General features: G+C 40.0%; 2 protein-coding genes across 6 annotated transcripts; one reads left to right on the top strand and one right to left on the bottom strand.

Annotated features, from left to right (window-relative positions):
• The first annotated feature begins 11653 nt into the window (after window positions 1-11653).
• On the top strand, window positions 11654-99100 carry PSMB7 (proteasome 20S subunit beta 7). Its single transcript, XM_043983843.1, has 8 exons — window positions 11654-11809; window positions 15199-15292; window positions 16424-16521; window positions 18140-18280; window positions 29988-30103; window positions 51586-51644; window positions 94726-94877; window positions 98880-99100. The coding sequence occupies exons 1-8, from the start codon at window positions 11748-11750 to the stop codon at window positions 98989-98991; spliced, it is 834 nt and encodes a 277-aa protein (XP_043839778.1). The 5' UTR covers window positions 11654-11747; the 3' UTR covers window positions 98992-99100.
• A 1293-nt stretch (window positions 99101-100393) lies between these two features.
• NEK6 (NIMA related kinase 6) lies at window positions 100394-238337 on the bottom strand. 5 transcript variants are annotated; one of them, XM_043983839.1, is made up of 11 exons: window positions 238187-238333; window positions 196230-196339; window positions 191528-191634; window positions 171694-171834; window positions 167908-167970; window positions 158550-158660; window positions 141648-141756; window positions 140478-140585; window positions 125747-125841; window positions 106605-106718; window positions 100394-101956 (listed from the first exon to the last, which is right to left on the bottom strand). In XM_043983839.1, the coding sequence occupies exons 3-11, from the start codon at window positions 191618-191620 to the stop codon at window positions 101846-101848; spliced, it is 945 nt and encodes a 314-aa protein (XP_043839774.1). In that variant the 5' UTR covers window positions 191621-191634; window positions 196230-196339; window positions 238187-238333; the 3' UTR covers window positions 100394-101845. The 5 variants fall into 5 exon arrangements, with proteins under 5 accessions (XP_043839774.1, XP_043839773.1, XP_043839775.1 ...); XM_043983838.1 differs by lacking the exon at window positions 196230-196339 and having other exon boundaries at window positions 238187-238335; XM_043983840.1 differs by lacking the exons at window positions 196230-196339; window positions 238187-238333 and adding an exon at window positions 193378-193487.
• Between the last annotated feature and the right edge of the window lie 50021 nt (window positions 238338-288358).

Genomic DNA, 288358 nt, shown 5'->3' on the forward strand with positions numbered 1-288358 from the left:
TTCTCTGATTCATGACCCCTGTAATTATCTGGTCTCTGTTTTCTCAGTTTTTTTTCATGTAGTTAAAGTTTTCAAAGTATCCATTCTAAGCTCTCCCCTCTGGGTGCTTTCTGCCACTGCCTTGTAGGGCTTACTTCACAGAGACCCCTGTTGCATTGTGCCTCACTCCCAGAATAATGCCAATCATTGCAGGTGCCAGACAAGACACTGCCCAATTACTGACCTATGCCCTCTTTTATTGACCTTTTTCCCTACATATGCTTGGAAATCTCCTCCTTGGGTTCATGCTCTCCAACTCCTGCAGGTGCCAACTCCCCCCACCCCTGCAGGTGCAGGACAAGTAAACTTTTCAAGAACCAAATCTCCTAGGCCTGATCCAGTTTAATATCCTCATCTCCCTTCACTGACCATCTCTTTTCACCTATAGGATCATCCCTCAGTGGAATCCTCTCCTACCTTCAAAATAAGACCTCTTTCCTACCCCAATCCCCCTTCCAATGTTTCCTTCTTCCCCCTCATCCACTCTCCTTTAGGCTTTTTTCTTTCTGAGACCAGAGAGGTCACCTTCCCCTCACTGCTAGCCCTTAATTTTTTTAACTTTTTATTTTATTTTTCAAAAATTATAAAAATATTTTATTATTTTCCAGTTACATGTAGAGATAGTTTTCAACATTTATTTTTGTTTGGTTTTGGAGGGGCAATGAGGGTTAAGTGACTTACCCAGGGTCACACAGCTAGAAATTTGTCGTTTCTGAATTGAATTGTTGAATTTAACTACTATGTGTCTTGGAGTTTGTAGTCTTGGTCTCCCCTATCCCTACCCCCAATTCCCCAGGGGCAATCTGTGAATTCTTTTCATTGGAATTTCTTTTTCTATATTCAGAAATTTTGGGCAGGTCTCTTCTATTCTTTCTTTCATTATGGTGTTAAGGGTTTTTGTTGTTGTTGTTGTTGTTTGGTCCTGTCTTGTACATCTGGGAAACTTGTGGTCCTTAGGTTGTCTCTATGCATTCTAATGTTTTTGAGATCAATATGTTTTCCTTGCATAGTGAGCATATTTTCTTTTAATGTTATTGTGTTTTGCTTCTCTTTTTGCAGGTTTTCCTTCATTTTTGTGTATTTGAATTCTCAATCTGTTGTTCTCTTTTTTGTCTTTATGGTGAGGCTTGCCTTTGCAGATTCAAATTTTCCTATTACACTTCTGGTGGGTGAAAGACGAAATGACAAACAAACAAAAGTTCAAACTCTGGAGCACATTGATTTATTAAGCAATGAATGCCAATTGCACAACATATTGGGACCAGTTGCCTTCATTAGCTTTGACACTGGACACCGAATACAGGGAGAGACAGACTTTTGCACATTAAAAACAATTAATCAAATAAGAGCAATCAATTTAAAGGAAACAATTAACCAGAATACATTAGGTAATCTAATTTCTAATTGAAGGAAAGATTAGGGACTTTCCAAGTTGGGAGGGGGAAAGCGAACAGGTACAATTCCCTGAGATCAGAAAAAGACATATCTCACTCCCCCACAAGTATCTGTGATCAATGAAAAGAACATGAAACTTAACTAGCTGTGTGACCTTGGGCAAGTCACTTAACCCCAATTGCCTCACCCTCCCAAAAATTTTTTAAAAAAAAGAACAGGAAAACAACTAACTGATGAGTATGGGGCCAGTTTTTAGATAAGACATATGGGTTGCTTGAGATGTACAGTTCTGAGAAAACTCCTTGCATCAATCTTTGCATCTGACTAGGTTTCTGGTCAGTGGAACCTACATCCTTAGTTAAGGATATCTAAACAGCAGGTAGAAGTGGTCCACCTTCCCAGCCACAGAGGGCAAAGTTCAAACAATAGGTTTTTCCTCCCAATTCCCACAATTGAATAAAGTTTTCTCATGGGACAGAAGTTGGACTAGACCCATAACTGAACAGAAAGAGACCTGAGCTAGTTCCAGAATTGAGTCATGAGAAGGAGTCAGTGTGATTTACTAAATTCTCACTGCCACTTATTGTCCTAATCCCCTTAATTCCATCATGCTCATTCTCTTTGCTATACAGGACATAAATCCTGATCTCATAATTCTCACTTCTTTTATTTTATTTTTTAAAAATAAATGTATCACTTATTTATTATGATTTATTATTATCATTTTTTGTGGGGCAATGAGGGTTAAGTGACTTGCCCAGGGTCACACAGCTAGTAAGTGCCAAGTGTCTGAGGCTGGATTTGAATTCAGGTCCTCCTGAATCCAGGGCCAGTGCTTTATCCACTGTGCCACCTAGCTACCCCCCCCCCCACTTATTTATTTTTAATATTTATTTTTTAAAAATTGAGTTCTAGATTCTCTACCTCCCTCTGGTCATTTCCCTACCCATTGAGAAGGCAAAAAATATGATAGTGATTATACAAGTGAAATAATGCAAAACATTAGCCATGTTGCCGAAAAAAAAAAGCAAGAAAAATAGAGTGAAAAAATTATGCTTAAATCTCCACTGAAATACCATTAGTTCTTTCTCTGGAGGTGGATAGCATTTTTGTCATAAGACCTTTTGAACTGTCTTGCATCATTGTCTTGATTATTATAGCTGAGGCATTCACAGATGATCATCTGTACAACATTGCTGCTACTATGTATGAAGTTCTCCTGGTTCTGCTCACTTCACTTTACATCAGTTCATGTAAGTCTTCCTAGGTTTATCTGAAACCATGCTGCTCATCATTTCTTATAGCACAATACTATTCCATCACAATCATATGCCATGACTTGTTCATTCATTTCCCAATTGATCAGCATCTCCTCAATTTCCAATTTTTTTTGCCGACACACAGAAAAAGCTACTGTAAATATCTTTGTTCATATTGGTCCTTTTCTGTTTTCTTTGATCTCTTTGGAATACAGACCTAATTGGGGTGCTGCTAGGTCAAAGGTTATGCAAAGTTTTATAGCCCTTTAGGCATAGTTCCCAGTTGTTCTCCAGAATGGTTAGACCAGTTCACAACTTCGCCAACAATGCATTAATGTCCTAATTTTTTCACATCCCCTCCAACATTTGTCATTTTCCTTTTTCTGTCATGTTAGTCAATCTGATAGGTATGAGGTGATACCTCATTGTTTTAATTTGCATTTCTCTAATTAGTAGTGATTTAGAGCATTTTTTTATATGACTATAAACAGCTTTGATATCTTCATCTGCAAACTGCCTGTTTATATCAATTGGGAATAACTCCTATTGTTATATATTTGACTCAGTTCCCTATATTTTTGAGAAATGATGTTTTATTAGAGAAATTTACTGTAAATTCCCCCCTCCCCCGTCTATTTACGGTTTTCCTTCTAATCTTGGCTGCATTGGTTTTGTTTGTCCAAAGCCTTTATAATTTCATATAACCAAAATTGCAAAAACTGCAAACTTCAAGATACATAGTGGTTAAATTGAACAATTTTAGTGAGAAAAAACAAATTCTGCAAGTATTCAAGAGAAAGACTTTCAAATACAAAGGAAAATAAATTTGAATAACACAAGACTGTTCTGCATCCTCCAGAAAATGGAGCTCAAGATGTAGCCCAAGATGTAGCCCAAGATGACTTAATATGCGAATCTGAGCTTAACCATAAATGAAAAAATATGGACATTCAATAATAAAGAAGCATTAGAAACATTCTTAGAAAGAAAATGAGAACTAAAGACTATTTGCTTCTCAAACAGCCCAGATAACAGAAATGCAGGAGGGGAACACAATAGCCAAGGACAAATTGTCAAAATACAAAACAAAAGCAACAGAGTGACATTAACGAGGCCAGTAAGAGACTTCTTGTTTGTTTTTTTGTTTTGTTTTGTTTTTTGGGGGGGTTTTTTTTGGAGGGGCAATTGGGGTTAAGCAACTTGCCCAGGGTCACACAGCTAGTAACTGTTAAGTGTCTGAGGCCAGATTTGAACTCAGGTACTCCTGAATCCAGGGCCGGTGCTCTATCCACTGCGCCATCTAGCTGCCCCAGAGACTTCTTAAATACTGTCACAGGGGTGACAGTAAAAGTCAGTTGGAGCTGATGGTGGGGTATTGTGGACAGAATCTCAAGGGATACCACCTAGAGGTAAATCACTGGGTTTTTTGTATGCTTCTAATTTATAAAATGGGAGGAGGGGGGATGAGGAGGATGGAGAGGAGTGTGTAATATGCCATGGTCAAGGGCTAGTATTGAGGGCAAGGTGATTCCTCTGGTCTCCCAGGAAGAGAAGAACCTGCAAGACAGTGGGTGAGTGGGTGCATGGGGGAGAGACTGAAAAAGGTGCAGAATGGGGAGGCCCTGTTTTGGTGGTGGGAGGGGGTGCTACTGATGAATGCCTGTATGTGTGAAGAGAGATGTTCTGTGTAAGGAGATAGGGACCTTGTGCCAGCTGTTATCTGTGGGGATTTGGTGCTTGAACAGATTACTTATCCTGCCCTGGGGGTTGTTGTTGTTGTTGTTTGTCCTTTGTTCTGAAAGAGGACCTTGCCATCAGGAGGTGATATCATGACTTGCAGTGAATTAGATTTAAGTGAGGAAGAAGTGTGCAAGGTCACTAGCCTCACTTGCTTCTCCAGAGCCATCTGGGTCCAGTGGCAAGATATATATCAGGATGACTTGAGAGGGACCCCAGATGTTGTTTTGTTTTGTTTTGTTTTTGCAGGGCAATGAAGGTTAAGTGACTTACCCAGGGTCACACAGCTAGTAAGTGTCTGAGGTGAGATTTGCACTCAGGTCCTCTTGACTCCAGGGCCAGTGCTCTATCCACTAGGACACTTACCTAGGTGGGCTAGGGAGGGGAGACAAGTCCTTTGGCAACAAAAGGGGACAGGGAGTGGGAAGGCATGGATCCAGGGAGGAGATCTGGAGGCAAATTGGAAGGTGACCCAGGGCTGGTTTTTAGTGGGCTGCATTATTGTGGATGTTGGGGGTGGGGAGAGGTCCTCCTATAGGGAAATGTCATCTCTATTATCTAAAAGAATTGCCATTTTGGGGGGAGTGAGTCACTATGGAAAAAGGGGAACCAGAGAACAAGTTCTGTTGGGCAGTTGCAGAAATTATTTAGAGGAGAGACCCCAGAATGGGTCCCTCAAAAGTTCTGATTGCTTGAGAAGTGCAAAGAACAGTGAGTGACTAGGTAAGTACGGGGGTCATGAATAAGAGAATGAAGGTATGGAATAGACAGAAAATGAAAGGATAAAGAGTGAAGAAAGTGAGGGAGAGAGAGCTTCTCTGGAAAGGGTGCAAAAATGAAATTAAAAGTAATGAACAGAACTAGTTGAAGGGGAAAAGAGGAAGGGGAAATCTATTTGACTGATTGAAAGGAAAATCAGAGGGTAAGAACTAAAAAATCAGATAAAAGTAGGAAAGAAAAAGAAAATAATAAGAAAAACTCTAAAGGAAAAGGAGTATCAAATGGGAGAGAGGGTTCAGGAGTGAGAAGAAAGCCAGTTGAAATGATGTCACCTTAAAAAAGAATAAGCTAAAGTCACTGAAGAGACATTGTACTATGTTTACATTGTAAGAAAAAAAACAATATTAGAGACAAATGAAAGAAAATATAAACCTTCTCTATACTCCTCATAACTCTAAATATGAATGGATTAAATAATCCAATAAAATGAAAAAAGAGCGACAGATTGGATAAGAAAACAAAACCCCACAATCTGTTGCTTACAAGAAACCCATTTGAAAAACAAAGACATACGTAGAATAAAACTGAGGGAGGGGGTGAGAAAAAAATTTACTATGCTTCAAGTGAATCCAAAAAAAAGTAGGTGTAGGTATCATGCTATCTGACAAAGAAAAAACAAACATTCAAAAAATTAAAAAGGGAAATATAGTTTGTAGAAATATATTAAAACAACAAGTTCTAAGAACCTCTTGTGGACCACAGGATTTCCTGTAACGATGCCCTGGGTGACTTAATCCACCAGCTTTGGAACCACTGGCTTACAACTGGGCTTCCATGACTGGTATATCAGCCAGTCCAAAGGCACTCCAGATCCCAAACCATGCTTCATAGCTCAAGTTGGCCATTGACCCTGCCACCAAACTCTCAGAACTCTTCTGGCTACATACCCTTTTCACTTCGTGCTCTGGGAATAACTAAACAGATCAGTACTAGCATTGTTTCTGGAGAATGTGGGTCAGTGGATTCCTTTATGCCTTTATTCATCATCCCTGTGACTGTTCAAATAAAAATAATATTCCTTGGCCAACAACACACCCTTCTAGATATAGTCTTTCTCTCAGGCTGGGGTTGCTGTTTTTGTATTTAAATTCACAGCATTTAGCATATAATAATCACTTAATAAATGTTTTTCATTAATTTATACCAATTAAAACAGTTGCACTTCACTTATTTACTATCTTTCAGGAATGAGCTATTCCACAAAAGCAAATAACATGTTCAAGATACTGACTGGGCTATATTATCAACAAAGTATATGAGCCTTAGTGAATGAAAGAATTTAAAAAATTTTATTAAGCACTTACTATGTGCAAGGATTTCTGCTAAGCAGTGGGGACATAAATTTTAAAAGCTCCCCTCAAGGAACTTACATTCTAATTGGGGAAGACAAATATCTGTATCTATATCTATATATATTCATATACATATAGGTATACATATACATATTTACATACAGACATGTATCCTTGTGTGTGTGTGTGTGTGTGTGTGTGTATTCATACACACATATATAATGGGAGTAGAGTATTTTGGTTAGGAAAGTCACTGGGATAGTGAGTGGAGCCAAGGGCCAATCGAGTAACACACACTTTCCAGGAATACCATTGTTAATTGATTGTCATTCTGAGAGCTGGAGGTGGAAAGGGGTAAAGGATATTTGTGGCACAAATATGGTATAGGCATAACAGGGAAAGTCTGAGTCTAGCTAGGAAGTCTCATCAGTCAGAAGTGCAGGGAACTAAGGTGAGAACTAGAGTCCAGAGTTGGATAGGGGTAGAGGTTGGAACCCAGGGCACAGTGAGAACATGACTAGCGGAAGAGCTGTAGCACATGTCGCACATGGAGGCCTCTATTCCAGGTGCTCAGAGAGGAATTTGGTGGAACTTTCTTTCTACCTCTCAACTGAGTCCAGGATATTTGGAGTTCCTGGATAAATGACCTCTAGATACTGGGGTGCTATTGTGACAATCTCTATACCAAGGCTATTAGAAATGAGGTACCACAATGATACAAGACAATTCCAAAGAACTAATGATGAAACATACTATTCACCACCAGAGAAAGAAGGGATATTAATTGAACACAGATTTAAGCATGCTATTTTTCACTTTCTTCCATTTTTTCTTTTATTCAAGTTTTTCTGTAAAAAATGACTAATATGATAATGTTTTACATAATTGCACATGTATAACCCATATTTGATTGCTTACTGTCTCAGGGAAGGGGGAGGAGAGAGGAGGGAGGAAAGGAGGGATGCAATTTGGAATTCAAAACTATAAATAAAAAAAAATTTTTTTTAAAGGAAAAAAAGAAAGTTATGCAAAAAGAAAGAAAAGAGTGTAAAAGAACATTTTAAAATATGCAGAAAAAAAGTTCAGAAGGGGATACAGACAAGCAGAACAATGTTGTGCCACCACATTAAATACATATTTTAAAATAAAGTCATGATTACACACACACACACACACACACACACACACACACACACACACACACAGAGAAATGAGGTGCCAATTAGAAGCAGAAATATAAAGGGAAGGGACCTTGTTTCTAAGTGAGGGTTTTTTCTGCAACAAGTACAGGTTTGAAGAGTGAGGAGAAAGACAGAAATATAAAATGTCAAGAGCTCCATCCTGGTCCCTTTGTAGTAGCTGTTCCCCAGGCCTGGATTGTTTTCCTTCCTTACCTTTTAGAATTCCTGGCTTCCTTTGAGACTCAAGTCTGAATGAATGGGTTTTAGGAAATAGAATATTCAAATTGTAAGAGACAAAGTTGGAGTCAAGAGGACCTAAGTTCAAATCCTGACTCTTCTTTTTAAGTGGGTGAACCTGGACAACTCCCTTAAACTCTTAGGACCTCAATTTCTTCATCTGTAAAATGAGAGGGTTAGACTAAAGGGTCCTTCCCCTGCTGGCCCTGCTCCTTGCATACACAGGGCAGGCAAGCCAGCCTAGCAGAAGCAGCAAGGTACCCTTGTTATGGGAAAAATAGGTGGGGGGTTTGGGAAAGGGGTAGGGGTTTGGGGTCTGTGATAAAATAATGGGATTTAGCAGATACTCAAAGACCCACCTGGAGATTAATCTAGACTGATTGAATCAAGTGAGAGTGATTGACTGCTGATTAGCCTACTTCAAGTTAACTGGATTGTAATCACACCTGGCTAGCCCTTAAGAAGGTATTGTTCAGGGGCGGCTAGGTGGGGCAGTGGATAAAGCACTGGCCCTGGATTCAGGAGGACCTGAGTTCAAATCCAGTCTCAGACACTTGACACTAGCTGCGTGACCCTGGGCAAGTCATTTAACCCCCATTGCCCCGCAAAAAAACCCAAAAAACAACACCAAAGAATTACATCCTCTTGCACACAAATCCAATTAGAATAAGATAATAGTTTTTCAACTCACTTTTTAAAAAAGATAATAGTTTATTTAGGGGTTGGGAAAAGGAAACCAAATGAGAAATCCTTGTGATGTAGGAGGCAAAAAAGAGGTTAACAAAAAAAACCTAAGACCCAAGCTCTAATTCAGATATGAGTTCCAAAAGGGATTCAGACCCCAGTTAGTGGATAACTTACAAGTCAGGATGCTAAGTTCTCTTACCCACAGTAATCAGTACCCAAAATGGGAACATAAAGGGGCAGGTCATATAACAATGATACATTGACAGGCTATAGAAACTCAAATTAGGAATAAATGATAAATGAAGATGTTTTGAAACTAAGCATGGGAACCAGAAGGAGATATGCGCAGAAAAGGCCAAATTTGTCCCCAGATTCACCTTATGACGTGTAAACCCCTAAAACACACCTCCAAAGAAAAAGGTACCCACCTGGGGGTTGGCTTAAACCCCCAGGAACTCCAAATTAGGATAGTCCCTCCCCTGTACCTCCCTAAAGTGGAGATTATTATAATGAGAAGGACAGGCCCTCCCTTGTACTTCCCTAAGGTAGAGATCAATTTATCCATACTATAAATATAACTGTCTTTCCTTTCCCTACTGGAGAGATACCTTTCCACTATTCTGGTTCTCACCTTGTGATCACTTAGAGTATTGCAATAAAACTTGGGAAAATGAGTCACTGAGTCTTGTAATTCTTTTGGGACGACTCACAATCAATTTGACCCTAATTCCATCCCATATCACTTGGACTTCTCATGGGGAGAAGGCATAGCACAGAGGCCTGGGTCTCTCATACTTATCTCCTCGAGCAGGAGACAGACAGGTACTTTTATAGAGGACTGATGGGGGTGATCATCTGACTGTGGAAAGTTCCCTTATTGAGGGAGGGTCATACCCCACTGGTGGTGGCTGGGGGAGTTGGGTGAGGGGTGGCTTCGGATCTCTTAAGCCATCTCTCTCCTCTCCTCCTCAAGCCACAAAGGCAGCAGTCACACCTAATCTTATCTCCCTAAGGATGGGGGAGACTGGAATGAAGGGTAGTGGTCCTGGGGCTAGCTCATTCCTGATCTGGTGCCACTTATCTCTTTAGCTGTGTCTGTCCTTTGGTTTAGTTTCTCAAGGAGAAGTTTCTTTGATGTACCCCAGAAAACTTGTGGGGTGCTAGACCCATAACACCCTGATGGGGAGGCAGAGGTGGCATGGGCCAAGCAAATAAAACTACCACCCTGACCACTGTCTCCTCTCAGACCCCGATATGGACAGGCCGGCTCCCTGAATTCAAGAGTCACAAGAAAGAATGACAGTAAAGACTTGCAGCTGAAACCTTACATGTGTGTTTTCTCCTCCATTAGAAAGGGAGCTGCTTGAGAGCAGACTGTCTACTTTTCTTTATGAATCCCCAGCTTAGCAGAGTGCTTTGCACAGTAAACATTTAATACTTCCTTCATTTATTCATTCCTGACTTTCTCTGGATTTCAAAATTATGGCTATACTTACTGCTGTCTCATTCTGGAACTTCCCGCTGCACTTGCAACCAGCCTGCTCACCCTGGGCTATGTCTCTGCAAATGAGGCAATATTTGTGAAGTGGTGTCTGGCACATAGTAGGTGCTCATTTCTTCCCTTCTTTCTTTCCTTCCAACTACTAGTTATGCCATCCTGGGCAAGTCACTTAACCTCTGCTTCAGATTCAACAACTGCAAAATGGGGATAATAACAGCACCTACCTCCAAGGATTGTGAGGATCAAATAAAATAATATTTGCAAAGCACTTAGCACTCTTATAGATGCTTATTTCCTTTCTTTTCCCTAATGTTATGGGGGAAATGGGGCACGGTTGGGGTTCTTAGGAATTCTTCTTTAAAGAATTACACCCTCTTGCACACAAAAAGTAGTTAGAATAAGATGGTAGTTTATTTAGGGGCAAGGGAGGGAAGGGGGGGGGGAAGGGAAGGGAAACCAAGAGAAATCCTTGGACTTCTCTTGGGGAGAAAGGCACAAAGCACATGGCTCTGAGGTACCAATCTCCTCCAGCAGGAGACTGGCAGGTACTTTTATAGAGGACTGATGGGGGGAGGGGGTGACCATTTGACTGTGGAAAGTTCCTTTAGTGAGGGAGGACCATCCCCCACTGGTGGTAGCTGGCGGAATTGAGAGGTGGCTATGGATCTCTCAAGCCATCTCTCTCTTCAGGATACAAACGCAGCAGCCACACCCAAATTTATCTCCCCAGGGGTAAGAGAGACCAGAATGAAGGGTGGAAGTCCCAAAGCTAGCTCAATCCAAACTGGTTCCATTTATCTCTAGGATTATCTGTCCTCTGGTTTAGTTTCTCAAGGAGAAGATTCCTTGATGTGCCCCAGAGAACTTCTGGGGTGCTCTGTGCCCTCAACACCTTCCTTCTCTCTTCTCTTCTCCTTTCTTCCCCTTTTTCTTCCCTCCTCCCTTCTTTCCTCTTTCCCTTCCTTCCTGCTCTCCTCGCCTCCCTTTCTCCCTCCCCCCACCCCTTTCAGCTCTAAATGCTGTAATACCATATGTAACACAGAGTGCTAGACCTGGGACATTAGAACAAAGGGTAACAAGAGTTTTAATAGGAACAGGTACTGGCCTGTGATTTCACTGGTACGGGGAACTGCTGGGTGAGAAGGGAAGGGAAGGTTGGCACATTCTCTTGAGATCTTCTCTACCAGGGCAGGTAGGCGTCATTTCTGCAACTTAATAGTCTTAGAGAGTTGACCAGGGCACTGAAAGGTTACATGACTTGCTCAGGGTCTCGTGGCCAGCATGAGTCACGTAGGACTTGAAACCAGGTCTCCCTGACTCAGTGGCAAGCTCTTATCTACTAGGCCACTCTCTCCCCAGCAATCACAATAGGATATTGGAGCTGGAGGAGACTGTACACTATGCGGAACCAGGGAAGGAATATGGAATGTAGAGAGTCGGAAGTTGGAACCGTAACTTCCTTTTTGGAAGAAGAGCCACCTCGGCCTGTACGACAAGAGCCCGAGAACCAACGAGCTCCAGGGTCTCCTAAGGCCCGCCCCTCCCCCCTTCTGGCGGCGCCAAGGCCGGCGCAGCGCCGGAAGTGCTGCGCCTGCTCCCAAGGTCCCGCCCTGGCCCCGGAAGTGCTCCCCAGGGAAAGATGGCGGCCGTCTCCGTATGCCAGGCTCCGGTCGGCGGTTTCTCTTTCGATAACTGCCGCAGGTGCGGAGTGGGATTGGGCCAGGGCTGCGGCTGGGGCCGGGAGGCGGAGCCGGCCGCAGCGCTGGTGGCCTGGGAACGAAGCTCGGGCTGGGTCGGGAGAGGGACGGAGGAGGGTTGGCGGGTGCGGCCCGCGAGCGCTCGTGACTCAGGGATTCGGGAGCCGGAGCGCGGGGCCCAGGGCCCGGGGCGGCTACGGGAGGCCCCTCGGCCCCTCTGCTCTGCTCTCCTCTGCTGTTAATTTCGGGGGAAGGGGTGGTCTTGTGTGTGAATGAGGTAACATTGACCGAGCGCCCGCTATTGCTGGGCTCCTGTGCGCTGGGAATACAAAGAAAGGCTCTGCCCTCAGGGAGCTCACCATCCTGTGGAAGAGACCCCACGCAAACAATTGTATACAAAAATGCTGCAGGATAAGTTGAAGACGATAGAAGGAAGGCGCTAAAACTAAAAGGTATCAGGAAAGGATTTTTATAGCAAGTCAGATTTTAGTGGAAACTTGAAGGAAGCAAGGGGATCTCGAAGGGAGAGATGAGGGAGAACATCCCAGGCATGGGGGAACAGCCCGAGAAAATTCCCCGGGTGGAAACATGTAGTGTCTTGTTTGACTGGAGAGGACGTGGGTGGTGTATGAAAACTGCAAAGCTATTATGAAGGGCTTTGAATTCCAGAGGATTTGATGTTTGAACCTGGAAGTGATAGGGAGCCATTGGAGTTTATTGAGTGGGGGGTGGGGGGGGGGTGACGTGGTCAAATTTGGTTTAGGAAGATCACTTTGGCAGCCGAATGGGGTTGTACAGACTGAGAGAGACTTATGTCAGGCTGACCCACCAGCAAGCTATTAAAATAGTCCAGGCCTGAATACATGAGGTCCAGCACCAGTTTGGTGGCAGTATCAGATGAGAGAAGGGGGAGGGGGCTGTATTCGAGAGATGTTAGATCGGCATTTGTTGGCAACAGATTAGATTTGGAGCAGGGAAGGTTAGTGAGAGTGGAGGATGATACCCAGATTTTCAGCTTTGGGTGTCTGGGAGAGAGGCAGTACCCTTGGCAATAATAGAGAAGTTAGAAAGAGGGGGAGAGTTTGGGGAGAAGGATAATGAGTTCACTTTTGGACGTCTAAGGGTTGGATATGTGTGTATAAGTAGAAGCTTGTCTCCTTTTTCTCCTCAAAGAATCATACACTCTAGAGCTAAAAGGAACTCCAGAGGCTTTCCAGTACAACTCCTTTTTATTTTATTTTTTATTTTTATTGATAAGGAAATTGAGGCCCATAGAATTGAAGTGACTTGCCTAAGGGTTCAAATATAGTAAGCATCAGAGGTAACACTTAAACCCAGGAGAAAGTATACTCTCCATTACTGTACTATTTTTCCTTGTTCTCTCTTCTGTCTTCCTTTTTTTTCTTCATATCTCCCCACTCTCCTCTTATCCCTTTCTCTCATCATTCCTTTCCCTCTTTCTTCCCTCTCCCCCTTCCTTCACTCCTCTGGTACCTTTCAGCGTTCTCTCATCTGCACTGAATTTTGCTCTTGTATTTTTTTGCCCTTTTTTTTTGTTTCATTGATTATTTTTGTTTTTTATGACATTAATTTCCAGGTATGTCCCTCCCCCTAACAGAAATTTAAAAAGAAAAAAATAGTTCGGCAAAAAACGATTTACCCACCAATTCTGATAACATATTTAACATTGTATACTAAGTGAACTCCATTTTCTCAACTCTTCTCAGTTCTAAGCTTGGTCATTATCATTACACAGCATTCAATTTCCTTTAAAAATGGGTTGTGGTTTTTTTTTCCTATTTATAGTGTAGTTATTGTATATATTGTTTTGCAAGTTCGACTTCATTCTGTATCATAAATCTTCTCATATGTCTGGTTTTTTTCATGTTTCTCATTTCTTATGATATATTAAAATTTCATTACATATTCAAATACTACCTTTCTAGGCTCCTTTAGGGCAAGGGCTGTTTCTTTGGGCTTTTTTTTTTTTAAAGTGAGGCAATTGGGGTTAAGTGACTTGCCCAGGGTCACACAGCTAGCAAGTGTTAAGTGTCTGAGGCTGGATTTGAACTCAGGTCCTCCTGAATCCAGGGCCCATGCTCTATCTACTTCGCCATCTAGCTGCCCCTTCTTTGGGCTTTAAGTCCCCACTGCAGAATATGTCTTTGATTAAATATTTGATTTTCATTCTATTTTTATTCCCCTCTTTTCTATTTTCTTCTTTCTTATGTGCTAGGGTCACTTTTCCAGAAGGTCTGCCTCCATTCTGTTCTGAAGCATAATGAATGTCACCAGCTAGCTCATTTCTCTTTACGCAGAATTAGAAGTCAATTTATCTAGTTCAACCCTATGCTGATATATGGGGAATTTACCTCTTGTCTTACCCTAGTGGGTTTTTAAGGCACAGCCCCCAGTAGTTCAGTTGTGAGAATCTGGAGAACTGGGCTGTATCAAAATATTTTATGTCATGGGCAAGATTTGAACACAATTTTACCTCTTAAAAGAACAAATAACTGTTACTCTGGTTCTGAACCCACTGATATAGTATTTTACATAAATCCACTTAGAGGAAGAAATTTTTCCTGACCACTTGTAAACCCTGGGGATTGTTCTGGCACTATGTCCATTTATAAGGAGTAGTTTTAAAAAGTGTTGAATATGGCATAGTAAATAAAGAGCTGGCCTTGGAACCAAGAAGACCTGTGTTCTGTATACTGACCACTTGACACACTTAACCTTTTGATGCTGGAGGTGACTCTTCAGTTGACCTATATTGGTTGAGAGAGTTTTCTCATCCAGGAGTTCCCTATATCAATGAAATCATAGGTCCATTCCCTGTAGTCTGAGATACACACACACACACACACACACACACACACACACACACACACACACACACACACACATCTATCTATCCATCTCTCTCTATATATGTATATACATTTAAAAAAAATGTCTAGCTGTATTTTATACCTTGCTTAGGTAAACTAGATCCTAGACCCTGGTCTGGGTGTCATGCAGGTCCTTACTGCTCTCCCCTCCATTTCCTCCCAGTTTGCTTTTGATAAAGTTACTATCTTAGAATTGGAAGGCACCTAAGAGATCATTAAGTACAATACCTTATTTTAGACTTGAGGAAATAGGTGAAGTGACTTGCCCAGGGTCACATAAGCTAGCAAATATCAAACCCAGAACTTGATCTTAGTTTTGTGCTTTGCAGAAAGAAAGCTTTCCGTTATACCACTCAGAATTCAAATCTCCTGATTTTTAATCCTGTACTCTTCCCACTCTAACATACTGATGCCTCCTTTTTCAAATTTTTCTCCTCTTTTGAGGCAATCCCACACAAAGAAGTAGGGTGCACTTTAACAAGATTTTTCCTCTCAATTTCAGAAATGCCATCATTGAAGCTGAGTTTGGCAAAAAGGGCTATAAGCTTCCAACAGCTCGGAAGACAGGCACAACCATTGCTGGAGTGGTATACAAGGTAGGAATCCTGAGAATAACAAACTTTTGTTGTTAGACTAGAATCTTAGAATTTATGTTTCAGAGACTGTGATTTTGGTGAATAAAGGGTGGTGTAGGGAGCTTAACTTTTAGCATCCTTTTTATTTCCCCAGTACATGTCACATTATTGTGTATGTGATGGGCATTCATTGAATACTTGTTGAATTGAAACATTGTAATTGGAAGCATTTTGGGAAGTCATTTGGCTCAACTGATGTTTGCATCCCTTTTATAATCATAGGATTTTTTTTTTTTTTTTTAGTGAGGCAATTGGGGTTAAGTGACTTGCCCAAGGTCACACAGCTAGTAAGTGTTAAGTGTCTGAGGCCGGATTTGAACTCAGGTACTCCTGACTCCAGGGCCGGTGCTCTATCCACTGCGCCACCTAGCTGCCCCATAATCATAGGATTTTAGAGTGGGAGCAGACTTGGTAAATTGTGAAATCCAATACTCTCATTTTTATAGAAGAGGAAACTAAACTCCAGAGAGATAGGTACCATGTCCAAGTCACGAAGGTGACAGAACTGGGATTTGAATCCAGGTTCTCTGATTCTCATTCTTTTACTATTTCTACTGCAAGCCCTTGACATGAGTCCATTAAGAGTATAGCCTAGTAGAATATTGTGTTGTTTTTTAAGCATTTCACTGGGAAAGAATGCTAATTGCCAGTGATTTTTGTGTCTTTGATCCATGATTATTCTTTTAAGCATTTTTTTTTTTGTGAGGCAGTTGGGGTTAAGTGACTTGCCCAGGGTCACACAGCTAGTAAGAATCAAGTATCTGAGGCCAGATTTGAACTCAGGTCCTTCTGAATCCAGGGCTGGTGCTCTATCCACTGCGCCACCTAGCTGCCCCCTAAGCATTCTTTTAATGTGCACAGTGTGTGTGTCCAATATGAATTTAAAATGTTTCCGTTTCCAGCTCTTGATAGATTTATTATCCTTTTATAGATGAATAAGTTGAAGTATATAGAGCTAAAGTGACTTGCACTTGGTCACATAGCTAGTAATTGTCAGACTTGTGATTCATATACATGTTTTCTGACTCTCAAATCCAGGATAGTTTCCACTATGCCACACTGACTTAAGATTGGTACTTTCTTTTTTTATAGGATGGCATAGTTCTTGGGGCAGATACAAGAGCAACAGAAGGAATGGTTGTTGCTGACAAGAACTGTTCAAAAATACATTTCATATCTCCTAATATCTAGTAAGTATTAAGTGTTCACATTTACGATTCTTAATGCTCTGGTGTTTGGTTTTAGTAATTTAAACTCCGTGACTATGAAGATATTTTTGGAATATAAGATTTGGAACCAGAATAGATGTAAGAGTCATCGAGTTCCATTCTCCTCATTTTATAGATGAGGAAGTTAAGGTCTTTTTTGGTTAAGTGGCCAAAGTAATATAAGTAGTATTAAACTCAATTTTTTTCTTTAAGTCCACTGCTGTTTCCACGGTGTATAAAATCTTTCAAATATAATACTTTTCTAAAGTTCCCTCCAGCTTTCAATCGATGATCCATGATCCCACGAATTAGAATGTATCAGAAGATTTTTTGTTTTAAAGATCTCATGTCTTTAAGAACATTAGTACTCAAAGGAATCTTGAAACATAGAATGTCAGAATAGTACTTCCTAGTCTGTGTGCCACTGAGTTACTGCAAGGAATCTTGGAATCCTAATATGGAACCTAGATCTAAGATTTCCTTCCACCAGACTTTTAGTCTCTGAAAACTGTGAAATGACACTTCATATAGCCTAAGTATAATAAATAAAGAAATAGATTTTCTTTGGACTGGGTAATTAATATGTTTCAAACATATGTATCCTTTTTTGCAAAAGGGTAAATTTTGTGGTTAATAAAAACATGTTCACTTAAGTATTACTGAGTTCATAATAGCTTTTTGTTGTATATTTTCCTCAACAGATACTAGAAGGACAGCTACTGCTATCCTGTGGAGTCACTGAAATATTTTGACGTTTAGGAAGGTTCTTCATATTTGAAGAAATTGGGAACTGTGTTAGAACATAGAATATTAGAATTAGAAGGAAGCTTTGAAATAGGATGTTAGAAGAGAGAATGTAAAATGATGGAGCTGGACCTTTGAGTAGAATACAGAATGTTAGAATATGGAATGTTAATGCTGACAGGGATCTTGGAACATAGAATATTTGAACTGAGATGATAATGTCTTCTGGAAGGGACAATAAAAATCATCCAGAGATGTCCAAGTTTTTCAATAATGAGCCACATGTTCAGACTGCATGAATTTATTGTATTTATTTTCAGTGACAGTAATAATCGATCCAAACCTGCTAATGTGGAGGCATTTAGTCAAATAGAGGAACAGTGAACAAATGGTTAGGCCCTACTTTCTCATCTACCTAGCTAAGGGCACACTGCACTCCAGTGTCAGATAAGCTATATTTGGATTGCAGACTGCATTTTGGATTCTTGAGATCTAGTCAGTTCTCACTTTTTCTTTTGAAAAAGCAGATGCTTATATAGGTGCGGTGACTTGTCCAAAGGCCACATGAAAAGTTAATGGTGGAGCCAAAATGGACAACCTCCTTGTCTCATTCCCAGGGTAGTGCTTTTCTCATTATACAGAGAGAATTTTAGTATTTTATCTGTTGCCTTTAACAGTCTGGATTTTAAATCTGAGCAAAGGATAGATTAGATGAATTAGACTTGATGGTCTTAATATAGTAGTCCCACTTTTCTTCTTCTCTTTTTACAAAAGTTACCTGAGAAGTTATCTATCTGACTGAATGTCTGGGTAATTGAATCTTGAAATTTCTAAATTGATTTTACATATTTTCCAGTTGCTGTGGTGCTGGGACTGCAGCAGACACTGACATGACAACTCAGCTGATCTCTTCCAACTTGGAGCTTCATTCCCTTTCTACGGGACGTCTACCCAGAGTTGTTACAGCTAATCGGATGCTTAAACAGATGCTTTTTAGGTAACTTAATAATTTACTTATTTTCATTGTAGTATTGCACTACTTGCTAGGGTTTTAAAATAACTTATACAGGGTGGGCCAAAAGTCACAAAGGAGTTTCAGTATTTAATAATTCCTTTGTTATTTGTTTTTAATTTGCAATTCCATAGCATCACATACAGTATATATGGGAAATAAAAAAGTGTGTATGTAGATATAGAGATATATAGGTGTATATATAAATATGTATAGATGTATAATATATATAAATGTTCCTATATATGTGTATATATACGTGTGTGTATATATACACACACATATATATGAAATAAAGAAAACTAGTTTCAAAAAGTTATTAAAACATCAGACCCTTCATGACTTTTTGCTTAAATAATGCACCTTGTGTTTAGGAGGATTTAGAGTTGGAAGGAACATTTGAAATCATTTGGTCCAAACCCAACATTTTGCAGATGAGGCTAATTGAAGTGTGAGAGGTGGTGACTTGCCCAAGGTAACATAGGTAATAGGTAGTAGAGGTAGAATTCCAGCCTAGTCTTTTAACTCCAAATCCAGCACTCTTTCCACTACATCACATTGCCTCATAAAATGATAGATTTAGAGTTAGAAGGGACATTAGCAGTAGTCTAGTCCAAACCTCACATTTTACAGATGATGAAACTGAGACCAAGAGAGGCTATTATGTTCCCAAAGTCTCATAGCCTGTAAGTTTCTAAAGTCATCTTTCATAAAATCCATTTAATAAATGCAGGGCATGACTTGTCCAAAAATTTGCCTAAGGCGACAGAACTAATTAATAGAGCCAGCATTAGAACCTAGATTCTTTGGTGACCAGACCAATGCTTTTGTTGTCTTATCTGTCATTTATTGGGTTGGAGTAGTATAACTTTAGAAACAAAAAGTATACAGTTGACTGTTTTGGTAATATATTTGATTTTGTGAGTTTTTTTGTTTATTCACTTCCACTAACATTAGTACCGATTATGTATAAAGCACTAGGCACTTAGGGAAATACAGTTTAGTTAAGACATGGTCCCTGCCCTCCTGAAGCTTACAATTTGATACATTGATAATTATAATACCAAATAATACATTATAAGTATATTAGAATATATAATAATACATTATAAGTTTAAAATGCTATGTGAGGTTGGAGGCTGGGGAAGCAAAGCTTTGAGCACCTACTTTGTATAAAGTCCAGTGGGAGACACTTGGGGAAAATTCAAATAATATAGTTCTTGCCTAAGAGAAACTTAGTCTACTCTGTAAGCTTAGTTTCACATTGTGAACTAGAAAATCAAACAATATGATGACTGAGTTGGCTCAAAAAGGTTTTTGTGTGTGTGTCTTTCTTCATTCTGTTGAAATCTGTGTTACCTGCAATCTATTTGATTTATAACCACTTTGTTTTCTTAAGGGGGTTGTTAAACTTCAAAAAGGTAGTTTGCTACTTGAATGCAATTATGGAATTAAAGAGCTGGCACATACTTTAGAATGTAGAATTTTAGGGCTGGAAGGAATCTCAAAATATAGAATGCTATTAAAACTGCAAAATGCCCTAGAGATCATTTAGTCTAGGGGTTCTTAACTGTTTTGATAGTCTGATAGAGCCTGTGAACCCCTTTTCAGATTAATGTTTTTAAATGCATAAAATATACATTATAAAAGAAGCTAATTTTATTAAAATAGTCATCAAAATATATAAAAAAACCCCACCATCCCAAAACCAAGTTCATACATACTCAGTTTTGAATCTAATCAAATGCCTTGATTTTATATGTGAGGAATCTGAATCCTTTCAACTCACCCAAGGTCTCATAGCAAGTTAAAAAGGTCTTCTGTTTTCCAGTCCCTCTGCTTTTTTGCTATAATACATTGTCAATTCATGGATATAGAATATATAGAGTTTGTAAACAGAAATACATAGCTTATTGTTGTACCTTGGAAAAGCATTGTGGGAAGACTGCTGGACTTCAAGTTAAGAAGTCTTATATGTTTGAATCTTGCTTGCATTACCTAGTAACGTGAGAGCATGGGCAAATAACTTAACCTCTTTGAGCCTCAGCTTCCTTATTTGTGAAGTAGGGATTATACTACTTGTAGTACCTGTCTCACAGGATGGTTGTAAGGCTCAAAAGAGATAATGTACATAAAGTGTTTCATAAACCTTAAAGTCTAATGTAACTGTCACTTAGGAATATGATAGTTATTACCTAGCTATACCTAGCTGTCTGATTCTTCCTTCACTTAGTATCTTTTATCTAGGTTCTGTTTAAGTTCCAACCTCTCCATGAAGTTTCCCCTCATTCACCCAGTTGGTATTGTTCTTTATCCCTTTAAATTGATTTGTATTTACTTATCTGTGTGTGTATTCTACCACCAGTAGAATAAAAGCTCTTTGAGGGCAGGCATTCTCACTTTTGCCTTCATGTCCATCATTAGTACCTAACATAACACCTTCCTCAAAGTAAATGCTTAACAAAAGTTTTTTTAATTGAATGGAATCGAACTCCCTGGGCATAACCAATGAATTAGTAAGCATTTATTAAGTGCCTACTATATGCCCGGTGATGTGCTTTCTGTATATATAAAGATAAAACTACTAATGTCCTCAAGGAACTTTTGTTCTACTGTGGGTGATACAACATGTTCACAGATAGACATAGCACTTGAGCTGAACTTTTAAGGCAGTGGTTCTAAAAGAGGGATTTGAAAAGGGCAAGAATTTCTGGAATGGAGATCACCAATGGGGGAGGTGGTATATGGAATGTTACATCTGGGGAATTGTAATGACCATAGAGTATAGAAGGGAGAATAATGTATCATGATAGCCTGAAGCCATATTATGAAGGACTTTTTAAGAGCCAGAGGAATATATATTTTATCCTAGAGGTACTGGGAAGCCACTAAACAAGTTTTAGGAAGAATTCTAGCAAATTAGAAACTCATCTAGAGAAGGATGACCAGCAAGATATCATCGTACCGGAAGACACTTTGGTGATGGGTTGAAGGAGTTGAGGATAATTAGCTTAGGGAAAAGAAGACTGGGGAACCTGATAATTCTTTTTATTTGGAAAATAGACTTATTTTGCTCCTTCAGAGGGCAGAACAGGAATAGCGAATAGAATTTTTGAGAGGCAGATTTTGATTTGGTGCAAGGAAAGTCTTCCCAACCATTAGCGCTATCCCAAATTGGGATGGATTAGCTCAGAAGTTGACATTTTTTTCAGCTATGGATTGACCTTTGAGGTCTTTTCAAGCTCAAAAATTTGAGCTTGAATTTTGTTTGTTTTGTTTTTGTTCTTGTTTTTTGCAGGGCAGTGAGGGTTAAGTGACTTGCCCAGGGTCACACAGCTAGTAAGTGTCAAGTGTCTGAGGCTGGACCTGAAATCAGGTCCTCCTGAATCCAGGGCCGGTGCTTTATCCACTGCACCATCTAGCTAACCCCCTTGAGCTTGAATTTTGAAAAAACGTTGGTTCTCTGAATGAATGAAAGAATATGTCTGGTTAAGTTTAATTAAAAATGTCACAAAATTTGGAAAGCAAGGTGATGGAAATTAATGAAAAAAAATGACCAATTTTAATTTTAAAATCACAGAGTTGTATGAGCTCCCTCTGCTGGCAAATTATATACATCACAAACTTTAAAATTGAATTCTTTTTAAGTAGGGGATAATCAAAAGTATTTAGAGCTGGAAAGAATCTTAAATTCATCTAGTACAATCCCTTTTCAAGAGAAGGGAAATGACTTGCCTAAATCCCTAACAGATAATTTTCCAAGTGGGGATTTAAATCCAAAAACCCTATCTCAAAATCAAGTGCTCTTTCCATGGTACTAGACCATTAGATTTGGAAGGGGACCATAGAGAGGCTATTCAGTCCAGTTTCCTTTTTTAGTTAAGGAAGTTTAGGCTCTAAAAGGTGAAGTGATTTGCCCAAATTCACAAAGCGAGTATTGTAAGAACCAGATCTAAAATACTCATTTCTAGTCTTTTAATTCAATGTTCTGTGTACTCTAAGATAATTAGAGTATTATCAGATGAGTTATTTTATGTAAAGAGCTTTGTAAACCTTGAAGCAGTATATAAAACAATTAAAATGCTAGGTAGTATTTAGAACTATTAAGTCAAAAAAAGTACAATGACTTTTCCTAATGTTCTCTTTATATCATTTGAAAGAACAATCATATCACCTTATATTTGTATACTGTGTTGCAATTTAAAAAGGCTTGTGAAGGCAAAAGTGGCCCTAGGTTCTTTTTTTTTTTTTTTTTTTTTAGTGAGGCAGTTGGGGTTAAGCGACTTGCCCAGGGTCACACAGCTAGTATTAAGTGTCTGAGGCCGGATTTGAACTCAGGTACTCCTGAATCCAGGGCAGGTGCTCTATCCACTGTGCCATCTAGCTGCCCCGGCCCTAGGTTCTTAAAGGTTAAACCAGTGGAATATAAACTTACTATATTGTAAAGGCTTCAAGTATTGTTCCAGTAACAGCTTAGCTAAGAAGACAGACTTGTCTGAAGTAGTTTCTTTGCTTGCTGATGAGTTATATAGCCATGACAACCGTTGAAACAATGCAAAAAAGAAAATGGCCTTTAGTCTTAACTGTATTCACCATTTCAGTTTCAACCTTTCACCCATTCTGTTTTCATTGACTATAGTATAGTGGTAGAAAAAAGTCTAGAGGATGCTGAATCAGAGTTTGTAGACTGTTTATAAGCATTAATTTAATCTTAGGTACTCTAAATATGAGCTTTTTGTCTAGTTGATACTATTGGAAGAACTTAACCATATCAATATTGGTAACTTTCACAATAAACAAGAGAAGACAGGAGGAAGTTGCAGTTAAAATGAAAGAGTAGGGGAAGGTAGGGGGTGCAGTGGATAGAGCACTGGCCCTAGATTCAGGAGGACCTGAGTTGCCATAGGGAGGCAAAGAAATTGGTGTCATTGTGTCCCTAAAGGCAACAAGAAAAATTTATTTTTATTTTTTTTGTGTGTGTGTGTATATCTATATATACATATATAGATATACATTCTTGTGAACTAAAACATGGAAAACAAAAAATGAAAACTTTTGTGAAACCCTTACAATGTAAATAAAGTAGAAAAAAATGAATTAAGAAACAACAAAAATACTTTTGTTCTCTGTCTCCTTCTAGATATGACTAAAGTTCTACTACTTCTGGCCTTTTTCCTTCTTCCTCTCTCTCCCAGCATAATTGTAGTCAACATTTATGCAGTTCTGGTTTGGCTGATTGTACATTTATCCTCATGTATATAGGTCTTTCCACATTTCCTTGTATGAGTCATTTTTTTATATCACAATATTGTATTACATTATCATACAGCAGTTTATTCAGCAATTCTCAAGGGTTTTTTTACGTATGGGTTTATCCATTTTCTGCTATTACAAATAGAGTAGCTATGAATATTTTCGTGCACATTGGTCTTTTTTCTCTTCTTTTTTGTGTTTTTGAGATAAAGTACTAGTAATAAAATTAGAGGGTTGAAAGATGTTTTGTTACTTTTATTACATATTGCTGTATTGCTCTCCAAAATGTTTTTCACTAGTCTGCATGCAGTGCCACCAACAAAATATTAGAGTTCCGTTTTTTTCTACAGCTCTATGAATTTTGGTTTTATATACATATATGTACATATATATATATTTCTATTTTTATCATTCCAGTGGGAATTAGTGTTTTAAGATTGTCTTGATTTGCATTTCTGTGATAATTAGGGAATTTGAACAGAAACATAGTTTTTTGGGTCAGTTGGTCATTTTACTAGACAGTTCTCATTATGAGCATAAGCAGAAAGACTGCAATAAAGATATTTGCAATTTATGCAATTATTTAACATTTTTTAAAGTAATTTAAAATTTTTTTGTAATTCTGAACTTGACAAAAAACAAATATGAACATTTTTATGTATAAAGAACAGAAAAGGGCATATATGTGAAACTGGGACTATTGTATGTATATGTATATATATTTTTTTTGCTTTTGACAGACTTTATTTGGTTCTTATACTTTCTTTTTTTTTTTATGTATGAGGTATTTTATTTTTTCCATTACATGTAAAGATAGTTCTCAACTTTTGTTTATACATGCTTTACAATTTCAGATTTTTCTCCCTCCCACCCCTCCCTCCCCCCTCCCCTAGACAGGAGGTAATCTGATATAGGTTATATCTATATATCTCTATACATATACATATACATATATATGTATATATATATATATATACACACACACACACACACATATATATACACATAATAACATTAATCCTATTTCTGCATTAATCCTGTTACAAGAGAAAGAATCAGAGCAGTGATGCAAAACCTCAAAATAGAAAGAGAAAAAAAAAAACCAACAGCACCCAAAACAAAAGAAATAATATGGTTCAATCAGCATCTATACTCCACAGTTCTTTCTTTTTTTTTCTTGGATTTGGAGATCCTCTTCTATCATGAGTTCCCTGGAACTCTTCTGTACCATTGCATTGGTGAGAAGAATATAGTCCATCACAGTAGGTCAACACTCAATGTTGATGATACTGTGTACAATGTTCTTCTGGTTCTGCTCATCTCACTCATCATCAGCTCACGTAAGACCCTCCAGGTTTCTCTGAACTCTTCCTGCTCATCATTTCTTACAGCACAATAGTATTCCATTGTATTCATATACCACAACTTGTCCAGCCATTCCCCAATTGATGGGCACCCCCTCAACTTCCAATTCCTTGCTACCACGTAAAGGGCAGCTATAAATATTGTATATTTTAAAAAATGTAATATATTCAGCATATTAGTTTTAAAGCTATATGTGTCTTACTGAAAATCATGTTTTGCGCAATTTTAAAAGGACTTCACTGATTTTCTTATTTTTTCTGCCTCATCCTAATTCTCCTCTTCTCTTCACCAGTTCTCCCCTCCCTAGCAAAAAAACAAAACAAAACAAAAAAATCCCACCAAAACCATTTCTTGAGATCCTTAGCATAGTCAAGCTAAACAAAATTCACATTTTAGTAATGTCTGAAAATGTATGTCTCATTCTTCACCTCTAGTTCATAACTTCTTTGTCAAGAGGTGGGAAGCATCTTTGATTCTTAGGAATCATGGTTGATCATTCTACTGGACAGAGTTCTTGAGTTTTGGTTTTTTGTTATGTCCTTTGGTGAGGCAATTGGGGTTAAGTGACTTGCCCAGGGTCACACAACTAGTAAATGTTAAGTGTCTGAGGCCGAATTTGAACTGAGGCCCTCCTGACTCCAGGGTTGGTGCTCTATCCACTGTGCCACCTAGGTGCCCTATGGTAGACATCAGAATCAGCTGGGCTTTTTTTTTTTTTTAAGGCAAAAACTGATAAGAGCAAAGGTCAAAATCACCATCAAAATAGAAAGGATATATATGAGAAGATAATGTGAAAAGTTCCAACAGCTTTTACCTGACTGATTCAGATATGCCCTTTGATGCAGAAAAGTTGAAAATACAAAAAACGGAAAGATATTGACTCTCATTATCACCATTTCCTGCAAAAGCTTAATATGTAAAACTCTTGTCAGAGTGAAGAGACCAAAAGAGCCTGAAAATTAACTTAGCCAACAAATACTTGCTTTCCTTGCTACATGAAGAGAGATGGCTGCCAAGGGTAATGTCAGTTTGGAATACAAGCTCACTTATTAAACAGTATAGTGGCATGGTGGAAAGCAAGGAAAAACAGTGGAAGTAAAAATTAGTTTATAAAAGCTTGGTGTGAGAGTTAAATGAGCCAGATTATTTTAAAAGCATTTGTAGCTAGAAGGATGGCAGATGCAGGTAAAATGGAACAAATTTATCAGTATTTCTTGAATGACCTATTTTTATTATCAGTGGCAAAAACCATCATATTAGGATCCTAGTTTACTATAGTATATAAAGCAGTTCCAGTGGCATTTAGAAAGACAAAGTTGGAAAGAGTGACTGGACCAGATCAAGTAAAAACTTAAGGAAGGTGGAACAGTTTTGAAAGAATTGAGAGATTGATTCACAAGGAGAAAAGATAACCCCAAAAAAAGAAAAATAAAAAAATTGCAGACTAGTGATGTCTCAAAAAAAAGGTAATGTAAAAACTATAAAATTGACTATATTTTACCAGACAGGAAAATACTTATGGAAATGGTAATTATGCCTGTTTGCTATTTGTGCACAGACTATTGACTTTTCACAGTTAAGATCAGAATTAATAATAAATCAAAAGAAAAAATAGTAATTAGAAAAAGGTTCCATATGCAATTAAGATTTAAACCTGAATTATTTGAGCTGCTAAACAATAACAATTAGAAATGGATAGTAGATATATTATCTCTCCCATCTACATTAATTTCATCTAAAAGTTAAGCCAGTGTAAATTAAGTGCTGTAATAAGGAGACCAAAGGAACCCAGAAAGTGCTAGTCAGCAAGCATTTGCTTTACTTGCCAAATGGAGAGAGATGGCTGCCAAAAGCAACACTGGATTAGAATATAAACTTTATGTAAAATCTTATGAAGAATAATGGATGTTTTGAACAGTATCATCTTTATAAAACTGAGAGCAGCAGTCGGGAAGAAGGAAGTTGGCAAGACACCCAGCTAAGCAAAGTCATCCCAAATACATTAAGGATAAAATGAGAAAGAGAATTACCAATAAGAAAAATGGAAAAGATTTGCAAAAATTAAAACAACAAACTTTTCTTCATCAAGGATGGAGAAAGATCCTCAAGACTTGGACTACAGTATCACAATACCTGAGGGACTTACAGTAGAATTGGTACTAAAGAGCACAGAGATGAGAAAAGCATTTTGATTAGATCAAACATAGAAGAGATTCATGCTAGAGGTGATAAAATTGTGAGGGCATTGAGTGAACAATGTACAAGATATCTAAAGGAAAGGAAGATACCAGTGACTTGAAAAAGTTTCATACCTTATCGATGTCCAAAAAAGCAAACAAGAAAACATCAACAATTACGGACTCTTATGCCTACTCTCCTTGTTTATAAAAATCTTTATACACAAATGAAGGGTACCTTTTATGATGATAATAGTTGAGAATAAGCAGGCTGGACTTTTGCATATGATATTCAACAATGCACCACAGCTTTGCCACTTCATAATTGATTGTGCTTGTTTGCTTATTTTGAAAAAAACATTCAACTTGGTCAAATAAAATGCCACTTTATAGGTGTTTTTTACAACAAGATGTCTCCCATCCATGTATCAAAATCTTTAAGATTCTCACAACAGAAATGACCCTGTTCAAGAACCTGATAATAGATATCAGGCCAGATATAGTAAATGGAGATCTTTACTCGCCAAAAATTATGTCATTATGGTGGCAGATATCTGGATGTTAGAGTTCAGATCAAGGAGGAATTCCTTCTAGATACTCCTGTTTATGGATGACATTGTTGAATGCCCCTAGTTCCATAGCCTTCTGGAAGAGATCGGTCATCACACAACATAGTTTGGCTTCTTCATCTACACAGGAAAGAATGCAGGAAGAATGCTTGTTGCTTAGATTTCTTTGTGCCTCTGAATGACTACCCTAGAAAGCTTGTCCAATAGTATGTATATCTGGGATAGACAATATAAATGAACAGTGAGCTGGCCTCAGAGTTGAAAAGGAAGAGAATTGGCAGTGTTGCCTCAAGAAATTGCAAAGCACTTTGTCCTCCAAACTTCCCATAAGAGCAAAAGCCCATCTTTTTAATAAAAACATTTTACTAATGCTTTTGCATGGTAATGAGACCTGGAACACCACAGCCTCTGAAGAACCAAAGATAGGCATTACACAGAAGGCAATGGACAGACATTGGTGAGATAGATACATGGGGGGTCCTTTCAGTAATAGGATATGCTTAAGAAGTCTAAGAGATACCATCAAGAAAACAAGATCAGAAAAGGATGAGAGCAAGGTAGACAGTCAGAATGTTCTACTGCTTCTCATAAAACGTAAGAAAGAGCACTAGAGAAGCCCTTCAGTATGTTGGGTGAATTCTCTGTGGTATACACATGGACAAAAAAAAGAGGGCAAAAAACCCCACTATATGAGAAGATGTGGATGGGTTGTGATTTGTACCATTGGAGGGTACACTTGCATTGAGGAACTTACAAATCTGTTGAAGTATTCTTTTTTTTTTTTTTTTGGTGGGGCAATAGGGGTTAAGTGACTTGCCCAGGGTCACACAGCTAGTGCCAAGTGTCTGAGGCCAGATTTGAACTCAGGTACTCCTGAATCCAGGGTTGGTGCTTTATCCACTGCGCCACCTAGCTGCCCCTGTTGAAGTATTCTTAATGATCTCTACATTTCAGAAGCATGGCATTTATATATCATGTTCTAATTTATAAAGCATTTGCATCATTTTACTTAACACCCCCCTGAGTTGGACAGTCCCTCAAGCAACATTGGCTAAATATCCAGGAGCACATGATTACCCAGACCAAGGTTTGGCTAGCTCTCTTTCCTTTTGTCCTGGTGACTATACATTATTACCTTATTTCATCTGCCCCCCCCCCCAAAAAAAAAAGATTTTTGTGAGAGTCCAGTGGGGAAAATATGGTTTTTCTCTTTCAGGGATTCTTTGGCAGTTTACTTTGTTCATTCAGCAATGCCTGCAATGTGTAAGGCTCTATGGTAGGCCCTTGTATTTTGTCAGCTTGGTTGAAGAGGAAAGGCAGGCACTGTGTAGCATAGGGGAAAAGAGCACTGGGCTGTAGTTAGGAGATGTTGGTTTGAATCTCCACCATGTCATTAGCTTTGCGACCTGGTGCAACCCATTTTCCTTCCTAGGCCTCATTTACTGTCAGATGAACAGTGGTTTTGTGTTGGTTTTTTGGAAGGCAGTTAGGTGGTACAGTGGATAGAGCACAGGGCTTGGAATCAGGAAGTCTCATTGTCAGGAGTTCAAATCCAGACACTTATTAGCTATGCCACTTTGGGCGAATGACTTAACCCTGTTTGCCTGAGTTCCTCATCTATAAAATGAGCTGGAGAAAGCAATAGTAAACCACTCCAGTATCTTTGCCAAGAAAACCTCCCCAAAATGGAGCCAGTAAGAGTCAAACATGACTGAAATAACTGAACAACAACAAAATTTTTAGCATTTTCCAAATGTCAATATCATTTAGGATACACCTTGAAGATGTTCCCAGGAAATTGGGCTCACTTTTGTGGCATAGTTTTGCAGGCCCTTACCTTTTAGGAACCAAGTAAAAAGCAAGAGAGTTATTTTATCATCTTTATGTTATAAACAAGGTCAGTTAGTATCAGTGCTTTCTTTCTGTTAATTATTTCCTATTTTTACTGTCTATAGCTTGCTTTGTATTTATTTGTTTGTGTTTACCATAAGCTTCTTGAGGGCCGGGATGTCTTTTGCCTCTTTTTGTATTCTCATTGCTTAGCTTAATGCCTGGCACATAGTAGGCATTTAATAAAATGTTTCTTAATTAATGGATTGAAGTCCCCTTGCTAACTATCAATAGATCTGGATTCATCGACTCCCTATTTTCGAGTTTTAAGGTGGTTTAGTGACAGGGTCTGGCTGCTTGCCATTCAAAACAAGAAAACCAGACAATATGAAGGAGTAAAGAAAAATAGACATTCAGCATCTGTATGGTTAAACTTTGATTAAATGGTGCTTTTTTTTTTTGGCTTCACTTTTTCCTTATGCACATTCTTTCCACTAGGTATCAAGGTTACATTGGTGCAGCCTTGGTTTTAGGAGGAGTAGATGTTACTGGACCTCACCTTTACAGCATCTATCCTCATGGATCAACTGATAAATTGCCTTATGTCACCATGGGTGAGTTGAACTTCTCTCACATATTTTAGAATTGCGTTGTTTTCCTTTTTGGCCTTTTAAATAGATGTTCTCTTTTTCTTGAACAGCTATCTTCTTTCATAGTCTTCTAACTGTGAGATTAAAAATTGGATATTAGATCACAAATCTCCCCTACTTAACCTTTCCCTTAATTTATCTCCCAGACTAGTAAATGGAAGAAGCTTTTGGTTTTCTAAATAGACCTTTTATTGATATGGTAGTCACATGGTGATGTTGATTAGAAGGATAGGAAAGTAGAAACACAATACAAATCGTCTTAAGTCTAAGCTTAGTCTATATTCCTTATAAAAACTCACCCAAACCTAAAGGTCACCTTTGGAGAGCGCAAGACCATCCGTGCTGCGCCGCCAGGAGCCCCGCCAAGCCGGAAAAAGCCCCACTTCCATTCTCTCCACCCTGGAAGTCCCGTGCGCCGCAGGCAGTCTGACGTGCGCAGCAGGCGGACTGTTCGTCTCCTCCCCAAAAGGGTGGTCCTTCAAAAACTGGCGTCTTTCAGTTATCCTAACTGACTGTTAAAAACTTTCATATTTTACCACATAACATTTCTTGACTTGTATTTTGGCTGCTACCCAAAAAAATGCTTTTAAAAAAATCATACTTTGAAATCAAAACCTAATTGGTTAGAGCTGGTGGGAACTTTTGGGTATAGAATGTTGGAACATAGGGTGTTATCATTAGAAGAGACTTTAGAATATAGAATGGTAGGTGATAAAATTTTAGAGCAGGAAAGGACTTTTGAAGTTACCATCCTGAACTGTGAATCCTGTCAACAGCATCCAGGACAAGTGGTCCTGCCTCCTAGTCTCAGCTTGAAAAGGTTTACTGATAAAGGAATTTTCTGTTTCCTAAAGCATCCCTTTTTCTTTGTTTGTAATTCAGTTTTATTTCCTTTCAATTAGGAAAAAAGGGCAGCTAGGTGGTGTAGTGGACAGAGGGCCAGATCTGAAGTCAGGAAGACTTATCTCCCAGAGTTCAAATCTGGCCTCAGACACTTATTATATGTGTGACCCTGGGCAAGTCACTTAACCCTGTTTGCCTCAGTTCCCTCATTTGTAAAATGAGCTGCAGAAGGAAAAGGCAAACTACTCCAGTATCCTTGCCAAGAAAACCCCAAATGGGGTCATGAAGAGTCAGACACAATTAATTGACTAAACAACATCAGCAAAAATCTACCTTATCTCCTTCCTACTTCCTTGCTATTTAGAAAGAAATAAAAACAAAACCCCTGTTATAAGCACATATAGTCAAGCGAAACAAGTCTCTATATTGTCTATTCCTCCCCCTATCCCAAATGTTTCACTCTGTAAAGTCATTCATGTCTCCTTTCGGGAGTGGGTGGCATGTTTCATTAGTAGTTCTCTGGACTTGTGGTTACATCTCAAGTCTTTAAAAGTTCTTTGTTTTTACAATATTGTTGTCATTGTATAAATTGTTCTCCAGGTTCTAAAAGCAGTCCATTTTAAAGAGAGTTTTCCTTAACTGAATTTAGAAGAATTAAATTACAGGTGGTAATATTTGCTTTTGTTTCTGAAATTTCTGAGGTAAATTGACACAGAAACAAAGAAAAATAGTCTGTGTTTCTGTGTATGTAGCTAGTTCTTCAGTAAGCTTTACAAAACTCGATGTTTTCTGCATCTTAAAATTTTAGTAATTGCTATCTTGGCACCACAGAACCTAGGAAACTACCATCTCGAGTCATTTGGAAATTGCCATTTAGAGACTCTGCAATCCCATTGTGTTATCTGTCCTCTTATAAGATTTTTATACAACAGCTGTTCTCTCTTTGGTGGGGAGAATGATGTGCCCCCTAGATACTGTAGAGATGAATCTTTGTAATTATTTTTAAATGAAGGTGCTTATAGTAAATTTAGAATTGCATTCAAAACTGTTCCCTTAAAATGTATTCTCTTTTGTCAGTCTCAGCCTTAAGTACTGTTTCCTGCTTTTCTGATTTCTTTAAATTGAGGGATGGTAGTAGGCTAGATAGAGCTGATTAAAATGTTGTTTTTTAAAAATTCAATATAAGGAAAATATATCAGGTTTCTTTAAGCTTTGGAATAGTGCTAATTGGACCAATATTAATAATCACTCACAATCTAGCGGGGTTGTTTTATATTTTACAAAGCATTTTCCTTATACAAGCACTGAAAGGTAATGTGAATATTACCTCCATTTTACAAGTATACAAATTAATAGTCAGCAAGAGTAATGACAATAAGAAATCACTCTTTTCTAGCATCTTACAACTTTACATAATGCTTTCCTCATAAGAAGCCTTTAAAAGAAATGTAGTGTAGGTGCCATTATAACTATTTAATATATTGAAAATATTAAGCTTAGAGAAATAAACTGACTCGCACAAAATCACATAACCAATGAGATTATTGAAATTATTAATCTAATATTTTATTGGAAAAAATCATAGTGAGTAATGAAATAAAGATTTGCTTTTGTAGCCCACCCACACCTCTCAAATTTACACGTGCTTTGTATTTACCTAGTGACTGAAAACAGTTTTCATTTATAGATTCCATTGTGGGCATAGGGCTCTACATGATTCAACATTTCCAGTTTACAGACCACTTTTGTAGGTCATATATGTCTCTTACGTATACCTTCTTGGTGGTGGTGTTTTTTTTTTTTAAAGCAGTAGATTCTTTCATTACATTGTCTAATTTCTTATTCAGAATTTATATGGGTGGGCCTTTAAAGATATAATGCCCTTTTGATTGATTTTTTTCTTTTACATACTGACCACTAGGTGGTGATATTGCTGTATGAGGAGTATCTTTTTTTTGTTTGTTTTGGTTTTTTTGAGGGGGGGATTGGTTGTGGATTTAGGATTTCATCATTGCAGGGACCTGGATGTTAGGGAATCTTCTGCCCCAACCATTACTGCTTTACTACCATTTGAAAAATAAAAACGCCTTAAAACCAAGAGAAAGACTAGGTCAATTAAGATAGTGCTTTAGATGATTCTTAGGTAAGATAATGTCTGGACAGTAGGAAGTGGTAATATGTAATTGCAGTAATCTTATAAAAATACACTAATGTTAATCATTACTTATAACCCTTTGAGGTTATTCCTGTTTTAGACATTAGGAACTGAGTCTAGTTAGGAGACAATGTGATATATTTTTTCAAGGCCACTGTACCAAACTGTGCCTCCTATTATTGTATATTCAATGTTTACCTTTCCATTTCTAACATTATGTTCTATGTTCTAATATTTTATACTTGCAATTTTAATAGCCTGTTCTGAGGTTCTTAACAGCTTTTATATTTTATTTCAAAGTCTTTTCCAGCTCTAACATTTTGTGTTCAAACATTTATCTTCTATGGTCCCATCCAACGTACACATTCTATGATCCTGTAATTCATAACCTCAAGCTACAGATTAAAAAACAAACAAATCCCTCAGGATCTTCAAATTGGAATGTTTTTATTGAAGTGATTTTTTCTTGTGGAACATTGAAATTCACAGTGGAATTTGGGTCACTACATATGTAGAATAAGTGTGAAAATAGGGTTTTAATGCAGATTTTTATGATTTACTCAAATTAGAACACTTCATTTACAAGAAACAAAACTAAAGTCAAACTTGTTAATTAAATTTTTGAGAGATTTGACAGGAAGAGCTAGAAGCTACAAATTACCTGAAAAACAAAGGTTTCTACATTTTGTCTACTCATGGGGCTATGTTGGCAACCAGCCAGGAGCCTGAAGGCCACTCCTAATTTACATTGAATAGACTATTGCTGTCTTGCTCATCTTTAACGTAATGGTATATCCCTGAGCAGGATTGAGTCTTGAGTGCAAGAACCTCTTTATAAGGGTTGCCCATGATGAGAAGGGGGACATTTGGGAATCTCTTTGGCAAACTGTCTATCAGTTAAAGCTACTTTTAGTAAATCTTTGTTTTAAAATTGTCTTTTCCTGGAATAATGCCATATAACATGTCTCTGAAGTAAGTCTGTGGCCGTCCAAGCAAATACATTGCATCCTGTAGGTTTGGTTTCTTCCCTTTTCTTCCCTCCCCTCCCTGCTCTCACTAGCCATATATTAAGTGGCTTTTATTAGAGTAATTTTTTTTTCTTTTGCAGGGCAATAAGGGTTAAGTGACTTGCCCAGGGTCACACAGCTAGTGTCAAGTGTCTGAGGCTGGATTTGAACTCAGGTCCTCCTGAATCCAGGGCTGGTACTTCATCCACTGTACCACCTAGCTGCCCCCTTATTAGAGTAACTTTTGAGGAGGCTGATTGCTTTTCCTGGCTCTGATAAAGATTAAGTAAAATCCAGGCTTAAACACTGAAGGGAAAGGAAAGAGATAATTTAGATGTATCTCCTGTAAACATAACGGGCATTCTTATAATTCTTTGATTGATTATATAATTCTTTTATTTTGCCAACTCACTCTACTTAGGCAGACCCAACTAGGATCAGGAAAAGCTTGGAGTCTGTTGCTAGACAATATCTTGTCAATCCTTTTCATGCCAGTACCACCCCCCAGCTGCCCCCCCCTCCCCCCGCCCCCTCCCAATTTTCATTTTTATTTTGCTAGCTTACTCCCAGAGAGTCATCATGTGACTAAAATTTTAGATCAGGACATTTCTGGAAAATAAGACCCTAGTACGTTTTCAGAATACTAACCTAAAGAATAAATAAATAGTATTTGGCTAAGGCCCCACTTGTACTTGGCCATTCTTCTCCACTCTGGAACCCTGGGTGATAGGCAACAAAATTGCTAGATGGCACCCATTCCTGCTCCCAGCAGTAGTTCAGGGGTCTCCTAGGATCTCTTTCTTTTTCTATACTTTGTCTCAGTCCCCTTTCCATTCCTGAACCATGGAATGCTCCCTGAAGTACACACACTCCTGGCCAGCCCCTCCTCTAGTGCCTGAAGACCGTTTCTCTATGTCTTCCTAAGCTGCCTTGGACTGGAAAAAATGCCCCCTTGTGACGTTTTCTTGGCTTTCCTAATCAGAATTGGGTCTGGTGTGTTTTCTAAGCTGTTGATGAGGTGTGGTAGATGAGCTAGGTAGAAATACTCCTTTTTACTCTGCTCTCTAGACTGCCTTCCTAAAGAATAAATATTGATAGTGCTTGCAACATTGGGAAAAATTGAGGGTCACTACACAAGCCATTTGGATAAGGTGTTAACCCTAGACTTGATGGTGGATTATAGTTTCTCATTGTTTGGAATGTGTCTGTAGATTACAGTTGCAATTTAAAAGCTCAGCAATTCTAAGGTAAACCATGTGGAATGGCAAACTTTGTGAGCAAGAAAATGTTAGAATTAAGTGGAGAATTTAAATCAGGAGTTTTTCAAATATATTTTGTTTGGAAAATACTAACCATATCTACCCATATTACTGTTTTCCATGTAAAGTTAATCCTAAAATTCCTCTTTTATTGGCTAGAATCAGTGAGATTTTTTTAATGTTATATGATGATTTATTTAGTAATGAAATTTTATGTAGAAATGGGATTTTTGATGTAGTAATTATTTCCTATATGTTTATCTTCAAACTGTTAAATTAAGTAAGACTTTAACAAGTGAGGTATATCATGGTTTGGCTTTGGAGGAGTCTTTCGAGGAAAAGCAAGTTATATAGATGTTGTCATTGATAAATAGAAATAATCTATCCCTTCCCCCTTTTCAGTGAAATTCCTTTTAAAAATCATCTACAATCAGTGTTTTCAGTTTTTTTCTTACGGTTGTTAATAGTTTGCTTTTCTTCTTTTGACAATTGCTTCTTCATAGCCTTTGTCCATTTCTCTTTTGAGAAACGGTTTTTGGTCTGATTTCTCTATTAGTTTTCTACATATCTTGGATACCAAATCCTTATCCAGGTGATAAAAAGATTTTCCCCCCTGTATTTTGTAACTTCCCTTCTTATCCTAGATATGTTAATTTTCTTTGTGCAAAAGTTTTTCCATTTTCTGCATTAAAATTATTATTTTTTTTAATAACCTCTTTTATGTTAAGAATATATCTCCTACCCATCGAAAGTGTTTTTCTAAAATGTAAGTCCTACCATGTCACCTCCATACGCAGTAAACAACAATGCGTCCTGGTTACTCACAGGATCAAATATAAAAAAGCCTTTCTTTTTTTGGCATTTAATGCTGTTTACAACCCAATTCCTCCCTACCTTTCCAATCTTATTAGATTCTACTGGCCTCCCTGCATTCTTTAGTCCAGCCATACTGGTCTCCTTGCTGCTGCTACTGCTGCTTCTTTTTTTTTTTTTTTTTTTGGTGAGGCAGTTGGGGTTAAGTGACTTGCCCAGGGTCACACAGCTAGTAAGTGTCATGGGTCTGAGGTCGGATTTGAACTCAGGTACTCCTGAATCCAGGGCTGGTGCTCTATCCACTGTGCCACCTAGCTGCCCCTACTTGCTGCTTCTTGAATACAAGGCTCTATCTCCCATTTCCTTGCCTTTGCACTGGTTATTCCCCAAGCCTGAAGTTCTCCCTCCCAACCTCTTACTTTCAGCATGTTTGGCTTACTTTAAGACTCTTAAGAACCCTCTCCTGAATTGTATGTTTTCCCTTTTATTAGAATGTGTTTTTTTTGGTTCGTTTTGGTTTTCCCCTTTTATTAGAATGTAAGCCTCTTGAGGGCCAGTGCTATTTTTGCTTTTTCTTTGTATCACTAGTGCTTAACCCATGCCTAGCACATAGTAAGTTGATTGATTGACTCACTGGAAGATTAAGTGTACATAAGTGTTTGTATAATGGTATATTTCTATTAGAGTGTAGCAGTAGATTGATGTCTTTCCTACAATTGTACTCTCCTGATAAATAGGGAGTTCTGAAAAAAGCAATCTTTAGTGAGATGTTTATTTCAACAATCAAAGCAGCATGTACCAGCAGCAAATTTTCATTACCATTCATCCTTTTGATTTCATATGGGAAGGTAGCACCTACTTTACTGTAAACATTAAATCTAGAGATTATTAAGGAGAGTAGTATGACCACTATGCCCCAACCCCCTCCCCCCTCCCAAACATTGGGCTTGGAATAAGAAAACCTGGACTCAAGTTGTAGTCCTGCCACTTATCATCTGGTTGACCGTGGCCAACTTGCTTCTCAGTAGGAATTACTTTATCTGTAAAATGAAAGAAAGTCGGACCAAATGGTTTCCATGTTCTAGCTCAAGGGTTTGTAATCTTTTAATGCATTTTTTGCATACTTCTAAATTATTCTGATTTCTTTGCTAGCTTTTGATTTTATGAGTTTGTCTTTTACAGGAAAGTACATTTGAAATATCAAATGTATAATGAGTTGAATCTCTGTTTTAAAGTTTAGAGAAAGCCAGGATAAAATAATTGGGAACAGACAAGTTATGGACTTTGAATTTAAGAATCAGAATCACGGCCTATTGCAAAGGTGGCACCAGGCCAATAGATGGTGCCATTAGCTTAGAAATCTTTTCCTGTAAAATCTCTAACATGGTTACAGGGTATATAGGGTGAACTAGAATTTACCAATTCTTAATGGATTTTAATTAATGCAGATGAACCAAATTTCTTGTTTCTGTTTTGAAACATTAAGTGTCTTCCAGTAACTGGAATGGCTAAAAACACTTTCTACTTTCTTCATGCTTCGACATTTTTGCCACAGAGTCTGTTCAATCCATTTTGAGTTTAGTTCTCAACGTACAACTAAATAAAAGCCCTTGTCAGTGCCCTCCTTTCAGAAGGGTTAGTTCTGCTTTCTGTTCTAACTCCTTTGCTTTAAACTGTACTTCAGAGAGAGAGGTTAACTTGGGTAGCATTACCTGCTCTTGTTTCAGAGTTGGACTGGAATTATCTCCCCTGAAGAATGCCTTTATACTCTGCTGTCACTTGGTGCTTTCCTAATATCTAGTCTCTGTGTTGTGTAACCTGACTTGAAAGCCGTTTTAGACATTAGTGAACTTGCATTTTAATCTGGGACATGAAGGATTGCTCTTAGTTCTTTGCAGACAGATCTCCTTAGTTATAAGGATAATATGAACTTTTACACTTAAATATATTTAAATAATTATTAAATTTTGTGGTCCTTTCAACTGTGAGGAGTCTGAGTGATGTAAAAAGAATTGGAAAGTAGTATAACCTGCCACAGGAGAATTATTTTAAAAAGTGGACCAGGGTTAGAGATGCACTTGTGAAACCTGTCAGATCTACCTAGGATGAGCTTCCAGCAGAAGCAAAAGACTGTCTTGAAGAGCTGATAACTAGATAAGATGCAGAATGCTGAGTTAGAGCTTCTGTTTGCTGGTATGGTCTAATGACATGTGGATGTGATTAAGAGAGGCAACTATTAAAGCACTTTTTTCCTGTGCCATTTTCTAACTTAAATCTAGCTTTTGCTAACTATTTGTAGGACTTTTGTATCTATTGGTATTAAAAAAAAAAGACACTGAATTTGGAGCCAGGGAACCTATATCCAAATTTTGGTTCTGTTATTTTATAACTACATGACTTTAGGAAGTAATTTAACCTTGCTTTGTTTGCCTCACTACCCATGTTGGTAAAATGAAGATGCTGAAATAGATGTTCTCTATTAGCTCTTCCTGGCCTAACATTTTAGGATTCTAAAAAATGTTTATAGTTGCAAAGAACCAAGATTCAAACCTCTTCCACATAATATCCTACTTTAAACCTGTGATCTTATCTGTGTTTCTCTATTTACTCTAGCTTTTTCCAAACTGTGTTTTATACTGTGTGGATGAAAGATTTTGAGAAAATTTCAATGTTGGTATTATTTGCCCTTTGAACTAATAAGTATGAAATTGTGGATTAAAATACATATTACATGTTGTATTTGGGGGGCATTGAAATAGGCTTAATATCATATTTGAAAATTTTTGTGACACTTTATTTCTGAGGCTATTTCATATTTTCTGTGCTATTATCTTCTTTCCTCTTCCCTTAATTTATGAATTCTCTTGGTACATTTCAGAAGTGATCCCTGTCCAGATTAGTTTGGGAAATGCTGCATTTGTAAAATAAAACCTTTCACTCCTTAGGTACCAGTGGCCCTGATATTTAGTCTCTTCTGGAGAAAAGAGGTATTTATAACCTGTCAGGTCAGTGAGACAGCACAGCAGTAATTATATGAAAAATCCCAGATCTCCTAAAATAGTGTTTTAAATTATTTATTCTGAATAAAACTGGACTCAATTGTGGCTCTATCCCATTACTAGTACAAATTGAATTAAACTCATTGGGGGGTAATTAGTTTTCCAGAGAAAATGTCCCTTTACATTTGAAAAATACTTTAAAAATACATGTTAAATGGAAAAATTGGTTTTTTGTATGTTCATTGTAAATAAACAGCAAAATATCTGACATGGAGGTACATTTGCTGATGAAAAGAAAGCATTCTTCCCCCTCACGAGGGGTTTAAATGTGATACTCAGTGCTTACTCAGGAGTGAAAACATCAAATTAAACTGTTTATGCTGACAAAGGACAAATCTGGATTTCAGCAAACGATGCAAGATTGTCTGATTGCCTGGCTTGTCTAAGGATAAAGCTTCTGGCCAAGACATAATGAAATGCATGCATAAAATTAAACCATGGAAAGGCAGTATTTCAGCTTTAGGAAGCAGCGAGATGTTCCACTGCTCTCTAGTGGCTGAACTGGGTCCCCTGGTACCCACGTTGTTTCATATTCATAAATCAGCTCTTCACGCATTGGCAATGTCGGCCTTCAGAGCCGGCAGAAACACCGAGAGACTGGGCCTCTCAGCCAGGAACCAGAGTGAAAAATGATCCCAATCGATGGGGCTGTGGAGAGCACCAAATTTTACCCAGAATGAGAAGCAAATTGACTAACAATGAGGGAGGGTGAGTAAGCGCCCTGTCAGGGAGGGCTGACACTGATGGATTGGAAAGTTCTAAATGTTACTCTTTTACCGCTGCATACATCTTGCACTGTGGCAGTCAGTGGTGGCAAACAGGTCCTTGGATGCCTAAAATGGACTGCTCCTTAGCACAAGACATTTTAGAGTTAGTGAAAAATCTGGCAAAATTGATTTGGAGGAAGAGCAATTGAACTCAATTTCCTTGTACGTTTTTTTTTTTCCTCCAGAATTCTGAGGCATTATTGAGGGAGATATATTTTTGTTTTTCCTCAGAAAGGGACGCTGCTGGCTGGCATAATCCCATGTGTGGTTCATTGGCCAAATTCATATCTAATTGCAGATTTATTCCCTGGAAGCCAAATGGAGGAAACTAATTTTAATCAAGGTCTTAAATGTGTTTTAATTGTGTTAATTTTCAGACCTGTGCTGCCTCACTGGAGTATATCATAGGCTACTTGTCCCTGTGTTAGGTGAGCAATGCTGGGAACATAGTAGCATACTCCTAAAATCAAAGAATCAAAGAATATTAGCACCAGGAGTAATGCTGGAAATCTGAATGTTAGAATATAGAATGTTAGCACTAATAGAACATTAGCGCCCAGACTTTTAGAATAAAGAACATAGACTATTAGAAGATTATAAATGTATAAAATTAAAAGATATCTTAGAATTGAGAATATTTGTGATCCTCTCTATATTTTCACAGGATGTTCTGACATTCTTGGTGAACATAAGATGAAGAAGTGATTTTTATATTTCATTCTTTTATTTAATAGGCTGCAGAATTTTCAGTTTGACATTAGTAATTTATTGGATCTTTTACAAGTAGGTTCCTGATTAAAATATAACATTTCCTAAAAACAAAACAAAAAACCTCAAACAAAAGGTATGTTATTTCTCGATATTCAGAGCAAACAAATGTATATCATTTTCTTGGTGCATATCAGTTATTATGATACTGTATAGTGTTTTCATAAAATTGAATTAAAATTAACCTCATAATACTAATGAACAGGGGTTCTCTTTCTGGCTTCATATTTGATATTGAATATTCCCCTTTTCTCACTAGTTATCCTGAACGACTTGTGGTTATAAAAAAAAAAATTATATACATCTTCAAAGCCTAGAAATTTGTCACTGTTGATACTATTTAAATAGGATCTGCTGAAAGTGATCCCAAAAGAAGAATTCCAAATTTGCTCTGTGTGATTGTTAGTCAAGAAGCATTTATTAAATGCTTCCTATGTGCCTGGCATTGTTGTGAGTACCACATTTTATGAAGGACATTGACAAAGTAGAGTTTATATAAAAGAAGATCACTGCAATTGGACTATACCCATAACCTTCCTATATATGAAACTGTTAAAGGAACTTGGGCAGGTTACCCTATAGGAGAAGACTTGGGTGGGAGTGGGGAGACAGAGGCATGCTGCCTTCACAATGGGCAGTGCTGTGGAATGAAAAGTGATGCTTTAAGTCTGTTTGACCCCTGGGTAAACTGTGAGCAATGAGGAAGAATTACATGGAGCTAGATTTTGTTTCATATAAGGAAAAACTTTATAACAATTAGAGTGGTTTTATTGTATGGAATGCCCTGTTGGATGATAAGTTTTTTAGCACAGCACTACTTCTTGGGAATGTAGTAGATGGGATATATGTTTTAGGGCAGAAGTGGACTAGATTTTGTGATTCTACTTCTAATAAATATCTAGCTTCCCAGGGTGGCTACTTTGAAAGGGACAACACAAATGCATAAACTCTGGTGTGTGCAAAAAAATCTACCTTACAAAGTGTCATACATCATAATGAAATTCTTTTAAATCTGTTTCTAGTTTTAGGTAAAAATTGACATAGCCCTCAATGTATTTCTTTCATTTAAGAAAAAAGGCAAATTATGCCCACTATAGGCTATATTAATAGGTTGCCTACTGAAGATAGGTCCTATGTAATTATAGTCATCTACACTCAATCTATGAATTGAAGATAAGGGCCTAGAATGGAGAGGGCAGATGCCAAGGTGGAGAGGGCAAATGGAAGAGGGGAGAGTAGAAGCTTACTTAGAACATAGAATGCTAGAAGTGAAAGAGACTTTAAACTATAACATTCTAGATCTACAAGGGAACCTATAACAATATCAGAATGAAAAGGAACTTTAGAAAGTCTCATTCCAACCTGATTCTACAGATTAGGTGACTAAAGGCTAGGTAGGCAGTAGGAAGAAAAGGAAGAAATCTCTTGGAAGCTTTGTTTAACTAATCACCCCCCCACACACACACACACAGAGGATGAGTTTTGTTTGTTTTGTTTTGTTGCTTTCTTCCTGAAAGAGACAAGCCATTTTGAAGAGCTACTCAGAGTAAATTGTAAATGAAAGACTGAGGGAGTTGCTATAGAACAGCTGTATTTAAAGTATTTCATTTCATTGCAAGTCAGGTTTCACCTTTGCAAGCAAAAGGCTGTGTGTCAGGAGGAAGACAATGGCTTCACATCTACTGTTTTTAGGTGAAGTACAGAGTATCATGATCTTTTTGTTTCTTGTTGAAAAGTGGTTGGATTTTTTGAGGTGTTTTCTCTCTCTCTCTCTCTCTCTTTTGGTGACGCAATTGGGGTTAAGTGACTTGCCCAGGGTCACACAGCTAGTAGTGTTAAGTGTCTGAGGCCAGATTTGAACTCAGGTCCTCCTGAATCCAGGGCAGGTGCTCTAGCCACTGTGCCACCTAGCTGCCCCTGACGAATGCAAATTGCAGCCCCTTCCTCTCTTGCCCTATAATCTTCATGGCCAAAAATCATTACCTATTGACCACCTGGTGATCCTTCACTGTATTGGTACTCAAAGCCTTTCCAGTTTTGTAAGACCTGCCAGAGCTTGTTATCTTGTTGGCATAGTCTTGGAGAAAAAAAATAGATTTCACTTTCATTCAGTGGTATAATGAAAAGAATGCTGGTTTTGAAGTCAGAGGACCTGAGTTCAAATTCTTTTTTTCCTGTTACTCCCTTTGTGACCTCAACTAAGTCACTTGTGTCTTCAGGCCTCAATTTTCTGTAAATTGAATGATGGGCTAGCCTGCATTTAAAAACCTAGCACTCAATCTGTGACTAACTTTAATGCATGTATGTAACTTATATAAAGTAATACAACTTGCCTTGTATATTTACCTGTATACTCCAATGTTACATTATATATGGTTTTAATAGTTGTATAAGAGAACTATATATAGATAAACGGGCATTTATTTTGTTTGTTTGTTTTGGTGAGGCAATTGGGGTTAAGTGACTTGCCCAGGGTCACACAGCTAGTAAGTGTTAAGTGTCTGAGGCCGGATTTGAACTCAGGTCCTCCTGAATCCAAGGCAGGTGCTCTAGCCACTGCGCCACCTAGCTGCCCCCTAAAAGGGCATTTATTAATCCTTTCAGTGGTTTGACTTGTTATATATTGTATGCTAAAATTTCAACATGCTGCTCACATCTAACACAAGGGAAAGAATAGTTTCAAATATTTTTTTTTAAGTTGAAGGAACTAAGGATGATTAGATCCTGAAAAGATAGTAGACTTCACATATTTGAAGGGTTTTCATGTGGAAGATAGACTACTATTTATTTTGCTTTGTTCTGGAAGGTAGAAGGTGCAGTGGAAAGTGGCAAAGACACAAATTTCTAGAGGTATAGGGAGGTTTTATAAAAGGAAGAACTACCTAACATTGAGCTTTTCTTCAATGGAGTGGACAGCCTCTGGAGAAAATCCTTATGATATAAGGTCTTCAAACAGAAGCTGGATAACTATGTGCTGAAGATGCTGTAGAGAGGATTCATTCATTCAGCAGGGGCTTGGGACTGATTACTTTTGAGGTCCTTTTTAATGCAGTTCTGTGATTCTGTGGTCATCTTGATTTGTTATCTAACGGTGTAACAACCTGATGGTTTGGACTATCATAAGAATATGAAAGCATGATTCAGTTTTGTACATTTATGTTGGTGGTTGGTTACTTGTTGCTAAGTAAGCTTTTTTAAAATCTGAGAAATTGAAACTTGGGTAGGAACAAAAGTTATATATGTGGATTTTTATAATCTCAGTTATATTTGGCAAAAATTTCATCCTTCTGAGTTTAAAATCTACCTCTTAATATTTTATTAGGATTCCATGTATTATCTAGTTCTTCATTAGTTATTTAGTAAAGTATCTAGGCATTTTTATTACACATAGTACAGAATATTGCTTTCATGGAATTATATTTGCTCTTATAGTCTATCCCCCTGTCCTCCTCTTTTCCATGACATTTCCTCAGAATTATATGAACATCTGGATCTGTTGTCATTGTTAGTAACTTTCATTTATTCTTGAGATTTTTAATGCAATTTTCTGAAGAACAGCACTCAGAGTGGTACAGAAATCAGTGACAAATTTATTTGGGCTCAAAATCACCTTGCATACACTGTGGGTGTACTCCCCAAACACTCCCACTCACCTCTCCCCCCAGTTCTCTCTCTCTCTCTCTCTCTTTTTTTTTTTTTTTGCAGGACACTGGGGGTTAAGTTACTTGCCCAGGATCACACAGCTAGTAAGTGTCAAGTATCTGAGGCTGGATTTGAACTCAGGTGCTCTTGAATCCAGGGCCTGTGCTTTATCTACTGCGCCACCTAGCTGCCCCTGACGAGTATAGTTTCTTAACCTGGGGTCACTAAATTGTTAAAAAAATTTTTTGAGAATTGTATTTTAATATAATTGGTTTCCTTTCTAATTTATTTTATTTTATGTATTTAAAAACATTGTTTTGAGAAGATGTCCAAAAATTTCACCAGACTGCCAAAAGGGGTCTATGACCCACAAAAAAGTTAAGAATTTCCACTCTATTGAGATCAGAGCTGGGAACTGTATCCTAGCTCCAGCCGGCTTTAGACGCATTCCTAAACCAGGACAGGTAGAATAAAGGCAGAAATACCCAGTGATAGAGTTGGACAGTGGCGGTAAAGAGTGACTGCTTCTCTTTCTTCTTGCAAGGTCATTCACAGAATCCTAAAATGTTAGAATTGGAAGGACCTTCAAATATAGAATTTTAAAAGTTAAAAGGGACCTAAGAACACAGAATGTTAGTGTTAGAAGGAACCTGAGAACATAGAACCTTGGAGCAGGAGGGTACCTTGTTGGAACATAGAACAATAGCATATTAGAGCTAGAAGAGAACCTTGGAAATTATCAGATGCAACCTTTTTTTTTTTATAAAATGGATATAACTGGAGAGAGAAAACCATTTGCCCAGTCAGACTGAAGTGTGGGGTGGAAGTGGCCAAGTGTGTTCTAGTGCTTGAGGAGGGTAAGAAAGGAAGGAGAGGTTTAGGTGTTTGACGGTATGTTGCTTGTTTTTCAGAAGGAGGGGTGGGGGGAAGAATTTGGGGTAGGAGAAAGTTACATATGAGAAAGTGATTTTATTTTCTTGTGGATCAGGAACTTAGAGGAACCGTGTATAGTGGGAAGGATTAGGAAAGTCTTTATGATATTATTGGATGATTCCTCAAGCCAGGCACCATAATGCAGGGGAAAAGGATTTGAAATCAACACCTGATTTGAATCTGTTGCTTTGTGGTCTTGGCCAAATCACTAAGATGATAGCTAACTCTGCCGGGCATTGTGCTAAGTGCTTTATTCATTTACATCCACTCAATTACATGTATTTATTTACATTGGTTAATGTTATTTGTGATTATTTCCTCATTTGATCTTCACAAGAATCTTAAAAGGGCTGGTTGGTGGTGGTCTTTCATTCTCGAAGAGGACCATGACATTGGGGTGATGTTATGACTGGTGGTGAATTGGATTTAAGTGAGAGAAGGCTGTGCAAGGTCACCAACCTCACTCTGTCCTCCAGAGCCATCTAGGTCCAGTGTCAAGATATCTCTATCTCTATCCGTATCCGTATCTATATCTATATCTATATATCCATATCTGTATCTATATCTATATTCAGGGTGATTGGAGATGGCCCTGGATGTTTGGGTTTTTCCCATATAAATATTTTATTATTTTCCAGTACAATCACATTAAACATTTCTGTATAAGTCATGTTATGGGAGAAGAATCAGAGCAAAAAGGAAAAACCTTAAAAAAGAAAAACAACAATAGAAATGGTATGGTTCGATCTGTACCTGGATTTTTTTTTAAGGCATTTGGGGTTAAGTGAATTGCCTAGGAGCACAGTGTCTGAGATGACATTTGAACTCAGGTCCCTAACTTCAGGGCCAGTGTTCTGTCCACCCTGCCACCTAGCTGTCTTCCTAGGAGGTTAGTTGCTATTATTATCCTCATTTTACAAATAAGGAAACTGAGGTGAAGAGATGTTAAGTGACTTGCCTAGTGTCACACAACTAGTAAGTGTCTTAAATTAGATTTGAACTCCGTTTTTCCTGACTCCAGACAGTCTCTGTTTATTACTTGCTGCTCCAGAGCTCTTTTTCCTCATTTGTAAATTAGTATGTTGGGATAGACCAGAGGTATCAAGCTCAGGCAGGGTTCAGTACAGCCCAAACTGGATTAAAATGTAATTTGGGAAATGTTTGACAAAATAAGCAAAGATACAATACATTATAATGTTAATTTGTTGTTTTCTTAGTATGTGACCTATAAGAATTTGTTTCTATTTTGAATTTGACACCACTTGGCTAGATGACCTATAAGGTCCTTCCAGACATAAATCACCCTATCTGTGACTGGATAGGTTGGGAGGTGAAAACTGAAACCTAGAAGTTTTTTAAAAATTAAAAAATTGTTGCCTTAAAAAAAATTAATTTCTGAATGTCATCCCATCTTCTCTCCATTGCCTTTGATTGAGCCTTCCCTTTTATCAAAGATTCAGAAAGAGAAAAACAATTCAGACAAAAACAAAACAGACAAAACATTAAAGAGGTTCTGCTAGAATATGCAGCATTCCACACCATAGTGCCCCACCTCTCTAACGAAGGGAGGAAAGAGATTTTCACATCTCCTCTCTGGGGCTCAGCTTGATCATTACAATTATACAGCATTTTTTAGTTCTATTTTTTTTCTATTTATATTTTTCTAATTATTTTGCATATTTTTCCTGATTTCACTTCCCTTTGCATCATTTATGTCTTTTCATTATATTCATCTTTTCTTACAACTATTCTATTAATTTCTTGTACCACAACTTTGTTAGCCTTCAGTCAATGAGCATTTTCTTTATTTCTGTTACTTTGTTACTATAAAAAGTGGTACTATAAATAGAATTCTTATGTAGCTTTTCTTTCGGTTTGACTCCCTTTAGTCATTTTCTTAGAATTATTCCAAATTGCTTTCCAGAATGGTGGGACTGGTTTACAGGTTTACCTTTAGTGCATTTGTTGCTTATCTTTCCATAGCCCCTCCCATCTTTTTTGCCAATTTTGTCAGTTTCTTGGGTTTAAGCTGAAACCTCAGAGTTGTTTTGATTTAAAAAAAAATCAATCTGCAATCAACAAGTGTTTTATTAAGTGCTTTTGTGCCAGGCTTTGGTCAAGGCCCTGGGGATTTAAGTACAAAGAATGAAACCCCTACTGGCAAAGAGCTTGCATTCTAAGGAGAGAGATCTGCATTTCTTTCTTTAGTGTTCTAGAGCAGTCTTTCTTGTAATTGTTAAAATTTTGTAATTCTTTTGAGAACTGTTTATATCCTTTGGCTACTTATTTATTGACTCTTGCTCATATATAGTTGTGTTAATTTCCTGTTACTTGGGTATCAGGCATTTATCAGAGATATTTGATGGAAATTTTTTTTCCCTCATTTAATGGCTTTTTATCCTAGATACATTGGTGTGTTTTTTTCCATGCAAAAACTTCAATTTCATATAATAAAAGTTACCTATTTTATATTTTGTGATGGTCTCTGTCCTTTGGTTCAGAATTCTCCCTGTAGCCATAATAGTTATGAATTTGCCATTGCCGTTCTCCCCCCCCCCCCCCCTTCCCCTCTTTAGGTCAAGTATCCATTTGGAACTTACATTGGGATATATGGTATTACATACTGTTCTAAACCTATTTTTTTGCCAGTCTTTAGGCTTGGTGATTCTTATAAGCCTTATCTAAAAGGTTTTTAGTAATGGAAAGAACATTAGAGTTATGTTAAAAAACCTGGGCTCAAGTTTTTGCTCTTAATAATTAAAGCTTTGTTACCTTTGGCAAATAGCTTCCCCTCTCTGGGCCCTATTTTTTCTCATAGGTGAAATAAAGAAAACGAAATCTTTACCCGTACCTTCTTCTTTCTCATACTTAGCATAGAATTCTCTCTCACACATAGAACACGCTCATAGTCAATGTTCAATTACTGGCTAACTCACAGTACTGTTTGGGAGATCAAATGAGATAATATATGTGAAATCTCCTTGAAATTTCTAAGGCACTATTCAGATGCAAGGTGGGAGGTAGTTCTATTTACTTGAGATATAATTTATTAGTTTTTTTTAAACAGTATTTACTCTGTAGTCTTTTCATGTTTATTTTTGCTTGGTAGGTTTTGATCTCTAGGTACTGTACTCTGGATCCTCTTGGTTTTAAACTCATGGAGTAGATTTTAAAAAATAAGAGACATTTACTATTTGTGTCTCTGGCGATAATAATTTGTATTGCTATAAAACATTAGTGGTACCCTATATTGTAACCTTTTCCATTGTTCATAGTATTTTTCTTTTCCCCCTTATGCCTAGCTGGATAACTTATCTGTGAAGTCTGAAGCTGTGTGCACGTTGTCTTAAACAGTAGCTTTGTTTACTATTTCCCTTTGTTTCAAAGATCTCAGACTGAAGGTATGTCTCACAAGAAGGTGGATGGAGCAAAGATGTCTTCTTTATTTTCTACCTTTCAGAGTTGTGATGTGTAGATGATAAAATACTGTATGTGTAAAACATTTTGCAAACCTTAAAATAGCTACATACATGTCAGGGATTGTCATTCTTTCCAGGAGAATGTAAGCTTCTGGAGGGCCTGGACTTTTTTTGTCTTCATAAAGCCAGAGGTACCAGAGAGCCGTACACATAATAGTGGCTTAATTCATGCTTGTCGAATTGTTGTTGGGGGTGGAGGAGATTGTGATTTAGTGAATTTGCTAGGAATTAATGCCTAGTAGAAAGCTTACTGAACTTGTGACTTTGGGCAGTTACTTCACCTTTCAGTTTCCCCACTTGGGCTCCAACTACAGCCCATTTTATTCTAACAATTTGGAGTACTGATCTCAAAGGTCTTTTTCAGCTCTGAAATTTTGTTCTAAGGTTCCTTTTAGTTCTTCTGTTTTATGTTCTCAAGTTTCTTCCAGCTTTAACATTCTTTATTTAAGGCCTTTCTAGCTCTAATATCCTGGGTTCTAACATTCTGTTTTCCAAGGTTCCTTCTAACCCTAACATTAGGTGATTTTATACTGATTTGTTGTGATAGCCCTGATTTATATATCTAAATTATCTCCACCCCCTTTGAAAGGCTTCTTAAGAGTTTTTTTTTTTAATTTTTAGTTTTCATTTTCTTAAAGGAGGAGGGGTAAGAAAAGAAATTGGAGTTGCCTTTTGCCCCAATGCCTAAATGAATAGTCATTGCTGGTAATACAGGTCCACACTCCCTGCTTCCTACTGCTCTTAGATGTGATGTATTTGGTACTGTAAAGGTAATGATCCTCAACCACAGCAATATTCCGTAACAGGAGTATCTGTCATATTCATCGGGATTACCATGTTCATTGATTTGTGTCTGTAAATCTGCTGTTTCTACCCTTTAAATTTGATCTATAATTGGACCTCCTTAAATGGTTCAGATAAGGCAGTCTGTATTTTCTCAATGTGGTGTCACTGTCAGCGGCTCCTTTTTCATTATACATTCAGCCGACTTGATAAAATCAGCAGGACACCTCATTTGAAACTGTTTAATCGCTGCCTTTTTCCTTTGCTAAAACCATTGAGGTGGTCAAGCGATGTACACAAATCATTTTAAATAGAAAATATGGTTTTCTCTGTGACCCAGCTAAATAGATAGTGGTATGCAAAACAAGTTAAAAAGTCATAAATGCCAAAAAAATCTTCTAATTGGAGTAAAAAATTGTGACCAACTTTATTCTCGCTCCCAAAGTAGAGCGTCCTGAAATATTGCCAGGATCCAGTAAAGACAAGATGATGGTTTTCTAAAGAGTCACTCTTTTCTGAACAAAGCAAGTTTAAAATTTCAAATAGTGCTGAGCTGCTTTTTTTTTTTTGTACATCCATGAGTTGGGAGCATGTACTTATTTATAACACTGAGACCTCTGCAGTACTTTACTTGAGATGAATTTGGTAGCCAGTTACATCAATGCAATCATGACCTTTGAACCAGTCACTGTTGAGATAATATATTTTTGTTTCCTTGTCTGTCATTTTGGGGCTACTCAGTTGATACTTATCAGAGCATAGACTGAAAATAATCGTCCCAAAGTCATGTTCTACAGGAGTAGTGAAAGAGTGTGGTGGCAGCAGCTTGAGGTCCCATTACTGTTTCCAGGACACTACTTTCCTCCCAATGTGTCATTGCTGGTGTGCTAGTGTCCTCCTCGTGTGTCAAGGTGGCTGTTACCAGGACAGCTCATTAAAACAATCTAGTCTTCTGGCATGGTATTTAGCACTATACCCAACAACCTGCCAAAGCAGAAATGTGGGCCATAGGAATCAAAGTAAAACAGAATATATAAAGTGATGTGGCATTCTCCCTTTTTGTGTATATTTCTTTTACACATTCTCTCTAGCCTCATTTTCATGCTTCAGCAGTGTAGAATAGTTGAAAGAGCACTGGGCATAGACTTGGAAGACCTGGATTTGAGTCCTAGCTCTTATTAACATTGATTATGGACAAATGTCACTTGGTCTTAGACTTATTTTTCCTCATCTGTAAAATGGAATAATAATACCTGTACTTCTTACATTACAGTGTTTAAATGTTAAATATTAAAATGTCAAGTAAATAGGAGGTATTTTATGAATAATGTATTCTCACTTATACTTGTGGTTAAAGCAGGACTAGTACCAGGCTTTTGCAAGTTTTGTAAGTGTGATTATTATTTAAAGAAGAATATATTTGGTATATGTGGTCCAATTAGGATTGAACATTTTTTCACATTTGAATGCAACTGTGGTATTTTGCCCTTTGTTAACATCTCTCCTAAAAGGAGCACAGACATCTTTTAGGCAAAGAAACTAAGTAAATCTTTTTGAGCACTAGTTGAGAAATTAAGAAACCTATGTCTAAGCCTCACTTCTGCCACCAATTTGCTGTGTGACTATGGACATATTACTAACTCTTCTGAAAAGTATATTTCCTTCTCTGGGCTTTAGTTTCCTTATCTTTCTTTCTTTCTTTTTTTTTTTTTCCTGGTGAGGCAGTTGGGGTTAAGTGATTTGCCTAGGGTCACACAGCTAGTAAGTGTCAAGTGTCTGAGGCCAGATTTAAACTCAGGTCCTCCTAAATCCAGGGCTGGTGCTCTATCCACTGTGCCACCTAGCTGCCCCTTCCTTATCTTTCTTAACGAGGGGGTTAGGTTAAATAATGTCTAAGATCCCTTTCAACTCTAATAAGTTGAATCTTATTTCTTTTAGGTTCTGGTTCTTTGGCGGCAATGGCTGTATTTGAAGATAAATTTAAACCAGACATGGAGGTATGTAAAGCTGTTGTGCCACGGCGCCCCCCCCCCCCCATCCTCTAGAAAAGTTTTATAGTGGATTTTCTTTAAGAATCAGGGGGCATGGGGCAGCTAGGTGGCACAGTGGATAGAGCACCGGCCTTGGATTCAGGAGTACCTGAGTTCAAATCCGACCTCAGACACTTAACACTTATTAGCTGTGTGACCCTGGGCAAGTCACTTAATCCCAATTGCCTCACTTAAAAAAAAAAAATTAAAAAAAGAATCAGGGGGCAGCTAGGTGACACAGTGGATAAAGCACCAGCCCTGGATTCAGGAAGACCTGAGTTCAAATTTGACTTCAGACACTTGACACTTACTAGCTGTGTGACCCTGGGCAAGTTACTTAACCCTCATTGCCCTGCCCCCCCCCCAAAAAAAAGCGTACTTAAGTTCATTTATTTCAAAAGCAGTATACTCTACATATCTATCACATTTGCATGTTAAAAATTGATAACATTCCTTAAAAAAAGGTATTAATGGAAGCATGGTATAATAGAATATTGGCCTTAGATCAGATGGCCTGGGTTTGAATCCAGGCTCTGCCACTTAGACGTTTTGTAATTTTGTGCAAGTCACTTTCCTTTTGTGTTTATAAAAATGAGTGGGTTGGATGAAATGATCTCTGAGGTCCTTTCATCACCAAATAGTTCAACTGTACCATACTGGTCATTCTTTAAATGTTATTTGACATTCTCTGATTGGGAATTCAAAACAATTTTGAAGAGTTTTTCTCATTTATGAATGAAGAGACTGAGGCATAGAGTGTTCTCTGACTTACCAATTATATCAGAGCAGAGGTGGAGTTGAAACAAAGGTTTTCTGGGTCCAATTCCATTGTTCCTCCCCCTCCCCCCCATTCCATTTTGTCCCATTATTATTTGATATTAGAGAACTGATTATGGACACATGTCAGTTTGACTTCCATATCCTTATTTTTCTCATCTGCAAAATGGAATAATAATACTTGTACTTCCTACATCATAGTGTTAAATGTTAAAATAAATGTTGAAATGCTAAGTAAATGTGAGTTATGAATAATTTATTCTCACTCATGGTAGTATACACAGAATTCTAGAATGGTTAATTTTATATTTGCCCAACATTTTACTGTTAGTGCATTTTGTCTTAGAGCAGTTAGTAGTTTGCAACCTCTTGTGGGCTGTTGATACTCATCTTCCTTTAGAGTATAGGAGTCTAGCATATTATTTCACTGGAGTTTTGGGTATACTTTGGGTAATACTGTTTAGTTTAGTGCTGGGTTATTCTCCTCTGATCTGCTGATTGGAAATAATACTAGTACCTGACAGTTATTTAACACTTTTTTTAAAGAAAATTTTATTGATATCTTTTTTTCTATATCACCTAAATTTCTCCCAGTATCCCCCTTCCTTTTCATTTCATCAAAGCCGATCCATATAACATAATTTTTTTTTTAAAGAAAAAGATAGAGGAAAAACCATAAAACCAATTGCCGCATCAAAAAAGTCTAAAAATGCATGCAATAGTCCACATCTGTAGACTTCCAACTTCTTTAAAGGAGTAGCACTTTGAATTTTACAAAGTGCTTGCATGATCTCTTTATTTAATGATGTGAGATTTGAAAATTCGATAATGAAAGTCACCAAATGGGATGAGTGTTGGTACTCTTCTGGCAAGTTCCACCAACACCAAGATGAGTCAAATGTCTTTGTCCCAGGTATACTAAGAGAACACTATGACAGGTGGTGGTCTATGTCAAAATGGCAGCAAATTTTTCTTCTTTCACATTGGGGTTCAAGTGTGGACAACTGCTCACACACTTTTATAGTATCACAAAATCTGGTGTGAAATTGCACAGCTTTTAAAGCGTGTATGGCATGTGAAGAGGATGTATTCATTAATGGACTAGGCTTTTCCATAAAGGAATTGGAGTGCTGGTTTCAAAGGGACAGTACCTTAAATAGATCTTTTTATTTCTTTTCCCAGATAGGACAAGAAATAAGGATTATCTTCTGAGTGACACACCACTAAATCTCCTTTAATGATCAGTGCCTTTCCTATTTTCAAGACCTTGTTTGCATTCTTTAATAGCCAGAAAACAAGATCAAACCCATAGGTCTTTCATTGTTTTCATAATTATACTTCCAGAATGAGGAATGACAATTGTCATTGACTCTTAGAATTTTAGAGGTGGAATGGACCCTAGGACGTAGAAAATCAGAAGAGGCTTGAATAGGCTTTAGATAAAGAAGTTTAGACTGCGGACATTTTAGAACTAAATGGGACTTTTGAACATAATATGATAAAACTGGAAAGCATCTTAGAAGGCAGAATATTAGAACTGACAGGATGCAGCGTTGGTGTGCTAAGAGCATTGGGTTTAGAGTAAGAAGACCCAGGCTCAAATTCTGTTACAACTACTAATCATACATATGACCATGGGCATATCACGAAACTTCTTGGGGCTTCATTTTTCCTGTTTATGCAGTGAAGAGGTTGGACTAATGACCTCTTAGTTCTCTTCTGCCTCTAGTGCCTATGATCTTAAGTATTTAGGGCATTGAATATAGACTGTCAGAGTTAGAAAGGACCTTAGAGGTCATCTGATCCAGTTGCTACCTTAAGCAGAAATTGCCCTATAAATATCCACAACAAGTGGTCATGCAGTCTCTACTCAAAACCATTTTCCTCCTTGTGTACAAATGAAGAACTTATTTTTGAAGTCTGCAGCTTTGGACACTGTGATCCAGAATTATTTACTTTTAGAAGCATCTGGTTCCATTTTTAGAGAACTTAATTGTTAAGTCCTGTTCTGTTTAACGTCTACATTGGTGCTAGTTCTGTACTCTGGCCAAGTAGAGTAAATCAAATGCATCTTTTACATGACAATCCTTCATAGTTCTCTCTATAGTAGTTTTCATGATGACATTGAAGGATACCTGCATACTTTTTAGTTTGATATTATTTATTTTTGCCTAGTCTTTTGAGCAGGATTCTCATTTCATAAGTCTTGTACAAATGTGGGAGGAAATAGACTTGTTGGTAGCCTAGAGTTTTGTGTTTGAGATAATTGTTGCCCCCTCCCTCCCATAGTCAGTTGACAGTGGAATTTAATATATTTTTAACCTAACAGTGGATAACTGCTTATTAAAATCTACTTAAGATTCAATGATCTAAATACATTTTGTTTAAAAACGCAGCCATCGGGGGCAGCTAGATAGCACAGTGGTTAAGGCACTGGCCCCGGATTCAGGAGGACCTGAGTTCAAATTCGGCCTCAAACACTTGACACTTACTAGCTGTGTGACCCTGGGCAAGTCACTTAACCGCCATTGCCCTGCAAAAACAAAACTAAAAATAAAACGCAGCCATTTCCACCAAACTAGAGTTAATAGTTTGGGATATGAAGAATTAGCAACTCTTTTTGTTTCTCTTTCATGTCATTAGAACTGAACATAGAACTCTTCAGCATATAGGCAACATCACCCATTGCTACCAGATTCCCTCAGGTCAGAGCACCTTTGCAACTTCCTACCCATATAACATTGGGCAAGTAATTTAATCTGCCAGGATTTTTGTTTCCTCATTTTGTAAAATGAAAGCATTGGACTAGAGCAGCTTTAAAGTCTTTTATCTCTGACATCTTGTGACTCTTTTCTCTCTAGCTTTTGGTTCTGCCCCCACCAATCAATCATTAAACATTTATTAGGCATTTACTGTGCACTAGACATAGTGCTAAGCGCTGGGGTTACAAAAAGGGAAAAAAGACATCACGGTTCTCAAAGAGCCTGCAGACTAATAGGGGAGACAACATACAAACAAATACAAAAACAAATACAAACTAAGCAAGCTGCATACAAGATAAATAGAAAATAGTTAGAGGGGAAAGCACTGCAATTAAGAGGGATTGGGGAAGGTTTCCTATAGAAGGTGGATTTTAGTTGGGACTTAAAGGAAGCCAAAGAGTGTCTTGTTTGAGGAATAATAAGGAAGTCAGTGCTACTAGATTGAAGCATATATCGTAGGAAGTGAGGTGTGAGAAGACTGGAAAGATAGGAGGGGGCTAGGATATGAAGGACTTTGATATTAAACAACATTTTGTGTTTGATCTTGGAAGCAATAGGGAGCCACTGGAGTTTATTGGGGAGTTGGATCATGGTTGGATCTGTACTGTGGAAAAATCACTTTAGTGGTTCAATGAAGGATGAATTGGAGTAGGGAAGAACTTGGGTCAGTGGCATGCACACCCACCAGCAGGCTATTAAATTAGTTCTGGAGTGAGATGATAAATACCTTTACCAGAGTGTTGCCAGCATCAGGATAGAGGAGGGGGAATATTCAAGAGATGTTGCAAAGGTGAAATGGCTAGGCTTTGGCAACAGATAGGATAATGGATAGTAAAAGATAGTGAGGGGGGCAGCTAGATGGCGCAGTGGATAGAGCACTGGCCCTGGAATCAGGAGTACCTGAGTTCAAATCCGGCCTCAGACACTTAACACTTACTAGCTGTGTGACCCTGGGCAAATCACTTAACCCCAATTGCCTCACTAACAAAAAACAAAAAACAAAAAACAAAACATAGTGAGGAGTTGAGGCTGATTCCTAGGTTGCAAGCCTGAGGGACTGGGAGGATGGTCAGTCCTCTATAGTATTAGGGAAGGTAGAAGGAGGGGTTTAGGGGGAAAGATGGATTTGATTTTGGACATGTTGAGTTTAGGATTGGATGTTCAGTTTGAGATGTCTGAATGGCAGTTGGAGATGCTAGGTTGGAGGTTAGTAGAGAGTTTATACTAGGATAGGTAGATTTTTTTGCTTTTTTTACCATAAAAACATTTTATTATTTTCTACTTACATGTAGAGATAGTTTTCTACATTTGTTTTTATAAGATTTCTAGTTCCAAATTTTTCTCCTTCCCTCCCCTCCCTCCTAGGATAGGTAGATTTGAGAATCATCAGCATGAAGATGGTAATTAAATCTGTGGTAGCTGATGAGAATATCAAGTGAAGTAATTTAAAAGGAGAAGAGAAGAGGGCCCAGGACAAAACCTTCAGGGACACTTAGGTTTAGAGGCAGTGACTGGGATGAAGATCTAGCAAAGAAGCAGTCAGATAGTTAGGAGAAGCAGGAGACAGTGGTATTCCCCAAAACTAAAGAAAATAATATCAAGGAGGAGAGGGGGATCAGCATTGTCAGAGAGGTCAAAGAGAATAAGGATAGAGAAAGGCCATTGATTTGGCAGCTAACATTATTAGTAACTCCAGAGAGCAGTTTTGGTGGAATGATCAAGTTGGAAGTCTGATCGTAAGGGGTTAAGAAGAGAGTGGGAGGAGAGAAAGTGTAGGCATCTGTTTCAGATGGCCTTTTCAAGGAGTTTAGCTGCAAAGGGCAGAAGAAATATAGAGTGCAATAGTTAGCTGTTGTAGAAGGATCTAGTTAAGGTTTTGTCAGGATAGCAGAGACATGGGAATGTTTGTAGCCAGTAGGGAATGGGCCAGTAAAGGAGAAATTGAAAATAAATGATAGACTGGGAATGACAGGAGGCAATTTTTTGAAGGAGACAGGATGGAATTGGGATCATTTGAACAGATAGATGGGTTAGCCTTGGCATTGAGGTGACCATCTTATATTAGACAGGAATGAAGGAGAAAATAAGAGCTAAAGGCATCTGAGTGAAAGGAGATTAAGAAGAAGGGAGAAGAGAGCTCATGGAATATGGCCTCAATGTTTTCTGTAAAATATGAGGCAAGATTCTCAGCTGAGAAAGTGGGAGAAGGGGAACCATGGGAGGTTGGAGGAGAGATAGAAACCCACTGTGGAGAGTGGGATAGTGAGTTGATAAAGCAGGTGTAGTATGATTGCCTAGAAGCAGTGACATCCCAGTTGAAGTTGTGGAACATAAATTTGTAGTGAACCCAGTCAGAAGGGTTGCATAACTTTCTCTTCAGCAGCATGTATGTAAGAGCAAAGGCAGCAGATGGTGAGAGTGATTTAAGACTGGGGAAGGGAGGTAGGGATTCAAAAGAGGAAGACAGTATAGAGTTGAATTGGTTCACCAAGGAGTCAAATTGGGGGAAAAGGGAGAATGGCTATTGTCGGGGAGATGACTTGATGTGTATCTTGGGGTGTGGGGAGGGAGCAGGAAAGGAGGAGATTTCAGTAAGAGCTAGAATATAGAAATAGGAGAAGAAAAGACTTAAGATGAAGGGAAGTTTGTTGCCTGTGGAACAGGCATTGCAGAGGGCATTGTAGAAGGGCTTGGTGGTGTTTGGTTGAAAATTTGAGGTGGGAGTTTTGAGGGGGATAGAAATGAGGAATTGGGAATTGGGAATTGGGGGATGGTGTTTGGATGATGATCCACCAGAGTTCAGCATCCCTGGGATATAACTATGATATGATTGAGATTTGGCACGTGGTGTGACCATTGAATGAGGGGTGCCTTTCTTCCCAGTGGAGGCTGGAGAATGAGCTGGAGGCAAGTGCCATATGAGATAGGAAGCACATGGTCAGATGGGAGGCCCTGCTTCATAGCTCTTTTTACCTCCAAAGACTAGATTAGGCAGGAAAAGGGTATAGGAGGGGATGGAAGTTGGACCTGTACAGCAGGAGAAAACAGTGCCGTTCCCCACCAGCTTTCTTCTTTCCTCAAAGGACAGGTGTAGCGAGAGATGGAAGGCTTGAAGTCAGGGGGTAGGTTGCTCCTCTTTCTTTGCACCTGAGGTTCTCCATGTTCCAGTTAGGAGACTGGCCTGGCAGTAGGACTTGGAGCTTGCCTTGTGCTGGCACAGATGGAAGTCATTGCTTTGGGGTAGATGGAAGACATCCAGCCCAGTCCCTTGAAACCATCCCTTAGGGGACATGCTGTGCCCAGCAAGAGATGGAAGACACAAGGCACTTAATCAGTCTGAGGAGCTCTAGCTCCTCTTTTCACCTGAGGAGGCTGGCAATGAGCCATAGCAGGAAGGGATGGACTGCCTATGCCGTAGGAAGTCCTTTTGGGCAGTTGGAAGATGTCCAGCCTGTCCCATTGTAGCCTTTCCTCAGGGGACACATTGTGCTTAGTAGGAAATGGAAGGCACATGGTGCTTACAACTCCATTGAACAGTGCATCAGTATTGATACCACCGTGCCCTGCTGGCATGGTCCCCTAAGTGATCACAGCAAGTATGTCATCCTAACTTCCCTCAAGGGCTTTCGTAGTAGTTTTGTGAAGATGCATATGCTATCTGTGGTTGAATGAAGTATTCTTTCATATCGGGATACTTAGATTTTTATCTGAGATTTATTGCTTTACAGCATTTTAAGCTCTGTCATCTTGATTTATTAGTTTCGTGATCATGGACGAGTCATTTTACTTCACTGAACCTCAATTTCCTATTTAAAGTAATGACAAAATGAAACATTTCCACAATTTACTTTTTTGTTTTCCATCCCCAGTGTTTCCTTGGTTATAGAATCTAATCACAGAAAGCTTTTCCCTAGGAGATGCAATCCCAATTTTCTTAAACCTGGAGATTACTTTTTACCTGTCTATGGAGCCCAATTCTCAATGGTACTTGAAAGATTAGCTGCAAAAGACGGAACTGTGATGATGGATCATCTTGCCTCTAATAAATGGGGAGAAACCATTTTGATCTTAGTCAGGGATAAGAACAATTTGAAGAGAATGGGGGAGTGTTGGGGAATTACATGGTCTGCTTGTGGAGAATTTTCGGTTCTGGCATTCAAGTCAACAAATATTTGTTAACACCCTTCTCAACTATAGGGAATATTCTAGGGTGGTAATAGACAGTATTAGTCATGTTCTTATGATTAGGTCCAGAAAAGTGTTCTTCAACTTTGACCTTTGATTCATCTGGATAATCTTAAGACTCTTATTAAATACTTGCTTTAATCCTTTTTGTCTGACTCTTGCTCTTTCCAGCTAGTTCTATGGGGTTGGATGATCTTTGAGTTGATGATCTTACTACTTTGCTTTGTAGTGTAAGAGAAAAGCATACTTGGATGTAGTTATAATAAGTATGTTCAGTCATTTTCATTTGTGTCCGACTCTGTTTGACCTCATTTGGGGTTTTCTTGGCAAAGATCCTGGAGTGGTTTGCCATTTCCTTCTCCACCTTATTTTATAGATGAGGAAACTGAGGCAAACAGAGATTGAATACATAGAAAAAATGAAATATACTCAGTCACTAAAAACAGCTTGAAAAGTGGTCATAAAAATTACAAAATGTTCCATCTGTGAAGAATTTTTGGCCATAAAACCTTGGAATGTGAGAACTGAAAGATACTTAGAATATAGCATGCCTAGGATATAGATGGGTAGAACTGAACGGATCCTAAGAGTATAGATTATAGTATTAAGAACTAGAAGGGACTTAAAAACACAAATGCCAAAATATAAAATGTTAAAATGGGAAGGGATCATATCTTATAGAGAAGGAAAGTGACTTGTCCAAGACTACACAGTAAGTCAGTGGCAAACAGACTGCAAGACCTGGGTCTGGAACTCAAGTCACTTGACCCTGTTCCAGTGTTCCATATACTATATTGTGAGGTATTACTGAGTTTGGAAATCAGAAATGAATAACTACTCATCAGCTTGCAATGCTATCACTAAAGATATTTTGAATTTTTTTCAGTAAGGATCTTCTATAAGGTATTCAGTAAGGATATTCTATAAGGGCCACATGGTATAGTAGATAGAGCTTTTAATTTTGGAAGTCAGACTATATGAATTTGATTCCTGGTTCTACCAATTTTTGAGCTTAGATACTTCACTTAACCGCTCTGAGCCTCAATTTACCTGTTTTGTAAAAATGTTTTCTCAACTTTCTTTATAGGTAGTGAGAAAGCACTTTGTAGACTATAGAAATGTGCTATAGAAGTTTTCATTGTTGTATAACTTATGTAAAGGGCTTTGTAAGCCTTAAACCTGTATATAAATGCTAGCTATTATGAGAATTTCTTCTGTTAATCTGTTTCAGAAAAGTAGTAGAATAAAAATGAAGAGATAAAGGTTGTCATCAGAAAGGTTGCCTGGGGGGAAAAAAAAGATAGGCTAGTCCATAGTGAGATGAAGAGATTATTGATGAGTAACTGGGGTGCTCCATTGATATCCATGCAATGTCAAGAGAATACAAGGAATACATCCAAAACACTGGGTAGACAACCCTCTCCCCCTTTCTCTCCTTAGATTTGTGGGAGGACATAGATGAGAGTTGTCAAAATGAACTGGCATAAATAGGTTGTCATCTGCATTATTGTAATAAATAGTGTAATAATAAAAGAGCATTGGACTTGAAATCATACTATATGATTACTAGCAGTTATTATTCAACTTTGGTCAAGTTATTGACCTTTCTTAACTTTGGTTTCTTTATCTGTAAAATGGGGATAATAATGACTATTACCCACATCACAGGGCTACTGGAAGGCTAAAATAAGATTATATATTGAAAGTATTTTGCATTTGTACTCACAAACTGTTAGGTATATACATGCAAGCTGATGTTCTTTTATAATTGGGTATACTTAGTGTGCAGTTTCTACTGTGAGATATCATAAAAGACTTGAGTTGTAATCCCAGATGTGCCACTAATCCACAGGGTGACCTTGAGCATATTGCTTCCCTGCCCTGCCCCTCTGTAAAAAATGAAGGTATTATATTAGGTAGTCTTTCAGGTCTCTCCTGGCTCTGAAATTTTTTGTGCTTCTTCTGTGTTTGCTCATTTACCAAATTCCTGTATAGGATTGATTATTTAAATTTGCAAAAACGTAAATGTTTTTTATTCAATTAAGCAGGCCCTTTTACAAGTTACTGTAAATTGACAGGCCAGCAAAAAATCAATTGTTAAGGTGTGTGTAGAGTGCCTTTTCTAATTAAGGCAGTTTAAAGTAAACAATAGGCAATTAATATTATCAACAATAGACATGTGGTGCTTAGAAAAAAACTTGGAGAGATTTTTCTAGGCCCAATAAGTATGAAACATAGTTAGGAGTTTTAAAATTCTGACGATGAAGAATAAGACCAAGCATGCTTGCAAAGCTATTTTATTGCAGACACTGTCTAATGACATTCCATAAGTTGAATGTTTAGAAAAGAGGATTGAGTCAAAGCTGCATCTTTGCTTGGTGCATACATTGTTGTAAAGATGGTATGTGGAAGACTTGCAGAAAAATTGCATGATCAAAGAATGATGATGATGAAGATAATATTTTATATTTATATAGGCCCTTCTGATTACAAAAATATGTAGTCTTCCTGATCTTTTTCTCTCTTCCTCCCAAAATTAGATAATAGACTCCTTTTCAGACTAGGTGGTAAATCTGGAGTCAGAGAATTTGTATCCAAATTATAGCTCTTGATGTATACAAAAACTTACCTCTTTGAATCTAACTTGCCTCATCTTTAAAATAAAGAGGTTTGGCTTGGGGGCCCTTGTCCTCAAGAATCATAGGATTTAGAGCAAGAGTGAGCCTTAGTTCAACTAGTTCAACTTCCTCTTCAATTTACAGAGGAAGAAACTGAGGTTGAGAGCCTTGTTGAAGGACAGATAGTAAGTAGCAGAACCAAGATTTAAAACCAGATTTTTACTGAGGCCCCTTTCAGCCCTTAGATTCTATTTTTTTAAGTGGGGGTTTGGAGGTGACAGGAAGACCTCTCTCTTTTAGCAGCTGCCACCCCCAGCCCTGATTCCACTCCTCTGACATGGGATCTTTGACCTGCTTCATTTCTCACCTGTGCTGGTTTGCCTGATAGCCTCTTGCTATAGACCCACTATATTTTTACTGGGCTGAGTTTGGACACTTGATTGACTTAGACCACTCAGAATTCCTGAGCTCAAGCAATCCACAATCTCAGCCTTTCAGAGCTAGAATGATAGGCATGTGCTACTGTGCTCCACTTAAAATAAACTTTTAATGATATCTTCTGTTTTTGCATCACTTTAATTTCTTCCTAGGTCCTTCTTCCTCCACTTAGAGAGTCATTCAATATAATAAAGAATTTTTTAAAAGAGAAAAACAAGAAAAGGAAGAAGGGGGGGAATAAATAAAACTGTTCAATGCATTGGAAAAATCTCACAATATAGGTATTGTTTTACACCTGTGTCCCTTCACTTCTGCCATGGAGTGAGGGAGCTTATCTTCTCATATCTCATCTTTGGGGTTATGCTTCTTCTTTGTAAGATTGTAAGATTTTCAGTAGTTTGGAGTAATTCTTGCCTTTTACATTGTTATAGTTATTGTTTTTGTTGCATATTATTACACACAGTATGCAGTGTTTTATTGTATATTATCCTGACTCTGCTTACTTCACTCTTCATCAGCTCATGTAAATCTTTTCATGCTTCTATATTCATCATATCTGCCATTTTTTACAAGACAGTATATTCTATTATGTTCATATATCACATTCCCCAATAAGTGGACATCCACTTTGCTTTGTTTTTTGCTATCACAAAAAAGTATCACTACAGATATTTCCAGTTCTTTCCTACAACAGAGTTCTGCAAATTAGCATCAATATCTATCTCTATCTCTCCATCCTTCCTTTTTATTAGTTGTGTCCTTGGGATGTATATACCTATTAGTTAGCTCTTAGATTGTCTGATTGTGTCTTGCTACTGGTTTAAAAAAATGAGAGGGAAAACAAGTTTGTTAGAGTGGAAATAACAATAATAATAATAATAATAGCATTTTGCTATCGAGAAATGTTTTAAGGTTTGTAAAAAGACTTTATAAATATTATTTCATCCTTACAGATCCTGGAAGGAAGGTATTTTTACTATCACCCCCATTTTCCAGATGAGGAAAAAGGAAGACAGAGGTTAAGTGATTTGCTTAGGGTTACATTTCTAGTGTCAGAAGGTAGATTTGAACTCAGGGTCTTCTTGATTCCAGGTCCAGCATTCTCTAGAAATCAGGAAATTTAGGTTCTTGTATGTTACTTGACTTTCTGGGTTCAAAGATCTCTTGCACCTGATTCATACATGGCATTCCTGGGGAATCAAGATCCTCTTTAGTTAAGTCTGCTGAAATTCAACCTATGTGCATTGTAAATATTATCTCTGTTTTATAAATAAGGAAAGTGAAGCTCAGGGAGGTTAAGTGGCTTGCTTATGGTCATATTCTGTCTAGAATATTGGAGCTTATTTGTTATCCAGGTCCTCTGACTGTGCCCAGTACTCTTTCCACTGTACCACCCAGCTTCTCTTAGACTTTCTCATTTGGACCTCTCATACTTATTTCACGTAGTCTACTTTAAACGATACTTATTTATATTTGTGTTTATCAAAGTGCCTTAAGGCCAACGATTGTGAGTATCATTTAGGTTTGTATTACTCCTGATGGCTGCGAGTGCAGGGCCATGCATGTCGCTTAACAAATGATTTCTAAATGAGTGAACAAAACACGAAAATCTCAATATGTGGTAAAATGTGCTTGTTGTTTGTAACAGTAACAGCAGCTCTTATTTATCTAGTGCTTTATTGTTTACAAAGTATATATTAGTGACACCACTCTAACTTTCCTGAGATGGTAGAGAACTAGTTATTCTCTAAGATTTTTTCCTAGCTCTAGCATTCTGATGTCAACTTTCTATGGTCCCTAGTAATGCTAGCATTCTTTGTTCCAAGGTTTTTCATAGCTCTTATGTTCCATATTCTATCATCCTGTGTTCTGAGGTCCCCTCCAGCCCTGTTACACTAAAACTCCTGTTTGGAAATGCAGATCCATAAGATAGCTTAATTGAAATATCGATGGTGGTCATATTAGGAATACTAATCAGAATTACTGGTTTTGCTGCAACTAAATTTCTTTGTAAGGTAAGGACATTTTCATTTGGTATGGTGAGAAACAAACTCTTGAAGATTATAATTCATTCAAATGGGTAGAAGATTAATATTTAGTCTGTCAAGATCAATACTGTTTCCCCTTGCACTAATTGTCAGAAAATCTTGCTCAGGCTACTGAAGGGTAGTGGTGTGCTGCAAGACCACCACATCACAGAGAGAGGATTCAAAGGCAAACTGTCCTGCACCCTCTGGTATCGACTTGCAAATTAGCATCTGGAATCTAATTAAACAAGCTTAATGAAAGTAGCAGCTGAATGATGCCGGAAAAGACAATCAGCTTTTTTTTCCTCTCTGATATATATTCTGTACTATTGAAGTTGATCACCAAACACATCGTGTGAGCACAGTTAAGAAAAAATTAGCATTTATTTGAAGAAGAGGAACTGTTTCTCATTCTGTTATGCTTTTGGCATGCGCTGGCGTCCCACGAGAGCCATGCCACAGCAGAGAGTGCACAATATTTATAAATCCATGACAGGCAATAATAGCAACTTGAAAAATTCTTTTGCTAGAATTTCAAGTTGAGAGCTGCCAAAAGCAGAGAGAATCAAATCTGCACCGGCAGCTGCTGTGCCCTACAGTTAGAATTCTAGACTTTGAAGATGCTCGACTTAAAGAAATGAAGACTGCAGGCTTAGCCAATTTTTGCAGGTTTCTAGAGCCCTGGCTCTCTGCCTTTTGAAGATGAGTTGCTGAAGCTTCTACCACTGCCTGAGGCATGCTAACACCAGCAGGATGTTCTACTCTTTCCCCATCTTCTGCCCGCCCTCCCCCTCCCCCCTTCTTAGTGTGTCTTCAGTTTTAAGTAGCACATGCTTTGTCACTGCCAGCCGTGATGGTCCTTTCCCTGGTTGCATTGCTGGAGAGATGAGCTCTTAGCCTGCACCCTTCAGAGAGAAACCACGAAAGATAGATGGTGACGTACGCAAGTGCTGCTTCAGCTGTCTGATTTATGGAGTCATATTTCATTATGAGGCAAGGCCTGGCCTCTTGAGAAAGAAGACCTTATGGATTGCTAAAGATCTTAGTAGTTTCAGCTCTAAAGCCCTGTAGTTGCCTCAAAAAGGTAGTGCCAAACATAGCTATGGTGGTATGAAATTAATTTGTCATGTGGTCAGTTGTAGAATAGAAATGGGAGAAGAGTAAAGATGGAAAAGGACAGTGTTAGGACCTTGAGTCATAAGAATACTGTGGATTATTATTTTAATTTAATTTTTCTGAAGGAAGAGGAGTAGCACCTTGAAATAAAACACGATGTGGAAATTACAGATTATGATTTAATAGAGAGATCTCAGGTGTCCTCATTTTTGGTCGGGGCCAGAAGGATAACTTACCTAATATTGGATCTAGATAGTTTCTCTGTTGGCCAGGGCTTTCATGACCTCAAGAAATCACAGAATTTAGGAGTTGGAAGGTTCTTCAGACTTCCCCTGGGCTAGTGAATTCCTTGTCACTGGAGGGCACTTATAGGTTGGGTGATCATATGATTGAGGATGTTATAGATAGTATTCATGCCCCAGTAAGAGTTGGACTTGTTCATTTGTTTCTTTTGTGTCCATCTCTTCTGTGACGTCATTTGGGATTTTCTTGGCAAAGATACTCGAGTGGCTTGCCATTTCCTTCTTCAGATCATTTTATAGATGAAGAAACTGAGGCAAACTGGGTTAAGTAACTTCCCCAGGGTAACACAGCTAGTGTCTGAGGCCAAATTTGAATTCAGGAAGTTGAGTCTTCCTGACTCCAGGCCTGGCTCTCTATCCACTACACCACCTAGCTTTCCTAACTGTTGAGCAAATGTTATATATAGATGGGCCTAGTTCATCTTTGTAATCTAGTCTGAGGGAGACTGGTTTGTATAATAGTTAAATTACATGGAAACAGGCAGTGAAAGTACTCATATACAAGTCAAGGGTAAGTTCATATTTATTGAAGGTGAAATGTAAAAAAACATGACTCCAGTTTTATTTCTCCAAAAACAGGTTGGCAAGTACTTTCTCCTCAGTGATGGTAGAGATTGGCCAAGCTACTCCCCATTTCTGTGCTGTTGCCAGGATACTAAGTTTTTAAAGTGGCTCACTTTACAAACAAGAGCTGGTTCATGCAGGTGGTTTTTTTGGGGGGCGGGGTTTGGGGAATATAGAATTGAAAGGAAAAGAGTTTATAAGAAGTTATAAGGAAAGGGAAATTATTTTTGGACATGCTTAGGACTCTTAATTTTTGTGATGTGGGTACTTTTCCCACTGATATACATGATAATAATGATAATAGACATTTAAGTTTACAAAACTTTGCATATGTTAACACATTTGATCCTTACAACAGCCTTGTGAGGTCATTACTGTGGGTATTATTCCTATTTTACAGATAAGGAATTTGAGGTTCAGAGGTTGATAAAGTGAAAAGACACTTCAGGATTTAGCAATACTGGCTTTGCCACCTGTGTGACTGGGCAAGTTAACTTCTCTGGGCCAGAGTTTTCTCTTTCCTCTGTAAAACTGGATCACATGACACTTAAGGTTCTTAACAGTGCTAAATCTATAATCTTAAGACTTGCCCCTTCTCGCATAGCTAGTAATTATTGAAACTAGGAGTTATACTTCGGCCTTCCTGACTCTTAAGTACAGCATTTTCCTCTAGTCTAACCTGCCTCTCCAATGACATCTCCCTCCCACCTTCTTTTCCTGTGTGGCTTTTTTCCATCTTTTTTTCATAAATTCTCTTTAGAGCATCCTGCCTGGTATGCTGGAGGCCTTTCCTCTTATTCTTTTTCACTCAGACAGTAATAATATCAACTCATTTTTATATAGTACTTTTAAGCTTTGGAAAGCAATCTCCTCATAACAACGCTGTGAAATAGGTAGTGGAAAGATTATTTGGAAGGATTAACTTCCCTTTCCTTTTCCCATGGTTTCCCTTCTCTCCCTTTCTTTGAAGATCAGGAAACTGAGATTCAGAGAGGTACCAGTCACTTAGCCTGGGTGACACATTAAATATTGGTCTAGGGACTTGAACACAGAGCCTCTGAGACTCATCAGTCTAGTATGCTTTCCACCATGCTACATTCCTGACTGATAAATACTAAATTATTTTGTGAGAAAGAATTTTATTTAAATTCTAGATATTTTTGTTGTTGCTTTTAACTGCTTCTCCTGTCAGCATGTTCTCTGAATTCTTATCCTCTTCAGCAGTTATAAAACATTATTTTACATAGGAATGCCATTTTCCTTTATATTGATAGTATAGGGTAATAAGAAGGCATGATTCCCCAAAATTAATCATGAGATTATATTCCTGAATATTGAAGACATTTTTATATTTGAGGCATAAAAGACAACATATTTATCTTTAAGGGCCTGAACAAAAATCAGGGGAAAAAAGAGACATTTTATTTGAATGAGGAGAAGTAGTAGTGTTTGTGGGGTTTTCCCCCTCTGACTGCCAAAACTTTTTAATCTTTGTCAACAATTGTTCTGTTCTCTGTCGTGTTTCGGCTGTCTCTGTGTGCCTGGGAGCTCTGCAGCAATGACAGGCTGCATATGAATTCTGTATTCATTAGTGATCTTGATCCAAATGTCTCTGTCCCTGCCATGGGGGCTCAGGTGTGGAAGCTGCTGGCTAATCCCACCAGCTGACATTCAGCGGTTTAATGACTCCGTAGGAAGGTGACCACTTGCTGGGAGGTTTGCTGGCTGAACTCAGACAGCAGACAATGAAGATCAAGGAAGACTATCAGTGTTAAGCCGAAGCGCCTTCCCGAGGAACTTGAACCCACGTTGGCTTCAAACACAGAGCTTAAGCAAATGTAAAATTAAAAAGAAAAAGCTGACCTTCAGTACCTGAAATAAACAACTGTTTTCACATTCTGCATTTCTGTCGTCTGTCTGTTGATGTTTTGTTGTTCAATAACACTTTAATAGGTGCCAGCTTAATGAGGTGATCTTTAGACTGTTTTCCAAGTTTTTATATTTTAAGGTTATGTTTGTGCAATTTCATCTGTTTAGGTATTGCATATGTCTACAGAGAGCCAAGAATCTTTCTGTAGAGGAGTGCAGAAGACTAATATAGGCATGTTCATTTGTTTTCTTGCCCATCTTTTTTATCTGTATTTGACTATTTTTAGAGTGAGTTCTTTGATTAGCTAATTTTGACAGGTGTCACTAGCTATTTTGACAGCTCTTTAGTGTGATCTGTCTTCTAATGATATGGATTCTTACATAGGTTCGGTATTTCTGAAGCACAGGCCTAAGGCAGCACGGGAGCTGTTTAGGGGAAACTGATGTTGGCAGTTCTTGATGTTCCTGTAGAGTCTCCAAATCGGAGGGGACCTCAGAGGTCATGTATTGCTACTACATTTGCCTAATGTTAAATCCTGTTGATAGAGTCGATTTAGACAGTAATGAGAAAAAAAAAAAAAGATAGGGGCAGCTAGGTGGCGCAGTGGATAGAGCACCGGCCCTGGAGTCAGGAGGACCTGAGTTCAAATCCGGCCTCAGACACTTAACACTTACTAGCTGTGTGACCCTGGGCAAGTCACTTAACCCCCATTGCCTCACTAAAAAAAAAAAAAAAAAAAGACAGTAATGAGGTTTTTGACAGTCATTTTTCAGAGGATACTTTTCCTAAGGTTGTGTGTTTTCTTTCTGGTTATGGTTATATCATGTTGGATACGTCTTGACCTGAAACTTGAATTATTAGTCTGGGCAGTCGTGTATTTTAGAGTTAGTGTGACATAATGGGAAATGTTCTGACCTTTGTGTTGAGAAAGCCAGGATTCAGCTCCCACCAGTAACATTTACTTAGCTTTGTTACCATGGGGAAATCACTTAACTTTTCACCCTGTTTCCTCATCTGTAAAATGGGAATGATACATGTAGTACCTCACAAGGTTATGAAGTTCAAATGAAAAGCAATCTATAGTACCTTTTAAACTTTAAAACTCTATAAATACTAGTAGTTTGTTAGTATTATGTTAAAAAGCATTTTCTCTTGAATGCCTATTATAGACTTTTAGTGGACCAAAATGTTTCCGTTTATAGCAACAATTTTTTCCCATGAATTTCGTTTCTTAACCTGTAAAATTAGGGACTTGAATATGATTATCAAAAAGGTCCTTTTGTTCTTAATATTCTATGTTCTAAAGCCCCCCCCCCCCCCCAAGTTCTGTGTTCTAAGGCCTCTGTGAGCCCTGACCTTCTCTTTGGCATACTAGTAGTATTGTTCAGTACTATCTTCTAACTTGAAAACTCAAATTATTTAATTTTGCTTAATATGAAAAAAATAGCCTTTTGAATTGTCACAAATTTAAGATATCCCTGGAGCTTAGTACAAAATTATTTTTAGTAAGCATCAACTAGTTAATTATAGATTTATATAGTTCAGTAGGAGATTTGAAGAATTATCCATTAGATTGATGATGATGGTGTTGTTAATGGTTGATCTTTTTCATTCTAATCTTTTGTGTCACAGCTCTTCATGGTTTAAAAGTTAAACTAAAACTAAAAAAGGTTGAACTTCCTGGTGCTCTGAGATTTAGAAGGCAGAAAAAGGGAAGGATTTACTGAGTTTAGTACCTACTTTTAGCTCTCCTGTCTACATTTTCATATTCCATAGTATAAATATCCACATCACTTGTTTTGATGTAGATAAGAAAGGTAGTGTGGTATCTCAGGCTTCTCTGGAGGGAAGACTTCTAAAAGTGAGTCCCTTAAATCCAGCTGCTATTGGGATAATCTTGTTTGGAAGTCAAAAGTTGAATTTTCCTAAGGAGTGGTGTTGAGAAATGTTTATCTTTGCTTTTCAGTGTCAGGAAGTAGAGTAGGTTACATTGGAAAACTACTTTTTAATAAAATTACCAGTGAGTGGGATGGATTGATGGTGGACTCTGTGGTAGGGCAGGGCCTTGGGAATTCTGGAAATTAAAATTAGAACCACAGAATCTCAAAGATGAAAGGAACCTGAGAACATGGGTTTTTAGAGCCAAAACATTAGAGTTGGAAGTAACCTTAAAAATGTTAAAAGTTTGAAAGGTATATAGAATTTTAGACTATCGAACATAGGATGTTTTTGCTGAAAGGGACCACAGGGGTCATCTAATACATCTATAGAGATATCTTGTGTAACCTTTGAAGTTCTTAATTCTTTTTCTAAAGATATTATGAAGTGTGTCCACAAATGCTTAACTTTTACCAGTTACTGCTTTTGGGAGACTTTTTATTGACTTTCCTTTTTTAAAAAATTTCCATCAAAATTTGTTTCCATACTCTGTTACATAGATGTAGAATTTCGTTTCCTTATATAATCAACCAATTTATTGAAGTGTCTACTGTGTGCTTGTTAATCTGCATTATAATCTTGGAAAGTAGTTTTGAAGGATTTTGTAAGTTTCAGTGGAGATTACTTATGCAGCTGTTTGTAAAAGATACCCAAAAAGGAGTTATTTTCTTACACAATAGGTAGATGTAAGACAGGTAATTATTTTTGATGCATTCCTCTGGAGCAGCTGTTACATCCTAAATGGTTCTGGTTTGTATGTTTGTAGTAACTGTGGAACATGGGGGAAATATACCATGTAGGTGAATATTTCATGGCCTCTCTCTAATACTTGTCTCAGAAATTTTGAAGACAAAAAGTAACTTCTGTACAAACAGGGAATATTTAGTCAAAATATTCAAGAGTTGGAGTTAGGAGGATGAAGAGCTTCTCCAAAGAGAATGTTAGGTGAAATTTCACGTAGGCAGTTGGGAAACATTATCATAAATGTAGTGGAAAGAGCAGTGGACTGGGAGTGAGAGATTTGTATTAAAGTTCTAGTTTTGCCACTACTGTGACACGTTGGTCAAGCTGTTTGACCTCTCTGGGCCTCAGTTGCTCTGTAAAATGTTGTGATATCTGATTTCCAATTTCTTTCCACCTTTAATGTTCTATGTTCATTCTATAGTATAGATCATTCTTCTTAAAAATGTTTTATTGATATCTTTTTTTTTTTTTTACATCACCAAAATTTTCACCAAAATTCCTGGCCTCCACTATCTCAGAGAGCCCATATAACAAATAATATTAAGAAGGAAGTTAGGAAGGAAGGAAGGAAAAAATGAGGGGGAAAATACATAACTGATTTGAAAAAATCATTCAATGTGTATAACACTTGTGGACCTCTCACCTCTGCAAAGGCATGGGAGTGTCTCATATCTCTTCTGTCAAACCATACTTATTTTATTTTTTCAAACCATACTTATGTATAATTTTGTGGCATTTATTTCTGACCTTTTGTGTGTATGTGATAGTTCTTTCTGTTTATATTGTAGTCATTGGGCATTTTGTTCTCTTGGCTCTACTTAACTCTATTTTGCAACAGTTTATATAGAACTGACCATGCTTTTTTGTATTCACCACGTGTTATTTCTTACAATACTATAATAATAATCCATTACATTTATGTACTACAGGTTTTTTGTTTCCAATTCTTTGTTATCACAAAAAGTGCTGCTACAAATATTTTAATGTATATGGGGACTTTCTTCATATCTTTGACCTCCTTGAGGCATAAGCCTAGCTTAGAATCTCTGAATCAAAAGTTCTGACCATTTTAGTAACTTTATTTGCATAATTCCACATTTGCTTTCCCAAATGACTGTTCTGATTCACAGCTCCACCAATAATGCACCAGTGTGTCTATCTTTCCACAGTCATTCCAAAATTGGCTTCCCATCTTTTGTTACCTTTGCTAATTTTCAGGGTATGGGGTGAAAGCTCAGTGTGGAGTATTCTTTCAAATGGTTATCAATAGCTTGCAGTTCTTCCTTTGAGAACAGTTTGTTCATATCCTTTGCCTACATATCTTTGACTTTTGGTTTTATACATAACTGTTAATTGTTTATATATCTTGGATACCAAACCTTTATCAGAAATTTGATATAAAGATTTTCCCCCATTTGACTACCTCCCTTCTTATCCTTATTTGTAATCCTATGTTCAAAGAAGAAGGGAGCTTCTTTCTTAACTAATTATGCTTTGTCTTACTTGTAACTGGTTAAATTGCCATTGCTGATTTGGTCTAAAAAAGTGCATAATTTAGAGCAAATAAAATTTCACCCTTTACCTAGACAGTTTTTCTTCTTATTTTAGTCACTATCTGGAACATATAATGCTATGAAAAAGATGGGTTAGTACAGAGGCTGAAAATTCTGAGGTCAAAAGCTTTGAGATAAGTAGAGTGATAAGATTTACAAGCCATTTTATTATACAGAAAGTTCAGTCTGTTTTACAAAGTATTCATCGTAGCTTATTTAATAAATGATAGCTGTCACTACTATAGAGGAAGTTAGAAAAGGAACCCAAATTTAAGACATTATCTGACTCGGAGACTCTTGTGTAGAACAATGTATTTGTACTTTTCTATGTATAAGTGCTTAGAGGAGGATCAAGAATGAAATATAAGAAGGAACATTACTAGATGGTAGCTTAGAATCATATAAGTTTTGTCTTGGCAGGTAATTTGGCATAAATTGTTAATGTAAATCCAGGTTAGTGGGGAAGACATTATTTTAGTAAAAAAGATAAACTGCTGATTAATTCAGTATAGAACTCAATTACAAATTGAAAGTGTCTCTGCGGGACTCCAGGACCCTAAAGACAGCAGATGTTGAATTGATACTCCAGCACATTTCACAGTGGTATGAAATATTAACATGGTTTATTACACTTGTGTGGGAGACAGTATTAGAAAGGGGGAGATGATAGTAAGCCTGGGCCTTGTGAGTGGTACAAACTACCAAAACACTGGAATCTAATATGCAGTGAAATATAATTAAGGACACTAGAAAAGGAGTGTGTGTGTGTGTGTGTGTGTGTGTGTTTACATGATTGTGTAGGAAATAAGTATAAGATAACATTCAGGCTTAAGTAATTGTATGGTCTTTGTGCTTATGTCATGCAGGTAAATTAACATAATAATGAATATTAACTTCTTAACAGGTCATTTAAGAGTTAAACTTAACTTGCTACCTGCACAAATGAGGAAGGGCTCTTGGCTGTTCAAACAGCATTCCTGTTAGTTAATCATTCCTATGTGTATTGGGCCAGTAGTTTTCAGTTGTGTTTGGATTCCTCTTTACTTCCTGGCCTAAAATGTTATGTAGGCCATATTCTTGCCACATGGCATTCTAAAAATGCTATTGTAACTCATGTGCTGAATGAAATTGTCTTCAACCCACACATTTATAGTAACAGGTAGAATTGGAGTCAGAGGACCTGACTTTAAATAACTAGGTCTGGCACTGTGTAACCTCAGGTAAGTTACTTAACCTCTTTGTACCTTGGTTTCCTCAGCTCTTAAAAAGAGGGGCTTGAGGGCAGCTAGGTTGCGCAGTGGATAGAGCACTTGGCCTTGGATTCAGAAGGACCTGAGTTCAAATGTGACCTCAGACACTTGACACTTACTAGCTGTGTGACCCTGGGCAAGTCAATTAACCCCAATTGCCTCACCAAAAACAAAACAAACCCCCCCCCAAAAAAACAAACAAAAAAAAACAAAAAAGAGGGGCTTGATCTAGATGATTTCCAAGGCTCCTTCCAGGTCTAAATTGTACTTCATTCATTTCAGTCCTTCTGTGATTTCATCAGTGTGAAGGATCCCTCCATGTAGTTAATCAATCTTCAGACATTTCTTAAACACTTAGTAAACACTTAGTATGTGTCACTGCTGTAGATTATGGTAGGATAAAAGACCAAAGTGAAGTAGTCCCTGTTGTAGGGTGAGGGGAGGCATAAGAGGTACCTAGGGCTCCTAGAGCCAGACGCAGAAACTGTGCTAAACACAGGAAATATGAAGAAAGGCAAAGACATGGTCCCCGACCTCCCAGAGCTCACATTCTACTGGGAGAGACAACATACAAAGAAAAGATAGTGTCAGTCTTAGGGTGAAGGAGATGAGGCAGGGCAGGAGAGGCCTGAAGAAGATAGGATTTGAAGGAGGCCAGGAAGCCAGGGGCCAAGGTGAGTAGAGAGAGCATTCCTATTACGGGGGACGACCAGTGTAAATGCACAGATTTGGTAGTATCTTGTATGAGGAACAGATAGTAGGTCAGTGTACTTGGATCATAAGAAGATTGGAAGGGTAATCAAAGTCTAGATTGTGAAGGGCTTTCACTACCAAACAATTTTATGTTTGATCTTCTAGCAATAGGGTCATGATGTTCTCTGTTTTCCATGAGATATAAAAGCAGCTCAGTTGAGGTGGTGGTGATGGATGTGGGTGTGGGAGGCTTGGGGAGGGAAGAGTTTGGAATAGCTCTCTATATGGGTAGTGAGATAGGGAATCATTTGGGGAGGAGTGAAAGGATCATGTAAGTGCTGTGAGCTCTGGGTTGAGATTAGTTAACATTTAGTTATAGTGGATCAAATAGCATTATTGTGACTTCCTCCAGCAATATGTGAAAAGGGATGTATAGGAGGTAATTAGTCATAGTAATCAAGGGGTGGGGTTTGACAAGGTGTGAGCCTTATAGGGTCAGGGGACAGGTGATTTCCACATATAGGACAGTATAGAATTAAATGGAGGGAAGTGAAATTTGAGCAGGAGCGTTTGTCCTAGAAGAGTACTAAGGATGGAGGAGTAGCGGATCAAAGAAAAGGTTAGGAAAGGGACCGTTAGATAGGTGGATTAATAACAGGCTATAATCTGATACAGGAGTTTTAGAGCTTTTGATCATTGAAGTAAAACACTTGTGAGTGACAGAAAGCCCAAGAATGTGACCCCTCACTGTGGAAATGGAGAGATTAGGAGGTTAGATAGAAAGGCAGGAGATGGGAGCAAAAGGAAGACTATGCCGGGTACTCACCTATTTGAAAGAGGAGAGAGAGTGGCCTGGGAGGCAGGTAAATTATTGCCTTAGGTCTGGGTCAGGTGATATATTTGATGGGAGTGAAGTTTAAAGCAGCAGAGATTGCTGAGCAGCTCTTTTATACCTCAACAGACAATGTTTGTGAATTTTTGTAGCTCAAAAAGTCCAACTTCTTGATGATGTCAGGAAGATCTGTCAGGAAATCAAAACTGCGCAAGTCACAACCTCTTTTTGCTTCAGTTTCCTTTACTGTAACATGAGTATCAACAGCCTTTTACAGCCCAGGGTTGGTGTGACCATCAAATACGATTTCTAAAGTACTTGGAACAGTGTCTGGCACATAGTAGGCATTATGTAAATACTTATTCCCACTCCCCTCCCCCATACCCAACTAGGCTGCCCTCTAGATGCCCTGATGCCTTGCTGGGTATTTAAAGAACCCATGTCATGTCTGTACAACAAATAAGCTGTATGGACTGGTAGTGGGAGACATTGAGTAAAATCACCTGGGCAACATTCCCATGTGCTTTGTAATTAGATAATCTGGTATTCCTAGGATTGTGGATTTAGAGTTGGAAAGGTCCTCAGAGTCCATCTAGTTCAGCTACCTCATTTTACAGATGAGGAGCTGAAAATGAGAGAGGTTGTGACTTGCTCAGTGTCATAACACTCATAAGGGAGGATTTGAACCCAATTCCTGACTTTTTCCACTATATCCTTTCTCTCATTATGTCCGGCACCAGTTTATCTTTCCTGTCTCACTCTTACACTGCTCTCTTACTAAACTAAAAGAAATATCCTTCACTCCCCCATTTCTATACTTCTGCTTGTCCTGGTTTTTATGACTAATGCTCTCCTTCCTGTCCTCATTTCTACTTCCAGTCTTTAATACCAAGTTCAAATGCTATTTCTTCCTTAAAAATTTCTCTGATTTTCCTCATTGTAAATTCTTTTTACCTTCTTCAACCACAACACCCCCTGCCCTGCGATGAATATTTTTAGCCTGTATGTTCCTCATGTTGAATTATGCATTTAGGTTATTTGTATATGTGATATCCTTCTAGTAGTTTGTAGACTTGATGAGGCCAATGACTGTGTCTTCTTATTTACATTATAGAAATTCAGCTGAAGAATCTAAAGTGTTTTATCAAATTTGGTGAGGTAAATGAATGATCAAGAGTTAGGAGTGTCACTGTAAAATCAGAAAAAGAATAACATGTTCAGTGACATATCTTGGCACAGTATTGCCTCCAAGGAGTCTCCGAGAGGGCAGTGGAAAGGAGCCTGATGGGTGTGAATAGGCAATATCACATTGTAACTGAGACTAGAATAAAAGATTATCAAGAAACAATTTAAAAAAAAAAAGGAACATGGACTGATTACTTGACCAGAGTAGGGGATAACTGATGAACAATCTATATACCATCAAGAGAAAGCAAGAGTGGCCCCCAACACCTTGAGTGGAGTATCAGTGGCAAACCTGTCAGAGGTCATGGTCAAGAGTCTCATAGAAAGCATGTGTGGGTTTTGATCTATGTAATTGAAGAGAACACCCACATTGATGAGATCACAGGTGCATTTAAGTTTTTCATTTAAGTTTTTGAGTATAAGAACCAATGATTTACATCTGTAGATGTTTGTGGTTTACAAACCTCAAGCCTGCAAAGCTTGTGAGGCCTAATGGAAGAAAAAACAAAAGTATGTGAGTTGATAAAACTTTTAGTTACTACCTATGCCATCTTAGGCAAGTATCTCAACCTCCTTAAATTTCTGTAAACTGGAGAGGATAGATGTGGTGGCATGTATCTGTCCTTACTGATGCTGGGGAAGCTGAAGCTGGTGGAGCACCTGAGTTCAGGAGTTTTGAGCTGCAGTACAGCTAAAGCTGTTTGGGGGGGTCTGCATTAAATCAGGCACTAATATGGTAAGCTCCCATGAACATAGTGCCAACATATCACCTAAGAAGGGGCATACTAGCTCAGGTTATAAAAACAGAGCAGATAAAAGCTTTCATGCTAATCAGTATTAGGATCAGGCCAAGGAAGAGGAGAGAAGGAACAAGCATTTATTAAATGCCTATTATATACCAGGCACTATACTAAATACTTAAAAAATATTTCATTTGATCCTTACAACAACCTTGGGAGCTAGGTGTCATTATTATCCTTATTTTCCAGATGACGAAACTGAGGCAGAGGTTAAGTGACTTACCTGTAGTCACACTACTGTCTGAGGCCAGATTTGAATTCAGGTCATTGTGACTCCAGATCCAGTGCTCTGTCCTAGCTGCCTCTAAGGGAGTCCCAGTCTCCAAAATTAAATAAAATGAAAGGGTTGGACTAGATCATAGTATTGAGATTTAGAGCTGGAATGGACCTTAGACATCATTTAGTTCAATCCTTTCATTCTTTTCCTATTTTGTTTTAAAACATTTTTTTAATGTTTTTACATAATTTTTAATATATCTTTCTCCCTTCCCCATCCAGAAGAATTATACTCTTTATGAAAGAATTTTTATAAAGAGATTTTAAAAACCAGTTCAGCAAAACTGAGCAGCACATTTTGGGTTTGATTCCAGGTCTTGATGTTCTTTCTGCTATACCACGCTAAGAAATATCTGAGCTGAGATTTGTCCAAGGTCTACTGACTCCTAGTCTTGAAATCTTTCCATTAAACCACACTGCCTCTCTGGTAACAAATTAGATATCTTTAGTCCTATTTCTTAGTGTGGTGCAAAATCACAAGTGCACTTCAGAATCTTTGTGCAAAACCAGAAGTAGCTTTGAGAGGCTTATCTGTTAATTCTATTTTTCACAAAAATAATATACCACCTATATCAGATTACCTGCTGTCTAGGGGAGGGGGGAGGGAGGGAGAAAAATCTGAAATTGTAAAGCATGTATAAACAAAAGTTGAGAACTATCTTTACATGTAACGGAAAAAATAAAATACCTCATACATTAAAAAAAAAAAGAATGATGCTAAAGACACACAAAAAAGATTCTTCATGACACTGAAAATTTGTTATATATAGCTTGCTTTTCTTTTAAAATATATAATAAATTTTAAAAGTAAAAAAAAAATTATATACCATAGATTTAAAGCCAGAAAGGGCTACCTACTCCATCTCCCTCATTTTACACATGAAGAAACTGAGGCTCAGAGAACATGAAAGTGCCTTGCCCAAGGTTATAGATTTCAAGTGACAGAGGCAAGATTTGAACGTGTCCTCTCAATCTGAACCTAAAGATTTTTTTCAATGTGCCATAAACTTTATTATTAGAGTGTAATTTCATGGCTGGTGTAATTAATGATATAGTATTTAACTGCAAATTTGTGTGTTCGTGGGAGGGTAAAGATCATGACAAATATTTGAGCAAAGCCTTTACTGATAGGCTTTGTGGTGTAGCTTTGAATTTTACTTCTAATATAATGGTACTTAAGTATTTGCTTTTAATGGTGAGATGAAAAAATAAAATGTGGAATATAGACCAAACTCTTCTCCTAAATCTGGCACATTATATATATATATATATATATATATATATATATATATATATATATATATATATATATATATACACACACACTCTGAGTGCACCCTGTAATTGGTTTTATTTTTCAGTGTGTACCAATGTTTGTTTATTTTTTATTTCAAAGAATTTTCATTTTAGGGCATGGGCTATAATCAGGCTAACAAAGTATGAGATTTGATCACTTGCTTATATAATAGAATTTACATGTGGAGACCTTCGAGATCAAGGGTTCTTATTAACCTGAGATTCATGGATGAGAAATTTGATATTTCCTTTAATCAATTATTTAAAAACATTCTGAAAATTAGTCCATAGGCATCACTAGACTGTCCGAGACATACAAAAAAGGGTTAAAATTCTGTGTTCTTGATTAACCCCTTTATTTTTAGCTCTGAGATCTGAGACCTAGAGAAGTGATTTGCCCAAAGTCAAATAAGTATTAAGACTCAGGCAGAACTTGAATCTAGTCCAGCTCCAATTCCAGTGCCCTTTCCTGTATGTGTATCTCTCAGTAGTAGTACCAAAGAATTTCTAATTTCTCCCTCACTATAGATCATCAATATTTGTATACCTGGGGGTATTAGAGGGTTCAGATAACAAAATAACAATATTTTCCAAAACTGAAATGGATTTTTGATCCCATCAATGTGGTTATTCTCTCCATTGGTGCTTATTGCAACCCTTCTGTGCCCGTTCTATGTGACTTGTCCGTGCATTCTCATTGGTGTTACCACTGGTGCGGGGTGGGGATGGAAGTGTCACCCAAAGTGTTGAGGATATCCTCTTTGGTTATCTGTTACCACTGAACAGATATCATTAGACCATTTGTTGACCATGACTGGCCAATCACTTCTGATCATTTTCTTCTTTGATGGCATTCTTTAGACTCTTCTCATGCTCACTAAGTGCCCGATCCGTTGTCCTTTGGATCATCTTCAGTTTTTCAGACTGTGGTGCTCTACCACTCAGCCTTTAAAGAGCTCTGAGGCAATATTGGTGTTCAAAGACTCTCTCCATGCAGGACAAATAGGTGGAAATGCATTGTTCCAAGAGTGCTTTGGGACATTTGCTAGGAATTCAGCAGGTGAAACAGCATTCCAAGTACAGGGAACAGTGCAAGGAAAGAGGACTGGAGGCTGGAGAATTGAGGGCCTGCTCAGGAGGCAGAGAGCAGTTGTTTGACTGAAGTAGAGAATTGTGAGGCTGAGTGTAGCTCAGATTATGGGGGGCTTCCAGCTAGCAGAATTTGAACTTTACTTCAGAATATTGGAGGTAGTAGGGAGCTACTTCATGATTTTGAATAGATGAATGACATGCCTAGATCTGTGTGAATAAGAAACGTTAATTTTGTCATTCCATTGGCAAAGTTCTTTCTCACAACCACCCTGAGAGAGTAATACTAGTGTCATACGGTGGAAGGAGTACTGTTATCTGGAGTCAGAAGATCCAGACTCACTGCTTGGCTCTGCTATTTACTCACCTGTTTGTCCTTGGATTTGCTCTTCCTCCTGTCTGGGTCTCAGAATCCTCTTTTATAAAATGGTGTGATTGGACTAGAAGATCTCTAAAGTGCCTTCTAGTTCGAAGTCTGATTTTTCTGTAATAGAATTATTATTATTACGGTCAGAGATGAACAGGACTTTAAGGACCATCTAATGTAGTTTTCTATTTTACAGATGAGGAAACTGAGGCTATATTATATAGAGAAAATGACCCGGTGACGACAAGAATTCAAGCCTGGGTCTTCTGGCTCTTTCCAAGGCCAGTGTTCTTTTCTACTACACTTGGCCTCCCTTTTGAAGTATTCCCAGTTTTAGATGACACGATTTTTCATTATTTCTTCTTACTCTGGAAATTCATATTTCTGGTCTTTCCCTTTCCATGTTGTGAACCCCAAATCAGATTCATTTCATTCTTCTCTGATGCTGGCCACTTTGGCCTTAAGGGGCTAATTTATTGGCAGAGCTCTTTGTCACTGACCAGGTTTTGTTTTATGGAGAGAGGGAATTTTTTTATTAGAATTGGAGGTGCTTTGCTCTTCATCATGAGCATTGTTTTCTCTCCTACTTTAAAACATAGTCTTTCTCTTGTTTCTCTCCTATAATTGCATTTCATCTAGCATAGCCTTTAAAATCTGTACATTTACATGTTTCCTGGGGAAGAGTCTACCTGCTTCTCTTTCTTTTCCTTTCCTCTCCTCCCCCTGCTTTGTGCTTTCATTGTCCACCTGAAGCTTGCCCAGTCTTTCAATACCAGTCTCCAAGAACAGGATAAAACAGGGGTGTTGATTTGAGCCAAGATAGTCTTTATACCTAGCATTTCAAGGACTCACGAACAGACTTTAATTCTTTTGGAGCATTTGGCATACAGTGTAGGTGCTTGAGGAGGGATGGTAGAGAAAAATACTGAGCAAAAAGATGATAAAAGCTGGAGTTTAGAAGCTAGAGCTCTCTTTTTCTCTTAACCATGAATCTGTATAGAAGCTTCTTGTCTTTGTGTTGACAGCTATAAAATATGATTAGCAAAAACATACTTCTTTAGTCTGGTTTTCAGACCATTACCTTTGTCTTAGGCTTAATGCCTATTACCAGTTCAAATGCCCATCTCTGGCTGCTTTTCTTCAGATAAATGCTATGGGTGGTGAGTTCTTTGTATTGGAAATATTGTTGTATGTGTTTTCTTTTGCATCTTGGTGCTTGGCTGCTTCTCCCTCTAGAAGTCTTCATTCTTTCTCATTTTTCTGTCCTGAGTAGTTATATTATCTGCACAGGGTACCATTTCAAGAGGGACCTTGACAAGATTTATAGCATGTATAGGAGGAAAACTAGGCTGCTAAGAGGATCCCAGATTACGTCATGATCATTGGTTTATGCAACTGAGAATATTTAGCCTGGAGAATAACGGCTTTGGGGGAGGGGCAGTGAGGAGGAGGAGAGGACAAGTTAATTTCAAATATTTCTGTTAAGTGGGAGAGGGATTAGACTTATTATTTGTAATTTCAGATAACAGAACTAGAAACTTTCCTTGGAAACCTCAGTATAAAAAAGGACTGTTACAATTTGAGCTTCTAGAAAATGCTATCTTTTTAGGTGGTAAATTTATAATCACTGGAAATGTTCAACTAAAAGTTGGATAGCCAGATGTTAGAGGTTGAACTAAATCATCTTTAAGAACTCTTTAAATTCTTTAAGATACTATTTTTATATCTCTAGGGTCTTAATAATATCTTGCCTTCTGCTAGATAAATTGATGAAGTCCAGGCCCTCTCCATTAGGTCCTATGTGTTGAGGTAGTGCCTCTGAGACCCTCTGGGTTGGTGTCAGTTGTTTATGTAAATGGGCATACCCTGTAAGCCTGTAAGTCCCTACTCCCATCAGCTTGCATTTCCACAGATGATAGGACTTGTCTCCTGTCTGGTCATCTCATAGAATCTATTCAGAAAAGTCCATTGGCAGGAAAGGGAAGCGTAGGGATAGCAGTACAAGAAAACATAACGACACACTCAGCCCCTAATTCCCTACTCGACAGATGCAATCAGCACCAGATGTAGTTCAATTATACTTAACAATTCCCAGGTGTTTGCATAGGAACTGCGTTTACCCAAACAACTCTCACAGAAAACAAAACCCAAATTCTTATGATCTTGCCACACAGTCCTGATTTTCAGAAAATTAGATCGGCTTTTTTACTCTAAAATACTTACCTGCATATGGGATACATCAGCTGTATTGCAGAAGACGGGAAACAAACAACGTTGGGTGGTTCTTTTAAACACCATTTTGAGCTCTTTAAATTTTATTCAGCAACTCATAAGTGATTCCTTTATGTCACATTAATGGTATAGTCTGAACTTCAGATCAGTAAGATGTTTGTAAGCCTCTTTTCTTTTTCTTATATTTTAATTATCTGTTGTTCAGTTGTTTTCTAATCTTATTTTGAAATTACTCTATTCTAGTTTCTTTTAGGTTGTCATAGCCCTCCCTGTTCTAAGTGATTGTATTTAAAGACAGCAGTAAGGGACAGTTCAGGCTACAAGGCCCAGCCAACACATTTAACTAGCTCTTTTGACTGTGTGCAAATTTCTTAACATCTCTGAGGCCCATAGGATCACCTGTTTTTCAGGGATCAATGTTGTCATCAGTGTAGGTATTCTCTCCACCTACCTAGACTGCAGCCTCTCTACTCCAGTAAATCATGAGCTTCTGTAACTGAAAAAAATCATCACTTGGTGGTTTACGTTTTAGTGATGAGCCTTTCTGTCCTTAACTAGATATAGTAATAATAATAACTGTAATAACAGCATTTATTTAGTGCCTACCATGTGTCAAGCACTGTGTTTAAGGCTTTACATTTTCACAGCAACCCTAGGAAGTTAAGGAAACTGAGGCAGACAGAGGCTGAGTGACTTGCCCAGGTTCACACAGCTATTAAGTGTCTGAGGCAGGATCTGAACCCAGGTCTTCCTCATTCCAGGCTTAGTGCTCTCTCCAATGTGGAACCTCACTACTTAGCAGATTTAGTGCTGGAGGGGACTTGCAAGATCATTTCATTTCTCCCTCCCCCATATGAAATGTTGGGGGATTAATTTGAAACCTATGTAGTTTAAGTGGCCCATACTGGTGCTCAAAATTAGGTCTTCTGCTTCTGAATCCAGTGTTTTTTCTACAATGTGTGATAGACTGACAGCTCATGGCCAGACCAATCCTCAGAACTTTTCCAATTTTGCCAAGACCCATCAGAGTTTATTTTCTGCTGGTATGACTTTCTAGAAAGTTGGGTCACACCACACTACAATGTATCATCCATCAGAGGAGGACTTTAGAGCAGCTTGGAAGCATAATTAACATAAATGCTCTTTTTATTTTTACACACACACACACACACACACACACACACACAGACTGACATGAGGTCTGGCGTTGGCATAGACTTGGATTCAGATGCTATCTCCTAACTGTGACCTTGAGCAAATCATTGTGAAATGGAGATAATAGTCTCTTCTCTGCCCTGCCCATATGGTGGTCAGATAAATGAAGTAGCAATAATAAAATTAGCCCACACTTAGGGATTGCTTTAAGATTACAAAGTGCTTTATGTATCTTATCTGATCCTCATAACATCCTGTGAGGTAGGAACATGTATTGTCTGTATCTTACAGGTGAAGAAACTGATTGTGAGTGAGTGATGATTTACCAAAGGTCATACAACCTTGTAAGTCTTATGGTGGGATGAACTTGGTCTCTCAATAGCAAAGTCTAGTGTTCTTTCCACTATAATGTGCTACCTTATAATTGAAGTATTAGAGCCAGAAAGGGACCTTAAAGATCATCTAATCCAGTTCCCTTTCCCCCACTTTGTACAGATAAGGAAAATGAGGTACAGAGGTTAAGTGATTTGCCTGAAATCAAGATATTTCTTCTCCAGCTTTCTAGAAGAGTTATAGTGAACAGTGGGCCATGGGTTAGGCAGGTGTTTTCATCTCGTGGTAAGCATTGTTCTGTTACTCTTTAGAACTGTAGGATCTGAGTGTAAAGACTCAGCAGGACTGGGGAACAACAGAATGTTGGAATGTAGCATATAGAATATCAGGGTTAGAAGAGACCTTAGAATGTAGACTGCTAAAGCTGGACCAGGACCTCAGGAAACAGTTCAGAGTTCAAAGAGTCTTTAGACCATAGAATGTTAGACTATCCAGTGTTAGAGAGGGGGACTCTTACAAGTGATATAATTCAATACTCCTGGCCCTTCTGTAGAGGAGGAAATAGGGTTCAGAAGAGTTTGTGATTTTTCCGCTCCTTCACCCCAACCCTCCCAAGTCACATAGCAAGTTTGTAGCAGAATAAGGATTAGAATCTAGGTCTTCTGACTTCAGGCCATTTCTTTGCCATATACCATGCTGCCTCTTCCTTAAAGCCTTTGCCAACTAGTTCATGATGATTCAGAGGACAAGATATCATGTAAATAATCAATTCCATTTTTCTTTAATCTTTATTATTTTGAAATCTGTTGTCTCATGAGACCTGACTTTAGTTACAATTTCATTTTCATATTCCCAAGACTATCCTTGTAATAGCCTGTCTGATAATCCATCATATATGTGTATTATTTTTCTCAAGAACTAAGTAATATACTGTTAAGTATATATAATGGACCACTTAGACATAGAAGAACATTAATTTGCTACTGAAGTAGCCAGTGCAACCAGTAGTATAGGCTCTTAAATTTTACTTTGCTGCCATTCCAAATCTGAAAATCACTTATGTGGGAAGAGAAATTCGATTGAGGCTATATACAAGAAAAATGTGGAAAAGTTCCTTAGCTCTACTATTTTGGACCTGCACCATAGCAGATGTGGAGAGGTAATCTATCAGTTTGTGAGTGTCTACAAAATGCAACTCTCTAGATAACAGGTTTAAAGTAAAGATTTAATACAGTCTCCATCTACTATGATGTTGCCGTGACAGTTTAAAACTCATTCTCTAAATCTCAGCAGACTTTATAGCTAGCAGTGGGCCAATATAAAGTTTAATAGCATTGCAACACATAAATCATCTTTTAAAGATGCTACTAGTAGCGCCAATATTAAATGCAGACAATCGTCTGTGTTATAAATAATTTATCAAACACCATTTCAGATTAGCCTTCCATGCTGAGTTATTTATTTTAGCCTTTACTGTACTATTCCTAAGGCACTTTTTGAAAGATCCATTACTGGTCAGTTTAATGAACTTGGGGGTCTGTTTTGTCCCCTCAAGCACTCTGGTACAGCTGTGGTGACCATTACATGGCTGATCTGGACCTCTCGGTGCCTTTTACAAGTGCCGCCCATTTGTCATGTAGTGGTAAATGGAGTTGCACATTGGAGTCCAGGGACACATTGTGTGATGTAGTGATGGAGACAAACAGATAGCTCTATAAAGTGCTGCCTGTCACAGCTGACTTGTATTATAGTACATCACTCTTATTGTAATCTCATTTAAGAAGCAGTATAGACCTGGGGGACTGATATTCCCAGTTAGCTTGGTCTTTGTAGCCATAAAGCAGGAAGTACTCCTTTTATATTCTCTGAACTTTTGAGGGGAGGGTGTGCTTTTAGTTAGGATTAATTATTACAGCAAGTCCTTCATAACACCGTAATGAAGATTCGTCAGCATATTTTTTGTAACCTCTTTTTCTTGGCAATTTTGCATCCCTTCATGCCTTGTGTTGACTCTTTTTAGAAATTATTAAAGTTTTCAGGAGAATGCTCGGCTTGTTTATTAAAGGAAACTCATGGCTTTGGCAAAAACAGTTTTTGGAGTTCATTTTAACTCAACACTGATTTTAAAGTGCCATGCTGTTGTTGCAGGAGGCTGTAGTGAAAAGGACATTAGATTGGGGGCAGGATGGAAACCAGAGGACCTGAGTTCTAGTCCTACTTTTGCTGCTTACTAACTGTATGATAAAGAGCAAGTCACTTTGCCTGTCTGGGTCTCACTTTCCTCTTGTGTAAAATGAGGTAGTCATACCAGATGATCTCTAGTACCCTTTCAGTTCTTAACACTTTCTGTTATAGGGGGTCCCTCCCTGTTGTGTCTTTTATGTCATAATATACTAAGTTGTAGTATCCCTTCCAGTTATATATTCTTTGTTCTGTGCTTTAATGTTCTAGGTTCTAAAGTCCTGTCTACCTCCATCCACTATTCTGTCCTTTTTTTTTTTTAAGCACTTGTTTTCTTACTTAAAACAATGTTATTTTAAGGCCTTCCTTTGCTAAGATTCCATATAAGAAGACACTAGACTTGGAGCACCTGCACGATTCTGATTCATATGTCCTAGAATTCTTTTGTTTTCTATCAAAATATGTGCTATTCTCTACACAGAAAAAAAAAAAAAAAAGCTGTCTTTGAGCAGTTGGGCATGCTTTTTCAGTGTTTTTACAGTAGTGGGGATAGGTTAGGCTGATCCATCCTCACTCTGTCATCCTTTCTCCCTTGTGACCAACAGGATAAATTTGTGTGACAGCTGGCCCGAGTTAGGGGTACCTAGTCTGTGGCAGCTAAACCGATCCAAGGTTTCCAGCCCACAGGGGACTTGAACCCTTGACCCTGGCATCATTAACATTATGTTCCAACCAAAATTAGTTGGTCATAGTTAAAAATTTAAACCTTCACTGAGCCAGCCTTTCTCAGGTAAATGTCCCTTGTGACATGGGTACCATCTGATCTTTTGAACAAGTGGCACCTGCACATTTTGCCACAGGGAATTCTGAAAGCAATGTGGATGCCTACTTTCTACGTATGGTATTATGGGTACAATTGATTTCTTTTGTAGATCATAGTCCTTGGTTTTTTCTTGACGATTATGCCAAAAGCTTGGTAATGCAGGCTATAGGTAATGGATGTTTTATTGATCTCCAGAAAAAATATACTTTGCACATTATTAAGAACATACTCACATATGCTTCTAGTATCCTTGGTATAAGAATGTATTTATCAAGCATTAACCAGGAGAAGCACTGTGGTATATTGGAAAGGTGCTGGATGTGAAGTCAGGACATTTGGATTTGAATCTTAGCACCAACAATGATTAGTTAGTTGTGAGATTGTGGACAAGTGACTTTGCCTCTTTGAGCTCTGGTTCTCCTCATTTTTAAAATGGGGATAATATTTATTCCCCCTGTGTCACAGGATTTTTTTGAAGAAAGCGCTGTGTAAACCTTAAAGTGCTTTAGAATGACCATTATTATTAAAACAGTACTTATTGAAGAATTGAAACTATCTATATTTTATACATTGATATACTGAAGACTTGTCAAATAGTACTAATAAAAACAATATGTAAACTATCATTTATGTCATAAACAAGATAGATACAAAAAGACAAATGGTCTTTAATCAACAGTGTGTTCAGAAACCATCTACAATTCTCTCCCTGCTACAATTCTGAGTTTTCCTTAACAGATAGTAGATTTAAAATTAAAGGCATATGCTGTGTCTTATAATCCATCTTTCGGTCACTGTCATAATTAGGCTGTGACAATAGGAAACCTATTACTTGGATGCTTTTCTGTGTCTAGAGAATGCTGAGATCATCTTTGGAATAGTTGTCATTTTAGTGAGGAGTGGGTAGGAGGAGAAATGGTTCTCCTCTTCCTTAGGGCTTGACTTTAGGGATATGAAGAGCAGGTGATTGAACCATAAGTAGTTCTGGGAGGGCTGTGTCACATTAAGACTGTTGGCATTAGAATTATAATAATAATTGATGCACCTAGAACTGCTTTGTGTTTAAAAAGGTATTTTCTCATATATTATCTAATTTGAATCATTGAATGTCAGCTACACAGGACCTAAGAGGTGATCTCATATGGGCTAGCCTGTCTCATTTTCCACCTGCTAGGAGTGAATAGTGACTTGTTCAAGTCCACAAAGTTAATTACCTTGGGGCACTTCATTTGGACTCAGTAAAAGCACGTTGTCAGCAACTTCTTCAGCTCTCAGGCAGGTAGGGCTCTGCCAGTAGTCACTGTGGTTACCTGGCTCTCCAGATTGAATGCTTAAGTTCTGCATTTTAACCTTCAGTTTAACTTATTTTAACGTAAATTCTTTAAATAAGAGATAACATTGTAGATCTACAGTCCTCAAATAGAGGATATTTCACATAGTACTTTATTTCTTACAGTGGCTATCTTTCTAGTTCCTTTCCTATAATAGTCATGACCCACTTTGGCCCCTTCAAGGTTCCTGCTAATGCCATCCATTTCAGATTGCCTGTCTTCTCCACAGAGAATATTGGTAAATACAGGATTGAAATGACTATAGTTTTGAGTGCTCTTTGTGTCCTTTACCACTGAAGTAGTATCATAAGGTCATAGAATCAGATTGTTAAACCTGGAAGTAAATAGAGAATGCTAGAATTGGAAGAGACCTCAAACCTAGAATTTTAGCATGAGAAGGGTATACAATAATAACAATAATGATGAACTGACCCACATATAAACGTAAAGATAGATTGAGGTAAGGTATAGCTATCTATACCTTCATAACTTTAAAATGTATACATTTACATAAATTATCTCCTTTGAGCCTTAGAACAACCCAGTGCGGGTAGGTACTCCAGCTATTATCACCATTTTTATAGATGAAACAAAGGTTTAGAGAATCTTAATGACTTCTGTGTAGTCACATGGTTAATAAAGTCAGGTCTTCATCTGGTCCTGTGTTCTTTGTGCTGTATCATGCTGTAGCTCCAAAGGATTCTATCATTCATTAGCTTACCATTTGCTTCCAACTTATTTCCCAAAGAAATTTGGAAATGCTCTGGATAAGAAACTTTGACTCTACATTGTACATCAAAATCTTTTCTTACTCCTCCCTGCCTGATAGTTGTCTTGTTTGCCATAATTAGGGGGTATTAAGAATTTAACATAATTTTGTGAAGTATAAATTGTGGAATCCACTGGTGTTTATAAATGTAATAAATGCTTCGGAGCTTGAGATAGGCTTATACTATCCCAGAGTATGCTGGGCTCAGGCCACCCAGGTACTAAATTTTAGTGTCTCTTTCATTGAGTCTGTAGAGGGAGCTAATGTTGCTGGAATGAGTTGTTATTGCCTGGTGCAGCTAGTACAGAAAGTAATGGGGGGAGGTTCTTCTTCAATATGTTCATGTCTGCATTTTTGTCCTGACTGCCTTCTAACAGCTTCTTGTCTCATGCTAGGTGAGTTCAAATAATGAGACTGGAATTTGGATCTGGGAATTTTCGACTTCCCTTAGAACATAGGGAAAGGACTATAGAAGGGACCTTAGAACATAGAATGTTAGAACATAGACTGAGAGACAGAAGAGCCATTAGAACATGGAACCAAAAGTGTTAGAGCTGGAAGGGTCTTCTATTCCTGGTCAAGAATGAAACAAAACAGACCAGGTTTCCTTGTTTGGAGGTATAACATGGTCAGGTATTTAGCTTTATGAGTTAGTTTAGTTTAGGGGAACATGGCCCAAATTAGGTTTCATAGTTCCTTGATCAGATTCTGAACTAAGGTAACTTAGCAGATTTGTCAAATTTGGCTTCAGATACATGCCTGCCCATATCTCCTTCTAGACCATCTCATGGCATTTCATCACTGACTTCTGTCCTAGACACCCATTTTTGGTGCTCTCTCTTATCTGCCTTGTCCTACATGTACACATTGAGAATAGGGTCTGTGCATTAAAACAATGTTTTAAGATGACTTTGTTAGCACAGGGAATTCATGAATAAGGAAACTCCTACAAATGCATTGGCACCTAATCTGCAATTTACAGACATAGTGAGGTTAAGTGACTTGCTGAAGGTCATGTATCAGAGGCAGGACTCGAACCAAGGTCTTCTTGGTTTTGAGGCTCAGTTATATATCATTATATACTATATAATGACATAGAACTTATTATAAAATCATAATTATAGAATTGGAAAAGACTTGGAAGTCATGGCTGAGTTTCAAAACAAGTTTAAGCTACACACGGTAAAGTGGCCCACTCTCTTAGTACCTTCTTTCCCTCTTCCCCAAAGTTGTTACACCTCTTCTCCCAGGCCCTCCCACCCCCACCCCAGGGAAAGACTTATTTGGGAGGTGGTACTCTTCCTAAAGACACATCACATTTTTATTTTGAACACTGAAAAATCAATAGCATATCTCTAAATTTTTAGCAACACTGGCATTAAAAAAAAATACAACACCTTATATTGTAGGGGGAAAAAAACACCAATGGACTTGAAGACTTAGACATTAGAAGTACCTTTAGAGATTTTCTAACCAGACCCCTTCTTTTGATAGTGAAGTAAGTTGAGGCATGTGAGGGTAAAGTGACTTGCCTAAAGTCACGCAACTGAGTCGTGATTTGAGACCTCCAGGCCTCTGATTCCAAAATCCAGTGTACTGTCCATATATCATATTGCTATAACACAACTAGAGTCAGAAAAGACCCAAGTTTCTAGCTCAGTTCTGTCATTTACTAGCTTTGTCATCCAAGGTAAATCAAACTCCCTTCTGGACATTGAAAATCTACATGCACCATTTATTCCCTCTATAATATCATTCAGCCTCTGCCTGAACAAACACCCTAGTGATACAAAACCCTTTTAAAAGTGCCCCATTTCTTTATATCCCAAAGAGATTATTAAAAAGGGAAAAGGACCTACATGTACAAAAATATTTATAGCTGTTCTTTTTGTGGTGGCTAAGAATTGGAAATTATGGGGATGCCCATCAATTGGGGAATGGCTAAACAACTTGTGGTATATGAATGTAAAGGAAAACTATTGTGCTATAAGAAATGATAAGCAGATGGATTCAGAAAAATCTGGAAAGACTTACATGAATTGATGCTGAATAAAATGATCAGAACCAAGAGAACATTGTACATGGTATCAGCAACATTATGTGATGATCAACTGTGCTAGACTTAACTCTCCTCAGCAATACAGTGGTCCAAGACAATGCCAAAAGACTTATGGTGGAAAATGCTCTCCACATCCAGAAAAAGAACTGTGGAATCTGAATGCAGATTGAACCATACTATTTTCACTTTTGTTGCTTTTTTTTTTTTATTGTTCTTGTTTATTCTTTCTTGTGTTTTCTTTTTCTTTTTGTTCTGATCCTTCTCTTCTAACATGACTAATGTGGAAATATAGTTAATGTGATTGTAATGTATAACTTATATCAGAATGCTTCCTGGCTTTGGGGAGGGGGGAGAGAAGAGAGGGTGGGAGAAAAAATTTGGAACTCAAAAAAATACCTTTACATGTAATTGGGGAAAAAAATTAAAAATTAAATCACATTTTTTTAAAAAGTGGCCCATTGGGCAGCTAGATGGTGCAGTGGATAGAGCACCGGCCCTGGAGTCAGGAGTACCTGAGTTCAAATCCGGCTTCAGACACTTAAAACTTACTAGCTGTGTGACCCTGGGCAAGTCACTTAACCCCAATTGCCTCACTAAAAAAAAAAAAAGTGACCCATTTCATTGGGCTCAAACTGCTGGGACATACCTCCCCTTTACTTCTTGCTGCTTCTACCCGTGGAGCCCTGTTCTCTTCTCCAAGGCTGAACCATGACAGCTTTCCAGCTATTTGAAGACAGTGATTATGCTCTACATGTCTCTTCTCCATCCCAAAAATGTTCTTCAGCCATTCCTCATATGATATAGTTTGAACTCCTCTTACTATTCTGATTACCCTCCTTTGGAAACAGGAGTTGAAAGTGATCTTAAAGATTATCTAATCTATATGAATAGGCAGTTTTCTGATGAAGAAATCAAAGCTGTCTATTGCCATATGAAAAAATGCTCTAAATCACTATTGATTAGAGAAATGCAAATTAAAACAACTCTGAGATACCACCTCACACATATGAGATTGGCCAATATGACAAAAAAGGAAAATAATAAATGTTGGAGAAACTGTGGAAATATTGGAACACTAATGCATTGTTGGTGGAGCTGTGAACTGATCCAACCATTCTGGACAGCAATTTGGAACTATGCCCAAAGAGCTATGGCACTGTTCATACCCTTTGACCCAGTGGTACCACTGCTAGGTCTGTATCCCAAAAAGATCATAGAAGAGGGAAAAGGACCCACACTCACAAAAATATTTATAGCAGCTCTCTTTGTGGTGGCAAAGAATTGGAAATCGAGGGAATGCCCATCAAGTGGGGAATGGCTAAACAAGTTGTGGTATATGAATGTAATGGAATATTATCGTGCTGTAAGAAATGATGAGCAGGAGGATTTCAGAGAAACATGGAAGATGCTGACTGAGAGGAGCAGAACCAGGAGAACATTGTACACACAGTAACAGGAACATTGAATGATGAACAATGGTGATAGACTTGGCTCCTCTCAGCAGTGCAACGATCCAAAACAATTTCAAAGAACTCATGATAGAAAATGTTCTCAACATCCAGAAAAAAGAACTGTGAATTATGAATGCAGACTGAACTATACTGTTTCTACTTTGGGGCTGTTTTTTTTTTTTCTCCTTTTGTGAGGTTTTCCCCTTGTGCTCTGATTCTTCTTTCACAATATGAGTAATGCAGAAATATGTTTAATGTGATTGTACATATATAACCTATATCAGATTGCTTTCCATCTTGGGGAGGAGGGAGGGAAGGGAGGGTGGGAGAAAAACTTGGAACTAAAAATCCTATGAAAACAAATGTTGAAAACTATTCTTACATGTAATTGGAAAATAATAAAATACTTTTATTTTTTTAAAAAGATTATCTAATCTAACCCTCTCATTTTGTTAATGAGGAAACTGAGGCTCAGATAGGTTAAGGGAATTGCCTATAGTCACACAGATATGAAGTATCTAAGTTGGGATTCAAACTCATGTCCTTCTGGCTTCAGATCCAATGTTCTTTCCACTATCCTATGTTGTCCTTTCTGATTTGTAGCACCAGATTTTGTCTTCTAAAAGAATCACAGGAAAAGGAGGAATACTTAGCTTGGGGAAAAAAAAAAAAGACAGTAAGGATCAAGCATCTGTCTGGGAAGTTGAGGGGAAGGGGGTTAAACATCAAAAAATTTTCTAGTTCCTTCCTTCTGTGTAATTTAAGATTCTAAATGTGGATTCTAATGTGTTCCCCCAGTTTGGGAGAAACTGACTAAAAATCACTGATAAAACGAGTTTAGGTTTTTAAGGGTTTATTGGAAAATAGAAAGAAAAAGATTGAGAACAGAATTCTAACAGCCTGGCATTCCTATCTTTCCTCAAATTTCCTGTGAAGTTCCCTGCCGCCACCACCATCAAGTCCGGAAGCCAAAAAGGCCAGCGCTCTCTGCGCAGGCTCCCTTTCCTCCTTCTTGTCTCCTCCCAGACCATAGGAGGCTCCTCCAGTTGATTGGCTGGTAGACTTGATAGACAGCACCCATGAGCAAACGTCATTTCCTGACGCCAAGGAAAAGCCACAATGCCTCTGAGGCATTTTCCTCATGGTGGAGCTCTCCACAGCAAGTCTCCAGTAGGTGGCGTCATTCCAATCATTGCACTTCCTTCCTTCCAAGTTTAAGTGACTTGCCCAGGGTCACACCGCTAGTAAGAGTCAGGTGTCTGAGGTCATATTTGAACTCAGATCCTCTTGAATCCACTGTGCCACCTAGTGCCCTTCTAGTTTCTTTTAAATGGCCTACTTGTAACAGCGTAATTCAATTCAACAAACATTAAGTATCTGTTGTGTGCACAGCCATTTCTAGGTACTGGAGAAAATAAAGTTTAAATAGAATATAATCTTTGTCCCCATGAAACTTAGAGCCAAGTTGGGGGATAAGCTATATACATAGATAACTTTTATATATATTATTACATAATAAGTATATTGGGTATAAGAGTAAGTAATCTTTGATGTATGTTTCATGATGCATGTACCTTTTGAGTTCAGCTTTGAAAGATGGGTAGGAGTTTAGGCAAAAAGGGGGAAGGAGAGGAAAAGTATGTTCCTGGCATAGGAAAGACAGGCAAGAAAGCACTGGGTGTAATTGTGGTATGGTGAGTAATCCAGTTTGATTGGAGCATAGAAAATGTGGAAGAGAGTTTTATTAGGTGCTAGAATATAGAGTAGCACCAAATTTTGGTGAGCATTGAATGACAGGTTGTGAAACACTAAAAATTTGTATGACTGGCTTTGTTAGAAGTTTCTGCTATAAAAGGAGCATATCTTCTGTTGATTCTTGGTGTTATGTTTGTCATTTGATTTTGCATCAGTTTTATTGACCATAAGGCAAGTTCATATAATTGTTTCTTGTTTTAGTTATTAAAACACAAGACTACAAATTGCCAATTTTCCATTCAGTGATGGCAAAAAAAATAATAAATTTTTTTTTCAGGAGGAAGAAGCCAAGAAGCTAGTAAGTGAGGCCATCTCAGCTGGGATCTTCAATGACTTGGGATCTGGGAGCAACATAGATATATGTGTTATTAGCAAGTCCAAGTTGGATTTCCTCCGTCCATTTGATATTCCCAACAAGAAGGGAAGCAGGTGAGCAAATATGATTTTTGCTTGTTTAAGCACAGAATGAGCTGGAAGAAATGTGAGGACATTGATAGCTGAATATATATAATGTTGGAGCTGGAAAGGTTCTCTGAGTAGAACGTTAGAGCATAGAACACAGAATGTTAAGAGCTAAAAAGATCTTGCATCATCTGGTCCAGCTCCCTCATTTTAATAAATAGGCCCAGAGAGGGCAAGCAACTTGCTCATCATTATACAGCTAGTGAGTGAGAGGTCTGGGATTGGAACCCACCCCTGTCTTCTGACTCCAAGTGTAAGGCTCTTTCTGTTATGTCATACTGCCTTCAGTTTTCTTTGGTTTGTCTTGGGTCCAGACCACTACTGTGCCTCTTCTGCACAAGTAGACCTCACATTAAGAAAACTAATACCAAGCCATGTCTTATAAGACAGGTGACTTAGGAGAATTATTTGCCTTTAAAAGGTTTCTTTAAATTGTGAGTTTCAAAATTTTTTTTTAATTGTATGAGTTTCTCTGTTGAATTTAGGTTTTGATTTATGTGATCACTCAGCTTTCCCCCATTAAGATATGAGCTCCTTGAGGGCAGGGACCCTATCTTTGCGTTTCCTAGTATCCTCAATGCTTAGCACAGTGCCAGACAGATATTCAGGGCTTAATAAATGTATGTTGACTTGATGTTCCAGGATCACAGTGTGGGAGGGAAAAGAACACCAGGAGACCCAATTTCTATTGTTGGCTATGACACTGGATGACATTTTAACTTAACTCAAGTAACTTGACTTCTCAGGGCCATCATTTTCCTTTTTTTAAAATAGAAAAGGTTGGACTATATGATTTCTCTTAGGGTCCTTACACTATTAACATTCTGTATTTTGTCCTTAAGTTGTCCATATTCCTACATTCTTTTTAGCTCTGGTGGCCTCCGGAAGCTGTGTTATGACTAAACTTTGAACAGCACCCTTAGGAGCTTCTGAGAGGTGTTCTTTCTGGATGTCAGGGGTTTTGTGAACCCAGCTTAAGGATATAAGGATGAACATAGTAGTATTTTGGGGGGCACTCACCAAGCTGCTGAACTTGGCTAGTGGTCATTGAGATAGAAATTGTATAATTTATACTAAGTTGTAGAATTTGTAAGGGCAGGAAGCACCTCATACTGTCATATAACAGCTGATGGCTCTCCTGTGCATTGTGATGCCCTATCTAACTATGTACCAGTTTTGTGCCCCACGATCCTTATCCAAGGATGGTTTGTGTGAAAACATATTTAGATATCGCAGTTACTAAATTGTGCATCCAAGAAGAAAGGGCTTCATTTATTTGAAGAAGCAATGAAAGTAATAGACCACTCAAGCAAGAACAGATTCTGAGCCTAGCTTGGTCACTAAATCATTGTATGACATTAGCAAGGTACTTCATCTTTTTGGGCTCAATAAAGGAATTAGACTAGGTGATTTCTAAGGCCTTTGAGCTTTAGTGTTCTCCTAGATCCATAAATCATCAGAACTCAGAGTGGGAGAACATGAAATGTTAGAACTGTAAGGGACTTTAGAATCTGAGAAATTATCTAAGCTGACCTCATTTTACCAATGAGAAAATAGGTCTGGAGGAAGAAAATACTTATCCAGAGTAAAATTCAGCTCATTGTGGGAGGGCCCAAACTTGACTTGGGTCTCAAGTACTTGTACTTGTGTTCAAAGCTAGAGGGAGAGCAGTCAGTCTCATGCAGAAAAGATTGGAGAATGGAAAACAGAGCACTTATCCCCAGACACCATCTCTAACATGTGATTTGAGGATATGAACTTGGCAACAGAGGTTGAGGTGTATAGATCCTGACCTTCCAGGGGCTTGTCCATGTCTGGGCTGGGCCCTTGCCTTCAGTCCAGACACTTTCAGGGCAAAGGCTGAGTGGGTCCAACCTTCACATCTTCATGAGTGTTGATAATGACGAAAGAAATGCTTATTGGTTAATCTGAGTCTCAAGAGTTTCCTCAGCTGTTGAGTTTCGCAGTCTTTTTAAAATGGTGTGAGCCTTATTTACACATGATAAAAACCACTACTTTATATGTTGCTGAAAATAATAAGGGCTTTGTAAGTCAAGAAAATAAAGGACACCCCCCCCCCCCCTCCAGTTTCTAAGCGAACCGTGAGCACCTCATCCACACAGTAGTAAAGACTGTGTTCCAGAGTGGTCATATTGTCATTCATGCCCTCAAGAGCAAGCCTGGTGGTGGAGTTACCTTGTACTCTAATGATTAAAAAATATAGAGTCCTAGTAGGAGATCATAGTATGATAATAACATTTATTGCCTACCACATGCAGTGCACTGTATTGTGGGTACATGGGCTGATCTTTAAGATTCAGAGCTGGGAGGAACTTAGGAGAGAGATCAGATCCACCTTCCTTATTTTTCCTCTCTAAAAGGAAAATAGTGATAGTTATAAAATATTTCTGTAATGCTTTAAAGTTTACAAAGCTCTTTCTCAAATCATGCCCAATGAAGTACCTAGCACAAGTATTATCACTACTTCCATTTTGTAAATGAGGAAACCAAGGCTCATAGAAACTTGACTTGCTCAAATTCTCACAATTATTAAGTGTTAAGAATTTGAACCCAGATCTCCTGACTCTTAAGTCTCAATAAGTCTTCCAGTATACTACCCTGCAGAGGAATACAAGAATCTGTTGTGATTTCATCTGAGCATGGTGAAGCCTTATATTTGGAATCAGAAGACCTGAGTTCAAATCCTTGGTACAGATCATCTGCATGCGCCCCCCCCCCTTCCCACCTATCAAATGAGGGATTGTACTAGAGGACTTAGTTTTTAGTAGTTTGGGGGGGGGCAGTGAGGGTTAAGTGACTTGCCCAGGGTCACACAGCTAGTGTGTCAAGTGTCTGAGGTCAAATTTGAACTCAGGTCCTCCTGATTCCAGGGCTGATGTTTTATCTACTGCACCACCTAGCTGCCCCCTTTTTAATAGATTTTTATTGATATCTTGTTTTTACATTACCTAGATTTCCATCATATGCAGGTACATCCCCTCCCAAACTATTGTAGATTATGTGATTCTAGACTACCCTTAGGTTTTGTACAAACCGGCTTTTGGCTAAAGGGAAGCCTATCAAACATAAATGATTCAGTTGTGTTTGTCGACATTTTAGAAAAGGCTTCTTTTGCAGTTTTCATTTTTCTAAACTGTGGTTTGAGACATTACATGGTTTGGTCCCTGCAGAGGCCTAGAGATGACTAAAGAGAATGCTCTTCCTCTGCCTACTTCCAGTACAAGTCTTCAGTTAGAAGGAGAGTAGATCTTTGAGGTGCACATGTCCTGTTCCAGCCAGTAGCTTTCTGTGAGCCCAAATGAGTCTTGATATTTATGGAAATGAACCTCCCAACTGGGGACAGATGGGAGGAGCAGTTGGACTTGCATTGGCATTTGACAGTATCTTAATTCCCAGCCCCAGTGTGAGGATTAACTGTACAAATATGTACCTTACAGCCTGCACAGTGCTTCTCAGATGCCTTGTTTTCCAAGTCAGAATAGTTAGGTCCGAAGTCTTCAGTAGGGCAGAAGTCAGTTTGTCACAGAGCAGCCCATTGCATTCGTTGACTGATTATATTGACCTGAAATCTATGTCCCTATAACTTTTGCCCATTGGTTCCGGCTACCTCTAACCCACCCCACCCCCCATCCCACCCTCTTGGAAGTGCCTAAAGAATCTATCTGAGCATTTTCAATTTTTTGCATGAAGTTGTAGAAAGATCACTGTGTGTTGGGAGCTCATTGTGGATTTGAGTCTCAGTTCTGCTGCTTAACTAGTTTACTATATATTATCTTGGAAAAAATCCCTGCATCTCTGTGGCCCAATTTCCAGTTCTGTTCTAAGCTCTCTTCTAGTTCTAACATTCTCTTTTCTAATATTGTGTTCAAATGTCCTTTTCAGTTCTACGAAACTGAGTTCAGTTCAATGAAGCCTCACCTTTACCCCTTTCTCTTTTGTCCTCTATAGGTTTGGCAGGTATAAGTGTGAGAAAGGGACAACTGCTATTCTTACTGAGAAAGTCACTTCCCTGGAAATTGAAGTGCTGGATGAAACAGTGCAGACAATGGACACTTCCTAAAAGGGTTTTGCTCATCGGCTCTGTTGAATCACAAGGTTTGGGGTTGCCCCAGGTCACCTTATGTAAGACAAACACATCACTAATAAACACGTGGTAATTGTGTAGCTAAGGCAGATGTGTCATTTTATGTTTTTTTTTTTTGTTTTGTTTTGAATCTCAATTGCCTTACAGGATGTTGAATATTCCCAAAGTGTAAGGGGGGGGGGGGAGCTAGGTGGCACAGTGGATAGATAGAGCACTGGCCCTGGAGTCAGGAGGACCTGACTTCAAATTTGACTTCAGACACTTGATACTTACTAGCTGTGTGACCCTGAGCAAGTCACTTAACTCCAATTGCTTCACCCAAAAAAAGTGTAATAGCAGCCTACATAGTTCTTTAATGTTTACAGGTTTCCCCTGTTGGGTAGGTAGTACCCCCACTTTATAGATGAAGCAACTAAGACTGATAATTATCAGAGTTCTGTCCCCATTAAAGGATGAGCTACAATTCAAAGTCATCTAATGTCTATTTACTATATTATGCAGCAGCAGCTATCTGGATCAAATGATGATAAGGTTATGGGACTTTTAAATACTTTTTGTTGGGGGTGGGGGGCAAGGGAAGCATTTGGGATTAAGTGACTTGTCACACAGCTCGTGATTATCTGAGGCCAGATTTGAACTCAGGTCCTCCTGACTCCACAGCCTGTGCTGTATCCACTTCACCACCTAGCTGCCCCTTAAATAATTTTCAAAATAAGTTCCTGTATTATTTTATAGCAAGGTCCCTTTCTCTTTGGATAGGTAGTTAGGCTAGGTGAACTCAAACCCCTGTGGTTGCCATTTACTTGGTTTTCATCAGTAGTATTTTTCTTTCTTTTTCTTTTTTTTTGGGGCAAGGCAATTGGAGTTAAGTGACTTGCCCAGGGTCACACAGCCAGTGTTAAGTGTCTGAAGCCAGGTTTGAACTCAGGTCCTCCTGAATCCAGGGCAGGTGCTCTATCCACTGTGCCACCTAGCTGCCCCCATCAGTAGTATTTTTTTTTTAATCCACCTAAGGCTGACTTTGGCTTGGAATATGCAGCCTTTACACCACTGTTTTTGTTTCCTATTGTCATTGTTAAAGGTGATTTTTACTGTCAGTAACCAAACAAAGGCATTTGCAAGTGCCCAACTTTAAGACAATGCTTTGAAATTATTTAGGTTCTGCCACTTATCTAGCCACATGTCCGACAAATACATCTCTGGCCTTCCTAATCTGTAAAATAGAAGAAGTGGCCTAGATTCTCCAGGTCCGTTCAAGCTCCAATATTCTGTATCTCCAGCTCTGCAAGTCTGTGGGACACAATTCTGTCAGACTTTGAGGGAATTAGATTAAATGACATTTTAAAGGTAGGTCTATTCACACACACAAAACTGCAACCCTTCTTACCCCAGTTTTATTTCAGTATTGGAGAACAAACATTAAGAACAAAGCAGACTGCATCTGAAGAGAGTCTTACAACCCTACATTGTGGCCACAGAAATAATTTCCCACATTGGGGGTGGGTTTGAGGCAGTATACCAAACAACACAAAGTCCTGCTCGAATGCCTCCCCATAGCTCTACTTCAGACAAACAGGAATCCCACCAACCAGGGAGTCCTTTTCATTCTGACCCACTGGAGCATCACCAACTCCCAGGAATGACAGTTTTGTCTCTGTGTAAAACCCATTCCATCCACATCCTTCAAAAGAGGTTACATTTACCATGAGTTCACATTTATAAGTTCATTTTCACAGTTAAATAGACCTCGACTAATCCTGTTGGGGTAAACAAGATAAGCAGAACATTTCTGTACATAACTGAGTTGGACATTTCTCTTGAATGATGCCATCCATAGTCTTGGTTGGCATTTGTGTATGAGTAAAAACAGCACAAATGTCTGAACTTGTTAAGGCTGACAATGGTGGAACAAAAATAGCGAGAGGAAACTTTGGCTATATTCAAGCAGATGACTTTTGGAGAGAAAAATAAATGATCTTAAGTGAAAATTTGGTTCTTGAATTCCTGGAAGAGATGAAGTGCCCAGCAGGGCTGGGAGCCAGGAAATGTGGATTTTAGTCCTGGCATGACCATGTAATTTGCAGTGTGACCTTGAGCAAATCACTTCTCCTGTATGGGCCTCAGTTTCCTTCTCTGTAACATGAATAGTTGGATTAGAAAATCCTTTAGGTCCCTTCCAGCTCTAAAATGCTATAATTCTCTTACCTACTTCTTATTTAGTGAGTTATAAACCGATAAAATATTGGCAAAATCTTTACTTTTCCAGTAAAAAAAATTTAAAACCACCAAACCAAAACCAATGCTACTCCCCACGTTTTCACTTTGCAACAGAGAACACCAAACACAGAGTTTGATCATTTAAAAAGGATATAAAGGACTTAATTAAATGTACTATTAACCATTGTAAAAGAGGGTTATTAGCAGTTATACAAATCTTACATTTATAAACACTGACGAGACAATTCAACGAAGGGATTCTTTTTTGGCATTTCACATTACAACTGAGATACAAAGAGTGCTTCACTGGAAATTTCCCTGAGACACCCTTGTTAACAGAACTAGCCTATGTTATACACAACTATTTAAAGAAAGGACTCTGAAGAGGAATGGTGACTGTTACAAGCTTCCCCCCTCCCCCCTGTACTCCCTACCCCCCCACAAAAGGTTGCACTGCCTCTTCACTTTAAAGCCAGGACCAAAACCCTGCTGAACTACTCGGGCCTCTTTTCTCAGTTGTTCCACTTATGGGCCACCAGTCAGCTTCTTTGGAGAAAGGAAATTCAAGTAAGATTAAGTGATGATGGCTTTGTTATGTGCATCTCTTCTGGACTCAAGTGCTGGCATTCCAGATGTGCATCTGTTTGGCTAGCTGGTGTACATAGCTAATGTCAGGTCTCTGGTCAGGGTCTGGATATATGCACGTACTGACTAGCTCCCGCAACTGAAAGAGAAGAAAGAACTGTATCCATTACTGTGGAAGGAAGTTTCCTTGGAAGTGATCAGAGTGGAGACTGACATTGCAAAAGCCTGAGCCAAGACCCTCGCTCTGTTCCTATGTACTCAGCTGCTGAATAAGGAAAGCTTCACTAGGTTGAGATGTAACTACAATTAAATCCAGCCAATTTGAAGTTTGAAATAAAGGGAAAGAACCCATAAATGCTGATGGCATCTACATCCCCAAGATAAAGGGAGGCAAATGAAGCCATTAAACCCATTTTTATGTAGAGGAAAAGGCTACACATTTTGGCATATTATGTACTTCCATATTTTTTATTTTTAACTTTGAAAGGTTCATGTCTTTCTCAGTGTGGAGCACAGTATCCAGCTTTGCTGATCATCACTGGGGAAAAAAACACCCATCATTGTTTAGGTTCATCAGCAGAAGAAGGTTTCTATGTGCTTTTAGTCAGATTGGGGTCCAGATGGCAGGCATAGTCCATTGCTAGGTCCCTACTGACTCAAAGGCTTTCCATCCTTCTTGGCAGAGCCATTGAGAACCCGGGATTACCTACACATAAGAATGAGGTTTCAGCCAAGAACTTCAGGGGAGGGGGCAGCTAGGTAGTGCAGTGGATAAAGCACTACCCCAGGATTCAGGAGGACCTGAGTTCAAATCCAGACTCAGACACTTGACACTTACTAGCTGTGTGGCCCCGGGCAAGTCACTTAACCATCACTGCCCCACCAAAAAAAAAAAAAAACTGCAGGAGAAAGTTGAATATTTTAGAGGGGAGAGCATTGATACTTTCTCCCAGAACTCCACACTATAAAGAAGCAATGAACCATAATACTGGATAAGGTACACCACAGAACCTAGCAGTGTGGCTGTCAAATGGCAATCATGAAGATGCTAAACCAGAGGACACAACTCAAGGATAGGGCTTATTGATCATCATAAATGCATTAAAATGCAAAAGGGTTACAGTCAGACTGCCCACCTCCCAGCCCCCTTTATTGTACACATGAAAGATGGGAGCTTTTAATTATACACACTAAAAGCGGCTCTTACCTCCAAGGCTGGGGGAGGAACAGCCTTGAGCCTCTGATCTTCTCACATTCTTCTGATAGCCACAGTGCCAATTATTTTAATGGTAATTAAAATAATGACCTTATAAAGCGCACATCTTAAATTGCATCACTGAGCTCACTACAGTTTTCTCATTTAAATACCCAGCCACTGCCCAGCACACATGGTTTTTGGGCTGCCAAAGGGGATGTACACCAAGTGAATGCAATTATTGCCCTGTGGGCTCAGCACTTCACAAGCTGCATCCCATGAATGTTCTTCAGTTACTGAACCAGGTTCTGGGGAACAATACAGGAAGAGGGAGGGTACACATAGAGTCTTGTACATGTTTTGTTCACAAGGCCACAGAATTTTAGAGTTTGAAAAGGGACTTTGGAAGCTATCTAGTCCCAACTTATGTCTACAAGGAATCTCCACCATAATATGCCTGTCAAGCAGTCATCCACAGCCTCTATTTAGAGACCTCTGGGAAGGAAGGACCTCTACCATCAGCTCCTGAAGCAGCTCTGTTCACTTTTTGACAACAGGTTGGAAGTTGTTGTTTTTTCCTAACGTCTAGTCCAAATTGTTAGCTTCTTTGCAGATTCCACCTGTTCCTAATTCTCCCCTCTGAGGCCAAACAGAACAATTTACCACTCAGTGTGGCATCTGTAGAGGTTTCAGGTACATGACCATGAGTATAAAGGATCATTTTGGAAGCTTAACTAGCTACATGTAAAGACTTGGAAAAATTTTTTTTCAAATGGATTCTAGCTCTAACTTCCAATAATAACCTTCAGCATCCCCTCTCTGCCTCATTCTCCTTATCTACTTTAAGAGGGTTAGACTAGATCAGAGATGTCTGTGGCTTGCATCTTCCCATAACACTCCTGAGTATGGCCCAAACCCAGATTAAAATGTAATTGGGAGATATTTAGCAAAATAAAAATAGAATAAAACATATCACATTGTAAAACTAAGCCAATATGTGGCCTACAGGGATTCTTACGTACAGCGTATTGGTCCTCATTTCTATCTGAATTTGATGCCACCTAAATAGATGAACATCCTGCGTTCTAACATCCTTTTCAGGTCTGACAGTCTCTGAGTCTGAGACTGCAGTTCTGAAAATTTCTAAATCTGATACTATTGTAGTGTAGATTTAATTGTGGAATCCACTATCTACCCTGGGCCCTGGCAAATTTGAATAATAACTAAGAAAAACTCCAAGTTAAAGTATATCAACATACTCCAATGCCTTTAATTTATGTATATACATGGCATAAGGTAAGGTTGTATTTCTAGTTCCTAGGAACCAAGAAACTCAAATTGGCCACATCTTCTCTGACTTTCACTTCTGGGAAATGATACTTCTTGCAGGTAAGACCCTCATCACAAGCAATCACAGTAAGATTATTATTATTATTATTATTTTTTTTTTTTGGCGAGGCAATTGGGGTTAAGTGACTTGCCCAGGGTCATACAGCTAGTAAGTGTCAAGTGTTTGAGGGTGGATTTGAACTCAAGTCCTCCTGAATCCAGGGCCAGTGCTCTATCCACTGTGCCACCTAGCTGCCCCCACAGTAAGATTCTTAAAGACAATGGACTTCAACTGAAATAGTGATAACAGTATGTACCTATCAAATATTTTTGATTTGGGAAACTAATAATAGAACTTCTAATGGAGAAGAGTGGCTGGTGTGGTGCTCTCAGGAAGTCCAATCTCTTGTTCTATTCATTGCCTGATTGTCATACAGGTTTTAACAAGTAAATCCAAACCCAGATCCTCAAATTCCAAATTAACATTCCCAAGGTAGAGTCTTGCTTTCCCCTTAAAATATTGGTAAAGCAACATGATTCAGAGGAAAAATCAGTAGTGAAATGGAGACTTGACTCCTGCTCTACTGCCTTATATTTATACAACCCTGAGCAAATTACTGAAACACTTTGTACTCTTTTCTGATCTCTAAAATGAGAAGAGTGGGCTAAATTATTTTTACCTCTGAATAATGAAGGAAATATGAAATTTAAAATCTGAATAGTGCACAACAGTTTTTTCAATATAAAATTAGGTTAATTTCTTGGGTAGGATACATATACATATGTACATATACACATCTATATTTGTGCACACAAGTATATGTGCATATATAAAAGTTGTGTGTACCATGTGAGCATATAAGTGTATTATATGCCATGTGTCTACATATCTATATGTATGCATGGGGTTGTATAATCTCCCAGGTTTTCCTGACTAGAAGTGGTAGGGTCCATCAATGTTTTCCAACCCCAAAGTGTTCATTTGGGATGTACTGAACTAAAACATTCAAATAGAACCACCATGTTCATCCTGGTACATAAAAAGATGTTAACCATTCATAACAAACAGCAACCCTCCACCTCCAAGAATTCAGAACAGTACAACCTACCACCAGGAACTTCAAGTTTCAGAACTAGAGTATATAAAGGTAGTTGCTATCTACTTCCTGGGGGTGTTAGTGAGGTGGGAAGATAGGAAAATGTATGTCATGAAGCATCCTTGGGTGTCTGGTTTGTTAGACTTGCTGTTGTGGATTAAGTTTACATCTCTAGAAGGGCTTATTCCCTTCTTGGGAAAGGACTTTGCTGCTGTAGCCTTCAAAGCATTCTAGGTTGCTACTAGATGTAGCTCTCACTCACAGCAGCCATAAAGAACCCCTTTTACTGGGCTCTTCTTCATCACTCAGTATAGTTCATGTCCCAGGAAGGCCCGGTCTCCTTAGAAAGGGGGCCATTCATCTGCTTTTGATGACAAAAACCATGAAGCTAAAGACAATGGGGATTATATTCTATTTATTCAATTTATAACAAGAGGGTGGGGGGAGGAACCTGGTTGCTAGGAATAGCAAACAGCAGTGTGAGAGAGTGAGAGGTCTCTTGCCTTCTCCAGCGTTCTGTTAATAGTGTCTAATGCCATCTGGAGTCCTTCTCTGGGACCCGGTCTTGGAAACCATTCTGCTCACCCTGGACTACATCAGTGCACTACACTTCCTCTTTAGCATAGCCAGAGGGAGGCATGCAGACAGTAATTGTGCAGACAGGAAACACATCTGTCAGCTTACACTAATTCTGGCTGCCAGCAGGTACAGCCTCAAGTGTTTGCTGTGTTACCAAGTGTGGCCTGCCACACATGGACATTTCTAGCAAAGTCCACATAGAAAAAGGGAGGAGTCAGGGACAGTGTGAAATGAGAAAAGACGCTGGAACTGAAGTCAAAGGGACTAAGGTTGGAGTCCCAGCTCTGCCAGGTATTGACCTTGAACAAGTCGCCTTGGGTCTACTAAGTTCTTTATCTAAAATGACAGAGTTGAATTAAATCTCTTAAGATTCCTTCTAGGTATAATGTTAGATGATTCTGTGTAAACAGTGTCATTGGAAAAATTAAGGTTTAAAAGGTCCAGGGGTGGACAGGACTAAATATCTTTTATATCAGAAGGTGGTGGTACCACTGCCAGTTTTGGCCATAAAAGATAATAACTAGCATGGCCCCTAAAACCATTGACAGATGAATTAGTGACTTCGGGTAGTCCCAGCTTTAACTCACCTTCTCAGAGTAATGTTCTCCTGGAAGAGGCGGATAGTCACATTGCTCTATCTTCTGACAAAGAGAAAAAAGATTCATTTTATCTCCGTAGAAGGGACTTTGAAGAGCTGCCATCTGTAGGGAGGAAACAAAATGACTTTTCAGTCTAGCAGCTGCACAAAGCTGCTTCTCCATTCTAAGAAGTGACTGTGATATTTGGCCACCAACGGGGACCCCTATCAGGAGGACACTGCCTCACCCCCTTCCTGAGCAGGTCACATCAATTCCAGTCTCACGTTTCCTCATTGGCAAAATGGGGATAAAAATATTTGTTACCACCTGCCTTCTAGCTTTGTGAGTAAAATGCTTTGTAAACCTTTAAGTGCTACAGAAATTGTTATTCAATACTCCAAGAATCTATAATCTCATTGATAAAAGTAATGCTTTCCACCAACACACAATGGAAGCCCTTTAAACCTTAGTGCAGTTGTGTTGTTTTTTTAAAGTTGCTAGGCCAAAATACATTTATTATCTTGTGGCCAACCTGGTGACAATCTCCTCCATACTAAGCTAAGCTGGTTCCCAGACAACAGTCATGGGTCTATCGTCTGGCACAAGGTCAAAACCTCTCAAGCATGAGAGGGCCTGCCAGAGCTTCTGCTCCACTAGCAAGATGTGCAAGAATCCCGAGTCACCCTCATGTCAGGAGGAGGTACCGGGAGGACTTCAGTGGGGGATTATCAGTCACTATTATCTCTCATCTGCCATCTTCCCTCACTTTCAGGCCACCCGATAAGATAAATGGTTATTATTTGGTTTTCTGGTTTTCACAAAAACAAAAAACAAAAGAACAGAAAGAATGAACTTTCTTCCTAATTAGACTTTATTAAAAACCACCCATTCAGTTCTGAGGAATTTCAATCATCTGACTTCCTTAGATCATGGGGGGGGGGGGGGGAAGGGGAGGCCATCTCTTCAGCAAAGACCCAGAAATACCAGAATTTACAAAGCAGACACAGAAAAAGAAGAATGAGTATCCATCCATCATAGAAATTATCACAGTGGGAGCCCCGTGGTCTGTGATCACATGGGGCCAGAGAAAGGACCATTTGCTTCCTGGCTGGAAGAATTAGCACCACTTACTTGGGGGAAGCTAAGATTGTCCCCCCGACTCCCCGAGAAGAGGCTCTTCAAGAAAGTGCAACAATGGGGAAGGACTGAGACACAAGTGGATAATCCAAACTACACAGGGGCCTCTCAGCTTCATAACCTGCGTGGTTCTGTGAAAGTCTGATGTGCCTCCATCCCCCTTGGAAGGACAGCAGCAGCAGCAGCAATTCACAAAAATAGAGCTCTCAGCTCACAAAGTACTTCTACTACAGCTGCCTTCTGAGGGGAAAGGGGCAAATGTTGTTACCATCTGACAGAAGAGGAACCAGGGGCTCAGAGAAGGACAGACAGTAACAGCAGAGCTGGACCTGGATCTTTCCAAGAGTAGCACAAATCAATGCACCTTTTGATTAGGAACTAAGGGCATAAGGCCACTACTCTGCCCTTCAGCTTCCTCATTTATGAAATCAGGATAACACTACTCATGCCCCCTACCTCACAGGGTTGTGGTGAGGGAAACACTTTGCAAACCGCAAAATAACAAAAAAATAGCACATTTATATACTGATTTAAGGACCTCAGTTTATTCTAGTAAAATGCAGTCAGACCAGATTCCTCCCCCCCCCCCCAGGCTTTTTGTTTTTACATTGCCTACATAACCACATATATCCATACACGTGTCTTTATATACTCATGTATGTGTATATATGCATATGTATACATGTCTGTATATACTCCCCCTTCCTCTTCCTCTAAGAGAAACATCCCTTATAGCAAAGAGGAAGAAAAAATAATACAGCAAAACTAACCAGCGCATCAAGCAAGCCTCCCTTGGTATACCATGTTCCACACTCATAGTTCTCCCCCTCTGCAAAGAAGGGAAGAAGTTACATTCTCCTCTCTCTCTGTTATTTTCATGCGGTTTCAATGATCCTTGTTGGCATTGCTTTTGCTATTGCCTTGCTGCAGCCAAAAAATCTGTTCTCCTCCTCCCTTCATTTTTCACCCTGGTTCCTGGGTCTTCCCACATTTGTCTCTGATGGTCATATTCATCATTTCTTACAGCACTGCAACGTTCATTACATTCACATACCAGTTTGTACAGCCACTTTTGTTCCCAGTTCTTTGCTACCACAAAAAGTGCTACTATAAATATTTTGTTTTTTATGGGACTTAAAAAAAAAATCATTGATTTTCTTGGCATAGGTGCCTAGCATCAGCCCATTTAGATAGCTTACAAGTTCTGTTCCAGCTCTGACGACTGTATTTTAAGGTCCCTTCTACCTCTAAAATTCTATGAAAATGTAATGTTTAGAGATTCTTGTTTTGTGCTAGGCCTCCCTCCCTAAACCCCACACTCTGTACTGGATAAGCCAGACCAGGCCAGACCCTCAAGGATTTTCCTCCAACGTCAGAGAGCAGCCGGAGCCTGGCACCTTTACAAATGCTACCCAGGAACCATCCCCACCCCAGCCCACCATTTACATACGAAGGAACCAACAGCACTAATCAGGTTTGTCTTCAAAGGGAGAGCAGGGAGCTATGGAGAGGCTCCGCAAAGCGAGTGGCACGCCGGCCCAGCATGCGGCCTGGGCTGTGCCCCATCTGCTTATTAATCCGTAATGGGATTCAAGTGTTTCTTGTCACTCTCGCTCACTGTTACCTCGAGCGCCAAACAATGGGGCAATGCCTCATCCTAATGAAGCACCGTTGGCTAATTGTGCCTGATACCTCCTCTGTTTGGAGGACCGTTTTCAAACCTTTTTTTTTTTTTTTTTGCAAGCTGCATCAAATCACCAAGCTCTTCACATTAGCCTCGGCTGAGGGGGATATGCTACACTCTGGTTTTAATAAGGGAACCATTTGATAATTGTTAGGCCTTCGCTCATTATCATGCACCAGGGAGCCCATCCAAAGAACACCGTCTTGTTGCAGAAACACACAGCAAGCTTCCAGCAGAGAGGTGATTTTTTAGTTATCAACCCCTCAACTATGTCCCTTGCACAGTACAGGATGTGAGACAAGTTGCCCCAGGAATTGTTGAAGGATAAAGGGGTTCGAAGGTGTCAGACTACACAGACTGTGTCCCTAGTGGGGATGCACAGTGGGAGTCAGGATCCCAAAGGTTATCATCACTAGCCCCATGACCACTGGCACTCTAGCCAGACTGGACTACTAACTGCTCCCCAGCCTTGCCACAGTCCCTGCTACCTCCAGGTCTTTGCTCACAGCATCTCTTGCCTTGCTAGAAATGGACCTGTGCGCCCCTGTCCCCTTCCTTCAGGTGACAGCTGTGGTGCCACTTCTTCTATGATGCTTCCCTCATTCTCCCTTCCTGCCCCTTAGGTAGGAGAGACCACTCCTTACTTAGAGTTCTTGGGATACTCTTTGACCTTTCTCATGTACATAAATAATTTTCTAATTTCTATCAGAGCTCCCTATATCAATGTCCTCCAATCACCATTGGGAGACTCCCTGAGGACAGGAACTGGGCTGATTTTCAAGCTTGAGCATGGTGCCTTGCATACATTAGGTGCTTAATAAATATTTGTTGGCCTGTTCATTGCTTCTGGAGTGATAGGACATTTGTGCTGTGTAGGGACAGGGATCAGACAATAGAAGGGCTTCTGGCATTCTGCAAAGTGGCAACACTCAGGGGATACAATTCAAATAATCAAAATGGTAACCAAAGGTGCATGGGTTAATTGGACAGTTACAAAAGTACATCTGTTGCCCTGGCAGAGAGCAGCTGGGAGACCAGAGGAGTCAATCTAAGTCATTTGAATACGTCACTGAGCAAGAAAGAAAAAGTATTAAACGGAATTCTTATGTGCCAGTTATCACTGTTCAGAGAAGGAAACAGTAGTAAAAACTCTAACAAGAGGCTTTAGGGATCACCTCCCCGTGCATGGCTGAGACCTGGCACAAGCAAATCCTCAGTGGGGGCAGAGTGGAAGGGATCCTGTCTTTGGAGTGGAAAGAGACCAAGATTTGAATCTGGGCTTCACCACTTAGCTTGCTGTGCAAACCTGGACAAGTTAATCTCTTGAAGCCTCAGTTTTCCCATCTGTAAGAGGAGGACTAAAACCACTACCTTTCCCATAGCACTGCTGTGAAGAAAGTGCCTTGCAACTCCTGAAAGCATTATTTTTAAAAATTCTTTTAGTTCGCAAGGACTTTCCTCACAACAACCCTGTGTGGTGAGTAGCATGAAGTAGCACAATTTTACAGGTGAGGAAACTGAGGTTCTGGGTAGAGGGAGAATCTGACATCAGTTCCAATCTAATTACATTGGGCTATGGCGCGCACGCACATGCCCTCTGTCATACGGCCTCAGAATCAGGCCACACTTGTTTCTTTCCTGAACCCTTAAACCCAACCTGAATGTCTTTTTATAAGAAGTTTTATTCGGGCCATTATCTCCACCCCTCTTCCAGACAAGAGCCAATGCAATGCCTGGAACTCAGTCTCTTAATGTATTGAGCCCCCACCGAGGAGTCTCCATGGGGTTATCGTGCACACGGCAAACAGCAGTGCTTGACTCATAGTATATTAAAACTAAACTATAGGCTGCTGCATTGTGCAATTACAAGTACACTGGAATTGGAAGATGTGAGTTCAGATTCCAATTGTGATATATTTAATTGAGGGTGGTGGGTGGAACCAGTCACTTCCTTTTTCCAATCCTCTACTTTTTTTGTTTTTTGGTGAGGCAATTGGGGTTAAGTGACTTGCCCAGGGTCACATAGCTAGTATGTGCCAAGTGTCTGAGGCTGGATTTGAACTCAGGTTCTCCTGAATCCAGGGCCAGTACTCTATCCATTGAGCCACCTAGCTGCCCCCCAGTCACTTCCTTTTTCTGAGCCTCAGTTTGTACATCTGTAGCATGAGGATCATACAATCTCATCCTTGAAAGGTCCTTTAGATATGATTTATTCCAACTCCCTCATTTTACAGATAAGGAAAACAAAGTCGAGAGAAGTGGAGGGCCCAAGGACATGGACAGTAAGTGACAAGACCAGAGTTCAAATACTGATGATCTGTGTGAGATTCTAATGATAACAATATTAAACCTCCAACATTTATAGAGTACGTACTTTGTGCCAGGCAGAAGGTGCTATTGTTATCATTCCCATTTTAAAGATGAGAAAATTGAGGCAAACAGGAATAAGTGACCTGCACAGGGTCACACAGCTAGTGTCTGAGACCAGATTTGAATTCAGGTCTTCCTGATTCCAGGCCTGGTGTTCTATCTACTGAGCTATTACATCACTGCCTTATAAATCAACTGCTTTTCTTATCACACCAAACTGGAAAATAATGCCTGCACAATCCTTACCTCAAAGCATTATTATGAGGAAAGTGTTTTATAAAACCAAAAGCCCCATACCCTTGGCCTTTTTATTAGTAAACTTTCCTGTATCCCCTAATTCAATCTGAAAAATAAATTTGGAAATTTATCATGCATATACAAATAAAAACTAAAATAAAGAGATTAATTATTTTCAACAAGGTAGTTGTTTACTAACTATTCCCACATCCCTTTGAGAAGCTTTTCATGTCCCTCATAGGGGTACATGTGCCCCAGTTAGGGAACACCTCCCCAAAAGCACTACAGAAATATGAGCTACTTTTCATTGAACTGATTTGCCTTGCACATAGTAGGTGCTCACTAATCTAAAACCAAAAGTTTCAGCTTACGAAAGTTTACAAAGCCCCTTCCTCACAGTAGTCTGGGGACTCAAAAGCTTCCTCAATTCAACAAGCATTCCTAAGAATTTTTTTAAGACAATGCTGAGCTACTAAAATATACAGGGCTGGCAAACCCAGAGTTGTTGGATATTTTTCCCTGTTTCCCTTGTTTGGTCTTAATCATGGGCACAGACTCAGTGGCTGCCGTGCGGAGTTCGAGCACTAATTCTGGAGGGCACCGCTGGATGTGTGCCGCAAGCAGACCCCTCACTGGGATGCCGGCGCTAAAGGCCCGGATCCAGCAGCACCGATCTCAGAGATGAGCTTCCGTGTAAATAAATAAATTCTGAGGAGCCCTGGCTGCCCGCTGGGAGCCTCCACGGGGTGCCAAGTATAATGAAAATAAAGCACAGGTTCCTCCAGTAACCGCCAGGCTCCTCAGGTTAGCCCAGAGCCTCCGGAGCTGAGAAAGCTGCCCACAGATTCCAAGTGGGGCTGGTGTGTGTAGGGCTTACTCAATCAGGGCCCTAGGGGCCTCCATAGCTCTGGCTCAGGCTGTTCATACCCCAAATTGGGGACAAAGGTCTGAGGCTACCTCTTCTGCTCCTCTACCCCCCTCCCTCCCTGCCCCACTTACACACATCGCCTGCAGGGACTTATCCCTCACTTCTCCCCTTAAAAAAAAAGTTACTGCCTTCTTATCATCCAAGCCAGCCAAAGACACATTTCCCATCCTTTTGCCTCATGCCCCGCCATCACGGTCGGCTCCTGCAGTGCACTAGGAAAGATTCTGGGCTCCTTGTCCACACTGGGCAAATCCTTTGCCTTCTCTCTGGGACCTTAGCTTCCTCACCTATAAAACAAAGGGACTGGTCTAGAGAGAAGATCTCTAAGGTCTCTTCTAGTTAGAACAATTTAAGGTACATGGAGTGGAAAGAGGACAGGATTAGGAGCCTGCATCTGAAGACCAATGTTCAAATTCCATTTCTACTATTTTGTTTTCTCTGTGGCCTTGAGCAAGTCATTTCCCCTGAGTCTCAGTTTCCTCAGCTGTAAACAGAGGGGGCTGGATTAGATGATCTCTAAGATCTCTTCCAGCCCTAATGCCTATGAACGTTTTATGTTTTAACATTCTAGATTGTGACAAGGTCTTTTTCATCTCTGTCCTTCTCCATACAATGCTTGGACCTCCTTTCTTCTAAAGTCACATTTGCAGGTCTCAACATTCTTCATCTGTTTTAATGTCATGTGATACTGTTTTCTACCCCCACCCCCATCCCCCAGTTGTTGTTCAGTTGTTTTTTCAATCATGTCTCATTCTTTGTGACTCAAATTGGGGTTTCCTTGGCAAAGATACTGGTGGTTTGCCATTTCCTTCTCCAGTTCATTTTACAAATGAGGAAACTAAGGCAAACAGGGTTAAGTGACTTGCCCAGGGTCACATAGCTAGTAAATATCTGAGGCCAGATTTGAAATCAGAAAGATTAATCTTCCTGACTCCAGGCCCAGCACTCTATCCACTGCACCACCTTGCTGTCCTTAAGTCTGCCCCCCCCACTTTTCCTTCCCCTGCCCCCAACTCTTGAAATGTATGATTTTATGAGAGGCAGAGGGTGGGTAGAAGAGTGATGGGAAGGGACGGAGAGGTGATAGGGGACTCAGAGGGAGAGGAATAGAGACCAGGGAAAGGGACTGTGGAAAAGGCCCTGGCCTCAGAGACCAGGACCTCATACTTGGATCTGCTTCTTTGGCTCCCAGTCTTCTCCTTAAAATAAGAGATGGACATGATGCTCTCTTAAGAATCCAAAGGTCCCCAGGGTGCCCTGAGAACACCAGCATAGCACCATGCCCACTAAACTGTCATTCTCTTTTTTTTTTTTCATAAAAGTATTTTATTATTTTCCAGTTACATGTAGAGAGAGTTTTCAACATTTGTTTTTATAGGATTTCTAGTTTCATTTTTTTCTCCCTCCCTCCACTCTCCCCAAGACAGCGAGCAATCTGATATAGGTTATATATATACAATCACGTTAAACGTATTTCTGCATTAGTCATGCTGTGCAAGAAGAAACAGAGCAAAAAAGAAAAACATCAAAAAAGAAAAACAAACAAAATAGAAATAGTATGGTTCAATCTGCATCTAAATTTTATAGTTCTTTTTTTCTGGATGTGGAGAGCATTTTCCATCATGAATCCTTTGGAACTGGCTTGGACCATTGTATTGCTGAGAAGAGTCAAGTCTATCACAGTTAATCAACACACAATGTTGTTGATACTGTGTACAATGTTCTACTGGTTCTGCTCACTTCACTCAGCATCAGTTCATATAAGTCCTTCCAGGTTTCTAAAATTGTCATTCTCTTAAATGCTCTGCATTATCTTGGGACTCAGTAGAGCAAAAAATTCCTCCCCAAAGCCTCCCATTATAGAGGGCTCAGAATTTTCCAGCCAACTCTCCATTTTCCACCAGTTTCTCTGCTTGGTTTTTGAGACCACAAAACATGATGGCCCTGTGGAGAGTGCCCTCTAGAGCTCTTCCCCCAGCCCCAGCTCCTCCTTTCTGCTTCCTTCTATGTACTGGTCTCCCCCATTAGACGGGAAACTCCCTGAGGACAGGAGCTATTTTGCTTTTCCTTTGTATCCCCAGTGCTTAGTAGAGTGCCTGGCACATAGTAGGCACTTAACTTATTTATTGATAAATGTTAACTATCACAGAACCACAAAGTTGAAAGTTACCCTAGAGGGAATTCAATCCAATAAATAACAGTAAGAGCAACAATAGCTTACATTTACATAGTGCTTACATTTACATAGTGCTTACTATGTGCTAAGCACTTTACACATATGTCTCATTTGACCTTCACAATGACCTTGGAAGGTAGATAATATTATCATCCCCATTTTTACAGTTGAGGAAACTGAGGCAGACAGCCTCTAGAATATAGTATGTCAAATTGCTTACCATATTAGGTAGGGGAGAGGGGAAGGGAGGAAATTTGGAACTCAAAATTTTATAAAAAATGAATATTGAAAATTATCCTGATGTAATTGGAAAAAATAAAATACTATTTAAAAGAGAATATAACACATGAGTGCTAAAGGGAAAAGAAATAAAGTATGGTTATAAAGTAAGTTACTGAGGGGGCAGCTAGGTGGTGTAGTAGATATAGCACCAGTCCTGGATTCAGGAGGACCTGAGTTCAAATGTGACCTCAGACACTTGACACTTACTAGCTTTGTGACCCTGGGCAAGTCACTTAACCCTCATTGCCCCACTAAATAATTAAATAAACAAACGAATGAATGAATGAAGTTACTGAGACAAAGGAAAAATTTCCTTTTTTTTTTTTAAATATAAATATATCACTAGAAATTTACTTGTCTTTCAAGATAAGGAGCTGTAGAAGACTTAGAAAAAGTCGCATAAGACTTCCCATATAAAATTTCCTTTTTTAACAGGATTACTAAGCCTATAGATGAGGAGAATGCTCTGAATATAATTTATCTAGACTTTAGCAAATCTTTTGGTAAAATATCTCATACTGTTCTTGTGGAAAATTTGGAGAGAGATGAATTGGATGATACAATCAGATGGATTCAGAACCATTTGGCTGGCTGGACTCAAAGAGTGATTCCATGTCAACATGGCCGAGGTCTCCAGTGGAGTGCCCCAGGTATCTGTGCTTGGTCCTATGATGTTTAAGATTGTTATCGATGACTTGGATAAAAACATAGATGGCATGCTCCTCAGATTTGCAAATGAGGCAGTGCTAGAAGGAATAGCTAGCACTCCAGATGAGAGATTCAGTATCCAAAAGGATCCTGACAGGGTAGAGCACTGGGCTGAACTTAAGATGAAGTTCAACAGGGTTGAGTGTCAAGTCTTACAATTCGGTACAGAAACAACCAACTTCACAGGAGTAAGATAGGGGTGGGAGGGGATTATGATTAAAAAGGTTTTGAAAAATATATGGGGGTTTTAGTAGACTACAAGTTCAATATGCGTCAGTGGTGTTAGCCAGAAAAGTTAATGTGATACTGGGCTGCACTAAAGGGCCTAACTTTCAGGAATAGGGAAGTAATAGTTATTTTATATATGGCTAACATTTATATAGTATTTACTATGTGCCAGGCACTGTGCTAACTGCTTTAAAAATATCTCATTTGATCCTTACAATACTGGGAGGTAGGTGCCATTATTATCCCCATTTTATAGATGGGGAAACCGAGACAAATACAAGTTAAATGACTTACCCAGGGTCACATGGCTACTAATCGTCAGAGGCTGGATTTGAACTCAGGTTTTCCCGATTCCAGGTTTGGCACTCAATCCTCTGGGCCATCTATTATTAAGTAAACAGTGTGGCCAGGAGTTCTAATGACGCAATTACTCATCAAGGCAACTTAGACTAAAAGTCTTCAAAGAAAGGCTGGATGGCCACTTGTTGAGGATATTGTAGAGGGGGTTTCTCTTGAATTATATTACCTTCAAGGCTTTCCTGAGCATTGAGATTTTGACATTCTGTGTCTTGAATCTATGTCTTTGAACTCCAGGCCCAGCATTCTTTCTATGCTACACTGGTTTGGGATGTTAGAGGCAATTCGTGTAACAGTAGATAGAGCACCAAGCCTGGAATCAGGAAGACTTGAGTTCAAATTTTCAGGCACTTACTAGCTATGTGGCCATAGGCAAGTCACTTGACCTCTGTTTGCCTCAATTTCCTTAATGGTAAAATGGAGATAATAGGGGGGCAGCTAGATGGCGCAGTGGTTAAAGCACCGGCCCTGGATTCAGGAGTACCTGAGTTCAGATCCGGCCTCAGATACCTGACACTTACTAGCTGTGTGACCCTGGGCAAGTCACTTAACCCCCTATTGCCTGCAAAAAAAAAAAAAAAAAAAGAGGAGATAATAACAGCACCTATCTCTCGGTGTCACTGTGAGGATCAAATGAAATTGTATGTGTAAAGTGCTTAGTATGGTGCCCGGCACATAGCAGGTGCTAAATAAATGCTGTTGCTGTTGCTGTTGCTGTTGCTATTCTTATTCATTTAACTATCTTTAGTGGTGGGGACCCCATTGCCTTCTGTGGCAACCTATTCTGCTCATGGGTAATTGATTATTAGGAAATTTGTCCTTAGGTAAGAATGAGCCAAAATATACTTCCCTGTGATTCCACTTACTGTTCTCCTGGACTGAGCAGCACAAGGTCAATCTTTCTTCCAGAAGACTTCAAATATTTAAAGATAGATGGAGGGTCACCTCCCAAGTCTTGTCTCTTGGCTAAACATGCTCAGTTTCTTCCTATGATCATGGCATTTCAATGGTTTTAAGCCCCTTTCTCAAACTGGTTTGTTAATATCCCTCCTGAAATATGAGACCCAGAAATGACCCCAATACCCTGGGATGGGGTTGGGGTTGGGATTGGAAGCGCTGCCACAGAGTTTGAGGATGGGGGAAACACCCAGATTCTTCTCTGTCCTGAACAAGCTTTGATAGGCATGAAGGAGACAATGAGGGGGACAGAGGAGCCGGTCAGAATAGCAGCTTCCATTTCTAGAGAGCTTCAAGCTTGACCAAATGCTTTCCTCACAACCCTGGAAAGCCGCTGGTACAGGTGTGACTGCCTCAGTTTAACAGATAGGGATGAAATGATGTGATGCCCATAACCACACAGCTGGCAAGCCACAGAAGGGACCTTAGGGAACATCCGGTGCAAACACCTCATTTTACAGTTAAGCAAACCAAAAACTATAGAGATGAAGTGACTCACCCACAGTCATCTAGGCAGTGTCAAGAGCTAGGACTGGAACCCAGGCCGTCTCTGCAGAGCTGGGATTCAAACTTAGGCACTCCTTGTTCCAAAATCAGTATCCTTTCTACTCCGTAAAACAATCCAATTTTCCTCATTTTACACCATAGCCAGGTCAGGGTCCCTGGATGGATCTTGTTCCCAGTTGGGGCTGTGTTAAGTTCTCTTTTGCCCCAATTGAGAAATGGTCAAAGGATATGAACAGGCAGTTTTCAGATGAAAAAATCAAAACTATATATTACCATATGAAAAAATGCTCTAAATCACTATTGATTAGAGAAATGCAAATTAAAACAACTCTGAGATACCACTTCACACCTATCAGATTGGCCAATATGACAAAAAAGGAAAATAATAAATGTTGGAGAAACTGTGGAAAAATTGGAACACTAATGCATTGTTGGTGAAGCTGTGAACTGATCCAACCATTCTGGACAGCAATTTGGAACTATGCCCAAAGAGCTATGGGACTATTCACACCCTTTGACCCAGTGGTACCACTGCTAGGTCTGTATCCCAAAAAGATCATAGAAGAGGGAAAAGGACCCACACTCACAAAAATATTTATAGCAGCTCTCTTTGTGGTGGCAAAGAATTGGAAATCGAGGGAATGCCCATCAAGTGGGGAATGGCTAAACAAGTTGTAGTATATGAAAGTAATAGAATACTAATTGTGCTGTAAGAAACAATGAGCAGGAGGAGTTCAGAGAAACCTGGAAGGACTTACGTGAACTGATGCTGACTGAGAGGAGCAGAACCAGGAGAACATTGTACACAGTAACAGCAACATTGTATGATGAACAATGGTGATAGACTTAGCTCTTCTCAGCAGTGCAATGATCCAAAACAATTTCAAAGAACTCATGATAGAAAATGTTCTCAACATCCAGAAAAAAGAACTGTGGATTACAAATGCAGATTGAACCATACTGTTTCTACTTTGGGGCTGGTTTTTTTCCTTCTTTTTTGAGGTTTTTCCCTTGTGCTCTGATTCTTCTTTCACAATGTGACCAATGAAGAAATATGTTTAATGTGATTGCACATATATAATCTCTATCAGATTGCTTTCTGTCTTGGGGAGGGGAGAAAGAAGCGAGGGTGGGAGAAAAATGTGGAACTAAAAATCCTATGAAAACAAATGTTGAAAACTATCCTTATATGTAACTGGAAAATAATAAAATACTTTTATTTATTTTTTAAAAAATTCTCTTTTGAAGGAGGCAAAGGGCTGTTCAGCTCTGAGCAGCTCTGGGATATTCCCAGAGGCCGTTTAATCCCTCTAGCAGGATTGTATTGATCTATTTCATTGACTTCTCAGCACCAATAGTTCCCTCCCTAGCTGCAAACCACAGCAGCAGATCCTCCCTCCCTTCCATGCTCCAAACAAATAAATCAGCTCCTATTGAACTGAGGGACTCCTGACTGGTAATACACTAATGATGGGACATTACCTTGTTAAGCAAACATTTAGTTACCTCAGTTGAAGATTGGAAAGGAAGAACTGGCTGAGTGAAAATCCAATGCTACCTTCACTTTCAAGGTGGAATGTGATAAATGGGAGCCACATATGCCAAGAAGGACAAAGAGGTGGTTTGTATAATCACGGCCTGGCATTGGTGGCAACCCCATCAGTCCAATTAGTATTAAGCCCACCGAGGCCAGGCAACCTGTGCCTGGGAGACTTGGTAGCTGATCAGAGAGATTCAGTGGGGAAGAAGTTTGTGTCAAATTGGGGGTGGGGGGGGGCGGGCAGCAGGATACAGCAGGAAGAAGACACAGTTTGGAATGAGAAAACTTGGGCCCAAACCTTGGCTCTGTTCCTACCTCTCTGGTTTTGTGCAAGACACTTCCACATCTCAGCCTCAGATCCCTCCTTTTATAAAACTAAAATTGGACCAGATGAGATGTGAAGGTACCTTCCAGCTCTAACTTTCTGTTCTAAATACATAACTGGCTACACTGGTCCACCTACAGCTTCTCTAATGGGATCCTCCATCTCCTCTTTCTCTGCCTTTGTACTAGCTGCACCCCCTCTCCCTCTTACCTTCCCTGACCTTCTTCAAGACTCAACTTAAACCCCACCTACTCCAGGAGGCTTTTTCTGCACCCCCCCCAACACAGTTGCTAATGCCTTCCCGTCTCAGAATGTTTTACAGGTTCTCTGTATGAATCTTACATTTATCCAAAGGGGGTCACAAAGTGCTGGACATGACCTAAATGAATGAACAACAATTACTATTAACATCCCTTCCAGCTTTCGAAATCCTGAAGTACATATATGTGTGTGCTACATACATGTATGCCTTTACTACATATATAGCCATATGGGATACATATACGTATATATTTACTACATGTTCTCCACTCTACTGTATGTCTCCTCAGGACATGGGATGGGTCCTCTGGAGGACATATGGGGGACACCTGCACAGGATGAGAAGGTGTGGGTGGTTAGAGATCATAAGCCCCAAGGAAAGGTGTAACCTCAAGAGGCCAGGGCTCCCTGGATATAAGGGATATTGCATAGCCACAAATGTGCCTCATCATGGTATGGAGAAAATCTTGGGTTCTCAAAGGCTGCACTGGGGGAACCCCCAAATCTCAAAGGTTTGATTGAGACTGAGAAGCTTCATGATGTCTGTGTCTGTCAACCTGGGACCAGCCTCACCAAGCGCCTTCTTGTACACAAGTCTCTCACATGGAACTCTACAATGCAGCCAAACTGGCCTTCCATCCATCTGTCTGTCTGTCTGTCTCTCTCTCTCACACATACACACACACACACACACACACACACACACACACACACACATACCCCTTTCCCAATCCTCTGCCACCCCCAAGGATAGTGCTTTCCCCATCAAAAAATGAACTTTTAAAAATTCTGACTCTATCTTGTATATACTTTCCTGTGCACATACTGGCTCCTTGAGAGACTATAAGTTCCTCAATGCCAGGGACTCCTTTTTTGTCCCTGTATCTCCAGCACTTAACACAGTAGTGCCTGGGACACAGTGGGCGCAGCCAGCTAACAAGTATTTATTAAGTACCTACTATGTGTCAGGTACTGTGGTAAGGGCTAGGGATACAAAGAAAGGCAAAAACCTGGTCCCTACCCTTGATAAGCTCTCATTCTAATGGGGGAGACAACATGCAAATGTCTATGTTCGTAGAAGATACATACAGTGTAAGTGGGAGGTAAGCTTAGAGGGAAGGCACTGTGGTTGGGGGGCAGGGGACTGGGAAAGGCCTCTTGTATAAGGCAGGATTTGAAAAGAGTCTTGAAAGAAGCCAAGGATATGAAGAGGCAGAGGGGAGGAAGGAGAGCATTCTGGGTGTGGGAGTCTGCTGGTGAAAAGATGCAGCTGAGAAATGGGGGTGTCTTGTGTAAACAGCAGCCAGATCCCAGAGTCCACAGAGAGGGGTAAAATCTAAGACCAGAAAGGTAGGAGGGCTTGAAATGATACCCACAGCTTTTTCTATTTCATCCCACAGACCACAGGGAACCAGTCAAACTTGAGTACGGGGTGACACGGTAAGGCCTGTGATTCAGGAAGATCACTTTGGCAGCCGAGGAAAGGACGTACTGGGGTGGGGGGAAGCCTGAGCTGGGAAACTACTCAGAAGGCGATTGTAATAGTGTGGGCGTGAGGCCCTGAGGGCCCACACAACCACGGGAGCTATGGGAGAAAGATCTGGTAACAAATTGGATATGTGGGCTGAGGACAGCCCCAAGGCTGTGAGCCTGTCTGACTTAGCAGAATGGGGATGTCCTCAACAGCAGTAGGAAAACTGGGAAGAGGAAAGGGTTTGGGAGAAACCTAATGACTTCTGCTTCAGACATGTTGAATGTGAGATGCCTAAGGGACATATCCAGTTTGAGATACCCAAAAGGCAGTTGGTAAAAACCAGACCAGTTGGTGCTCAGAAGAGATTAGGGTTAGAGATATAGATCTGGCAATTATCTGTATAGAGATGATCATTTAACCTATGGGAACTGATGAGATCACCAAGTAGAACAGTATGTTTAGAGGGAAGAGGGGCCAGGTTAGAGCCATGGGATAAAACCACGGTTTATTAGGTGAGACTTGGATGAAGATGTAGTAAAGGAGGCTCAGAAAGAGGGGTCAGACAAGGTAAGGGGAGAGGGAGGGGGGAGCAGTATCGAAAATCTAGAATGGAGAGAGTGTCCAAGAGAAAAAGCTGATTGATTTTTGTTAAATGCTACATACAGATTGTTGATTGCAGTCTGGCTATGGGGGAATAATTTTTTTGGCCATATAACTCATGAAATAATAGACTAAAGTACGTTGGGATTAAAGGCTATGTCTGTTGTGGGAACACCCACAATGAAGAACTTATGTTCCTCTAAAATAAAGAATGAGGAATCTTGGTGGTACAGTGGATAGAGTGCCAGGTCTGGAGTCAGGATGACCTGAGTTCAAATCTAGCCTCAGACACTTACTAGATGTGTGACTCTGGGCAAGTTACTTAACCCTGTTTGCCTCAGTTTCCTCATCTGTAAAATGAATTGGCGGAAGAAATGTCAAACTACTCCAGTATCTTTGCCAAGAGAACCCCAAATGGAGTCATGAAGAATTGGACGTGACTGAAACAACAACAGAATGAAGTACGGTGATGGGTTCAGGGTGAAGAATAAGACATGAATTTTTGGACATGGCCAATATGGGAATTTATTTTGATTATGAAAATTTGGTACTAGGGTTTTATTTTTATTTTTTCAGTTGGGAAGGAAGATAGGGTTGTCAAAAAATAAAAAAAGAAAGAAAAGGTCACTGAACTATTTTTTTAAATGCATAGAAGAGAACAAACAGAAGGAGGCCAGAAGGAAAGAGAGAAAAGCAGGACACCTTTGAAAGTTACATGTTAAAATTTATTATCTACTTAAGAGGAAAAGCAAGCTGTTTGATAGAAATTTGCAGTTTTGTGTATAATCTATGGAAATGTTCATTTTATTTAGTGTTTGTTAAATTCAGAATAAAAAATAAAATTTAAAAAAGGAATGATGGTTCTCCTGGGGTGAGAGAATATCCATCAGAATGAAATCAGGGATTCCCTGAATTACTATAGAGAATCACTTAGGGGGCGGCTAGGTGGCGCAGTGGATAGAGCACCGGCCCTGGATTCAGGAGTACCTGAGTTCAAATCCAGCCTCAGACACTTAACACTTACTAGCTATGTGACCCTGGGCAAGTCACTTAACCCCAATTGCCTCACTAAAAAAAAAAAAATACAGGAAAATCACTTAGGACCATTTAAAATCAACTGAAGTCAACACACTTCAAATGAAGGCTGTTAGGAATGAAAAAGTTAAAGTACCTGACATGAAAAGTGGAACAAAACAATGAGCTTATTACAAAATACCTGTGAGAAATTCAGGCTTTAAGGACTTAACTATTATCTTTTCTCATTTTCAATTTCTGGATCCATCTATCCCTCTCCACAGGCTCCTTTGCCTATAAACATGCTCATCTCCCCATTCTTCTCTTGACTTTTCCATCCCTTGACCTATTTTTTCCCTTTTATGTTGGGTTTGCTTTCTTTCCTCCTACTCACTCCTCAGCCCTCTGCAACCTTGCTTCCATCACCATCACTACTGAAACTGCTATTACCATCACCATTGATTTCATCCAATGCGATAATAACATTTTCTCCTTTATCTTCTCGGACCTGTCACACTTGATACTGTTATATATTCTCCTATCTCTGTGGTTACTCTTCTTCCCCCTCAAGTCTCTATGACTTTGCTTTCTCCTGGTTCTCCTAAGCCTGACTGCTCCTCAGCAGAGTGCTATACTTGGAGTCAGGAAGACCTGGGTTCAAATCCTGTCTCAAGTGCTTACTATCTGTGTGAGCCAGGGCATCATTTAACCTTTCTGAGCCTCCGTTTTCTTAGCTATAAAATGGGGATAATAACTACATGTACCTCCCAGATGGTTATGAGGAACAAATGAAATAAACTATGTAAAGTTCTTTACAAACCAAAAGTGTTATGTAAATGTCAGCTATGATTACACTGGTGATGTGTCATTTATTGGATCTTCTTCCTCCTCCCTAAATGTAGGCATCCGCCAAGGCTTTATCTTTGGCCCTTTTCACAGAATATGAGATTTGGAAGAGACCTCAAAGTTCCTTCTCTTTCAACTTTTACTTGATCAGGAATCCTACATATGTAGCTATAAGATCTCTGATAAACACCCATCTAGCCTTTATTGGAAGACTTCTAGTGCTGGGAAATCCAGAATTTCAACAGACAATCCATTACATCTGGGGATAGCTCTCATTGTTTGGAAGTTTTCCCCTAATTCCAATTCCAGATATGCTTCTCTGTAACTTTATCAAGAGCAAAAGAGTACAGATAAATCACTGTTTGTCCCCAAAGCTATCACCTTGATGCATGTCTCCCAAATCTGTATCTTGACTTGTATTTACTCTTCTAAGCTCCACACCTGAATCTCAAATTGTCTCCTGGATATCTACACCCCAATGCTAGATAGGTGCCCCAATGTGACCAAAACCAAGTTCATAATTTATTCCCTTCCCTCACACGTGATACCCATCTAACTTTCTCTCTAAATAGTAATGATATCATTATTCACCATCCACCCAGGCTCAAAATATCAGAAATATCTTTAACTCTTCTAGATCTCTTATTTCAAATATCTAATCAGCTTCCTAGTCCTAAAACTTCTATTTCCACAATATCTCCCTAGTCCCAAAGACAATCTCCTACTTCAACCTTTCACTTATCTCTATCTAGACTTTTGCAACAGCCTCCTAACTAGTCTTCCTGCCATCAGTTTCTCTCCTTCCAATCCATTCTAATAGCTACCTGATTAATCTTTTTTAAAGAATAGCTCCAGTCATGTAACTGTATTAGTTAAAAAAAATTCAGTGGCTATCTATTCCTATGAAAGCAAAAGGTTCCATGTCCCTTGGCAAATTAACCTTCCTTCCCTGTGCTTTGATTTCCTTATTAATCAAATTAAAACATCCAACTTATTGAGTTACTCATGGCAGAACTAGTCTAAAATTCTTAAACTGACATTCGAAGCCCTCCAACCTACCTCTCTAACCTTATTTCCAACTACTTTCCTTCATGTATACTATACTCCAGACAAAGTAGCCTAGATTTTAATTTCTTCTGAATCTCTTCTGAATAGCCCCATGCTCTTTCCTTCCTACACTCTATTCTAAGGTCTTAGAATCATGAGATCTTCCAGCTAGGAAGGCCCTTAAATAGCATCTACTCTAAGTTAATCACTCTATAGATGGGGAAAATGAAACTCAAAGAGATTAAGTCATTACCTAAAGTCATACAGGTAATAAAGAACGCGGTCAGGATTGGAACCCAATTCTCTGATGCTACATAGATGATTCTTGACACATGGTTATAGCTTGAACACTCTATACCTTAATAGTTTTTTAGGCAATGGATCAGTCTTGTCCTATGTCTTTACTAAGGCACCTTTATTTTGAATAAATACTCTTCCACACAACAGTAAATTAAATCATTGAAAGTTCTTACCTCATACAATAAACAGCCCAAAGACCAGATATCAGACTTAAAGTTATAGCCATTTTCATGGATTCTCTCTGGGGACATGTAGTAAGGTGTTCCAACTGAAATGAAGCAGGAAAAAGAGATTCACTTTTTTTTTTAAGCTAGAAAAAGAAAAAGTCAGAAAAACCTGGGAAAGTAGTTGTGTAGTAGATGAAAATGAGGTCTGGGAGTCAGAAGACATGTTTTAATCTTTGGCTGAGTAAAATCCTCTTTCTCATCTCGTTTCTTTATCTGTAAAATGAGGGCACTGAACTGGCAAACTCCAAGGTTCTACCTAGTGTTAACTTTTTCAAACATCCTATGTTAAAATATTTGCTATTTCTAAGGTTACTTCCAGTTCATACAGTCTATGTTCTAAGGTCCCTTCCTGCCCTAACATTCTATAATTCTACTTCCCTCTCTTTCTTCCCCAAGGTACATCAATTAATTATGGAAAGATAGTCTTCCCAATGGACAATATGCATCAACTGATGCTTGCTCTCCACATAAGCTTGAGAGTTTATAGTGCTGAGGTACTAGATCAAATTTTTAAATAAGCTAGATGGTGGGGTAGAGATTCAAGGAGAAGAAAATACAAAACCTACAGAAAGTATGGGCACACTTGTATTGTTGATCTACTTTTGAAATTCTGATCAAATAGAGGTGAACCCCCTTCCTTCCTTCCTTCCTTCCTTCCTTCCTTCCTTCCTTCCTTCCTTCCTTCCTTCCTTCCTTCCTTCCTTCCTTCCTTCCTTCCTTCCTTCCTTCCTTCCTTCCTTCCTTCCTTCCTTCCTACCACCTACCTACAATTGATTTGGGCAAATCTTCACCTTTCTGGTCACTGGTGTGTTAACTTGTTAGATGATAAAAATGACCAATTCTCTCTACATATAAGTACCTATACATATATATCCATATGTCCACACACACATTCCAAACTAGCCCCATGCTCTTTCCCAGTATTCTATATCACATATGACTGTGTGTGTGTAGAGAATGATTATTTTTTGTGTGTATATATATCATAGAATATATATATTTTATATGCACATATATACACACAAAAACCATGCAGACAAACATGTCATTTCAATTCTGCAGACATTCATGAGTTACTACGTGTAGATTTGCTACACAGTTCTTTTCCATGGCATTCTCCCCATTATGTACTTAAGATAAGATTTGTGAATAATAAATAATTTTTATAGAGGATTTTAAGGAAACATTTCATTTATGGGAAGTGAATTTCTACCTGTATATAGTCCAGACAATGAATAAGACAAAGATCCATCAGGCCAGTGGCAGAGAAGGCACAGGCTATCGAGAAGTCAGAGGGTGATTCGTTATATGAAGGAAAGTGGTTTATTCAAGCCTAAGTTTATCCTCTGCCACATGCAACTCTGAGGCACAGTTACAAGTGTGAATGAGGTCAGAGCCTCATCCTGGGACATCAGCATCATCTCAGTGCTTTGTGCTCCATGCACTAGAAGTGGGAAGAACCAGCATCCAATGCTACAAATTCCCCCATCTATTCCAGATGGGTTTCATTAGTGTGCAGAGATGCTGTGAGAGAGCAGAGCACACCACAGGTATGATGGGAAAGAATGAAACTGTGCAGTCATGGGAACTTGTCCATCAATGGCCAGTAAATTAGGAGACTGTTCCTATGCTGGTATTTCTGTTCTCAACCTAATGGCTTGTTTATTTCAGTGATGGCTATACACTAGACACTGCCATTGCCCAGATCCAAGAAGTTTTAGCACCTTTTCCCTGTTCTCCTGACCTCCCAGCAACATTACTCCAGAAGCAGACTGAATCTGAAATCTGAAAACCTGGGTTCAAAACCCAGCTCTAAAACTTAGTACCCATGAAACCTTGGAAAGGTCACTTTCTCTCTCTGGGACTCAGTTTCCTCATTTCCATTCAATTCAACAAATATGTCTTCAGTTCCTGTTGGCTGAGGGTCCAAAAGCCCTAAGGTTCATCACTAGAAATGACACAAAGCTTAGATAGGACACAAACAGCTATCCTCAGGGAGCCCACATTCTCATAACAGAATTAAAACACAAAAACAGATTACTCAGATACACAATAAATAAATGCATTGGAGAGATGCAGGGTATTACATGGGGGCTAAGGAGAACTTCACAACAATAACAATTTACTTTTATATAGTACTTTACAAGTTACAAAGAATGCCATGCCCATTTTCTGGATCCTCCTGCTCAACAAAACTTGCAGGATTATTCAGGTTCAAAGGTGGTAATATGTGTAAATCAATTTATAGCCATAAAAACACTACATATATGCAAGCTAATACAGTTCTTGTATGAAGGCTTCCTAGTTTTAAAAACTTGATGAACATTTTTTGCATTCAGTGCTCATTTTTGATTTTGAAGTTTTACTATAAGACTGTACAAGGACCATCACACATAATACCTGATATAAATAATCCGCACAGCTAGTTAGAGCTATGCTGACATCACAGGATATTCGAGCTGGAAGGGCCCTGAGAATACAGCACGTTAGAATACAGAACAGAAAACACAGAATGTCAAAACCAGAAGGGACCTGAAAACATAGAATGTTAGATCTAGAAGGGCCCTGAAGAATACAGCATGTGAGAATATGGAACACAGAATGTCAAAATTGGAAGAGACCTAACACATAGAACGTTAGGGCTCGAAGGGCCCTGAGAATATAGCATGTTAGAATACAGAACATAGAACACAGAATGTCAAAACCAGAAGGGACTTGGAAACAAAGAAGGTTAGGGATAGAAGGGACCTGTGAGTGCTGAATGTTAGATCAGAGAATGTTAGAACTGGGAGAAATCTTAGACATGAGCTAGTCCAGTCACCTGAGGGAATTCAATAAAGACTGCCTGACTGAACGACTGAACCCAAGCCAACAAAACTCAGGAGTTACTACTGACTGATCTTAAAATAGACAATTTGATAAGGGAATCTTTTATTGTTTCTGTTTCGACAGCACCTTCCAGCAAATCTCTAATCCAGCGCCCAAACATGGCTTCCCAATCTCTCACTTTTCTTTTTCACAGTGGGGGACGGAGCTCTGAATATGAAAGAGGAACCTAACAAATTCTGACCTTTCTTGTATCTTTACAAGAGAAATCTGAGTTTCAAACAGAGAAATATCAGAGCAAAACAGGGACCTCAAAGGGGGAGCTGATTAAAGCATCCCTTCATTCCTGAGACATTCCGTTCCTGTCAAAACAAACTTCGAAATGTTTTGAAATACTTGTGGTTTTGTATATGAAAAAGGCAAAGCTTTCACCTAAGATTTTTTTTAAGTTCCTGTTCAACTTTTTTTTTTGAGAATAAAAATGAAACAGCTGAAGAATTTATTTTGTTACTTATTCAGGACCCCTAACTAAGGTGCTTTTCTGAGAATCCTGTGTCTACCTGTGGGTACCTGGTTACCAGGACAAGTAGATCCACATGGAATTTAAAAGATAAATCCACCCCTCCTCAGGAAGAACAGGAGAAGGAGAGTAGGGAGGCACAGACAGGACAGGACACAGACAAGGAGAGCTAGTGATGATGGAAAATGTGATTTCTGAAAAAGGAGAAAAGTATTATTTATAAAATGTCAGAAAGCCAGAAGATATCTTAGATCAGAGTTGTTAGCAATGGGAAGCACTTCAGTGCCTAGAGCAGTAAAAACAAGATAGGGCCTTAGAACAGGAAATGTTAGAACTTTCTATCTAAAGTCTCTCCCAATTCTAGCATTTTATCCCCTAAAGATAAAATTCCCAACTCTAGAATCATATGATCCCAGTCATCAAAGTAATTTTGTTGTTGTTCAATCATTTCAATCATGTCTGGGTATCCCTATTTGGGGTTTTCTTGGCAAAGATACTAGAGTGGCTTGTCATTTCCTTTTCCAGCTCATTTTACGGATAAGGAACTGAGGCAAACAAGGTTAAGGGACTTGCCTGGCCAGGGTCCCACAGCTAGTAAGTGTCTGACACCAGATTTGAACTCAGGACGATGAGTCTTCCTGACCCTAGGCCTGGAATTCTGTCTACTGTGCCCCACAGAATTGCAATGATCAAATGTTTTTACAGAATGGGTTGTGGCCAAAGTCTTTCTACAAAACCAGATTTTCCTTACAAAGAAGTAACTAGCCATTTACCCTCACTACATGCAGGGAGTTCAGGGAGAAAAGATTGGAAGCTGTGGGGACAGCACACACTTGCTTGTGGGAGACTCTAGCCGCTGCTGGGACCTTGGTGGCTTAGAAAGTCATGTGAAAACCAGATAATTTCACATGTGCAGGAATATTTCAGCTTCCAGTTGGGCAGATGCCAAAGAAAGTTTCTGATTAATAGTCTCTGATTAGGCTGTCCTTGTCAAATTGGCTAAAGCAATACAATGGTGAGCCCAGATGATTAGGTTGGAAGTCCTGTGCCTTTTGGTAGAAGCACCTCATTACAGAGGAATTCCTTCAGACTGCTGGCCAGGCCAGGAAGAGAACTGAGCCCGTCTCTCCATTCCCCCGATGGTTACAGAGAGATTAATGCATCATTTTTTAAACAAGGAAATTGGTGGAGGGTGGGGAAAGAAAAGGGGGAGGCTGTACTGTGCATTTTCTGACAACCCCACAGAAACAACAGACATGTCGAGGAGGGCTGTGTCCCAGACTCATTTTATGTAATGGTACAACCCAAAGGCACCAGCTTCAAATAAGAAAAAAAGACACTCATCTGGATCACATGTCCATTCATGCTGCTATGATCTGAGGCAGGACACTGGGCTATATATGAAACGATAATTTTGAATCAGAAGGCAAAGCCATTATATTGTTTGCCCTCCCCCACCCTAACTTTTATGCCAGGAGGTGGGCACTCAGTGACCCAGACAAACTGGATTGGAGAGCACTTCCAGCCAGAAGCCTGTCACAACTCTGAAGGGTTGTGGCACTTGGGAGTCTAAAGAGGAAGAGAACAGTGGAAAGAGGAAGAGAGGAAGAAGAATGAGGGGGAGAGAGAGAGACAGAGAGTCTTTGTTGGGGAGGTGAGTTAGTGTATTCAGTACTGCTAGGGTCTCCTAAAGTGGAAGGGAAAATAAGGGAATAATGATGGATTCTAATCTGCCAGGGGTAGTCTATGAAAAACTATTCGAGGTGACTTCTCAGAGCCTCAGTTTCTTCTTCTGTAAAAATAAGGTTAGACCATATCATCTCAAAGATCATTTCGAGCTGGAAAAGTATGGTTTTTAAAAATATTAACAAACATTTTTATTTAAAGTTTTGAGTTCCAAATTCTGTCCCTCCTCCCCTCCGTTCCCTCCCCCCTCCCTGAGGCAAGAAGCAATCAGATATAGGTTATACATGTGCATTTATGTCAAACATTACCATATTAAGTCATTTTGTATAAGAAAACTTGAATAAAAGAAAAAAATTAAAGAAAGTGAAAAATCACATGCTTAAATCATTCTTTCTTTGGAGGTGGATAGTATGCTTCATCATTAGTCCTTTGGGATTGTCCTGGATCACTGTATTGCCAAAAATAATTAAGTCCTTCACAGTTCTTCATTAAACAATATTTCTGTCACTGTGCACAATATTCTGGTTCTGCTCACTTAACTATACATTAGTTCATATAAGTCTTTCCAGGCTTTTCTGAAATTGTCTGAAAAGTATATTTTTAACATTTTATGTTGTAAGGTCCTTTCCACAGTGAATATTCTAGGTCCCTGATTTCAAAATATTTAGAATAGGAGACAAGTAATGCACACAATGTGTACACACACACACACAAACACAGACCATCTTGCTAGTTTTCATGACTTACAGCAGACTAGACAAGGATGTAGATATCAAAGTGATACAAATATCCTGAAATCTCTCTTCCATGATTTTAAATGCTTCAAATTCATTTTCTCTTCTCAGAGATAGTACCAACAGAGGAGCACTGTGAATAGAGTGCTAGACTTGGGCTCAAAGGGATCTAGATTTAAATCCTGCCCCCAACATCCTCCCTATAAATGGTGGCTATGACACACTGAAGCTGAAGAGTGAGGGGGGTACTCCCTCCAATGATGTAGATTGCAATCCATCCGCACAAACTCATCTGTGTGATTCTCCTCCACATCTTCCTGTAACTTCCTGAGGTGGGAGGTGGGAGGTGGGAGGTGGGGAGGTGTCTCTACTCAACTTGCTGGGGGCCTTAGGTCTCCTAACATTAGAAGATATACAACATAGAAGTTATCCATCTGTTGCCTCTCACTCTCACTACATGATGGGCCTATCCCCTTTTCCAGGAACATATCTCTTTGATGACATCTTTTACACTATTTGCTACTGTTAATAATTTAATAATCATTTTTCAAATGAATGATGAATCGATTAACACTTGCTTGCACTGTTTTTTCCTCTTAATGTCTGCTTTCTAAGTCTACTTATAGTTGAAGTTGCCTCTGTGGGACCCAAGCCTTTCCCCAGGTTTCTGGGTATATATATGACTGGTTTTATTAAAATCGTTCCTCAGTAAGATTCTTCTATTCCTTCTTGATGCTTTTGATGTTACTCTGATTGGTTTTGATGTTTTTGGTTTTTGATCTTGATTTTTTGGGTTTTGTTCTTCTGCATTTCGAAATCATTCGTGTTTGCAGAGTTAAGAGAGAATACATCCCTACCCACCAATAAAGTGGGATTTTATTGTACAAATGAATTTCTCAGCTTCACTAAGAAAACTGAAGATTGGTAGCATTAGCCTTATCAGAAGTAAATACAACTTATTAGAAGCCCTATGATCTAGTTTTCGCTCTCCTCCCTGTGAGTCTTTGGGAAAGTTATTTTCAGTCAGTTGATAAGCATTTATTAGGTGCTTACTGTGTGCCAACAACTGGGCTAAGTATTGGGGATACAAAGAAGCACAATATCTGTCCTTGAGGAGCTTATAATTTAATGGGAAGGCATTAGGTGTCTCAGAAGACAGGTCATGCAGTAGATAGAGTGCTGGTCTTGGAGTCAGGAAAACTGGAGTTCAAATATGACCTCAAACACTAGCCATGGGACCCCAGATGAGTCACTTAACCTCTGTCTTGCCTTAGTTTCCTCATCTGCAAAATGGGGCTAATATTAGTACCTACCTCCTAAGTTGTTCTGAGGATAAAATGAGATACCATTTATGAAGTACTTTGAAAACTTCAAAATATGATATAAATGCTAGATATTATTATTGTTTTCCCTCTATAACCCTCAACTGCCTCATATGTAAACTGAGAGGGTTAGTCTACAGCAAAGATTCTTAGTGTCATAGACACTATGGGCCTATTCTCAGAAAAAAAATTTTAAATGCATAAAATAAAATACAGAGAATCACAAAGGAAACCAATTATAGTGAAATACAATTATATGTGTCTATGTATAGATGCACATATGTACACACATAATCTATATTTACACATATATGTATATGTGCATATATATATGTGTGTATGTGTGTGTGTGTGTGTGTATACACAAGCATGTTCACAGATCCCAGGTGAAGGATTCTTGGAGATGGTCTCTAAAATGACTCTGCTCTAAATCTTGGGTATCAGGAGAGAGACCATTCCATTCTATATCCATTTAAAGAAACCAAGAAGGTCAGGTACTTGACTTACAACCACCATGTAAGACGATGTCTAAGTAACTATGTACAAACACTAAAGGTAAATAGGACCATGCCCTCCTCCTCCAAATCCCTTAAATGTATTAGCATAGGGACCTTTCTATGGTGATATGCTGGGTTAGAGCAAGCCCTTGATGTCCAGGTCTCTTCACTGCCTTTCAGACACTTTAAGGCTATGTTCCCCCTCGGTCTTCTCTTCATGTTTTGCCCCCATCTCTGACAAATCTACTATATCCAAGGGAAGGGCTTCCCCTTCTCATTGCTACCACCCCCACCCCTACCCCCACCCCCACCTGAATCCTACTAAGGGATTTCACAAGGAGCCCAGGAAAGAATGGGATGCCCTGGAGGTAGCAAGCTGCCTCCCTCTGGAAATCCTCAAGTAAATGCTGGATGACCATTTGTTGGGGTTGTGGCAGAAAGACGACTGAGGTCCCTTCCAGCTCAGATTCTGCAGAACTTGGAGCTTCAAGAGACCTCAGCAATTTAGTGCACTGTTGGACAGCTTTACTTATTCAAAGGCTCTTCCTCATACTGACTCATAATTTATCTCTTTGTAATTTCTACCAACTCCTTCTAGTTTTACCCTCAGGGTTCAAGAAAAAGTCTAATTGTTACTCTACTCTGTCTCTTGCAGAGACAATAGGAACACTGGGAGAGAATATTACAATTGCCCTCCATGGTACCTCAATAATCAATCTCAATAATGATCAACACAGGAATTTATATAGCACTTTATGTTTACATTTTTGCACAATGGTTCTGGTTCTGCTCACTTAACTATACATTAGTTCATGTAAGTCTTTCCAGGCCTTTCTGAAATTGTCTGAAAAGTATATTTTTAACATTTTATGTTGTAAGGTCCTTTCCACAGCGAATATTCTATCTAGGTCCCTGATTTCAAGATCTCATTTTATCATCACAAAAATCCTATGAGGTTGTGACAGTATAATTATCCTCATTTTATAGATGACTAAATAGGGTCAAGGACTAGAAAGTAGCCCGCACCTAAGATTACATGGGTAGTTAAATAATAGTCACACCCAGGTGCTCTGATTCTCAATCCAGTGTTCCTTCCACGATAACCTCTGTTGCTCTTACCTCAGGAGGCAACCTATTCCATTATTAGAACACACAAATTCCATTTACCTCCTATTCAGCTATTAGAAGGGACTCAAGAGAGTACAAGGCAGAACCCCTCATTTTGCAAAGGTTGAAACTGTTCTTCACCTTGTTGATGTTTTCAGCCTAAACTTTACAGAATCTCAGAGTTGGATAAGAGATCACCTGGCTTTGCATCAGAGGTCGCATAAGCCAACCTACCACTTCTGTCATAGCCTCTACAAACATCTGTCCAGTTGCTTGAATACCTCTAATAGTAACTAGGTCCCAAGGCAGCCCATCCCATTGTCAGACAACCCTAATTACCAGAATCATATGATTTAGAGGACAAAAGGGCCTTAAAGATCATCTAATCCAAACCTTTCATTTTACAAAAGAGGAAACTGAGACCAAGGGAGTTCAGGTGATTTGCCCAATGTCACATAGTTAGAAAGTAGCAAGAGCTAACTAAACCCAAGACATCTCGTTCCCTGTCCAACTCTATTTCCACTCTCCCCTGCTGCCTCCGATGGTTGCCCTCCTTCACAGTGAACTAAAATTACCTCCCCTGTGACTTTCTCACCCTCTTCTTAGTTTTGCCCTCTGGGGCCAAGTAGAACAAACCTAATCTCTCTTCTTTATGACAACCTTTCATATACTTGAAACCCAGGGACGATGTTCTCCCCCTCAGTCTTCTCTTCTTCATGATACCTTTCCTCCAGGGGTCTCAGTGCTTCTGTTGCTCTTCTTGAGCAGGTGGTGAGTCCCCACTCCTCCCCTTGACAGGGCTCTCTGTCCATCAGGTATTGGCGTAAGTAGGTCCCGCCTCCCCTCGTCCCAGACGCGGATTGCCTTGCAGCAGCCGGCTGCTCTTGCTCCAAGCAAGACACACGCTTGGATCTTGTGAGCTGTGTACGGGCAAATCCTTCATTTCTCTTTCATTACCCCGGCGTGTTCTGTCACTTATTTTTTCCTGTATGCAATCCTGCCTGACAAATATGATCTGCTGCCTGGTAATTCGTCTGACGCTTATTCTGTTCCTTGCTCTAATTATGGCTCCGGTCCCTGACACGAAGGCAGTCGCGCTGCCACCGCCGGGTAGTACACCTGTCACACTGGCTGTAGTACTGCCTAATGCCCTTTTATGCCAGGCTGATGGGAGCAAACACAAAATCTAAGGGAGTCAGGGGTGGGGGGGGGGAGAGAAATAGATGAATACATTTGCATAAGTCCCATTTTCGATTCATGGGTCAATAGCTTTAGAGATCAGAGTTCAACTGAGTTGCTATGGCAATGACACTACAGACACTACTATGACACATAGTAGGTCCACATTAAAATGAGGGCATGTATATTTAAATAGATGCAAAACTGTCCCCCCAGTCCCATCAATGCTAGAAACAGAATCAAAGAATCAAAACTGGTTAAAGCTGGGATCAACCTTAGAACATAGAATACTGGAAGACAGAATACAGAACACAGACAAATCACTTCACCTAAGACTCAATTTCTTTGTCTATAAAAGGAAAGGATTGGACTAAATCTCTGGGGTCCCTTCCAGTTCCAGACAGCAATGGAAAGGTTAGCACAGAAAGGCAACCTTAGAGCCAGGTTAATACAAATCCCTCATTTTACAGGTGAGGAAATGAGGCTGAGATAAGTAAAGCAATTTACTTGAGGTCATGCAACAAGTTAATGCCAAGGGCAGAGATTAGAACTCAGGTCTGCTTGACAAGATTGAATGGCAACTAATTCAATGACTTTAGTTTACTAAAGTTGGGAATTGAAGAATTGGCTCATTATTTTGGTAAGTTTCATTGTAATGAGCAGAGAGTTTCTTTTTTTTCCCCTTCCATCCTTCAGCTAGAGATTTAGTAATAAAAATATGAACTGACATTTGGGATTTAAAAATGCTGACCCCGTTTGATCCTTAAAATCTCAAGAAGCAGATTTCATGTATTGTTATCTCTGCTCCCCATAGTAGTAAACTGAGGCTTGGGGACTTGCCCCAAGGCAAGGCTGGAACTTGGGCCCTTCAGCTCCAAATTCAAAACCTCCTTTATTTCATCATCCCTTGACTACTTTGCTCTTGTTTAAAATAGTTTTGATCTGCATTTGGAAGAGGGACAGAGGCTCTCCTGATAACTACATAGTAATCTTCAATTAGTCCAAGGATAAGGGTCGTACACTCAGACATAGTCCATTTCTAAGTTCCAATTTATTCTTATTACTATAATAAGTGCAGCAGCCAAACGAGATGAAATCATATCATTGGAGAAGATCATGTTTCTGCCCGTTCCTAATGATGTGATCTTAACTGGCTCTGATGGGTGTGTGTGTGTGTGTGTGTGTGTGTGTGTGTGTGTGTGTGTGTGCAGAGCAGAGAAAAGCCTCAAATCTGACAATATTGAACTAGGGATCTTTTAACTGTTGAGGAGAAACGGTTAGTTTCTTTCACTCTCTCCCCATTTTTCTCTTTTGCCCACACCTCTCCTACTCCTGATGTGATCACAGGGTTCAAATCAAAGTTCCTCCTGCCTTGTGTGTTTGTGTGTGTATGTATGTTGATGATATATTTTTAAAAAATATTAAATATTAAAAAATTAAATATTAAAAAAATTTTAAAGCATTTTGGCTAATGTTTTATAAGTAGAGTTGCATGCTTCAGTGGAATAAAGAGAAAAGGAATTGTGTAGTTGCTGTACTAAAAAGGTCTCTGGCCTGGGTTTGAGTGCTAGCACTACCACTGACTCATTTTTTGAGGCCAAGCAACTAACAACTCTTAGGGCCTGGCTTCTACATCTGTAAAATAAGGGAGTAAGACCAGATGATTTATTGATCAAAAGCATTTATTACGTGCCTATTATATGCCAATGCACATTAGGCATCAGAGATACAAATATAAAAGTGAGGCACTCTCTACCCTCTAGGGGTTTAAATTCTATTGAGGAAATACATGATCACAGATAAGTAAATAGAAGGTGTACCAAAAGTTTTAAGTGTACAGTTTTAAGCTTGAATAACTTAATAGAGTTTGGGGACACTGTACAGGATATATAAGAAATAAATACACAATAATTGGAAAGAGGGGGGAGGAATATGAATAATTAAGGGAAGGGCTCAGGTGGAACTTGAGCTGAGTTTTGAAAGGAGTCAGGGGTTCCTAGAGGCACAAATGAGAAAGGAACATGTTCGAGGAATGGAGAAAGATGGGACATATAGGAAGAATAGCAATGTAGCTAGTTTGGCTAGAATGTGGAGTGTGTAAAGTGGAAAGTCTAGTAAGTTAGGCTGGGGCCAGAATGTGAGAGGTTTTAAATACTAGGGGAGTTTGTGTTTTATCTGAAAGATAATAGGGAGCCATTGAAGCTTCTTGAACATAAAGCAGACATCTCAGACCTGCATTTTAAGAATATCAATTTGGCAACTATGTGGGATGGATTGAGGTGAATATAGGAAGAAGACCAATTAGGAGGCTACTGCAATAGTCCAGAAGAAAGACAATAAATGCCTTTACAGGTGGCTCTAACATTCTGTTCTAAAGTCCTCTGAAATTCTACATTATGTTCCAATATTCAGAGAATCAGATGATTTAGAATCTAGTTTTACAAATAAGGAAACTGAGGCCCAGAGTGGTTAGGCAACTTACCCAAGAGTAGCAAATAGTAGAACCAGGAATAGGATTTGTTTCTGTTTTTGTTTTGTTTTGTTTTTTTGTGGGGCAATGAGGGTTAAATGACTTGCCCAGGGTCACACCTATAGTAAGTGTCAAGTGTCTGAGGCCGCATTTGAACTCAGGTCCTCCTGAATCCAGGGCTGGTGCTTTATCCACTGCGCCACTTAGCTGCCCCCAGGAATAGGATATGAACTGAGATCCTGATACCAAATCAAAACCTTACACACTATATTTTAAGATCCTTTCCATTTCTAATATGATATTCTCTAAGGTCCCTTCCAGCTCTAACATTCTGTATTCCAATGTTCCTTCCAACTGTCAAACTTTATGTTCTAATATCTCTTAAGATTCTTTGAGCCTCTATATAAATATCAGAAAAGCAGAGAGAGTTTGACTTACACTTAGATTTCACCATGAATATAAAAGGAAGAAGAAGGGATAAATTGGGTGAAACAAACATCTCCAGAGGCCCCCAAAACTGGAATAGCCCTGTATCACTTGAACCATAATAGTCAAGGCTAGTATCATTTCTGAATGAGATAATAACCAATGCAACAGTGATTGAGAGCAAAGCCAACTTCCTAGTATTCAAACCTTCTGAATCAGAGGGCTATGACATAGTTGGTTTTTTTTAAAATCACTTTAAACAGCTACCACTGTTTGATCACCAGAATTAATAAATTTCACCAAATCATATGCTATCCGCTACAAGTCTCAGAGCCATCTGGAGCTATATGAATAATGCACACTAACAGTTTACATGAAGAAATCATATTTTTCAGAGAGCTCCTTCGCGTGAACCAAAAGACGCTCCCATATTATCATTCTGTTTACACTCAATGTGTGTCACTTGCACAAAGGTGTCGGAACATGAGAGACAGACCAGCTTGTAAGTTTGGGGTGAGAGAGAAATGAATTGGGCCCAAAACCATTTTTAAGAGGTTGGGGAGAGAAAAAGGAAGGGAAGAACTTTGCTGTAATTCACGATTCTCCTTTCTTTTCCCCAGTTACATTTTGGTGAAAATTTTCATATAAGTAACAGTGATAATGACACTGCCTTGTATTTCCGGTCCCAGGTTGGCTATAATGGACCAGTCACTTCCCCTCTCTGGGCCTTAAGTTTTCTCATCTGTAATATGGGAGTATTGGAACAGATCATATCCAAGGTCCATTCCAGTTCTAACTGCCTATGTTCTGTGTTTCATAATAATTTGTTTTCCAAGGTTCTTCTTGCTGTTTTGTGATTCTATGGGCTTAAGAGGCCCCATTGGAGCAAGCTTCAAGCAAATTTGACTTTTAATATAACCTAAAGAAAGGCCAAGCTCTTGAAGCAGTTGCTGGAGAATTATAGAGAAGGATTTTAAATAAGTAGCAGGAGAGAGAACAGAGTCTCTGGCTTACTTTAGCAAAGATGTCTTCATATTGGGTCCCATCAGGAACCTGTTGTATTTGGAATTTAAGTGACAAAACCTTGCTGAGGTCTAAGATTCCAATGCAATTCCAACCAAAGTTGCATACAAATTGTTCAATCATTTCAGTTGTGTCTGACTCTCTGTGACCCCATTTGGGGTTTTCTTGGCAAAGATACTGAAATGGTTTGCATTTCCTTCTCCAGATCATTTTACAGATGAGAAACTGAGGCAAACAGGGTTAAGTGACTTGCTCAGGATCACACAGCTTAGTAAGCGTCTGAAGCCAAATTTGAATTCAGGTCTTCCTGATTCTAGACCCAACACTCTATCCACTGTACTACCCAGCTGCCCTCAACTGAATTCCTATAAGTCAATTTCTATTTTATATTAAAAATACACTAATCCTATCTTAAAACATCTGTTGATTCTGAGAAAACACACTATGAAGTAAAGAAATATTTGCAAGGATCTGTAATTCCAAAAGAAAAACCTTGCAAATGAGCCACTTCTGAAAGGCATAATTTTGTTATCCCGAATGACCCACGTCCTTGGAAAACACAATGATGGGGTACTGTACTGAAGTGAATCTTTTCCTAAAGTAAAGGAGACTTTAAGAAGGTTATAATCACTTCCTAATTCTTCTGCTTTATGTATTCAAAATGTATATATTTATTTATGTGTATGGATATATATATATATATCCACACATAGAGGGGAGGAAAGAGAGGGATGGAGGGAGGGAAAGTGAGAGAGAAAGGAAGAGGGAGGAGAGAGAGTTTCTTAAAGAAAAGCTTACTAGTAGTAGCTTTTAAATAAAAGAAAATACAGCGGCAATACTTCCTAATTTGAAATCTCACTGAGGCCTCTGGGAGGGTAGGGATTTACCTAAGGAATGTGCTGCCGTGGTCTGGGAACTGAAGAAGCGGCCCAGTCCAAGGTCTCCCAGCTTCACTATGCCTGTGGCCGTTATAAACACGTTGGCGGGTTTTATGTCTGGGAGGAAAAGAAGGCTAGAAGTCAAACTCAAGAGGCATCACATAGTCTTAAGACTCAAATTTCACAAAAACATACACACACACACACACACACACACACACACACACACACACACCCCACACTCTAAACAGATCGCAGAACACCCATGGCAAAAGAAGGCAGTGCGGTATAGCAGGAAGCTGTGGCCAGAGATGCAGAAGACCTGAGTTCCAGTTCTGCCACTAACTTGCTACATGACCCAGGACTAGTCACTTTACTTTGCAAAGCTTCTGTTTCCTCATTTGTAGACAGACTATATGGTATAAGGTTCTATGTAGCACTGGCCCTGGAGTCAGGGAAACATAGGTTCAAATCCCATGTTTGAGACCTACAGCCTATATGATCTTAATCTCCCTGGTCTCAGTTTCCTCATTTGTAAAGTGGAGGGGTGGCACTAAATGGACTCTGAGGAGCCTTCTAGAGACCTAGGCCTATCACCTTATGTGTTCTAACCCTTTAGGTTCTCAGGTCTCTTCTAGCTCTAACAGTCTAGAGTCCATGGAACCTCTCAAATTCTAAGGCCTTTTCCATGATTCTAAAGAAGCCAGAAAGGGTAGCAAATGGTGGGAAATGTCTAGCACATTAGTGTAGGCTGCAGAGGCACCAAGAAACTCCCCCCAACTTGTCCATTACCACATCACCCTTAATACAAGGAAGTAGATGGTGCAGAGTGCACTGCATCCCCCCCAAGCTCCAGTCTTCCACTTCTGACACTCCACTAATGGCAGGTTTGACACTCGACTTAATATCAGTGTCTGGAATACAAAGCAGCTCATCTTCATAATGCTCCCCTCACTCTGGGCTGACTCCTTTAACAAGGAGGCAAAAAAAGAAAAAGAAAAAAAAGAAAGAAAAAAAAAAGAAAGAAAAAACCACCAGGAGAAATCCATCTCGCCAGTGCCGCCGTCTCTCCAAACATGCGTTGGCTGCACATCAGCATAATTGTTTTTGAATGTAGCCACTTACTAATTGGAACATTATATTATTATTCAGTGAAAAGAGAGAGCGGATTAATGTTACCTCTGTGCATCACCCTGCGGGAGTGCATGTGCTCCACGGCGCTGCACAACTGCACAAAGTACTTCCAGACCGTCCTCTCGGGGATTAACCGTTTCTGCTTTTTAAAAAACTGTGGAAGAAAAAGCAACACCCAGAGAAGAGGACAGAGGGGAAGGGGGGAAAAGGAGAGAGAAGGAGGAGGAGGAGGAGGAGGGAAGAAGGACAAAGAAAGATAGGAAGAAAGAGGGAGGAAAAGAAAGGGAGGGAAGGAGAAAAAGGAAGAGAGCATGAAGGGGAGAAGGAGAAGGGAGGCAGGAAAGATGGAGAAGAGATGAGGATAAGCAAGAGAAAAGAAAGTAAGAAAGGGAAAAATGAGAGATGAGAAAGGCATAGAAGGGGAGATGAGAAAGGGAAAAGAAAGGGTGGAAAGAAGAGACATGGAAAGGGTAGAGAGAGGGTGAAAAAGAAGGTGGACAGAAGAGCAGAAGGTAGGAAAGAGAAGCAGAAGGCATTGAGAGAGGAAAGAGAGGGGGAGGGTGGGGAGACAGAGAAGAGAAGAAGGAAGAGAAAATGAGAGACATACACAATTAGGAAAAAATACCAACAGTTCTACCCTCCCCCAAATCCATCAGGTCCAGTGGGAAGAGCACTGAATTTGGAGGCAGAAGACCTGGGTTAGAGGCCCAGTTCTGCCACTTAGGATCAGTGTGACTTTTGGTGATGCACAGAATCTTAACCTCTCTTAGCTCCAGCTCCCTCATCTGTAAAATGGATAATATTTTCATACTCTTTGACATCATATGATGTCAAAGCTTGATGGGAGCTCTGAGGTGAGCTGGTCCAGACTCCTCATTTCATGGATGAGGAAATAGAGGCCCAGAGAAGTAGCGCCACAATGCGACATGGCAAGGCGGGGTAGTGGCAGGGCTGTGACTCAAGCTCAGATTTTGTTTTTTATTATATGAGAACATATCAGATACTGTAAAGCAGCGTGTGAATGCTATAATTTGGGTTTGGGGTTTGTTTTAACTAGTTAGGTTAAATCACCTGCTAATAACTCCTCTCCTAGCCCTACCAACTGTACAGCAGAGCCAGATCTGCCCAGCCATTACCATTCTGCTCCTTCTGAGTGAATGTAAGCTTCCTACAATCCACTAATTAACTACCATTAAGAAAAACACACTTAAATAGGTTTGACATTCTTGAATGGACACCAATTATAATTAGCATTAATCTCCTTAATTACCTTGTGAAACAGATTTAATGCCTCAAAACAACAAATGTTGAGGATATCTTCCCTTAAGTAATAAAAGGAGTTTGGGGCAAAAGAGAAAAAAAGTGTATAGATAGATGGGTGGATGGATAGATGGATGGATGGATGGATGGATGGATGGATGGATGGATGGATGGATGGATGGATGGATGGATGGATGGATGGATGGATGGATGAAAGACAGAGACAGACAGATGGATAGGTTTTCTGATAATATTAGTGTCTATGTGACAGTCGGTTAACAAATTCAAGATTCTCTAATGCTTCACCCCTATCAAATACTTTTCCCCAAAGGAATTGGAGACTAAGAAGCATCATGGTACAATGGAAAGAACACTGCTTAGAAATCAGGGGACCTGGGTTCAAGTCTTGGTTTTGCCCATTATAAGCTGTGTGACCTTTGGTAAGTAAGTCCTCCTCCCTGGATCAGTTTCCTCATCCGTAAAATGAGGTTTCAGACTATGTGATCCCCAAAGTCCCTTCCAGCTCTCCTAGTCAACGTTCTAAGATCTCTTCTTGTTGTAATTTGCTATGACTCTAAGTACGTCCTAAATTATAAGGCACCAGCAAGTATATGGAATTTCAACAGCTCAGGGACTAGGAATAAGCAAAACAGAACTTACAACCCTGCCTGGCAAAGGACAGTCGGACACCCTGGAATGCAGGGTTGGCCTTCTCTGATAGGAATGGCTGCCAGGGAAGTGCTTGGGAGCGGTAAGATGATATGTGGCATTCTCAGGCACCAGCCAGCCCTGGCAGGAAGCTGCTTATAATCCTCAAACTGTAAACTGGGACCCTATTGGCAGAAGTTCATCAAGGAACAGTGTACGCAGGAACTGGGCAGCTATTGCTCATGCAGCGTCAACAGTGGCTCCAATCTCTTCTTTTTCCAATGCTGTATGGATGCCAACTGCCTGCCTCTGGCCTGAGTTTCATGAACAGTGTCACTGCCAGGCTTGTTATCTGATTCAATAGATGCTCAGACCAATTGCAGCTGCTGAAATCTTCTCCCTCCTTCGAGGTCTAGCTTGAGGGTCACCTTCTCCAAGAATACTTCCCTTCCATTTGGAAATTATCTCTCTCCTCCTCCTGTCCCTCCTTAATGCTTTTTCTGGAATGTTCCAAGTATTCTACACTTAACGCTCCAATGTACAGGACTGCTCAGTCTAGACTACTCCAGGATCCCACCCCTCCAATGACTTACAAAAGGGCTCTTAACCTGGGGTTCATGAACTTGCTTTTTTTAAAAAACAATTTTTACAACTCTATCTCAATATAATTTCCTTTGCATCTTATATATTTTATTTTAGTCATTTAAAAACATTACTCTGAGAAGAAGTCTCTAGGCTTCACCAGACTACCAAAGGGGTCCATGATGCAAAAAAGGTTAAGAATCTTTGCTGTGGAACCTGGTTTCATAGGTTTCTGGGGCTGAAAAAAATCCACCAGCAGCCAACCTTTTAGCTATGAATCTTTGTACTGCTTTAGACAGTAGACACCAGACCTGTGGCCTGGCTTACACATGATGTGTTTCTGGCCTACGCTCCACTGGCAGAACTTTCAAGAGCTCAGGGTCCCCTCCACAAGACAGCAACGGGAGAGGCCTTGAGTGGAGGTGGCCCTTATCCTACAGTCTTTTATTCCAATCATAGCTTTGTGTCCTAGTGGAACAGAAATGAAAGACAATGGGTAAACAGCCCTGGGGGATACACCAATAGCAGCAAGACTTCAGAGGGCAGAGCACAACCATAAGAAGATGAGGATGGTGAGGCAAATGGAGGCCAGGATGATGTCTGATGTGAATTTGCTAAAGTGAAAGATCACTGACAGAAGTGAGACTGTCTTGCCTGGAAAAACAAAGACTCAGGATGGAGACATGATGCCTGCCTTCTGTTCTTTGGAGGAAGAGGAGGCATGGGACAGTGGAAGGAACACTGGTTCTGGAGTGGAAGAACATGGGTTAAATATTAGGAGACCCCTCCCCTGTTTTACAGAGCTGAGTCCCGGCAAGCAAGCTGTGCCTTGAGCTTAGCAGGAAACAATCCTTTGCGATCACTCTCTGGATGATCTCATCCTCTGGTAAAATCACACAATTCACCAGGTGCTCTCTGATCAAAGACAAGCACTGGACACACTCAGAAAGTCCTGTAATGAATCAAACTTATCAGGGCTACACCTCATTGGGCAGCCACTAGTATAAGTAGTGAGATCTACCTACTGCTTTGGGTCCCCCCAACTAGGAGCAGGGATCCTGCACATGTGTCTATAGCTTCTCCTTGCTTGCAAGCCTTTTTCCTCACTTGGAAAATAAAGCTTCTCTCTAACTCCTGAGTCACCTGTCTCTGGCCTGCTCTGTTTGGCTCCAGCCATTCACAGGTTAGAGGCCAATTCTTTCGGGTTGAAAGGGTCAAATCTTGCGCCTCATGGTTCCTACCTATGTGGCTTTGAGTGAGTCATCTAACCTTCTTGGGCCCCACTCTCCTCAGCTATAAAATGGCGGGCGGGGGGGGGGGGTTGGCCAAGATGTCCTTGGAGGTCCCTCCCAGCTCTAACTCTATGATCCTGTGATCTTAGGGCTGTCCTCTGAGCAGGTGACTGGACTCGTTCTGCTTGACTTCAAAGGACAGAACTTGGAATGTCGATGGAAGCTACTGAGGCAGATTTGAGCTTGATGTGGTGACTGTTGTCATTGTTGTTCAGTCATTTCTGATTCCTCAAGACACTGGAGTGGTTGGCCATGTCCTTATCCAGCTCACTTTATAGATGAGGAGACTGAAGCAAACAGAGGTTAAGTGACTTGCCCAGGATCATACAGCTAGTAAGTGTCTGAGGCCAGATTTGAACTCGGGTCTCCCTGACTCCAAACCTGGCGCTCTACCCACCTAGCTGCCCTTGATATAGAAGAAAACCTATCAATGAGAACTTTTGCAGAAGAACTTTTGCTGGCTCAGCAAGTGGACTGGCTTAGCGGAGGCTGGATGACCACTTGTAGAGGGGATGTCCTGCTTCAAGGAAGGAGGCTAGACAAGAGGATCACTAAGCTCCTCCAGCTCTGACATGTGAGATTGGGACTCCCAGTACAGTGGTCTTTCCACTACACCAAGCAGCAGGGTCTACAAAATACCAAACTATCCCCAAATAGACCAACAGAAAGTAGAATGTTGTATCCACTATAAGATGCAGTTATTTTGTCAACAGGTTTTGTTTCATTGTCTTTGCTGGTGGTGGTATTGTTACAAGGAAGGGCTCAATGTGGGACAGGGGTGCACGAGGAAATAATTGTGGTATTTGTTTTGTTTTTTATTAGTATTGTATTTTTCCATTTAAATGTAAAGGCAATTTTAAACATTTGTTTTTTATAAACTTTGAGTTAAAAAATTTCTCCCTTCCTCCCATTTTCATAAAGGGTACCAATGAAACCTAGAAGAATAATAGAAGTAATGACAAAAATAGGCAGGGGGAAACTCCTCTAACACCTAGAAAGACCATTTCCTTTCTCCTAGCTACTGTGAATAATGGATTTTTCAACTAAGAAAGGTCATAGAACTCACCTAATTCAACCCCCTCATTTTACAGGTGAGGAAACTAAGGCACAGAAAAGGGAAGTGATTTGCCCAAGGTCACACTGATAAGTCACAGAAGTAGAATTCAAACCCAGGTCTTCTGACTCCAAACCCAGTGATTTCTACTCCACCACAGCCCATCTGGATGCACCACACAACAGTGGGAATCCTGGGCCCTTGGCAGCAAATCTGACAGGAGTGCAACAGCTCTGAGCCCCCAAGTGGAGACACAGATACAGGCAGACTGCAAGGGGAGGTGGAGTGTTATTTATGCCATAATATTGGTTTAATTCTCATTAAAGTATTTAAGAAAGGAGATCCTAGACTGCAAGTGGTAATTTTCTAAATGTCATGTCCAATAAGCCTTGCCTGACATTTACCAGGAAGCCACAAACTCTCCAGTGGATTCCCGCACCCGCCGCATAGCTCTGGCGCTGCCTTTACAGTCGCTCATAAATAATGGAGGCACAGGCCGTACACCACCTCCCCCCACAGCCTTGGCCCGGTGGAGCTGCCTGGTTTTATCGGCCCGCACCTTCTGAACAAAGATATGCATGTTTCTGCTGCTTCCTGGAATCTGCTGGTCTTGTCCTGGGCTAGCAGAGATGAGAGGGACAAGCAACATGGGAATTCAGCTTACTTGCTAGACCCACGCTGAGTGGAGCAGGGAAAAGCCGTGGAGCCAGAGCTAGGGATTTCTGTGCCCCAGATAACTCCCTCAAACTAGGAGAAAAGGTATGCAAGCCACTGGACCTCTTGAGGGAGGGAGGGATAGACATTGGCCCCCCCTGGGACAAAGACCACACTGAAGTGGGCTGCCCCCGGGAGAGTAAACACCCCATCTGGTAACTTCCCACTTTAAATTATTATTCTTGATAGCCTAGTTCTCAGATCAGTTTTTGTTTCATGCACAGCACAGAAAACAAAACAAAACATATTTACTAGAGGCCGAGGATGAAGGGGTGATCCCTACAGCAAACAGATGCTTTGGGGATGGGGGCTGACAGGGGAACTGCAGCACATCCCTCCTACCTTCCTCCCCACAAACCTCTCTAAAACCCTCAATATATCGTGACAAAATATGAGATGTGAAAAGGACCTTAGGGAGCATTCACTTTACAGAGGAGGAAACTGAGGCCCAGCGAGGAAAGAGTCTCGCCCAAAGTCACAGGGGACATCTCATTCATCTCTTGCAGAACCTGAGGCCAAGGTAAGGTAAAGTCAAATGGAGCCCAAATCTCATAGACTCAAAAACTGTTACAGCTGGAAAGAACCTGAGAGATCACTTTGTCAAACAGAGGTCCAAGGCTGAGCGCTGCATCAGGGACAAGGGCCCAGATCTCTTAGATCCCACTCCAGTGCTTTTTCAGCAAGGCAGCTTAAATATGATCTTCTGAGATATGACCAAGACTCTCCTCCTAGGGGCACTGGTCCTTCCTGAGTACTGGAGCCCAAGTGTTACTGCCTAGGACCAGCAGTTGAACAAGGAGGTTAGGACTCAGTACTTCCCTGTGCATTCTGGACCCATGCCCACCTTCCCAAGAGAGGGCGGCCCAGCAGCCTCTTCCAGGGGAAGTAAAGAGCTGGGCTGGGATATCAGTAGTGGCGTGATTGCACCTACCTCCCCTATGTCTTCGCAATCTTGTCACTTAGAGCCTGAGCCACTTCTGTAACTATTGAAGGGACCACCTTTCACTAGGACTAGGTATCTTTTCCCACTTCTAGGCTAGGCTAGAGCCTGGCTCCCATTCATTTCCATTCCCCTTTCTCCCAAACTTAGGAGAGAAAACCTAAGAGGGAACAGGGATTCTTCTCCATTCTCTCCCACACCTCTTGACACCGCCACCAGGCTTCCTCTACCTTTTTATGAGCCTCTTCTGGTTTTTCTTCTTAAAGGAGGAAATGTTGTGTGAATGCCTTCCACATTTACTGTCACACTGGGCAAAATCCCAGGTCACCTTGCCCTAGTTCTGGTTTTGGGTACATCTAAATTGGGTGTCTGGATAGAACCTTAGAAATGAGGAACCTTGGCACATAGAAGGAGACAATTTTTATTAAATACTCCAAGCATCTCTTGGGTGGAGCTTCTGTGGTGGAAGATCTTTGCAAAGATGCAGATCAAAGCCCCTCTATGTCATAAGTTGCTACTGCAAAAAATACAATTCAAGACAGATTTGAAGGGGAAATACTACATATATTTAGACCAACACAATAAATATTCACCCTCATTCAGGCCCTCATCCTCTCTCGTGGACTTTTGCAACAACTTCCTATTTTCGTCTCAAATCTCTCCCACTCTCTAACCCATCCTCTATACAACTTTCAAAGTGATTTTCTTAGAGCATAGTTCTGACCATGACACTCTCCTACTCAAACTGCAATGGCTCCCTATTACCTCTAACGTCAAATGCAAACAAATACAAACTCCTGTTTGGCATTTAACACTCTTCTCAATCTGGCTCCAACCTACCTTTCTAAACTTATTTCACATACCTTCATACATTCTACAATCCAGCCAATCCCCCTTCTTGCTGTGACTTATATACAACTCTTCTGCTCCCATTTCCATGCCTTTGCTCAGACTGCTCCCCTTCCTGGGACCTCACCTCTGCCTCACAGAAACCTTAGTTCTCTTCAAAGTTCTACAATAATCCCTTGGCTGATCCCCAGAGCTGCTAGTGCCTTCTCTCCCCAAATTTCTTGATGTTCTCTTTGTGCAAGTGTCTGTGTGTGTGTGTGGTTACTTCACACAAGAGAAATGTAAGTTCCCTGAGGACAAAAATTCTCATTTTAATCCTTAATAATAATCTTGTAGCCCCAGTGCTTAACACAGTGCCTGGCACACAGTGGTATCTAATAAATGCTTGTTGATTGATAGTTGTGAGAATAAAGAGATGATATATGTAAAGGACTTTATGCTAGTAAAGCACCAGAGAAATGTTAGCTTTGATTATTATCCCCTAAAGCTGCATTCTTGAGAGGAGACAAGGAGATAGGTTACAGAAAGAAAAATGTGAAATGTCAGAGAAATCAGTAAAGGTGAAGCCAAGTGGCAAGCCATGTGTGGCCTATATATAGTATAGAATGCTAGAGGGGTTTGCCTAGTTGTGGTATTTTTGTGTAAGGGAAGCTGAGAACTGGCTAAAGATAATATGAAGGATGTGTAGAGAACTTAAAGGGGCTTAATGGAGAGGGGGAGAGAGAGGAGAGAGAGAAAGAGAGGGGAGGGGGGAGAGAAAGAGAGCAAGAGAGAGAGAGATTGAGATTGAGAGAGATTTGGAGTATAAGAAACTAGCTGCAGTGAATGTCAAGGTTCTCAGCTCTGATGTGACAATGAAAGCATAGCCAAGTCTTTCACAAGCCAGATGATGCTACGGGGAAATTATAAGCAACCACAGCTGACAGATGATTTTCTCAGGTAAAAGTATGAATCAGCCCCAACATACATCCCCTACTGTGGCAGATCACTGGAGCCGAGGCAGTCCAAAGTACCTGGGAATATTTACATTTAGGGGTGAGAAAAAAGAAAAGGAGACAGAAGGAGCAGTCAGAGAAATGGAAGGAGGGCATCAATAATGAATAATATAGTGCTTTAAGGTTTGCTAAACACTAAGAAGGGCGGGGTCACAGAAGCCAGGGTCGGGAGACATCTCTAGAAAAAGGAGGTGTTCCAGTGCCCAAGGCCACCGAGAGGTCAGAGAAGGACACCAAGAATGCCTGCCGGCCTGGGTGATTCAGGTGCTTTGGGTGTCCCTGCAGAGAGAAGTTTCCGTCTCAGAGTAGACACTACAGGAGGTCAAGGAGTAAGTGGGTCATAAGGTAGAGGGGGGCCACAGGTGTAGCACATTCACCTGGGAAATCTGTGTGAACAGGAGAGAATGAGATAGAAGCTAGAGTGGGAAGGAAGGTCAAGTCATTTTTATTTTTTGGGGGGGTGAGGCAATTGGGGTTAAGTGACTTGCCCAGGGTCACACAGCTAGTAAATGTCAAGTGTCTGAGGCCAGATTTGAACTCAGGACCTCCTGAATCTAGGGCTGGTGCTTTATCCACTGCACCACCTAGCTGCCCCCATTTTAAAATTTTTAACATGTTTGAAAGCCATGAGAGAAAAGACAGCAAAGAGAGATACAAGGACAAGACAAAGCAGTCCCTGACCTCAAGGAAATCCTGCATTCTATTGGGGGCACACAATATTTACACAGGAAGAGACTCCAGGTGCTGGAGATTAGTCAGGGTAATTATGGGAGGGAGGTGATAAGAGGTTTGTTGGGTTTTTTAAAGACCCTTAGACACCTTCTGGTCTAAACCCTTTATTTTTACAGATGAACCTGAGACCCAGAGAGGTTAAGGGACTACACAGGTAATAAGCATCAGAGTGGGATTTGAATCCAGGTCCTCTGACTCCCAAACGCTTTAGAAATCTTTAAAGGATTTAGCTTTTGAGAGGAGGAAGGTTACCTCTTCCTCTGATAGGAAAGGAGGAAGAAAGAATGAGAAAAAAATGGAAAACTATGTAGGACTTAGGGGTACAGGTGAGAAAATATGGAGCAGAGTAAAGAGTCAGAGGCAGGCTGAGTAGAGAAGGAGATAGAATTCAGCTTACCGGAATATAAACTGCAATTTTTCAGAGACGTGCCTACTGTATAAAATAAGGTATGCCAGTACTGTACACTTTAAAAACAATTGCCTTTATAGGTGATGAGTCTCATAAGTAAAACTTCAACTTTCTCAAAAAGAAATGCTGAGTAAAGAAGGTGAGAGGATGAGAAGAGAAGTATACACTGAGCTGTACAACTCGAAGCTGCCTTTCAGCTCCAACACTGTATGTTCTAAGGGCCCTTCCAGCTCCATTATTCTACGTTATGCCAATTGTATCAAAGAATTTCCAATAGTGGGAAACCTGACCAGAAGTACACATGTCTACAGGTTGTGTAAATCTCTTACAATTATAGTTACTAACTGATCCAAACCTGCTAGGATGACATCTGGCAGCAGGCAGGTTACACAATGGTGCAGGCAGGCAGGTGGTTAGGCCCTTGTGGCCTATTGTCAGTGTTCATGTGTACTAGCTAATTAGGGGAAAACTTTGTGACTAAAAATTTCACATAAAGTAGGATTTTCCCTCTAGGTCATGTACTGGGAAGCCGCAATTCTATGTTGTAAGGGTCCTTCTAGCACTGACATTCTATGTTCTATAGTCTCTTCTAGCTCTGATACACTACAGCCTAAACGTCACGCTCACACAGAAAAGGGGACCACTAATGTACTCATGAGGATCCTGCAGGCGGCATCCTCACTTAGTTTAAAAATGGATTATTATCTATGTTTTACTGTACTTTTATTTTGTGAAGCATTTCCCAATCACGTTTTAATCTGGTTTGGGCTGCACCTGGGAGTACCCCGAGGCCGCACGCTGTTTTACAGCTTCTTCTAGCCTAGACATTCCATTTTCTAGGTTCTAACATTCTATGTCCTAAGGTTCCTTTCTGCTCTACTTGTCCTTGTCCTAAGTTCTATTCCGATTCGAAGATCCTACCATTCACTGAACAAACACTGGCTGAGTGCCTATGGTGTGTGGAGCACTGTGCTGGGTAAGCTACAAAGATAAATAGGCCCTGGTCCCTGCTGGGGCACGTGAGTGACTGGACGGTTTGCTCTGGAGTACAACAGGCAACATCAGGCACACACTGAGAAAGACAAACTGCTGTGACAGGATGATGATTTAATGCATGACCAAAGCAGGGAGGTGAACTTTTCCAAAGTGTTCATTTATAATAATCATTGAATAATGATGGAGGGAAACAGGTAAAATGCAGAGAGCGGGCTGAAAGTGCGAACAAACATGATATACCACATCTGTTCTCACCGGGGATGCGTCTGAAGATTAACATCTCCGAGAATGCATTAATATGTCAACGAAAATATAGAAGCAGGTGATGGTGGTTCAACTAAAGCAGCTTTTCTGCAATACAAGTATTCCTCCGAGCAAAATAACAGAAGAGCAAAGCAGTGAACATTTTCGCAAGCCCTGGTCCCTGTGGGGAAGAAAGTCAGTAAACTTAAAAAAAGATGTTTTTTGCGCCTGATGGAAGGCAGTGTAGCTGGGATAGCAGAGCTAACCTAGAGTGTGGCCCAGCACTGGCTGTCTGCAACTGGGGACAGAGACTGAGAACCTGGTCAAAGATTTCTGGTCATTCATAATCCTACTGGGGCCCTAGTAGGAAGGAAGGAGATGCCGTGGGGAGGAGGTCCACAGACACAGGACTGAGGAAACAACAGCTGATTAGAGAAGGGAAATGTCATCTTTCTCCCTGCCTCCCTTTTCTCATCTTTGCTTCTTTATCTGTAAAAAGAGGAAGCCTAGTGTAGTAGAAAACCCAGGGTCCCAGTCCCAGTTCTGCCACTAACTGTCTGTGTATCCTTGAGCATGTCTCCCTGGGCCTCAGTTTCCTCATAGGGGGCTAGATCAAATTATGGTCCTTTTCAGATATAACGTCCTATGTTCTATGAGTTTTCTCAGCACTTATGTTCTACGTCCTAACATTATCTGCATTCTCAAATCCCTTCCAACTCTAACATTCTGTGGCCTGTGTTCTACCATTCTGTTCCAAGGTCCCTTCCAGTTCTAACATTCTCTGATGTCTGCTGTAACATCGTGTATTATGAAGTCCCTTCCAATGCTAACATATTTTGTTTTAACATTCTATTCTCCAAGGCCCTTTCCAGCTCTGATATTCTGTTTCAATTTATTCTGCCCTTGGGTACCATGTCCAAGGCCAACTTCCCATCCTTCACACAGGGAAGGCTACCACAGCCTGAATCTTGCCAATCCATCACCAGCTCTCTCTTAATGGCTGTGATATTATTGATGTGGATATGCCCTCCATCAGTCCAGAGCACAACTCCAACAGGCTTTCTCATCCCATGGAATTCTTGTCTGTGTTCTTCCACAGACCTGCTACAGAGGATCCACCTAACATCCTGAAGACTTTTTTCCAGGGCAGTGGGGTCCAACTCAATAGAAAGAGGGACCACTGGACCACATAAGGATCCTTGCAGGCCACATATTAACTTAGAAACTACATGTATATATATATATATTTCTTTTTTATTCATATATCACATTAAGAACAGACTGTAACTATACCTTAATCTGGTTCAAGTTGCACTTGGGAGCACTGTGGACCACACATGGCTCACCTGTTTGACATTTCTGATCTAGGATTTTATTTTCACATCTTGTAAACAATGATAGAATGCTTGGGCTATCCTTTCATTTATACCTTGCTCAACCCATGTGACCAGCCCATTTCCTTTTCCAATCATATATTTCCTTGATAATATCCCTTAGGTGATTTATGGTACAGGAGCTGTCACCAGAAATACAGGAAATATTAAAGCTGTAGCTTTAATAGCTTAAAATTGCACCCCCTTATATATGATAGACAGAAGGTAATTTGGAAGGGGTGAAGTCACTGGTAATTAGTGAGGGAAAGATCAGGAGAGGCTTCCTGTGCTTGTAAGAAGGTGGCACCTAAGCTGAACCTTGAAGGAAACTTGGGGTTCTAAGAGGTTGGGGTGAGGAAGGAGGGCATTCTAGGCAGGGGACAGCCAGCACAGATACACAGACAAAATAAATGGAGTGCCCTATAAGAAGGTATATGTCTCCACATCACCTACAACTTTGATTCTTCAGAGATCAAGGTTTTCCAAAATTTGCAACCATATAGCATTGCTAGGAGAACATTTTATTTAAAAAAAAAAAGGTAGATCTCTAAAGCTATTAGAACAGACTAACATAAATTACTTGGGGAAGAACTCTCAATTTGAAAAAAACATTCCTAGGAAAACTGAAAAAGATTTTTGGCAGAAATTAGGTTTAGGTCAACATCTTATGTCACGTACAAATATAAATTTCAAAGGTTTATATGACCTAAATATTAAAGGTCATACCCTTAAAAATTCAGAAGAGAAATAGATGCAGTATTTGGGGTGAATTCTTAACCAAACAAGGGACAGGAGCCATTGCAAAAGATAAAATAGATAATTTCAGTTACAAGAAATTGAAAGGCTTTTGCATGAATAAAATTAACTCAGCTAGGATAAGAAGAGAAGTGCTCAACTGGGGGGAAATATTTGTGTGACCTTTATGGAATGGCTAAATATGATGACTACAGAAAAGCATGGAAAGACATATGAAATGATGCAAAGCAAAGTAAGCAGAAGCAAGGAAATACTATAAACAAAGAGTAAAACTATGTAAATGGAAAGAACAACAAAACATTCCAAACTGAATGCTGTGAAATTGTAATGATCAAGTTTTGCCCAAAAGAAGAGTCATGAGTATGTACCTCCCCCTGCTTTTTTGGTAAGGGGAACACTGAAGGTAACATCAGCCTTTATCAACATGTTCCTTAGTTTTGCTAAATTGTGTGCATTTTCTCTTTTTTATTCTTTTACTCTAACAGATAGCATTCTGGGAGGAAAAGGAAGAAGAATCCATTGCAAAATGTGATATAAAATAAGAACACACCAAAATTTATTTTAAAAATAGATCTGGGCACTAGGGCATATTGTGGGATCATTAATAGGATTTCGGAATTCCCCAAATACATCCAGCAAGCACTCCTTCCTCACAGTCAATCTGGGGGCCAACTCGGTCCATCCTCGGTGTCTACTCTAGATCACAGATAGATGTACTGATATACTAACTCAATGCCTTATTCATCCAGCAGCATCCAGTCTGGACAACTGGTATTCATCATCCGTCTAGTCCATTTTGTGTGTAGGTTGTTCTCTTTTGCATAATGTTTGATCTTACTGAGGAGTCCCTATGATGTTCTGGGTTTGATGTAATCAGCACAGTCCCATCAGCATCTGTAATAAATGCTCACAGGCCCACAAAAACTCCAAGTGCAGGGGAGCTGGATTTAAATGTAATTGGGAAATGTTTAATGAAATTAACACAATACAATAGAGATAATGTGAATTTAAGGTTTTCTAAGTCCCCTACACCACTAAGAGGATAATTGTTCCACTTCCGTGACTCAGGATTCTGAAATTTGTCTGACCGTAACATCTTTTCATTCCACTTCTCCTATGTCTCACTCCTCCTAAAACTATTTTTCATTCTCACTGTGACCTCTGGTCATTCTACCCCTCAGAGCTCTCTCAGGCAGTCAGTCCTGTTCGGGTCTCATTTGTCTCCCCTTTCATGGTCTTGAGCTTACAGCTAACCAGTTCAACATTATATCATCCTCTTGTATCAAATTCACAGATTGTTGAATGGTGCTAGAGGAAGTCACCAATTCTGCTGACAAGATCCCTAGAAAGTTATGTTATCTTAACTCAAGTGGGCCTTCACTGAAGCAAGCCAATCCTTTTCCTCTTCCCTAACTGACTTTCTATCCTATCACACTGCCCACAGTGGCTATTCCAAACCTTTCCTTCTGTCCTTAAATCTCCCCTACCATCCTCTGCCCTTTCCTCTCACCTACTCTACATCACAACTCTTGACATCATTCCCTATTGTTTTCTCTTCCATTTCCAGCTTCTAATAATTTCAATGAGGGCAACTCCTCTATTTGTATCCCTGATCCTATTCCCTTCCAGTCTCTCTTGACAGGTTACCCCTTTAATCATCCCTCTCTTGTCCAATCTTCCATATCTCCCTTTTTATGTGGTTCCTTCATTACTAAAAACCTCTCTAGGTCTCCCTCATCCTGTAAAAAATCCTTATTTGACCCAAGCATATCCTTCAGTGATTATCCTATATCTGTCCTCTTTCAGTTAAACTCCTAGAAAAGCCTTGGTATTTGCTGCCTCTGCTTCCTCTCTTCTCATTCACTTCTCAGCCCTTTTGTTGTTGTTGAGTCATTTCAGTCAGGTCCAAATCTCCATGACCCCATTTGGGGCACAGATACTGGAGTGGTTTGCCATTTCCTTCTCCAGTTCATTTTACAGATGAAGAAACTGAGGCAAATAGGGTTAAATGACTTGCCCAGGGTCACACAGCTACTAAGTGTCTGAGACCAGATTTGAACTCCAAAAGATGAGTCTTCTTAACTCCAGGTCCTTTAAATTTGTTTCTGATCTCATCAACTCAACTCAAACACCTCTCTTCAAAGTTATCAATGATCTTTTAATTACCAGATCTGATTATCTTTTCTCAATTTTCATCTTTCTTGTTCTCTCTGAAGCATCTGACAGAACTGACCACCTTTTTTGGATACTTTTTCTCTCTGGGTTTTTGTGACATTGCTCTTTCTTGGTTCTCCTCCTACCTATCTGGCTGTAACTTCTCAATCTCCTTTGATTGATAACCACCCATTTCTTGCCCTCTATTCCCCAGAGCTCTGTTCTGAGACTTCCTCTCTTCTCTCTGTATACCAGTGTTAAGCTTTTTGGTGTGTCACAGCGTCCTATGGCAGTCTGGTGAATCCTATGACTCCCTTCTCAGAATAATTTTTTAAATGCATAAAGCAATATCCATTGAAGTACAACGGAAACCAATTATGTTGAAATACAATTATCAAAATATTTTTCAAAAAACAAGCTAAGAAGCCCTACTCTAGATTTATATGAGAATCTTCATTCTGTTATGAATTACAAGGAAAGGGGAAGTTCAGCTCACAAACAGTGGAAAAGCCTGGGTTGATTTGTACAGTGTCAGCCAAACTGCTTCCAGGTTGGGGAGGCAGTTAACCCAGGAGCATGGCCACAGCTGGGCCACTTGTGTGGTCATTTACAGTCTCTACCATCTGCATCCCTGAGCACCCACGCCTTTTATGCTGTGAAACAAAAACTGCTCCCCTGCAACCACCAAGCTCTGCTAATGACAAAGGAGCACTTCAACAGAGTGAAGGAGAAGACAATTAGCCTCTTTAACTAAAGTGCTCATGCCCAGACATTTATAATGTTAGTAAGATTCCAGGAAACTGGCACTTGGGAGACTATAAGGCCCTCTTCAAACATCTTGGCCAAGACACCCAGCTCCTACTATACAGCAACAGCTGTTCCCCTCCCTACTCCACTGATGAGAGTTCAGCTGAAACTGGTTAGGGGAAGATAGAAGGCAGCACAGGCTCAGACTCAGAGGAATAAAAACACTCATGTGCCTGAAGGATAGTTTTATGTGATTTCCACTGGGCCAGTGCCTCACACTCTCATCCAGATGAAAAAGTCATTGTCTCTGGGAAAGCAGGAACTTGTCTTGGTCCCATTATTCTACTTGGATCTTCCTTACTACGGCAGTATCCAAAATTTCTGCCTGATTTGATCCTGGTCAGCAAGAAGGACCTAGCTGTTGAAGTAGGAATGCTGGGGACCTTTGAAGGAAGAGTGACAGACAGATCAAGAGAGGAAAGTCAACCATGTCTGGTTGTATGCTCTAGATTCAGAAATGGTCCATTTCAAAGAATTCAGAGAAAGGACAGGGTAGAATCCCACAGCCTTAAATTTTTCAGAAGATGGCTCAAGAGGGTGGAGAAATTCTCCATTATGAGAACACAGACATGAAAGAGTCAGATTAGGAAGAAACTAAAAGTAAGGTAGTGAGTGGTCTAGAAACAAGTGGAAGTCCAGTGAACTCATCCACAAATGAGTGGGTTAAAAAAAAAAGTCACACATAGAACTTTTTAATTCATAGAATGTTTTTTGTCCCCAGCAAGGTTAGGGAAACAAAGATGAATACAAAAGAGTAGCACAGTCAGGAGTGCTGACATTCAACGCATACTAAGACTGGGAGGGAAATGTGAAGAACTGGGTTTTCCAGGCCCCTCAACTTTAGATGATTCTTTGACTCACAATTGATTCTAATCTGGCCACTCTAGCTTCTGACCCTTGTGAGGAGTAACCCATTTCCCTGGGGGTATGACCCCTGTTTTTTTGTTTTTGTTTTTTGTTTGTTTTTAGCAAAAACCAGCCTAGATTTCTGGCCCTTTTATGCTGCATGAATCATGAAGCCTCAGTTCACATTATGAAAAACTTCTTCCCCAGAACCCTCACTGTGGCAAACCTTGCCATTACACTCAAGAGGGGGACTATATGAATAGGTCTCTGTCATGCTTGAGTACAGAGGCAGCTTACCTTAATCATCTGAGAGAGGTCACCTGCATCAGCCAGTTCCAGGACAATATTCAGCTCACTCTCTTCAATGAAAGAATCCAAATACTTAATGATATTTGGGTGGTTCAGTTGCTACAAAGAAAAAAGAAAGAAAAATAGCAAAACATGAGGGACACAGAAAATGGGGCTTCAGAATCAACAGAGGACAGAGCCTGGGGACACTTGGAGACTTGGTTGCCAAACACCTCTGTAATTCAGGAAAATGTTTAGACAACTTTTTTCCATTTAATATTTTATTTTTCCTTGATTACATGTAAAAACAATGTTTAACATTCATTTTTTTGTTTTTGTTTTTGTTTTTTTTAGCAACAAACTTTTATTTTATTTTTTCCAGTTACATGTAAGAGTAGTTTTCAACATTTATTTTCATAAGATTTAGAGTTCCAAATTTTTCTCCCTCCCTCCCTTTCCTCCCCTCTCCACAAGATTACAACCAGGTTATATACGTACAATCCACAAGTGTTCTTTTTATCAGTTCTTTCTATGGGGGTGAATAGTAAGATTCCTCATTAGTTCCTTGGGATTATCTTGGATCATTGCGTTGCTGAGAGTAGTTAAGTCATTCACATTTACTCATTGAACAATACTGCTGTCACTATGCACAATGTCTTCCTACCTCTGCTCATTTCACTATACATCGATGTTCATTAGTCTTTCCAGGTTTTTCTGAGATCATCCTGTTTGTCATTTCCTATAGCACATGACCATTCCACCACAATCATATAGCACAGCTTTTTCCATCATTCCTCAATTGCTGGACATTCCCTTGATTCTCAATTCTTAGCCTCCGCCAAGAGTTGCTATAAATATTTTTTGTGCAATTTTTTCCCCCTTTTCTCTTTTTCATGATTACTGTTGTTAACTGTTTCCCTTCCATCCTGTTCCTTTCCCCATGATATTTATTCTATTACCCATCTTCTTTCATCCTGTCACTCTTCAAAAGGGATTTGCTTCTGTCTGTCCCCTCCCCCACTCTGCCCTTCCTTCTTTTGCCCCTCTCTCTTTATCCCCTTCCCCTCCTATTTTCATGTAGGGTTAAAGAGATTACTCCACCCAATTGAGTGTGTACATTATTCTCTCCTTGAGCCAATTCTAATGAGATTGAGGTCTTTGAGCCAATTTTGATGAGTGTTAGGCTCAGTTACTGCCCAGATTAAATAGATTACTCCACCCAGTTGGGTGTGTGTGTTAGTCCCTCCTTGAGGCAGCTCTGTTGAGTTTAAGGTCTTTGAGCCTTTTCTGTGAGTGTAAAATTCATTTACTGCCCTGATCCTCTCCCATCTCTTCCCCCACTTTATAAGCCTTTTCCTGTTTCTTTCATTTAGGATTTCACCTCTGCCCTTCCCCCTCCCCCAGTGCATTCCCTTCACCCCTCAATTTAACCCTAAAGATGTCATCACCTAGCTAGGTGACACATTGGACAAGGCATCACCCCTGGACTCAGGGGGATCCCAGCCAAAACCAGGCCTCAGACACAAGACAGTCGACCACTGTATGACCCCAGGTATGTCCCCCAGCTTCAATTTTTTATGGTTCTCTAGGGTCTTGTATTTGAAAGTCAAATTTGCCATTCAGTTCAGGTCTTTTCATCACAAATATCTAACAGTCTTCTTTTTCATTAAAGTCCCATTTTTTCCGCTGAAATATTATGCTGAGTTTTGCTGGGTAGGTGATTCTTGGTTGTAATCCCTTTTCCTCTGCCTTCTGGAATAATTCCATGCCCTCTGGTCCTTTAATGTAGCTGTTAGATCTTGTGCTATCCTGACTGGGGCTCCACAGTACTTGAATTTTTTCTTTTTGGCAGCTTGCAATATTTTCTCCTTGACCTGAGAGCTCTGGAATTCGGCTATAATATTCCTAGGAGTTTTCCTTTTGGGATCTCTTTCTGGAGGTGATTGGTGGATTCTTTCAATTTCTATTTTAGCTTCTTCTTCTAGAATTTCAGGGCAATTTTCCCTGAGAATATCTTGGAAGATGAGAAGAAGCTAAAATAGACACCTTTTTAAACCTAGTTCAGGCCCTCATTATCTATCACCTGAACTATCATAATCACTTGCTAACTGATCTCCCCTCTCTAATCAATTCTCCCTACATGACCCCCAAAATACTCTTTTTTTTTTTTGGTGAGGCAATGGGGGTTAAGTGACTTGCCCAGGGTCACACAGCTAGTAAGTGTCAAGTGTCTAAGGCCGAATTTGAACTCAGGTACTCCTGAATCCAGGGCTGGTGCTCTATCTACTGCACCACCTAGCTGCCCCCAAAAATACTCTTTTTAAAGCAGAGGTCTGACCATGTATTTCTCCTGCTCAAGGGTGTTCAGTGGCTCCTTACTGCCTCTGCAGTTTGGCATCCAAAATCTTTCCAAATCTGACCCCAGCTGACCTTTCCAGACTTATTTCACACATGCTGGTTTGTGCTCGTGTTCCAGCTAAGCAGGCCCTGAACTTGGCATTCCATCTTCTGCCTGAATGATTTTGCAGAATGTTCCCAAGGCATGGAATGCATCCCCTCCTCACCTCTGTCTCTCAAATCTTCAGCTTCCTTCAAGGCACAGATTTTAGGTGTCCCCTCCTGGGAAAAGCCTTTTTCCTGATGACTGCCCTAGTTGCTTGTGCTCTCGCATTCAACATATCCAAAACAGAACTCATTCTCTTTCCCCTCAAACCCATCCTTCTTTTGGACCCTGGCTCCTTCCCCAGGGATATCCTTGATTCCTCATTCTTACTCATCCTATAGATATAATCAGTTGAAAAAATCATGCTGTTTCTACCTCCACAACACCTCTGGCCTCTTGTTCCCTTTTCTCTACTTACACAGACACCATCTTGGCTCAGATGTTCATCATGTAATAGCCTCCTATTGTTCTCCCCACCTCGTCTCTCCTCGTTCCAATCTAGCCTTCAGAGAGCTGCCAAAGTGATTTTCCTAAAGCCTTGGTCTGACCGTGTCACCCCCTATTCAATAAATACCAGTGTCTCCTCATCATCTCTAGGTTCAACTATAAACTCTTCTGTCATTTAAATAGCTTTGCGGCCCGGCCCTTTTTTTTTTCAATCTTCCAAGACTCCTCAGATGCACCCTGCAGTCCAGGCAAATAAACTTACTTGCTGTTCCTCAAACATAACCCTCCTCTCCTGGTTCTATGGCTTTTGTACTCGGCGTCCTCCATGCTGGAAAGCTCTCCCTTCTTACCTCCCACTCTTAGAATTTCTCACTTCCTTCAAGATTCAGTTCAAGCATTACTTTCTGCAAGAGGCCTTTCTTGGTCACCCCAACTGCTAATGTCTTCCCTTCTAAGAGTTACCTCATATCTACCCTGTGTTTATACCTATGGAAGGCATGTGCTGATGCTCTCATTAAAATGTAAGCTTCTCGGGGGGCAGCTAGGTGGCGCAGTGGATAAAGCACCGGCCCTGGATTCAGGAGTACCTGAGTTCAAATCTGGCCTCAGACACTTGATACTAGCTGTGTGACCCTGGGCAAGTGACTTAACCCCCATTGCCCTGCAAAAAAAAAAAAAATGTAAGCTTCTCAAGGGCAGGGAATACATTTGCTTTTTCTTTGTATCCCTAGAGCTTGGCACATAGTAAGTGCTTAATAAAAGCTTACTGTTTGACTGTAAATTAGTGGAAGAGATGGATCTCTTAAGTTCCAATCTTGGTGGGGGGTGGGTAAATTTTATTTATTTATTCCCAATTTAGCATCTATTAACACAAACATCCAAACACAAATATAAATAAAAATTATCATACATAAAGCCTTAAAAGCTCCAGTATAGTCTGTCAAAAATATACAGTAACTTTAACCAGCCAATAAGCAAAACAGCCTATCTGTTCCTCGTCTATTTCTGAACTTTTTCTTCTTTGTGTTTTAAATTTTATGTCTTTTAAATTTTGTTTTGGACACATTATTGTTATTGTTTTTATGACATTGTGGGAGATACACACATATACGCACATGTATATGTGTGTGTGTACATATATATGCACATTTATATATCTGTGTATGTGTGTATCTATGTATCTATCTATCTACCTTACCTACCTATCTACCTACCTACCTCTTTTATTGTTCTGATTGTTTCTTTGCCCTCCATTACTTAGGATAAGTCTTCCAATATAAATTCAGTGCGTTCCCCCGCAAATATATCAAGTTAACTCCTGGACAAGAAAGGCCAGAGACTGGGGGACAAGTATATGGAGAAAAGCATAATAATTTTTTTTGTAGGGCAATGAGGGTTAAGTGACTTGCCCAAGGTCACACAGCTAGTAAGTGTCAAGTGTCTGAGGCCAGATTTGAACTCGGGTCCTCCTGAATCCAGGGCCATTGCTTTATCCGCTGCCCCCCAAAAGCATAATAATTTGAGGCAGAAAAAAATCTTGTAGGTAACTTATCTCCCCCTAATCTTGGCAATATTTAGGAACCTGAGCCCCCATATTCCATATTCCCTTGGTAGCAAACTCCCACCAGTCTGTTCTTTCCCTCCCTCCTCTCCCCTGACCAAGCTGGACCACACCATACCATACCACACCACATCAGAGAAAGTTACCACCTGAAAGGGCTTTTAGAAGACCAGCCTGTCTAACCCACTCATCTGATGGATGAGGAACCTAAGGCCCAAAGAGGTGCCATATTTGACCCAGGAAGAAAGCTAATTAACGGCAGAGACTAAAGGTCTCTTGACTTCTAGGACAACAATCTTCTTCCTATACCATTCTGTTTCTATCTATTGGCCTAACCAGGATCTAGGTATGTATTCTTTCCCCCCCCATGAGACTGTAAGCTCCATGAAGGCAGGTATAATTTCATTCTAAAACTTTTTATCTCTTCCAGTCACTTAAGAAATGTTCATCCACACTGGACACAGTATCAACAACACTGTGTGTTGATCAACTGTGATAGACTTGATTCTTTTCAGCAATACAATGGTCCAAGATAGGTCCAAAGGACTCATGATGGAAAATGCTCTCCAAATTCAGAAGAAAAAAAAAAAGAACTGTTGAATCTGGATGTAGATAGAACCATACTATTTCTATTGTTTTTGTTGTTGTTGTTGTTGTTTTTCTTTTTTGCTCTGATTCTTCTCTCATAACATGACTAATGCAGAAATATGTTTACTGTGATTGTACATATATAACCTATATCAGATTACTTGCTGTCTTGGGGAGGGGGGCGGGAGGGGAGAGAGGGAGAAAAATTTGAAACTAGAAATCTTATAAAAACAAATATTGGGGGCAGCTAGGTGGCGTAGTGGATAGAGCACCGGCCCTGGAGTCAGGAGTACCTGAGTTCAAATCCAGCCTCAGACACTTAACACTTACTAGCTGTGTGACCCTGGGCAAGTCACTTAACCCCAATTGCCTCACTAAAAAAAACCAAAAAACAAAAAAAACCCCAAATATTGAAAATTATTTCTAAATGTAACTGGAAAATAATAAAATATTTATATGGAAAAAAAAGAAATGTTCATCCAACTAAAGTGAATTTGAATGGAATTAAAATGTGTTGAACTGAACTGGATGGAATTGACTTTTATAGGACACTTCGTCCTTCTCAGCCTCAGGCCTTTGGGCTCCAAATCCAGGACATTTCCCAGTATACTCCAGCTGCTTCAGTTTCCTAATTTGTAAAATGAAGGGGTGAGACTACGTAATTTCTAAGGCCTCTTCCAGCTCTTACATTTTGCATTCTAACTAACATCTATAGATCTTCCAGTTCTAACATGCTATGTTTTAAGGCCCTTTCTAGCCCCCTTAGGTTCCAAAACACACTGCCAATTACAGATCAATCAGAAATTAATGCAATGCATCTCAGAAATAATCATCTAAATCAGTAGGAAGATAGGATTTAATTCACATAAAACTTTTCAGGAATATAGCTTTTGTGAAAGAGGATGCTCCTCCTACCAAAAAAATAAAAAGCCATTTCTTTGGCCTGGGACCATCCCTGCACATTCCCTCGATGTCCTTGGGTTATTTAGACATAGCTGTAACCATCACCAGCATAGGAGCTATCAATTAAGGAGAGAGATGGGTCGCAGGTATTGATTTGACAAGTTATTAGCTTCCCGGCAGCAAGGAAAGCGAGAGCCTAATGCTGACACTGACAGAACTATGGAAACTGGTCCCTCCAACTCCTCCCTTGTCTCCCAACAAGACCTTGAACAACTCTGCCCTCCGGCTCCTCAGGGGCCAGGCTCACACCTGCATCCAGTTATCTGAAATGCTGACCGTCACAATGTAAAGGGGCTTCCCAAGTTGACACTAAGAACTTCCCTATGTTCTCTGTGATTGACTCAGCTCCTCAGCAGTCCAATTCTCTCCATCGGCAGGAAGATCTGTCATATTTTGTTGTGTCATTCACAGAAAGACCAATATACATTTGAAAGAAATGCCCTATAGGCAGCATTAACAAAGATATCCCCTGTGAACTGGCAATGCAATCTGATTTACCCAACTGGCTTCTTAGCCTAGGCTGAGCTGTGGCTGCTTGGAGGAAGTAGTGGAAAGAACATTGAACTCAAAGTCATAAGATCTGGATTCAAGTTCTCTCTCTTACTAGCTGTATGACTCCAACCAAATCATTAAACCTCTCTGAGTCTCAGTTTTCTTATCTACAAAATGGGGGAAATGATCCTCACCATCCCAACCTTATAGGTCTTGCTGCTTGGAAAACATTTTGTAAACCATAATGTGGCAAAGAAGTGTGAACACTGAGCACCGTTTTATTTCAATATGAATAATAATGAATGCAATGATTTTAGAAATATCATGGGGCAGCTAGGTGGCGCAGTGAATAAAGCACCGGCCCTGGATTCAGGAGGACCTGAGTTCAAATCCAGCCTCAGACACTTAACACTTACTGGCTGTGTGACCCTGGGCAAGTCACTTAACCCCAATTGCCTCACCAAAAAAAAAAAAAATATATCATCATGGGTCATTTTCAGCATGAAACAGTGGAAAGGATTTTGAAATCAGAGGGACTAGGTTCAAATCTCAGACCTACCATTTGCTATTTCTGTGACGGAGCAAGTAACTTAATCCCTTTAGTCATCAGTTCCTTTATCTGTAAAATGAAGGGGTTAGACTAAATTGTATCTGAGGACCCTTCCAGCTCCAAAGATGTGATCTTGGTTCATTCAGTATCGGGATGTCACCAAGTGACAGGGTGTGTAGAATAAAAGAAAGCACAGCGTTCTCAGAATCCTAAGACCTGGGTTCAACTTCCAGGACTAACGTTTACTCACTGTGTGACTCTGGGCAAGTCACAGACTCTCTAGGTATCAGTTTCCTCATCTGTAAAATGGAGACGATAATCCTTGCACTACCTGCCAACCTCACAGGGCTGTTGTGAGGAAAATCCTCTACTAAAAATGCTACACAAAGGTAAATTGTTATTACTGTCTTGGAAAGCAGTGGGGAGAAGCACAGGATATCAGCATGGGAAGGGACCTCAGAGATCAGATAGTCTCATGACCATCACCACCCATTTATGGAGGAGAAAAGAGTGGGGTCAGTGGCTTGCTCAGAACCAGAACCAGGACTAGAATTGGGAGATATGGGGGTGTCAAATAGAACCCACCACAGAACCCCAGGCTTCACACTCCCAAGGCCAGGTCCTTTCCCCCTTTTCCTTTCTATTATGTTGTTTCTTCTCCCTCTCCAGGCCTCAGGTTATACAGACCAGCTTTGCCAAACTTCTGGCCAATTAACAAGATGCATCTCCTCATGGAAGCAAGAGGTGGGAAAAGGGGAGGGGGACCAAAACCCCCACAAAACAAAACAAAACAAGATCCTACTGAATATTCAAATATCTGTGTTCAGCCACAATGGAAAATAAATAAATAAGATGGGGAGAGATCGCCTCAGTCACACATCTAAGGCCCTGCGTGGAGCCAAGAGCAGCCAAGCCCTGCCCTCAGGCCTAAGCAGAGCCAAACATACATTTTTGATGTTCTCTGGGAAAGAATATTTCAGAGCCAGAGCACCTGTCACACTGCATGCAGGACCCAAGAGGGGGAAGAAAAGAAATCCATATGTATAAGGCAGGGATAGAGACTGGCCCAGGACTAGAAGGTTTGGTTTTACATTGACATTGTTGTTTTTTGGTTGTTGTTTCTAATTGGGGAAGAGACAGAAACAGCACGGGGTAGGGGGATGAAGACCAGATCCAGAGTCAGAGGATTTGGGTGTGAATTCTAAATTCTGCTAATTACTGAAGGTGAGACCTCAGGCAAGTCACCCAATCTCTCTGGGGTTCAGTATTTCCATCTGTAAAATGAAGGCATCAGATTGGATGGTTTCTAAGGGCCAAGAAATTTGAGAATAGGATCCTCAGATTGCCAACTGCTCTAGAGATAAATAAAGGAATGAGGAATTATTTCTGCCCTCACAACATGGATTATAGGCTACCTAAACCACAACAGAGACACAGAAAGAGTCAAAGAATTTTTTAAATCATTGGAACCTCAGAGCTAGAAGGAAGCACAAAGGGCATGTAGTCTAAATCTTGTCTAAGCATGAGTTCCAACTACAACCACCCAGAAAAATAGTCACACTGCTTCAGTTTAAAGACCAAGGAGCTCACTCACTCCCTTACAAAAGCAGCTCATACCACTTTCAGAGAGAAAGAATTAGGTTGTTGTTTATTTTCCCCCAGGTACTGAGCCCAAACCTGACTTTTTTGGCACTTCTATCCACAACTTTTATGATGTGACCCTACACATTGTCTCAGTTTCATTTCCTCACACTACTTACCTCAGAGGGTTACTGCAAAACTCCGTAAAAGGAATCAGTATTCTCTAGTAGAAAAATGTCTGGCCTTGGAGTCAGGGGACTAGATTCATATTCATAACCTTAGACAAATCACCCAGCTTCCCTCAGCTCCAGTGTCCTCTTCTGTAAGAAGGTAGAGAAGGGGGGTCCAACTAGAACCTATCAAATGTGAGTTGCTGTTGCTGTTACTGATTTTTTCTCCCACTAAGTTCCAGTCAGGTGTCACCTCCACCATCTTCCTGATCCCCTGTGATGAGATTGTTATTTTTACAACTATAAGGCCTTGCCTGTGTTTCCTCCTCTGAGCAAAAGTTTCTTCTGCTGGTAAAACGGGGATGCTACTATTTGTATTTCATACCACACAGGGCCACTGTGAGGATAAAATGTGCTAATGCATGGATGTGGATGTGCTTTGTACTCATGGAGTACTATCACAGATGTCAGCTCAAATATGTCAGACATGGGCTCATCGGGAAGAACACAGGCTCAGGGACATTCCCAGGGATAAATGAGAATATCCTAATACTTTGCATAAAAATTCCTACCTTTAAGAGGTCAATCTCTTTAATGCAGTCTTGTCTGGCTTTGGCGTCCATCATTTCAAATATCTTTAAAAGAGACACAAAACACCTATTTTAGAAACCAGAGAGAATAACGGCAGCTATAAAAGATCACAGGTAGATAGTACTTCACAGTTCACAAAGCCCTTTCATCCCTGAGAGAGGCAGCGTGTTGCAGTGGGTCGGGGCTTCAAAGCTGTGGGAACACATGGGTTTAAATTTTGTCTCTGACACCTTCTGACTGTGAGACCTCAGACAAGTCATTGCTCTAGCGAACTCTTGAAGATTACGAATTGCAAAGAAGGTACGAACCTGCAATGATAGAGAATTTTCTCATTTGGGAGGTTCTTATATCAATGAAATTACAGGTCTAGTCCTTATAACTATCCTTCCATCCCTGTGAGGCAGGTAGGAGAAAGTACTATTATTTCTGGTTTACAGGTTAGCAAACTGAGGTGAGAGCAGCTAGATGGCTCAGTGGATAGAGTGCTGGGCCTGGAGCCAAAAAGACCTGAGTTCAAATCCAGACTCAGACCCTTATTAGCTATGTGACCTTGAGAAAGTCATATAACCTCTGTTTGCCTTAATTCAGTGGAGAAGGAAACAGCAAACCACTCCAGTATTTGTACTCAGATTTATCGTAAGAGGCACTTCTTGTTGCTTGTCCTCCATTCTCAAAGAGGATCATGGCATCGGGGTGATGTCATAACTTGCAGTGAATTGGACTTAAGTGAGGGAGGGCTGTGCAAGGTCACCAACCTCACTTTGTCCTGCAGAGCCATCTGAGTCTAGTTAAGATAGATATCAGGATGACTGGAGATGGCCCCAGATGTTTTAAGACAATTGGGGGTAAGTGACTTGCCCAGGGTCACATAGCTAGTAAGTGACTGAGGTGAGATTTGAACTGAGATCCTCCTGACTCCAAGGCTAGTGCCTTATCCACTGCACCACCTAGCTGCCCCAAGGAAGGGGTACTTAATAAATGCTTGTGTAATAGATGAATCCTTTTATTTCCAGTTCACTGCTTTTTCTCATAATGTTGACATTTAAAGTACAATAGAGTATCCAGTATAACAGAGTACTTGCCCAAGTTCACTTGGTTTATGGGTTGCCAGGGCTCAAACCCAGTCATTTCGACCTCAAGTCCAGGGCTATTTCAACTACCCTGGGCTGCCTTTCAAGAACTGTTTTCTAAAGTTATCTGCGCTATTTATAGGTAACAACAAAAGTTCAGAATTCCTTCAACCCAGCCCTCAAAATGCATTTCATCATACTCAAGAATGATAAGGAGACTAGACGTTATATGTCAGTCAGTTCACTTGGGCGTTTTCAGTTGTGTCTGACTCTTCATGACACCATTTGGGGTTTTCTTAGCAGAGATACTGAAGGGGTTTCTGACTTCCTTCTCCAGCTCATTTTATGGATAAGGAAACTAAGGCAGAGTTAAGTGACTTGCCCAGAGTCACACAGCTATTGTCTGAGGCCAGATTTGAACTCAGAAAGATGAGTCTTCGTGACTCCAGGCCCACTGCTCTATTTACTGAGCCACCTAGCTGCCCCTTATATGTAGGCATTAGTAAATCTGTCATTAAATTTACAACTGAAACACCAAAACCATCCATGATATATAATTTAAAAGCATTAGACTATGTTTTCTTTTGCCCATTTAACTCCAAATAGTCTTTTCTTCCCTAGGTCTAGTTCATAGAATTTTAGATCTGGAAGAGATCTCAGAACACAGAATGTTAGATCAGATGTTTGGAAGGGACCTCAGAGCCCTTGGGCACCTTGCTGATCTCCTCTCTAGTCAAACACCCCTTTCCTAATGGACACCACCAATGGAGGAGAAGTAACTTGTCCTCCGACTCCTGATCCAGTGGTCTTTCAACTCCATCATGTGCTTCTACATGAGCTTTTAATTACCAGAGTAATAAGCATTAATATTCATTCCATAACCCTGTTTGAGCAAATAAGGGGATTGTAGAAGCTCTGCTGAAGGATTAAAGGGAGATTTTGTTGAACAAAATGATGTTTAAATATGCCATATGGGCAGTGAGTTTATTGTTTCTCACTCATGAGTCATATATGTATGTTGTTAAAATGCACAAATATTTTCATTTTCTAAAAGGGAGTATGATGGAAAATTGTTTTATTAATAATAATAATGATGAGAGCTAGTATTTATTTATATAGTATTTTAAGGTTTGCAAAATGCTTTATAAATTATTATCTCATTTGATTCTCACAACAACCCTGAGAAGTTGGTGCTATTGTTATCCCCATTTCACAGATGAGGAGACTGAGACAGAATTTAAGTGACTTGCCCAGGGTCACACAGCTAGTAAGTGTTTGAGACTGAATTTATCATTGGCCTTCATGACTCCACTTTCAGCACTGTATTTACCATCCCTTGGTTTTACTTTATTTGCTCTTTGGCCCATGGTTTATTAAAAAGAAAAAAAAAACTTGATCTAAAACTGCTCTAAAATCCCTTCTACATCAAACATTCAAGTCCTAATATTCCTTTTGTTCAGTCATTTTCAGTTGTGTTCCAGTCTCTATGACCCCATTTGTGGTTTTCTTGGTAAAGAAAGACACTGGAACAGTTTGTCATTTCCTTCTCCAGATCATTTTACAGATGAGGAAACTGAGGCAAACAGGGTTAAGTGACTTGCCCAGGGTCACAGAGGCAGTAAGTGTCTGAGGCTGTATTTGAACTCAAAAAGATGAGTCCTCCTGACTCCAGCCCTGATGCTCTATCCACGGTACCACCTAGCTGCCCAACATTCTTTCTACCTCTGCAAGCCGACTTTCTAAGTTTTCTCATGGTCTAGGTAACCCCTGTTCCAAGGTTCCCTTCAACTCTAACATTCTATTTTATGTTCAGAAGGTCCTTTCAGATGTAACAGTTTGTAATTCTACCTCACATTCCCCTATCTTTTCCTTTGCTGATAAAATACTGAGCTGAACGAAGTTGCTCTAGGAAGATATGTTTTATCCTCTTGTGTTCATGATTACGATTCACATTCTCCATTCTCCATCTCTGTGTAGCCAATCTGCATTCTAAGGTCCTTAGTTCTGATGGTGACACAATTCTAAGCAAGCAGATGTCAAAGGGGCAGGTTGGAAGGGAGGCTGAAATCAAAATGAGAATTTAGATAATTTCCTGTATAACAATGAAGGGAAAAGGATCCCAGGGAAGAAGACGACAATCTCTAGAATTACCAATTACTAAGGATTACCTCTAAAGGCATGAAAATTTAGAGAATAATGGAATCTCAGGTTTGGACCTCAGAGATCATCTTGTCCGCCTCTAATACATAAAGATACAGAAACTCCCCCTTCTGCATCCTAACAGGTGGTAATCATGCCTCTGGTTGAGTAATTCCAATGACAGGGAACTCACTACTGTTGAAGTTGGTACAGGGTGGGCTAAAATCACAATGTTTTAATAACTTTTTGAAAATTATTTTTTATTTTTCACCATTTACAAGATTTGATTTTTCATACATAATATATATTCATTTCCTATATATACTGCATATGATGCTATGGTATTGTAAATTGAAAACAAAAAATAAAGGAGTTGTTAAATACTGAAACTCCTTCATGACTTTTGGCCCACCCTGTACATGTCAAAGTTGGGAGATTCTTCATGCATACACATATGCCCAGAACAATTATTAAGGGAAATGCTTTTGGAGGGGGGCTGAAGTGGGGAGAGAGTAGGCAAAAGGAGAAGAAAGAAGCACCCATCCTAAAAAGGTTTACCTGGACTTTCTTCAGAGCAACCGTTTTCCTGTCCAAGAGACAAGTTGCTTTGTAAACTTCACTGAACTGCCCTCGGCCTATCTTCTTTTCTATCTGGAAGTCAGCTAAGGTACAGCGATAGGGAAACGAAGTCAAGTGTCTCTGTTTGAGAAAGAGGAGGGGAAAAAAAAGGAACAAGAGTGAACCAACTTGACAGAGATTCCCAGCTTCATCACATCAGGCAGCCGTTCTGTCTGTGTGACTCATTCTCTCAGAAGGAGACCAGGGTCACTTTCCATGTGAGCCAGTTAACTGACAGCTGTGGGCCCTTGTTCAAGAGAGAAAGGCTGGAAGAACTGGGGGAGAAAAGGAGGGGTTCAGTGGAAAAAATATAACCATAGGAACAGTACTGTATCTGATCCCCACAACAGCCCTGGGAAGGAGATAGTGAGGCTCTCATTTTGCTCAAACATTCTCTCTTCTCATGTGCTGACATTCTATGCTCCAAGGCCTCTCCCAGCCATGACACTGTTCTCTGGTCACAGAATCATGGGGGTTCAGAGTGGGACAAGGGACCTCAGGGGCTATATAATCCAACCCGTACCTGAAAAAGAGTCCCTCTACAACATATCCAGCAAGAGATCATCCAGTCTTTGCTGAAAGACTTCTGAAGAGGGAGACCCGCTACCTTCCAAAGTAACCCACTGCACATTTGGGTAGCTATAATATTTAGGATGTTTTTCCTCATCCTGGATCTAAATTTGCCTCTATTTCAACCCACTGCTCCTATAACAGTCCTAGGGAGCCAGGCAAAAATCTAAACTCTCTCCCAAAGGACAGTTCTTCAAAAACTTGAAAACAATATTTATTCCTCCCTCTCCAAATCTTTATTTCTGGGCCAAACACCCCCAGAAGCTCTGACTGCACATTTCCAATAACTGGGAACTTACTATTGTACAAGCTGGCACATTTCAGGGTTTGGAGAAGGTTCTTCATCGACACAGGTATGCACAGTCATATAAATTGCTGGCCTTTATATAGGACTTTAAGGTTTGTGAATTATTTTACAAATATTACCTCATTTTATTCTCTCAACAACCCTGGGAGGAATGTATTATAATTATCCTCATTTTACAGATGAGAAGCCTGAGGCAGGTAGAGTGGTTAAATGACTTGCTCAGGCTCACAGAGCTATAGCTCACTAACCATCTCAGGCCAGATCTGAACTTAGGTTTCCTGGCCCAAGGTCCAGTTCTTCATCCATTGTACTACCTGGCTGCCTGTCTTGAAACCCTTTACCATTCTGGACTGTCCAATTGATTATCTGCATCCTTTCTAAAATGTAGGTCTCAGATGAACATAATACTCTGTGTGATCTGACCAGAGCACACTACATCAAGACTATCACCTCCCTAGTCCTGGTCACTATACTTCTCATTGGAACCTAAGGTCAAATTCCCTTCTTGGCTGCCATATCACAATGTTGACTCATACTGAGTTCATATCTTATTCTTTTTGGGGGGTGGGGTGGGGGTGGGACAATGAGGGCTAAGTGACTTGCCCAGGGTCACACAGCTAGTAAGTGTCAAGTGTCTGACGCTGGATTTGAACTCAGGTTCTCTCAAATCCAGGGCCAGTGTTTTATCCACTGTGCCACCTAGCTGCCCCCCCACCTTATTCTTTTTTATGGGGGGGGGGTGCATACTGAGTTCATATCACATTAAAAATGGCCAGACTTTTTTTGGACAAACTGCAGCCTAGCTATGCCTCCCCAACCTTGTGCTGATAAAGAGCTGATTTTTAGGACCCAAATGTAAGACTTTATAGTTATTTGTATTACATTTCTTCTTATTATATTCAGCCCAACATTTTAGCCTGTTGAGATCTTTTTGGATCCTGATTCTTGTCATCCAATATGTTATCCATCACTTCCAGCTCCATGTCACCTACAAATGCTATCTATTCTTTTATCCAAGTCAAAAGTCACTGATCAAAGTGCTAACAGGACAGATTCCTGAGATACTGGACTACTGACCTCCTTCCAAGCTGCCAATGAACAACTAATGCCTATTTTGTGGGTCTAGCCATTCGACCAGTTCAGGAGGCTCATAAACGTGCTATCATTTTGTAACGATTGGAATAACGCCACCTGCTGGATACTTACTGTAGAAGAGTTCTGCCCATGAAGCGAAGGTCTTTGAGGGCAAGACCAGGAGTCTTTTCTTTGGCGGGAGGAAATGACGCGGACTAGTGGGAGGAGGAAGGAAGAGACTGGCGCTGACTCTGGGGCTCTTTCCTCTGGACGCTGGCGGAGAAGGGAGCTAAAAATGTGCTCTCCCTTTAATAGATAGAAATCTAAGCCTTTCTCTCTCTCTTTACCAAATTCTTGTTTTCCTTAATAAATGCTTAAAAGCCTAACTCTTGCTAAAGCTTATAATTTATTGGCGACCACTCATTAGATATTTTAGACAGACTAGCTAGAATTTTAACCCTTAACAATTTGGCTCACGCTTCTTCAACACAACCACAATAGGAGCACAAGAGACTTTGTCAAATGTTTCACTAAAGTCTAGGCAAACATATCTAAGGGACTGACTTTGATACAATTCAATAAATATTTGTTAAAGAAATAATTTTTACATACAAGGCACTAGAAATACAAAGGCAAAATGGATAATGTTCTTACCTTTGCAGAACTTACGTGTTACTGGCCCTATCAGTCTAGTCATTCTTGTCCAAAAAAAAGGAAATTACGTTGTTCTCATATGACCTATCTAAAAACCATGATGGCTTTTGGTTAGTACAACTTCCTTTTCTGTAGGCTCATTAACCATCCCTTTGATAGTATATTCTAATATTTTGCCACGGATTAAAGTCAAGCTCACTAGTGTATTGTTTTAAAATTAGATTATCTTCTCCTTTTTTGAAAATTGACATGGTATTTCCCCTTCTCCAGTCCTGATGCACCTCTTTCATTTTCCATCATTCAAAGATGATGGTTAAGCAATCACAGCTGCCAGTCCTTTCAGTAATCTGGGTTGTAACTCACCTGAGCCTGATGACCTGAACTCATCAAGGCCAAGCTCGCATGTGCGCTCTCTCCCTCCCGCTCCCGCTCCCACTCCCGCTCCCACTCCCGCTCCCGCTCCCACTCTCGCGCTCTCTTTTTGGTGAGGCAACTGGGGCCAAGTGACTTGCCCAGCGTCACACAGCTAGTAAGTGTTAAGTGTCTGAGACCGGATTTGAACTCAGGTCCTCCCGACTCCAGGGCCGGTGCTCCATCCACTGCGCCACCTGGCTGCCCCTAAGACCAAGCTCTCTTGCAATCTCTTTCTACCTCTCTTGGATTTCAAATCACTAATTTTGTCCTTTCTAGTCCAAAGTTCATTCTCCTTGGAAGAGAAAACAGAAGCCAAAAAAAAAAAAAGAATTGAAAAACTGCCATCTATCCAATCATCAATTATCACTGTTTAATCTACCCCAAGCAACAATCTTTTTTTTAGTGAGGCAATTGGGGTTAAGTGATTTGCCCAGGGTCACATAGCTAGTAAGTGTTAAGTGTCAGAGGCCAGATTTGAACTCAGGTACTCCTGACTCCAGGGCCGGTGCTCCATCCACTGCACCACCTAACTGCCCCTCCCAAGCAACAATCTTAACCCTTCTTTGGTCCTCTTTTCTTCAAATACCTTTTTTAAAAAGTCCCCAAACTCCTCTTTTGTCTTTAGTTTTTCTTTCCTACTTCATTTCATCCTGATCATTGGCATTCCAGACACTACCGTTGTTACCTTAGTTTCTAGGTTTTAGACACATTTTTAAAAAACCTAATTTGGGCAATAAGTTTCTTGTACAGCTGTGATAGGTCTCTTTAGGCATCTTCCCTTTTTCTTCAGAATTGTTTCTTCTTTGTACCTTCAAAATTTCATTCTAGAGGCTTCACATACACTTGGTGTTGGCTTCTAGAGAATTTCAATCCATGAGATCATACTTATCCTTTCTCTGAACCCTTTGAAATCTGCTCTTTAAAAATAGAGGGTACAGTTCAGACTACATTTAGCTTTCTTCTTCTCTGTCACAAATTCCACAATGTAATGGTTACTTCCCTCAAGGTTCCCATAATTTCTATTTAAGCAGCCAGTTCCTCTTTACAGATGAGAATCAAGCTCAGAAAAGCAATTTTCCCTCATATCTTCCTCTATCTTTTGAAAAACAGTTTGTGCTTCTATATTTTATGATTCTATTATTCTTAGAAAATTCTAATTGGTAGCCTTGTAAAAGGAAGATGAAACTATTATTCCAAATTCTAGAGTCCTAGGATACAGGACTATTATCATTATAATAGACAGAAATGCTCACTAGTATCATTTCCCCCAGAATTCCTTGCCCCCAGCCCTTTCCATAAAAAGATTACTATGGCCCTACTTCCAAGGTATGTCCACATATTAGCTCTTTGTGTGATTCTCTAAGTGGATGTTCAAAGTCCAAATACAACCAGAAAAGAACGCACCCTGATGGGATCTGCATACAGATAATTATCAATTCCAGCCAAGGCAAAAATGTCAATGTGTCAGAGAATTCTGTCAAAGTGTTGTAATGAAGGGAGGCATGGAGTTGTGAATTTAACTTCAGGCCATCCTTTCCTTCACAAGCTCTCTTGGCTGAAGTGCCCACGAAGAGCATCTTCAAATAAAGTGACACTCCCGGTAATTATTTTCAATACTTCAAAGCCAAGGTTAGCTCAACTTTTATCTTTCAGAGAGAGAGAATCAACTTCCTAAACATCAGTGATTACACAGCTCCACGAAATTGATTTTTATAATTCATGGCGGGAAGCCCAAGATTAGAATTTTAACTGACACAGAGGTTTATAGAACCAGGTTAACTTAAAACTGGCATTTATATGGAAAGGTGAGTCCAGGAGAATTGGGAAATTACTTAGGTCTTCCATTTCTCTTTTAAGCTTAACGGCATAGACAGTTTTGTTGACTTCCTCAAAGGCAAGATGTCATAGTGGATAAAGTACTAGATTTGGTATCAGAAAGACCCGGGTTCAAATTCTACCTCAAGATACTAGCTGTATTACCCTGGGCACTTCATTTAACCTTTTGCAGTCTCTCAGTTTTTGATTCTGTAAAATGGGGATAATAATACCTCTAGTACTTCTCTCACAGGGTTGTTTGTGAGGCTCCAATCTTACATAAATGTCAGTTGTTACTAATGCTCCACTGATCTAGACTACCACCTTGTACTTCTCTTATATACTAGTTATATTTGATTCTGTATAACAATTCATATTTTCATATAGAAATTTAAGGTAGTGGTTGTCCATTCACTTTGTGACACCATTTGGGGTTCTCTTGGCAGAGATCCTGGAGGGGTTTGCCATTTCCTTCTCCGGCTCATTTCACAGATGAGGAAACTGAGGTAAAGGGAGTTAAGTGATTTGAACTTGGGAAGATGTCTTCCTGACTCCAGGTCCAGCACTCTATCCACTGCACCACCTAATTGCCCCTAATTTAAAATTTACAAACTACCTTATAATTTCTGCAAGGTTATTATATAAGATTTGGGGGGGCATATATCCTTATTCCCTTTAAATGGGAGGACTATGTTTTATTTAAACTCTATCTCCCCAAGTACCTGGCGCAGGGTTTATGGCAACTCTCAGGGATAATCTTACCGCAACTCCTCATTTTATAGATGGGGAAACTGAAGCCTAGGGAGTTAAAATGTCTTGCCCAATGTCACACAGAGCCAAGATATGAACCCAGGTCTTCTGACCTCTAAATCTAATATTCTTTCCATTATACTGTGCTGTCTCACAATAGAAGGTGCTTTAAAAATTAAATGAATAAGCAAACATACAAAAAGACAAACCCAGGAATGGAAATGTACAACTACTTCTGGCAGTTTAGGTGGCACAGTGGAAGGAGTGCCAGCCTTGGAATCACTAAGAGCTCAGTTCGAATTCAGACTCGGACATTTACTAGCTGTGTGATTTCTCAGCCTCAGTACCTACCTCACCAGGTTGTTGTGAAGATCAAAAGAGATGGTATATGTAAAGTGCCTTAGAGACCTCACAGTACTCTATAACAGCAAGCTGTTATTATGAGAATTTTTACTCTACTGCCCTTCAGTTCAGTTAATCTGGACTAAATAACTTCTGGGATTCCCTCTTAAATTGGAGTCTAAAAGTACACAAAGATTCAAAATCCTCCTAATGTTTCTCTGAATCTGAATATTGCCCAAGAGCACACAGCAGTGAGTGACAGAGCTAGGATTTGAAACTAGGCCTTCTGAAATCAGGGTCAATGATCTTCCCACTAGAGTACATTATATCTTAGAGTAATTTGCCCATCACTGGAGGTCTTCCCCCAACCTCTCCCACTTCCTCTTCCCTTTTCCCCTTCATTTTATTTTTCAATAAAAAAGCATTTCTTTTCCTTCCTCTCCCAAATTAAAACAAAAGCAAAAACCTTGCAACAAATGTGCATAGTCAAGCAAAACAAATTCCCATGTCTCATTCTGCATCCTGAATCTGCCACCTCTCAGTCAGGAGATGAGTAGAACAGATCATTAGTCTTCTGGAATCACTCTCTCTCACTTTCCTGTTCGGAACACAGCCTGCTTACCCACCTGTAAGGGCTTTTTCTACTCAAGGGTGGCTTGGATTAGATGCCCTTTAAGGTCTCTTCCTGCTCTAGAACTTCTGACTTATTCAAAGTTACAAAGGAAGGGCAAAGCTGGCATTCAGAACTCTTCAGTCACATGCAACAGCTACATGCAGAATGCAAGGTGCACTCCAGGAAAAAACAGATATGGTATGAATTTCGAGTTATTAGCTTGCAACCTTGGGGCAAGTCACTTTTCTGGGCCTCATTTTCTTCACGTGTAAAATTATAGCACTGGAGTAGATGTTCGTTAAGATATTTGACACCTCCAAACCCCATCAAATCCTATGAATGCGATTCTGTATTGCTTTTGCTAGTGTCATCCCATTCTAAAGATGTGACTTTCCCACACCTGAGCCCCATATTGGTGTCCAGATGCTGGATGTGCTGAGCTAGGTAGACAGTATGTTACACAGTAGAAAATGGGGGGGGGGGGGGCAGCTAGGTGACACAGTGGATAGAACACTGGCCCTGGAGTCAGGAGGACCTGAGTTCAAATCTGGCCTCAGACACTTGACATTTACTAACTGTGTGACCCTGGGCAAGTCACTTAACTCCAATTGCCTCACCCCAAAAAAGAAAAAAATTTTAAAAAGAAAGAAAATGGATGGGAGCTAGAGACAATATGTGTCCAGATCTTTGCTCTGTCATTTACTGCTTGTGTGACCTTGGGCAAGACACAGTTAACATCTCTGGGCTTCCATTTCCTCATCTGTAAAATGAAAGGGTTGGACCCGATGGCTTCTAAGGTCCCTTTTCAGCCCTAAATCTGTGATCCTCTGATCTAAAATGACCCCCAACCCAAAAAACAGAGTAACACTGGCTATGTGGGATATTAGAGAGCCTCTTATTATAGAAGTTTTTAAACAAAGGCCCAGAGAGGTGAGTGACCTGTCTAAAGCTGTAAGTAGCAATATAGGACACAAGTCCTTCCCTGACTCTTAAGTTTGGTTCTTTCTGAATACCACGCGGTCCACAAATTTAAGGAATTATATAGGGCTGACTGAATGATTCCCGTTGTCAGCAGGCAGCCAACCCCACTTCCAACCCCATTCTGGAGTTAACCCCAGAGGGTCTCTAGACACCTCAGAGGCTGACACATTCTGGAACCCTCCAAGACTACAGCTGCATATTTACATATGCAATGACCCAGATTTGCATTACTTATCTCATCCAATCTGAACTAATTGAAGCAATCCTGCTTCATAACAGGCAAAGAAAAGATAGAGGAATATAATATTCAGAACAAGGTACAGAAAACAGGAACCCCCTCAGGCATCAACTTTCACACCAGCCTCTATAATCCATTAGAATGGAATGTGCTAGTCCCCAAATTAGCCACGGATTTCAGGACCATGCTACCTGCATTAACAATAGAGAAACTTCAGAGTTAAAGAGCACCCTAAAACCAGAGAATGCTACCATTTGAAGGGTGCTTAGAACTTAGAATGTTAAAATACAGAACATAAACATTTTTGAACAGGAAGAGATTTTAGAACCCATAGGAAGTGGTAGGTGTCCCTTCAATTCTGGCTGGAACATTTGGGAAGGAAGAAGGCAGTAAGTCAGGTAACCAGACTGAAGAGGCAGCTTTCTGCCATTAACAAAACTTTTCATGCAAAATTGATTTATGCCCTTAAAAGGAAGAGCACCCTCCAATAGTAGGTAGAGTTTCTAGTATAGAAAGTATGGTATTACTTCAGGAGGCATGATAAGATCAGTATCTATCACTTAGGCTAGGCTATTTCTTTTTTCCTTAAAGGACTTAATTAGCTCAGGGGACCTTGAGGTCCTTGACATAGTTTCCTGGTGACTTCAGTACAACAAGGTGGTGAATGAGAAGTCACTGGTTCCTCTCTCAGGCTTCTGACCAGAAGACCATGCTCTACTGAGTCAATGCCACATGTTTGCTGCATGTTCCTTTCTCTACTAAGACTAAGTAAAAAATTTTGTTAACTATTAGATGGTCTATGACTGTCTCATTTTGTTCCAGTCTCAAACTTGGACTACCAGACCTTCCTGAGAAAGGCCTGGCCTATCAGAGAGGGTGCTGAGGAGCAGAGAATAGAGATCAGCAAAAAAGGAAGGTACAAGACCTGACTAGACTGGAAGGAGTTGGAAAGATTTAAAGGATGCACAGGGCTTATGGTCAATCTCTCCTCTGACTGTTTTCCCCTCTTGGTAGGCCAAGAAGCAACAGTTGGAGGCAAGGTGATCCCTTAAGCTCTTCTCCAGCAGCCACAGCTGGGCACAGGACAGATAGTGATTTGTAACGTAATTCCATCACATTTGCAGCAGTGCATATGAGTCTCTGCTATTACTATTAAGAATTATATTCAGGGGGTGGCTAGGTGGCACAGTAGATAAAGCACCAGCCCTGGATTCAGGAGTTCCTGAGTTCAAATCCAGCCTCAGACACTTGACGCTTACTGCCTGTGTGACCCTGGGCAAGTCACTTAACCCCCATTGCCCCCCCCCCAAAAAAAGAATTATATTCAGAATTTAGAGAAGTCATATGGATGGATTTACATTTTTATACTAAGCTAGAAATTTCTCTGAAAGTCCATATAACTTGCAAGGTCCAAATTATCCACCTCTCTTCCCCTCACAAAGTTATCTGTTTACTCAGTGGTATTCAGCCAACTAAACATCTCTCCTAAGAGATCCCATGTTACTAAATAAGAAGGGAGGTGCAAAACTTTACGCTGGCCCTCATTTTCATCGGTCCTTAAAGTAACCCTTTGTTCTGCCTCTTATTCAGACACATGCATGGGCTACAGAGGTGGAGAGGATGAGTGGGTGTTGAAGATGGGAAAAGCAGCAACTCAGTCAACCACTCATTTTCCTAGGGGAAATTGTGATTCAGAAAAAAAGAAGGGAGCAATGATCTGAATGGAAGGTGACCAAGATATTATGGAGCGGATTAATCCACGGATAGGGACTAGGCTAATTAATCTCTAGCATCCCGTACACCTTTAAAACTATGATTCTATGAGATGGAACTTCCTATGTATTTGAGCCCACTATGGCCAGATGGTGGGGAAAGACATAAGAAATCTTAATTAAGGGGCAGCTAGGTGGCGCAGTGGATAGAGCACCGGCCCTGGAGTCAGGAGGACCTGAGTTCAAATGCGGCCTCAGACACTTAACACTTACTAGCTGTGTGACCCTGGGCAAGTCACTTAACCCCAATTGCCTCCCTTAAAAAAAAAAGAAATCTTAATTAATATTGTAGTTTATACCTTCCATTCACCATAATGCTGCTCTAGGTAACCCCCAAAAAGGGAAAGGAGAAATTGGCAATTTCTGGTTGAATCTGCAATGTGGTTGATGGATTCTGTCTCTAGTTATTAAACTGCAAACAAACTGAGGGAAAAAAATCAACCTTTGGATTGGCATATTTGAATTGAGGACAAGGAAGAACTTCTTAACACTTACAGCTTTGCAACAATGGAATAGGCTGACTCAATGGATATATTCAAGCAGGGGGACTAGAAGACCAACATGGTGAGCACAGCTTCCCAGAGGCAGGGAAGCTACATCTTCTAACAATGCTCCTGAAGGGGCTCCTGCATTGGGAGGGAGGTTACAGTAGATGGCTTCTGACAATCCTTTCAGCTCTGCCATTCTGTGTTTTATGCTCTAATTGTCTACAATCTAAGGGTCCCTTCCAACTCTAACATTCTATGTTCTATTTTTTAACATTCTGGGTTCTAAAGTCCCTTCCAGTTATAGCTTTATTTGTTCTAAGGTCTTCACTAGCATTAGCATTCTGTGACTACCCTGGCAAATTGGGGACAGATTCTGGGGGATCCACTTCTTGGGCCATGGGCTAAGAAAAGGACCCAAGGATTCCCCATCATCTTGCATTCCTGAAAAGTCCATTCTTCAATCAGCTTGGACTAAAGACACAAGCACCCCTAGTGTGGACTCATCAGAGTTAAAAATCTTTGAATGATGATAACCTGTAGTTATGAATAAATACCTTTTTAGTTGTTGAAGGAGCATAACATTAAATTTTAAATGAAAATAATATACTCGCCCAATTAGTTTTCTGAAATCTCATTAAAAAATTTAGCCTGACTAAGTCAGACTTCTGACCTGAATTTTAATTATCTTTACGCTGGATGGAGATCTTTTTTCCTTGATATTTGCAATGCATCATTAATCTTAAGGCAACTGTTTCTCTGATTTTAAAATGCATATTTCATCAGAATGACATTTACTGTAAACTAATTTCACCTTCAAAGACATATGACATTTTATAGAAGGGGAAATCCTTAAGATTAAAGTCTTATCTTTGTAAATGGGTTTGTATCCACCAAAAAACAAAACAAAACAAACCACCCCACTCTATTCATTGCCCAATTCAACTTTATACACAGCAGTAGCCCCTGTTTCCATTGAGATTTATGGTTTATAATGCATTTTCCTCATAATAGAATAATGGGGTAACTATTCCAGGAATTATCATTCCCATTTAACAGATGAGGGAACTAAGTATCAGAAAGCTAAAGAAATTCCCTCATGGTAATACAACTAGTAAATGCCCTAGTAGGGATCCATTTCTTCTGATTCACTCCAAGGTCTATGATCTTTATACTATATGAGGCTGCTTCTTGATTTGTCAAAAACCAAAGTTCTTGAAATTCTGATCCCATTAATTTCCCTGAGCATATCGGTAACTCATGAAGGCAGTATGTTATAAAAAGAACACTCCAGGGACAGGTAGGTGATGAAGTGTATAGAGCACTGGCCCTGGAGTCAAGAGGACCTCAGTTCAAATCCAGCCTCAGACATGACACTTACTAGCTGTGTGACCCTAAGCAGGTCACTTAACCCTGACTGCCCTGGAGGGTAGCAGTGGCAGGAAAAACACTCCCAAAGCCAAATGAGAAACAACTATCTATAGCACCAATGTGGATATCGTTTACCCTTATTCATCAGTACTCTACGGTGTAATTTTCTAAACCTGGCACTACTAATTACTAGTTGTGGGACCTCAGGCAAGTCAACGAGAAGGAACTCAGTTTCCTCATTTGCAAAATGAGGCAAATGAACCAGATGACTTCTGATGTTATTTGTTCTAAGGTCCATCCTAGCTCTAACAACCTATGATTCTATCATTCCTTCTAGTTCTAACATTCTTTGACTTCATGATGCCTCAACAATTTTACTTTGGGTTTTCTGTTTTTTAAACAGTGGGGCCTTATACAAGGCCAAAAACAAACATGTGACCATCTTCTCCCATTCCTAACCTGGATCGCCCCCAGGAAAAAAAATGCCCTGCTCTCAGAACTCATTACTAAACTCCGGACAGATGCTGGCAGGCCTGGAGAAATTTTCACCCAATAATAGCCACATGGAGAAATACGGCAGCCCAGAGCCTGGGTAACAGGCGAACACAGAGTAATAGTTACTAATTATACTTAACTATGGCATTACCGATTCTAACATGTGCTACAAGATGCCACGAATGTATCTGTGGCAGCAGAACACTTCCTCATCTTGTTCATGAAATAATTACAGGGGCTCTCTCCTGCCAAATGAGGCAGTAATTAACCCTAATTGCTCAAAATGCAACTGGCTAATTCTAGGAGATTAATCAAGGGGATTCAATTATTATTGAATGACTTAATATGACAAATTGGTGCATTACCGGAGGAGGCACCATTTGCAGAGAATGTAGGAAAACCACCAGAGTAGTCAGTGAGCAGGGAACTGCCCAAGAGGTGTCCAAGAGTCACATCTTTCTTGAGCTCTGGTCACCTAGCTTCCTTCTTGGAAATAAGACTCTTTTTCTACCCTCCTTCAGCCAGGAGTGAGAGGGCTGAGTATGGAAAATAATAAAAGCATGGTGGAAAGGACCCTAAATTAGCAGTCAAGAGACCAGGGTATCGGTCCCAGATCTGCAACTAAGTGAGTTGTCTTGAGCAACTAACACAACCTCTCGCTAGACCTGTTTCCTATTCAGTGAACTGAGGAGGAGGAATTAGATGCTACCTTAGATCTATCTCTCCTGGCTCCAGCATATTTTAAGATCCCTTCTAACTTCTAACATTCTATGTTTTGTGTTCTAATACTCTATGACAAAATTCCTCCTAGGTCTAATATTCTTTCATCTCTAATATCCTATAAGCAATGTCCTAAAATTCCACGGTCCACCTCTATCCTCTGCTCTCAGGTTCCACCCATCTCTAACATTCCATATCCTTAGGAATATGGTCTTATTTCTCAAGAACAAAAGGTCTTAGAAGTGTTCCCTTAGGGCCTAGGAGACGAATGTCTATGATTATATTATCTTTCATTAGCTTTGTTGATAAAAATCAGTATTTTGATTAAACAATTATTAAACACCTATGTGCATGTACTATGTGGAGTACTGGGGGCACAATGTGGGGGAGGGTTATAAAAATAGGTGGTGTGGAGGGTTTGGAATCAGAAAGACTCATTTTCATGGGTTCAAATCTCAATTACTTACTAGCTGTGAGACCTTGGACAAGTCATAAACCTGTTTGCCTCAGTTCCTTGTCTGTAAAATGATCTGGAAAAGGAAATGGCAAACCACGCCAGTATCTTTGCCAAGAAAACCCCAAATGGGATCATGAAGAGTCTGGCACAACTGAAAAATGACTCAACAGCAAAGATATTTTATACTGATTTACTTATAAGTAAAATACTTTATGTACTTAGAATCAATATTTATTCATGAAGAAGGAAAGAATATTAACAACTGGAGGGATTCAGGGAAGGCTTCACAGAGGAAGTGACCTCTGAGCTAAGCCTTGAAAACTCACCACCTTCTCTATGGTCCATAGGTCTATAATGTGGGGACCTCATGGAACTGCAAAACAAACTATGACTCTTCTAGCACAGAAAAAAGATAAGCACATATCATATGCTCTCCCACTTAATAGCTGGGGAGGGGAGAAGAAGAGTGTCGGGGGTCAGGAAATGAAGAAGAAACCAAACCCTTAAAAGCTAAACCTCAAAACACTGTATTAATACCAATTATTTAAGGGAAATATTTGATGTCCATGACAAGAGGACCTATAAAATCTGTTCCATAACTAAAATCCTCCCACTTCTAGCTCAGGAAAGGTTTCACTGGAGTAGCTAACTCTTTTTAAAAAATAAACATTTTTATTTATAGTTTTGAATTCTAAATTTTTTTCTCTCCTTTCCTTCCTCCCTTTCCCCCTCCTTAAGGCAGTAAGCAATCAGATATAGGTTATACATGTGCAAATATATAAAACATTACCATATTAGTCATTTTGTACAAGAAAACATGAATAAAAGAAAAAATGAAAGGTGAAAAATAGCGTGCTTCAGTATGTGTTCAATCAATATCACTTCTTTCTTTGGAGGTGGATAGTATGCTTCATCAATAGTCCTTTGGGATTGTCTTGGATCATTGTGTTGCTGAGAATAGTTGTCATTCATGGTTCTTCATCAAACAATATTGCTGTCTCTGTGCACAATGTTCTCTTAGTTCTGCTCACTTCACTACACATCAGTTCATACAAGTCTTTCCAGGCCTTTCTGAAATCATCCTGCTTGTCATTTCTTATAGCACAATAATATTCCATCACCATCATATACCACAGCTTGTTTAGCCATTTCCCAATTGATGGGCATCCCTTTGATTTCCAATTCTTAGCCACCACAAAAAGACCTGCTATAAATATTTTTGTACAAATAGGTCTTTTCTCTTCTTGGAGATGTCTCTGGGATATAAACCTATGGAGCAGGTAACTCTTGAAGAATGGCTAAGATTATGAAATGATCCTGATGAGAATGAGAGAGACCAAGGATGGCTCATGGAAAAGAAAAAGAAGTAGATAACTCAAGAACCTTAGCACCACAGGAGGTGCTCAATAAATATTTATCACTTCCTACACTGAGCCTTCCCCTCTATGGTTCTCCTTCCATTCTGTCCTCAGATCTATTGCCCCCAGCCCCAAACTCCCCTCCTACTCCCAGATCAGAAATAATCCTTCTGTGTTTGGACCCTGTATGGGACTGAAGCACTATGGTAAAATGAAAGAACTCTGGATTTAGAATTAGATGATGTGGGTTTGAATCGTGCCTTGAACACTTTCTACTCATTTGATTCTGGACAAGTCTTGGAGCATCAGCTTTTATATTTGTAAAATGGAGATAATAGTATTTGCATTGTCTTTCTTCCAGAGTTGCTATGAGGAAAAGGGCTTTATAAAGTACTATATAAATGTGAGTTATTTTTGTATTTCATATGCTATTTTGTATTTAATAATATGTTTGCATGTCCTCATATCCCTGACCAGGGATAGAGACAAGAAATATGTCATTCAATTATTTACTTGTGGAGAGTTGTAGTCCTCTCACTTCCTATTAGACCTATGCTCTGCTCACCAATTAATTTGTATATATTTGGTACTTACTTATATCTATGTATGCTGCTCCCCCCACCCACCACATACAAGGGATGTAAGCCCCTTGAGGGTAAGGGCAGTTTTGTTTTATCTCTGTATCTTTAGTGCCTAGAGAACAATAGACCTTTAATCAATGTTGAATTGGACAAAAAGGACATAAGGATTCTATAGCACAACTGAACATAATTTACATAATTCAGTAAAACTTAAACATAAAGATTCCACAGCAAAAATAAATTGAAACAGATCATTTAAGGAAACTTTAGGGTTTTTTTCAAAAAGCTGGGAGACCCCCACAGTATAGCCAAAAGTGAACTAGATTTGAAATAAAAGGACTTGATTTTGCATCTTAGATCTGCTGTTTAATGTTTGTCCTTAAACATGTTACTTCCCCTTTCTGGGCTTCAACTAACTGAACTGGTCTCCCTCCTTTAAGTCTCTCCCACTCCAGTCCCCCTCAACTCAACTATCACACTGATCCTCCTAAAGTACAAATCTCACTGTGTCACCCCCTACTGTTCAATAAATTCCAGTGGCTCTTGATTATCTCCAGGATCAAATAAAAACCCTATCTTTGGCTCTTAAAATCCTTCCTAATATGGCTCCTTCCCACCTTTCCAGTCTTCTAACCTTTCATGTCTCTGACCCACTCCCCACTCCCACCCCAACTCTGTGACCCAGTGATACTGGCCTCTTTGCTGTTCTTCACACACAGTACATACACCATGCCCCATGCCTGGAATGCTCTCCCTCCTCATCTCCATCTTGTGGGTTCCTTTAAGTCTCATCTAAAGTCTTTTTTTTTTTTTTTTTTTGGTGAGGTAATTGGGCGGGACAGCTAGGTGGCACAGTGGATAAAGCACCAGCCCTGGATTCAGGAGTACCTGAGTTCAATTGCCTCACCTTTTTTTTTTTTTTTTTTTTGGCGGGGCAATGGGGGTTAAGTGACTTGCCCAGGGTCATACAGCTAGTAAGTGTCAAGTGTCTGAGGCCAGATTTGAACTCAGGTACTCCTGACTCCAGGGAGGGTGCTCTATCCACTGTCTCATCTAAAGTCTTAACCTTTAGCAAGAAGCCTTTCCTTGTCTTCTTTAATCTTCTCTCTGACACTATGTCCAATTCATTCCACATATATCTTGTCTGGACAAGGTTGTTTACATGTTGTCTCCCCCATTAGACTGTGAGCTCCTTAAAAGCAGGGACTATCTTACCTTTCTTTAGCACAGTCCCTAGCACAGAGAGGGCATTTAATAAATACTTATTGCATATTTTTAGATGGTCATATAAGATGTTCTCAGAGATCACTCTACTTCTAAATCTTATATATGTGGATTAGAGGATGGAGCATATGGATTAAACAAACATTGCCCAACCCAGCACATTTTTCCATTGCAAGAAAAGGAGAAGTCAGAAGCCACTAAAAACATTTGGGGCTAGAAAAAAAAACAAAAGCCACAAAGGTGTCTCCAAGTCTGATAGTGCCATCCCATTCCCTAATATTTGGTCTAGTAGCATGTCACTAAGCAGCTAACCCTTAACAATCAGCTTTAATCTTCTATAGGCAGACCTCAGAGATATTGCAGGGTTGGCTCCAGACCATTGCAATAAAGCAACTATCACAATAAAGTGAGTAACACAAATTTTTTGGTTTCCCAGTGCATACAAAAGTTGTTTACACTATACTGTAGTCTACTAAGTGTGCAATAATATTATATCTTAAAAACTGTACATGCCTTAATTTAAAAATAATTTATTGCTATAAAATGCTAACCATCACCTGAGCCTTCAGTGAGTTGTAATCTTTTTGCTGGCGGAGGTTCGTGCCTCAATGGTGATGGCTGCTAAAAGCTGGGGGCAACTTCTTAAAATAGGACAAGTTTGGCACATTGGTCAACTCTTCCTTTCACAAAAGATTTCTCTGTAGCATGTGATGCTGTTTGATAGCATTTTACCCCTAGTAGAATGTCTTTCAAAATTGGAGTCAGTCCTCTCAAACCCTGCCCCTCCTTTATCAACTAAGTTTATGTAATATTCTTCAATTCTGTTGGGTCCCAAGGAACAGGGAGACTCTCGGAGAGGGAGAGATATGGGGGAATGGCCAGTTGGTGGAGTGCTCAGAACACATATTTATCAATTAAGTTCACCACTTATATAGGCAAGGTTTCATGCTCCCCTCCAACAATTACAATAGTAACATCAAAGATCACTGATCACAAATCACCATAACAGATGTAATAATAAAAAAGTATGAAGCATTGTGAGAATTACCAGTTATGATGCAAAGACATGATGTGAGCACGTACTGTTGGGAAAATGGCACCAACAGACTTGCTCAGTTCAGAATTGCAACAAACCTTCAATTTGGGGGGGGATGCAATGAGGGTTAACCGACTTGCCCAGGGTCACACAGGTAGTGTCAAGTGTCTGAGGCTGGATTTGAACTCAGGTCCTCCTGAATTCAGGACCGGTGCCACCTAGCTGCCCCCCTTCAATTTGTTTCTTAAAAATGTATTATCTGCAAAGCACAATAAAGTGAAACGTAATAAACAGAGGTCTGCCTGTCTAGAGTCATGCTGCAGAGATGATGAGGGTGAGAATGACACATTCAGCACACCTTCCTCATCTCTGCCTGTTGAAATCCTTTTCTTTCTTTTTTTTTTTTTTTTGGCGGGGCAATGGGGGTTAAGTGACTTGCCCAGGGTCACACAGCTAGTAATTGTAAAGTGTCTGAGGCAGGATTTGAACTCAGGTACTCCTGAATCCAGGGCCAGTGCTTATCCACTGCGCCACCTAGCCGCCCCCGAAATCCTTTTCTTTCAAGGCTCAGAGGAATCACCACACATACCCCAAACCATCCCTCAGTCCTTCTGCTAGAAGTGTGTTATTAGTCCTCCTGTATGTCTCCTTTACTCATCACAATCTACCCTGAATGATAATTCTTTTTTTTAATTAATAAAGTATTTTATTTTTTTCTGTTACATGTAAAGATAGTTCTCAACCTTTGTTTATACAAGCTTTACAATTTCAGATTTTTCTCCCTCCCTCCCCCCTCCCCATATCTGATATAGGTTTTATATATATATATATATACATATATATATATACACACACACACACACACACACACATAATAACATTAATCTTATTTCTGCATTAGTCATGTTATAAGAGAAAAAAAATCAGAGCAATGATGGAAAACCTCAAAATAGAAAAAAAACAACAGCATCAAAAACAAAAGAAATGGTAATGTGAATGATAATTCTTTATGCCCATGTCCTATTCCACCTCCAGTAGATATAAATTCCTCAAGAGCAGAGACTGTTATTTTTTTAACCTCAGCTCTGATCACAATGCCTTACACATAGTAGGCACTTAATACATATTTATTGAATTGAATTTATGGCTACCAAGCATTTTTATTTCTCTTAACTCATTGGATCATCACCACAAAAGCCCTGTGTTGTAATAATTCTATGGCAAATGTTATTATCTCCACATCTCTGATTTGGAGGATGGGAGTTTAGGGAGGATGGAATTTAAGGTTTAGAAAAAGGAGTTATTTATGCAAATTTACATAACCATCTAGTTAAGTAGCAGAACCACAATTCACACCCATGTCTTCTCCTCTCTCTATACTCTCTCTCTCTCTCTCTCTCTCTCTCTCTCTCTCTCTCTCTCTCTCTCTCAATGAGCTCATCACTAAGCAGATGGCTCCCAATCTATAAATTTAGCCCTGAACTCTCATCTCACACAGAGTCCAGCACCTCCTGCACATCTCTTGGATACTCCATCAGGATCTCAACTTCAACATGTCCAAAACAAGACTATCTTTGCCACCCTTCCCTAACCCCTTGCTCCCTAATTAATACCTTCCCCCTCCTCTAGATTTCCCTATGTCTCACTGCTAGCTTTCTATTCAACCAGGTTTATAACCTTGGAGTCATCCTTCATCTTCCCTCTTCATCACCCCACACACCCAATCAGCTGCTAAGTCTTGTAGCTTCAACAAAAGCTCCCAAACCACTCCTCCTCTCTATACCCAACATCCCCCTCATCCAGATCCTCATCACCTTTCACCTGAACTAGTTGAGCTCTCTACTTACTCCCAGTCTTTCTCTTTTCCAATCTTATTCTTTAGGAAACATAGGCAACCCTCTAAAAGGTCATCTTACCCCGTGGTCTCTGACAGTTTGGGGGGGGGAGTGGTTAATGCAGCTCTTTGGAAGAAATATAAGAGACCCCCTCATATAGTCCAGCCTGGCAGAAGATTCCTGGCTCCAGTGTTGCTGACCAGAAGACTTTTACGGATGAAAAACTTATGTCCCCTGAGCAACTCATTCTGCTTTTGAGCAGCTCTGTTAGTAAACTTTTCCTTATATTGAACTGAACTCTGCTTCTCTGCCACATTCTCTGATCTCTCCTAGTCTTGCTCTCAGGGGCCAAGGAAAACAAGGCTAATCCCTCATCTGCATGACAGACCTTCAAATCCTGGAAGGCAGGTACCTACTAAGTCTTCTCTAGGCCAAATATCCCTCATTCTGTCAAAAAGGTGGCCTTCACTCATCTCATTATCCTGATCTGTGAATCACTGTAGGCTCAGAGGGTGGGGCCCTTGATAAAGCAAACACTGCTTCCTGTTTGCTTAAAAGAAAGTGGTTCGCTAAGAAGAGGTAATGTGGATCGGTGTAGAGATAGACGTGCTGTGGTTTAGAAAAGATCCTTCAGAAGGAAGCCTCCTTTCTCCTACCAACTCTTCCAGACCATTATACTTACTTGGGGGTCAGGCTGATACTCTGTCCCTGGTATATGGCACAAGCTGCTCGTCTGATCCCCAAGGTGATGTGCGTGACTGTGTTGTCCTTCCATGGTATCATGCCAATCTGTACAAAAAGGTGGGAGGGAGGGAGAGAGAGGGAGAGAGAGGGAGAGAGAGAGAGAGAGAGAGAGAGAGAGAGAGAGAGAGAGAGAGAGAGAGAGAGAGAGAGGAGAAGAGATAAGTAAAGCCCCAAGGGGTAAGCAATGGGTTTAAATTCCTTTTTTTAAAAATTAATACTTTTTCATTTAACAACCACTTATTTTCTCTCCCTCCCACTCCTGCCCCTCCCTTCTAAAAGACAAAAACAAACCAAAAAAGCCTCTAACAAATAGGTAGTCAAGACCATCAAACAGAAAATGGTTAAACAAATTATGGCATATTAATATGATGGAATACTATTATTATACCATTAGAAATAATGAAGGGGGAGTTTCAGAGAAACCTGAGAAGACTTGTAACAGATGCAGAGTGAAGTGACCACAACCAGAAGAACAATTTATATCCTAACAACATTGTAAAAATAAACAACCTGGAAAGACTTAAATTCTCTGACTGATGCAATAATCAACTTCCATAAGCCAGCAAAATCCATCTATTCACTTACCCAGCCTCAGCACTGGAGCAATCTCCGATTCTTCCCTCTCCCTATATCTAATCAGTTGTCATATCCTGCCTCCCATATATTAATATCCCTATCTTCCCTACAGTCATAAAGTAGGCTTAGACTAGGCCCTACACAATTATTTCTCAAATAATCTATTGTAACTTCCTCCCCGGTTCTAATCTATACCCCTCTAATCTATCTTGAATGTGCTACTGCAGCAATCGTCCAAATGGGCAGGTCTGACCATGTTGTTCTCTTGCTTAATTAAAGACCTTCAAGTATTACTTACTGTCCACAGAAAGTCAATGCTGGTAAGGAATCTGCACTTACTCCTTGTCAGGCACTATAGTCAGCATTGTGAGTACAAAACCAAGAATTAAATAGTCCCCACCCTCAAGAAGCTTACATTCTACTGGCAGGAAACACCACGTACATAAGTAAGTAAACATAAAACACACACAAAATTAGTACAAAGTAATGTAGGTTGTTGGTGGGGAAAACTAACAACTGGGGAAAATAAGAAAAAGCTTCCTGCAGGAGGTGACATTTGAGAGGAGAAATTTCTTTTCTTTTCTTTTCTTTTCTTTTTTTTTGGTGAGGCAATTGGGGTTAAGTGACTTGCCCAGGGTCACACAGATAGTAAGTGTCAAGTGTCTGAGGCTGGATTTGAACTCAGGTCCTCCTGAATTCAGGGCCAGTGCTTTATCCACTGTACAACCTAGCTGCCCCAGGAGGTAACATTTGAACTGAGACTTCAAGGGAGCAAAGGGCTCCCAGGGGCAGAGGGGAGAGGGATAGATGGGAAGAACATTTCCAGGCATGGCAGGGCCAGCTTTGTGCAAAGGATGTGGAAGGTTATGGGTGGGGAACACCAAGTAGAAGCCAGCATGGCTGGAATATGATGGACATGAGGGGCAGTAAAGCAAAATTAGTCTGGAAAGATAGGCTGGACCTTAAATGTTAAAATACAGATCATTAGAGCTAGAAGGGTGCTAGGAAATCATTTCAATCTAACTCTATGAGTTTATGAATTGAGAAACTGAGTGTCCCCAGAGATAACACGGTGACTCAGAAGCAGGGGCTCCTAACCCCCCCCCCAGGTTTTTCCCGTGACTTCCCCCTGCCACTTTCACTTATTCTATCGCCAGAAAAAGCATTCCCTTTGCTACCCACTTCCTCCACACCTCTTCTGAGGACCCTTACCCTGGGGCAGATTTCAGAAAGGATATGGTCCTTCCTACGCAGTGCCCAGGCCCGCTGCCTATTCAGACTCATGATAGTCAGATTCTGAGTCAGTTGCTGAATGGAAACTCCGCCTGTATCTGGAAATCACTGGCAGTGTGAGTGCCACAGAGGGTGGGCACTGAAGCTCCAGTGTGAGGCCCTGGCACCACTATTGAGAGCGATCATGACGCAGGGGCACCTCCACCACAGGACCCACTCAGCATTCATGGTTGAACCGCAGGCTAACAAAGGCCTCTTTGGAAAAGACTGAATTCCTCTGCATGTCAGGGCACCGGGAGCTATGTGTTAAACCCCAGGAGGACAATACTACCACAAAGACTGCTTTTCTTATCACACAGTCAGAGCCTCATAAAACCAGCCCAGAGTAAAATGGAGCATGGTACTAGTTCCCTCCAAAAATGGGGAAACACAAAGATAAGCCAATATGGGGGGTGGGGGGGACGGGTAGGGGAAGGAAGAGAGGACTTCATGTGGAATCCCAATCCCATCCCTGCCACTGGCTACTTGTATAACCTTGGCTGAGACATTTAAGTTCTACAGCCCATACAACTATATCTGGCACACAGTAAACACTTAATAAATGCTTTTTCATTCACCCATTCATGCATTCCCTGGGGCTCAGGTTATTCACCCATAAAATGAAAAGATTAGACTAAATGACCTCCAAGTTCCCTTCCACCTCTAAATCTATACTACTGTGATTTTTAGTTTTGTGTGTGTGTGTGTGTGTGTGTGTGTGTGTTTAAAGAAATGATTGCCTTCATTCTTGGGAATGAGACCCAGAAAGGAACCAGCCCTTCCTCTGGTTTTCTACAAGTGTGCCTTGTACAAGCCACTTAGCCTCACTTACAGGGAAAAAACACACCAAAACACTAAATGTCTGAGTTAAAAAGGACCTTGGAACCCTGAATATCAGAATCCAACCTCCTTATTTTATGAAAGAAACTGAGGTCCAGAGAGAAGGATCTTTCCATTGCACCACACTGATTCTTACCAGTCTAATTTGCCTTCTCTCCTCCCTTTCTTTCTATAAATGGAGACTGTGGGGAAAATAACATGGAATGACAACAAGATGCAGGTTTCGTCTGATTAAGTGCAAGGGTAAAAAGTCAAGAACACAAATCTACAAGAATTGAAATTCAGTCAGATGTCATCTGTTGAATACAATGAATCTTATTAATTCCTTTTAAAAATATCTGGCCAACAGGAGAATCAACATGTCTAATCACCAGTCAATAACTATTACTATCCATAATTTGTTAAATCTTAATCCCCTCCCAACATAGTTACAATGCAATTTAGCTCTTCTTTAGCTGCCACCTAGACTATTGTAACCAACTCATGAACTGGGTCTAGTCAGTCCCACTTCAATCTATCTTTCAGAAGCTGCCAAAATTATTTTCCTTATTCACAAGTCTAATCATGTCACTTTCCTGCTCCCACACTTTCAATGAATCCCAGTTTATCTACAGGATGAAATTCACTTCCTTAGCCTGGCTCCAATCTACTTTTCTAGCCTTATCTTTGGGTACTACTTCCTCTGGAACATTGTGTATTAGCACAGACCTATACCCAGGGCTGAAATGCACTCTTCATTTCCACATACTGGTATAAGAAGCAGCATTATGTAATCAAAAATGAAATAGATTTGGGATTAGAAAAATAGCTTCAAATCTGATCTTCTATCTCCTGCCTATGTGATCTTAGAGAGGTCACTTCCCCTCTTTGGGCCTCAGTCTCTTCATATGTAAAATAAAGGGAATGGACTGACACCTAAAGTCTCTCAGCTCAAAATTCTGTGAACCTGCTTAGAAGCACCTTCTCATCCTTGAAGTTTCTCCTGATTGCCTCAGTTGGGCAGTTTTCCCTCCCTTTCTTTGAACCAAGTCTTCCTTGTCTGTTTGATCCCTACCATCCCATTTTCTACCTGATCTCCACCAAAATTCTCTTCCCATGCCTTATTGTGGTCCCTATGCTTTTCCACACAGTACAAACTCTAGCAGGTCTAGCCAAGCTGGATAGTCTACAAGTATGAGCAAGGTGACACAGAATGTTGTTCAAGGACAAGCCTAGCTAAAGACAAAGAGGTTTCTCACTAAGTTGACTGCAAGGATGAATTTTTGTTCCACAGACACACTCAAAGACCACCTATTAAGGTTTAGAAAAGTCAGTGATTTGCATCAATGGGAAAAGCATCTACACCAATGAAATCTCAAGGAACACAACATTTCTTTCATCATATTATCTGATGCCCTGCATTTAGCTGATGCTTAATAAACTGGTGAACCGAAGCGAGAAACCAGGAAGTGTCCAGAGATGAACAAAGAAAATTAAAGACATGAGAAACATTTTCAACAAGGAAATGTTGAAAGGAGCTGAAAACATTATTCCATGAAGCTAAGGTAAGATGGTATCTTAATTATTGTCAACAAGCTAAAAAAACAACCATTTCTATAGCACTTTAACGTTTCCAAGTGAGACAGAGAGATTTTTCTGTGGTCAGAATACAGGGCTTTTGTTACTAGTAAACACACATAATAAAGGAGGGAATGTAGCCCAGTGCTCTACATCTAACTTCATTTCATGCCAATCAAAGTGGATTTGTGGAGTGAGATAGGCTTCATCCTTATAATTGAACAGCCCCTATGGAGTTTTCTTGGGCAGAGTTCCTTAAACCTAAGCTCATAATCAAGGATATAACATAAGTTATAAGGAAATTCCTAACCTTAAGTCAGAAAGTTGTCTGGGACCACAACTTCAAATCAAATCAGTACTGGACAAAAATAGTTAAAAGACTGGACTTCCCTTACCCTGGGATGTTCTGCTGGCTTTTATTGACTGTTTGAGCTATATGCAGCAGCTTTCCAGGAGCGGAGAAGCCCAGCAGATGGTAGTAGAGAGCAGCCTGATGACCATAAAACTGGTGGAAATGCCCAATAGAGGTAATACAAAAGAAAGTGGAGATTCAATACTTAGAAAAGAGCCAGAAAAACAAAAACAAAAACAAACCAGCATGGCTATATCACCAGGTGATATCTACAGGCCCATAGCATTAGAGGTATGGATTGCTTGAGCCATTTGTGCTCCCTAAGTACAGGCCCTTTATGAATGTTTCTGGGTCACATGTGTTCTCTGTATGAGCATCCTTCCCTACTGGTCACGTGGGAATCTGTGGGAGAATATACCCCATCCTTCCACCCCCTATATACATACACATAAACATACATACACACATACATACATACACACACACTTCTGGGTGAATGAGGGAATATTTTCTTTTTACCTTTTTGTGGCTAGAGTATCTTTTGTTTTCAACATGTCCTAGGCTAGCTGGTAAAAGTAAACATCTCACCCATCAATTGGGGAATATCTAGGCAAATTGTGGTACTGGGCTCCAAGGTTCTGATCCCCAAATCACAGGTCTAGAACTGGCATTGTCTTCAGAAGCATCTAGTTCAGCCTCCTTTTATTTATATATATATATATATATATATATATATATATATATATATATATATATATATATATATAATTGAGGCACAGGGAGGCAAAGGGACTTGTCCAAGGTCACTCAAGTAGTAAACATGTAAGTGGGATTTGAACTCAGGCCCTGTGACTCCATAGTCATCATTCTTTCACACTATATCACACTCCCAATGCTCACTACCACAGCTCAGAGCTTCTCTAAAACCACTGATTTTGCAAGAGATGGTGCAATGGATGCAGAGTCAGGGAAACTACCAGATTCCGGTGCCGGGTGGAACTGGCAAAAAAAAAAAAAAGGAAATTGAAAGAGTTGTTCTACAAGGCGCCTTGAGCAAAGGCATTGAAAGTTAGGATTTCAGAGTGACTGGTTTTTGCCAAGTCAGTTAACAATAAAGCAGCTCTTGCCAGAAACACAGTCACAGGCCAACTATGTCAGGAATGTGGGAGTCTGTGGCTGAACAGTCTTCTTGCAAATGGCTCATCTCAAAGGCTAAATTCTCAAGAAGTCAATTCACTTCAACCAACATTTCTTAAGCACATTCTATGAGCAGGGCCCAATGCTCAGGTCTGGAAATACAAAGATGAAAAACAACATGGTGTCTGCCCTTAATGGAGCTTACGACTAGGGGAGAGGGGAAGGAAAGAAGGAAAGCAGAGGCAGAATTTGCTGTAGCAGAAAGTACACAGGATTGGGATTAAAGAACTGGCTCAAAATCTCTGTCACTTGCTACTCCGACCTTGGATAAGTCACTTTCCTTTTTAGATCTGTCCATATCTGTAAAATGAGGGCATTGGGCCTCCCCTTGGAGATGTGGGTGACTATGGATGTAGAATACTGAATGTACTATCAGACATAGTCAGGGAACAGATTGATACTGCTTTTGCTTAACTTTTTCTGTGTTCAAAGGGAAAGTTCACTGGGTTGGGGTTGGAGGTGGAGTAATATGTCCGGAAATGACTGATATAAAAAAAAAAGGCATCAATAAAACCGTATTATTAAAAAAAGAAACAGAAGGAAACAATTCTACCCCAAGTCTGCTCTTATTACTAGAAAAAACACAATAAAAAATAAGGGTACCAAACTAAATGATCTCTAAGGTCCTTTTAAGTTTTAAATCCTATGATTCATTCAATTAAAGCTTATTAGATAAACATACACAAATAAGCATGAAACAAGGTGTTATGTGACAGAGGCAAAGGAGAAGTCCAAACAAATTGCTCTAGGAATATCCAAGAAAGGCTAGATCAAAGAGCAATGGATCAGAGGATCTGGGTTCAAATCTCTGCCTTCTGTGTGACCTTGGCCAAGGTCTTTGGTCATCAGTAAAAGTAACGGGTTGGACTAAATAAATTCTAAGGTCGACTCCAGCTCTTTGATCTTATAACAAACACACCAGTTTGGCTAGAACACAGTTTGTGAAGGGGTACAGGGTCAAATGAAGCTGGAGGGGTAGGTTGTGGACTGTGAAGGGCCTTGCCCACCAGGTTAAGAAATCTCTCTTTTGGGGGCGGCTAGGTGGCACAGTGGATAGAGCACCGACCCTGGAGTCAGGAGTACCTGAGTTCAAATCTGGCCTCAGACACTTAACACTTACTAACTGTGTGACCCTGGGCAAGTCACTTAGCCCCAATTGCCTCACTTAAAAAAAAAAAAAGAAATCTCTCTTTTTTTCAATTCCTTAAGAGTCCCAAAGAGGGTCCTACATTTAAGATATGCTTTGAGTTTCCAAACAATTTTAAAGCCCTGTCAATCACTCTTCTCTTTCCCTACCTACTTCAATACCACTACCACATTTTTCTCCATTAATAAAAAAATATATATTTCTTGAAAGGAGGATGGGAAATGAGGTGAGGAAAGGAAAAGAGACATACAAAAAATTCTCCTGGACAAGTATCATTCATGTATGAGACTTTTGCATAGGCGTCAGAGAAATATAGTAGTGATTTCTAACTTACATTGGGCTGGATCAGTTAACTCATTAGAACTGGTCTACTATTTTGACTGTCTTTTTTGCTAGATGAACTTCACTCAATAGATGAAGTTATAGAATATTCGAATTGGGATGGACCTTAGAACATAGAATGTCCAAACATAGACCATACAATGTTGGAAGGAAACTTAGAATGTAGAATCTTAGAACTGGAGAGGGCCTTAGAACACAGAAAGTGAGAAGAGAGAACATTAGAATTAGATGTGTGTGTATGTGTGTGTGTGTGTGTGTGTGTGTGTGTGTGTGTGTGTGTGTCCCTCCTCTTTAATCTGGAGAGAACAGTACCTTCACACTCTACTTTTTGGTGTGATGAAACTAGAACTTTTGTAAACTGTAAAGAATAATAGAAATGGGAGTTTGCTCTCATGATTATGATGCCACAACAGAGAGTCACGGTAGGGTTTGGAGACAGAGGATCTGAGTTTGAATCCAGCTCTACTACTTATTTACATCTAAAGGACTCTAGGTCCTCTCTAAGTCCCAATTAACTCTTTCATAAAATAAGGGGTTTGGACCAGATGATCTCTAAGGTCTCTTCCAATTCTACACTGTTGTTCTCATTATCATTCTGTCCTTAAAGATGTATGATGTATGTATGATGTAGGTTCAAAAGCTAGAGTCCTTCCTCCTCTCACTGAGTCTCTGGGGATGACAGTGTGACATTTTAATCACTTGACAGGAAGCAGCAAGATCTCAGACCCAAAACGAAGGCAGCCTGGTCAAACCAGACATTAAACTTGGAGCTGATTACATCAGATTTCCCCCAACTGTTCTGCTGTGAGCTGTCAGTTCCACAGAAGGTAATGTCAAAGAAAGGATTGGTTTGACAAATGTTTCATTGGCAACAGATGCATAGTTTTCAAAGTCCAAGGGCACATGGGCAGTAAGTGGCAGAAATGGGATTCAAACCCAGATCCCTTGGTTCCAAATGGGGTGTCCTTTTCACCATATAAAGAGTGGCTTCTTCTTGCTTTTTACAATCTGACCCAGGGAATACTGAATCCACACCCTAAAACAAGAGCAATATAGCCCAACATATGTTCACACATAAATTAAAATGACCACTTAAACCTATCCAGGAACATGTTTAGTTAGTCAGTAGGCATCCACTATGTGCTAGGCACTGTGTTAAGTGGCAGAGATACAAAGAAAAAAACACAAAACAAATCCTGCTATCATACAGCTTATTAAAGAGGCAATAGGATCTACTGGGAGGGAGCAATAGGATTGAAGTCAGAAAACCTGGGCTTAAGTACCAGCTCATACTTATTTGCTGTGTGACCTTAAACAAGTCCCTTCCTTTACTCAGGTCTCAAATGGTTTATCTATAAAAGGAAGACAATGGACTAGATGATCTCTAAGTTTCCTGGTAGCTCTAACAATCTATCGGAATAGCTTGAGTGTGAGCAAGTCACTTTATCTCCCTTGGGGCTTGCCTTCTCTGTAAAAAGATAGCAATATCATCAATTCTCCCTGAATCACAGAGAACTTAAAAGTTCTCTGCACAAAGTAAAGTGCTATAGAATCAAAAAATGTAGAAAGGGACTTGAGAACATTCAAGTATTAGAACACAGAAACAGCCTATATTCAATATTCCAACAATCTGGGTGATGAGGTCCCCTCTAGCTCTAATATTCTATGCTCTATGATTATGTATCTTGGAATCAGTCTCATTCATTAATAAACACAATCTAAATCCCTCTTCGAAGCTTCCTTCTCTTGGTAATAAAATATTGACATAGAAAAAAGAAGTTTCCCTTCCCCCTCTTCCCTCAACAATGGTTTTACCGTTAAAGGTGACAAGAAGAAGTAAGAGAAATTATACTAGATGGAGTTCTCCCTTTTCCCTCGCAAAAGCCCATACGTAATCAGTTCCATCCTATCTAGAGAGGGGCCAAATTCTTAATGTTCTATGAGACTGCAACTAAGGCAGGTCACAGTTGCATGGATCCAAGAAGGAAGAATAGGTTCTTTTTAAGGAGTGGTATGGAAGGAGGCCTAGCAATGAGAGGAACTATGGTTGCAATGGAGGGAAAGGGGAAGCAATAGAGTTATTTGAATAAGGGCATTAGAAACAATATTTAGGCTTTGTGCATTAGTGTTAACAAAATTGGGTTGGCTCAAATTGTTTAAGAGTAGCCAAAAGGGAGTGGCAAGGTATCTAACAGGAGGAAAATTTGGATGCTGGTCCTGGCTCCAACACCTTGTGACCTTCAGGTAGTCATATCACCTCTTGGTACCCTAGTCTCCTCCTCTGTAAAATAAGGGAGCTAAACTGCAAAGACAAATATCCTTTAAAAAGAAAAACTTTTATTAATGAAATGACTAACTGTGATTCAAGAGGACCAATAATAAACTGTGCTACTCACCTCCTGGCAGGGAGAAGCAGAAATATTTTTAGACAATGCCAGTGTGGGAAATTCTTTCACTCAACTATACATATTTTTTACAAGGCTTCCCCCACCTCCAATTAAAGGGGGAGAGGGAAGGGAATTTTTTTTTATTAATGAACAAAATAACATTTTTAAAAGGGATTTAGGTCACTAGATTATCTTTGAGGTTCCTTCTAAGCTCTCACATTCAATCAACCTTTGGTATTGACAGATCATAATTTGATTGGTGAGATCATTCAGAGACTGCTAGTCTCCCCATCTAGCACCTCACCCCAAAACTCCTCCATGGGGAAAGCCTGACCAGAATCATCAGAAAGAATAGTACTGGTGAGATAACCAACATGAGGTTATCTCAAGCACATTAGTAATCCAGGCCAGAAAGAAGAGAACAAAGACAGAACAGAAACCTTAAAACTATTAGAGGTCAGCCTGCCTTTGGAAAACCTATAATCCTACAGTGGAAGTTCCCCACACAGGCCTAAGTGTGAAAACCAGTACACAAAGCAACCCTGGGGAGAATATGGCTTGAAAGAAGAAGTAGGTAGCAGGGATAGGGAAGGAAGAAAAGAAGAGGGAAGGGAAGAGGGAAATATAAGAGAGAAGAAGGACTGAAAAGAGAGACAGGGAGAGGGGAGAAACGGAAGAAAAGGAAGAGGATGGAGGATAAGGAAAGAGAGGAGAAAAAAGGAAGGAGAAGTAGAAGGAAGAATGGTTCCCTGAAACTTGAGGTTATATGGCTATATCCCCTCTTTTAGAATATACACTTCTTTGAAATCAGTGGGCAGATTCCCTGAAGGAGAAAGCATCAGATCATACAAATCACAGGAAGGAAAAGTAAGTTGTCCAAAGAAAGACTAGGCCTGGAATAGGGGGCCACACTCTCCGCTGGGTCTGGGGCCATCTGTAACCATTTCCCTTCTAGGGGCAGGCCCAATCCCTGCCTACTTTCTTATCCTAGTGTATAGTATGGCTCTCCAGAGATCTACCAATGAAAAGACAAGAACCCACAAATAAATGCCAAATGGTTCTGGGGAAGTGCAGGGGATAACTTAGGGTGAACTGAAATTGCAAAAAAAAAAGATAAAGTTAAAAAGGTGTCGGAGCTGGAAGGGCCCTCTGAGGGCATCTGGTACAACCTGAACTTGATAAGGTATCCTGTCCTACAACATGCTTCAGGATTGGTCATCCCATCGACCGCCAATTCATTACCCTCCTTGACAAACCATCCTATATTCATAACAGCTGACAGAGTCAGTAAGCCTGAATCCAAGCCCCAACTGTCACCTACGCACCATGTGACCCTGAGCATCCCCATCTTCAAAATGAGGAGGTTGCTGCTGCTGCTGATGATAAAGCGTTATGGTTTGCAAAGCACTTTACAAATACTCTTTGATTTGATTTCACAACAACTCTGGGAGGGAGGTGCTATTATTAGCCCCATTTTACAGATGAGAGAACAGAGGCAGATAACTTGCCTACCATCACACAGTTAGTGTCTGGGACAAGATTTGAACTTGGGTTTTCCTAACTCCAAATTCAGCATCCACTGGGGCTACTGGACCTAATCATCTCTACTACTCTTTCGAACACTAACAATCTGTGATACTTCTCCCGCAAAGCACTGCAGAATTTACAAAGTGCTATAGAGACATTGTTTTATCCCATATTCACAACAGCCCTATCAGGAAGGTAATAATAATAGCATCTTGAATTCCCATAGTGCTTCATGGTTTACAAATCACTTTCCTCTGAATAATCCTGTCAGATAGACAGTGTGGCAAATCTCGTTTTACAGATGAGAAAACTGAGACTATAGAAAGGAAATTACTTGCTCAAAATTCACAGAGCTAATAAAAATCAGGGGAAGGACTCAAATTCAGGTCCTTTTGATTCCAAATCTAGGATTCCTCCTACTATATGAAGCTACTTCCCTTGATATTTAAAGTCCAAGGTATGAACCACACGCGGGACTCAATTTTGCCATTCCATTCATCAGATGAAGTTCTTCCTCTAATCCCCTTGACCAGTAAAAGTGCCAAATCGGAGGTCGAATAATCTTTCTACAGTCTGGCCAGACTCTGAGCTGGCCACAAGGTGGCATCTAAAGAGACATCAGTAGGCAAGGAAAGGAAGCAGAAATGAACCCCGAGGAATATAAAATTTTATTTCCTGGAGATTTTAATTCCTCACTGAGTTACACCTAAAAACAAGGAAATGCCTAGTGAGACATAGCTCAAGTTTCTACTTTAGGGAGGTTCACACTTTGGAAGTAGCTCTTTAAAACTGTCATCCCCTTGGCACTACTATGAACTGCACCCCCTCCAAAAAACCCCCCTCCAGAAATGACCTTAGCAAGTCAGCTTCCAACAGACTGCAACCCACTATCTCAAGACAAAAGGGGTTTTACATAGTTAAGGCCTGGAATGGGGAGATCAGCCCATAAACATTACAAAATCTTCAGTCAGCTACATTGAGCTAGATAAAGAATTGAAAATGATAGATTGTTAAAACCTAGAATGTAAGAACTAGAAGGATCCGTCAGGGGCAGGCATCCTGTTAAGAGTCAGAAGGCAGCACAACAATTTCAGGGCAGGGAACAAAGGCTGCTGGAATATAGATTACGGAATGTTACATCTAAAAAGGAAAGTTCTCTCATCAGGAAGGTAGAACACAGAATGTTGGATCCAAAAGGAACCATATGACACACCCTCTTAGAATATAGAATGTTAAGTCTGAAAGACACTTTATAGAGGTTTATATAGTCCAACCCTCTCCTTTCCAATAGTCTGGGAAAGTAAAGCTGAGAGAAAGGCTAAGTGATTTGCCCAAGATCACCGAGTGAGTGAGGGGCAGAGCCAAGACGACTTCAGACTGACCAACTCCTAAGCCAGTGCTCTTTCTACTACACCTTGTATTTTACTTAGGATTTATCACACCCTAAAAAATAAAACTGCCAAGTGTTGTTCTAAATCACTGGAGTGACTGAAATGGTAGCAGTAACAACTATTAATTAAACCTAGGAGATGGGAATGAGGTTGAAAAAAATCATAGACTAGTTCCTAGAGCTTTTTAATGTTACTAACCCTGCCTGGATTTCATCTGGTACACGGAAAGTCCCACTTTCCCTTTAAAAACGAAATTATTTCTTGCACTTGACTCACTCGCCACTTCCTACTTTTCCAACCCCCAGGTGGTAAGGGCTCTTTCCCTCTTCTAAAATCTGGTGTTTACTTATCTGTGTACCTACCATAGAAAGAAAGTTCCCTGAGGGTCTGGACTGGTTTGGTCTTTGTACTCTCAGGCCTAGCGTTTGTCCTGCTGTTTTTCAGTTTTGTTTGACTCTTCCTGACTTCCTTTGGGATTTCCTTGACAAAGACACTGGAGTGTTTTGCCATTTCCTTCTCCAGCTCATTTTATGGATAAGGGAAACTGAGGCAAACAGGGTGAAGTGAGTTGCCCAGGGTCACACATCCAGGACGTGTCTGAGGCCAGATTTGAACTCGGGAAGGGGAGTCTTCCTGCCTTCGGGCCTGGTGCTCTGTCCACTGTGCCACCTACTAGCTGCCCAGGCCTAGAATAGTGCTTGCTTCATAAATATTTGCTGAATTGAATTAAAGTTTATGGATCACAAGGTCAAAGCACTAGAGCTAAAAAGGGAGATGTTTAGAGCTAGAGGAGGCTGACAACCTTCTTATTTTGCAGATGGAGAACCTGAGGGAGGTCTTGAAAGGGGAAGTGTCGTCACACAGGTAGAGATAGGAATAGAACCCGGGTCTCCAGAGCAGGATCTTTATTCGATAGCAAGAGTTCAAATATTCATAGCACCACCACCATCCTATCAGTTACCCAGGTTTGTCAAGTCAGAGTTATTTTTGTCTCTTCCCGTAGCTTCAGGCCCGTATGGAATTAGTCACCAAGTCTGTGGATTCTCTCTCTACAATATCTCTAAGCAAACAGCCACCATCCTAATTCAGGTCTTCTTCACCTCTTATCTTAACTATTACAAAGGCCTCCTAATGGACCTCCCAGCTCTCTAATCCATCCATTTCCCAGAGGCCAAATTTATATTCCTGAAACAGACATGACAATGCCATTTCCTTGTTCCCTCTTCAGTAGCTAGATTCCTATTGTTCTAAAATAAAATACAAAATTCTCAACCTGCCCTGCACAGTATGGCTCCCAGCCATTATGTTATATTACTCCATTCTGTGTGCTCTGTGTTCCAAGCAAACTGACTCATCCATGGCCTTTCATCTCTTACCTCCCTGACTTTGCACTGGTAATCCCCCACACCTGCTACATATTCTGTCATCTCCTACAATCCCTACCTTCCTTGAAAGCCCAGTTCAAGTGCTGCCTCCATCACAAGGCTCATTCTCCAGCTGTCCCTCCTAAAATTACCTTATATTGCTCTGTATTTGCTCACCTGTATCCGTATCACATTCCCCCCACCCCAGTTGAATTTCAGTTCGTTTTTGTACCACCTGGAACAGTGTTCTGCATAGAGTCCTGACTCCACAACTACCCCCTAGCAAATCACTAGCATTCCTATGTCCTAAATTTCCCCACCTAAATAAAATGAGGTGCTTTCTAGCCAACGTTCCCTTTTGCTGAGGAGAGGTAGGTCAGTAATCTAACATTCCATGTTCTAAGGTTCCTGCTAGTTCTAACATTCTATGATGCTACATGTTCTAAAATGGTATTAAGGGAACATCAATGGACTTAGAGTCAGATCTGATTTTGAAATTTCGCATCTGACATTTTAGAACTTTGTAATGTTGGGCAAGTAACTTCTCTGAACCAAGACTTCCTCATCTGTAAAATGCATAAACAACAATTTGCATCAACCTGCCTAATAGGGTTGTTGCGAAGGAAGTCCTATAAGAATGTCGGTTGTTATTATTAAGTCTTTGTTCTAAGGCCCCTTCTAGCTCTAACATTCTACATTCTAAGGCTCTTCCTTTCCAGATTTAACATTCTGCAATTCTACATATTTACCCACTATTCTACACAACAAGCGGAGCTACCTCCACGAGTAGCCCAGATGACAACTGTAATGATGGCTACAAACACAGTCTGAAAAAAAAAGGAAATGAGGAACACAACAAACCTTCCCCACCCAGCAGAGGGCAAACCAGGGGCCCAAAGGTTATGGCTCTGATACCAGTCTCAAGAAGCAGCCCTGGGGTTCCCCCCCAACCCCCAGAGAAGGTCAATCAGGCTTCCACACAACACAGACTCTCGGAAACAGTGAAATGATGCCAAAACATTTTACCAAGTAACCACAAGATCAGTGATGTGACTTTCTTAGTCTCTGCTGCCTGGTTTCTCTTCCTCCCCCCATGGCTCTGTCACAATAAAATAAATCTGACAAGATGCTTGGGGAGATAACCCATATATTTAAATGACTATCTCTGCCTCATGATTACATTACCGCCCTGCTTCAGTGTACCCAGGGCAAGAAAGGCAAGCTGGTCCTAGGAGAGTATTATTTGTGAGTGACTTTTATTGTCCATTATCTTACAGCATTTACACCACCGCTAGGATGCCTGGTAGGAATATTTCACAGCAGAAATATCTCTGTCGTTAGTATTCACATCGCAATTTAGTCGGATCAACCTTTCAATCCCATCCATCACACAGAAGGGCTTTGGCAAAGAAAGCCTCTTTGTGGAACTAAATTATTGTCAGATGCTGAGGGCCCCAGGGCCCCCTTCTGGAGTGTCCATGGCTGAGTATCCCACTGCTTAAAGCACAGGACTTACTAATAAGGCCTGACCAGGGATGGAATCACAGTATGTTAGAAAGGGACCTTAGAAAATATGTCAGAACTGAAAGAAACCTTTGAACATAGACTATTAGAGTTGGGACCAACCTCAAAACAGAGAACATTAGAACACAGAATGTTGGAGCTAGAAGGAAGGGACCTTATAAATCAGCTAGTCTAAGGCCTTTCTTTTTACAAATTAAGAAATTAGGGCCAAGGATCTCACCTAATTGATCAGACACCTTTGGTAAGAGAGACCAATTCCATTCAATTCAATAAATTTTTAAAGTAGTAGTGTAATATAGTATTAAGACCAAATGGGTTCTGTGGAAATATGTTTAATGTGATTATACATATATAACCTACATCAGATTGCTTGCTATCTTGAAGAGGGAGGGAGAACAAACTGGAACTCAAAATATTATAAAAATGAATGTTGGGGCAGCTAGGTGGCGCAATGGATAGAGCACCGGCCCTGGAGTCAGGAGGACCTGAGTTCAAATCCGACCTCAGACACTTGACACTTACTAGCTATGTGACCCTGGGCAAGTCACTTAACCCTCATTGCCCTGCAAAAAAAAAAAAAATTAAATCCCTTCTAGTTCTAACATTCTATCTTCTAAAGAATGTTAATTGTATGCTATATGTTCTAAAAAAATTTTTAAATGTATTTATTCCAAAGCTTGCCTCTGTTATATACCATCTTTTAGTTATGTTTGTTCCATCAATACTGTCTCAGAAATGCTATATGATAAATAATATAAAAAATACAACTAGTCAAATGTACTTTGCAACTTTTAGTAATAACTGACATTTATATATTTAAGGAATTGAAATTTGATCATAAAATGTCCTAATTTTCTGGTCACTTCAAGTCACTCCCAGAATTCTGTGTCCATTCATTCCCATTCATTTTTTTTTTCTTCTGTGGCCATAGTTAGTTTGTATGCTGTGTTATCAGTTCTGGATGTTTGTTTTGGTTTTGATTTGGAGGTTTGGTTTTGTTTTGTTTTTGCCTTTGTATTATTTCATAAAGGTTCTTCCATACTCTCTATTTTTAACTTGTCAATCTTTCATACTTTAACATCTATGTTCTATGGTCTTTCCCAGCTCTAACATTCTATGTTCAAAAATTCACTGACCATAAAACCTTAGGTAAGTCACTTCCCTTCTCTGGGATTCAGTTTCTCCAGTTGTAAAATGAAGAGATATGTACCATATAACTTTTTTTTTTTTTTTTTTTTTTGCGGGGCAATGGGGGTTAAGTGACTTGCCCAGGGTCACACAGCTAGTAAGTGTCAAGTGTCTGAGGCTGGATTTGAACTCAGGTACTCCTGAATCCAGGGCCAATGCTTTAACCACTGCGCCATCTAGCTGCCCCTTACCATATAACTTTTAAGGTCCTTTCTTTCCAATTAAATACATTAGTTTGAATGGAAAAACCAACAAGATCCATATGTGTATGTGTATTTATGTATATGTATGTGTATGTATATGTATGTATGTGTATGCATACACATATACATACACACGTATATAAAACTTTTGTCCTATTAAGATTGAAAAAAACCTTTTTTAACAAAAAAAGGGAAGGGAAAAAACTTTTCCTATGTTTCTACAAAGGAGAAGAGAGCTCTTACTCAGCTTTCTCAAGTAGCAGACAGACAAGTCTAGGAAAAAGGACATAAACATGGCCTCGGCCAATGGCTCCAATGTCCCAAAGCAGCAATCAGACTTCTATCCTGAAACTGGAATCATGACGCTGGTATTCTTTCCTTCATGTTAAATCATCAGGAGCCCACCTTCCAAATAAAGACCACAGATGTCCCCAGAAATGCTTCCAGAGACATAATTAGTGATTCCCCAGCACATCTGCAGCCTCCCATCTGGAGTCCTTACCAAACGATGTGATTCCTGGCCACTAGTGCAAAGTGGTATGAACAGGTAGGAAGAAGGAGAAGGAAACTCCAAGAATGGGGGACAGAAGAGACACAACTTCTCAGCACAAGTACAGGGCAGAAAAGTTGTGGCTTAATGGTAATTCATAGAAAAGAAAAAGAAAAACCACCACACCTTGGGGTTTTTAAATAGATCACAAGCTTAGTATGAGTCAACTGGATGACAAAGCAGGGCCTGAATGCTAATGCGATCTTAGGTTTCAGTAACAGAGGCAGTGGGGAATGCAATGAGCAGAGGATATGAACTTAGAGACCTGGGTTTGAATCCTGATTTTGCCATAACAACATAGTCAAAGGAACATTTTTGGTGCTGACAAAAAACTGGAAACAAAGTGGATGCCCACCAATTGACTGGACAAATTGTGGTAAGTGAATAGAACAGCATTGTACCAGGAGGAAAGTCATAAAATGAGGGACTTAAGGTCTCCCTCAGATCTTAATCTGATGGACTATACTATCCATGACAAAGGTGATAATCCCATAGTCCTCTTCCCTAGTTAAGACTCACAGAATATCAAATTCATTTTCAAATGCCACATTTTAGAAGGGATGTTAAAAATCTGGACCATGTCCAGAGGTAGATAAGCAGAACCATGTTCCCATCAAAATCTGAAGAAACAAGAGATATTTAACATAGCAAAGACTGAACTGTCTTCAAATAGCTGAATAATGTGGAATATTAGCCCAGAGAACGTAGAATATAAAAACTAAAAGGGTCCTTTGAACATAAAATAGTAATAGAACCTTAGGTCACAGAATGTTGGAACATAAAATATGATTCTAGTTCATAAGTTGTGATCTTTGTCTTTCAGGAAAAAAAACAGGGTGGGGGGTGGGAGGGATGAAAAATAATGATAAGGCAAAAAAGAAAAAAAGCTACAGATTACAACACAGCATTCAAAGTTCCAGGAACATCTATGTCTGGGTGTCTGGCTGTTCCCGAGTCAGACATTCATTAGGTTCCATTTACACAATGCAGAAATGACAAAGTCTGAGAGGACTGGGAAAAGAAGTGAACTTTTACAGGAGGCAAGGCCTGGAAACACCTGGGGTAGTCTGTCCTTTGGACATATTAGTATTGAAAGGGAAAAGCTCATCTCCAATCAAGACTGCCTTATTGGCTGCTCTGGTCTTCCTGCCTGCCTCAAAATTATCTTTAAAACAAAAAACAAAAACAAAAACAAAGGACATATTGGATCAATTGGACAAATATCTAATTTCCTTTAAGTGGCATAGTGGAAAGTATAATTCTTATTTTATAGAAAAGGAAATTAAGGCTCAGTAGAGTAAGATGACTTGAGTTCACATTCTAACTTTGCCTCTGATAACCCCCTGTTCTCCCTCTCAGTCTCTCAATCACATATATCCTGTAAGACCTCCCGCAAGTTGTTTCACTGGTCTGAGCCTCAGTTTCATCATTTATAAAACAGAGACTATATGTAATGTCCTCCCAATCTCACAGGTTTGGGGTGAAGTTCAAATGAAAAGATGAATATAAAGCACTTCTCTATAAATGTGAAGTGTTCACTTCGATTCAAAAGATCCATACAACGTCACTGGTGAGGGTACAGTTGTCTTCACCAACACAGTTTGTAATACCTCTTGAACCCTAACTAACCCTCAGGAAATTCTGTGGCTGAAAAAAAAAATCCATCTCCTAGCGGCAGACCTTCAAGTGATAAGCATCTTTGCCCCTAGTGAAATGGCTCCTCTGGTGATGGACACCACAATCAGATCCTGTCTAGACTGGCAGCACCTGTCACTGTAGGAACTCTGATTTCCACATGCTTTAAGTACACTAAGTCTTCTTGTGGGTAAGAGGTGCAAGAATGATTATCCCCCATTGGACAAATGAGGAAGCAAATGCTCAAGGATATCAAATGACTCATCCAAAAAGTAAGTCTCCTAACACCAAATTCAGTGGCTCTTTTTCTGCCTCCTCTGCCAATCATGTGGAAACCTCATCACCACCACGCCACAATCAGGCACTAGGAGAGGGTGACAACCATTCATGATTCTCATGACTACAGTCTGCATTCATGGGAGCCCTATCGGGAATCACTGGACAATTAGGCCACTGATGAAATATTTCAGGCTCCATTTGTACTTTTTTGAGCTTCACAGAGGCCTCCAGGGCTATAATCAAAGGAGAGACTAATAGTAGCAATAAGGCCAATTATATTTCTATGGAACTTTATAGCATGCCTTGTTACCCCATTTGCAGGTAAGATGCACACAGAGGGCAACTAACTCACTCAGGATCACAGAGCTAGAAGGTATAAGAGTTAGGACAAACCCGGGTCTATCTTATTCCCAACTCTAGTGCCTCTTCTAGTGCATCAGGCTTGCCAACCCAAGAGAACAGTGTCTTCACACAAAGGTTTATACATTTTGCTCAGGTAAAGCTTTTCCCCAAGATGTGCACATGGGCCAAAATGCCTCAAGTATTCACTGGGTTTTGTTTGTTTTTTTAAAGTCCAGGTTCTCAATAGTCAGATTCCTTATGAAATATGATCCTGCTTATTTTTCCAAAGTCAAATTCATAAGGCACTTCAGCACTCTTTTTACCCCAGTCCCTTGCAGAGAGCTGCATCATCCCCTTCCCTCTCCTGTCTTGCTCCTTGTTCTCCATTCCCACACCCTACCCCTCTTAATGTCCCCTCATTCCTGTTTCTCCCTCCTCAGCTCCCCTCACTCCAACCCTTCTCACTAATTTCTATTTCCTTTTATCTCTCTGGCCTCCTTTTCCTTTGTCCCTCCTCTCTGCTGCTGTCTCTGCACATTTCTCTCCTGGCCTCTGTTTCTGTCTTGCTTCTTGCTCCCCTTCTTTGCCCTATGTCAGTAATGGATCATCTTCTGCTTTTCAGCTTTCTCTGCAGCTGCTCTCCCTCTGAGTCCCACTCATCTTTCCAGTCACAAATATCCAAATACCTGCTGCCAGCCTTGCAGGGAGGTGGGAAGGTGGCTGCCATTCTCAGTACATGCAGCCAAGATAGCTCTAATGCCCTCCCTGAGAAATAGGCCTAAGTTTCGAATGGAGAACCTGACAAGTTCTCTCACTTAGAGTATAAAAGTCCCTCAAAAAACCCTGCTCTGAACTCACTCACACACACTCCCTCTTACAAGCAGAAGCATAATTTCTTTTAAAACCAAATACTTGTATATAACAAAAGATTATTTTGTATACAATTCTTTTTTGCTTTTTTTATATATAGAAATGGTTTTGTTTGTGATAACTGCCAAATTCATAATGAAAAAGAAAAGTTAAAAACAAAAAGGAAGCAAATGTAAATGGATCTCAGTTGAACCCTTTAAAGTTAAAGCAGATCTGGGGAGATGCCCAATCCTTGCCCCACTTCTGCCAGACACCAAAACCCATTAACTGCCAATGTTGGACTAAAAAGAGCCCAGGTCCCTAGAGTTTTCTTCCCACATTGTTATGTCAACACTACATAATCATTAAACAAATAGTGACCCTGTGAGATTCATTGCTCTATACCTGGGAGCAAAAAGACCTGGGTAAGTCAATACCCTTAAAGTTGTTCCAGGCTCCCCAGAGACAACTGAGCAAGCAGGATGTGCCAATATTTTAATAATATCAATAAAGAACTTCCTCTTCTACTTGGAATCCTTCCCCCACCCTCACCACCACCACCACCACATATTTCAGCTTAAAGGGCATCTACCTCATCTTTCATCCAAGGTGCATTTCCCAATCCTGAAGATCACTGCTTGGGCATCAAAAGTAGAATAATGTATCCATACTATCGTGGGCTCTGATCTGTTTGTGCAGTCCAGATGCCCCAATCTCTGTCATCCTTTGGACTCCTGCCTCAATGTTAATTCCTCCAAAAAGCCTTTCCTGAGCCTTTCCATAGACCTCTATTCCATACTCTGTATCCCTCTCACACAAGAAAGCCAGAATGCTGGAGGTGAAAGAGACCTTGGAACAGTGAACATTAGTACACTGGGCACAGAATGTTACAGTTAGACATTCATAGCATGTTAGTGCTAGAATGTTAGAATCACAGATTCATTAAGATGGAAGAGAGCTCTAAGAGGTCCAACATCCTCATTTAAGAGATAAGGAACCTAAGCCCCAGAAAGGAAACTAGGACTAAAACTCCAGTTCTTAAGCTCCCAGTCCAGTGGGTTTTCCATTGCTACCATAGAGTTCTGGTGTATAGCTCCTAGTCCCCTACTAGACTGTCCCCAAGGGCCCTGATTTTATTCATAGAATATCATATTCTTAAATGTGAACATATACATATGTTCATTAACTTAATCAGTACCAAAATTAACAAACACTTCGTGAATTGAACCAGATGATGAAAAGAGTAACAGGTGGACAGGTGGTTCCTCTCCCTTCTCAACAGCTTTACAAACACTCTGTTCTTCTCAGCACTTTTCTCTGTGAAGAGCTAACGGTATCAGCCATAATTCAGCAGGAGGTGACTCATGAGACATGTTGACTAATGTGCCCACAGGTACACTAGGGATAGCTTTTATAGGCAGGGTGAGAAGTTGGGATTTTCTGCCTCCTGAGGACACAGCTAGTTTCTCCTTTTCCTTCCCAGATGATGTTCCTTAGCCCCTTCCAAGCCTCTCAAGCACCAGAAAAACCTGTTCTCATCATGAGACTTCCAGTTCTTTAATAATCCTTGATTTCATCACTGTGGGTGTTTTGCCCATTACTGTAGATCTCAGACTCTCTACAACTTAATAGATAAATTGATGAGCTGCTATGATCAAAACAACATTAGCTCATGGAGAACCTTTTGGGGATGAGCATTTTCCCAAATGGCTAGTTTGATCTTCAGATAATGAGCACAATCCATTGCTGGGCCCACAACATGAAGCCTTTCTAGCTTCACAGGAGCTAGCAGAGCTTTCGGGAAACTGCATACTCTTTGAGAGCCTGGGTCACCTCTAAGCATTTATTAGATGACTAATATAAGCAAAAAGGTACAAAACCAAAACAAAACAAAAAAAAAAGGAAAAAAAAAAAGCAGAGACCTTGCCTTTAAGAAGCTTACAGTCTACTGAGGAGATAAAATATATAAACATATAAGTATATACTTTTTTTTTTTTTGGTGAGGCAATTGGGGTTAAGTGACTTGCCCAGGGTCACACAGCTAGTAAGTGTTAAGTGTCTGAGACCGGATTTGAACTCAGGTACTTCTGACTCCAGGGCTGGTGCTCTATCCACTGCGCCACCTAGCTGTCCCAAGTATATACATTATTAATGGGAAAGGCAGGGTGAAGCTCCATACCATGAGGAGGCATTGGAAAAGGCCAATGGACTTTTTTCACTTTTTTTATGTTTCTTGGTTTTTTGGTTTGGTTTGGTTTGGTTTGGTTTGGGTTTTTTGTTTTTGTTTTTGTTTTGCAACATGGCTATATGGAAATATGTTTTGAATGAGTTCATATGTATAACTGATATCATATTGCTTAATTTCTCAATAGGTAGGGGAGGGCCTGGAGGAAGGGAGAAAATTTGGAACTCAAAACTTCAAAAAGTGAATGTCGAAATAAATAAAGCATAATTACTTCTTTGAAAAAGAGAGAAGCCTGATGGAGGAATATTAGCTCACATTTCACTGCTTCCTTTTGTAGATGAGAAGGCCGAGTCAGACAAGGTATTACAAAGCGCTTATATACATCATCTCATTTGATCTTCATAATTTTCCTAGGGGGTAAATAGCATTTGTAGCCACATCTCCATCTTGGGGGCAGCTAGGTGGCACAGCGGATAAAGCACCAGCCCTGGATTCAGGAGGACCTGAGTTCAAATCCAGCCTCAGACACTTGACACTTACTAGCTGTGTGACCCTGGGCAAATCACTTAACCCTCATTGCCCTGCCAAAAAAAAAAAAAAATCTCTATCTTACTGGGGCAGGTAGATGGCGCAGTGGATAGAGCACTGGCCCTGGAACCAGGAAGGCCTGAGTTCAAATCCAGCCTCAGACACTTGACACTTACTAGCTGTGTGACCTTGGGCAAATCACTTAACCCCAATTACCTCACCAAAAACAAACAAAAAAAACCCCCTCCTTACAGTTGGGGAAACTGAGGCCCATAATAGGAAAGTAACTGACCCAAAGGACTCACAGCAAATGAGTGGCAGAGATGAGCCTGGAACCTAGGCCTCCTAACTCCCACTCCATGGCTTTTTCCCCTGAACTGAGCAGCCTCTACAAGGTATACTTATATTTCTTGTAAAAAATAAAATCAAGTTCCAAAATTATGCAACTTTAGCCATCATGTGATTGGAGGCCACAACTTACTTCAAAGCTGCCTCATAAAACCTCCTTACAAAACTTGCAAAGCAGCCAGATGCTGGGGCTGCAAGAAGAACGTTCGAGAACATCTGGATCCTGCACCTCTTAGCCAAACGGAAGCAGATATTTTTCGCTTGTGTAAAAACATTTAATTTTTGCCCTAAGGATAACTAATGGAGCATGGGGAAACCATGAGGCCAGTCAAGCACAACGTGAGAATTGATATTATGATGAGCAAGAAAAAATGTTTTTCATGTAATCAAATATGACTAATCCTTTTTCATAAGACACTCTATACTCTGGGAAAAGGAGCTATCATATTTTCAGCCTCAGGAGTTTGGAAATAAACTCCAGTGCCAACTGTATGCTAACACTCCCATTCTTGAGATGCCTTCTAATCCCTTGTGAGCAAGCGATGGTTCAAAGAATGAGCTTTAGTCATTTAGATTTGCTCTGCTATAGTGTAGGGAACAGAAAGCTAGACTTGGCGAAGGAGGACTGAAGTTGTGGGAGCAGAGCTGGCACTAACTCACTGGATGACTTTGACCTTGACCGCTTGGTTTTCCCTCTCTATTCCTGAGTGATTTCACCTCTGTAAAACAAAAGAATGTCAGATGTCTTCCAGGTACCCTTGCAAATCATGCATTCATTCAAATAAATAGTACTAATCACTTGTGTCCAGATCAGATGCTAGCTATGGAGCTGAGGATAATGAGGATAAGACACAAATTCAGATAACTAAAATATACAACATAATATCAGGCATGGGAAGAAAAAGTTTGTTACCAATATGGAAGGATTAGGGAAACTAATATTCTACATCCTATATGCTAAAGTCCCATTCCAACTATTACTATTCTGTGTTCTAGGTCCCTTCCAACTTCACTATGTTCTAGGTTCTAAGGTTCCCTCTGAATCTCAGAGAGTCTGTTATTCCATGAAATACATTACTTGGAGAATATTTTGATTATGCTTGAAATTTTCAGACCCAAAATTAAAAACTAAAAATCAGCAATGTGAAAGTTGCAATAGGAGCTCTGGGAGGCTAATGAGACAGGCTTTAAGTCTTCTGAAAATAAATGTATTCTGTAGCAGACAACTTAAATGGGAGAGGCAGGCCTCTGTTCACCCTTCCCCATTATCTTTACCCTGTCATCCCAGAACTCAAAACAGTTTCTCTGACTAAAAAAAAAAAATACATTAAGAAATCCAGAATTAGGAAAAATAACACAGGGAGTACTTCTCACCCCCAAGAAAAGCTCCAAGAGCTTTACATATCTTCTAATTTATTCTTACATCATTCCCACCACATTGCAATGTATGTGCCTTCAAGGGGAATTAGGTAGAGCCTTGAACTGGGAGGCAGGAAATTTAGGTTTGAGCCCCATCTCTGACACTTATCAGCCTAGTGACTGGGCAAACTCACTCTGAGACTCAGTTTCTTCATCATTAAAATAGGGATAATAGTACTTTGCACTATCTACTTCAAAGAGTTGTTCTGACAACACAGAATTCTTTGTTGTAAATCTTAAAGTGTTATTGAATTGAGAGCTATTATTCCTATTCCTTTACAGGAAAAAATGACAACACAGTGAATAAAGCAAGTAAAAGAGAACAAGACTGGGGTCATTTTAGTTCTGGCTCTGCCAAAACACTGTGAGACCTGAAGTCAAAAAGCATTTATTAGCCACCTTCAATGGCACTGTACTAACCACCAGAGATACAAAATAAAAATAGCAGACCCGGCTTTCAAGGGTCTAGTGGGGCAGACCACATACAAACAACTATGTACAAACAAGATATAAACAGGATAAATTGGGGATAATTTCATAGGGAAGACACAACCATTAAGAGGGACACAGAAAAGCTTCTTGTGAAAGGTAGGATTTTAACTAACACTTGAAGAAAGCAAGGGAAGCCAGGGAATGGGAATTCCAGGCATGGGGGTCAGACACTGAAATGACAAAGAGCTGGGAAATAGAGAGTCTTGTCTGGAGAACAGCAAGGAAACAGGCACTAGTGGATCATAGAAAACAAAGGGCGTTCAAGGTGTAAGAAGACTGGAAAGGCAGAAAAGGGCCAGGTCATGGAAGACTTTATATGCCCCAAAGTGGGCTTTCTATTTGATCCTGGATGTAAGAGGGAGCTACTGAAGCTTAATGAAAGGGAAGGTGACATGGTCAGGCCTGGGCTTTAAGAAGATCACTTTGATAGCTGACTAAATGGCAGACTGGAGCCAGGGAGACCAACCATTAGACTACAGTAATAGTCCAAGCCTGAGATGACCAGAGTGTACACTACTTTGGTGTCAGCGTCAGCTCCAGTTTTCTCACCAGGACGATGGGAACAGTAACATTTGCATTATTTTTTTCAGAGTGTCGCTGACCCAAGTCTTCTGACTCCCAGATCAGGATTCCCTCCATTATAACTACTTCATTAGGGAGGACCCAATGGCACCCAGCAGAGTCCTGATTATGGTGAATGCTCATTAACCATCCAGAAAAGGGAAAAGGGACTCACAATGCAGCACTTCACAGTTTGAGGGTAGCTGGGTGGTGCAGTGGGTAGAGCGCCAGGTCTGGAGTCACAAAGACCTGAGTTCAAATGTGACCTCAGACACTTACTAGTTGTGTAACCTGTTTGCCTCAGTTTCCTCATCTGTAGAATGATCTGGAGAAGGAATTGGCAAACCAGTCTACTATCCTTACCAAGAAAACCCCAAATTGGGTCATGAAGAGTCGGACACAACTGAACAAGAACAATGAACATCTTTACAATGGATAAACACTAGCCTCACTAACACCAGAGTGCTCCGATGGAAAGTACTTAACATTAGTAGTCAGAAGACTTGTGTCTGAATACTGGCTCTACCACAGGTGCAAGTCTCTAGACCCCAGTTTCACTCTCTGTAAAATGGGTGCATTGGAATAGATGATCTCTAAAGTCCTATGCAGGTAAAGATGATAAGGACCCAATAGGGTAAAAAATGTGAATATCAATTCCCCCATTTTACACGTGAAGAATTTAGGCTAGTAGGTGATGGGACTTATCCAAAAGGTCACAAGATAATAAGGAGCAGAGATGGGACTTCAACCCTGGTTTCTTGAAGACACTATCTGGATGACTTTAGGCAAGTCACCTAATCTCGCTAAGCCTGAGTTCCATCCACCATATAAGGAGGGGTTTGGATCTGATGGCCTCTGAGGTCCCTTTCAGCTCTCACTCTATAGGCCTTAGTGCTATGATCCGAAGTCCAAACACAGTGCTCTGCACCCTGCACTGCGCTGAAAAGGTGTCCAGATGCCAGTATCGTGGAGGTCAGAGCAGGGTAATCCAAGCTGTCTGCTCAGCCTTCAACTCTGCTATTTTTCTTCTTTGATCTGTGCGCCCACACTCCTTAAGGTTTAAGTAATCAATTAAAAAAAAAAGTTTTCCCTTCCAGAGACAAAATGGCACGGCAGCTTCTCCTGCTCCCCTCCCACTGCCAATTCCAAAGGGCTAATTTTGTCTTCCAGAAGTTATGGCTGTAATTCCGTTAATAGGACGAAAGATCTATGGTGCGCTCAGCCCAAAGTGTTAGGAAAGCGGCTTTTTCTACAGGAGAAGGAATATCACAGTTTCCCTCTGGGGGGGAAGTAAAGCATAACTGGAACACAGGCTCCTTGGGGGCCTTATTAGATCCTCAAAGAGCCGTCGCAGTTGCTAAAACCTGCTTTTGCTAGCAGAAGCTTCATTTTACAAATATACAACAGGAAAAGCATAAAAGGGTGAGAAAGCCCCAAAGATTAGGCTTCCCCATTGCAGAGAGCGACAGAAACACAGCTCTTTGCTGCAGCATTTAGCCTTCATGACTCCTGTTTTTAATAGATATATTTAAGTGCTTGATAACCATTTGTGAATACAGAATGTTTCCTTCTTTATTTTTTTTTTTAAGTATTGTTTGCCAGCTGCTGGACGGGAGAGTGCTTTAAAAAAAAAGCCTTTTCCAGACATGATAAAAAATCTTATCGTTCTCAGAGATGGCCACGAGGCCTCTTGGGGACTTTTAAAAAATAACCTTTTCTGACTCAGTTTCTCCTGCCCCAATCACAAAGACAAATACCGAACATAGACCATCAATTTAAAAAGGAAAAAGTTTCCGCAAAACATCTGAAAGCTACTTTTTTTTCCTGCCCTAAAATTCAGGTACCAAATATTAACAACATTTCTCAGAAAATCCACTGCACAGCTCAAACATGATGTAGTAAAAAGAGCACTAGACTTCAAGTCAGTCACTAATTGAGACTATATTGTGGCATAAAGCAAGCTAACTCATCTCCTCTGGGCCTCAGTTTCTTCATCTACCAAATATGGAACACTGGACTAGACAGTCTCCAACACTCAGTTCCAATGTTCTAAGATTCTTTCCAGTCCTAACGTTCTATGCTCCAAGGTCCCTGTGAGGCGTGCCATCCTTGTGTCCTACATTTGAGCACTCTATGTTCTGAGGCATTGTGTGTTCTAATAGTCTGTGCCTACAACAGGCTAGACAGCCCTTGAAAGTCAAAATACCTGGGTCTGAATCCCAGTGCCAACAACACTCATAACTCCCTGCTTGAAATGATACTTATAAGGAAAGAGTTCCAAAAACTGCATGACTTTTAAAAATGCACTTTCTTATTACAGGGAATACCAAAAAGTCCCTTAGTAAATCTTCACAGAAACTCCCCATGGTTTTGGTTAGAAATCATTCTCTTGATTTCATTAAGAATCTGTGTTCCTTCATTGGAGTCAAGCCCTTATACAACTGGCAGGATGTTATAAACTGAATGATTGATGTTTGAAAGAAGAAAGGAACTTAGTCAAGTTAAAAATTACCCTCTAAACACCATAAAGATGAGTAGACTTGTGACACGTATTCAAATAGTGTATTGTTGGAGTGGGAATCCAGAAACATCAAATCTTGGTCTCTGCTTATGTTGTGCCCTGTCACCAACATATAAAACACCCTCTGCCCAATCTCATTCTTTCCCTTTATTCCAGGCCCAGTTCAATCTCCACCACGAAGCCTTCCCTAAGGACTTCTCTTTTTTTTTTTTTAAAGTGAGGCAATTGGGGTTAAGTGACTTGCCCAGGGTCACACAGCTAGTAAGTGTTAAGTGTCTGAGGCTGGATTTGAACTCAGGTACTCCTGACCCCAGGGCCAGTGCTCTATCCACTGTGCCACCTAGCTGCCCAAAATCTTTTTTTTGGGGGGGGTGAGGCAATTGGGGTTAAGTGACTTGCCCAGGGTCACACAGCTAGTGTCAAGTATCTGAGGCTGGATTTGAACTCAGGTCCTCCTGAATCCAGGGCTGGTGCTTTATTCACTGTACCACCTAGCTACCCAGGACTTCTCTTAAAGGAGGTCTCTCTTTCCTCCTCTGATCAATCCAAAGGGTTCTCTTTCTCTCTCTTATGAACTTAATCACATTCTAATTTGTATTATATATGTTCTGCCTCCTCTGTTGGATTGCATACATCTGATAGTGGCAAGAACTGTGTCTAATAGTAATAGTGACTCACATTTCGATAGCACTTTATTGTTCACAAACCACTTCTTCACAAGAAACCTGTGGGAGAGGTGGCACAAATATTATTATCCTCACTTTTATTAGTCAACAAACATTTATTAAGCACCTACTGTATTCTAGACACTATCCTAAGTACTGAGGATACAAAGAAAGGCCCTGCCCTCTAGAAGCTTACAGTCTACTGAGAGGCAACATGTAAAAAACTAGGTACATGTTAGTTATAAACAGGTTAGAGAGAAGATAATCTCTGAAGGCATTAGCCAGCCATCTTGAAAGAGTCCAGGAAAGCCAGGAGTCAGTGACAAGGAGGAAGAACATTCTGGGCATGGGGGACAACCAGGGCAAAGGCATGGAGATGGGAGGAAATAAAATATAAAAAGACTGAAGGATAGGAAGAGACTAGGTTGTCACAAGTTTTAACAACCAAACAGAGGCTCTTGTGTTTGATCTTGGAGGTAATAGGGAGCCACTGGAGTTTACTGAGTGAGGAGGTGACTCTGTGCTTCAGAAAAATTACATTAGTACCTGAGAATGAATTGGGGGGAGGGTGAAATGAGGCACTGAGGCGAACTGGAAGGATATTGTGAAACAAAGGCTCAGAAAAGTGAGGTGATTCACTTAATGTCATATACAGCTATTAAATATTAGAGTCAGAATTTAAACCCTATTCTCTAAAACATTAGAATATGATGCATTAGAGCTGAAACAGATTCAAGCCAGTATGACTGTCTCATTTTGCAGAGGAAGAAAGTGTTGCTCAGAAATTAAGTGACTTGTACAAGATCACAAAATGAAGAAATGTCAGGGCTGGGTCTCAGGTCTTTTTGTTCCTAGCCCAGAACTCTTTGTAGGACTTTACTATAGTAGTAGTTTAATAAATATTTGTTGAATTAATATGTAGTCTTGAATTGTAACATCAGAGTGCAGTCCATAAACCTGTGCTCTGAACTCTGGTGCCCTCTGCTAGAGATGGAGCCCTAGTGCTAGACATGAAATCAAAAGACCTGTGTGCAAATTCTGGGTCATACTCTCTGACCCTAACCTCTCTGAGTCTGGGTTTTACTATCAAATGTAAAACAGAGTTACCCACCTCACAGAATGCTCTAAGTAAAGGGCTGTGCCAGCATTAATAGATTACAAAAATGTGAGTCATTTTCATTTTGCTATCCCTACATCAATAGCTGGTCTCAAGTCCGGGGTTCACTTATACTTGACAAGGAGGCAGGAAGAACTGATGGGTGAAGCTGGGCTCCTGAACACACTCAGCAGGTTCTGAGTCCTCCAGAACACAGGCTCCTGTCTAAGTTCCAAATGACTAAGAAGGTGTCTTTCTTTTTTCTTCTTTTTTCTTCCTTCTTCTTCTTCTTCTTCTTCTTCTTCTTCTTCTTCTCTCTCCCCAACTCTCTCTCTCTCTCTCCATCTCTCCATCTCTCTCTCTCCATCTCTCCATCTCTCTCTGTGTCTCTGTGTGTGCATCTCTGTCTGTATATCTCTCAACCCCCAAATCTCTCGCTCTCTCAGGATTAGGAAAATAGTTGGCTGAGCTCAGTAGCTGGAGAGAGGAAAACAATGAAGCCTGTGCCAGGAACAAGGCAGCTTCTGTTCCTGTCCCTGATGTGTCCCCTCCCAGCAGAGATGAGCAAGCAGACGGGTCAGGCAGCCAGACAGAATCATCCCAACTATCTTACAACTATTTTTCTTGTCATCAATTGAAAAGCTCCATGTCACAAATGAGAAATATGTGGCAGACGTCCTATACCCTGTAACAGTGCAAGCTCTCCCCTAGAGATACATATAGTAGAAGCAGGACTTGCCTGGGAATAAGGAGACCCATGTTCCAGCCACTGGCCCCCTGAGCAATCTTGTACAAGTCATTTCTCCTCTTTGGACCTCATTTTCTCTGCTTGTAAAGGAGAGGATTTAACTAGATGATTTCTGAGGTCCCTTCCAGCTCTAACACTGTGTGTTCTGACATTCTGGGTCCCAAGGACCCTTCTAGCAACAACATTCTATGCTCTGATGTTCTCTGTTCTAAGGCCCCTTCCAGCTCTAACACTCCATGGTAAGAGTTCTTATTCTGGAGTCTGCGGAACCCCCAGTGGTCTGTGGAGAGATTTTAGAATATATATGAAATTGGATAGGGAAAAAAGTACACCATTATTTCCCCTAACCTCTAACTGAAATTTAGAATTTCCTCCTCCAACATCATTCTGAGGATTTCCCAGACCACAAAACCCTTGTTCTCTGATGATTCTCCAGGATCTCTCTAAGTTTAGGACTTAAGAAGTCAGAGAGTTGTTGATATGCTGGTGAAGTCCAAAGTTTCCTTGCCACCTGTTTAGCGTTCATTCTGAGGGTCACTGACCTGATTATTTGGTCTTTGACCCTCATAATTTAAGAAAACATGGAGCCAAATAGATATGAATTCCAATGCATTATTTTTTTGCTAAAGAACTGAGGGAACCAAGTTGAGGGAAAAATTCTTTAAGGACTGTAAGGCTAGGGAACAGAGGAGAAAAATATTACCACCCATCATTGTCTGCCCAGAGCCAGAAACCCCAGCTGCTGTCCAGAAGTTATGTCAAAGGGAAATATCCTGAGATTGGCAGGAGAGAGAGAAGGCAGTTAGCCTTCACTCACTCACCTGCCCACCATGTCCCAGCCTTTTCTCTCCTCATCACAGCTACCTCCTAGACCTACAACAGGAGCTGACTGGGCACCCACAAATTGTTGTAGACAATTTTCCATCCAATTTCCCAACTAGATATGATGCAACCTTGGAGTGTGTATCGATTAACAAGCATTTATTAAGTGCTTACTATTTGCTGGGCACTGTGCTAAACACTAGGGATATGAAGATACACCCAAAAAACAGCCCATACTGTCCATGAGTGTGTGAGATATCATATGAATAGGTAGTTACCTGCAAGAGGAGATCAAGAAGAACAAAATGCTTCTGAAGCTTGGAATCATAATGATAATAATGTTACAATAAATATGAAGGGTTATAGTTTACAAAGCATTTTCTTCGAAACAGCTTTGGGAGGTAAGCAGTCAGTCAACAAACACCTATTAAGTGTTTACCAGACACTGTACTAAGCAATGGGAATGCTTGTTTTTACTGAGTAGTTTTCAGTTGGATCCAACTCTACATGACCCTATTTGGAGTTTTCTCGGCAAAGATCCTGGAGTGGTTTGCCATTTCCTTCTCCAGATCATTTTACAGATGAGGAAACTGAGGCAGAGTTAAGTGACTTGCCCAGGATCACACAACTGGAAAGTGTCTAAAGTTGGATTTTAACTCTTCCTGACTTCAGGCCCAGCACTCTATCCACTAAGCTACCCAGCTGCCCTAATGGCAATGTAGAATAAGTTAAAATCAGGGTCCTTGGGGGCAGCTAAGTGGAGCAGTGGATAAAGCATCAGCTCTAGATTCAGGAAGACCTGAGTTCAAATCCAGCCTCAGACACTTGACACTTACTAGCTGTGTGACCTTGGGCAAGTCACTTAACCCTCACTGCCCTGCCAAAAACAAAAAACAGGGTCCCTGCCCTCAAGGAATTCATATTAGGGAAACTAAAAGGCAGAGGCAGCACAGTATTTCAGGACTGAGGGACAGGCAGTAACAAAGGCTCAGGAAGAACAGATAAGCCACTAAAGTGTATGAAGAGTAGTAGAGTGTGTATAAAGGAGACTACACTGTGGAAAATATAAGTATGACTATTTCCATTTTGCTGATGAAGAAACTGAGGCTCTCTTATCTAGTCGATTATATTCTCAAGACCCTCTCCCACAGGGGAGACCTCACTTAGGAAGAAGAGGTAATAAGGAGGAAGGAGAGATCTGATATGGTTTCCCTAATTCATTGTACAGCTTATCTTTCTGAGATCCTCTAGACCAGAGGGTCAAACTGCAGAACCAGATTAAAAAGTAACTTGGAAAAATTGAACAAAAAAAAAGAGAAAAATGCAATAAAACACAGATAATGTTCATTTGTATTTTTCTAATTCAATATGTAACCTGTGGGGAGAAATGTGTTTCTAGCTGAGTTTGACCCCACTGCTCTTAGGCAATGTCTTCTCATGTATCTGTGTGGTTGTGGAGAAGATGGTTGTGTGAAAGCGATGATTGATTTCAGTCTTAGATGAGGAATCCTGTTATCAGACATGATCTGACAAATTCACTCACTTCTGAGCACCCATCATAACGACTTTCACAGATTTCTCTTCTTCCCCTGCTGTCACGCAACATTAGTTCATAAATATTTCAACCGGATGTCATCTGATTATTAGAACATATCATTATAACACTTCTACACATTAGCTTCCTTTGCAGAATACCACCAAGATATCAAATTTTTAAGTGTTTAGTGCTCTCACATTCTGTCTCAAAATGCTAACCCTCTATACTGTAAAGGGCTGGTTAGAGCTCCCCCAAAGTGTGAAAGTGAAGCTTTCATTGTCTATATTTCCAGATTTAATTCCCTGTTCTAGTCAACATTCTTTTAGGTGGTGATAGGAAGGGAGACAGAAGTTTTTAAAGAGAAAACACAGAATGGTAGAGTTGGGAGGGACCTTAGAACACAGAATGTTAAAGGAAAGGGATCTCAATTCAAAGAAGACTAGAGAAAAGCAGAACCTCACAGCACAGGCTATGAGCAGAGCTGTATTTAGCAACCTAGGGGCTAGAAGCAAGGGTCAACAAAGGCATGCTCCAGTCAACCCTATAGAAATCATATCTGGGGAGGCTGTCACTGTGGGACAAGAACAGAAAGAAATTCATCTGGCGCTTAAAGGTGTGGGGATTGGGATACTGGAAAATCAATTACTACCTGGTAGCTTCCTCTTTTCACTGATTACTCTTGCTAAGAAGCATTTTCGTTCATCATTCTTGCTAAGAGCATTACTCATGCTAAGAGGCATCATAGTTGATAGTATAGTGGATAGAGGACTGGCCTTGGAGCCAGGAAGACCCAGGTTCAAGTTTCACCTCTAACAGAGACCAGCTAGGTGAAGCAGATCAAGGTACTTAACTTCTCAGTGTTAGACTATAAACTGCAGAGAAGGTTCCAACCTGCACTGGTACAGGGAATTTTCTCATCTGCAAGCTCCCTGTATCAATGAAATCACAGGTCCAATCTCTATCCTGTCCTAGTCTTGCTTTTGTTGTTTAGTTAGTTTCACGTTTTTTCGTTTGTTTTGTTTTGTTTTGTTTTGCTTTTGCGGGGCAATGAGGGTTAAGTGACTTGCCCAGGGTCACACAGCTAGTAAGTGTCAAGTGTTAGAGGCCAGATTTGAACTCAGGTCCTCCTGAATCCAGGGCTGGTGCTTTATCTACTGTGCCACCTAGCTGCCCCTGGTTTCAGTTTTATCTGACTCCTTCTGACCCCATTTAAGGTTTTTCTGGTTTGCCATTTCTTTCTCCAGCTCATTCTGCAGATGGGGAAACTGAAACAAACAGGGTTAAGTGACTTGCCCAGGATCACACAGCTAGTAAGTGTCTGAGGCCTGATTTGAACTCAAGAAGATGAGCCAGGCCTGGCACTCTATCTACTGAACCACCTGGCTGCCAATTTCTTGCTAAACAGGTGCTAATATGAGAACACAGAATGCTAGATCTTAAGACACCTTAGAGACTACGTAGTTCAACAGCGTTGCTTTATAGATAGGGAAGGAAGGTTAAGTGACTTGCCAACAGCACAAAACAAGTAAGAAGCAGAACCAGAATTAGGACCTGGATCCCCCAAGTCTAGAGAACTTTCTACTTTCCCATGTGGCTTCTATTCCACCTGATAAGGTCAATGTCCCACCAAGCTTAAAAACAACATGATAGTGATTGGCAATGACTCTCTATGGGCCTAAGACCAGGATATATCTCACAGAAACTTCAAACAAACCGTAATCTATTGTGACAGCCTGCAGCAGGACATTTCTAAAACAAAGAATCTAGTGGAATGGTGAAGAGCCAAGGTGTCAAACATGTGGCCTGATGGGGCCCCCAACACGCCCTACCTTTTGAACCAGATTAAAATGTAACTGGGGAGGGGGCAGTTAGGTGGTGCAGTGGATAAAGCACCAGCCCTGGATTCAGGAGGACCTGAGTTCAAATCTGGACTTACTAGCTATGTGACCCTGGGCAAGTCACTTAACCCTCATTGCCCCACCAAAAAAATGTAATTGGGGAAACATAATACAAAAAAATACAATAAAACATAGGTGATATTATTTTCCAAAACCAGGTCAATATGCAGTCGCCCACAGGGATTCTTATGTACTGATTAGTTGCTCCCATTACTTTTTGATTTTGACACCATTGGGTGAAGAGAATTTCCTCAACAAGAGCCATTGAGCTCTCTCTGCTTCCCCCTTAACTCACCCAAGATTTGCTACCTGAGCACAAGCTCACAGACAGTATGTACATACACACATACTGCAGTTACATATATACACAGACAGATACTGATAGACACTATAACTAAGTACACACATACACACAGAGATGGGATAACATGACTCAGTGGATCAAGGGCTAGCCTTGGATTCAGGAAAACCTAAGTTCCTATCCAGCTTCTGACACTTTCTGTGTATTCCTCAGCATATCCACAGGTTACAAAGTTGCCCAAATACGAGTGGAAATTGAAGGTCTTGACCAAAGCTATATAGCATGAATCAGTGAAACTTATTAAATGCCTATTATGCGCCAGGCACTATGCTGGGCATTGGTAATACACAAACAAAACTGAAACAGCATGTGCCCTTAGGAAACAAATTCTATGAATAAATGAATATCCTTTATATGAGTATGTGTACATGGATGTCTGGTTGTTCCTGGTTACATAAGGATGTCCTGTTTTCCAATATTCTAGGTTCTAAAATCACTTCCTGCTCTGACAGTTTTTCTCTCTGCAGTAGCCAGCCTCTTCACCTCTGATACTATATGTCCCCATGAGCTCTCTTAACTGTCACCTCCTCCATGAAGTCTTCCCTGATTTCCCACCTCCCCCCACCCAGTCAAAAATGACATTCTCCCTCAGATCTCACAGAGCACTCCTTTTCAGTCGCTCTAACACAGAGAAGATGTATTCCCATAATCTGGGTTTGTGTCAACATCCCCCTACTTGCAAACTCCATGAGAATAGGGACCATGTCCTATCCAGCATCAAGCAGAGTGGTCTACACATAAGAGATACTTAGTAAATGATTGAACAGAACTGAATTATTCCAGCTGTACTCTTCATGCCCATTGTGAAGATAATATTTCTGTGAGAGAAGGTCTTTGGGATTATTTCTGCCAGTTCTGAGCCGGAGGAAGCTTTGGAAAGGAGACAAGAGGACTTCTCACCTTGTCATGCTGCCCTCCCTCCCCTGCACCCCCATCTGTGACAGACAGCTGCTCACAGGTCCCAACCTATGATTATGCCAGACTCTTCAAGGAGCAGTGAACTACAGCAAACAGTGTGTAAATAATTAACAAAACATCTGCCTTCTGAATTAAGTACTGTTACTAAGGTTAGTTGTATACCCAGGGACTCCACTCTCTCTGAGAGCACTTGTCTTCAAATTTTAAAGTCCCATTTAAAAAAAAAAAAAAAGAAGTGAAGGGAAGAGAACAAAGGCAAAAGACCTCATTTCTATACTTCCCCCCACCCGAGACACTGTGGGGACTCTGAGAGTGTCTAGACATTTACGTTCTGCCTCTTGCCGAGCAGCTGCTGTCTTGTTCCTCTCCATTTTGGGGAAGGCAATTTAGGAAGAATTAGTGGCATCTGGATCCAGTTTGGGGCCTCAGCGCAGATGCCCTTGGTCACCCTTCACACACCCCAAGGAAGACAGAGCCTGGTGTAAGCTTTAAAGATGAGGCCAATGATCAGAAAATCCACAAAGCTGGGAATCAGGAGATCTTGATTGAAGTCCAGACTCTGTCCCAGTTTTGTGACCTTAGGTAATTCAAGTCCCTGAGCCTCAATTCCCTAATCTCTAAAACTAGGGGTTGTACAAGATGATCTCTAGTCCCTTACAGCTGAGGTGTCCAATATGAGGCCTCCTGAATACAGACTGAACTAGATTAAAATGTAATTGGGAGGGCTGGCTAGGTGGCTCAGTGGATAGAGTGCCGGCCCTGGAGTCAGGAGGACCTGAGTTCAAATATGGCCTCAGACACTTGACACTTACTAGCTGTGTGACCCTGGGCAAGTCACTTAACCCCAATTGCCTCACCAAAAAAAAAAAATGTAATTGGGAAATATTTAACAAAACAAATAAAAATCAGTAAAACTTAGAGAGCATTCCACTTTAAAACTGAGGCAATCTGCAGGGATCCATATGGACAGCTCAGTGGGCCTCATTTCTATTTGAGTTTGACACCAGAGTCCTCATAGATTCATACACTGAGTTTAAAGGGATTTAGGATGGAGAATGCTAGGGATGGAAGAATATTAGAACATAACAATGTTAGGGCACAGAGCTAAAGTCCCTTTACAGCTCTAATAAATGTATAGAATGTTAAGAGCTCAAAATAATTTAGAAAATAGAATATCAGACCTAGAAAGAACCTTATAATATAGAATATCCAAAAATTTTAAACAAAAAGTTATCTGGAAAGGCTCTTAGACCATAAAATGTTAGAACAGAGAATGTTAGAGCTGGACAGGCCTATTTAATATATTATGATTCACTGGGGGAAAAAAAAAACACAAAAGAAGGAGCACTGTCAAGACATACGGGGAAGGACTAGATGTGGGCTCAGCATTGGAAATACACAAATTCAGGTCTGCCACATTGGTGTGATGTGAACAGACGAGGCTACTCCCCAGTGCCCCCTGGTTCATTTCTGATAAGCCAGCTGCAGGCAGTGATGATAGGGGACAACTCAGAGGCCCTCCGGCTCTTCTCTTTGGAGCGCCACAGGGAACCATGCGTCACCTCTGCTGTTACAGGGAATCAAGCACTCAATGGATTCTGAAACCCCGCTCATTTCCAAACACAGCCTGTGCCCTGGCTCACCAATGAGGAATCGGAGACCCAGAGAGGTTCTGTCACTTGTCCGCAGTCACCCAGGTAGTGTAAGGCACAGAAGAGATTTAGAACCAAGCATCCTGGTTCTAAAGCCAGCTCTTTCCTTTATATATTGCTCTGCCTTCAGGCATTACACCTTCCTAGCTGGACCTCCTGGACAACACACACTCTTTATATTCCAAGAGTTCTTCACCTTTTGTTGTGTCACGGACCCCTCTGGCAGTCTGATGAAGCCTATGGTAAAGCTTTCTGGGAATAATGCCTTTAAAAGCATAAAATAAAACACAAAGGATTACCAAGGAAAGTAGTGATGCTAAAATGCAGCTATCAAAATCTTTAAAAAAACAAGTTCCCAGACCCCAGGTTAAGAATCCTTGTTCTACATGACTAATGCAGAAATATGTTTAATGTGATCGTACACATATATAACCTATATCAGATTGTTTCCTGTCTTGGGGATGGAGGAGAGGGCAGGGAGGGAGGGAGAAAAATTTGGAATTCAAAATCTTATAAAAATAAATGTTGAAAACTATCTTTATATATAACTGGAAAATAATAAAATAATTTTAAGATTAAAAGAATAAAAAAGAATCCTTGTTCTAGCCTAACCTCTCAAAGCCAAAAGCAACAAGCAGCATTTAATGTGCCAGGCACTGCTAAATGGTCACTGCCTTCAAGAATTTTACATTCTACTATTTCACTTCATCCTCATAGGGTTGCTTTAAGGACTAAATGAGATGACATATAGAAAACATGACATCAATGCGACATGAATTATTATTAAATATTATGACAACAATCCTGTGAAATAGCATGGCAATCCAACAGAACGTGAGCTCTTTGAGAGCAGAATCAGTTTCAATTCTGTCTTTTTATCCTCAGCACCTAGAACTATGTTTGGCATACAGTAGGTGCTTAATAAGTACTTGCTGATTATTCCTATTTTACTATTACTATTTACTATTATTACTGATGGTGGTGGAGATGGTGATGACAGTTCAAAGACTTGCAAAAGCTTTTCCAGCTTATCAGTGGTAGAGCTAGAATTAAAAACCAAATTTCTTGACCTAGTCCTGGGTTTTCTGCTATACCTCAGAGCTTGTGGGAAAAGAAGGCAAAACTCATGACAACTTCTGCAGAGCCTGGAATGAGGTGGGTGGGTGTGTTTGTTTTCACACCAGAAGCCCCATTAGAGAGACAGATGTCGAATTGCTAGATCATGCCCCAAGTTCATTTTTCCAAATTTAATGTCACAGGAAATTACCCTAATGACTGACTGTAGCATGTAAATCCTGCTAATCTGTGTCTGGCAGCCAGGCACAAGAATGCTGCTTAATTCAGACCCAGCCAAATCATAGGATTGTGTTTACGTCACTAAATTCAGACAGGAAAGGCTGAAGTCACCTACCTTTAGTTTTCTTTTCTAACTAACATTTTTTTTTTCATGAAAGTGTCTCATTGCTCTCTAAGACGCAGGAGTGAAGGAAGGCAGCCAGGTGCTAAGTATAGGTGAGTTTTCCTCCACACTTTAGCTTTCTCATCAGTCAAGCACTGACACTCACAGATACATACATGGTGCCCAGATGCCTCCTGGCAGGCCAGCAGTCATTCCAGAAATGCTTTCAGTCCACCAAGTCACAGAATCTCAGAGTCACAAGGGGCCTGAGAACACAGAACATTGGAACAGAAAACACAGAACATTTGCACAGAGAGGTGCCTTGGAACACAGACCGTAAGGATATAAAATGACAGGCATAAAAGGGTCTTAGAGGGGATATAGTCCAAACTCCTTGACTTACAGCTAAGGAAACTGAAGCCCAAAGAGAAGGGAAGTGACTGAAAGTGACAGAGAAAGCATCTGAATAGCGGAGCTAGGACAAGAAAGCAGGTCTCCTAGGTCCATTCCAGTTTTCCTCAGGTCACAGAATGTCAAAGAAGGACCTTTAGACACAGAGTCTGGTCAGCTCTGAAAGGAACCTTTGACACCTCCAGCAACAATGGCCCAAGAGAGTTCTGTGGCATGTGTGTGCATCTTTTTTTAAGGATGGCATCAGGATAAAAGATAAAAGATGAAAATAAGGACTATTTTTACCTCCCCAAATCACAGGCCAGACGGGAAAGAATCAATCAATGCCAGAAATGTGGCTGTGCCTTCCTGCAAGATCTATTATTTCACACCTTAAATTAGTGTATCTCAAAGCAATTTGCAAATGTTCGTCAATTTGCAGAATATACTTACAAGGGAGAGAAATACCTTTTCCACTTAACAGCAAAGAAAACTTTAAGAGAGGCTCCAGGACAAATTGCAAAGCATACTTCTTACAAGAGTAATGAATTAAGATATGAACAAACAAGGAGACAAATCGGGGTAATGGAAAAAAGCCCAAGACTGGTACTCAAGAGACCTAGATTTTTGTCCCAGCTCTGACACTAGCTCATAGGATCATAACATTTAGGGCTGGAAAGGGGCTTAAATCATTTCATCCAATCACCTCATCTTAGATATATAACACAAGTATTTATTAAGTGTTCTCTCTTTAGAGAGATAAAAAAGATACAAAGTTTAGCTGAGAAATGAGCCCTGAGAGATGGGTCCAGAAAGATTGTGACTTGCCTGAGATCATCATACATTCAAACTGGAGCTGAAGTAATTTACACAGGAGAATTCGAACCTAGCTCTTCTGAGTCTCAGTCTAAGTCTCTTTCCACCATATTATCTGTCAATCAAGTATAAATTTATTGTTCAGTTGCATCTGATTCTTTGCGTCCCATTTGGGGTTTTCTTAGCAAAGATACTAGAGTGGTTTGCCATTTTCTTCTCCAGATAATTTGGGGGGGGGGGGTGAGGCAATTGGAGTTAAGTGACTTGCCCAGGGTCACACAGCTAGCAAGTGTCAAGTGTCTGAGGCCAGATTTGAACTCAGGTCCTCCTGACTCCAGGGGCAGTGCTCTATCCACTATGCCACCTAGCTGCCCCCAGATAAGGAACCAAGACAGAGTTAAGTGACTTGCCCACAGTCACACAGCTAGTATGTGTCTAAGGCTGGATTTGAACTCGATAAGTCTGTCGCCTGACTCCAGGCCTAGTACTCTACCCATTGGACCACCATTAAGCACACACCAAGCATCTAGGATACCAAGACAAAAGTGAAAGTCCCTGTCCTCCAGGAGTTTACATTTTAAATGATATACATATAAGATACATTGTAAAGTAGATACAAAGTAACCTTGGAGGGAAAAGCAGCAGCAGCTGGGGGGAGGGGGAGGGTGCAGGAAAGGCCTCCTACAGAAAACAGAACTCGAGCTGAATCTTGAAGGCAACTGCTGATTCTGGGAGCTGGAGGTGATAAGGGAAAACACTGCAGGGAGGCAGACAGTGCAAAAAAAAATGGAAACAGGAGATCTAGTGTCATGTGAGAGGAACAGCAAGGAGGCCAGTATAGCTGAACCATATAATGTATATGGGGGAGCGACATGGAGGGGTGGGTAGGAGATAATATTTAATAAGTCTGAGGGGCAGCTAGGTGGCACAATGGACTGGATTCAGGAGGACCTGAGTGCAAATCCAGCCTCAGACACTTCACACTTATTAACTGTGTGACCCTGGGCAAGTCACTTAACCCTCATTGCCCTGAGGTGGGGTGGGAAGAAGTCTGGAAAGGTAGGATGAGACCAAGATGAGAGACCGAATGAGTAGTTTTAAATGCCCAATGGAAGAATGTCTATTTGATCCTGGAGGTAATAGGGGGACGTTGGAGTTAACTGAGTAGATGGTGACATGGCCAGTATATTGTTTACTTATTCTATGTTCGAAAGTGCCTTTTAGCTCAAATACTGACTGCATTCCAAGGCCACTTCTACTATAGGATTAGACTAAAAATCACAAGTGGTTGATGGCAAAGAATACAAAACGTTTCGTGTCTTCTTACAGGGAAATAGCTTCACTGTCCTAATCCTCAAAATATCTATGTGAAACCTTCCCAAGGAGATGTATCTAAACCAATATGACTACTGATCAAACTTTAATTTTTCTTCTCTACCAATCAGGTCTTGGCTGAGAGCTTCTCCTGAAACTTATCTTGCCTCCCCCCTAAAACTAGTAAGAGAACCAGTGTCTAAAGATTGGCATTGTTGTATTATCTGCAAGTCACATCCCAGCTAAGAAAGAAATAAGGAAATGGAGTGGGGTACAGGAGAAGGGCTTGGGGCAGCCTTGTTTCTGGTTGCTCCTTCAGGATTCTTTTTTTAAACTCTCATTTTCAGTCATTTCCAAAGCTGACGGGACCACAGAGCTTCACAAACCACAGAGAGCATTCCAACCTCCTGTGCCTTTTCTTCTGGGAAGTTGGGCAAGAACCTTCCCAAACCTTTGCCAGTGAGGATCTCTGCCAGGGAGTGACTCATTCTACCCCTCCCCAGAGTTGTATTTTATTTGGGGGGAATGAAGACAGACTGTGCCACGATGGGGGAGGTGGAGTTTCCAGCAAACATAGAACCGCTGTGTGTTGGGGGGGGCGTTTTTTGTTTTTTGTTTTAAGGAAAGTGGACTTTTTAAAAGATGACATGGAACACTTGCTTCACATTTTTTTGGACTCAGTCATTTGTGATTTAGAGAATCAAAGAATGTTAGAGTAGAAGCACCCTTAGAACACAGAATGTTAAGGCTTTTTGTTTTGGGTTTTTTTTAAAGGACCTATGAGCACAGTATATGAGAGACAGAAGGGATCTGAAATTCATTTGGTCCAAAATGATTCATTTTATGGATGAGGCAACTGAGGACCTGAGAGAGGAAATAACTTTATCATTGGATCATAGATGTAGGTCAGCAATGGAGCTAAGAAGCCACAGAATGATTCAGCCTACTTGTTTTACAGATGAAGAAACTAAGTCACGGGGAAGTTAAATGATTTGCCCAGAGTTACACAGCTAGCAAGCATCTGAGGTGGGATTTGAACCCAACTCTTCCTGACCCTAAGTCCAGTGCTCTATCTACTACACCCCTGAGAGTCCCTGAGACCCTTTCAGGGGGATCCACTAGGTCAAAACTATTTTCATAATACCAAAATGTTTTAATTTCTAATATGGTGAATATCTATAGCTATAAACTACATAAACAAAAGCTCTTTGGGGTAAATGGGGTCATCAATCATTTTTAACAGTGCAAAGCGGTCCTGAAACCAAAAAGTTTGAGAATTAGTGTACAATATTGTACTCAAAATCACAATGTTATTAAGTAGCAAGCTAAGATTCAAACCCAAGTACACTAACTACAAATCCAAGTCTCTTTCTCACCACACTGTATAGCCAGTTTTACCATATATAAAATAAAGGGGTTGAACTGCATGCCCTCAGTCTCCTTAATTAGCCAAGACAGCATGATTTCCCCAACTGAGGGTCCCAAAATTTAGAGCTGATACCTTAGAAGCCATGTAATATCCCAATTTTCTCATTCTTCAGAAAAGATCATTTAGGCCCTGGAAAGGGGAATTGACTCACTTAAGGTCACGCAGGGAGTAACAAAGCCAGACATGGAACTCCTCATCCATGTTTTTTCCTCTATAACGCACTGCCTACAGTTCTACAACAATAATTCTCCTTTCATTTGGGAAAATTTTTTTTAAAGAAGCCACAGCCATCCATCTCAGGAGATCCTGGCCCCCAAGGCAAACCTATCCCTTCATACAACCAAGTTTGTTTTTTAATTCAATTGTCACATTTGTATATGCAAAGTATCCCTTCCTCTCGCCCAAGCCCACTGCCTCTCATTACCTCTTCTTCCCCATCCCCAAGTCTGGAAGAATCAAATTTTGTTGTTTTTTTTTTAATTTTTTAAGGAAACTGAAACATTTCACTGCACAAAAACATAGGCAAATAATTTTATGCCCTATGATTTCATCAGTGTGGGCACTCTCTCAGCTAATATAGATCCCAACACTTCTACCCCTCAGAAGCTGGTTTCAAAACTTGCTAAAATTAAAATACATCATCACCTGCTGGCCAACCTTCTGGCGACTCTGCCACTAAACAAAGGGAACAATTCTATATATAGCACTTTGTAGAATTTCTAATCTATTCTCTCACTTGGCTCTCCCATACCTATGAGGGACTTAATAGAAGGATTATAATTTCCCATTTTACAAATGAAGACTCTGAGGTGTCCTAAGTGATTTCCCCAAGATAACATAGTTAAGTGGCAGTGCTGGAACTTGAACTCTAAGCAATACAATGAGTCCTGCTTCCCAAAAGTTGGACAATTAACATATAGAAAAGTTATCCAGTTTTTATGACCCTATCAACAAGTAATGCATTCTGGTATCATGAAAAGAGCCCTTGATTAGACTTGGAAGGTCTGGGTTCAAATTCTGGCTCACCCACTTACTGACTGTATGACCTTGTTCAAAGAGGGAGCTGGTTGGACCAGATGATTCCTAAATTTCCTTCCAATTCCAATATTCTATATTTTAAGAACAATTCACACTCCTATAGCAAAATACAATTTACAAAGTCCTTTCCTGACAACTCTGCTAACAGGTAGTGTGAATTTTTGATACCTATTTTATAGATGATACAAATGCAGATCAGAGAAGCTTATACACATAGTATTAAAACCAAAATTAAAATTTAAGTCCAGAGTATTTCTATACATACTCTAACATCTTATATTCTGAAATGCTTTCCAGGACTACCATCTTCTGGCCTAAGTTTCCTCTGGAAACTATACCCTGGGGAAATGGGGAAAAAAACACCCCCATGGATACATAGAGAAAAGTCTCTCTGTGAATCCCCTTTTCTCCTAATGTTAAGGAATCAGACATTGGGAAAAGTTGTTGTGGTCATTGTTTAAAGTTAAAAGCAACCCAAGAAGATTCAGAAACAAAGTGCTTCTGGCCTTTTGAAGGAAGGACAAGACACAACTCCTCTAGAATCAAGTAACCAGGTTGCATCTCTGTCTCTTCACACCCTTAAACCACAGGCCAGGTTAAAGCCCATCCAAGTAAAGAAGACCCAGGGAGGGATGGTCTCCTCTCCCTGAGCCTGATATGTCTAACAAAGGGTCAGGGAAGAAAGGCCCACTGGGCCCCAGGGTCAGTTGATGACTATGAACTGGGATGGGAGGGAAATCGAGGTATCCAACAAACCGGCTTGTCTGTTTCTATGTCTCTGTGTCTGTAGGTCCCAGTGTCTTTATTTGTGTATGTCTCTGTCTCAATGTACCTCTTTGTGTTTACCTGTGACCATCATGGTATATACTTAGAGTCAAGAACTATGGGTTCAAACCTCAGTTCTAACACCTACTAGTTGTGTTATGACAATGGATAAAGCACTTTACTTCTTAACTCAATTTTCCTCATCTGCAAAATGGGAATTATAACATTTGCCCTACCTACTCTGCATTAAAGCCCCAGAGAAAATAGTGCAGGCTATTTTAAATATCTACCTGTGTGAATCTTAAGGTAGTGTTTGTCTCTAAGTAAATGTGAGTCTGTATGTCCCTCCTACCACGACCCAAAGTCCCCTCCAAAGTTTACTTTTCAGCGTTGTTCTCTCATTCATGGAGAAAAACAAAAGCCCAAGCCCAACTTCTCTTTCTGGGAGCCTCCCCCCATCCAGCACATACAGCACTGGGGCTGTGCACAGGAAGAGGAATCTTGGACTCTGCACGGCCCGGAGCAGCTGGGAGCTGTAGGCACTGAGGGAAACTGGCTAAGGGCCAAGCCCCTTCCCGCCCGGATGGAGGGAATGGGGACAACACATGGACGCTGAGACACCGAGACACTCGCAAAGAAACACAGACAGATATAGGCACACACTGGGCCACAGACACAAATAGGCACACACCGACACCGGCACCGACCGACACAAATAGACACAGTCAGACAGCACGCCAACAGACGGACAAACACCCACAGACAGACACGCAGACACACACTGACAAACAGACACACCGCCACGAATATGCACCAACCGACCCAGACACACAGGAACACCTCAACTCAGCCAGGGTCAAGTTCAGCCACCCCTCTCCCCCGCCGCCCCGCCCCCAGGGACGCTGACCGCCAGGGCTCGGAGTGCTTGGGGGGGGGGGGGGGGGGTGTTGGGGGGGGTAAGAGCTTAGGAGAGAGGCCCGGGGCGGGGGGGGTCCTGGACGCTGAGCCCTGAGGGGAGGGGGCCAAAATGGGGGAGGGGGCGCAGGGGTTGTTCTGCTGCCCCGAGCCCGAGGCGTAACCTCCGCCCCAGCTCCCTGTCCGGCCCCCAAGGTCCCGGGGCTGCCCCTCCCCACTCTGCCCCCGCCAGTATCCCCAAACCCCCGGGGGCCTTACCGGCTCTTGCGGGCGAAGCGCAGCGCAGCCGGAGCCTCCGAGTCCCGGACGCAACTTAGCCGCGCGGCCGCCACCACCAACTCCGCCGCCGCCGGGGCCGCGCACGCGCGCCCCCGCCTCCCCTCGCCGGGACCGCGCCTGCCCCTCCGCGCGCTGTCTGCCACGCAGGCCTCCCGGGAGCGCGGCCCCGGGGCCCACGGGGACTGCGAGGGGGCGGGAAGCAAGCCCCGCCCTCCCCGGGCTCCCCCGGGCCGCCCTTTGTCCCCTCCACTCCGCCCTCCGCCTCTTCGGGGGCCCCACCTTGCATCCCTTTCTTGCCAGCAACCCCTCTCCCTGTCCAGCCCAGAGAGGTCAGCGACCTTGAACCGGTCACTTCCGTTGTCTAAGAGGAGCCTCAGTTACCTGATCTGTGGGATAAGAGGGCGTACAATGTTGTTTAAGGTTCTCTTCGAACCAGCCAGACTTAATAGCTGTGTGCTCCGTGGGCAAGTCACGGAGCCTCTTGGAGCATCAGTTTCTTCATCAATAAAATGGGAATAATAAACTTCGTGAAGTGGTTATGAGGAAAGTAAAGTTTTAAGTCCGGGGTAAATAGGAACTATCAAAGTACATTCAAGCTGCCGCAAAGTATATTCAAGCTGCTTTTTGTGGTCCTTCGGGAGGAGAGGTCGCTATAGTTCTATGATGCTATGGGGGAGGGGATTTCCATAACCCACTCGAAACCTCCACACACACAAACAATTCTATGAAATGAGTAAGTTAGCAACTTGCACTACGGTGCCATTTTCCCAAAAAAAGAAAAAACAACACACCAAATCCTAACACGAGATTTACAAATTTCTGCCAACTATTCCCCACAGTCTAGGAGGGAAACGGGGAAGGATCAACCTGGGCCTTTCTTACTTTTGTTTTTAACTCAGTGGGTTTTTTCCCCCCAGTCACGAGATGAGTCACAGTGGAGCTTCTCTTTGCAATGTAGGGCTCAGAATTAGCACTGTAGTCCCACTACCACAGGAGGCTATAATTTTTCCTCCCACGGGAAGAGTCTGTGTCAAGTATTTGAATGTGTCAGGGAGAGAGATAGCTCACATTGTTCTCCCCTGAGGGTTTAAGAATTAAAGAAGGACTCTTATGATTTTATTATTTCGTGCTTTGAAAGAACAGATGGAGGGTGAATAAGGGAGATCATACAAGAGGTTCTCAGCACAGAACTTTCCTATAAGCTCCAGGGTAGTGAGATTTTCCTTAACGATCATATATGTTAATAAAATTCCTGGGGTCTCATTAATGGCTCTGGCCCTTTGCACAGTGCCTGGCACATAGTAGGTGCTTAATCGTGTTTATTTGATTTATTGGTTATTGAATAACTTAGGTAGGGAGTGTGGTGTGGTTGAAAGAGCAGGCTAGTATCAAAGGACATGGGTTTGAATCTCAGCCTGGGTAAGTTATTTCTCCTCTCTGGGTATCCCTTCGCTGTCCTCACTGCATCAGCAAAAGGAGGATGATACTTTTGTACCCCTTGCCTACAATCTCATAGCTAGAAAGCATTGAAGCAGCCCTTTGAACCCAAATCTCCTGATGGCCCATCTAGGATTCTTTTCTCTCTTTTAACTTTAAAGTGCTCAAGGGAGCCTTCTGCTTCCTCCCTGCAGAAAAGGGGCTTCAAGAAAAAGGAGAACAAAAAAAAGAAACAAATGTTTGGGGTAGGGTTGGGGGTGGGGGAAAGCATAGCTGGTCTCTGTCCTTTCTTTTGAAGTTTGGGGTTTGGCATCACATTTTGTACATGGGCCAGGTCAACCCACAAAATGAGTCTTTGAGAAACTTCAAATGAAATGTAGGGTGTCAGCATCTCTTTACCTCCTAAGAGAAACATTTGCATGAGCATCTCCCACTTCTTGCAGTTCATGAACCTGGCTCTGGATACAGCCATAATCATCATTATCAGGACCAGCCTGCCTGTCTACAACAGCCCTGTGAGGAATTATTATTTTCATTTTGCACTTGAGAGACCAGAGGATCAGAGAGATAAAGTCACTTGTCCAAGGTCACAGAAAGGAGAAAGGTCAGAGCTGAGACTCAAACCCATGCCTTTTGACCCCAAGCCCCAGGGCAATTTCTACTATACCGCACTTTGCCTCTGAGGGTTCTCTTCTGGGCCTCAATGCCGGCACGGCACGGAGTGTGCCAGGCAGCTGACTGAAGACAGTGATCGACAGAACAGATGGAAACTAAGAGGCCACCTGGTTTTAAAGCAAATTATATCATCAGTCCATCAATACAAAATCTAAAACATAAGGGAAGTGCTTAGAACAAAACGATGTGAATCCCATTTATCTTCTTCCCCTCCCTCCTCTGGTTTGTCAGTGAATCAGGAGGATTTTCCACTGGCAAAGTGGCATGCTTGGATCTTCCTTGTAAATCACCCTCCCAAACCTGAGCTCTAGACCTTCTTGAGGATTTGCTGACTTCCACACTAGGCCTACAATTCCATAACTATTAGCACAGCAGCCTTTCTTTGTACTACATAGTAGTAGCATAGTAACAACGACATCACTATATCTCATAGGATAATTCTTCAGCATCATCATCATAGTTATCACTTATATAGAGCTTTAAGGTTTACAAAGTGCTTTACAAATATTATCTTATTCTAGCCTCAGAGGTAGGTGTGATTATTATCCCCATTTACAGATTCATAGAGCTAGTAAGTGTCTGAGGTTGGATTCGAATTCAGGTCTTCCATACTCTAGCCACTGTCATACCTAGCTACCTAGTCTTAGAAGGTTAGGGCTCAAAGGGAGCCAATGAAGCACATCAAATGTTAGATCAACAGAACCCAGAAAGTTAAAATTGGAAGGGGCCTTTAAAACACAGAACACAATGTTAGAACTGGAAAATAGTTTAGAATCAGAATGTAAAAGTTTAGAGAAATCTTGGAACATAGAACACAGAATATTAGAGTGGGAAAGGGCCAAAGAAAACATCTCATCCAAACCCCTACATTTGAAAGATGAGGAAAATGAGATTGAGTTGAAGCCACTTGTCCAAAGTAAAAAGTACTACCTTTCCCTCTCCTCTTCCTACTTGCAGCGTTTTCTTGAAGCTTGAAACCAGGGTAATGTAAATACAAAGACCAAACAGCTCCTAAGCCCAAGAAAGGAGGCTCCTTTGTCCCAACTACTTCTAGGGACTGCTTTTACAGGTGGGTAAGATTCTTGTGAACATATGGGACTTCCCCTCTGCCTCTGAACAAGTCAGAGTGAAGCTGATTAATGCCCAGAATTTGTTACTGCCCAGGCTTACAGTATGAGCACAGCTGGAAAGAAAATCAGATTTCTTCCAGATCAGATGACATTTTGGGGGGGAAATGATCTTTATTTAGTCAATTCCTGTTTGGGGTCAATTTCACCATAGGCAATTCCCTCTCCTCCTAACCCAAAGTTAAAATGAGCTTTGGGAGAAGCACACTCGACAAGGGGTCCACAGCCTACCATAACCAGGTGATTAGCTGTTGCATAATCACTGACTGTGCCCAAGAAGAGAGAGTTATATATGACTGATGAGGTAAGGGACTTACTTAGACCATAGGCTTAGAAGGGACCTTAGACCATAGCGTGTTCAAATATAGAAAATTAAGACTAGAAAGAATCTTAAAATACTGAATGTGAGAGCTGGCAGAAACCTTAGAACAGAGAATGTTAGAACCAAAAGATCCCTCTAGAGCACAGAATTTTACAATATTGAACATAGATTATTAGGTCTGGCAGGGACCCTAGAAGATAGAGTATTAGAATATAGAATATATGAGTTAGAAAAGGTCTTCAAATATGGAATATCAGAGCTGGAAGGGTCCTTAGAACCTAGAATGTTAGGGTTGGAAGGAACATCCTTGCCTAACATATAGAATTTTAGAAATAGAAAAATCTTTAGAACGTAGAATGTTAGCTAGAACTGGAAAGGGCCTCAAATCACAGAATTTTAGAACCTATAATATTAGTGCTACAAGCTGTTAGAACTATGTGGGACCTAGATCAGAAAGCACTTGAGTGCTCCAATGTGGCTGGAGTCTAAGATATTTTACCCAGTGGTTTTTTGTTTTGTTTTTTTTTGCCTTACTCCGTTTTCTTTTTTATTCATTCCATATGGTGGATTCTACATGTTCTACAATTGAAGGGGCCTGGAATCGAACCAACAGCATGAGGACAAAACATTCCTCAGCCCATAGGGGGATATTCTGGAAGGAGACCCCAAATAGCTTCTAGCAGTGGGGGATAGTAGGGGAAAAAACATTGATCTAAAAATCAGGGGCCCTGGATTCTAGTGCTGGTTCAACCTCTTACTGTCTGTGTGACCACCAGCCTATCATTCACTCTCTCTGGGCCTTGGTTTACTCATCTGTAAAATGAGGGAATAATCCAAAAAGATTTCCAATCCAATAAACATTTATTACATACTAGACAATAATCACTTCTAGATCAAACAGGACTTTGGTATCCCCAAGTTGGAGAATACTCCTCAAATAGCTCAGTGTGCTTTCATAATTTTTTGGAGACTGGATCTCCCTATCTCACCGAGACTGGAAGTGTAGTGGCCACTCACAGGTCCAACCTCACTGCTGATGGGCAGAGGAACTTTGATCTGTTCTATTTCCAACCTTAGCATCCTGCTGGTATAGGCCACTACCAGAGGCTCACCATGTTGGTACCAGACTTTAACCCTACTTCAACTCAGAACTGTCAAACTCAATTAATCTACCAGCCTCACCCTCCACAGTGGCAGAGACTACAGGCACCATCATTTATGAAACGATGTACTTCTAGGTATTTGCCTTATCAATACTACTACTAATAACTCATGTTTCTATTGTTCTTCATGGATACAAAAAGTTTGTACATTCAGTATCTCTTGATCTTCATGAGAATACAAGAAGATAGGTGACTTGTCCAAGGTCACACACAGTGAACCTGAGGAGTAAGGATCAAACTCAAATCTCCTAATTCACATCCCTTAATTCCTAGCCTAGTATATTGTTGAATGAATAAATGAATGAATACATGGATTGATGTTTGTCCTTTGTTTTCAGTGAGGACCAATGACATCACAGGGCAGAGTTACACAAAGTTGTCAGCCTCTCTCTTCAAGAATCATCAAAGTCTAGTGGCAAGACAAAAGTCAGGATGACTGGCGATGGCCCAGGATGCAGTGAGTGACCTTGTGTCTTCAATATCTGACCAAGCTCTAAATGCTCCCCAGTGCCTGCTTCAGCTGATTTTTTATGGCTGTTGGAACAAATTGCTCTCTTCCACCCATCCTGCTGGGAGTTTTCTCAGACTTGTGGTAGACACCCCCCTTAACTCACTGATGGGTTTAAGGCTTGTCAGTTCCCCTCAACCTGGTTTAGCCCGTCTGCTGATTTGGTTTTACCGGAGTGTAGTTGCTGCACATGCTACAATTTCTTGGAGCCACAGGTGAAAATTGAGAGCCAGGTGGATACCAAAGGTGGATGAGCAGCCCTAAAAAGGACTCAGCAAGCCTTCACACCAGAGGTGCTAGTGCTCCCCAAACACCCCATACATACCATACATACCATGGATACATGGATACATAATACATGAATAATAAGATCATTACTATAGCTCCTGGAAGGCAGGCATTGTTCCTTTTTAATCTTTTCTTCTCAGCTAGCACTAAGCACAGCTCCCTCGATATACAGTGGATCCAAGGACTAGAATTTAAGAATATCATTTAACATATCTGGTCCTTTAATATGTCTTGCCTTGGATCTGCACATAGTAGGTGTTTAATAAATGTTTAATGAATTGAATCTGCATACATTAGGCTTGTGATCAATGTTTACTGAGCTGAACTTTAATCTGAATATCAGGCTTTTAAAGTTCAATAAGCCTAAATAAATGTCCACATAGAATCTTCACTTAATATTTGCTGCTCATAGAATCACCTTTTTTAGAGTTAGAAGGGGTCCTTGAGATCATAGTCCAATTCCTCCTTTTCCAGATGTGGAAACTGAGGCTCAGACCAGACTTGCCTACTAAGATCCCACAGCCAGGATTCAACACCAGATTGTACCCCAGTTCAACTCTTTCCGTTTTTCTTGGACTTGTCAACATTCTAATGTGGAGCATCAGGTGAAAGGTGGGTCTAATGATCTTACCCAACCTCACCAGCAATAACTGATTTCCTCTCTGCTGCCCTCTCTACCCTCCCAAATACCTTTAGCAAAAGCCCAGGCCATTTACTCCCTAAGCTGGGTTAGTGGAGAAAGCTGAGCACTGATGTGTTTGTCAGAAGCAGCCGGCCTGTGGTTAGCTGTTCCCAGTGAAGGCTGAATCCAATCCTAGCAGGATAGCCTGAGTGCATGCAACCTTCTCATATTTCTGAAAGGTCGGATTCCCCGAGGAGGCATTAATGCTGCAGGAATGCATACCACTATGTGACTTGTCTCAAAAGCTGGGCGGAAAAAGTCTCTGTGGAATGGTCCCTAGGCCCCTCCCCCATCTTCATCCCATTACAAAGAGAGATTCCACTTAATTCAAAAAAAGTTTAAGTAGTGCCTACTAAGTGAAAAGTCAGTCCAATGAAACAGTTGTTAAGAGTATGCTATGTGTCCATTCAACTGCTGCAATGGAAAAGTCTGCTAGATTTGGAGGCAGAGGGCCTAGGTTCAAATTCTCCCTCTACCAAGAATGACTTTGACCAGGTCACTTAACTTTTGTTGACCTCAGTTTCTTCATCTGTGAAATGAAAAGCCAGATTATATAACTTCTGATGTCCCTTCTACCTCTGAATTTATGATGCTAAGATCAACAAATACTAAGTGCCCATTTAGTTGTCAATTAAGTAGTTACCTAGTTCCCACTATATAGAAATTCATTTGGGCTCATTTAACCTCTGAGTTTGTATGCTGTATAGATTAAATTCAACTTAATAAACATTTATAGAGAGCCCAACGTGTGTAGATTCAATTCATTAAATGTTTATTAACCACCTACTATGTGCAGCTCTAAGGAAAGATTCATTAAAGACCTACTATGTGGAGGAAATGGTATTCAGCATCAGGGTAGAAGAAAAGATTAATAAGAAAAATTCTCTGTCCTCAAATATCTGAAGGTGCTATAGAGAGATAGGACATAGACTAATAATTATAGTATAAAATAAAACATGGCAGTGACATAGAAAAGGCACATGGGGGGAAAGATTTCTAATCTTTGTATATTGTATCTGGAAGAGTCCTTAGAAGGTTCCTTAGGGAAACTTGGAGATCATGTAACCCAGCCTTCCTATTTTACAGATGAACAAGACTCAAAAAGCTTAACTGGTTTGGCCAAATTAGAGACAAGATGGGACCTAAATCCAGGGGCCTGACTCCTAGTCCAGTGCTCTTTCTACTAGGCCATGGTCTTCACTCATAACTTTCTTAGAGTAGGACCTCTCAGGCTCACTGCCCCTGGTTTTTTGTTTTGTTTTGTTTTGGTTTTTGGTGAGGCAATTGGGGTTAAGTGACTTGCCCAGGGTCACACAGCCAGTAAGTGTTAAGTGTCTGAGGCCAGATTTGAACTCAGGTCCTCCTGACTCCAGGCCGGTGCTCTATCCATTGTGCCACCTAGTTGCCCTATCACTGCCCCTGTTTTGTGGATGAGGAAATGAAGAATCAGAAGAACTAAATCCAATTAGTCACAAGTCACAGAATAATACAGGAGGAAATCAGCCTCTTGGTTCTAATATTCTATAAATCTACAAATCAGTTCAACAACCATTTAGACACCTAATGTACCCTAGCCTCATCTAGGGACCCGGCCTCCTCAGTTATTTGTGAAAAGGTGAGAAAAACCCTTAGCAAGTGATTTGGGATTCTGTGCTGTTGAATGCTTCTCAAGTGGTAGTAGACACTTGCATCCAGGAGCCTTCTGTTGATTTAATGGGAAAGCCAAGATAGCAGAGTAGGAGGAATCAGTACAACCCAGCTCCTTCAACATCTAATCCAACAAAGATCTAAGAAGAGTAACCTAAGGAGAAACACAGGTCATCTTTCTAACCCCAAATCACAAATTCAACCCATAAGCAAATGATCAGGACAGGAAATATACAATAAGAGTAGGTTGGTAAAAACAAAAACAAACAACAAACAACAAAGAAAGAGTAGGTTGGGATCATGGACCCAGACCATGGAATAAAAATAGGGCTCTTGCCCTATGTTTCTGAAACTGAAGGAGAAGTTACAGATTCATCCCTGTGCATAAGAACAAAACTTATTACTCTGACCATGAAGAAGGGATCACAGATCCAGCATCCAGGTCAGAACAGGCCCTCAGAGCTATCCCTCTGAACCAGAGAGAGGATCGCAAATTCAGGCCCAGGATGAGAACAAAGAACATAGCAGCAGGACTCTAGATAAGACAGATGAGGACCAATAAGACCATGAGAGTCCCAGTGGAAAAGCACAGAGTATGGCTCAAAACAAAATTCAAATCCAGGAAATAAGACTGGAAGAATAAATAAAAACAACAACAAAAAGATAAAGTACCATTATGATGTTAGGAATGCCTAAAACACAAACCCAGAAAAGGATAGTAATTCCAAACCATCTACAAGCAAAGCAACATTGGTTGGCCACAAGATCAATTTAAAAAAAAAATACTAGGGGGCAGTTAGGTGGCACAGTGGATAAAGCACTGGCCCTGGATTCAGGAGAACCTGAGTTTGAATTTGAGGTCAGACACTTGACACTTACTAGCTGTGTGACCCTAGGCAAGTCTCTTAACCCTCATTGCCCCATAAAAAAAAAAAAAACCAAAACCAAAACCAAAAAACTAGAAGAAATAAAAGTCTTTTTTTTTTTTTGGTGGACCAATGAGGGTTAAGTGACTTGCCCAGGATCACATAGCTAGTGTCAAGTATCTGAGGCTGAATTTGAACTCAGGTCCTCCTGAATCCAGAACCAATGCTTTATCCACTGCACCACATAGCTATCCAAAAGTCTTTTTAAAAAGTTAAAATTATATTCTAAATGAAATTATCATACTAGTGAAAAAATTGGAAAAGAAATGAGAGCTCAGAAAAAAAGATTTAGAAAGAGAATTTGTTAATTCTCCTAGCGTGATTGATTCATTTAGCACAAGAAATATAAATCCTTATCCAAGTAATAGACTGCAAATTAGAATGGACTAAACATAAGTTAATAACTCCATGAGGCAATAAGAAATATTAAAACAAAGCTAAAAGGTTAAGAAAATAGAAGAAGATATATTTCACATCAAAAATAACTGACTTGGAAAATAGATCAAGGTGAGATAATTTGAGAATCATTGGACCACCAGATGGCCGTGAGCAAAAAATGATCCTGGATGTTTATATCAAGTAATCATGAAGGAAAACTGCTTAGACATAAGGGAAAATCAAGACTAACTTTCCCAGTAAAACCAAGTATAATCCTAGAGAGGAAAAAAAAAGAATTTTCAAAAAATAGAGGATGTTCAAGTATTCCTGATTTGGGGCGGGGGATGGAGGAACTAGAGCTGAGTAAAAAATTTTAAATACAAACATGGAAGTTGAGGGAAATATAAAAAAGTAAATATATATGAGTAACATGAAGGGACTTTATAAGGATGAAATGTTTACATTTTAATCGAGAGGGTGATATTAGTGTCCCCTCAAAACCCTAATGTCATGAGGGGTCATGGAGGGAGTCAAACAAGACAAAGGACTTAGGAGTGTTGTGTTTTGATTATCTTTAAAGAAGAAAGTAAAGGATTGGGAAAAAATACAGTAGAGAAGAAAAGGACAGGAAGAGTTGGGGTACTTACATAATTGGAATATACAAATAGAAGTCTATACAAGTGAGGAAGGAATAGAAAGAAGCAAGTATTGCTTGAAGCTAACTTTCATATGAACTGGTCAAAGAAGTGTAGAACATATACATAAAGAGTTTGGTGTAAAACATCTTCAACTCATCAATGAAAAAAAGATACCAGATCTCAAGCTATATTATAAAGTGTATTATAAAGGTAATTATCAGAACAATCTGGTACTGGCTAAAATAGAGTGGTGGATCAGTGGAATAGATTAGATATACAATACACTGTAGTAAATAACTATAGTAATTTAATTTTTGATAAACCCAAAGATCAAAGCTTTTGGGACAGAAACTCATTATTTGATTAAAAAAAAAAAACAACTGCTGGGAAAACTGGAATACAGTATGGCAGAAACTAACTATAGACCAACATCACACACTACATACCAAGATAAGGTCAAAATGGGTACATGATTTAGAAATTAAGTATGATAGCATCAGCAAATTAGGAGAGCATGGAATAGTTTACCTGTCAGATCTATGGAGAAGGAAGTAATTTAGGAATAAACAAGATATAAAGTGCATTACAAATGTAAAATGGATAATTTTGATTATATAAAATTTAAAGTTTTTGTATAAACAAAACCAATGCAAACAAAAATGAGAAGGAAAGCAGGAAACTGGGAGAAAAAAATTTTATAGCAAGTATCTCTGATAAAGGCTTAATTTCTCAAATATATAGAAAACCAAGTCAAATTTGTAAGAATACAACTTAATCATCAATTGATCAGTGATCAAAGGATAAGAACATGCAATTTCTAGACAAATTATAGTTATCTATAGTCATATAAAATGCTCTAAATCACAACTGAGTAGAGAAATGCAAATTAAAACAACTCTGAGGTACTTTCTCATACCCATCAGATTAGCTAATATGACAGAAAAAGAAAATTATAAATGTTGGAGGCTAAGTGGGAAAACTGGGACACTAGTGCACTGTTGGTGGAGTTATGAATGAATCCAACCATTCTAGAGAGCAATTTGAAACTATGCCCAAAGAGCTATAAAACCGTGCATACCCTTTCATCCAGCAATACCACTATTAGGTCTATATCCCAAAGACATGAAAAAAGGGGGGGAAGGGGTGGACCTATTTGCACAAAAATATTTATAGCAGCTTTTTTTGTGGTGGCTAAGAATTGGACATCAAGAGGAAGCCCATCAATTGGGGAATAACTAAACAAGCTGTGGTATATGATTGCGATGGAATATTTTTGTATTACAAGAAATGAAAAACAAGATGATTTCAGAAGAACTTGCAAAAACTTACGTGAACTGATGCAAAATAAAATGAGCAAAACCAGAACTTGTACACAGTAATAGGAATATTGTACAAGGAATGACTGTAAATGACTTAGCTATTCTCAGCAATGATCCAAGACAATCCAAAAGGACTCATTATGAAAAATGCTATCTGCCTCCAGAGGAAGAACTGATGTCAGATGAATACAGACTGAAATATACCATTTTTCATTTTCTATCTTTTTGTTTTTGTTTGGTTTTTTTTGCACGAAATGACTAATATAGAAATGTTTCATATGGTTGTACACGTATAACCTATTTATATAATCCTTTCTTACTGTCTTAGGGAGTACGAAAGGGAGGAAGAGAGGGAGAGAATTTGGAATTCACAACTCTAAAAAAATGAGTGTTAAAAATTGTTTTTACATGTAATTGGGAAAAAACAAAATATTATTTAAAATACATTAAACTCAACAGGTAAATATGAGAAAATGGGGAGAGGTGAAAGGGGGGAAGAGGAAAGGTAAATTCTGGGAGGGATTAATCATAAGGAAAATAACACTAAAGTTACAGAGGAGATAATGAAGGGAGGATTAAAAGAGGATAAAGAGGGGCAGCTAGGTGGTGCAGTGGATAGAGCACCAGCCCTGGAGTCAGGAGGACCTGAGTTCAAATCCAGCCTCAGACACTTCACACTTACTAGCTGTGTGACCCTGGGCAAGTCACTTAACCCCAATTTCCTCACACAAAAAAGGATAAAGAAAGGATAATAACCTGTGTTTGGGGGTCTGAGTGAGGGGAAGAGAAGAGGTAAATGGTAGCAGAATATTGATACTAATTGCGTCAAGCATAAAGCAGAAGTACTGAGCACACTTATGTCCCATGATCCTCTTCTTCTTTGGAAAGAGAAGGTAGGGAACAAATATAGGGAAAAGCAAAAGTGAATAGGATGGAAGAAAATGCACAATTAATCAGCACTATGAATATGAATGGAATTAACTCACCCATAAAATAGAAGATAGAATAAATAGCATAATATCACCATATATTGTTTACAAGAAGCACACTTAAGTGAACATTTATCACCCACTATCTCTGGTTGACTGCGTTGTCAATCAGCATTAGGCAGTCTTATTAACAATCCAAACAGCTACTAAAAGGTTTTATTAAATTTAGCCAGCTATTTACACTGGGGGAAAGAGAGAAGAAAATTAGATTCCTTCTATTTCTGATTTGAAAGGTAAGTACCAGTTTGTGGGATATGGTCAAATGGCTACCAGCCAACAGACAGATGTGGAGCCAGTGAATTATCTGACACTGGAGGTATACTTCAGGGGAAGCTATAGAGGAGATTCCTACTTTTGTTGGGGTTTGGGCCAACAAATCTCTAATGTCTGTTCTAACTCTAATATTCTATAATATGTCCTAAGGCTCCTTTCAACTCTAAAATTCCATGATTCAATGGCAGATTATTATCCACTGAGACATCTAGGATTGGCTTTGAGAGAATAAAGTTAGATAGAAAGTATATCTAGCATTAGGTTAGGTGGGTTTTTATTGTTGCCACCTCTGCTAATGTTTAAACCCAAGAGAAAAAGTTTAGAAAGCAGCTCTGCATAGGAGCATATATATTGCTCTACAATGACTCCATCCAAGTTTCATATCCATAGTGACTTAGAGGAATATTCGTATTAAAGCATTTTTCTTGGTTAATTTTCCCAAAATCTTCAATTTTGACCCTTAGAGAAATTCATCAACCACACTGCCTTTACCTTATTTATTGAATAGCATTTTTATATACCTACAACAAAAATAATAATTCACATATTTTATAGCATTTTCAAAAGATCTTGGGTAAGACCCTTCCTTTCTCTGAACCTAATTTTTTTCATATATCACATGGGGAACTTTTGATAACCCTGCCAAATGAAAAGATATGACAGGGTCAAAGGATATGAGCAGGTAGTTCTCAAAAGAACAAATCTAAGCTATCAATCATCATATAAAAATGCTTTAAATCTATAATAATTATAGAAAAACAAATTAAAACAACCCTAAACTTCCATCTCATACCCATAAACTTGCTGAACTAATAAAAAAAGAAAAATGACAATTGTTAAAGGGACTGTGGGGAATAAGGCACCCTAATTCTTAGTTGGTGGAGCTGTTTCTAGTCTATCATTTAGTCCTTCTGGGAAACAATTTAGAATTATAACCCCAAAGTCACTAAACTGTGCATCACTTTTGACCTATCAATTCCACTACTAGACCTGAACCCTCAGGAGATAAAAGAGAAAGGAAAATATATACAAGAATGTTAATAGTAAGTCTTTTGTTATGGCAAAGAACTGGGAGCTTTGGAAGTGCCCGTTGATTGGGGAATGGCTGAACAAGTTTTGTTATATGAATGTAATAAAATATTAATATACTGTAAGAAAGGGCAAAAGGGATGGCTTCAACAAACTTGGAAATATTTGTATGAACTGATGCAGAGTGAAGTGAACATAACCCGAAGAACAATTTATACAATGGCAACATTATGAAGAAAAGCAATTGTAAAAGACTTAAAAACTCTGATCAATGCAAAAACCAACCAGGATTCTAAATGACTGATGATGAACATGCTATCCACTTCCTGAGAGAGGGGTGATGGCTTGACAGTACAGAATGGTATATGTATTTTAAGATGCCACCAATGTGGAAACTTCTTTTGTTTTACTATACATATTTGTTACAAGGGTTTTGTTTTCCTTCGTTCTTTTTTTTTAATGGGGAAAGGAAGTAGGGAGAAGGGAGAGAACAAATAGGGTGTCCAGAAAAAAAAAGAAGAAAAAGAAAAGAAAGATAAGAGTGATTATTGAAACATTAAAAAATGCATAGAAATGAATAGAAAGAAGGCCACAAGGAAACACAGACAAACAGGAAAGATTTGAAAGTTATGTTGAAGCAGTTAAAAAGAAAAGCTAACAGTCTTTAATAGAGATTTGTGGTTTCTGGTAAAGCCTTGTCTTTCTGTTCTATTTGGATATAGAAATGGTCATTTTATATGATACTTGAGAGAAAAGACATGACAGCCAAGAATAAGTCTAATTTAGAATTCAGGTTTATTTCCAAAACCTTATGGAGAAGTGTGGTATAAGTTTATGAGTGACATTTCCTCATAAAATTGGAAGCAGTATAGGGGAAAATAAGTTTAAAGAAAGTTTTGTGTGAAAACCAATTAAGCAAGACCATCACAATAACTTTTAAGGATAAAGCTGGATGAAGGACAATGAACATAAAAATGGCAAAGATTTGTCAAAATTTCTATAACAAACTATGTTCTCCCTCAGTAGAGGTATCATATCTGGATACTAATGTCATAGTCCCAAATACGCTAAATAGAAAAGTAAAAATTACACCAAATTTCTTTAAAAATGGGGAAAGCAACTGGATTAGTCCAAGTATACAGAGAAGAGGTCCATGCTGGAGATAATACAATTTTGAGGGAACTGAGATGGATTCTCAAGTTATCTTAAAAGAGAAGATAATGAACAACTTGAAAAAAATCATGAATGATATTGCCATCCCAAAAAGGCAAATGAAAGTATGTCAAAAACTATCAACCCATATGCCTACTTTTCCATCTCTATAAAATTTTATAATAATTTTACACATATATTAAGGGCAACCTTGATAAAAATATAAGAAAAAACAAGGAGATTTTCTTGCAAAGATATTTCATGGCAGACCACATCTTTGAAGTCATTCAATTGACTGAAAGATGCAAAGAATACAAAATATCATGGTGTTTATTGTTTGTTTATTATTTTTTTAAAAAATTTATTCAGTAGAGCAAATTGATTCAGCTGCCTTAAAAGCTCACCTCTAACAGGGTATCTCCCATGAACTTTTTAGGATCATAAAAGGTTCTTTGCTAGAAACAAAAACAATTAATTATTTTATTTTATTTTCTCTGTTAACAACAAAACCCAAAAAAACCCAACTCTTTCCTTCCCACCCTCAACCCTCACTGAGAAAGAAAGAACATCAAAACCCTTGCAGCAAATATGTATAATCAAGCAAAACAAATTCCTGCACTGGGTAGAGACAACTTTGTTCAATGATCTTGTGAATAATAATATGAAGCAAAGTATAAAACATAGAGACATACACACCAAAAGTGTTCTCTGCTCTGATAGAGGATGTCTAGCACAAAGTCCAAAGAGGAAGTCAAAGTAGGTAGTAAGGTCCTCCAGATGTTCCCATTTGTATATGACCTTGTGCTGATTGATCAATCCCCAAGAACATTGTTCAGTCTCCTAAATTAGATCTATTGTCCCTTAAAAAAAAAGTTCAGCCTAACTATACAAGAAAAGCCACATTGAAGAAAGCATGTCCTTCAGACTATGAGATAAAGTTGAATGTACCCATAGGCGTGGTCCATTAGTGCACATGACTTGGAAAGTCACTGCAGATATATAATGAACTGGATCCACAATTGAATAGAAAGAAGACAGTAAGTTTGCTCACATGAATTAGAAATAAAGATAGGGGCAGTAATTTTATTGGCACAGGAAATCCAGATGAGAAAACTCTCTATATCAATGCAGATAAGTGCCCTTTTTGCAATTTATGGTCTTAGACTAGGGGTCAGAAAACTATGGCCTGAGGGCTAAATCCAGTCCCAAAGTCAGTTTTTATATAACCTGAGAGCTCAGAATGGTTTTTAAATGTTTAATAATTTTAGCTCTAGGCAATACAAAAACAGGCGGCAGACCATATTTGGCCCCTCAATCATAATTAGCTGACCTTTATCTTATGAAGTCACTTAAGGTACTCTGAGGTTAAATGAATTGTGGAGCCCTTTAAATTACCACCAAGTTTCCCCTGAAACAAAAACCTGTATGTAATATCAGTATTCTTTCAATGATGTATTGCTATAAATCATGGAAAACCAAAATCTCAAAAAAGTCAAAATTATGGTTTACTCAAAGGACAATAGAGACAAATGTGTACATAAATGAGTTTCAGGATATCACTAATAATAAGTTGCATGTGAAAAGAGTTGTATGAGATAGCATCAAAGACATGTGTGACCAGAAAATGAGATGGGCCAGTCACATAGTGAGAGTGGGATAACAGATAGATAGATAGTCCATGTGCTGTAATAATTCTCATATAACATCAATCGGGGCAGCTAGGTGGCGCAGTGGATAGAGTACCGGCCCTGGAGTCAGGAGTACCTAGGTTCAAATCCGGCCTCAGACACTTAACACTTACTAGCTATGTGACCCTGGGCAAGTCACTTAATCCCAATTGCCTCACTAAAAAATAAATAAACAAACAAACAAACAAACAAACAAATAAATAAATAAATAAACATCAATCAATAGACCTTTAGCAGGTTGCAGAGACCTATTCTGGGAGCATATACAGGAAGAGATAGTGAAGAATCACACGTAAAAAGGAGGCAAGGCACTGTTAAAAGGAATACCCATGTCAGCCAGGTCATTGATCCATTAAAGTATGATGTATAAAGTAGTCTTCAAGTCTTAAAGTGCTACCAAAAAGTCAGTGATTATTATTATTTTTTTTGGGGGGGGGGCAATGAGTGTTAAGTAAGTGTCAAGTGTCTGAGGTCAGATTTGAACTCAGGTCCTCCTGAATCCAGGGCCAGTGCTTTATCCACTGTGCCACCTAGCTGCCCAAAGTTAGTGATTATTAATACTAATAATATTAATATATTTTCTTATAATCTATGACATAAGTAGTGCAAAGATTATTGTCTCAAATTATCAGCTGAGGAAAACAAGGTACAGAGAACTGAATTGACTTTCCCAAAATCTCACAGCTAGTAAATATATCAGAGCTGGGACTTAAATTGAGGTCTTGTAACTATGGGTCCAATGTTCTTTCTGCTATAATATAGCTAGAACCATGTGTAACTCAGGTGGCACAGTGGATGGAGTACTAGGCTTGGAATCAAGAAGACTCATCTTCCTGAATTCAAATCTAGCCTCACTTACTAGCTGTGTGACCCTGGGCAAGTTACTTAACCCTTTTTGCCTCAGTTTCCTCATCTGTAAAATGAGCTAGAGAAGGAAATTTCAAACCATTCCAGTATCTCTGCCAAGAAAACACGAAATGAGGTCACAGAGAGTCAGACACAATTGAAAAAACAATAACAACAACATGCGTAAGTCACCAAGATAGGCCCTAAAGTATATCTCAAAGTTTACAAGACATGGTTGCTGCCTTCAAGAAACTTATAGTCTAATAATAGCAGCAGACACATACAGAAATAATGACAATACAAATTGGAATGTAATTATAGCTTACATTTATATATAGTTTAATTTTATAAAGCGCCTGTAAAAAATATGGTGGAGTTACTAATCCAAGTATGATAAGAGAATGGAATTGGTTTAAACCTTGGTCTTATGACTGCAAATTCAATGCCCTTTTCACTTTTCACTTCTGCCCACTTGCCCTGTTATGATAAGCATATAATATAAATGTAACCTAGAAGCTAAGGCTTTCTGTTTATAAGGCCTGGTTTCAATCCTAAACATTCTTCTAATGGCAGTGTATAGAGCACTGGGCCTGGAGTCAGGAAGACCTGAATTCCAATTCAGCTTCAAACACTTGAGTTATGTGACCCCAAACAAGTCATTTAATCTCTGTTTGCCTCTTTCTTCAACTGAAAAATGGGGATAATAAAAGCACCTACCTCCCAGGGCTGTTGTGAGGATCAAATGAGATAATATTTGTGAAGCACTTAGCACAGTGCTTGGTATGTAGTAAGCACTTAATAAATACTTGTTTACTTCCTTCTTTCTTTTTTTAAAATTTAAATTCTATTATTATTATTATTATTGCTGCCCCAGAGTCACACAGCTAGTAAGTGTCAAATGTTTGAGGCTGAATTTGAACTCATGTCCTCCTGAATCCAGGGCTGGTGCTTTATCCACTGTGCCACCTAGCTGCCCGCTTCCTCCTTTCAAAGAGAGAGATTTGCCCTCCACCCAGAGTCTTCTTTGGGAACATCAAAATTTGATCAATATTTACCATTTTCATTTACCAAAAGGGAAAAAAAAAAAGGAAAAGAGCCTCTGGTTCCCATGCAAGCATTCAGGCTAACAAACCATTGACTATATAAAAGAAAAATTTCAAAGTTCTTCTGCCTAAGCCCCACAACAATCAAGACAACTCTCCGTCCCTCTCCACTGAGTGCCACTTCCCTAAAGACTCACAGAGACCTCCAGACTTATAGTACTGTTCTTGGGTGAGTGTCTTTCTTTGTCCCCTCCCATCCCTAAGTGGGGAGAAAAAAGCTTGCAGAGTTGCTAGAAGTTCAGACAACTCACTCTTGTAAGACCACCTTCAAGTGACCTCTAAAGTCTTCCATTCTTATATTACTAACCTGGGTTAGGTGTCCTCAACAGGTTGTGCTAGAGTCCACTTTTTTTTTTTTTTTTTTTGATGCTGGTACAATCCACATGATTCACAACACCAGTGAAGAGCAAGGTCCAGGTTTTCTCTTCTACATCATGGCTCCGTCCCTTTGCCTCCCTCTTAATCCAGTAACTCCTCCATTTGGTCCAAGAGCTCTTCTGTTGGGTCCAGGAAGCTAGAATTCTTCTGTTGCTTCTGTCCCAGAATTCCATGGTTGTCCTTCACCTTTAGATTCCATAGATTCCAGCTCAGTACAGGAACTGTTTGAGTCTTGGTAGCTACCTAATCTGCTGCCATCCCTGGAGTGGCATGGTTCTTCCTCTTTTGGGGGATTCAGGATTCTATGGAGGGGCTGCTAAAATGTTCAGGCCTCCCTTCAGGGAACTGAGTCTGTCTCTGTAAAGATCCCCTCTCTTCTCTATTTCATTGTTCACCATCTCTCCAGTCTCCCTAAAGTCCATCTCTACTGCCCTTGAAAGGTTAACCCCAAGGGTATACCTGAGATGTATAGATCTGCTTCCATTTAAAAAAAATTTTTTTTTAGTGAGGCAATTGGGGTTAAGTGACTTGCCCAAGGTCACACGGCTAGTAAGTGTTAAGTGTCTGAGGCCAGATTTGAACTCAGGTACTCCTGACTCCAGGGCTGGTGCTCTATCCACTGCGTCACCTAGCTGCCCCCTGCTTCCATTTATTGATAATTCATCAATCACTATCTATATTATATCTATGGAGTTACAATTATCCAGATAAAAAGCTAAGAATTTCACATTGTATCAATGCTAGAACATACCAATGCTAGAACAATTTTACTTTGTGAAGGAGACATAATCGTTTCAAGAACATAGGGCCAAATTAATGGGGAACAAAGACCCAGGACAAGGCTTAGACATACCCATTATAGAGGTATAAAGAAAGTACTTGGTGCAAAAAAATGAATAAATTCCAGGGGCAGCTAGGTGACACAGTGGATAAAGCACTGGCCCTGGATTCAGAAGGACCTGAATTCAAATCTGACTTCAGACACTTGACACTTACGAGCTGTTTGATTCTGGGCAAGTCACTTAACCTTCCTTGCCCCACCAAAAAAAAAAAAAAGAAAGAAAGGAAGGAAGGAAGGAAGGAAGGAAGGAAGGAAGGAAGGAAGGAAGGAAGGAAGGAAGGAAGGAAGGAAGGAAGAAAAGAAAGTACTTGGGTAGCCGGTGCAGAGGGAAGCATAAAATCAGAGAATACAGGATGTCAGGGCTGGAATGTAGCTTGGAAATACAATGTTAGATTTGGAAGAGACTTCAGAGAGCATCTAGTTTAATTCCACCCATTTTATAGATGAGGAAATATTATTTGTGGGTATGGGCAATTCCAGAAAGTTCATGGAAGATACAGCATTTAAAATAGGCCCCCAAACTCCAGTTCAGGATTGTTTTTCACAAGGCAAGGAGCCTTTTTTTATCAGACACCAAAGCATATCTTCTCTTGTCCACTATAATCTTCTCAGTAAAACCAAAGAAAAATTCCCTGAGATTAAAAAAAAAATGACCTATTTGTGGTGGCTGAAATATTTTGTTTTGACATTTAAGGCCTGTGGGTTGGAGAAAAGCCCAGCTTCCTTCCCCTTACCCAATGCCTAGAGATCTTCTTCCCCTCAAAGACAGAGTGGGAGGTAGTTTTCCCCTACCCTCAGTCTAGATAATTCCCTTTTAACCTTGGGAAAAATTATACATAGAACATAGGTTAGAATAGGAAAGAACAGGGGCGGCTAGGTGGTGCAGTGGATAAAGAACCGGCCTTGGATTCAGGAGTACCTGAGTTCAAATCCAGCCTCAGACACTTGACTTACTAGCTGTGTGACCCTGGGCAAGTCACTTAACTCCCATTGCCCAGCAAAAAAAAAAAAAAAAAGAATAGGAAAGAACCTAAGAACATAGAATATTAGAACATAGAATGTCAAAGCTGAGAGGGAGCTTAGAGGAAAGAATATTAGATCTGAGAGGAATCATAGAGATCATCTAGTCCCAAATCTTCATTTCACAGATGGGGAAACTAAGAACCAGAGAGAAGTACGGTCACACAGCAAGGGAATGGCAGAGCTGGGAAATCTTGGCTTTTGAAAAGTACTATACACAAAGAGGGGTGGCTGGGTGGCTCAATGGATAGAGCGCCAGGCCTGGAATCAGGAAGATTCATCTTCCCAAGTTCAAATGTGTCCTCAGACACTTACCAGCTGTGTGACCCTGGGCAAGTCACTTAACCTTCTTTGCCTCAGTTTCCTCATCTGTAAAATGAGCTAGAGAAAGAAATAACAAAATACTCTAGTTAGTATTTTTGCCAAGAAAACCCCATATGGGGTCACAAAGAGTCAGACAGAACAACAAATATACAAAGACCTCTCTCCTTGACATCTTCCTCCCCTCTCTGGGATCTGAGAAGTTCCTTTCACATGTAAACCAGAAAAAGCTGATTTCTGGTTCTTTGGCTCAGGATATGGTAACAACTATCCATGTGTGAGCCCCAGAAGGACAAGAACTATTTATACGTTTTCTGTGTTTTCCCAGAGCTTACACAGTCCCTATCATCAAGCAAGCACTTAATAAATGCTTGTTGATTGAGTGATCACAGAATTTAACCAAATTAAGTAGGTGTCAAATGTGTACATATACTACTTTAAGTAAACTTATTCTAAAATAATGTAGATTTAGGAAAGAATTCAGTTGGAGTGGGGCAGGGAGGGGGCTGTCTCTGCTTAACAGAATTATGCATCATAGGCTTCCTATATCCAGTTACATTAGTGCATTTTAGCTTTATTTCAATTTATTTTAAAAAAAAACATACAGTAAGTAACGTGAGGTTCACCTTCAAATTCATAGCAAAATCCATGGAAGGAATGTGTATTGCAGTAGCTTCTGTGTCCCTTCCCTGATAGAAAAATATCTTTTTTCCCATACTTGAGATTGAAGGGTTTTAATTTTTTTTTCAGTGTGTGTGTGTGTGTGTGTGTGTGTGTGTGTGTGTGTGTGTGTGTGTGTGTGTGTGTGTGTGGCAGTTGGGGTTAAGTGACTTGCCCAGGGTCAGACAGCTAGAGTGTTAAGTGTCTGAGGTCATATTTGAACTCAGGTACTCCTGATTCCAAGGCTGGTGCTCTACCCACTGCACCACCTAGCTGCCCCTATTTATTTTTTTTAAAACAGAAATTATCCCTCAAAAGGCAATAATAAAATGACTTAAATGTGGGTAAGAATTCACCAGACTTCAGATTCTAGCTTTGTCACTTATTTACTGTGTGACCTTAGGTAAGAGGGCCTTTCCCTTCTCTATGTCTGAGTTTCCTCATTTGTAAAAGGAGAAGGGGAAGGGAGATTGGACTAACTTATTTCTAATGTCCCTTATGAGCACTAAGATGCTACATTCTAAGTCTATGTTCTAAAATTCTTTTTCTTGTTTTTTAATTTAATAGTATTTTATTTTTTCCAACTACATGTAAAGACAATTTTCAACATTCAATTTTGAGTTCTGAATTTTTCTCTTCTCCTTCCTCTTTCTCCTCCCTCAGATGGCAAGCAATCTGATATAGGTTATACATAACATGCTATGTTCTAAGGTCCTTTCTAGCTCTAACAGTCATTGAGAGGATTCTTAACCACTGGGGCCTTTAATTCTATGGATTCCTCCCATTAATTTCAAAGTGTCCACATCCCTAAAGGATAATGTCCCCAGCGGCATCACCTTCAATTCTTCTCCTAGAAAGATGGGCTCCTCTTAAGCTACAAGAGTGAAGCATTTCAATAGGTTTCCTTTGTACCCCTCTGTGTTTTACTTTATGCATTTACAGTATTATTCTGAGAAGGACTCCCTAGGCCAGAGTGTTAGAAGCCTTGTTCTAAGAGGAAGGTGAATTTTCTCCCTGCTCCTCTAAGCACAACATACCTTTTCAGCTGCTGCTCCTGGTAGAGACCACGATAGTAAGAGTGTGTCTTTCAAGGTCACATTCTACAACTCATCCAGGCAGTTTTCTCTGATTATTCCATTCTTTACAGATTTCATCCTTCTTAGATGAAAGACCCAGAGAGCCAAAATGAACCTTAGTTATCACTTGGCAGTCTTCTCATTTTACATACAAAGAAGCTGAAGCCATGAAAGATTGAATGATGTGCCCAAGGTCACATGGACAGATAGTAGAAGACCTGGAAGAAAAACTGAAACCTCTTGATGCCCAGCCCAGGGTTGTTTTTCACTTTGGGCGGGTTTTGCTTTGTTGGTTTTTAGTTTGGACCTGTGGATTTCATTGATAGAGGGAACTTCTATGAAGATATTCCTCTTAAAAATGAAAATCTGAAGCTGCTTTGTAACTTGTTGTTTTAGGGATTTCCCTGGGGCGTTGAGAGGGAAAGTGACTTCACACTGGCCAATGCATCATAAGCCCAATTTGAACCCAAGAATTCCTGACTTTGAGGCCAGATCCCCATGAACTATGCAACCCTTCTTTCCATTCAACAATTGAACCTAGGACCTTAAGCCAGGCCTTCTTAAACTTTTCACACTCATGACCTCTTTTTGCCAGAGAAATTTCTATGTGACCCCGGGTTTATAATGGGGGCAGCTAGGTGGGGTAGTGGATAAAGCACCGGCCCTGGATTCAGGTGTACCTGAGTTCAAATCTGGCCTCAGAAACTTGACACTTACCAGCTGTGTGACCCTGGTCAAGTCACTTAACCCCCATTGCCCCACCAAAAACACCCCAAAAAACCCAAACAAACAAAAAATAAGTATATAGAATGGGTATACATAACCTTTTACTGTTGCTGAATTTTTTGTGACCCCCACAATCAGTTACAGCCACAGTTGAAGAAGCTTTGCCTTAGAGACTAGCCTGCCATCCCAGATTCTCCTTATACTGATAGTACATATCCTTCAACTAGTGTTGAATTTTTCTCTTTCATATATGTTCCTTCTACATGAATGGATGATGGGGGTAAACTTCCACCTCTCTTTCAATTCAATATGTCTTTAGTAGGCACTTATGTATACATGGCATTGTGCTCGATGCTAGGATACACAAACAAAAGGAAAATAGCTCCTGTTCTCAAAAAGCTTACATTAGAATGTGAAAATCTTAACTCTGATGATATTTCCCATCATAGTGCCTTGTATAATAATAATAGCTAGCATTTATATAGTGCTTTAAAGTTTGTAAAGGGCTTTATAAATATTATCTTATTTTATCCTCATAGCAATCCTAGGAAGGTAGATACTTTATTATCTTTATTTTACAGTTGAGGAAACTGAGGCAGACAGAGGTTAAGTGACTTGATTAAGGTCACACAGCTAGTAAGTATCTGAGGTTGGATTTGAATTCATGGCTTCCTGACCAGGTCCAGCGATCTATCCATCGAACCTTGCAGAAAGTGCATATAGAAAGTGCGCAATAAATACTTTGGGTTTATTTAATGGTGATGATGTTTATATTGATATTCACAGTAATGATAATAACATGATGATAATCATATAATGGTGGCAATAATACTATCTGGCACCTTAAAGTTTGCAAAGAATTTAATATACAATATCTTATTTGATCCTCATGAGCAATCCTGAGAAGTGGATACCACAGATATTAGCCTTCTCCCCATTTAATATATGAAGAAGCTGAGGCTCGGAAGAGGTAAGTGACTTTCCCAAGGTAGAATTGAGGTCTTTCAGACTCCAAGTCCAGCACTGTATCTATTATACTACAGCTACCATGGTGGGGCTGGTGACAATGATAATAGAGATGATGATGGTGGTGGTGGATATTTTTTAAAATGAAGATGTTTCTTGTTCTTGGGGAATAATTTCCCCCTGATAACTAGTAACATCCTTCCCCTATGCCTCACTTCTCCTAAACCAATCCTTCATCCTCATTTTTAGTATCTCCAGGCCCTTCACACCTATTCCTGCTTTCTCAGATCATCATCCCTTACCTATCCTCACTTTCCTTCCTTGACAGCTTTAACACTATCATTGCTTTCTACCACTTAGTCCTTTGCCCTTAAATATTATTGTTATCCAGGTATTACCAAACCCTAGTTTGGGGCTACCTCTACCATATGCTTTTTCCATTTTAAGCCAGGACTGCAAAGGACAACTGGAGAAATGATATCTTTTTTATTGAATTCACTAAAAATTTTATGTTATTTGATTTTTAACTGGGTCCTTGTTGGTACAAGGCAATCCTTTAATTCTTCCCTCTTTGGTTTTTTTTTATCACATTTCCCAATAGCTATTCCAAACCTTCTCTTCTTTCATCAAGCCACCTATACCACCTTCTTTTCCTGCTTCCATCAGTGGAAGACTTTGCCCCCTTCGTTATTATTTTTTTGTTTTGTTTTTGTTTTTTGTGGGGCAATGAGGGTTAAGTGACTTGCCCAGGGTCACACAGCTAGTAAGTGTCAAGTGTCTGAGGCTGGATTTGAATTCAGGTCCTCCTGAATCCAGGGCCAGTGCTTTATCCACTGCGCCACCTAGCTGCCCCTGTCCCCTTCATTATTAATAAAACCAAGGCCATAAAACATTAGCTCTCTCTCTCTTATGCTATACCTCAAAATCCTTCTGCATCATCTCTTATTCTCTCTTCCTTTGTTACAATCTCAAGAAGATGTGCTTCTTCTCTCTGCCAACATCATCTCCTCCACTTGTGCCCTCAATCCTATTCCATCTCCTTCAAGAATTAGCCCATTTAATCACTCATTTCTTTTTTCATTAATCACTTCTTGTTCACTAGCTCCCTTCCCCCTATTGGCAAACCTATTAAAGTCGCATTCATCCTTGATAAAAACCATTGTATTTGAGCCTGTCTCTTCTTCCTCAAGGAAAATGGAGCTCAGAAAAGTTAAGTTACTTGCCCATGGTTGTACATGCCTCTTCTTTAACAACCAAACTTTCGGGGGAAATATTATGCAACTTTTAGGAAAAGTCATGTATACTTATTGCCTCCATTTCCAACACCTCCTATTCATTCGCTGACTCATCCAAACTGGCTTCCCAACCTAATACTCATGAAAGTGCTTCCTTCAAACTACTCTCTTACAAATAAGCTCTTAAATGCCAAATTCAATGGCCTTTTCTTAGTCATCCTCCTACTTGGTGTTAAGAGCTAAAATTCTAGCTAAACTGTCTAAAATATCTAATGAGTGGTCGCCAATAAATTATAAGCTTTAGCAAGAGTTAGACTTTTAAGCATTTATTAAGGAGAATAAGAATTTGGTAAAGAGAGAGAAAAAGGCCTAGATTCCTATCTATTAAAGGGAGAGCACATTTCTAGCTCCGCTCTCCACCAGAGTCCTCAGGAAAGAGCCCCAGAGCGAGCGCCAGTCTCTTCCTTCCTCCTCCCACTAGTCCGCGTCACTTCCTGACGCCAAAGAAAAGACTCCTGGTCTTGCCCTCAAAGACCTTCGCTTCATGGGCAGTACTCTTCTACAGTAAGTCTCCAGCAGGTGGCATCATTCCAATCGTTACAGTTTAGCCCTTAACATTGGTTTCCCAGTAACTTCGGACACCTCTGCCAGGATACTCTCTTCTTCATTATGACATAACTCATTCCTGGTTCTCTCATTTATATGGCCATTGCTTCTTTTTTTTTTTAAATAGTGAATTGATATGTTTGGCTTTTATATCATCTTCATTTCCCAATGTGTTTCTTCCCTCTCTTTCTGCCAGAGAGTTATCCCTTACAACAAAGAATAAAAAAGGAGATTAAAAAACTGTTTAGCAAAAGTAATCAACCTATGGAGAGAGTTTGACATTAACTGCAGCATTCCATAACCCATACTGTCCCCTCTGTTATCTCTTCTGAAAAAAAGAGAAGCAGCTACCTTGTCTTAGCTCTTGGGGAGAAGATTTGAGCACCACTTCTTGGTGTCCTTTGCTAGATTATCATTCAACTTCTGCCCCTTGAATGAGAGGATCCCCCAAGGCTCTGCTTGTAATCCTCTTTTCTTTTTAAACAATCTCTCTCTCTCTCTCTCTCTCTCTCTCTCTCTCTCTCTCTCTCTCTCTCTCTCTCTCTCATAAGCTCCCATGGGTCCAATTATCTTTATGCAAATCACTTCCAAATCTATCTATCTAATCTTAATCTCTCTTCTAAACTTGAATATCCCATCACACTGCCTACAGGACATCTTTCTCTATTTGGATATCCCATAGGCATCTCAAAATCAACATGTTAAAAAAAAAAGGGAATTCATGATCCTCACCATAAACTTAATTCTTCCAATATACTTCCCTATTTCTATTGTGGAAACCACCATTCTTCCAGTCACCTAGGTTCATGGCCTGGGGGTCAATTTCAACTCTTCTCTGGTCCTTATCCTGCATATCTAATCAGATGCCAATTAGATTCAATTCAATAGATCTTTTAATGCCATATTCAAGATATGTGCTTGGCACTAAGGATACAAAGACAAAACAAAGCCAAAAAAACCCCAGTCACTGCCTTAAGGGAGCTTACATTCTATCGGATCTTAGTGAAGGAGGGATATAACATTTAGATTTTATATATATGTACATATATGTGCACATATATACACACACATATATATTTAGATTTTTAGGTATATACATATATACACATACACATATATAAATTTAGTTTACTATATTTAATTTATATCTAATTTGAGGAGAGAAAGCACTAACAATTTTAGGGATCAGGAAAGGCTCTCTGTAGTAGACAGTAACTGGGCTGAGGTAGGAGGAAAGCTAAGGTTTAGAGATGAGGAGAGAGTACATATGGAACAGCCCCTGAAAAGGCACTGAAGTGAGAAATGGAGTATTGCATTTAGGGGACTTGTAGGCTAGTTTCTCTGGAACACAGAATTCATGAGACTCTCAGTTAAGATAGCCAAACAGACTAATTAAGCCCAGCTTCCCTGAAGAATACTTATTAGTAGTGTAGAAGAGCATCATAGGATTCAACAGAACCAAAAAAAACCAACCACCAATCTTTCCTCCATTTCATAAAGAATGGCATGAGGGGGCAGCTAGATGGTGCAGTGGATAGAGCACCGGCCCTGGAGTCAGGAGTACCTGAATTCAAATCCGGCCTCAGACACTTAACACTTACTAGCTGTGTGACCTTGGGCAAGTCACTTAACCCCCATTGCCTCACTAAAAAAAAAAATAAATAAATAAATAAAATTAAATTAAAAAATAAAGAATGGCACGAGGAGATAGGACCTGAATCAAATACTCCTGCTAAGGTGACAATGAAAGGAAATTGTCCAAAACCAGTGTGGTCAGAAGTCCAGCAATGCCAAAGCAGGCTTATCTGAAGCCAGAGGCATTTCCAGGGGGGCTCCTCCAGCATACAAAGCATGAAGCATTAAACTTATGGGTAGGTGGGTACACAAGAAAGTTAGGTAAATTCAGAGCAAACAAGGGTATCAAACTGACGTCAGTGTGGTCTGTATTGGACCACCTTGAGGGCTAAATTCTGAAAACGCAGAATTCCAGCAAATAACTACACGAGGAATCAGGCAAGGCCTTATTGACCAGGGTTGGGGGAAACATCAGAAAAATAACTGGAAGCTTCAGAATGTGGCAGTTAGTGAGTTTGATACCAAAGTCATGGTAGTTCCTGGTTCCCAACCAGGATTATAATCCCAGGCCAGTGCTAGAAAAGAAGGAAGGGCCTAGTCCTATGCACCTTCCTATCCAGAGACTACAGAGGAGCAGTTTACATACTGCAGTAAGAGACAGGGCCTAAACCTAGCCACCCCATCCAATAATGCAGGAGGAGACAGATTCTGGCCAGGGCACAAAGCCCTAATCCAAGAATTAGAGTTGTAGAAATGAACAAACAAGAGAAAACACCTGTGTGGGTCAGTGGATAGAGTTCTGGTTGAGGAATCAGGAAGACTTGAGTTTAAATTCAGCCTCAGACATTTATTAGCTGTTTAATTCTGGGCAAGTTATTTAGCCCCATTTATTTCAGTTTCCTCATCTGTAAAATGAGCTGGAGAAGGAAATGGCAAACTGCGCCAGTATCTTTGCCAAGAAAACCCCAAATGAGGTCCCTAAAAGTCAAACACAACTGAAAGGACTGAACGGTAATAATACAATGAAGAAATGCTATGGCTTAAAAGAATCCCAACATTAAATCTCAGAGAAAGTAAATAATTACAAATAGAACCCCCCTCCCCCAAAAAAGAATAGATTGGTCAAAAGAATTCCAAGAGTAAATGGAAAAATGAAGGAGGAGCTTAAAGAGAACAAAAATGAAAATAGAGAACAGTTGGAAAGAAAATAAACCACTTAGAGCAAAAAATGTACAACCTTACCCAGCAGTTGATACCTGGAAATAGAAAATGGTAGAATAAACCCAATGATTAAATGAGGGAACAAAAAAAAAGAAAAAAAATTAAAAAAATTTAAAAACCATTAAAACAAAGTCAAAATGTTGAAAATGAAAAGAACATGTACTATCAAAAACTATTGATCTAGAAAACAGAATGAGAGATAAAGAATCATTGAACTGCTCAAAAACCCATTACCAGACACCCTCTCCAGCCCCCCCCCCAAAAGAAAGAAGGAAGGAAGAAATGGATATGGTATTTCAAGAAATTATAGAAGAAAATTATACAGAACTATTAGATACAGGAAGTAAAATGAAAATTGAAAATATCCACTGAACAGCTGCTGAAAAAACTTCCAAATTGAACACACCCCAAAAGGCCAGAAATCTAGTTTACAGTTCATTAAAAGAAAATGCTACAAGCCTTTAAGAAGTTTTGGCTCTATCACTATACCACACTGCTTAATGCAGAGATCAAGGAACCATACTCATGATCATATAAAACTTGGCAGAAACTACTTTAAAGAAAAGGAAATCTTGGAATATGAAATTCCGGAAAGAAAAAGAAAATAAAAAAAACAAGACTAACATTGTAAAACTACGTTTAATTCTATGTGGGAAAAAAATAGACCTTTTCTAGGTCTCCTGACTTTTAAGTACTACTGGTGAGAAAATCAGAGTTAGGTAGAATCTCTGAAATATTAACACAGGAGAAAAGAGAAATCTAGAAAGGTACATATATTTGCACAATTTGAAGGGGAGAAAGGATGACTAAGTGCTTACATTCTTCATTCTCTCAAGAGTTAGAGAGTAAAAACCCCCCAAAAATCAGACTTTGGTGCACGGTTTTGTTTTGTGTTTGATTTAAAAGAATATAATCCAAAATATTTATTTTAATAGTTTTTAGGAAAGCAAAGACCTACAAACAAGGTAAAAGCTCATTGATGGTTGGATACAGAAAAAGCAATCCTTAGGGGGAAATTGATGTCTCTAAACACAACCATAAATGAAAGAGAGAAACACAAAATCAATGATTTTGGCTTGCAACTTAAAAAAGAGCTAGAAAAGCAATACATTTTTAAAAACCAGAAATAAACACAAAAATTGAAGTTTTGAAAATCAAAGAAGAAATTAGCAAAATTAAAAACAAACATTGAATTAATAAATCTAGGAAATGTTTCTTTAAGAACCAATAAAAAAGACAAACTAATAATTAGTTAGCTAATTTGAGTTCCAAAAAAGTTAAACAATTACCAATATAAAAAAATGAGAAAGGAGAAATCAAGAACAGATAAAAAAGAAGTAAAGGAAAATGTTAGAAACTATTTTATTTAATTATATGTCAATAAAACTGATAACTTAAAAGAAATAGGCAAATATTTTAAAGAATATAAAATATAAAGATTAATGAAACAAGAAATAGAGAATTTAAATAACCCAATCTCAGTAAGGAAATTGAAAAATCCATAAATGAGCTTTGAAGGAAAAAAAAAAAACCAAGCCCAGATGGATTTACAAGTATATTCTGTCAAACATTCAAAGAACAATTAGCTCTAATACTTTGAACATTTTGTGCAAAAATAGAAAAAAAGAAGGCATCCTACCAAATTCATTTTATGAAACAAATGTGATCGTTGTAGTTAAATCAAAGATAAAACAGATAACGACTATAGACTTAATGAATTGATTTTAAAATATTGAATTAAATATTCAAAAAAGAGACTAGAGTAACATATTTAAAAGACTATTCCTATGATCAGGTCAGATTTATACCAGGATTAGAGGTTTTAACATTAGGAAAATGATTAACATAATAGGAATAGAAACTGCAGCTGTAAATTCATTGGAACTTACTGGTAAGGAAACTCCCTCTACCAATCCAGGTCAGTGGCTTTTTAGAGCAGGACTTAAACTTTTTCCACTCATGACCCCTTTTCACCTAAGAAATTTTTGTGCAACCTCAGGTATATAAGTATATGAAATAGGTATACATAACCTTTTACTGTTGCCAGATTTTTCAGGACCTCCACATTACATGACCCCATATGGGGTTGAGATTCACAGTTTAAGAAGCCTTCCCCTAGAGCACGAATAGGTTAAATGATTTGCCCAGATTCACACAACTGGTATTGCCAAAGGAAGGACTTGAGTCCAGGTTTCCTGGATCTGAGCCCAGCTCTATCACTAAACCACACTGCTTTTCATAAACATAATAGATTTCATTAATAACTAAACAATTAAGATTATGTCAATAGATGAAGAAAATTGTTTGGCAAAATATATATTATAAAATACCAGAAATTATAGGAATAAATATGTTTTTCCTTTGTATGGTAAACAGCATCCACAGAAAACCAAGAACTAACATCATAGGTAATGGAGAAACACTAATGGCCTTTCCAATACGATCATGGGTCAAGATGTCAATTACTACCATTATTTATTAGTTAGTGTAATTCTTGAAATATTGGTTATTTTAATCAAACAAGAAAAAGAAATTGAGGGAATGGTACAAAGACAAAACAAAATTATTGCTATTTAAAAGTGATGTGATAATTTGCTTAGAGAAATCTAGAGATTCAACTAAAACCAATTGAAAGAACTAATAGCTTCATTAAAATAAGAGGATATTTGATAAATCCTCCCCAAGTCATCAGTTTTTCTGTATATTATTAATATTTACTATGTTGGTCTCAATATATAAAGTATTTTTCCTCCAAATCTGACTTGCTTATATTCTCTGTGTGTATGTGTGTGTATATATATATATATATATATGGATTACACACACACACACACATATATACACACACATACATATATGGATTCGATGTGAGTCAATGTCAGAGGGAGGACACTAGCAGCTGGAAAAGTAAAGAAAGTACTCCTGCTGAAAGTGGAATTTGAGTTGAATCCTGGAAGAAGCTAGGGAAAATAAGAGATAGAGGTGAGGAGGAAGGGTATTCTAGACATGGGAACCAGCCAGTACAAAGATTCAGAGTGGGAAATAGAGTGTCATGTGGAATAAAAACAAGTAGGTCCACATTGTTAGGTAATGAGTCCATGGAAGGAAGCACATTATAAGAAGACGGGAAAGCTAGGAAGGTATCACATTGTGAAGAACTTTAACAGCCAACCAGAGGACTTTATATTTGATCTTGGAGGTCATAGGGCACCACTGGAGTTTATTGAATAGCAGGGGTGACATGGTCAGAGTTACACTTCAGAAAAGTCATTTTAGTATCTGAGTGGAAGATTGATTGGAGAAGGGAGAGACTTGACATAATAGAATTGGTGAACAAGAAGGTATTGCAATAGCTATGGGGAGAGGTAATAAAGTGACTGTGTTTGTGAAGAGAAATCAATATATGTAAGAAATGTTTCAAGGTGACAATATTTGGCAATAACTTGTATATATGAGGTGAATAAGAGTGAGGAATTAAGAATGGTACTGAGGTTAAGAGTCTAGGAGAGGGGCAGCTAGATGGCGCAGTGGATAGAGCACTGGCCCTGGATTCAGGAGTACCTGAGTTCAAATCCGACCTCAGACACTTAACACTTACTAGCTGTGTGACCCTGGGCAAGTAAGTCACTTAACCCCAACTGCCCCGCAAAAAAAAAAAAAAAAAAAAAAAAGAGTCTAGGAGACAGGGGCAGGCAGGTGGTTCAGTGGATAGCACCGGCCCTGGAGTCAGGAGGACCTGAGTTCAAATCTGGTCTCAGACACTTAACACTTACTAGCTGTGTGACCCTGGGCAAGTCACTTAACCCCAATTGCCTCACTAAAAAAAAAGAGTCTCGGAGACAGGGGGCAGGTGGCTCAGTGGATAGATCACTGGCCCTGGAGTCAGGAGGACCTGAGTTCAAATCTGGCCTCAGACACCTAACACTTACTAGCTGTGTGACCCTGGGCAAGTCACTTAACCCCAATTGCCTGACCAAAAAAAAAAAAAAGGAGTCTAGAAGACAATATTGGGAAAACTATAAATATAATTTACAATACCAATAAGAAAAACAACAAAAAACATATCTATGGATGCAGGAAAGGTTTTTGACAAAATACAACCCCATTCCTATTTTTAAAAACAATAGAAAACATAGGGGAAATGGATCTTTTCTTAAAATGAGAAGTATTATCTATCAAAAACCAGAAGCAAGCATTATTTGAAATGAGGGTACATTAGAAGCTTTCCCAATAAGATCAGGGGTAAAGCAAGGGTGTCCATTACAACCATTATTATTCAATATTATGCTAGAAATGCTGGTTATACTAATAATACAAGAAAAAGAAATGTAAAGAACAAGCAAAAGCAGTGGTGAAACAAAAACTATCACTTTTTGTAGATGAAATGATGGCATACTTAAATAATCCTAGAGAATCAACTAAAAAAACTAGTTGAAATAATTAACAACTTTAGTAAAGTTTCAGGATATAACATAAACCCACACTAATCATCAACATTTCTACATATTATGAAGAAAACCTATCAGGAAGAGATGGAAAGAGAAATTTCATTTAAAATAGCTGCATAAAGTAATTTCCCCAATTGAGAAATGGTCAAAGGATATGAACAGGCAGTTTTCAGATGAAGAAATCAAAGCTATCTATTTCCATATGAAAAAATGTTCTAAATCACTATTGATTAGAGAAATGCAAATTAAAACAACACTGAGATATAATCTATCAGATTGGCTAATATGACAAAAAAGGGAAATAAATGTTGGAGAAACTGTGGGAAAATTGGAACACTAATGCATTGTTGGTGGAGCTGTGAACTGATCCAACCATTCTGGACAGCAATTTGGAACTATGCCCAAAGAGCTATGAGACTGTTCATACCCTTTGACCCAGTGGTACCACTGCTAGATCTGTATCCCAAAAAGATCATAGAAGAGGGAAAAGGACCCACACTCACAAAAATATTTATAGCAGCTCTCTTTGTGGTGGCAAAGAATTGGAAATCGAGGGGATGCCCATCAATTGGGAAATGGCTAAACAAGTTATGGTATATGAATGTAATGGAATACTATTGTGCTGTAAGAAATGATGAGCAGGAGGATTTCAGAGAAACATGGAAGAACATATATGAACTGATGCTGAGTGGGAAGAGCAGAACCAGGAGAACATTGTACACAGTAACAGCAACATTGTATGATGATCAGGGGCAGCTAGGTGGCACAGTGGATAGAGCACCGGCCCTGGATTCAGGAGGACCTGAGTTCAAATCTGGCCTCAGACACTTAACACTTACTAGCTGTGTGACCCTGGGCAAGTCACTTAACCCCAATTGCCTCACCCCCCCAAAAAAAAAGATATACTTGGAACATTGTATGATGATCAACTGTGATAGACTTGGCTCTTCTCAGCAGTGCAGTGATCCAAAAGAATTGCCAAAGAACTCATGATAGAAAATGTTCTCAACATCCAGAAAAAAAAAAAAAGAACTGTGTATTCTGAATGCAGATTGAATCATACCCTGTCTACTTTTGGGCTGTGGGTTTTCTTTCCTTCTTTTTTGAGGTTTTTCCTTGACTCTTCTTTCATAATATGACTAATGCAGAAATATGTTTATTGTGATTGTACATATATAACCTATATCAGATTGCTTTCCATCCTGGAGAGTGGGGAGGGAAGGAAGGGTGAAAGAAAAATTTGGAACTAAAAATCCTATGAAAACAAATGTTGAAAACTATCCTTACATGTAACTGGAAAATAATAAAATACTTTTATGAAATAAAAAAGATTCTTGGACAATTAAAAAAAACTAATTTAAGTAATTAAACCATTTTATAAACTAAAAAATAAAATAAAATAAAATAACTGCACAAAATATTTGGAGGTTTCCTGGCAAGACAAATACAGGAACTATATGAGCACAATTACAAAACACTTTTTCAAACAAATAATGACAGATCTAAATAATTGGAGAAATATTCATTGTTCATGGGTAGGTGGAGCCAATATAATAAAAATAACAATTCTGCCTAAATTAATTTACTTACTCAGTGCCATACCAAATTGAACTACTAAAGAATTACTTTATGGGTAGAAAAATAACAAAAAATCCATTTGAAGGAAGAAAAGTTCAAGAGAATATCAAAGTAATCAATGAAAAAAATATGTGAAGGAAGGTAGTCTAGCAGTACCAGATTTCTTAATATATTACAAATTAATAATCATCAAAACAATTTGGTACTGGTTAAAAATAAAGTGATAGATCAATGGAATAGATTATGTACACAATATACAGAAGCCAATGAGCATAATAACCTAGCATTTGATAAAGATCCCAAAGTATTTGATATAGATCCCCAAAATTCCAACTCTTGGGGAAGAACTCATTAGTTGACAAAAACTGCTAAGAAAATATAAAGTAGACTAGCAAAAACTAAGCATAGACCAACATCTTACACTCTACACCAACATAAGCTCAAAATGGATACATGATTTTCTTTTTCTTTTTTTTTTTTGGTGGGGCAATGAGGGTTAAGTGACTTGCCCAAGGTCACACAGCTAGTAAGTGTCATGTGTCTGAGGCCGGATTTGAGCTCAAGTACTCCTCAATCCAGGAGTGGTGCTTTATCCACTGCACCACCTAGCTGCCCCATTTTTTTCTTTTTTTCCCCATGATTTTCACATAAAAAGTAAGCAAATTAGAGAGCATGGAAGAAATTACCTAATCTATGGATAAGAGAAGAGTTTATGACCAAGCAAGAGATAGAGAGGTTCACAGGAGGAAAATGGAAAATTTTGATTATAGTAAATTAATGTTTTTGCATAAACAAAACCAATGCATACAAAATCAGAAGAAAAGTAGGAAGTTGAGAAAAGAATTTCTAGCAAGTTTCTTTGATAAAGGTCCCATTTCTTAAATATATAGAACACTGAGCCAAATTTATAATAATTGGAGCCATTCCCCAATTTACAAATGGCCAAAGGGTATGAATAGGTAGTTTTCAGAGAAAGAAATTAAAGCTAGATAAATCAGAGAAATGCAAATTAAAATAACTCTGAGGTACCACCTCATACCATTTCACTTCCATACCATTTATCCATGTTATATCCACTAATTATTAGTAATGCCCAAGGCACTGTCCTGAGTCTTCTTTTCTTTTCACTCTATACTTTTTTCCTTGGTTTATCTCATTAGCTCCCATGGGTTCAATTATCATCTTTATGCAGATGATTCCCATATCTAAATATCCACAATTAATTTCTCTCCTCAACTGAGAAAGAATTGTTTTAACCTCAGAATTTTTTAAATGTGCACTTCTCTGATTATTAGTGATTGAAAGCAGATTGGCTAAGGTGACAGCAAAGGGAAATGGCATATGCTGAGGGGATATGGGAAAATAAGTAATCTAATTCACAATTTTTTTTTTTGCGGGGCAATTAGGGTTAAGTGACTTGCCCAAGATCACACAGCTAATAAGTGTCAAGTGTCTGAGGCCGCATTTGAACTCAGGTCCTCCTGAATTCAGGGCTGGTGCTTAATCCACTGTGCCACCTAGCTGCCCTAATTTGCTATTAATGGAGCTTTGAGCTAGTCCAACTATTCTAGAGAACAATTTGGAATTATGTCCAAAGAGATATAAAAGTGTGCGAAGCCTTTGACCCAGCAATACCAGTACTAAATCTATATCTCAAGGAGATAAAAGAAAAAGGAAAAGGATCTACACGTACAAAAACATTTTTAGCATCTCCTTTTTTTGTTGGCAAAGAATTGGAAACTGAGAGAAAGCCCATCAATTGAGGAATGGTTGAACAAGTTATAATTGTGTTGTAAGAAATTATGAAGTAGACAGTTTCAGAAAAACCCAAGACCTATGTGAACTGATGCAAAGAGAAGTGAGCAGAACCAGGGGAACAATCTATACAGCAGTATTAAAAGGAAAATCAACTATGAAAGATTTAGTAACTCTGATCAATACAATGACCTACTGCAACTCCAACAGACTTGTGTCATAAAATATTATCCATCTCCAAACAAATAACTGATACACTCAGAGTACAGATTGAAGAATATTTCCCCCTTTATTTTTCTTGCTTTTTTCAGAATATGGCTAATGTAGAAATATTCTCTTCATGACTATATATATATATGTATATATATACATATATATATGTATATATATACATATACATAATGAATATTGTATTTTAGGGAGGGAGAAAATGTGGAACTAAAAATAAAAATTTAAATTAAAAAAAAAGAAGAAAAAGTCTAGGTGATTTGGAGGATGATAGCACCCAGACAGTAACAGGGAAATCCAGAGGCAAAGAAGATTGGGAGGGAGGTAAGAGAATAAGTTCTATCTTCTACATGTTGAGTCTAAGATGCCTGTGAGACATCCAATACAAGATATCAAAAAGGTAGGTAATGGGGCAGCTAGGTGGCATAGTGGATAAAGCACTGGCCTTGGATTCAGGAGTACTAGAGTTCAAATCCAGCCTCAGACACATGACACTTAACTAGCTGTGTGACCCTGGGCAAGTCACTTAACCCTCATTGCCCTGCAAAAATTAAAAAAAAAAAAAGGTAGGTAGTAATATGGACTGTATAGTTCAGGAGAAAGACTAATGGTGGATATTTTTCATTTTCTTAGAGGTTATCATTGAACCCATGGGAGCTGATAAGATAACCAAGGGGAACAGTATAGAGTGAAAAAAGAAGGGAACCCAGGACCGAGCCTTGGGTACCACCCGTGGTTAGTGGGCCTAACATGGATGAAGAACCAGAAAAGGACAGTAGGAAAGAGCTGTCAGACATATAGAAAAAGAAACAGAGAAAGCAGTGTCACAAAAACCCAGAGAGGAGAGAATATCTAAAAGAGGTGATCAATGGTATCAAACTAAGATGTCAAGAAGGAAGAAGATTGAGACTACTGATTTACTATCATGAAGATCAACACCAATGCAAAACTACAAGAAAAAATAAAAACGAGAAAAAGTTATGGCATGCAATTAAAACAACTCCAACCTAATCTATTTGAACAAATTGTTGGTGTAGAAAAAATGGAAAATGGATAGAAGAATAAACATTGACATAAATAACACTTTAAAAGAACTTTAACACAATAACCAAAAAAACCCCAAATAGCCTAGAAACTGCCTCAGTTGAGAGAGACAGACAGACAGACAGATACACAGAGAGAGAGAGAGAGAGAGAGAGAGAGAACACATTTTTAAGTAATTGTAATCTAACAGGCATTATGGTAAATGGTAGGACTATAAATACAAGGAAACAAGACAATCTCTGTCCTCAACATGTTTACATTCTAACAAATGAAGACAATACATAAAAGGATGGTAGAAATGGAGATTGGGGAGTTCATGGTGCAGAGATGAATAGTGAGTGGTGTGGAAGGCCTGGACCATGGCAAGATAAGACAAAAGCTCATTTGTGAAAACCAGGAGATCTGGGCCAGAGCTCAAGTTTTCAGTGGAAGGGAGATGACATGACGGACACTGAACAGATAGCATGGCATAGAGATGGTCAGAAAGTGGCAAGATTAGATTATAAACTCCTCTGTAAAATCTTATGGAGAAAGGTGATATATTGTGAGTACTACTGATTTGTAAAACAACAAGAAAGGAAAATTAAAGATTAAAGGAAAAAAATTAATTTAAAGAAAGCTTGGTGAGAAGCCCAACTGAAAAAGTCCACATGAGGGTATTTAAAGTTGAAATCGGAAGGACAATGAGCAGACATAACATAGAAAAGATATTTAAAGCAAAATTTTTCATCTTCAATGGCTGTGAAACCACATTTTGATTTTAACATCACAGTCCCCAATATGCCACACCAGGAATTGGAAATGTCATGGAAGAACCATTGGAAGAAAAGAAAAGTTGAATTAGACTAAATATCCCTAAAGAAGGTATGTGTTGGAAGAAATATAATTTGGTTTTAAGGGTTTTGAGGGATCATTCTCCAAGTTATTTGAAAAAAGGAAGATACAAAAGGCAAGGAAATAATCTCACCTTACTACTATAACATAAACAAAAAGATAACGAAGAAAATATCAATAATAACTAACCCAGGGGCAGCTAGGTGGTACAGTGGATAAAGCATCAGCCCTGGATTCAGGAAGACCTGAGTTCCAATCCAGCATCACACATTTGACACTTACTAGCTGTGTAACCTTGGGCAAGTCATTTAACCCTCATTGCCCCCATACAAAACCAAAAACCAAAAACCTAACCCAAATTGCCAATTTTCTCATGTCTATGAGGTTTATACAGATAGATAGACGAAGTATTATTAAGTGCTTGCAGCATTCCAGCACTGTGCTGTCAGGATACAAATATAAACAAGATAATCCTTTCCCTCAAGGAGATTATATTCTAATCGGGGACATGAACAACACATGAAAGGGAAATAGAACGGGAGATGTGGGGAAATGGTGAGATGATCTAGAAATGGCAAGGAGGCCTAGCTCATTTATTAGAACCCAGTGTTGTGGAGGCCAAGTACAAGGTTCTAGAGGTGGGGAAATGGGGATGATGACCCAAATTCAGGTGACACAGTGTTATATGAAGGATGACCAGGAAGTGAAGTGATAACAATGTGAGAACATATGAGAATACTCTATGTAACCCAAGCCTCAAAGCCCATTTGTATGGGATTCTCTTCACTGGTGAAGATTAATTACTCAAAGCTCTATGCCTACATGAGGGGTGGAGATGGTGATGGGCAGAGAGAAGAGATCCTGGTCTTCTGGCTTCCAGCTTTGAAAGCAAACAAAAAGAGGTCCAGCAATTGGCACACAGTGAGGACTTAAATTATGGGTCTGTCTCGATGTGGCTCTCACAGAAGCAGGAATAAACATTTCTAGCTTCTTCACCCCTTACCTTTCTCCAAAGGAGACTGATTCAAGCCAGGAAAGGAAGCAGGATTTTGGGAACAGTGGCTGGCCACTCCAAGAGTAGGAGCATCAGGGTAGAACTAAATATATCTGCACCCTTGAATATTGTTAATATAGGAAAAATAATTTTTTAGGTTCAAGCTAAGTTCCTGATTGCTATCCCTTAACAGGGAAAGGAGATCCCTCCACTATATATCAAAGACCTGACACCCCCTCCCTCACTTCCCACCATATATCAATTCTACAATGAACACAATTAGCAAAAAACCTATTTATTCAAACACATAGCAAACAGAAATCAGAAAAGTATACATTGAGAATACATACCAGACAAAACACAGAGTGAATGAACTCTCTCGTGTGTATACACATAATTTCCATGGGCAAAACAACACACGCACACACATACTACATGCACCATTACATCTATTTGTTTATCCAGGGCATCCTTGATGAAAGTTTGAGGAGTGAACTTATAGGCTTTCAAAAATAATATTCTACTATAGACCATATCGTTTCAATTACATAGCTGATGGAAAGGTATAGAGCGTAGAAAATCCCACTGTGTTTATGGCTTAACTACAAATATATATTTGATTCAATATAACAAAACACCTCATTAAAGGCTTTCAATAACCATTAATTAAGTCCTTACTACGTGCCAAGTACTGGATATTTTTGTTGTTGTTGTTGCAAACCTGTGATTTCAATAGTATAGAAAACTCCCTGGGAAGAAAAATACCTTCTACAAATGCAGATGTTAACTTGGAAGCCAGAAAAGGCTTTGGATGTAGTAATTAAGATACTGGCAGGAACCCTGAAGAAAGAAGTTTCAGTGGTGGAATCAGAAGCCAAGCCAAACCAAGTCAACAAGCATTTATTAAATGCCCACTATGTGCCAGGCACTGTGAGAGTCAGGAGGTAGAGTGTTATGTTTAAGAAACAGCTAAGTTGGGGTTACTGGATCTCAGAAAAGATTGGAAAGGATAAGGTATGAGGAAACTGGCACCTTAGGAAGGGGCCAGGTTAGGAAGGGCTTTAAAAAGCAAACAGAGAATTTTATATTTGATACTGGAGGAAATAAGGAGCCAGGGAAGTGATGTAGTCAGACCTGATCACAAGGAAGATTATTTTGACAGCAATTCTCTGGACTTAACCACTATGCCTCAGCTGCCTCCCATCTCCTCTCTTGGAGGTCCCTTCTCCCACTGAGTTTTTTTCCAGAACGTCCAATTTAGGGAAGAGCCCCATGTCAGCCATCTTTTATTCTCTGCACTTAGCCACTATGCCTCTGTCTGACTGCTTCTTTCTTCCTTCACTTTATCTCCATATTTATGTGTTTTCCCCTAATTGAGTGAAGGCTCCTTGAGGGTAGGGAATATCTGTTTTTGCTCATTTATATCTGCAATGCTTAGCACAGTGCCTGGCACACCGGAGGTATTTAAGAAAAGTTTATTTACAGACTGACTGACTTAGACGACCAACTGTAGTGAGGACAGATTTGAGACAGGGAGATCAGCAAGTGAGCTATTATAATAATCCATGTGTGAGGGGATGAGAGCATATGCCAGGGTAGTAGCAGTATCAGAGGAGAGAAAGGGGTATATATTTTTTGTTTTTGTTTCTGTTTTTTTGCGGGACAATGGGGGTTAAGTGACTTGCTCAGGGTCACACAGCTAGTAAGTATCAAGTATCTGAGGTTGGATTTGAACTCAGGTCCTCCTGAATTCAGGGATGGTGCTCTTATCCACTGTGCCACCTAGCTACTCCCAGTGGTATGTGTATATATATATATATATATATATATATATATATATATATATATATATGTGTGTGTGTGTGTGTGTGTGTGTCTGTTCTGAAGGTTTAAACAGCAAGACTTGGCAACTGATTGGATATGGGATGTGAGAGAAAGGAGTTGAAGATAACATCTAGATTGTGACCCTGGATAACAGGGAGGATGGACAGAAACAGAGAATTTAGGAAGAAGGGAGGGTTTGGGGGGAAGGATAATGAGTCAGTTTTGAACATGTTGAGTTTTAAATGATTACAAGATATCCAATATAAAATGTCCAATAAGTAGGTGGATACAAGAGACTAGGAGGTCAGGAGAATGGTTTGGGCTAGACTAAAGATGGGAGAACCATCTATTTCTTTTCAGATGATGGTTGGATCCATGGGTGCTGATGAAAATCATTAAACAAAATAGCACAGAGAGAGAAGAGGAGACCCAAGGCAGAGAACTGTGGAATAGTCACGTTTGGGGAACATAACCTAAACGATGATCCGGAAAGGAGACTGGAAAGGAGAAGTCAGATGGGGGCAGGAAAACCAGAAGAGCATAAAAACCTAGAGAGTATCAAGGACAAGAGAATGACTGTCAGGGTTAAAGGCTTGTCAGAAAAGAGGTCAAGAAGGATGAAGAGTGAGAAAAGGCCATTAGATTTGGAAATTAAGAGATCATTAGTGGGGGCAGCTAGGTGGTGCAGCGGATAGAGCACTGGCCCTGGATTCAGGAGGATTTGAGTTCAAATCCGACCTCAGACACTTAACATTTACTAGCTGTGTGACCCTGGGCAAGTCACTTAACCTCAATTGCCCTGCAAAAAAAAAAAGAGATCATTAGTGACTTTGGAGAAAGCAGTTTTAGTTGAATGATGAGGTTGGAAGCCAGATTATATGCAGAGAGTTAAGAAAAGAGTGAAAGAAAAGGAAGTGGAAGCACCCATTGCAGGCGGCCTTCTCAACGAGATTAGCCAGAGAAGGGAAGAGAGAGATGAGAGGATAGCAAGCAGGGATGGATGAATCAAGCGAGGGTTTTTTGATGACAGGAGAGACAAGGGTATGTTCGCAGGCAGCAGGAAAGCAGTCAGTAGATTGGAAGAGATTGAAAATAAGTTAAAAGAGTGGGTTGATATAAGATACATTCTGCTGGAGATGAGTTCACTTGTTCATAGAGGGGTTTTCCTTGGCAAAGAGAAGGCCCACCTCTTCGTGTGAGAGAGGGGTGAAGAAGGCAGTGCCAGGAGGCATCTGAGTGATAGGAAATAAAGAGGGGAGGGGAGAAGAGGGAGCTCCCTGCAAATGGTCTAAATTTTTTCAGTGACATATGAGGCATGGTTTTTAGCTGAGCCATAGGAGATTGGAGGAGGGACAAAAAAGTTGGGATTCACTGAGGTGAATGGGATAGTGAATCAATGAGGGAAATGTAATAAGACTGCTTTGCTGCAGTGAGGGGCCCAACTGAGATCATGTAACAGCATAAGCAGTCAAGACAGCTTAATGATTTTTCCTAGCTTCTTTCAGCAGCATGTGAGTGGGAGCAAAGGAAACAGAGGGTGGGAGGCTGAGGCTTGACAGGACAATCCAGATCATAAGATTTGATTGAATGGAGACAATGAGTGTATATGACTATTCTTCAGGTTTGGTTACAGGAGGGAACAGGAATCTAGGACAATAGCTTGAGGGAATGGCAGGGTCAAGGGTCAAGTAAAGAATTTTTAAGGATGTGGAGATTTAGGAAGAACAATGATAATCTGGGTCAATTGGAATCTGGGAAGGGGTCACTGTGAAAAGATCGAAGATTAGAGAGAGGCTCAGATGAAAGGCAAAATCTCCCAGAGAAGATAAGAAGGGTTCAATTGGATAGATTTGTCAAGGAAAAGGATTACCTTTTCCTCCAAGATGGAAGCAAAGGAGTAGAAAATGGGGAATGTTGTTGATGCAATTTGAGGTGTAGAATTGGGGGAGAATAGGAAGTCATAACAGGGCATCTAAATTTCGTTAGTAAAGTAAGAGGCAAAGTTCTATGGTGAGAGGGAGGAGAAAAAGGGTCATATAGCTAGATTGAGAAGATTTGGAACAGATGTTATGAGAAACACTTTAGGGAATCATTTAAAGAAGAGTAATAGAATCACCATGCAACAGTGAGGGCCAAATCAAGATCTGATTATACACCTTTCTAGCGATTTAGCCCCGCAAAAAGTATCTCCTATGTATATATTGAAAGAATAAAAGAGTCTTGGAAATGTTACCAGCAGATATAATTTTGTTTGATGACCTCATTATTAATATGTCAGGAAAATGTATATTTGTTTATAGGTGTTTATCATAATAATGGAGAATGTCCGATGCAGAGACCCTATAGGTGTTAGGTCTTCCAAATGTTCTGACGTTGTGCTGATTGTATCAAGACCTATAATATTGCAGAGGCTCCAAAATGAGATACATAATTACTCAAAAGTTTGATCTAATTATCCTGCCTCTGACACTACCTGCATGACCATAGTTAAGTCATTTAATATCTCTTTATATCAGTGTCCTCATTTGTAAAGTGACAGCTTCTGAATTCCCTTTTAGCTCTAGGTCTGTGGTCCTGGGATCCACACAGGAATAGCAAGGGATCAAGGTGGTACAGTGGAGAAGGCACTGAGTCTGGAGTTAGAATGACCTCAGTTCCAATCCTCAGACACTTACTAGTTGTGTGACCCTGGGCAAGTCAGAGTCTTTTTGTTTCTCCCAGAGAAACATACCTTATATCAAAGAATAAAAAAAGAGGGGAGGAAATCACTTCAGCAAAACTAACACATTAACTAAGTGTGACACAGTGTCACATCAATGAAATCTGAGACAAATAGTATTGGACATTCAACAGACAGCAAATAGCCCATAACGGACATTCAGTAGTTCCCTGCTTCTACAAAAAAGAGAGGGAGGCAATTCTCATCTCTCTTCCTTGAGGCCAAGTGTGATCAGAATTTCATAGCTCCAGGGTTCTGAATTTCTTCTTTCCATTTATATGGTTGGAGTCAATGTCTATATTGTTTTCCCAGTTTCATTTGCTTCATTTTGCATCAGTTCATATAAGCCTTCCCATGCTTCTCAATGTTCTTCATATTTATCCTTTCTTACATTGATGTATGATGATTTCCTTTTCCCAAGGCATTAATTTTTCTTCTTGACCTATTTTCCTACAGTGAATTGTCTGGAAAAGATTTTTATGCTGGAGAAATACTAATTTCTTAATGTTTTCCATCAAACTACAAAGGAAACTCCATGCTTCACCCTTAGTACTCTGAAGGTCTTGCTCAGAGTTCAGAAGTCTTTCCATGCTGTTTTCTTTTTAGCCTGGCCATTGTGTCAGCTGCTCTCCAAGTTCAGAGAATTTTCCTTGGAATTCTTGCCTCCTGCCTTTTTCAGTCTAGTGTTAGGTGTTACTGTGCTGGCACCAGAGATTGGCCCTGGTTTTCCATTTTCACAGCTGAATGTTACATCCACTCTAGGCTTGCTGTGTACACCCTCTCCTGTCAAGGCCCTGCCAGCCATAACCTGAGAAAGCTCCCAATCCCCATTCTTAGATTGCCTTAAGAAAAATACCATATCTAGTATTAGTTAGGGATTTGTCCTTCTGTATTCTGCCTTTGTAAAACAGTTTGTTAAGTTCTGGCTGTCACATTTTAGGAAGAAGAAGAAGGAGGAGGAGGAGGAGGAGGAGAAGGAGAAGGAGAAGGAGAAGGAGAAGGAGAAGGAGAAGGAGAAGGAGAAGGAGAAGGAGAAGGAGAAGGAGAAGGAGAAGGAGAAGGAGAAGGAGGAGAAGGAGAAGGAGAAGGAGAAGGAGAAGGAGAAGGAGAAGGAGAAGGAGAAGGAGAAGGAGAAGGAGAAGGAGAAGGAGAAGGAGAAGGAGAAGGAGAAGGAGAAGGAGAAGGAGAAGGAGAAGGAGAAGGAGAAGAAGGAGAAGGAGAAGAAGGAGAAGGAGAAGAAGGAGAAGGAGAAGGAGAAGAAGGAGAAGGAGAAAGAGAAGAAGAAGGAGAAGGAGAAGAAGAAGGAGAAGGAGAAGAAGGAGAAGAAGAAGAAGGAGAAGAAGAAGCATGTGTGTAGCATACTTTGGGTTTGCAAAGCACTTTGCATATTTAATCTCATTTGATCCTCACAATAGCCCTCTGAGATAGGTGCTGTTATTATCTGTATTTTACAGATGAGGAAACCAAGACTAAGGTTCAATAATTTGACAAGGGTCACAAAGCTCCTAAGTATCTGAGGCAGGATTTAAACCTAGGTCTTCTTGACCCCCCAAATCCAGCATTTTGCCCACTCTGCCCCTTACCTGCTGCTAAAAAGCATTCAGAAGAGATCAATGAAGATGATAGGCCTCAACGTCACTAAATATAAGGATTAGTTATTAAAGGAACTAGAATAGTTTTAACCTTCAAAAGATAAGATTTAGTGGGTGACATGATGTCTCTCTTTAAGTATCTGAAGGGCTTCTGAAAGGAAAAGAGATAAGAATCATTCAGCTCAGTGACCAGAACCAGGAGAACATTGTACACAGGTAACAGCAATGTTGTGTGATGATCAACTGTGATAGACTTAGCTCTTCTCAGCAATACAATGATCCAAGACAATTCCAAAGGACTCATGATGGAAAATGTTCTCCACATCCAGAAAAAAGAATTGTGGAATCTTTTTTTCATTTTTTTTAATTAAAATTTTTTTTTAAGAACTATGGAATCTGAATAAAGATTGAACCATACTGTTTCCACTTTTTTTGTTGTTGTTTTCTTTTTTAAGGTTTTCCCCTTGTGTTCTGATTCTTCTTTCACAACATGACTAATACAGAAATATGTTTAATGTGATTGTACATATATAACCTATATCAGATTGCTTTCTGTCTTGGGGAGGGGCGAGGGAAGGAAGGGAGGGAGAAAAATTTGAAACAAAAGAGCTTATAAAAGCAAATGTTGAAAACTTTTAAAAAAAGAGAAAAGAATAGAAACATTCAGCTCAGCCCCAGAGAGAATTGGGAGCACCTGGTGATACTGCCAAGTAGATTTAGTTGAATATAAGGGACAACATCCAAACAATTAGACCTATCCAAAAATATAATGTGCTTCCTTTGAAAAGATGGGGCTTCCCATCACTTAAGGTCTTTAGCAAAGCCAATGATAAACATTCAATAAGTATTTCTTTTTTTTCTTTTAGTATGTTATCTTTTCCAATTACATGTAAAGACAGTTTTAACATTCTTTTTTGTTGTTGTTGTTTGTTTTGTTTTGTTTTGTTTTGTTTTGTGGGGCAATGAGGGTTAAGTGAGTTGCCCAGGGTCACACAGCTAGTAAGTGTCAACTGTCTGAGGTCGGATTTGAACTTAGGTCCTCCTGAATCCAGGGCCGGTACTTTATCCACTGCGCCACCCAGCTGCCCCCAACATTCATTTTTAAAAAGAATTTGAGTTCCAAATTTTCTCCCTCCCCAACTCCCCCCTCAGACAGTAAGCAATTTGATATAGGTTATATATGTGCAAAAATGTAAAACATCAATAAACATTTCTATGCACCTACTATGTGCCAGGGTTTGTGCTAAGTGCGGGACATTTGTCAGGAAGGTTGTAAAGAGGATTATTGGTAAGGTAGCAGTTTCATTGGATGAACTCTGAGGTTCTTTCTAACTTGGAGATGCTAAGATTCTTGCTAGGCAAATCCTAATCCTGGCTCACTTCCATCATCTTCAAACCCATCTTTTACCTCCACCTCAAAGAAAGGGGCACTGACGCATTTAATTAAACATAATGACACTTGGGGAAGTCCACCCTTTACTGGGTAATGATAGACTTGGCTTCCCAGCCTACAGTCTCACGGGGATGGGCAGATGTTCATTAACTCTTACAACACCTGGGTGAAGCAGGCTTCCTGTGTAGGTGGAAAAACCAAGAGAAGAACCTCACCCAAGGTTCCTCCACCATGAGACAAAGGTTCTTAGCGTTGAAAAGGACTGGCCCTCACTCCAACAGCACATGAGAACTAGAAGGAGCCTTAGCGCATAGAAGGGACCTCAGGGATCAGGGGGTGCAACCATTCCCCCTTTTTTACAGAAAAGGAAACTGAAGTCCCACATTGAGGAAGCGACTGGCCCAAGGGATGCTTCCACTTCACAACCTTCTTTCCTGTTTGGGAGCTGGTGTATTCCACCTTCCCTGGGGGTTTCCAGGAGAAAATAGAAATAATAATATTCATGCTACCTACCTCACTAGGGTATTGTAAAGAAAAGCATTTCATAAGCTGTGCAGGTCCACGGGAATGGGAGCTGATTCACAGTTGAATTTCCTACTGTACTGTGTGAGCTTTCTGAATCCCAGTCAGATAAGGCTCCCCACTGGTCTCCCCGTATGCCCTGCTCATTCCTGCCTCCTGGTCTTTCCTAAGGTCTTTCCTCCTACCCAGCAGGTCCACCCCCATCATGCTGCATGGCAGGAATGCCTAGTTCATTCATCAATTGTCAGCAGGTGTCCACTTTCCCCCATTTGGGGAGTAGGCCTCAGAGAAGCTGCTCTAGACTTTCCCCTGGGCCTTGCCTGGGCCTGGCAACTAAGACAAATATTGTGTGTGTGTGTGTGTGTGTGTGTGTGTGTGTGTGTGTGTGTGTGTTCTTTTTCTTGGTGTTGATCTAAGATTTTATTGGTGTAAGGAACTTCCATTGTGGAAACTCCCTCCACAAATGCAGATCTGTAATTCCTCCATAAATTCTAGTGTTAGAGATATTTGGAGGCACTGAGAGGGTAAGTGATGTCCATAGTCACACAGCTTGTATATGTCAAGCGTAGCACTTGAACCCAGGTCTTCCTGACTCCAAGGGTGGCCTTTTATCTATTGGGCCGCAAGGCCTGTTTTGTGGATATAGATCATACATACATACATTCATACATAGAAGATAGGCAGACAGGTAGACAGGCAGGGAGGCAGACAGGCAGGGAGGCAGACAAGTAGATAGGCAGGGTGGCAGGCAGACAGGGAGACAGGGTGGTAGACAGGCAGACAGAGACAGACAGGTAGACAGGCAGACAGGCACACTTAAGTATAGAAGGCTGAACATATATAATTCTTCAAAATGAAGGATCTGTGATTTTCTCACATTCCTTTCACTTATGCAAATCCACGAGTCTTTTAATACTTAGTAGCTTATTTTAGGATTCCTGCATTGAAAAATCTCATCAATCTGTGGCCACTCTGGTGACGAGCTTCTCTGAGTTTAGAATGGTTCATCATCAGACAGCAGACAGTTGGCCAATACGGTCAACATCACAAGGCTCGTACTTGAAGCCATCCCAGCTGATCAGGACCTGGCCAAACTCCTGCTCTGGAGATGTCGGGGGCTGCAATGAGACAGGAGAGAAGGCTGTCAGCACGGGACACAATTATAACATGCACCCTCCCCTGAAGTCCTTTTTCTAATCTCTTGTTGTGACCCCAAGGTGACTCTGGATGCCCAAATCCCCAGCCTCATACACAAGTGCTGGCAGATCCGATCTGCCTGAGCTGGAAAGGCTTCAGGTGTGGGCCTAGAATTTGAGTTTGTGTCCCCCATCCATCAGGGAACCAACCTGAACCTGGAAATGTTCATCACTGGGAAGCTGGCCACAAGGAGATTATTCTTTCTAGTCATGAGTCAAGGATGTCATCTACTAAGGTATAAAGGGAAAATGTCCTCCATGGTTGGAAAGAGTGACCAAATCCAGGATCCTTGAAATATGTATATATGTTGACTATATGTGTATTTGTATGCACGGATGTGTGTTGTATGTATATTATAATTATAATAATAATGATTGTGATGACAACTCTAAGTTATCTAGTGCTTTAAACAAAGCTATCTCCCCTTCCCCAGTGTCCTATGAGATAGCTAATGCTGGTGCCATTCTCATTTTATAGATGAGGAAACTGAGGCTCAGAGAGGTTAAGTGACTTTTCCATGTCCCATCCTTTTGAAGGCAGTATTTGAACCAGGGTCTTCCACCCCTGAGACCTGTAATCTTTACACTAGGATATAGTACCTCCCCCTGCATTTGTGTTTATATACCTAGGTACATGCACATATGTATAGGATCACAGGATGTCAGGGGCAAGAAAAGGACCTGAGACCTTCTGGTCCAACTCTAGAACTCCCTCCTTTTATAGGGGAAGAAACTGAGGCGTAGAGAGATTAAATGACTTTGTTCCCAATCCTACGGGTGGCAGATCTGAGATTCTGACTCAAGACTAGGTGGCAAGTCTAGATTTCTTTGTAGGCCTCCACAACTCGGTGGGATGGCACACTGGACCCTCAGAAAACAAAGCCACAGCAGGAAGGCTCACAGATGTACGGATGTATGTGGACTGTGTATGTATCCACATGTATTTATGAGTACAATGTGCACAGGTTCCTTTATATGCATGCAAGTATATATATATATATATATATACTTTTGCATTTATATACATATTGGTTTATATTTTATAGGTGTTGTGCATACATATGCGTATATACCTGTAGACAAATATGTGCATATTTACATGTGTGTATACATTCAACAACCACTCATTCAATGAGCCCTTATTAAGCACCTACTGTTTTAAAAGCACCATGTCAGAATTTGAGGGAGATGTGTGTTTATGCTTAGGTT

The sequence above is a fragment of the Dromiciops gliroides genome, chromosome 2 (genome assembly GCF_019393635.1).
Source record: "Dromiciops gliroides isolate mDroGli1 chromosome 2, mDroGli1.pri, whole genome shotgun sequence".
Classification (NCBI taxonomy): domain Eukaryota; kingdom Metazoa; phylum Chordata; class Mammalia; order Microbiotheria; family Microbiotheriidae; genus Dromiciops; species Dromiciops gliroides.

Coding starts and splice junctions, on each gene's coding strand:
- PSMB7 (XM_043983843.1), top strand. CDS start 11,748: ATGGCGGCCGTCTCCGTATGCCAGGCTCCGGTCGGCGGTTTCTCTTTC. Junction 18,281..29,987: donor CTTAAACAGATGCTTTTTAG/GTAACTTAATAA, acceptor TCTTTCCACTAG/GTATCAAGGTTACATTGGTG. Junction 51,645..94,725: donor AATTTAAACCAGACATGGAG/GTATGTAAAGCT, acceptor TTTTTTTTTCAG/GAGGAAGAAGCCAAGAAGCT.
- NEK6 (XM_043983838.1), bottom strand. CDS start 191,620: ATGGAAGGACAACACAGTCACGCACATCACCTTGGGGATCAGACGAGC. Junction 141,757..158,549: donor ACCTCTCTCAGATGATTAAG/GTAAGCTGCCTC, acceptor TTTCTTCCACAG/TTTTTTAAAAAGCAGAAACG. Junction 125,842..140,477: donor CACGGCAGCACATTCCTTAG/GTAAATCCCTAC, acceptor GCTTCATTTCAG/TTGGAACACCTTACTACATG.